The sequence below is a fragment of the Lemur catta genome, chromosome 12 (assembly GCF_020740605.2).
Source record: "Lemur catta isolate mLemCat1 chromosome 12, mLemCat1.pri, whole genome shotgun sequence".
NCBI lineage: Eukaryota > Metazoa > Chordata > Mammalia > Primates > Lemuridae > Lemur > Lemur catta.
Window position 1 is genome coordinate 86,391,400 of NC_059139.1, and position 288,358 is coordinate 86,679,757.

At 39.7% G+C, this 288,358-nt stretch overlaps 3 protein-coding genes, 1 non-coding gene and 2 pseudogenes across 5 annotated transcripts; 3 read left to right on the forward strand and 3 right to left on the reverse strand.

The window, feature by feature from the left end:
• Positions 1-782: 782 nt before the first annotated feature.
• Positions 783-901, reverse strand: LOC123648762 (annotated as a pseudogene).
• Positions 902-13,428: 12,527 nt separating this feature from the next.
• SNX2 (sorting nexin 2) lies at positions 13,429-71,773 on the forward strand. 2 transcript variants are annotated; one of them, XM_045566369.1, is made up of 15 exons: positions 13,429-13,640; positions 34,755-34,872; positions 40,334-40,497; positions 42,533-42,599; positions 42,787-42,830; positions 44,452-44,593; positions 48,879-48,957; positions 56,114-56,189; positions 57,115-57,228; positions 57,483-57,576; positions 59,328-59,533; positions 68,008-68,151; positions 69,382-69,462; positions 69,577-69,648; positions 71,247-71,773. In XM_045566369.1, exons 1-15 carry the CDS (start codon positions 13,533-13,535, stop codon positions 71,295-71,297), a joined length of 1,560 nt encoding a protein of 519 aa, XP_045422325.1. In that variant the 5' UTR covers positions 13,429-13,532; the 3' UTR covers positions 71,298-71,773. The 2 variants fall into 2 exon arrangements, with proteins under 2 accessions (XP_045422325.1, XP_045422326.1); XM_045566370.1 differs by lacking the exon at positions 69,577-69,648 and having other exon boundaries at positions 13,478-13,640.
• On the reverse strand, positions 25,468-27,651 carry LOC123648532 (annotated as a pseudogene).
• LOC123648752 lies at positions 35,951-36,054 on the forward strand. Its single transcript, XR_006738766.1, has one exon. It is a non-coding gene; the product is annotated as a small nucleolar RNA U13 (small nucleolar RNA).
• Positions 71,774-83,325: 11,552 nt separating the features above from the next.
• Positions 83,326-235,971, forward strand: SNX24 (sorting nexin 24). The gene is made up of 7 exons (XM_045565705.1): positions 83,326-83,525; positions 163,171-163,254; positions 172,509-172,613; positions 226,822-226,916; positions 228,334-228,366; positions 228,897-228,961; positions 235,148-235,971. The coding sequence occupies exons 1-7, from the start codon at positions 83,466-83,468 to the stop codon at positions 235,213-235,215; spliced, it is 510 nt and encodes a 169-aa protein (XP_045421661.1). The 5' UTR covers positions 83,326-83,465; the 3' UTR covers positions 235,216-235,971.
• A 17,744-nt stretch (positions 235,972-253,715) lies between these two features.
• Positions 253,716-265,161, reverse strand: PPIC (peptidylprolyl isomerase C). The gene is made up of 5 exons (XM_045565706.1): positions 264,948-265,161; positions 259,067-259,180; positions 258,489-258,582; positions 256,032-256,216; positions 253,716-254,371 (listed from the first exon to the last, which is right to left on the reverse strand). Exons 1-5 carry the CDS (start codon positions 265,062-265,064, stop codon positions 254,243-254,245), a joined length of 639 nt encoding a protein of 212 aa, XP_045421662.1. The 5' UTR covers positions 265,065-265,161; the 3' UTR covers positions 253,716-254,242.
• Positions 265,162-288,358: the final 23,197 nt, after the last annotated feature.

Consider the following 288,358-nt stretch of genomic DNA (forward strand, 5'->3'; position numbering starts at 1 on the left):
AATGAACAAAAATGTCACAATCTAACTCTATGTCAATAACATATTTACTCTAAGTAAAACATTCATTTTCCATTTATGCAGATTTTTTCTATTCTCTATTTGCCAAAATAAAATCTTTTTTTTTTTTTTTTTTTTTTTTTTGAGGAGAAGGAAAGAGAAGTTTTATTACTTTGCTGGCAAAGGAGGACGATGGAGACTCCTATCCGAAATGCATCATCCTAATAATAAGCAGAAACACAGAGCTTAATAGAACCATTTTTAACATACTTCCTTAAAGTGACACTGTCTTCTTTATTTCTTCTAAACCCCATATTTACTTCTTTTTTTTTTTTTTGAGAAAGAATCTCACCCTCTTGCCTGGGCTAGAGTGCCCTGGCGTCAGCCTAGCTCACAGCAACCTCCAACTCCTGGGCTCCAGCGATCCTTCTGCCTCAGCCTCCCTAGTAGCTGGGACTATAGGCGTGCGCCACCATGCCCAGCTAATTTTTTCTACATATTTTTAGTTGTCCAGCTAATGTCTTTCTATTTTTAGTAGAGACGGGGTCTCACTCTTGCTCAGACTGGTCTTGAACTCCTGAGCTCAAACAATCTGCCCCAGAGTGCTAGGATTACAGGTGTGAGCCACCATGCAAGGCCAAACCCTCTATTTACTTCCAACTAAAGATATTTTTAAAGTTTTAGGCCAGGAGTGGGGAACCTGCAGCCTTAAGGCCACATGTGGCCTCATGAGTCCTTAAGTGAGGCCTTTTGACTGAATCCAAAATTTTTTTCTTCTTTTTAAAAGCCTACAGCACCCAGCATTCCCAGGCAGTCTCCCATCCGAGTACTAACCAGGCCCTAACCTGCTTAGTTTCCAAGATCAGACAAGACTGGGCACGTTCAGGGTGATATGGCTGTAGATGTTGGCAGGCAGGTGCCCCTGGACTGAATCCAAATTTTACAGAACAAATCATTTTATTTTTATTAATACATGTTTGTTCACCTTTTATATTTTTATTTTATTTTTCAGATGAACGTATTTAAAATACCAAAGAATAGAATAAGTTTCAATGAAATAACCCTCCCAGATTGACTGGCACAATTAGAACATCAGTAAGCCATAGGGCTAAATTGACCACTCATAATTTAGTTCTAAGTACATGCCCCTCCCCCACGTCCCTGCCTGACTGGTGCCACTACTGCATGAGGCTGGTTGGAGAGAGTTTACCGGGGTGGAGTATGCCAGTCTGTTATCAGCTTTTGACAATAGTGTACTGTGTTTCTGCTTGAAGTGGAATTTGTAAATAGTTGCACAGATTGACAGTATTTTTTAATTCTGTCTGCTTAACAGCCCATCATGTCAAAGAAAACCAAGAGAACTGAAGGAAGAAAACATTTTTAAATGAGGATTGGGAATTGCAATATTATCTTTTGTCTGCTAAAGATAAGATGATTTGCTTGCTTTGTGCTATTGCAATATCATCATCAAAGAAATTCAATGCTCATCAGCATTATAACACTCAGAAGGACCACAAATATTTTAAATTAGAGGGAGAGGCACAAAAGTTTGTATTGCAGAAATTAAAAGATGAAATGCAAAGCAAAGACAGTTCTTTCAAGCAGCAATAAGACCTGGAAATAATGCCACTAAAGCAACTTATAAAGTACCTTATATACTCAGGGGGGAAAAGGGAAAGCCATTCAATGATGTAGAAATTGTAAAAGAATGCATTGTCCAAGTTGTAGGACACTTACACCCTGATAACTTTTCTTTTTTTTTTTTTTTTTTGAGACAGGGTCTCACTCTGTTGCCTAGGCTAGAGTGCCATGGCGTCAGCCTAGCTCATAGTAACCTCAAACTCCTGGAGCTCAAACAATCCTCCTGCCTCAGCCTCCCATGTAGCTGGGACTACAGGTGTGTGCCACCATGCCTGACTAATTTTTTCTATTTTTAGTAGACATGGGATCTCACTCTTGCTCAGGCTGGTCTTGAACTCCTGAGCTCAAGCAATCCTTCCATCTCGGCCTCCCAGAGTGCTAGGATTACAGATGTGAGCCATCACACCCAACCCCTGACAATGTTTCAAACTACAAACAGCCTCTTTCCAAGAGAACCGTAACTGATTGGCAGCATGAATTGGCCTTCAACTTAACAGAACAACTTCATGCAATACTTCAAAAGGAAAATACATGTTATTCAATTGCTTTGGACGAATCAACTGATACTACTAACTTGGCGCAGGTTTTATATTTCATTGGGGTCATAATAGGAGATTTTCTTTGCTACAAAGAGTCACTCATTTTGGGCATTCTTGTGAACAGAACATGGGGAGTAGGTATCTTCAACAACTTTCAAGATTAATATTGTGAAGTTGGATTGAATTTGGTAAATTTAGTGAGTATATGCATAGACAGTGCACCTTCCATGACAGGAAAACATGAAGGGTTTTTTTGCCTGGATATAAAAAGTATTAACGGATCCAGATGCTATCATTTCTTTTCGTTGTATCTTGCATCAGCAAAACTTTGGTGCTAAAGCTATTTAAAGTGACACTTTGCAACAAGTTATAAGTATTATTAACTATATTCCTGCAAATGCAACACAGCATTGTCAGTCTTGAAACATGCTACAGTTGAAACAATGAGGTATTCAGTGTGGATTTGCAGTGCCATTCTAAAGTGCGTTGGCTATTGCAGGGACAAGTGTTAACCAAATTTTTGTCTATGAGAACAGATCATTAAATTTTATGAACAACAGAATCAGCAATGTGAATTGTTGAAAGAAGATTTCCATAGGAATGCAGCATTTCTGTGTGATACCATGTCAAATCAAAAATGACTTGAATATTTTTTTGCAAAATATGTGGCAAAAAATCCAAGCATTTTGAAGACAGCTATCTTCTTTCAAAACACTTCTTCAAAAGGATATTTCAGATGAACATTTTTCCCAGTTAGCAAAGGTCACTGATGAGCAGGATCATATATGCAAATCATTTGAAGAACAGGCAGTTGTTATAAACCTATTAATTGGAGAATAGAATGAGAGGTTCACTGACTTTCAGAATCATGATATCACACTCAAATTAGCATTTCAGCCTCACCTAGTTGATATCACTAAGGCACCTAAAGAACTACAGATGGAATTGATTGAGATCTCAGTAGGTGGTATTTTAAAGTCATTGTTTGATGGTTAAAAAAGATCCAATTGAAATATGGAAAACGCAGAGTACTCATGCCTTTGGCAACATGCCTAAAAAAATGCCTTCTTGCTTTTCAACTACTTATTGCTGTGAATCTACATTCGCCTACTTAACCCAAATCAAGACTCCCTTAAAGTCATAAATGACTGATACCCATCTAGAGGATCAACTGAAACTGTGGACTTCCACGCTGCAACCAGATATTCAAATGATTTCCAACAAAAAGCTAACACAACAAAATCATTAAAAGGTTAGTTAACTTTAAAATTAACAAATAGTTTTCATTTTTTGAAATTATTAAGTCCATAGTAGTTAGATTTTTACAAAATAACGTACATTTTTAAGTACTTTTAATTGAAGTTTCTTATGTGGCCTTATCTCATCATGGCTAAATTAATGAGGCCTTCCAACATGAAAAGTTTCCCTAGCCCCGTTTTAGGCTTTGTTGGAGATTATTTTAGGAAAGAGTTAGATATTGGCTGAGGAAAATTTTTTTAATTTTATAAAAACTCTACCCAGTGGATGGAATTTCTCTCTAATTGTAGTTTGCTGGCTCACTGGTTTCAAAAAAGAAAAAGTTATGCAAATGTGTGGAAATTGTTCTATTAATAAAAGGTGAAATGTCTATGTTTATATATACATTATTCTTATTTCATGAGCCCTGTTGTGACCAGGAGCTCACTCCAACACCAGAAATTAAGTTTCTTGGTAAACTCAGGGCTATTTTGAAAATTTATATTTGTCTAATAATGGTGGCTTGAAAGAAAATACATATCCATTCAAATGCCATCAGAGGGGTAATCCCTTTGTCATTCTCTTCATGTACACATGAAATTTCTATGCCTTTTCTCCAACAATTAATTTCTCTAACAAAACAAAAAACAAAAAAACAAGCCGGGTGCAGTGGCTCGCACCTGTAATCCCAGCACTTTGGGAGGCCAAGGCCAGACAATCACTTGAGCTCAGGATTTTGAGACCAGCCTAAGCAAGAGGGAGACCCCATCTCTACAAAAAAAAAAAAAAAAAATTTAGCTGGGCATGGTGGTGCATACCTATAGTCCCAGCTACTCGGGAGGGTGAAGAAGAAGGATCCTTTGAGCCCAGGAATTTGAGGTTGCAGTTAGCTATGATACCACCACTGCAGGCTAACCTGGGCAAAAGAGCAAGACCCTGTCTCCAAAAAAAAAAAAAGAAAGAAAGAAAGAAAGAAAGAAATGTCATCAGATTCACTGATTTTAGAGATAATTTAAGTGTGATGTAAAAGTGATAAGATTTGAGATTCCCTTGTTAGTCTTAACTTTCCAATATGTCCTATATATGCTGGCTTGAAATAACATACTGAGCTCTTTCATGATATAATGAAAATTTTTCCACTTCTCTTTCACCCTATTTAATATTTCTTGATGTAGGAAGAGCAGATTAAGCAGAAAATGAAATGTACGTCTCTTTAGCTCCATATGCCTGACCACCTCCAGGCCACCATTCTGTCTCATCTGCCCAGAATTTAAGGATTGAGACCTTTGTATTTGGTTATGCACATTATCTTGTCTAACCTTCCCAAGAATCTATTAAGGAAGTTACTATTTTTATTATTCTCCTCTTAGATTGAGTCCCAGACATATTCAGAAACTCCAAAGCCTACATGCTTTTCCACCATCCACTATTACCAGAGATAAAGGAGCTCCAACCCATTTGTATTCATCAAATGTACAACTACCAATTCCAAACTATGGGATCTAGTGTATACATGCTTCTTTCTAAAGACTATTATTTTTCATCATATTTACATTTTAAACATTAATAATGGTAGCCATGATAAAGAAGTATTCAGTTTCTCAGAGATGATTTGTAATTGTATTATTTAGCATTAGATTTGGCTACATGTGACAAAAATCTCTAAACAGTGGTGGCTTAATCAAGATGGAAGTTTGTTTAGTGTTATGTAAAAGCCTGAGATAGACATCTCTGGGCTGATAGAGCAGAATCTCAGAGCCAGGGATTCAGGCCCCCCTACTTTATTGCTATATAAGTCCCAAGTTTACTTTATGTCCAAGACGGCTGCTGAAGCTCCAGAAGCCTGCAGAAGGAGAAATTGGGGGAAGGTCAGGCCTCCCCCTTTTAAAGAACATTTTCAAGACATTGCACGTACAACTTTGTTTGCATTAAATAGGCAGGGTAGAACTTATGTACATGGCTATCCCTGGCTGTAAGGGAAGAGAAGTTCTTATTCTGGGTTGCCATGATGCCTGCTGAAACCTGGGTGTTTATTATTAAGAAAGAATGAGGTAGGGCTGGATTTGGGGGACCCAGTCTCTGTCATAGGAAAGAAAAATGCATTTGTGTTGGATGGACAACAGGGTGGATTGGATTGCTCACAGAGGTCTGGGCCATATGTAACCAGGTCTTTGAGTTTTTTAAAAAGAAGCCAGAAATGTAGATTTTTATGTGAGATTTCCTGATTCTTAAATATTGCTAGCTGATTAAAATATAAAAAACTAGTGCAGGCCAAACAAAACCCATCTGTGTCAAGCCCTCATGCTTCCTTTGATCTAAAAGAATTGGCACTGTTTCTTTTTTAGATTTACTATTTTCAATCAAACAACAAATATTGATTGAGGGCTACGATGTATAAGATACCATGTCAAGGGTGATGAAGGACAGAAAGATACAATCTTTCACTAGAACAAGAAAGTCTCTGATGTAGGAGACAGGGTTCATGACTAGAATTGGAAAATAAAAAAAAAGAAGTTGCAGTAAGCTGTTTTGTAGTTTGTTTTATTTTGTTTTTAGTTCCGTTTCTTTACCTGACCCAAAATACTGTCTCTTATTTCCTCAAGTCTTTTCTCAATGTTTATTAGTTTCCATTTCCATTTTAGCTCACTCAAGTAAATAACTCTGTCCCTAGAATTCTGTATTCATAAAATGTTATCTCTCAGAAATATCAAATATTCTTTTCCTTATTTGTTGTTAATATTCTACTCTATAGAAAAAATATTTTAAGCTTTTCTTTATATGAGCTAGTTCTTGTAAAGTTAAGCATATGCACATACATGTAATAATGTATGTGCGACCTTGACTTATTGTCCTCAAAAGGATGTGCGATGAAACATTATTAATATGTAAATGTCTACAACCTTCACTCCTGCTCCTCCCAGAAGTAGAGAGGTGAGAGCTATGGGTGAAGTAGACCAAAGTCACCTTGTCAATTCTCTTAGGAAAAGCTGCGAGAATAGAATACCAGCTGGAGTCTTTCCCTGCCCTTGGGCGATGAGTCACCCAGTCCTTCGGCTGTCCTTTCATGCTGTCATAACTGGCATGACCAGGACCAGCTCCATAAATTGCAGGCCCCAGTAAATGAAAATGTGAGGGCTTGTGTTCAAAATTATTAAGCATTTCAAGACGGCGACAGTGTAGCATTAAACTAAGCATGGAGTGCTTCTGAGTGTGGGTCCTCGTGGCCGCACAGGTCTTGTGCCCATGAAGCCAGCCGTGGCTGTAGTGGTGGAACTCAGGACACTTCTGGCCAGGGGAGTGGGGAGCAGGTGGGCAGTGGGAAAACATGGCTCAGAGATGTAGGGTGAAGTTTTTGTTTCTGGGGCATTTAGGGGTAAGAGAGGCACAGGGGTAGTTTACGTATGAGTCTTTTGTTTTTTGGTTTTAATGCAGGAGAAAATATAAGGGTTTTCTTGTTTGTTTGTTTTTTCAAGTCTTGCTGTGAACTGCACGTCCCCCTTTATGGTGTTCAAGAAATAAAAGTGAAGAAACAATTATGAAAGGATGTTTTAGTTTGTAGGACTCTGCTGACATACAGGGACTGAGACATAGGGGTCACACTATACAGCTGACCTTTGAACAATGCAAGGGGTTAGGGGCACTTACCCCCCACGCAGTCAAAAATTGGCATATTAATTTTGACTTCCCAAAAACTTGACTGGTAGCCTACTGTTGAGTAGAAGCCTTACTATAACATAAATAGTTGATTAATACAAAGTTTGTATGATATATGTATTATATACTGTGTTCTTACAATCAAGCTAGACAAAAGAAAGTGTTTATTAGGAACATCATAAGAAAGAGAAAATATATTTACCATTTATTAAGTGGAAGTGGATCATCATAAAAGTCTTTATCCTCATCATTGTCTTCACACTGAGTAGACTGAGGAGGAGGAAGATGAGGAGGGGTTGGTCTTGGTGTCTCAGGGGTGACAGAGGCCAAAGAAAATCTGCCTATAAGTGGATAAACAGAGTTCAAACTTGTGCTATTCAAGGGTCAATTGTATAAGCACTTCACAGCTATTAGTAATGTCACTGATTAAGGGTTGGCTGACACTTTTATAGTAATCATAGTTTATTTGTTTCCATTTATAGCTTGTGAAAAAAAAACACTATGCTTGACTTTCTCCCTCCCTCCTTTCCTCCCAGCCTCCATACATCCCTTTCTTATTTCCTCCCTTATTTCCCTTATTTCCTCCCTTCATTTCTTCCTTCTCTTTCCTCCCTTCCAGGCTAGAGTGCCATGGTATCAGCCCAGCTCACAGCAATCTTCCTGGGCTCAAGCAATCCTCCTGCCTCAACGTCCCAAGTAGCTGGGACTACAGGCACATGCCACCATGCCCAGCTAATTTTTTCTATTTTTAGTAGAGACGGGGGTCTCCGTATTGCTCAGGCTGGTCTCGAACTCCTGACCTCAAGCAATCCTCCCTCCTTGGCCTCCCAGAGTGCTAGGATTATATATATGCGTGAGCCACTGCGTCCGGCCCCTTCCTTTCTTTTTTAACAAATATGAACCCCTTTAATATCTCCCAATAAGGAGCTTAAACATTTTCACTTAATGATAACCAATCATATTTATTTAAGCAACCAAATGATTATTTTTCTCAATATAATTGCAAAGAAGGTCATAATGAATTCTTATTTGTTCAAAGCTGCTGCCCTATATCTCACCTCACTCACCAGGAGCTAATGTAGCTCCCAGGTGTTCCCTCCACCTCCTACGTATTCTTCAATCCATAGCTGAATTCCCTGTTCACCCTTTTCACTCTGCCTTCCAGAGCCCCAATTCCCATACAAACAAATGTTCTTACATTACCTGGTTCCTCCCAGAAAGTTCCCTCAACCTTCATGCCTTGAGTAATATGTCACTTTCCCCCCCAAATATGGCTCATGTTGGGTTCTAAATATCATTTTATGCCATCACTTTCTAACACCCTTGAAAATATTCCTTCTTTGAGATGATGCCACCTCTGCTATCACTCCTTGTTACTGGAAGCCACATATTTCTGGCCACTCCTCCCTACTGAGAGGCTTCAAAATCTTTGCCCCCTTGTCCCTCCACCAAGATCATCCTAAAAAATCCTGACCTTAAATCAACCAATCATCCACCTCCATTCCTGCACCAACATTGCTAGGCTATTGGAGAAAATCACACAAATGTGGGGATTATTTCTATCAGAAACATACAGTCTCCACCTCATTTAGGCTTTCAGTACTACTTGTTAATCCCTTTTATATCCCTGGTGAATGTTCTAATTCTACACCCAATCACTGAAGATATTCTTCAACTTCCTCAGGCCACCTATGCTCATGCTGACCTCTTTTCTCATAGCAATTACATTTTCTTCCCCCCCAAAAAATATTTATCTTGAGTGTTGACTTTTTCCATTTTCTTGCCCTTATATTTACCATATTTACAAACAAGTCTATAAATATATCCACTTGGGATAAACTGATTGCATTAATGGCCTCCCTTTTCCATTCCCTTTTCCCTGAAATTTTGGAGTCCCTTCCCATTCTGACCCTGGGCTTGGCCATGTAACTTCCTTTTGTGGAGGCTTGAAGAAGTACTTGCACGTCTCTACCTTGTATTTGGAAGTCTGGCAGGGCCTTGCACAGAAGCCCATGCTAGCCTGTTGGAAGATGAGAGCACATGGAGCACAGCTGAATTGTCCTAGCCAAAACCAGCACCAGCCAATCCATCAGCTGACCACATGAACAAGCCTAAAGACAAGATTTGCCAAATCTGGTCCAGAACTGTCTAGCTAACTTGCAGACTCATGAGAAATGATAAATGGTTGTTTTCAACCACTAAGTTTTGGAATGGTTTGTCATGTAATGACAGCTAACTAACACAAACTGTCACTCTTATCTCTCTACTCTCAGAGGAAGATGTATCCCTTTTTTTTTTTTTTTTAAGAAACAAGGTCTTGTTATGTTGCCTGCCCAGGCCGGTCTTGAACTCCTGGCCTCAATCAATCCTTCTACCTCAGCCTCTAGAGTAGCTGCTCCTTCTCTTTTTTAAAGCAAATTCCTCTACTTGCTCTTTATCCCATTCCTGTGTTTTAGATCTCATCCCTTTGATAACTTCTCTCTATATAGTATTTTCACCCTCTTGCTCTCTTTTGACCTCTTTCCCTTATATATAAACATGTTCAAATCTCTCCCATTAAGATAAAACAAACACACAAAAAAATAAACCTGTGTCTTTGGCAAGTTACTTACCTATTTGTCATTTTTTTTCATTCTATTCCTTGAATTCTATTCCTTTCTCTCCAGAGAAAGCAGAACCAACAGGATATCTATTTTTTGTAGAGACGGAGTCTAGCTCTTGCACCAGCTGGCCTCAAACTCCTAGGCTCAAGCAATCCTCCTGCTTCCCAAAGTGTTAGGATTACAAGTGTGATACACCATACCCAGCTTGCTGATAGATTTTTTCCTGCTCAAGGGAGGTCAATCTTTGTTCTATTATGGCCTTTAATTAATTAGATGACACCCATCCATATTATGGAGGTTAATCTGGTTTACTCAAAGTTTACCAATTTCAATGTTAATCTTATCCAAAAAAATCTTCACAGAAACATCCAGAATAACGTTTGACCAAGTATCTGGGCACCATGGCCTAGCCAAGTAGATACATAAAATTAACCAATACAACTTGCCATATCCATTTTTTTTTATGACAAGAGTCCTATATCCATTTTTTGTAGCTATGAGCAATTTACCCTTTTCAGATGTTATCTTATTAATCTACTCAAGGCATTTGATACTGAAAATGCTTTTTTCTTTGTCCTTTTGCTTTCTTTATAGCTTTCTCTCCTAGATTGCTTCCTTATCTCTCTGACTGCTGTGTTTCAGGATTCTTTATGGCACCTCTTCCTTCCCTGCTTCTTGAATGATCCTTAGGGTTGTACTTCCCAGACTACCTGGGCCCCCTCATCTGGCTTCAACTCCCAGATCTTTATCTTCCACTTAGCCTCTCTTCTGAGCTTCATTCATTCATTCATTCATTGAGGGTATTAATAGGGTATCTATTTTACTGAGTGCTAAACACTGTGGAGTCTTGTGGCAACTTCTAAAATGTCCCCCAAGAACCCTGCCTCCTATTACTCACACCTTTGTTTTACCTCTCCCTTTGAGTGTGGGCTTCCAATGAATAGAATACAGCATAAGCGATGAGACATTACTTCTGAGATTAGGTTACAAAAAGACTCTGGCTTCTTTCTTAACCTCTCTTGCCTTCTCCTGGGGTTGTCTCTGTCTTTGCTCTGGGACATGTTGTGTGAGAAGTTGTATGGTGAGGCTTGTGTGGCAAAGAACTCAGGTCTCCAGCCTATAGTCAGCAAGAACTTGAGTCCTGCCACCGGCCACCTGGGTGAGCTTGGAAGCAGGTCCTCTGCAGCTGAGTCTCGAGATGATTGCAGCCCTAATTGATACCTTGATTGCAGCCTTGTGAGAGACTCTGGATCAGAGGCACCCAGCGAAGTTGCAACTGGATTCTTGATTCACAGAAACCATGAGAAAATAAATATTTATGGTTTTATACTGCTAAGTTTTTGTGTAATTTATTTTACAATAATAGATAACTAATACAGGGCTACTCCAGATCCAAAGTCAAATAAGAAATGGTCCCTGAGATCAGTGATCCTCTAGTTCATTAGGGATGATAGAAAAGTGACCATGATCACAGTATGATATGATAGGTGTTACAAAAATGTATATAGCAACTGATTGGAGACAAAGCAAAGAGCATTTCAATCATACCTGAAAGTTGAAGGATTTATTCAGTGGATTTTATTTTGTCATTGGACAAGGAGGCTAAATCATTTGATGAAAATGAGAAGAAAAAGGTGGTAGGAAACATAAGGAAAGAATGAATTTTTAGAACCTCTGCTGGGAAGAAGAGTTCAAGAAGTTGGAAAGGAAACAAATGATGGTATCTAGGCAGTGTGGAGTTGAGATTTGAGATCACAGATGTATAGGATCTTCAATCTGGGGTTGGGCTTTATTTTTCAAATGCTTTTAGCAATCTGGATATAAGATTAGAGAAGCTGTGGCTGAATTTGGGATTTTAGAGAAGATAAAACAGAAAAGCAAGAAACCCAGGAAGACAGAGAGCTGACAAAAATAATAAGACAATTCTTGCAGTCCTAGTTCAGAGAATTTAGGCTGAATAGGGAAAGAAAGACAGCCAGAGCCCCTGAGAATTTAGGGAAAATGCAGCTGATTCTGACCTCCTACCAATCACTGCAATTAGGGGAGTCAATGTTACTCGGTTTAAGCCTAGGCTATGCCCTCTACTGCTGAGTTGGAGAAAACTCACAGCTGAGGGTGGGAGAGGGATGGTTACCCAGAAGCAAATCCAACTAAGAATGCCCACATTCTTCTAGGGTAAATGAATCCTGAATTTTTAGGGGGGAAATAATAACTGCATTTCACAGTCTCTCTTGTAGCTAGAGATGGCCAAGTAACTAATAAGCTGGTCAAGAGGATATGGACAGAAGGGATGTGTGTAACTTCTGGAATGTACCCTTAAAAAAAAAAAAGCGATATCATCGTTTCCTTTTTACTTCTTTTCTGCCAGCTGGAATGTGGTGTAATTAGGGGTGTGAGCCAACTTGAACCATGGGGAAGAGATTACATCTCTGGGAGGGCAGAACAACAGAAGGAGCCTGTATCCCTGGATGTCTCATGGAGCCTTCCTTCATACCAGCCCTGGTCCTACATTAGGCACAATTAAACTTGCCCATTTTCCAAGCCACTTTTAACATGAGTCTCTGTTATAAGCAACAGCACTTATATTTCAACTAAATCAGATATGGACTAAAAGATAAGCTGGGAATATAAATGACCATAGCACAAAACAGCTGTAGTAAGCAATAAATAGAGGCACAGGTAAAAATTAAGGATACAGAGAAGAATCACCTCAACCCAGGCTGTGAGGATTAAGAGGTTGAAGATTCTGATCCATGACAGATCCCAGACTGTCCATAGGTGGTGGAGTGCAGGCCAGGGAATGTCAGTATGGTGCTGTTACCAACCATTGATTTTCCTGCCATCTTTCCATCCTTTTTGACCCTTACATTACTGAGGAAAAATTGTGTGGCTCATGATGAAGCTGTAGTAAACCACAGACAACAATTAGGGCCCTTTTGTTATCTAGAGTTGTAATGTCTAATAGGTAGCTAACTGGCCACATATGGCTATTTAGATTTAAATTAATTAACATTAAATAAGATTAAAAAGTCTGTTCCTCACACTAGTCACATTTCAAGTGCTCAGTAGTCACAAGTGGCCAGTGGCTACTGTGTTGGACAGCACAGTACATTTCCATCCTGTCAGAAAGTTCTACTGGGCGGGAGGATCGTTTGAGCTCAGGAATTCGAGACCAGCCTGAGCAAGAACAAGACCCCGTCTCTACTAAAAACAGAAAGAAAATTAGCTGGACAACTAAAAAATATATAGAAAAAATTAGCCGGGCATGGTGGCGCATGCCTGTAGTCCCAGCTACTCGGGAGGCTGAGGCAGGAGGATCGCTTGAGCCCAGGAGTTTGAGGTTGCTGTGAGCTAGGCTGACGCCAGGGCACTCACTCTAGCCCGGGCAACAGAGCGACACTCTGTCACACAAAAAAAAAGAAAGAAAGAAAGAAAGAAAAGAAAGTTCTATTGGACTGTTCTAGAAGAAAGGGTATGTGTCTCTTTCACCAGTATTCAATCTTGCCCTCAGTGTGTGTGTAATCAAGGCCAAAGACTGGTTCCCAAGCTACTTCCACTTCCTAAAGAAGATTTTAAAACTGGCAGGGCCAACATAAACATTTGACCTAGTTCTGCTAAGAAGTTGACGTGGTCATGAAAGTCCAAGATTCTTCCACACGTCAGGAAAGAGGCGGGGCCCCAGACGCGGAGGGGAGAGGAGGGGCGATCACGGGGCCGGGGGCGGGGCCGCGCGCGGTGGGCGGGGCCGCGGGAGGCTGGCCGGGGAGGCGGGGCGTCTGCGGGGCCGCGCGCCAGCCCAGCCGTGCGTGCTCACGTGACAGTCCGCGAGGCCCCGCTCGCGCAGTCGTCAGGGCGAGCGAAGATGGCGGCCGAGAGGGAACCTCCTCCGCTGGGGGACGGGAAGCCTACCGACTTTGAGGAGCTGGAGGACGGAGAGGACCTGTTCACCAGCACTGTCTCCACCCTAGAGGTGAGACCGCGTCGCTGGGGGTGCTGCGCTGCGCCGCTGCCGCGCGTCGCATCTTTAGGTGCCTTTCCCCTGCCGCGACTCGTCCCTCCCCACCCCCCGGGTTTGCAAGGACCTGCTCTGGGTGACACCTGTCACGCGGGCCCCACCTCCGGGGCCTGTCAGTAGGTTAAGGGTTGGCCTGGGCGGCAAGGCCTCCTGAGGAGAGCAGCCTGCGGGCCTGGGGGGCGGCCTAATTCTCTGAGGGGCCGGGACCAGACGGAGCATCGCAGCGCCTTTCCCTGTTTAGCTGGCCGTCCTCAGTTTCTCTTGCACCTCTTCCAGCCTAGGAAGGATCTTGCCCTGGGTCCCGGCAAACCTCCACCGCCCTCCCCTGGGGCTTCGTGGCTCCTCTGGAGAGGTACTCGCTTTCCCCTTCCCATGGGAGGGTGTGCCCTGCACGGGGGAGCAGCGAAGGGAGCGCTGAGTGGCCGAGGTGGGAGTCTGCAAGGAGCCTGTGAATGCACTTTTCCCAGTCATGGCCCCTCGTGGACGGCTAGTTCCTCTTAAGGGAGGTGCTTCTGTTTTGAACTCTTAAGTAGATAAATACATTTACCTGTACTTGACTGTCTTTAGTTCCTAGACTTTTTAGGGGTCATAGTGTTTTGAAATACAAAGTTGAAGCAGGGAGTAGTCCAGGAAACTGCGTGTGTGTAAGTGGCCAGAGTAGAAATAGAAGCAGATCTCGCCTTTTTCCTCTTTTCTCGCATGGTCAGCGATCTCTGAAGCTGAGTGTTCCTGTTTTTGTCAAAGGAAACACCCTCTATGAACATAACTTTATTGGGTCCTCCTATATCCAGTTCATGTTTGAATTGCTTTGCATTTGATGAGAGCACACACACCTCATACTCTAATTTTAAGTGTGTTCAAGTATATTGAAAATGTAGCAGATTTCCCAGAGGTTTGTTTATCTCAGGCTGTACTTCCTTATAAAGTACTTTTTAATAAGCTTTCTTAGCTTGTTCAATTCTACACCAAATCAATTAGAAATTACTGTAAAATATCCATTGTCTGAAATTCAGTTACCTGAAACTGGGAACTTTGGGAACCATTTTCAGCACACTGACCACATTCTATTAATTGCACGTGCAGTGTCCCAGCCAAAACTCACCACCCCTCAGGTTATAGGCTTCCTGGGGCTAGTGTTTTGATCACCTTTGTGTTTCTCACAAAATCTTTAACATCTGCGTTTAGTAAATGTTGGATTGTCAAAACAGCACATCCTCCAAAATAGTAAAAATTATTTTTCAGAATATATTTTGGGAGGTTACTATGCTTTTATTCCTTTATACGTACTGTACCGTAACATGTGTTGAAAGTTAGTGTCTGCAGGATCCTAACACCTGTATTCCCTTTGGGGGTAAAAGGTTTTCTGGTAGCAAGAATCAGAACAAACTTGATTGACCCTAATGTGAACTAGAATACTGTGAACACTAAGCGTTCTGTTTAATTGAGTTCATCTAGAGTTGAGTAAAAGGAACTATAATCTGTATTTTCAATGTGGATGGAACTTTTAAAAAAATATGGTGTTTGACCTTTTTATAGTAAAAGTCTGCAAAGTTTGATTATGAATACTTTAAAGTTATCTTAGTTAATGACTGTGAAAGTTGTAAATACAGTTTTTTTTTGGTTGTTCTTCTAAACCTCTTATTTCATGTAGTTATTCTGGTTATTTTAAGAAGGTGGTATGGCTGTGAGATTTGTAAATTCAAAATGTTTTTTTTTTTCCCCAAACTGGGGAAGGATATATAGCAGTATTTTCTAGTATACTAAAACTTCTCTAAAAAAATGCTCTTTCAGTACTCTACTTTTCCTTTAAACAGTGCTTCTCAAACTTCAGTGTGCAGGAGAATCTGCAGTATTCATCTTTAAAATGTAAATGCCTGTGTGTCGCTGGAATCTATGAGCTCATTTTTTATGTATTAATTTTTCTTGAGATAGGGTCTCCCTTTGTCACCTGGGCTAGAGTGCAGTGGCATCATCACAGTTCACTGCAGTCTCAAACTCCTGGGCTCAAATGATCCTCTTGCCTCAGCCTCCTGAGTAGCTGGGACTACAGGCATGCACCACCATACCCAGCTACTTTTTTTTTTATTTTTTGTAGAGACAGGGTCTCCTTTTGCCCACGCTGGTCTTGAACTCCTGGGCTCAAGCAGTCCTTCTCCTCAGCCTCCCAGAGTGCTAGGATTACAGGTGTGAGCTACTGTGCCCAGCCAATAGTCTGCATTTTTAACAAGCTTTCCTGAGGACAGTGCTTGTGGTCCGTGAACAACACTGAGCTGCAAGCCCTAGGTGATTCTGTTGTAGGTCACCTGTCTTAAATATTTATTACCTAGAAAAATATTTATTACCTAAACCGTAAATTGAAAGAAGACATACTAATGAATGTTTTTTATCAAAAGTAAGCCAGAGTTTGTTTTATTATATTATTCACGTAGAAACTTTTTCATTTGAGGGAATTTTATTTGGGGGGATCAATTAAAATATATCTAAGTGAAAATCAAATTATAAATAGTTTCAATGGCATAACTGTTAAGCTTATAATGCCTAGGCATTAGTATATCTGCATGCTTATGTCTAATTTTTTTGCTTCCATTATTTTTAATTGTCACATGATGTACATATGAGGTACAGTGTGAAATTTTCATACATGTTTACAATGTGTAATGATCAAATCAGAGTAATTAGCTTATCCATCACCTCAAACATTTATCATTTCTTTGTGTTGGTAACATTCAAAGTCTGCTCATCTAACTATTTGAAAATATACAATAAATTGTTGTTAATTATAGTCCCCCTAAGGTGTTCTAGAACACTAGAACTTATTCTTCCTATCTAGCTTTAATTTTGTGTCCACTCACCTCTGGCCATCCTCCTACCCTTCCCAGCCTCTGGTAATCACTATTCTACTCTCTACCTCTATTAGATCAACTTTTTTAGCTTCTGTATTTGAATGAGAACATACAAGATTTGTCTTTATGTGCCTGGCTTATTTCACTTTTTTTTTTTTTTTGAAACAGAGTCTTGCTCTATTGCCTGGGCTAGAGTGGCGTAGCCTCAGGCTAGCTCACAGCAACCTAAACTCCTGGGCTCAAGCAATCCTTCTGCCTCAGCCTCCCGAGTAGCTGGGACTACAGGCATGCACCACCATGCCCGGCTAATTTTTTTTCCATATATTTTTAGTTGTCCCTCTAATTTCTTTCTATTTCAAGTAGAGACGGGGTCTCACTCTTACTCAGGCTGGTCTTGAACTCCTGACCTTGAGCAATCCTCCGGCTTTGGCCTCTCAGAGTGCTAGGATTACAGGCGTGAGCCACCACGCCCGGCCTGGCTTATTTCACTTAACATAATGTCCTCCAAGCTCATCCATATTGCCACTGATGACAGGATTTCGTTCTTTTTTATGGCTGAATAGTATTCCATTGTGTATGTATACCACATTTTCTTTAGCCATTCAACTGTTGAGAGACACTTAGTTAATTCCATATCTTGGCTATTGTGAATATTGCTGCAATAAACATGGAAGTGCAGATATCTCCAGTATCCTGATTTCCTTTGGATATATACCCACTAGTGGAATTGCTGGATCATATGGTAGTTCTAGTTTTAGTTTTTTGAGGAACCTCCATACTGTTTTCTATAATTGCTGTACTAGTTCTATTCCCACCAACAGCATGTAAGAGTTCCACTTTTTCCACATCCTTGCCAGCATTTGTTATTTTTTTTCTTCTTGATAATAGCCATTCTAACTTGGGTGAGATGGTATCCCATTGTGGTTTTGATTTGCATTTCCCTGATGATTAGGATATTGAGCATTTTTCTTCTTGTGTGTATACATTTTTATCCCAACATTAAACTCTTCCTTTCAAAATTAGTAACAGTCATATAAATCTATATTCAGTAAATAAAACATATTTCAAACCCACAACTGTATGTTTCTGTTGTGACTATGAAACAAGAAAGTGGTCTGGGCTGGGGGCAGGGAAGGGAATGAGATGAGAAAGAATCTGGCCAAAGCTTGTTCTTTTATGGTACCTGAGAGGTAAGGCTTTAAATTATTTGTGAATACTGTTTTTTTTCCTTAAATGATATGACCCTATACTTAAAGGTGCTTGACTTTTAAGCACCTTTTTCAATGAACTAGTACACAGAACCTTTAAAAAAAAAAGTCAGGAATTTTTATTATATACCTGGTTATTTTTTAAAAACAGCTTTATTGAGATATAATTCACATGCCACAGGTTGCCTATTTAATGTGTACAATTTAATGGTTTTTAGTATATTCTCAGATACACAACCATCACCACAGTTTTAGAACATTTTCATTGCCTCAAAAAGAAATGCTCTATTCTTTAGCAATCACTCCCTGCCCATTTCCCCATCCCATCTGCCCCCAAATCTGAGCAACTGTTAATCTAATTTCTGTCTCTATAGATTTTCATATTCTGGACTTTATATGAATGGAATCATGTCATGTGGTTTTTTTTGACTGGTTTGTTTCACTTAGCACAGTGGTTTCATGATTGATGAGTTGGTTGCTCTTTTAACAGTCTGAGGTTAAAGACCTGAAGAAGGAAAGTGCAAATAATAAAGGAGAGAAGAGAATTAATGTAATACTAGATTAAAAGATAGCATTTGTAGACTTAACTGCCTCTCTTCAGGTGATTCTTAGAGGAAGGAATTACAGTTTTATTTCATTTGGGGATATATTACTGAAGATAAGATCAGGCAGTTAGGAATGCTGGATGGGTTAGAGCTAGATGTAGATTTGGGAGTCCGTCATAAACTTATTTAATGATAATGCTTCACCAGGCTCTGTGTGGAAATCTATCTAGTCCCTACTTTCGTGGAGTGTATGAACCAACAAGTCAATATAATAAAACTGTGTGAACAAATCATACCTGCAATACCAGTTGATACATGTGTGATTGAAATATGCACAAGGTGCAGAAATAGTATAGAAGACTGGAGTGATTTAATTGCATAGAGATGATGTTTGAGACACCAAAAGTGGTTGACATTGTCAAGTGAGAGTAAGTAGAAAAAGACAAGACTGCTTTTGATAAAGAGGAACTGAAAACAAGTTCCAGCAGAAGTGAGTGTATATAACTTGTTTTTTTAATTCTGTTTTTTTCTTCCTTCCTTCCTTCCTTCCTTCCTTCCTTCCTTCTTCCTTCCTTCCTTCCTTCCTTCCTTCCTTCCTTTTTCTTTCCTTCTTTCTTTTCTTTTCTTTTCTTTTCTTTTCTTTTCTTTTCTTTTCTTTTCTTTTCTTTTCTTTTCTTTTCTTTTCTTTTCTTTTCTTTTCTTTCTTTTTTTTTTGAGGCAGGGTCTCGCTCTGTCACCCAGATTGGAGTGCAGTGGTGCTGTCATAGTTCACTACAGCCTCCAGCACAGGCGATCCTCCTGGCTCAGCCTCTGATGTAGCTGGGACTACAGGAGCACACCACCACTCCTGGCTAGTTTTTTTTTTATTGTTATTATTTTATTTTTTAATTTTTAATACAGTCAAGGTCTTGCTATATTGCCCAGGCTGGTCTTGAATTCCTGGGCTCAAGTGATCCTCCTGCCTTGGCCTCCCAAAGTGCTGTGATTACAGGTGTGAGCCAGCCACCATGCCCAGCCTTAATTCTATTTTCTAATCTTTAGGTAGGCCTTGAACTTTAAATGTGCTAACTTTTTAAAAATTTCATTATGAATTACTCATATTTCAGAGGGAAAAAAACATTTTGTGAACAGGTATTTAAAGGCAGTAAACATGGGAAATTACTAGAAAGAGATTCATGAAAAAGCATAACTCTAGTTGACGACTTTCCCTTGAAACCATTAAGTTTAAGAATTTTAGAATGAATGATCTTTAGATCCTATAAAAATATGTTATTTTTTGAAGTTACTTGAGACAGAGATTCTCAACTTTTTTTGAAGTGTTTTTCTTGAACAAAATTTGTCTTTTTTTTTTTTTTTGGAGATAGAATCTCGCTCTGTTGCCTGGGCTAGAGTGCTGTGGCATCAGCCTAGCTCACAGCAACCTCAAACTCCTGGGCTCAAGGGATCCTCCTGCCTCAGCCTCCTGAGTAGCTAGAACTATAGGCGTGTGCCACCATGCCTGGCTAATTTTTTCTATTTTTAGCAGAGATGGGGTCTTGCTCTTGCTCAGGCTGGTCTTGAACTCCTGAGCTCAAGGGATCCTTTCACCTCAGCCTTCCAGAGTGCTAGGATTACAGGCGTGAGCCACCACACCCATCCTGTTTTTTATTATTTTGAGAAAGGTCTTGCTTTATCGCCCAGGCTGGAGTGTGATGGTGCAATCATAGCTCACTGTAACCTTGAACTCCTGGGCTCAAGCAATCAATCCTCCTGCTTCTGCTTCCTGAGTAGCTAGGACTACAGGTGCAAGCCTCCATGGCCAGCTTAGTTTTTTATTTTTTTGTAGAGGTGGAGTCTCACTGTGTTGGCCGGGCTGCTCTTGGACTCCTAACCTGAAGTGATTCTCCCACCCAGCACTATAATCCCTAGTGCTGGGATTACAGGCATGAGCCACTGCACCCTGCCATCTTTAATGTTAATTTTACAAATATCCACTTTTCTGTGAAATTGGACACCTGTGTTTCTTTCCTCTCATAGTTTTTGGTTGATGTAAAATTTAATTTAGTAAAGTTCGCTACCGTCTCAGTCAAGATACAGAACTTGCTTCCATTACCTCAGCCAATTCTCTCACGTTGCCCTTTGTAGTTAACTTCTCCCATTCCCAGCCTCTGACACCACTGACCTATTTGTCTATAGTTTTGTCTTTTCCAGAATGTCATATAAATGAAATTATACATTATGAAACTTTGAGTTTGACTTCTTTAACTTAGCATAAAGCATTTGAGATTCTTGAAGGTTGTTTAATGTATCATGAATACATTCCTTTTTATTGCTTAATTTAGTATTACATTGTGTATGTATAACACAATTGTTTATCTCTTCATCAGTTGAGGGACATTTCAGTTATTTCCAGTTTTTGGTATTTGTGAACGTAGTAATATAAACGTTTACTTGTAGGCTTTTGCATGAGCACAAGTTTTCAATTTGGAGGATAAATACTTTTAGAAGTACAGTGGCTAGGTTGTATGGCAAATATAAGCTTCACTTTGTAAGAAACTGCCAAACTATTTTCCAAAGTGGCTGTACCAGCCAGGCGTGGTGGCTCACACCTGTCATCCTAGCACTCTGGGAGGCCGAGGCAGGTGGATCGCTCGAGGTCAGGAGTTCGAGACCAGCCTGAGCAAGAGCGAGACCCTGTCTCTACTAAAAATAGAAAGAAATTATCTGGCCAACTAAAAATATATATACAAAAAATTAGCCGGGCATGGTGGCACATGCCTGTAGTCCCAACTACTCGGGAGGCTGAGGCAGTAGGATCGCTTAAGCCCAGGAGTTTGAGGTTGCTGTGAGCTAGGCTGATGCCACAGCACTCTAGTCCAGGCAATAGAGTGAGACTCTGTCTCAAAAAAAAAAAAGGTAATATTTAAAATTCATTACATCCTAATTCCTTTATTAAATGTTACTATTATCTCTGCTCTTGAGGTTATTTGTGTCTCTTGTGTCTATATGGTGGAAAGTACATGTCTTCCCAACTCCACAGTTCTCCATCTTCCAAATGGAGGATGTGATTATATGAAAGAAATCAGCAAAAGCTAAAAATCTGGGTCTCTTTTCCACAGATCTGGTTGTTGAACATTTACCAGCACACCACTGATTTTTAGCCATTCTAACAGATGTATATTGTTATCTCATTGTAGTTCTAATATATATATTCCCTGATGATTAATGATGCTGAATATGTTTTCATGTACATATTCACCATCTGAATGTTATCTTTTTTGGTGACATGTCATTTCACATCTTTTGCCCATTTAAAAAATCGAATTTCTTTATTGAATTTTGAGAATTCTTCATGAATTCTGAATATTTTTTCTCAGTCTGTGACTTGTCCTTTTGTTCTGTCTTTCACAGAGCAGAAGTTTATAATTTTGGTAAAGTTATCCTTTTTTTTTTTTTTAAAGGGATAGTGTCTCTCTATGTCACTCAGGCCAGAGTGCAGTAGTATAATCATAGCTCACTGCAGCCTCAAACTCCTAGGCTCAAGTAATCCTTCTGCCTCAGCCTCTGGAATAGCTGAAACTACAGGCGCCTGTCACCACACCTGGCTGTTTTTTTCCATTTTTTGCAGAGATGGGGTCTCATTCCTCCTCAGGTTAGTCTCTAACTCCTGGCCTTAAGTGATGCTCCTGCGTTGGCCTCCCAAAATGCAAGGATTACAGGTCTGAGCCACTACACCCCTGACCTCTTCCTTTCTTTCCTTTTTTCCTTTCTTCCTTTTTCTTTCTTCTTCTTCTTCTTTTGTTTTTTGAGACAGAGTCTCGCTTTTTTGCCCAGGCTAGAGTGCAGTGGCCCAATCATTGCTCACTGCAGCCTTACACTTCTGGGCTCAAGCCATCCTCTTGCTTCTCTTTCCAATTTTTATGCATTTCTTCATTTGCTTTAATGCACTAGCCAGGACCAGTAATATAATATTGAATAGATATGGTGATAGTGAATTTCCTTTCCTTTTTCATGATCATAGGAGGAAAATATTCTTTCTCTCTTTTTTTATTTTTTCAAAATTAAAAAATTTAATTTTTATCTCTTTTCTAATTTTTTCTTTTTTTTACAACCCAGTTCCACAAATGATCTCTTTTATATATGATGTTACATGTAAGGTTTTTGTTGCTGGATAAACTTCATCAGATTAAAGAAGTTCTCTTCTATACCTAGTTTTCTGAGAGCTTTTGTCCATGAGTTGGTATTAATTTTGACAAGTGGTTTTTCTGCATCTATATGATCATACAGTTTTCTTCTTTATTGATAAGGTAGATTATATTGATTGATTTTTCAAATGTTGAATCAACCATGCATTCCTGAGATAAACCCCACACAGTTATAATGTATTTATCCTTTTTATATATTGCTGGATTTAATTTGCTAGCATTTTGTTTAGGCTGTTGTGTCTGTGTTCATGACAGACGTGTGTGTAGTTTTCTTTTTCTTGTAATGTCTTTATTTGGTTTTGGTATCAGAAATGCTGGCTTCATTAAATGATTTGGGGAGTGTTTCTGCCTCTTCTACATTCTTGAAGAGGTTGTATGGAATTAGTCTTATGTCTTCCTGAAATGTTGATAGGGTTTACTAGTGAAGTCATCTGAACTGTAGTTTTGTTTTTTGAAAGACTTTTAGCTGTAAAGTCAATTATGTATGTATGTATTTATTTATTTAAATTTAGTTGGGGTTTTTTTGTTTGTTTGTTTTGTTTTGTTTTGTTTTTTGAGATAGTCTCACTTTTGCCTGGGTGAGTGCCGGGACATCAGCCTAGCTCACAGCAACCTCAACCTCCTGAGTAGCTATGACTACAGGCAAATGCCACCATGCCCGGCTGATTTTTTCTGTTTGTAGTAGAGATGGGGTCTCACTCTTGCTCAGGCTGGTCTTGAACTCCTGAGCTCAAGCTATCCTCCCACCTCGGCTAGGATTACAGGCGTGACAATTTTTTAAATAGATACAGGACTATTTCTTCTTAATGAACTTTGGTAGCATGTATTTTTTAACGTATTTGTCCATTCAGTCTCAGTTACGAAATTAATGGGCATAAGGTTTTTCATAATACTCATTTATCATGCTATTTTATTTTTGTGGAATCTGTGGTGATACTCCTCCCTTTTCATTCCTGATATTGGTAATTTAGGTCTTTTGTTTGTTTGTTTATATATTAATCTGGCTGGCCGGGCGCGGTGGCTCACGCCTGTAATCCTAGCTCTGGGAGGCCGAGGCGGGTGGATCGCTCGAGGTCAGGAGTTCGAGACCAGCCTGAGCAAGAGTGAGACCCCGTCTCTACTAAAAATAGAAAGAAATTATCTGGCCAACTAAAAAATATATATACAAAAAAAAAAATTAGCCGGGCATGGTGGCTCATGCCTGTAGTCCCAGCTACTAGGGAGGCTGAGGCAGTAGGATCGCTTAAGCCCAGGAGTTTGAGGTTGCTGTGAGCTAGGCTGATGCCACGGCACTCACTCTAGCCCGGGCAACAAAGTGACACTCTGTCTCAAAAAAAAAAAAAAAAAAAAAAAAAAAATCTGGCTGGAGGTGTATTATTTTGTTAGGATCTTTTTAAAGAATCAGTTTTTGCTTTCATTGATTTTTTTTTTCCTGTTGTTTCTGTTTTGAATTTCATTGATTTCTACTCTTTATTTCCTTTCTTTTGCTTGCTTTGTTTAATTTGCTCTTTAGTTTCTTATCGTATAAGCCTGGATCATTGATTTGGGACTTTCTTTCCATAGTATTAGTATTTTTTTTTTTTTTTTTGAGACAGAGTCTCGCTCTGTTGCCTGGACTAGCGTGCTGTGGCGTCAGCCCAGCTCACAGCAACCTCAAACTCCTGGCCTTAAGCAATCCTCCTGCCTCAGCCTCCTGAGTAGCTGGGACTACAGGCATGTGCCACCATGCCCGGCTAGTTTTTTTTTTTATATATATATTTTTAGCTGTACAGATCATTTCTTTCTATTTTTTTTTTTTTCTTTTTAGTAGAGATGGGGTCTCGCTCTTGCTCAGGCTGGTCTCGAACTCCTGACCTTGAGCAATCCTCCCGCCTCGGCCTCCCAGAGTGCTAGGATTACAGGCATGAGCCACCGTGCCCGACCTACCCATCATTTCTTGAAATATTTTTTCATTTTTTCTGCACTGCTCTCTTTCTGCCTCTGTTTCTAGGACTCCAATGAGATGAATGTTAAACTTGTTTATGTTGTTTCATAGGTCCCTGAGGTTCTATTCTTTTTTTTTCAATTTTTTTCTTTGTTATTCAGATTGAATACTTTCTGTTGATCTACAAGTTTACTGACTTATCTCAAGAACTGTAAAGGGTTGAAATTTTACCCTTTTTGTACACTAACAAATTAACTTGTTTTATGGTTGCCAGAAGACATGATAAAGGACTGTATTTCTCAGAGCACAGCGAGCAGCGTGAGTATCATGTTTGTGCCAGTTTCCCTTGCCCTTCATATCCCAGAGGGTTGAGGTGAATGGGCCCACGTGGATGTTGCACCTGTGTTTGATTTGTGTCACAGCTGAGGAACCCAAGCCAAGGGAACCAAAGTCATTTATAGTAGGTATTGTCTCCCTATTCTTTGCACTGGAGGGGAGACATTATCTTTATTATACTGCACAGTAAACAAACCTGGTCTTTGCTTGAAAAAGAGACACTTACCTCTCTCTCCCAAGGTTGTTCACCATAGTAATCGTTCATGAAGATAGTCCAGAAGAGGAGAGTAAATGTCTCTGCTTGCAATATATACTAAAACATGAGAAACCCCTGGAAAAGTTATATACCGTCTGAGTCTCTTCTATGTTAATGTGCAGCCTAGGTAAGCCCATGATTTTTGTAGATTCATTTATAGGATTAAGAAATCCTCTTCTCTGTTTGTCTGTTCTCCAGGATTCCCTACTTCCCACTCTTCACCTCCCAGGGACCTCTCTTTCCAGTTTCTCTGGCTAGAAACATAAGCTTCCCTCAGAGTTGTAGCTGCCTGTACCATCATGTGATTTTGCCAGCTTGAGTCAGCCTTGCAGAAAAGCAGTAAAAGAAAGAAGAGAAAATACTAATGAGGATTTCTACCCCTTTCTCTTCAGACTACTGGTCCCCCTTTCCTGGTTCTCTGAACAGAGAATTAGATTTTCTCTTTTTTTTTTTTCTTTAATATTTAATGACCAAAACAAAAAATATCTAAAACCACAGCTTCTGGAAGAACCACTTGTTACTGCCCACTTGTACCTCTCTTCAAGCTTGACCTTGGCCTCCCATTGGGCCTTATGTTTAAGAGCAGGATCTCTGAAGACATCCTTATTGATGACAGTTTTGTCCAAGGGGATATCCACAGAGTACCTTGTGGGCATGAGGTGATTGTAGTTATAAACTTTCCCAAAAGACTTGAACTTTGACCACTTGGTGATCATCTTCTTGCCCGAGGCAGCTGTCACTTTGTGGAGGTAGTGATCAATCCAGCTATCAGAGCATGGCTGTAGGGACAGTCTGAGGTGCCATCATCAGTGTTCTTCACAATGACAGTTTTGCATCCAGAGTAGCATCCAGCTAGTATCAGCATCATTTTCCTGGGTTTCGTAAATTTGCCTATTTCAACAGCAACCAGCTGGGCCTACAGCAGAAAGGAAGAAAGGACACTTCCCTTTCTTGGGGTTTTTGATGTCAGCATTTTCATCACTGCCATTGTCATGCAGTGAAGCCACTGGATCTGGCTTCGGGGCAGGGCCAGGAAAGAAAATGGGGGAAAGAAAGAAAAAGGGAAGGGTTTTCCACCCATATTTTCTAGGTTACAGGGGCCCCAAAGTTATGGCCAGAAAGACAAGAGATTTTTTTGGAGTTATTGCTGCCCACATCCATAGTTGTACGTAGTCCTGCAGTTGGCACCATCCTTAGGAAAAGCTGAAACAGAAAACAAAACAAAACAAAAATGGCAAAACAGATCCTTGTAAGGATCATTTTTCACATTTTGGCTCCCTGTCCAATCTGCCTGCTGTTATTTATTTTATGTTGTTGCTTTTTGTATTCTATCCAGCCAGAGTTTTTAGTGTCTGTTAGGGAAAAAGAGAGAGAGCGAGAGCAAGAGACAGAGAGAGACTGTAGTGGGCCTTTTTGATTTTGGTTGGAATCCAAAACACAACTTTTTAATTGAAAACCTTAAAATATTTCATTAAGAAAAAAACCTCTTGCACAGTACTAAGTGATGGTATGGGGGAATAAAAGAATATTCCTTTATTAAGACTACCGATGTCTTCTCAGTTGCATACCTTTTTTTTTTAAGACAAGTTTTTTCTGTTTGTTTGTTTTGTTTTTTTAGAGACAGAGTTTTACTCTGTTGCTCTGGGTTGTGTGCGGTGGAGTCATTGTAGCCGAACTTCTGGGCTCAGGTGATCTCCTGCCTCAGCCTCCTGAGTAGCTGGGACTACAGATGGGCGCCATGACACCTGGCTAATTTGTCTATTTTTAGTAGAGATGGGGTCTTTCTCTTGCTCAGCCTGGTCTTAAACTCCTGAGCTCAAGCAGTCCTCCCACCTCGGCATGACAGAGTGCTAGGATTACAGGCATGAGCCATGTGCCTGGCCTTCAGTTGCATATCTTGGACAACTGTGCTTGTGATGACACAGAACCTGTACTCCAGGCACAGAAGCTATCAGTGTTCCTTTCCACCATAACTTTCTCCTTTGCTGGTCACTCTCCACACTTCTTTCCATCCATTGGAAGACAGCTCTTCTTGTACTCACGAGGAACCTGGAAAACATGGAGAGGCAGGGACAGAGATAAGTAGGTCCTTACAGCCTTTAGTGAATGACTGCTGAGCAGTAAGGCATAGCACTCCAAGCTGTTGATAGATGGATGCCCAAAGGAAGTGTATTCCTCATAGCCTCTCTGTAGTGGTATGAGTGCTGTCCCAGCAGCCTCTACTGAAGTTGCCCGCTACCCACGTCATTCCCATTCTACACTCTACTCTTGGGCTCTGGTCTGTGAGGCAAAAGGGTTTTGTTATATAAACATGTTGTTAGTTTTTCTTTCTCTAATTCTGGTGTCAGAACACTATGATATTAGCATTGTATGAACATTCAGTTATAATAATACATTATAGATTGCAGATAGTTTACTTGTATAATAGCTGGGTTCTGTATTGCAATCTTTACTTCAACAGTCATACCTATTTTAAAGAATTTAAGAGGGAAAAATAGTCTCTTTTAGTTATTCAGATATTACTATTTTTGTTGCTTTTCTTTCATTCAAGCTTCCCTCTTATTTGTCTTCAACATAAATAATTTCCTTTAGCATTTCTTTTAGAGTAGATCTGTTGGTGATGAGTGCTCTTATTTGTATTTCCATCTGAAAACTTTATCTCACCTTCATTCCTGAAGGATACTTTTGCTATTTATAGATTTCTGGGTCAATAGATCTTTCTTTCGGCATTTTGAAAGTGTTCTGCCACTGTTTTTTTTATAGCCTTCATGATTTTTGATGAGAAATCCACAGTCATTTGAATTGGTATTCCCCTATAAAAATAGGTTCTTTTTCTCTAACTGCTTACTTTTTTTCCCCTGTATCTTTCATTTTCAACAGTTTGTTGATAATGTGTGTAGGCATAGTATTCTTTGATACTATCTTTGTTGGAGTTTGCTGAGCTTCTTGAATCTATAAATTTACGTCTTTCACCAAATTTGGGGAATTTCAGCCACTGTTTCTTTAAATACTTATGCAGCAGTTTTTCATCCTTCCTTCTGGAACTCCAGTGACATGAATTTGTTAGACTTTTTGATATTGTCGCTTAGGTGCCTAAGGCTTTGTTCATTTTTTTCAACTTCTTTTCTCAGAAGTTATCTTTATTATTCAGATTAGATATTTTCAATGGATTTATTTTCAAGTTCGCAGATTCTTTCATCTTCATTCTGTTATTGAGCTCATCCTGTAAACTTTTTATTGCTGATTATTTTTTTCAGTTCTAAGATTTTCAGGGTTTTTTTTTTTTTGGTAGCTTCTGTTTCTTTTCTGATAGCTGTCTTTTCATTCATTTCAAGCATGTTTACCTTTACCTCATAAAGCATAGTTAGAAATGCTTTTAAAAGTTTTTTAAAAGTTGTTTTTGCTAATACATCCAACATCTAGATTATTTTGGGGGTGGCATCTGTTGATTGTTTTTTCCCTTAATATCTGATCACATTTTCTGGGTTCTTTTTTATGACAAATAATTTTGGACTGTATCTTAGACATTTCAAGTACAATATTATGTAGACTCTGCATCCTATTATAATTCTCTGAAGCATGTTGGGGTTTTTTTTATTTTTTATTTTGTCAGGCAATCAATTTGCTTAGGTTCAGACTACAAATTCTGTTTTGCCTTCTGTAGTCAGTAGTTCTAATCTCAGTTCAGTTTTCAAAGTCTGTCCTGTGCATGCACCGCTCACCACTCAAAGCTTAGTCTGGAACTTTGGCAATGACCTAAATATCAGTTCAGCTCTCAAAAGTCTTTGAGAATTGCTATGCTGTTTGGGCCTATTGCTGCACGTACGGTGCTCAGAGTTGAGCCTGAGACGTGCACACATTCATTCACAGAATTAGGGGATCCCCTTCTCATAGTTTTTTGTCTGGGATTTTCTCCACATTCTTCAGGCTATAAGACCCCCTTTTCTGAGATCCTGTGGCCGGAAAGATTGGGTTTATTTTGGAATTTTATCTACCTGTGCTGTTGCTCCTCTAGTGCAGCTCCATGCCTGGTGCTTGCTCTTGGCAAATCCACAGGAGAAAAGAGGGAAAAAACAGGAATTTATTCATACACACATACTGTTCAGCTCACAGGACACCTTTTATCTGAGTCATCTGGCCGCAAAGATGATGTTTCTAATAGAGTTTTTAGCTGCCTGTGCCAGTACACCATTGGGCAGGTCTGTGACTGTGGCCTACTTTTAGGACAAAACTATTAGAGAAAAGAGGAAAAAAATAGACTCACTGCCTTTTACAGTCTGTTTGAATTTGTTTGCTTTTCAGATTCCTTAGTAATTTTTATATTTTGTCTGTAGGCTTTAGCTGTAATCAGAGGGAAAGAAAGACTCTAGTAGACTTACCACATGTATTAGTTATCGTTGCTGTGTAACAAATTGCTCCAAAACTTAGCAACTTAAAACAACAGACATATCTCACACAGTTTTTAAGGGTTGGAGAATCCAGGAGCAGCTTATCTATGTATTCTGGTTGACGATTCTTCATATAATCATAGTCAAGATTTCAGTCAGGTCTGCAGTCATCTGAAGGCTGGGGAAGATCCACTTCTAAGCTTGCTTACATGGCTATTGAGGGAACCTTCAGATCCTTTCCACCTAGGCCTCTCTATAGACTGCTCAGCGTCTGGCAACCCGTTTTCTCCATGACTGAGTTGTCGGACAGAAAGGGCAAGCACAGGACTACCCAAGATGGAAGACATCATTTACAAATGATGCCAAGTAGTGGCTCATGCCTGTAATCCTAGCACTCTGGGAGACCAAGGTGGGAGATTGCTTGAACTCAGGAGTTCAAGACCAACCTGAACAAGAGCAAGACCCCATTTCCACTAAAAATAGAAAAATTAGCCGGGCGTCATGGTGCAAGTCTGTAATCTTAGCTACAGGAGGCTGAGGCAGGAGGATCGCTTGAGCCTAGGAGTTTAAGGTTGTAGTGAGCTATGATGATGCCATTGCACTCTACCCAGGGCAACAGAGTGAGACTCTGTTTCAAACAACAACAAAAAAGTTTCCAAATGAGCAATTGAATGGTCACATTATCTTTCCAACAGATTTGACATAATAATATGTGACTATTAATGCTGATTAAATATAGTATCTACTTTTTATACCCGTAATTGAAACTAATACCCATAATTTCATGTTCTTTGAATTTGTGCTTTTTAACCCTTTTTTTTTCTTTCAAGCTCGTGATGTAAAACAGCAAATGTGCTTTTTCTTTAACATGAGAATGTAGTAGTCAGAAGGGAATGGCTACTTGGAATCAGGCTGTTGTAGAAGGTAGAGATTAGAATTGAACCTCAGGGATCATTTAATCTACTCATAATAGGAAACTAAACTTGATTTGTTCAGAGTCCAAGTAAATTCACTGGTTTGTTCAGCCTTACTGTAGCTCATCATTGTTGTAACTAAAGTGCAGATTCTTTGATTTCCTTTAATTTTAATGTATTTGTGAAGCTCTTTAATTCATAGCTCTTGAATCCATTTCCACTACTGTTCCTTCACAGTTTATCTAGATTAATAGTTTGCTAATCTGTTTTAATTTCCACACATTTGCTAGCTTCCATTCTAATCTCAGTGCTGCTTCTAGAATGTTCTTTTAGAATCCGGCATAATTTTCTCCCTACAAAGACTTCTGTGTCTCCTCATTGTTTTCACAGTAAAGTCTAAAATCTTTAGCAAGCTTTACAAGACCCTTCATCATCTAGCCCCTCGTAATTCTTTACTTCAACTCTTAGAAAATAAAGATAGGAAGAAAAAAAATTAAAATCACCACATTCAACCACGTAGAGATGATCACTGTTACACAGTTTTCCTCTTTTTTTTTTTTTTGTAGCATACTTTTTTGTGTAAAATAGGGAATGAATTTAGTATACAATTGTCCCTCATCCCTCTATGGGGGTTGGGAGCATTGGTTCCAGGACCACGCATGAATACCAAAATCCATGCAGTGCATACTTAAGTCCTTCGATGGGCCCTGCAAACCCACATATGTAAAAAGTTGAATTTCTATATAATGTGGGTGATCCACCCACATACTGTAGTTTTTATCTGCATTTGGTTGAAAATATCAACCTTAATAACAAGATTGAGGCAATATGATTAAGTATTGAGTTTATTTGAGTGGAAAGTTTGAGCATGGCCACCTGGGAAGATACAAACTCCAAAAAGATGGAGTCAGTGCTCTGAAGTAGAGAGGTTTAAGGGTCATTTATATAGGCAAGATCCGGGAAGGTTGAACATTTTCCATACAAGGTTAGTGCATAGTTACAGAATTTGATAGGTTAAAGGGAATGTTTCTTTTTGGGGAAGGGTATATTTAACATTCCGCATTAAAGATGTAATAGTCAAGAGGTCTTTTATCTCAGGCACCATCTGGTCTGAGCCAGGAACAGGAAAATAAGGAAGGAGATTAATCTATAATACCAGGTCAGTAATTACGAGGTTATGCTCTGTGACTTGATCTCCAAAGGTAACCTTCCTCACGGCCTAACAACTTTTAGAAACCCAAAATAAACAGACTATTTGTTTTCTTTCTCTCACACACGCGTGCAGACACACACACACACACACACACACACACACACACGTATATATAAGTGGACCCACACAGTTCACACCGGTGTTGTTCAAGGGTCCACTGTATACTATATGGTACTTTTTTCCATTTACCTTTAAAGCATATTTTCCCATATTGTTAAGTAGTGTTGGCAATAGTGCTTTTTTAAAATGTCTGTATGATGTTTCTTCATGAGTTTTAATAGAATTTAATTTTAAACCATTCTCCTTTCATTAGATTAGTGGGTATTTTTAGCATACACAATAAATATCCTTATTCCTAACTTTTGGTCTGTATCTCTATTTCCTAAGACTAGAGCCACAGCAGAAATTTTAAAAAGACTTTAGTGCTTTTTGACTTTTCAGAAAAACGGAACTGATTTACACATTTGTTAGTAGTATCTAAGTTGGCAATCTCAATAACTTTGTTAAAATCGCATATTAAATGTTTTTAAATCTTTGCTTATTTTATAGGCAAATTTTTATTTATTTATTTATTTATTTATTTATTTATTTATTTATTTATTTATTTATTTATTTATTTATTTGAGGTAGGGTCTCGCTTGGTTGCCCAGGCTAGAGTGGGTGCCATGGTGTCAGCCTAGCTCACAGCAACCTCAAACTCCCGGGCTCAAGTGAGCCTCCTGCCTCAGCCTCCCGGGTAGCTGGGACTACAGGCATGCGCCACCATGCCCGGCTAATATTTTCTATATATATTTTTAGTTGTCTGGCTAATTTCTTCCTATTTTTAGTAGAGATGAGGTCTCACTCTTGCTCAGGCTAGTCTTGAACTCCTGTCCTCAAGCGATCCTCCTGCCTCGGCCTCCCAGAGTGCTAGGATTACAGGCGTGAGCCACCGCGCCCGGCCTATAGGCAAAATTTTATATTTTGTTTTCATGTGCAGTTGGCCCTTGAACAATGAGAGGGTTAGGGGAACCTACCCCCTTGTGCAGTTGAAAATCCAAGTATAACTTTTGCCTCCCCTTAAAGCTTTACTAACAGCGTGCTGTTGACCAGAAGCCTTACTGATAATGGAAACAGTCTATCACCCCATAGACTAGTATGTATATATATTTTATGCATTCATGACATACATGACTTTTTCTTTTTTTTGATATTTCTAGGCTATATGATTCATCTGAAAGTTTTTTAAATTGTTGCAAGTCTCCAAAAAATTTTCCAGTATATTTATTGGGAAAAAAAAAAAAAACCATGTATAAATGAACTCTTGCAGTTAAAACCAGTGTTGTTAAAGGGTCAACTTTATATTTCTCTGATTGCTAATAAAGTTTAGTATGTTGTGTGTGTGTGTGTAACAGAGAGAGAAGAGACTTGTGTTTTGTGAATTTTTACTTTCTTTGAAAATTAGAATTACACTCATGCAAATATAGTAGACAGTATGGCTGAGAATAGTAATTGGTCAGATAATCAAAAAAGTTGTTAAATCTGATTGTGTGTATTTTTGTATACCTTAAGCATTTTAACTTAAAACAACTGTAAATTCATTTGCAATTTCTAAAATCTTTAATTTTCAAATAATTCTAGATTTATAGAAAAGTTGCAGAAATATTATAGTAGTTCAGCTAACATCCTACACAAAAATGATGCAGTTGTCAAAACCAAGTAATTGGGCTGGGCGCAGTAGCTCACACCTGTAATCCTAGCACTTTGGGAGGCCAAGGAGGGAGGACTGCTTGAGGCTAGGAGTTCGAGACCAGCCTGAGCGAGAGTGAGACCCCATCCCTACAAAAAATATCTGGGCATGGTGGCATGTACCACTTCAGAAGATTGTTTGGTAATATCTCCTAAAGCTGAATATTCATCTACCCTATGATTCAGCTATTCCACTCCAAGATATATACCACATTACCTAAAAGACAAACTAAAAGGTTCATAGTCGCACTATTGGTAGTAGTAAAAAACTTACGACTATGCAAATGCCCTCAACAGTAGAATGAATCACCTATGGTATTCACACAATGGGATGTTATGCATCAATGAGAATAAATGATCTACTACTACACAGAACAATATAGAAGAATCTCATGTATATAACATTAAGAACAAAAACTAACACAAAAGAATATATATATATATTTTTTTTTTTTTTTTTGAGGCAAAGTCTCTCTCTGTTGTCTGAGCTAGAATGCTGTGGCATCAGCCTAGCTCACAGCAACCTCAAACTTCTGGGCTCAAGCAATTCTCCTGCCTCAACCTCCCGAGTAGCTGGGACTACAGGCATGCACCACTGCGCCCAGCCAAGAGAATGTATACTTAATATTCCATTTTTATGAAGAGCAAAACAAGAAAAAACTAATCTATGTTGGTAGAAGCCTGCATGGTAAAGAATGGGAGGGAACGTGAGTGGAGCTTCTGGAGGGTGCTGGTTTAACAGTATGTTGAGTTTTTGAAAATATGTAGCTGTAAACTTTGAGATATATAATTATGTGTGTGTGTTATGCCTCACTAAAATGGTTTTTTAAGTCTTGGTTTTAACTATTACTAAAAAAAAAACTACAATAAAACTAAAAGCTACACTGCCTAGTTTCCATTATATTGATCATTATACTTTCAGATTAAAAAGTACAAAAATAGCCCTTGGCTTAGTTGAAATGTAAATGTTTTGAAAGAAGGCATATTTTTATATGGAAACCATATAAATTTTAGAGTAATTATAGTCTTAATTCAACTAGTAGTAAGCCTTCCTCTTATACTCAATGCTTTCAACTTCTTTCTTCTTGCACATACAGCATGTTTTCAAGATCTGTTGCGTGGAATTTCCATTTTTGGGTACATCTGCTCCCACCCGGGAGAGGGGTGGGCGGCGGGAAACATGGCAATAACATAAACAAAAGCATTGATTCTTAAAAATCAAGGGACTTGATCTGATTTCAGTTCTATTGTATATGACTATGTAAAACATTATTTGGTTTTTGTTAATTATGAGTCAACATGATAAACTAGTATCTCTAAAAGAATGACTAGAAAAGGCTTTCTTTATTAAATCTTAAGTGACTTTTTGTTAAGAAAGGAGAAGATGAGCAAAAGTGTGTTTTTGGTTCATTGTTACTCTAAGAAGAGGAAATATAAATAGCTGTTCTTGTTCTTTCCTCCCTTCTTATCAAGAAAAATTACAACAGATAAACATGCCAATCCATTATCTGTTATTGTTCTTTTTAACAGTCAAGTCCATCATCTCCAGAACCAGCTAGTCTTCCTGCAGAAGATATTAGTGCAAACTCCAATGGCCCCAAACCTGCAGAAGTTGTACTGGATGATGACAGAGAAGATCTTTTTGCAGGTAATTGTTGTATCTTTATTTTTAAATAATGACCAGTAGTAATATATATTCTGTTAGATAGAAAATATTCGCTAAAACAAAACTGAAGTTCTATGTAAAGTGTGTTAGTAGTAGCTCTTCTTGTAAAAACTTAGAAGGATAGGGAATTCCCAGTTAGTTCATTCTATGAAAAATATAGACAGACTGTTGAGAGAAGCAAAAATGTGGTCCTTTCTGGTTTTAAGCATTTGAAAATAAATTCCGTGTTATAATTGGATTGTTTTAGTCAGTACTTAGACTTAAATGCTAATGGTTGTGGCATTCATACTTTAAGAAATAGCAGTGATTATACTTTTTATTACATACAGGTTGTCACAAAGCAAAATTAAGCTATGGATTTAAGAATCTATTTTTATTCCATTTATGTTTGACATTTGTTTTAATAAATTGCTGCACCGCCTTTTCCATTTTGATTCACTTTTAGTTGAGTAAATTGATGCTTGAGAAATGTATTTTTGATACGAGGGCAGGATTTGGTGTAGTCTATCCTTAACTTTATTTTTTTATTTTTATTCTTTTGAGACAGAGTCTCACTCTGTTGCCTGGGCTAGAGTGCCGTGGCGTCAGCCTAGCTCACAGCAACCTCAATTCCTGGGCTCAAGCAATCCTTCTGCCTCAGCCTCCCGGGTAGCTGGGACTACAGGCATGCACCACCATGCCCAGCTAATTTTTTCTATATATTTCTAGTTGTCCAGCTAATTTCTTTCTATTTTTTTAGTAGAGACGGGGTCTTGCTCTTGCTCAGGCTGATCTCGAACTCCTGAGCTCAAATGATTCGACCTCCTTGGCCTCCCAGAATGCTAGGATTACAGGCATGAGCCACCACGCCTGGCACATCGTAACTTTAAAATAATTAGACTCAAGCAAGTATCTACTTTAAGATTAAATTTAATGTACAAATTAGTGTTTTAATATTAAAAAGCAAAATATTCCTTGCTCTTGGAGATTCAAAAAATTAAAATAGTCAATCTTCATTTGTTTAACAGCTTAATGTACCTGAACTGGCTTTCATTGAGTTAAAATTTAATAGTATGGTTGGGTCCTTTTATGATTCATAACTGTGATGACTGGATTTTCACACTAATGTGTGAGATGTGCCGCCCTCAAACCTTGTTCCAATGTTGGCACATTACCCATCTGCCTTGAAAAAGGAAAAAAAATAGAAAAAAAAATTAATATTATGCTCTCAACTTTCATACTGGTTCAGTATTCAGACCATTCTGTATTTTTCATACAAATATGTTTGAAGATAAGTCTTCCAGTCCTCCCTTACCAAAGGTCCATATCATTTCCAACTTGCTTAGTTTCATGAAAAGTTTTCACCACAGATGAATTCATGTCTTTTATCATGTCAGAAAATTTAAGTGTGATACCAAATACTAAAATACCAATCATATAGGAGTTTTTTGATTTTGGTTTTTTTTTTTTTTTTTTGCCATCTAACAACTTAAAGTCAAAATCACAGTTAACCCAAGTTATAATATTCCAGTATTCCTTTTTGTTGCCTTTTTTGAACTTTTTTCCAGGCAGTCCTTGAAACTTCTTTCAGGGCATTTGTGTTTTAAGCGAAAAGATGACATAAGACCTTTCTCTACTAAGCAAGTACTAATCTAAAATTGTGTGTATTCCTCCAGCAGTATAGGATCATTCATAGAGGTTTTGGATTATCCATTTTATTAAAGACTCTTTCACCTTATAGTCTCAGAATTCTATATAAAGGAGTGTGCTAAACCTTACTCTAGCAACAGAACTTTGTGTGTGTGTGTGTGTGTGTGTGTGTGTGCAAGGAAAGGTTTTTTTTACAGTATGCACAGCTGATCAGACAATTAGCCAAGTGAGGACTACACAATGATATTTGCCCACTTAGTTCAAGAGGACTACACAATGATATTTGCCCACTTAGTTCAATTTATAAAACCTTTATGGTGTTTTAGTCTACATAGCAGCCTGTGCTAAATTCTGTGATTCAAATATGATCAATGTCAGTTTTTGTTTTAAAAAAGAGAGAGATGGGGACTAAAGAACAATAAACATAGTCATCTGTTTGCTTTGTTAACCTACAAATATAAACACTTTTTATCTTTTGACAGGGTCTCACTCTGTTGACTGGGCTAGAGTGCAGTGGTATTATCATAGCTCACTGCGGTCTCAAACTCCTGAGCTCAAGTGATCCTCCTGCCTCAGCCTCCAAGTAACTGGGACTACTGGACTGCGCCAACACACCTGGCTAATTGTTTTTTTTATTTTTGGTAGAGATGAGTCTCAGGTCTCGGGTCTTCCTGTGTTGCTCAGGCTGGTCTAGAAATCCCGGCCTCAGGTAGTCATCCCATCTAGGCCTCCCAAAGTGGTGGGATTACAGAAGTGAGCCACAACGCCCAGCAATAAATACTTTCTATGCTTTATCTTTTATCTTAAACTCAGCTGTATGTTATAATGACATCATTTAGGTGATCTGAGACATCTGATTATTTTTATATGAATGAATTAATACTATACTTGTTTCTTATTTATAATACGTTTAAGCAGCTATATCATTTTTCCTTCTATGGAAGTGTATGGTTCTAGGAAACCATAGTGTATGTTACCAACATGGTGAAAACTCTTGTCCAGTAATGAGAACATGTACTTGATTTGTTTCTCCTATACCAGAGGATAGAATATAGATACTATTCTAGTGACCTGTCATTTGGACTTTAAAACCATAAGGAGGTTATATTATATTGGTACATGTGCTAGTATGTTTTTGGTAGCATTTCAAATAGTGTATGTCAGAAGTGGTACCAGAAAAAATTGAACTGTGACATATATTGCAGTTACTAGCTTACGTAGTGTGTTCACCGAATGTTAATATATTAATAGGTAACTGTAGAACTCCTCTCCTCCATTATTTGTTACAACTGACACTAATGCTTCACTGAGCATACCTCAGGAAACTATCCTAGAGGAAGGTAAATATGAGCAAATTACCAATCCTGAAATTGTCCTAGACCTTTAGAACTTGTTTCTGCCAGAGTACCTGGCTTACTTCACTTATGCTGTTCAGCAGGTTATGCCTGTTGTAAGTTTAGTGAGTATTCCTTTGTTTAAAAAAATCTGTGATATCTGTCAAATTTGAAGTATTCCTTAGCTGATAATGACATAATCCATTTATACCTGTCCCAAAGTATGTCTCCAGAGAAAAGTTAATCTTTATAGTTAGTACCTATGGGGCATCTTCCTGAACCTTTTAGGTCTGGTTTAAATTAAAACTTGTGAATCTATAATGTTAGTTTACTTAAGCTAAAAGAAGTCATGCAAAGAATTTAGGGCAGACTGTTTACTGTTAGTAAATAAATAAATTCTACCGTTTATGAAGCAGCCTGTTACTCATTGTAAAGAACACAAAACCTGGTATCAAGTGAAGTAAAATGTGATTGAAAAGTCAAAATGGGCGGGACATGGTGGCTCATACCTGTAATCCTAGCACTTTGGAAGGCCAAAATGGGAGCATAGCTTGAGCCTAGGAGTTCAAAACCAGCTGGGGCAACAAAGCGAAGACCCCTGTCTCTACAAAAAAAAAAATTTAGCTGGGAGTGGTGGCTTATGGCTCTAATCCCAGCTACTTGGGAAGCTGAGGCAGAAGGATCGCTTGAGCCCCTGAGATTGAGGGTGCAGTGAACAAAGATCACACCACTACACTCCAGCCCAGGGGACAGACTGAGACCCCATCTCTAAAAAAATTTTTTTTTAAAAGTTAAAATGACTTTATCTGTACTGATTTCTCAATAATGTTACTATCTCTTTCACAATTTATTTGTCTGTGGATCTGTTGCCAATAACAGTGCCTCTTTCACGGATACTTGGGGATTTTTTTGTTTTGTTTGCTGCGTTTTTGGCATTTGCTTATTGGCAGTTAATTGCTCCTAGCTTTGATAACACTGCTTTTTTATTTTTTTTTATATTGCTCACTGGTTTCATTTCTTTAAAAAAAGGACTATAAATACTAGAAATCTTCACAGCCTGAGTTGCATATAAGCTTTTGTTTTTTTATGTTATGGTCATCTATAATCTATTTCAACATCTGTAGTCCATTTTCCTTCCTCGTTACCATAGTTTGAAAGATTTTAGTTATTAATAGTTTCTACTTTTAATATAAAAATATAAGGAGATCTATGCCAAGTAAAGATCTCATCAACATGAGATAACCAGTAAGAATAGCTTAATAAAATGTTATTTCAGTTAAATATGCTATTACTGCTATACTTTTAAAGTATTAAAATTAAACCATTCATTACTACTATCCCAAACCTCTAGGAGTCTAAACCTCAGGTTAGAAACCACTGGTCTGATCCTGTGTTTCCCTTATAGTCCTGCCTTCCCTTTCCTGTTATCAATCCTACAGACCAGCAAAGCTATGATTTACATTATGGTCATTGATTGTAATTTTCACTTTCCTTGCTTAGCCTTCGCTTATGCTGTTATTCTATTTTCATAGAATTCTTTCCTGGTCTTTTCTCTACCTGTCTAAATCTTATTAGATCAGTTTCATAAACTACTCTTGGTTTTCCATAGCCCTAAGTTGTTGTCTCCTGTCTCAACTCAAATTGTGTTTGTTCTATAGTTCCTATAGCAATTAGGAACATTTTAGCATTCTTTTTACTGTTCTCTTGACTGTTTTGTCTTTTGTTAATATTATTATTTAACATTCCACATGCTTATGTCTTGTTTTCCCCAACTAGATTGTAAACTCCCTGAGGGCAAATATGATGTTTTGCATTTCTTTACATTTCTTCATTGCCCTTAGCACAATATTGTGTACCCTGTAGATGCTCAGTTTTTTTATTTGGTTTGATTTTTTAAAATGTGTTTAGTTATAGATTTTTTAAGTGAATGTGCATTTTAAATTAAAACCTAAAGACCTATTTGCTTTGTGTCATATTTGTGTATCTAATGGTATCCAGTAATCTTTGGCAGTTAATTGCTTTGAATTACTAACTTGTGGCTTTTCCATAACCAGCCTTTAATTCCAGTTAGAATAGTTCTGGGTAGCCTTCCACCATAAGATTTGTTTTCATATGTATAAAATAATCATAGTATTAGCCTGAATAAAATATTTGGAAGGTCAGTTATCACAAGCATAAGATATATTACAGATCCAAACACAAATGTGGAATGTTTTCTCCTAACCTTATCCCTACCAGTAGTATAGGTAATTAAGCTGACTTAATAGGGTTCTTCTAAAACCAACAAATTAACTGTTTTAAAGTTATGATAAACAACTAAGGAAGGATTCATTAAATTCTTTTGTAATGATTATTTTAAAATATTATTTTGATATTTGTGAATATTATAAAAATATTTTTTATAATTCCTTAACTGCTACAGAGAATATTAGGGGTTTGCTGCCAGGTATTCTTAACTAACTTGTTTAATTTGTATCTAGAAGCTACAGAGGAAGTTTCTTTGGATAGCCCAGAAAGGGAACCTATCCTCTCCTCGGAACCTTCTCCTGCAGTCACACCTGTCACCCCTACTGCACTCATTGCTCCTAGAATTGAATCGAAGAGTATGTCTGCTCCTGTGATCTTTGATAGATCCAGGGAAGAGGTATAAGAAAATGTTTGTATTTTAAATTTATATGTAAATACATGTCTTTAGTTCCATATCCAGTATCACTTTTGTGTTAATCGTTCCTAGTCAAGCCTTTCAGGTATTTTGGGAAAAGAACATTGGACTAAAGAAGTTAGGGGATCCGGCTACTTATTTTATCTTTAGCACTCTACCCCGTGACCTGGGTATATCATGTGATCTTGTGATCTTATGATGATAATTTGTGCCTCTCAGTGTTCCTATGTTGATCAGATAAGATGATGTATAAATGTGCTTCAAAAACTGTTAATCACAACAAAGTGGTATTTTGAGTAATTTTATTTAATAAAGTGAAATTTATAATAAAGTAAAATTTGTAATAAATACTGTTGTTACATAGCCATTGCTATCTTGCCTTTATTTTTTAAAGGAAGGAATGTATATCAGTTAAAGATACATTTCCATGACTTGGCAGTAATTTCTGATAAAGTGAATTTGGGAAAAGAGAAAATGATGAGGTTATTTTAATAGCAAAATTGTATATTTTAAATTCATTCATATAGAAATAGATTGTTAAAATGATTATGATTAAATAACAACCACATGTAAAAACATGAATAATCTCACAAACATAATATTAAGGGAAAGAAGCAAGACATAAAAGAGTACTTACCATATGATTCTAACATAGGAACTTAGTTAAAAACAGGAAAAACTAACGTGCAGTGGTAGAAGTCAGAATAGTGATTATGTTGGTGGGTGAAGGATGGGTTGTGACTGGAGAGAAAGGATGAGAGGGCCTTCTAAGCTGTAATGATGGGTCGTGTTGCTGATCTAGGTTCTGGTTACAAAGGTGTGTTCACTTTTTGAAAGTTTGTTGAGCTGTACACTTATAATTTACATGCTTTTCTGTATGTGATGATTCAGAAAAGGTTTACTTTAAAAAATCTGTACAAGAAGGCAACCTTGAAAAAAAGATTATGATTAGAAAAACTTTTGTTTTTTATAATCAAGACTATTAATATTGCCTGGAAAAATTTGCAAAGTTTAATAATCTCTGACCTTTTTTCTTAAGAATAACTAGGCTTTCCTGCAGAGCTGCTATTTGAATTATTTATAATGGCATTAAAAAGGGCTCCTCTGTAGTCTCATAGGATTATCATTTTTCCCACTTAACTGTCTTTTTTCATGAGCTTTATAGTTCTTTTTTTTTTTTTTTTGAGACAGAGTGTCACTTTGTTGCCCGGGCTAGAGTGAGTGCCGTGGCATCAGCCTAGCTCACAGCAACCTCAGACTCCTGGGCTTAAGCGATCCTACTGCCTCAGCCTCCCTAGTAGCTGGGACTACAGGCATGAGCCACCATGCCCGGCTAATTTTTTTGTATATATATTTTTTAGTTGGCCAGATAATTTCTTTCTATTTTTAGTAGAGACGGGGTCTCACTCTTGCTCAGGCTGGTCTCGAACTCCTGACCTCGAGCAATCCACCCGCCTCGGCCTCCCAGAGCTAGGATTACAGGCGTGAGCCACCGCGCCCGGCCGAGCTTTATAGTTCTTTCATTGACTTCAAGAAGATCATGATAGTAAAGTTGCTCTTAAATATCATCATTTCTGCTGGTATTTAAGATTCTGTTGGTGAAAGTAATGACTACCTCCTGGTTATTAAACAGTAGAGATACAACTTTGAAAAGACCTATTAAAATTAATTAAGGAGATAATTATTTTAATCTGAGTCTGAAGATTCAGTGTATAGAACAAAAAGAATTCCACAATATTTATATTTATGCAGAAGACATCTGAGGAGTTATAAGAACACAAGATTTTCTATCTTCTCCAAGGGATCTTTTTCCTATTGTCTTTGTGTATTTTCTTTTTACATAGTGAGGAAATGTGAAAGCTTTTATTTCTCAGAAATGAAATGCTGAGTGGCTTTTACGTTACTCATTGTGACAGTGACTCTAATAGAAGAATGATGATAAAATTATAGTTCTTAGTGTTATGACAATAATATAAATTGGAATCTTTGTTAACACCAAAAATACTATACTTTCTAGATTGAGGAAGAAGCAAATGGAGACATTTTTGATATAGAAATTGGTGTATCTGATCCAGAGAAAGTTGGTAAGTCACTATTTATTGTATTTTGTACTCCTTTTTTATTAGTTTAGCTCTATGGTGTTTTTCTTTACTAAATGCATCAGTATAGTATTAAAATTAGTTTTATTTTAACCCACCCAATCACAATGGACAGTAGGGTTTTATTTTTAAGCATGTGATTTGTAATAGTATTGTCTGACTTTTCTTATAGGTGATGGCATGAATGCTTACATGGCATATAGAGTAACAACGAAGGTGAGCCTTTTGCTTCTTTAAAAAAATATTGAGCACTTACTATGTGTGGCATGAGGATATGACTATGATTAAGGTGGAAGTAATCCCTTTCTTCGTAAAGGTTACCACCTAGTAAAGATTGCCAAGAGGTAGTTAAAATGAGTGGTTTGATACTTAAAAGTAGCATGTTCTGTGAGAGTATTCAGGAAGGGACCTAATCTAAACCTGAGGGGTCAGGAAAGGCTTCCTGGGGAAAGCAGTATCTAAGCCATGACAAAGGAGAACGAAGTGATCAGGGGAGGATGAGAAGGAAGGAAAAGAATGCTTGTTCCAGGCAAAGGGATTTACTTGTGCAAAAGACAAGAGTCAAGAAAGCATTGTGCTTTCTAGGATGTGTAAGAAGTGATACATGATTGAATTGTTTGGCAGTAAGGTTCTGTGAATTATGAACAGCCACATTAAGGAGTTTGAGCTTTATCCTAAGTATGTTGGAGAGCCATTAAAGAGATTCAAACAAGAATGTAGCACAATTAGATTCTTGTTTTAGAAAGATCTCATTGGCTTCAGTATGAATTGAGAGGGTCAAAGAGGTCAGGATTGCCAGTTAAGAGGCTACTGCAGGCCGGGCATGGTGCCTCACACCTGTAATCCCAGCATTTTGGGAGGCCGAGACAGGAGGATCACTTGAGGCCTCGAGTTCAAAACCAGTGTGAGCAACATAGCAAGACCCTGTCTCTACAAAAAATACAAAAATTAGCCAAACGTGGTGGCACGTGCGGGTAATCCCAGCTACTTGGGAGTTTGAGGTTGCAGTGAGCTATGATGACACCACTGTACTGTTTTACACAACAGAGCAAGGAAAAAAAGAAAAAAAAAAAAAGAGGCCATTGCAATTATTAAAGGATTATAGGGCTTTGAATTTTAAAAGGGAGAGAGAGTCTATTGCGGCAGTCCTAGCTGTGAAAAGTAATACTTTACACTAAGGAAGTGGTTCTGGAGATGAGCAAAATAAATGGCTTCTTGTGTTATATAGGAGGTAGAATCAACAGGACTTGGTTGTAAGGGGTGAGGAAGGAATGGGATGCTTAAGTTACTGACTAAAGGAATTTCATAGTTGGGGAAGTGATCCAATGGAGAAAGGCAACATGGGGAGGGAACACAGGATAGGGGTGGGATTTGTTAATTCATTGAACAAATATTTATTAAATACCTACTGTGGTGTCAGGCTCTGTTGCAAGCACTGAGGTATAGTAGTGAACAATATAGACAACTTATGTTCCAGCAGGGGAAAATATGGCGAATTTGAAGAACCCAAGAGATTAAGTGGGGGGTGTCCCTTGGGCATTTGGATATATTGGACTGAAGCTCAGAAGGAGATCTAGGCTGGAAGTAAAGATTTAAAAATTATTAGCATAAGTAGAATGGATGAGATGAGTCAAGCATAGAATAAAGCAATTATTTTCTGTCCTCTTAAGTTCTATAAAATGCGTCTATGATTTAGGTTTTTCTTAGAAATCTATATACCATATTAGTTAGATACTTGGCATTCTTTTGCAAAGTTGATAACATCTTTGTATTCTCAATTATGTATAACATTAACTTCTAATGTTCAAAATTTCAAGTACCTCTTCTTCACTTGTAGACTTCTCTTTCCATGTTCAGTAAGAGTGAATTTTCAGTGAAAAGAAGATTCAGTGACTTTCTTGGTTTGCACAGCAAATTGGCAAGCAAGTATTTACATGTCGGTTATATTGTGCCACCAGCTCCAGAAAAGAGTATAGTAGGTAAGCACAAATTTTTAAAAAATTAGAATTTGTTGCTGTTGCTAGTTCAATTTTAACTGTATGGACTTGTGGATTCCATAATCATTCACTATTACCATTTCATAATGTCTAGAGATACTGAGTTTATCTCATTTATGTTAATTGTGCATTGCTTGAAGAATATGTAGCTAACAGTTTTATTTTCTAACATCTGAGGATTTTGATTTGTATGATACTGTGATGCTAAATATTGGATTGAAATTTACCAAGTTCAAAGCAGTTGGAAACCCTAACTTTTTAGGGTCATTAGAATACTGTTTTACTGAGTCACATTCCGAGAATACTTCATATTATTAATATAGTAACATTTTTCTAAGTTTGACCCTCAGCTATCTGTTGTCTGAAAATTGGATCTAGCCTCATCTCACATAAAACTTATTTAAATTCATCTTAGTTTATTTCGTACCTCAATTTAATGTTTAAAAACTTTTTTACTTGTACAAGCAATAAAGGCTGAGTTAAGAAAATGCAGAAAATTATAAAACAGCAGGAATACCTTCATTGTCTCACCATTAAAAGACATCTCTCATCTCTTAAAATTTTGTAGTATTTTTTTCAATCTTTTTAAGTTACTGGTTTTTATTTACCTTACTTTACTTTTCTTAATACTTAGATTATTATTCTGAGAGATTTTTAAGATAAATTATGTTAATTTTTAAATTATTGGTTTTTCTTTTTTAAACATTTGGTTTGGGAAGCAATTTTATTAGTACCTGTTATGATTTTGAAACCTATTGTATTTAGATCAGTTTATTATTTTCCTTTTTTTAAATTCAAAAATCTATTTGAGTGGTTCTTTAACTTTTCAGTCCAAAACCCCTTTGTATTCTTAAAATTTATTGAAGACCCTAAAGAGCTTTTGCTAATGTGGGCTATATCTATTGACATTTAGTATATTTGAAAACATTTTTTAAATTTTACTTATTAATTCATTTAAAAATAACAGTAAACTCATTATATATGTTAAAATTTTTGTGAAAACTAATTTCTGTAAGACAAAAATATTTAATGGTAAAAGTGGCTTGCTCTTTTTTTCTTTTACATTTTTCTAAATCTCTTTAATCTCTGGCTCAATAGAAGATCGCTGTGTTCTTATATCTGTTTCTGTACTCAATTTGTTGTGATACAACGCATTATACAACCTTTGTAAAACTCCACTGAACACTCATGAAATCATGAGAGTAAAAAAGACAAATAATACCTTGGTGTGATTGTTAAAGTAGACTGTGTCCCCTCCCTGAAACCTTCCAGATATTCTGAACCATATTTAAGAACTGCTGATGTAGTTAATAATCTGAGTTCTCTATAAAGTATTGCAGTAGTATCTTTTGGTATCCTATTGTCTATATAGGGAACTTAAGTTTCATTTATCCTAAACCGTTTATTATTAACATCATTTTTCTTTGACTTTGTCATGCAACTATTTTTATATACCAAAAGGTAAAATAAAACATTACTTTTTCTCATTTTGGTGGCTAGATATGCTAGTCTAATTCTTACACATTGACAAAAAAATACTTAAAACCTAAATTCTCATGCCCAAGATCATTATGTTTCCAACTGTTTTTTTTTGTCTTAATAATCTTCAACTTTCCACAAATTATTGTAATATAGTATAATTAGCACATGTAAATTCAAAGTAGAAGTAGAAACTAAATCCTAAGAGCATCCTTTTCTGTTATTGATTCTGACAGGCTCCAAATGATAATGAAGAATAGTACACAGTTATATTATCCATGTACATTACCAGCCTAGCCCATTAAATTATAAAGCTGTGTATTAAATTTTAGGAATAACTAACAATCACTGAATGCTTATTGTGCTAATGCACCGTGCTAAGTACTTTATGTGCATTCTCTTGTTTAATTCTCACAACAACTTTATGAGATTAACTTATCGTTGTCTTTAATAGGCAAGAAAACTAAGATTAATCAAGGTTATGTAACATGCCCCAAGTCGTACGACTACTAATTAGCAGAGCTGAACTTCGAATACAGGCTCTCTTAGTCCATAGCTTGTACTCTTAACCACTATTTTATTCTGCCTCCTGGTTATTTCAATGCAATTATAGTTTGCTTGTATTTTTTTTAAATCTAAAATAGAAAATATTCCAGTTTTTAAAAATAATGCTGTTATTGTAGAATTGTCTAAAATACATTTAAAGTAAATTATTTAAAAATTATTTATATGCTACCATTCCAAAAAGGATTTGAGGCAACTACATGTAATACAGATATGTGTGTGTGTGTGTGTGTGTGTGTCTACATATAAAGAAATTAGCAGGAAAAATAAAAATAGTCAAATAGTAAGGTGAACCCAAACAAAACAATTTCCTCAAAATATGCGTGTAAAGTCTTGAACAATTATTAAAGGTGGGTGACAAATTGATCTTTGAACTTCTTGGCAGCCAGCCAGGTAGAGAGGCAATCATTTATAAATTTCATATTAATAAATTTTTTAAATTAAATTAAATCCATTTAAGAAAAACTAAAAACATGAGAGGCCATTTTAATTACATATCTGGTAGTTTTCAAGTAGCATGCACTTATAGTGGAGTGGCGGAATGAGAGTAGTAACTTCTCTTTGCTGGGATGCTATAACTGCCTCTAAAGGAAGAGGAGTCTTCATTAGCAAGCATATGGCTATTACTACTTTGGTAGGACCTTAGTTGACTTAAAAATGCTATTGCATGTAAATTATTAGAAAGGAACAAAGTTGAAAAGTTTTAAAAGTGAACTGGCTAGGGTAAATTATTATTATTATTTTTTTTTAATTCTTTTTATTACTGCTGCTCGGCTACACAAGATGGGTTTTTTTTTTTTTTTTAATTGTTAATGTTCTCCCAGTGTCCCATAATGGGTACCTCTAGGAAGCAGCATGAGTGAAAAAAAAAAGAAGTGAATAACTACATAGTGGTGAGACTTTTTTCAGGTAAACAGTATGTGAAGTGATTCACATCCCACATCCAGTGGTTCAGTAGTTTAGTCAGGGTAGGTAATTTTAGGTGTCTGAGTCTTCCTTTTCAAACCATGTATTTCAATGGAATTTTGTTAAACAAAACATGAATAAGTGATTAATAGGTTAATTATTTACCAACTGTACCAACCTGAAGAATTGCAAGGTTTTACATAATGTTTTTTAAAGGCTCTATTGAGATATAATTCATATACTTTATAATTCCTCCATTTAAAGTATATAATTCAGTGGCTTTTAGGGTATTCAGAGTTGTGCATACATTAACACAGTCAATTTTAGGATATTTTTATTATCCCAAAAAGGAATCCAGTACTCCTTAGCCATTATCTCCTAACTTCCCCATCCTCTCCAGCCCTAGGCAATCATGAATTTGCTTTCTTTCTCTATAGACTTGCCTATTTTGGACATTTCATATAAAGGGAATCATGTAGTATGTAGTCCTTTGTGACAGGCTTGTTCCATTTAGCATTATATTTTCAAGTTTTTTTTATGTTGTAGCATGTATCAGTACTTTATTTCCAGAGAATACATTTTTTTTTTTCTGGGTGGAACTTTCAAGTGCTGGAAGCAATACACATTTGAATGGAAAAAGAACAGGGGAATGAAATAGAAAAATCTGCAGTCTAAAATTGCAGTTGCCAATATGGAAATGATTAACATGACTTTTATTTTTTAAATTTGAAATGTTGTAAACAAGTGTGAAAGAGCTTTTTCTTAAAACTGTTATAAAACCAGCTATGATAAATAAACAGGAGCATGCTGTTAGAAAATCCGCAAGAGGGAAAACATTTAGCAAATTCATGGGTTACATGTATTTTTATTTTTGTCCCCCAAAGTAATGAACCTTAATTATTACTCATAAGAAATGAAAATGTTAATTGAACTTAAGTTTACTGATTTGGAATTATGTATATTGAAATACAAACATTTTAATTTACCATGAATGTGAAATATAACAGACAAGGGATCTTTTAATGTAAGCTTTTATTTAAACAAACAGTGTGGGTCAGAAAACTACAAATGCGACTCAACTTTTTTTTTTTTCTCTTGTCTCATGTTGTCAGTATTTACCAAGTAGAGTTGTTAACATATCATGAGATTTAATTCCTCAAAAGGTTTTGCTTTTTAAGTAAGATATCAGTAACAAGTTTAGGAGTTTTTTTTGTCAAGGTCAAATTCAAAGTATATTCTAAATTATGAAGAAACGGTTATAGAAGACTATTGTACAATGATATAAAACCATCATGAATGTCATTCAACTTCTTTAAAGGCATGACCAAGGTCAAAGTCGGTAAAGAAGATTCATCATCCACTGAGTTTGTTGAAAAACGGAGAGCAGCTCTTGAAAGGTAATTCTAGACAACTATACTTTATTACTCTCATGTTTGTACTTCAGTAATGTAAATCTAATTCCATTATATGGTACAACTATGTTTTAATAATTAAATTATTTTGGAAGTACCACTTGATAACCCTTAAGAGTGCTTTAAACTTTCATTAAGAAAATTGCTTCTTTCAGCAACACAATGCAATATCCTTGTTCTGTTTTTATTAATCCTAATTAATAGTCTGTCTAACAAAATAATACCTATTTTCATATCATATGCTACAAGCAGGACTATAAAGGCTTGAGTTATTTGGGGATAGAATTATATCAGAGATGTAGTCACCAAGAACACTAAGAAACTGCTAGGCTTATAAAAGGGAAACAAGTTGTGAATGGAGGGAAAGAGTTGATAAAAATATTTGGATAAAAACAATCCCACTTTGATATTGTTTAAGTTTTTAGGAAGTTATACCATATTCATGTACTGTGATGATAATATAGCTAATTATAGTTCATCTAAATTAATTTTTGAGTTATTACTTGGTAAGAACAATACTAAATACAATGAAAAATGCAGTTTGTATCTCCTTATTTTTATGTAATTGATTTTGACTTGAATGTACAAAGATATTAGTCATTGCTTGAGTTGACCGCATACAGTCAGCCATCCATATCTGTGGATTTCACATCCATGGATGGAAAATATTTGAAAAAAAAAATTGTACTGAACATGCACAGACTTTTTTGCTTATCGTTATTCCCTAAACAATACAGTTTAACAACTATTTATTAATGCATAGGATTTACATTGTACTAGGCTAGGTATTGTAAGTGGTCTAGAGGTGATTTAAAGTATACGGGAGGATGTACATGGTTTATGTGCAAATACTAGACCATTTTATATCAGGGACTTGACCATCCTCAGATTTTGGCATCCCCAGGAGGTTCTGGAACAAATCTTGAATAGATACCTAGGGGCAGTTGTACTTACGGACTAATATATGTGCTCTGTGTTCCATTAGAGTACTTGACTCTATACATTTCGTATAGCTTTGAACACTTGTCTTCATTATAGCAGACTGAAAGGGGAGTGCATGGAAGGAATCCCATTCCCAGAATCTCACCTATTCCTTCCTTGCTAATGCTGAAAATATGAGAAAACAAATTTGAAACTTTCTTAAAAGCCCAGCACTTAGAACGTAAGTTGGTAATTGCCTAGGCTTGAAATATTTTCTAGTTTCATAGTTTTTTTGCTCTTTATTTTCTCTTTGGCTTAAATTCAGTGGTTGGGGTGGATAAGACAGGTTTTGGGGGTGGTATATATTTCTCTAGGTACAAATTATTTTTAAAAACTATTTTAAAGGCAACTTATTCCTTCTTTTTAGTAGTAAATTGTTTAAATTTTAAGAAAATGCCACAGTAAAGTCAGATTTGAATGATACGAAGTAAGAAAAGGTAAGGAATATGCAGTTTAAAATCTTATTTTAGAGAGTACTTAAAAGATGGGATTATGTCTATGAGAATCAGCAAAGGATTTAAATTGCATGAAGAGAAGTTTAGGTTAGGCATTTGAATTGATTCTGTTCTAAGAGTGGTCATAGACTGAATATTTTTAAGAATAAAAGTAGATAATATTCTGCCTTGATTTCGCTTAAGTCCTTCCTGAAAATGTAACCATGACCCTTTGAAAGACCTTTCAGGTCTTATTTTTCTATGAGTAAATTTGAAATATTTCAGATGGCATGCTTGATAAGAAACTTAATGAAGATTTATCGTACCAAGGACATATAATTTGATTCTACGTTCACCTTTCTTCTAACTTGACTGCATTGCATAGTACTTACCATACCTTCATGTAGTATGAAATGCTAAGGAGAATTTTAAGGGAATATTGAAACCTGACCCAGTGTGTATGTAAAAATAGTTTCTTTACTGATAAATGTTAGTGGGAAAAAAAGAACAGTATAGTAATGAGGGAAAATTCATTTTCAGTTAGAAAAAATGACTAAAGCAAATACAGGCATAAAAGTATAGAAGCAAAGCAACTGGAATAATTTCTTTAGTTTTAATCTAATCCTAATACTCCCTTCTCAGACAATTTTAATCAGTTCCTGTGCAGATTTTTTAAAATCTGTACAAGATTTTATTCAAAAAAAAAAATTTATTTTTTTTTAATTTTTTTAGAGAGAGGGTCTTGCTCTATTGCCCAGGTTGGAGTGCAGTGATGCAGTCATAGCTCACCATATCCTTGAATTCCTGGGCTCAAGCAACCTGCCTTATCCTGCCAGATAGCTAGGATTACAGGTGTATGCCACCACACCTGGCTAATTTTTTATTTTTATTTTTCGTAGAGAATGGGTCTCACTGTGTTGCCTAGGCTGTGTACAGGATTTTAAAACTGCAATTTTCTTACCCTTTCATATAGCCCACTTTTCTGAAGCAATTTTTCTGTGGCATTTTTTCAACTTAAAACATTACAACAGCTGTATCTGTGGGATACCTGACCTAGTTGGATCTGGTGGGTCAGGGAAGTATTTCTCTTTGTGTAGCTTTATTTAATAGTCTAATATTTGTTTACATATTTATTTGAATCCAGATGACTATCTTGAACAAAAGGATAACATCTGGGATTAAAAGCTAAGAAGAGAAAGGGAATGGTTACACAGGTACTCTCCTGTGCCTCATTCAGTAAAGTAAACAGAGACTACTTCTATTGAGTATCCCTAACATCCCTTACTTGGTTTTCTTGAGAGTGCTTCACATCTTAAAATCATATTGAATTTATTTTATAGGTAAGGATACACTTCTGCAAATATAAAATGAGAAATTTAGAGGAGCATGATAATGGTGTACAAGATTTCAGTTGCAGCCTGCGCTTCAGTACACTACGCTACACACTACCTGTGTGGTCTTGAGCAAGTTACTGAAATACATTCTTTAGAGTATATCGGTTAGGATTGTGTTCATTTCAATCTAAAAACTCAACTGACAGAGCTTAAACACTTCATGTAAGTTAATTAATCCACTCTTTCATATCAATCAGTTTTAAGGTAAAAAGCTGTTCAGGATTATCTAATTCATCAGAAAATTCTATTGCTTCCTTCATTTATCTGAAATACAACCATTTCTCTTACCAGCCTACTGACTACTAGTCCAAAGGCCTTAATTAACTGCAGTAGCATCCTAATTGGTCCTCATGCTTCCATTCTTGGCACTTCTACTCATTTTTAATGTAGCAGCTGGAGTTATCCTTTTAAAACATAAATCAGATCATATTAACCCCCCATTTTACTTAATAAAAGCCAGAATCCATATAATGGACTACAAAACTCTACATGACCAGCACCTCTTACTGTTATCCATTTGATCTCATATCCTTCTTGATCACTCACTCTACCCTGGGCCACACAGATCCTTCTGCTGTTTCTCAAACATCGCAGGCATTTTCCTACCTTAGAGTCTTTTCACCGGCTGCTCTCTCTGCCTAGAAAGAATGCTTTGTTCCCAGGTATCTGCATGGCTCTCATTCCTTTTTAAAGTTCAGATGTTCAAATATCACCTTTCCAGTCAAGTCTATTCTCATCATTGGCTTAATTCTGACCTATTCTGTTTAAATTGCCACCAACCACATCTTAAACACTTGGTCCCATTTACCCTATTGTTCTGTCCTTTCTTTTTTTTCCCATAGCACTTGCTACTTTGTCACATAATTTATATGTTTATTATTTATAGTTTATTGTTTATTCTCTTGTACTAAAATATAAGCTCCACCTGGGACAGGATCTTGGTCTGTTTTGCTCACTGATGTGTTTCAAGTACTCAAAACAGTAACTGGTACAAATAAAAAGCTCAGGAAATATTTGTTAAATGAACAAATGAATGTCATCTAGTACCCGGGCTCACTCTGCCTTTCTGTTCTCTCATTCTGAGCACTTGTGTTTGAGTTTCAAGCAATAGAAATATTTTTTAACTTTGTTACTCTCAAATGTTTTCTATAACCTGCTTTCTTTTGTTTTGGTTTTGGTAAGTAAACAGAAATTTGAAAGCCCTAAATGACTATTCTAAATTTATCAGTAACTTTTACTTGGAGCAAATCTGAGGAAGCTCAACTACTGACCACCTCTTACTGTGTGTGATACTTTCCTCAATTCCATTGTGTCTTTCATTTATGTCTTACTTCAGCGTTTCAGTTTCTCTTTTTATGTCTTCTTCCTACACTCCTTTCACTTTTTTTCCATATCCTTCCTTTATATATCTATAACCGTCTATGGTCTTAATTCGGAATTAGTGTGTATTTATAAATATTCCTTGTTATAAAATCCATTTTATGTTTCTGTTCTTAATTTTAAAATTATGTAAGACATATATATATGTGTGTATGTGTGTGTGTACATATATATATATATATATATATATATATACATTTTTTTAATTAGTTGCTCTTGGCCAGGTGCAGTGGCTCACACCTGTAATCTCAGCATTTTGGGAGGCCAAGACAGGAGGATTGCTTGAGGCCAGAAGTTTGTGACCAGCCTAGGCAATATAGCAAGCTTCCATCTCTACCAAAAATATTATAAAAAAAAACATTAGTCAGGCCTGATGGCTTGAGCCAATAGTCCCAGCTACTCGAGAGGATGAAGTGGGAGGATCGCTTGAGCCCAAGAGTTTGAGGTTACAGAGAGCTGTGATTACACCACTACGTTCCAGCCTGGGCAACAGAGCAAGACTCTGTGTCTAAAAAAAGAAAAATTAGTTGCTCTTCCATGTAAACTTTAAGAAGGAAAGTTTTACTGTCTGTTAATAGAATATCATTTTCCAAAATATGTGGCAGGGTAAAAAAGGGATCTCTAGTCAATTGTTTTTTGTTGTTTTTTTTTTTTTTGAGACAGAGTCTCACTCTGTTGCCCGGGCTAAAGTTCCGTGGCATCAGCCTAGCTCACAGCAACCTCAAACTCCTGTGCTTAAGCAATCCTTCTGCCTCAGCCTCCCGAGTAGCTGGGACTATAGGCATGCGCTGCCATGCCCAGCTAATTTTTTCTATATATATTTTTTTAATTGTCCAGCTAATTTCTTTCTATTTTTAGTAGAGACGGAGTCTCTCTCTTGCTCAGGCTGGTCTCGAACTCCTGACCTCGAGTGATCCTCCCACCTTGGCCTCCCAGAGTGTCAGGATTACAGGTATGAGCCACCGTGCCCGGCCAAGTCAGTGGAGTTTTGTTCACAAAGGGTTTAACAAAGTTAAGCTAGGTATATTTCCTGTAGGACTTCTCACAGCACTTAATATAATGCTGTTCAGTTTGAATCTTACCAAGTGAGTCATTGTTCTCCAGTCTACCCTGTCTCAAAAAAAAAAAAAAAAAGAATCTTAAAGAGAGTAACATCCATATAATATATTTCAAACTTTCTTTATTATAGAATCACTCTTTTCATGGAGTATTACATGAGACTAATACTCTGCAAAAACTAATCCAAAAAACTAATTACCTAATAGTGTTGGGAGATTTCATTGTTAAAAGTCAAATTCCAGTGGGAAAACACCACCGTTTCTCAAACTTACAGGATTAGTGTTCTTGCTGCATTTCATTTTTGGCTTCATAGTAGAGGCAGCAAATATTGTTTTAAACCACAGCATACATTGTATTGCACATATCTATTAAACACTCTTTTTTAGTGTAAGGACTTCTTATAGGGACTACTGACTTAAAATGAAGTTTAATAAGGTATATTTTATTTAAATGTATAAAAACAGAAGTTAACATTTAAACATTAATAGTCATTTGGACCATTGTATAAAATTCGACTTCAGAGAAGTTTATCAGTTTTTTTCAGATACTCTGTTAATTTTAGGCATATCTTATAATCTTGTAAAAAGGTAGAAGAATTTACTGTGTATATTCTAAAGAAACAGAATAAATGTATATTAATTGTAAGGTAAGGCCGGGCGCGGTGGCTCCTGCCTGTAATCCTAGCACTCTGGGAGGCTGAGGCGGGCGGATCGTTTGAGCTCAGGAGTTTGAAACCAGCCTGAGCAAGAGTGAGACCCCATCTCTACTAAAAAATAAAAAGAAATTAGCTGGACAACTAAAAATATATAGAAAAAATTAGCGGGGCATGGTGGCACATGCCTGTAGTCCCAGCTACTTGGGAGGCTGAGGCAGAAGGATCACTTGAGCCCAGGAGTTTGAGGTTGCTGTGAGCTAGGCTGACGCCATGGCACTCTAGCCAGGGTGACAGAGCGGGACTCTGCCTCAAAAGAAAAAAAAAAAAAAATTGTAAGGTAAAACAATTGAAATATTTTGTATAGTCATTAATGTGGGGAAAGATAACATAATTTTTTTTAAATGGGATTAGGCAAATCGAGAATCATCAAATATTAATAGTTGACCTTATTTCCTTTTATGGAATCATGATTGGTGATTTATTATGGATTACAGTCAAATATGAGCTTTTCTAGTAAAGGAAAATGACTGAAGTTGGACAAATAGTGATTTCATGATGATGTTTTTCTTTACATTTTCATTTTTATTTTATGTGGTATTATATTTAGATAAGACATTTCCAAAAGTAGAAAAATCTTAATAATAGAAATATTCAAGAAATAGCTTTGAAGAGGTGTGGGGAAAAAAGAAAAGACGTATTGAAGAAAATTTAGTCCTTGTCAAATGAGGACCAAAGCTGATTATGATCATTTCAATCTGCTGACAAACAAAAAAATTGCTAGGCTCTTCCCCATTTTGGTGATAAAAGCAATTTAAAATTTTTTTTGAGTGGAATATATGTAGTAATATGTGTCTTAGAACTCTAAATTTATAACTGGGAACATACTCCACCTGAAGATAAAATTGTTCAATAGGCTCATATACCCTTTTACAAATTTAATATTTTGCAGAGAGAAGTTTGGTAAGTTATTTAACCCTCCCCATTCCCACCCCCACCCACATGCCATTTCTCTTTTTATGTAATTATGAAAGGGGGTAGCATATCAATTTTTAAAAGATGAACAAAAAGCTTTTTAATTATTAAATTGCTATAGGATTCTAAATAATTACACCGAGGGCAAATAGGAGGCATACTGAGAACACTTTTTTACCTAGTTATTTTGTTTTTTATTATTTTGTTGAAATAGGATTTAAAATAAAATGCTACTGATAAAGGAGCAATTTTACTCTTAAATCTAGGTATCTTCAAAGAACAGTAAAACATCCAATTTTACTGCAGGATCCTGATTTAAGGCAGTTCTTGGAAAGCTCAGAGGTATTATTTCTACTTTGAATTTTTGTATATAAATTTTCTCATTTGTCATTGTAATAATTTATATGACTAGATACACAGTACAAATTGGATTAATAGATGGAATAAAGCAGTTTTTTTCATTTTGCTTAGTGCTTTAATTACTTAACTAAATCACTAGCATTGATATCTTTGCATTGATATCAGTAGGATGTTCTGTCCCTTTCTTGAAAATTTAAAACCATATTTAAGAAAATGATTTGTGAATAATCTAACTCTGAATGCCCTAAGTTCTTGCTTAGGCATCATGTTGAAATAAGTTATTCAACCTCATTTTAGAGAAAGTTGAATGTGTGTATCTACATCTATCTGATATCTTTATTAAGGTTTTAAAATGCAAATTTGTGACTTGAAAGAGCATAAATTGTAACCATGATGCTCTTTATATTTGAGATGTTAGGTACATAATGGGCTCTTTAGAACAGTTTAGAGTTCTAGTTTGAGATTTTGTTTTAAATTTACTTGAGTCCCAGAATTTTTTAAAAACTTAAAACCACACAATCGTAACTGAGCATAAGATTTTTCTCAGGACTTTCTTCTTTCCTTCTAAATAGTTTATTTCTGTTGGCAAACAGGTGGCCAGTGTTAGGGTGCTTGGCAATTTCTTAATATATTTTGACATACAAGGTGTTTGTTCCATCTAAATGTAAACGCGCAGAAGAAAAGCAAATGGAAAGTCTATTTTTTAAGTTTTCCTTTGAGAATGTACAAGTAGTATATTTGAGAAATTAGATCTCACTATTGAAATGTATGAGAGTGAAGAAAATACAACCTCCTTTTCTTTCTTTTTTATTTTTTATTTTGGGAGAAGGGGGGGTTGCATTTGTGCCCAGTTAAACCTCCAAGCTTTTAACTGGTTTGTTTGCCCTTATTTGTCATTCAATTCCAGCTGCCTAGAGCAGTTAATACACAGGCTCTGAGTGGAGCAGGAATATTGAGGATGGTGAACAAGGCTGCCGACGCTGTCAACAAAATGACAATCAAGATGAATGAATCGGATGCAGTAAGAGCTGATTTTTCGACTTGAATAATGAGATGAATTAATGAGCCCAACAATTGCATTTTAAAGCTGTACAAGTAGAAAATAGGATATTAATTTGCTTATTGAGTTTAGTTCTCAGCCACATCAGTTGACCACCATGGTTATACATGGTTAATTTGTTGCTTTAAAACAAGGAATGTGGCTTACTATTGGTAACCTAATTTACAACGGTTTGTTCTTCCTAAATTAGCTCCATTTTTCATTTTTGTTCTTAGTGGTTTGAAGAAAAGCAGCAGCAATTTGAGAATCTGGATCAGCAACTTAGGAAACTTCATGCCAGTGTTGAAGCCTTGGTCTGTCATAGAAAAGGTTTGTTTGCCTTGTTATTTGTATGTTTAGCACCATAAATCTAATTAAAATATTTCATTTAAATTTTATTAAACACTGAAGTTATTGTAGAAAAGAGAAAACAATAGTTTAAGAGAATGTTTTCCATTTCAACTTCATTGTTTAAAATTTTTTGTTCTATTGTGATCTAAAATCTTGTTTAGAAGTAGAAAAATCCTGAGCTTATAAAACTATATTTGAATTTTGGATTAAAACTGTTGGTCACTTGACCAATTCTTTGTTAGGTGTATTTACAAATGAACAGATGAAGATATCTTATCGATTAGTGACTTTTTTTTTTTTTTTTTTGAGACAGAGTCTCACTCTGTCGCCCAGGCTAGAGTGCTGTGGTGTCAGCCTAGCTCACAGCAACCTCAAACTCCTGGGCTCAAGCAATCCTTCTGCCTCAGCCTCCCAAGTAGCTGGGACTACAGGCATGCGCCACCATGCCCCGCTAATTTTTTCTATATATTTTTAGTTGTCCAGCTAATTTCTTTTTATTTTTTAGTAGAGATGGGGTCTCACTCTTGCTCAGGCTGGTTTCAAACTCCTGAGCTCAAAGGATCCGCCCGCCTCAGCCTCCCAGAGTGCTAGGATTACAGGCGTGAGCCACCACGCCTGGCCTCTAGTAACTTTGATTATAATAAAAAACTTGAGATTTAAAAGTCAGTATTTGAAAATTTTCTTGAAAGTATTTGTTTTGTGTCTCTATCTCTTGGAAAACTCTTTAAAATATTTTCTTCATTTTTGAACCATGGTATTTAAAAATCTGGGACATTTTTAGTAAAAATTCCTAGAAAATTTGAATTGTAAAATTTTAGTCCACAATAAGGGATTTGGGGCTTTTTTTTTTTTTTGGGTTTGGTTTGCTTTTTTTTAAAGAGTCCAAGGCTTTTACTATCAATTTTCCAAAATACGTAATACGTAATTAATATGTGACATTACCAGCAATACATTTCATTAAGATAATTACAGAAGCCTATTAATACATTTATTATTGAGAATAGTTTGTGACAGCTTTTGCCATTTGGGTTACATATCTCTTAGGGAATGGGCTTCATGGCTCTTTTGGAGTACTTTACATAATGTAGAGCAACAGAACAATTTCCAGGCAATGTGATTTTTAGTTATTGACAGCATCTAGGGTATCAACACTACTTTTATTTATTTAAAATATCTAATATGGTCATGTTCAAAAATATTTTTAGAAATTCTAATATTTTACTGAGTGCTGTTACACAAGAAAAAAGCAGTAAGATTTATACGAATTGTATGTGCAATTTTATCTTGTTTCTCTCTGTTAGCTAAATAATCTCATTAAAATCATAGATATTATTTTCAATGACAAATGTTTAAAGGCCCAAAATGTAGTATAAATCAATTTTGAGTGTTCCTGATGCTTCTCATATTAAAAATATATTTCTTTAGGAAAGGACAGAGAAAGAATGAGCACTTTGGCAGAGAAACAAGAGGCAGATTATTGTATTACATTATTTAAATATAGTTCATCCCCTGGGAATATAGGCAGTAGTTCTTTTTAATTTTCAGTAGATTTCTGAGCACTTGGCATTTGTGCCCAAGGCATTTTAATGACTAATTGTTTTATGTTAATTACTTTAAAATACTGTTTGTGCAGTTTGTGAATAGGTAAAATTTAGAGAAAAGTAGAAAATTAATACAATAATTTAAAATTTTTCTAGTGAACACTAAAAGTGAATACTTTTTTATTTCAGAACTTTCATCCAACACAGCTGCCTTTGCTAAAAGTGCTGCCATGTTAGGCAATTCTGAGGATCATACTGCTTTATCTAGAGCTTTGTCTCAGCTTGCAGAAGTTGAGGAGAAGATAGACCAGTTACATCAAGAGCAAGCTTTTGCTGACTTTTATATGTTTTCAGAATTACTTAGTGACTACATTCGTCTTATTGCTGCAGTGAAAGTAAGCCCTATTTTACAGTCTTTGTTGCATTCTTCTCACTTCAGTGGTTTGCTTTAAAAAGAATTTTGTATCCTATTAGGCATGTATTTAAGTGTGTAAATTCCTTACTATACTAGTATATATAAAATGGCTTTAAGATGGGTATTCATAACTAAATATTTTCTTCTCCTTTGACTTGGACTGTACATTAGAGAGAATTAATGTTTTTAAGAGGCCTAAGGAATGCTAAATAATATACAAAACATTACACATTTACTTATATATTTAATATACAAGTTTGCAACTAACTGATAGTATTTATTTGCTCATTCTAGTACTAACTGAAACTACGCACTAGACTCTATTATTGTTAGTAAAGCTGACTGGGTAATACAAAGTAGGATAAAACCAAAAATGATTACTGCACTGAATATGTTTTAAGGGGGTCTTTAGCATGAATTTGGACTTTCTGTGTGTATAGCCAAATGTGTAGTCACCAAGTTTTTATAGATGAGGTGGGACTAGAATAGATCATAAGTTGTGCCATCTAATGCTGATGTTTAAATATAAATAGCCTAATTTCTGAATAGTTGAGAAAGTAATCCAGTTAATAAAAATTAGTATTCTACAGATATCTCCAATATTCAGACAGTTAAACTTAACTGAATATTATTTAATCTATCATATGTTTCAGAAGATACTTTAAGATCTTATGGCATCTTTGAAGTATTGTTACAAATATTAGTTATCATTGGCTGGGAGGTAATGGGTATTTACATTTTACCTTGAGTTTAAACATCTAGAAAGTTAATGAGACCTTGCTCCTTGCTTTCTTACTCAAATTTTTATCAGCTAAAATCTGTGACCCAACTATTACAGTATTCATCTACAGTCAGAACATGGATATAGTTTGTATTTGTTCATGGTTCTGTTCTCCAAGCAACTGGTGACAGTTACTACTACAGGGCTGTTTAGTACTTCAGAATGGTGTTTTCCTACATTTGGTAAAATTACCAGTATTACTAGTATTTACTCTTTTAAATCTTACTCTTCTTTTTTCTATACAATGGATATTTATTTTTTATTTCAAAATATTGGGGGATACAAATGCTTTAGGTTCCATGGATCATTTTTGCAATGCTTGAATCCTGGCTATAGGTGTGCCGGTCACCCAAATACTGTTCAAAGTACCCATTAGGTTGGCTTATTACCCTCCCCTCTACACCCCTCCTCCAGGTTGCTGTTCACTGAGTTTTATTTCCCTCTGTGCACTTGCGTGCTCATCAGTTAGTTCCAATTTAATATTGAGTACATGTGTTGTTCGTTTTTCCATTCTTACGATACTTCAGTTAGGAGAATGGTCTCCAGTTCCATCCAGATTGTTGCAAAAGCTATTAATTCATCTTTTTTTATGGCTGAGTACTCCATGGTAAACATATACTGCATTTTATTAATCCACTCATGAACTGATGAGCACTTGGATTGATTCCATATCTTTGCAATTATGAAGGTACTGTAATAAACATTTGAGTGCAGATGTCTTTTTGATAAATTGACTTCTTTTCCTTTGGGTAAATACTCGATAGTGAAATTGCTGGATCAAATGGTAGGTCTACCTTTAGTTCTTTGAGGAGTCTCCATACGTTTTCCATAGAAGTTATACTAATTTGCAGTCCCACCAACTGTGTGTAAGTGCTCCTTTTTCTCTGCATACGCACTACCATCTATTGTTTTTGGACATTTTAATAAAAGCCATTCTAACTGGGATAAGGTGATACCTCATTTTGGTTTTAATTTGCATTTCCCTGATGATTAGTGACGTTGAACATTTTTTTATACATTTATTGGCCATTTGTCTTTTCAGAAACATCTGTTCATGTTTTTTGCCCACTTTTTAATAGAATTTGTTTTTACTTGCTCATTTGCTTGAGTTGTTTGTAAAGTCTGGTTATTAGCCCTTATATGTGTAGCTTGTGAATATTTTCTCTTGTTCCATAGGTTGTCTATTCTGTTGATTGTTTCCTTAGGTGTGAAGAAGCTTTTTAGTTTAATCAAATCCCACTTACTAATTTTTAGGGATTGCCATTGGGGTCTTTTTCATATATTATTTGCCTAGGCTGATACCTATAAGAGTTTTTCCCGTATTTTCCTCTAGAATTCTTATGGTTTCATGCTTTAGATCTAAGTCATTTATCTATCTTAAATTAATTTTTGTGAGTGGTGAGAGGTAGAGTCCCATTTCATTCTTCTGCATGTTAAGGGTATCCACATCAGGAAAGAGGAGGTCAAACTAGTACTCTTTGCTGACAGTATGATCTTGTACCTAGAAAAACCCAAAGATTCCACCAGTAGTCTCCTGGAATTGATAAATAAATTCAGCAAAGTCTCAGGATACAAAATCATCGTACATAAATCAGTAGTGTTTTTATGTACTAATACCAGTCTAGCTGAGAGTCAGATCAAAGACTCAATAACATTCAGGATAGCTACAAAGAAAATAAAATACCTAGCAATGTACTTAACCAAGGAGGTGAAAGATCTCTACAAGGAGAACTACGAAGCTTTGAGGAAAGCGATCACAGAGGATTGAAACAAATGGAAAAGCATATCATGTTCATGGATAGGTAGAATCAACATTGTTAAAATGTCCATACTACCCAAAGTGATTTACAGATTCAGTGCAATCCCCATCAAGTTACCAAAGTCATACTTCACAGATCTAGAAAAACTATAATTCTATACTTTGTTTAGAACCAGAAAAGAGCCCAAATAACCAAAGCAATCTTAAGCAAAGAACAAATTTGGAGGCATCACATTACCAGATTTCAAACTATACTACAAGGCTGTAGTAACCAAAACAGCATGGTATTGATACAAAAATAGAGACATAGACCAATGGAACAGAACAGAGAACCCAGATGTAAAACCATCTACCTACAACCAACTGATCTTTGAGAAAGCAGACAACAATGTACACTGGGGAAATGAAGCCCTATTCAATAAATGGTGCTGGGAAAATTAAATGTTAACTCTTTATGTTCTTGGTGATTAGTTTTTATTTTCAGCTATTTAGAGATGTTAATATAGGCAGCAGTTATCAGAATATACTTAATTATATATAGGTAACTTGTGATATACAGAAATCCAGCTTACCGATGACGATTCCTATTTGTGTCGCACCTACTCTCACCTCATTCCAGAGCTCCCACTAGCTGTTGTAAAAAGTATGACATTTCAGAAAAACCTGGAGTTCAAAAAAGGGGAATTGGACAGTGTCTATAAGAAGGCATACCTGCAGAGAAGAGCTAACCTGGGAAAAGACCCCCTAGCAGGGATGGCCTGCCCACATAAAGGATATTGATCCCTCAAAAATAGCTTTCCTCATACTGCCTAAGTCTTTTTTGTTGTATTTTTACATTGCATGAAATTACAGTTACATTCATGTTTTCTAAAATATTTTCTTCAGAACACTGGTACCAAAAATAGACCATAGTCAACTGAGTTTGGGGAATAATGTATATAGTATCCCTGTTTTGGTGATTCATAATGCCTTTTAAAAGGCCAGAACTGTCTAGGAGTCAAAAAGAAAGTAAGTTGTTTAACTTTGTTTAATTCAGAGGCTTCCAAATTCATATGAGCAGGAATTCTTTTCCATTTAGTATCTGTCCTAATATATGGAACACACTTTGGGAAATACTGAATTAATGGTCCATTAACTTAAAAGAGAACTAAAGAGCTATGGTCAAGTTATACCTTGAGGCAAATTAAGCTCTTTCAGTTTGGTTTTTTATTGAAACCTAGCCCAGGTCAGCTGCATAAAGGAGTTGAGAAATTATAGAAGAGGGTGATAGGTAATATTTATGGTTTTTGCTTTTTTTTTGTTTTTTGTTTAAACTAATTCAAGCTGGGCATGGTGGCTCTTGCCTATATTCCCAGCTACTCTGAAGGCTGAGGCGGGATGATTGCTTGAGGCCAGGAGTTGAAGACCTGTCTGGGAGATGTAGCAAGACCCCAGCTCAAAAATAAATAAATAAATAAACTGATTCACTTGTCTATGTAAAAGTAATACATTCACATGACAACTTTGTCAGCCCCTCAAAAGGTAAATTTCCCTTCTACAGAACTAAAACCTCTAGTCTTTCTGACCTCAGTCATAAACTGTTAGATTTTTACGTGTCTGCACAGAATTAGCTATGCATGTATATGAAGCTATTATTCTCTCTCTCTACCCCCCTCAGTTCTGCTCCTTCTCTTCCTTCCATCTCCCTCTGTGTTTCTTCCATCTCCCTCTCATCCTTGCTTTCTCATAAAGGAACATACTATATATATTGTGCTATTCTTTTTTTTTTCTTTTTTTTAAGAGATAGGGTCTTGCTCTGTTGCCCAGACTGGAATGCAATGACACAATCACAGCTCACTACAATCTCAAACTCCTGGGCTCAAACCGTCCTCCTCCTTCAGTCTCTGAGACTACAGGTATATGCCACCATGCCCGGCTAATTTTTCCTCATTTATTTGTAGAGACAGGATCTCACCATGTTGCCCAGGCTGATCTTGAACTCCTGGCCTCAAGAGATCCTCCCCCCTCAGCCTTGTAAAGTGCTGGGATTACAGGCATGAGCCACCAAGCCCAGCCTATATGCACTATTCTTTGCTTTTTTCATGTGCTCCATTTGAGAAAGGTCTCCATATCAATATAGGTAAATATGTCACATTCTTTTTAATGGTAGCATAGCATTGCATCATATAACGTAAATTTACCTTGAGTTATTTAACCAGTCCAGTCTTAAAGAATATCAAATATTTTGTTAACAACTCTTTGGGCTTAAAATTCCTAGAAGTAGAATTGTTGACCAAAGGGTATATGCATTTTAAATTTTGATAAATATTACCAAATTACTGTTCAAAGAGATTGTACTTCATACTCTCACCAATACATATGTTCCTTTTTTCTTCCACCCAGTGATGAAGGCATTTTTTTTTTTTGTATGAGTTGTAATTTTTTTACTTAGGATGAATTTCAGCATCTTTACAAATGATAAGCCATTTATATTTCTTTTGCTATGAATGAACTGTTCATGTCCTTTGCCCAGTTTGCTTTTTATCTTGTCTATTTCTAATAGCTTAATATTAATTGGCCTTTTGTTTTATCCATATTGAGAGTGCTTTTCTGATAATTTTGAAACTAGGAATACTTTGGGGATTAGAATGTAGAGCCATAGTGGGGAGCTAAGATTCAGGAATTGGGGCCCTAAAGAAAGACATGAACTTTTCCCTTTTCAAAACATTGCCTAAGCCTGGCCTTGCATCCAAGAAACTCCCTTTTTTTTTTTTTTGTACAGTACATGGCCTCTGACATTTAGGACTACAAATTTTGGCTAGGATCATTGTAAGTGTTGTCATGTATTGGGCTAATGTGAACCACTATAGTAGGGTCAGGGATTGAGGGCAATGGTTTTTAATGTTTTTAGCACTGAAACTCTTCATAAAGAATTCTTACAGGGAGCCCCCACTTTAAAAAATACATAAAATATATATTTTTAAAAACTAATAGATAAGTTCCCCAAGGAGTTTAAAACCTTTATTATTTGGCTATAAATACTCAGCACCCCTTCAAAACCCCAGGAAGCTGGGCAGCATACTTTCAGATTCACCAAGTTAGAATATTATAATCATTAAAATTGCAGTGTCAAATTTCCTGGTGGGCTAGGATCACTATTCTACATCTGCAACCTTGTCTAACCTAGACTAGCTTGCATATGCCACAAATTGGCAGGGGAATAGAGGTCCTAAGCAGATGATCAGTGTAAACTTATCCCTCTTATAGAAAAGGTTGGTTCTACTAGAGTGGATTAGTATCTTGACATATAAAGGGAAACATTAAGTTATGATGTAATTAATTTAACATAGTGTTATTAGGAGTTTGAGTACAGTTCTGATTCTTTTTTTCTTTTGCTTTCTCTTATATTACAAGAGTAGGAAAACAAATGAAAAAGTTAATTTGCATATTTAAGATTAATTTATTTTTCTGAAATAACCTGACTTTACCATAGCTTCTGCATCTGTACCACAATAAACACGTAATTATTCTGAAATATTATGAGATAATAAATTGGACAAGAACCAAATTAGTTTAGATTTAGCATATCAATGAAAAAGCCAGTTGATGTATATTAAGAACTTAAGCAAATATTGAACTTAAAGGGGATTTTGGCTAGCTTTTGCCCTGTGTTGATACATATTTTAAGTGCTAAAATTGTTATTAAACAGAGAAATTTATAAGTGAAGAGCTGAGATGGCCATGTTCCCCTGAAGAAAGGCTAGGCCTAAAATCTTAGATTACTTTTTGGTGGGGTTAGGGGGCACATGCTTGTATAGGAGGTGAGGGACAAGGATTGTTTGTTTTACATGATAGTGACTTTTTCTGAAATCTGTTTGTGTTCAATGTGTTACTTTTTGTGAATTTGGCCCAAATTAATTTGACTGAAGCAAAGTTAATTTCTAAGGAATGTTTTAGGGGGGAAATGTGGTTTTGTAAATATAAGGAAATCAAAAGGGGACAGTAAGATGCACTTACTAATATATGTGTAAGAAGAGAAATGAGATGACAAATATAGTAAAGTGGGTTTAAATACCTGTGGATAAGGTGCTTTGACTTACTAGTTTGCTCAGGATATCTGTTGTTCTGGTTAATTTAAAATGTCCACAGTCTTTAAGAACTCTTTGGAAAAAAAATACTATCCTTTCTGGTTGATTGGATTTTTTAATGCTAATAATGCCCACACTTTTAAATATGCAATATGATATAAATATTGCCCAATTGTGCTTTTTTTTTGTTTTTTGAGACAGAGTCTCACTCTGTTGCCCGGGCTAGAGTGCCATGGCGTCAGCCCAGCCTCAAATTCCTGGGCTCAAGCAATCCTTCTGCCTTAGCCTCACAAGTAGCTGGGACTACAGGCATGTGCCACCATGCCCGGCTAATTTTTCTATATATATTTTATATATATTTATATATATATAAATATTATATATATCTATCTATATATATATTTTTAGCTGTCCATATAATTTCTTTCTATTTTAGTAGAGACGGGGTCTCACTCTTGCTCAGGCTGATCTTGAGCTCCTGAGCTCAAACAATCCGTCCACCTTGGCCTCCCAGAGTGCTAGGATTACAGGTGTGAGCCACCTGTAAATATTGTTATTTGTACTTTTAGTAGAAAGCTAGAATTAATCAATCAACTATATTTAAATATGTATGTTATTTAGAAGTAATCCATAATAGTAACACCTACTAATTATTAAGCATCCTGTAGGTTATGTCACTGTGCAATAATATACTTGTCATGTTATTTATAATTCACAAATGTAGACATTTCCCCCCTTTTATATTTGGCAGAATTATGGAGAAAGTAAGTGAATTTACCCATAGTCATACAGTGACAAAACTAATATTAGAACCCAAATTTGTTTTGTTCCAAAGCCTACTGTTTAAAAATACACTATCTATGTATTTTTCTCTTCAGCAGGTCCCTGTAGGAACATATATTTATTTACTGCTTCTTTATTCAAAGTTTTTTATTTGGAATAAATTAAAGTAACTCTGGTTTAGTGCTTTCTTGTTATTAATGTTTGCTTCATGAATGTTCACTTAGTAAATACTAGAATAATACTAATATCCCCAACATCAAGCTAGAATAGGGATTGTTAGTGGATTCTCCCATCGTACCCATCAGTTTTTTCATGAAACTTCTAGGTATTCTACGTCCATGTTTCATTTCTTATCTCTATTCACTTGCTCTTGCTCTGTCAGACCCATTGAGAGAAGTCCTAGATTTGGTTGAGTTTGATTGACTTGTTGTGTAGGGTCTTTTGCTTATTTCATTTAGTTTTACATTGTGTGTGTGTATTCATCTTTTTATCTTTTGCCTTTTTTATCTTGTGTAGGACTTTTTTTTCGTTTAGTTATACCTTTTTAATTGCTCTGCCTTTTTAAATTTGCTATTGTAATCTCTTCCACCCCATTTTTATTTAACTTCTGTTATCTTATGAGTTTTTCCCATTTTATTTATTCAATTTCTGATATGTTTCCAACTCAAATCTGCTTTTAATATTACTTAGTAGGAAAATTTCCAATGTAGATATGACACCAGCATTTTCCTGTTAAAGACATCTTTCTTCAAAGCCTAAAACTCTGTTAGAAATCTTATTATAAACCACATTTAAAACCCTAACAGCTGGTGAAATGGATTTTGCATGTCATTTTTTGATTCTGAGTGCTCATTTTTCATCCAGTGCCAGGGTTTTTTGTTTTAAGTAAGAATATGGAAATTATTTTTCTTTGACATTGGTCTGCATATTTTCAGTATCTTAGTATATTAGAATGGCACATAAATACTTGGTTTTATTGCTTTCAGTATTATAGCACTTATAGTGTTATGAAAGTATTTTACAGTGTTACTCTTACTTGATAACATTATGTCATTCACTCACAGGGTGTGTTTGACCATCGAATGAAGTGCTGGCAGAAGTGGGAAGATGCTCAAATTACTTTGCTCAAAAAACGTGAAACTGAGGCAAAAATGACGGTTGCTAACAAACCAGATAAAATACAGCAAGCTAAAAATGAAATAAGAGAGGTGATTACTAAATGCTTTATCTCTTTACTCAAAATTTTCATGAGTCATTCATATATACATAATTTTTCATAAATTTTTTTCTGAACCATTCAGCACTTAGCTATTTCTCCATATTTTTATGAACTGTGTTAGAATTATGTTAACATTTTGATCATCATTAAAATCTCTAGAACCCTTTGTTACTTCCACATGATTATGGCCTAAATAAAGAAGGATACAAGGAAAAGACCTAAAATTAATCTTTACATTAATAATTACACATTTCTTTTTAGGTGTTTAATTTTATTTCAGATAATTACTTATTTTGTGTCTAAAAATGGTTTTAGAGAGAGACCTAAGCCACATTTAGCTGTAAAGGCAACATTATCCCCCATATATATGTATTATATATGGTATTTTAGTAAATCTGTATAAGTTTATTATAATTTATACACTTTTTTTGCCATGCTTCAATAAGGAAATTGAAGAGGTAGGACAACCTTTATATTACTAAAAATAAATGTACCTGCTCTTTGAAGAGTATGTACCAGTGTTTTGGTTACATAGTGGGAAAAATATCATTTCATTGCTTAAAAATCTTCAGTTATTTTATTTTAGCTGTTCCATTGGTCACTAATCACAACATTTTGTTGTTTCTGTACTGAATTTAATGTTTACTGATGATGGGTCTTCTGTATACCATAATTCCACTTTTTAAAAGAATCTGGTCATTTTACCATTGCAAAAATGTTTTTTTAATGTTGGTCATACAATTTCTAGTTTAAAATATTTCCGTGGGCATATAAATTGCGTTGAACACATATTCTTGAAATGAACGATATTGTTGATATATTCTGAAATAATGATAAAAAAAAGAAATGAGAAAATTACACTGTAATACTGCTCATTTATTTGATAGTGAATTTTATACTCAAAAATCTTTCCTTAGTTATATTTAATTAAGCTTTGGATATTGTAGTTCATTAAATACAGTATTGGAATATTCTAATCTTGAGCAAATCTGGCAGTGAAATATTAATGGAAATTAAACTGACATACATTTCTGTCACTAGGAAGTTAGGTACAAGTTTGAATAATGCTAAATTGGGCTTTGCCAATATTGAGCTTTCTCAGGGTTTCCAGGCATTATATTTAAATTAAAAAAGTGGTCATAACAGCTAGTACTACAGTTTTTTTTTTTTTCCAGACAGGAATAAAATATTTGTTTCTTTTTTTGTTTGTTTTTATTAGTGGGAGGCAAAAGTGCAACAAGGAGAAAGAGATTTTGAACAGATCTCTAAAACAATTCGAAAAGAAGTGGGAAGATTTGAGGCATGTATAATAATTTTGCACTTTTCGTAATAGCATGGTCACATTTTGCTGCAATTTTGTGGTAAAATTTAGTTTTCTACTAATGGACTTTTTTTATATATTGTACTTTAATAGAAAGAAAGAGTGAAGGATTTTAAAACTGTTATCATCAAGTACTTAGAATCATTAGTACAAACACAACAACAGGTAAGCTGATTTTTTTTTTTTAATAACTCAAACTTTTAGGATTTGTTTTTGGTATACTTTTTTATTTTAAAGAAGATGATTAATGAAATAGGCTTTTAAACTCAAGGAAGAATAAAAAATGGAAAGAGAAAGCCAGTGACAGCAAAGGAATAAATGGTAGTTAAAGTAATCGGACACTATCTCAAGTCCTTTTTGCCTCTACCAAACAGTAGCAGAGATACACTTTTCCCAATTTTAGGCCATAAGGAACCTCATGGACAACTTTCCCTTCCTCTGTCTTTCTCGTTGTTTCCTTGTTGCTCAGACCTGTTTGAGTAAATTCTCATAGTACATTCTTCCCTAACAGATAGAACTTAAACTAAGTTCTGTTTTTTTTAAGTTTTAAAAAAAATTACACTGTTTTGGTTTTTGTTTTATTTTGGAGGGTTGGTGGTGGTTGCCTGCTGCAAATGGCATTTGTCTCTAGTGAAGACCATGAGTTTTAATGGTACATTAAGTAAAAGTCAGTAACAAGATAGATAATAGCAGAGTGTTTTGTGTATATTTTAATGTAAATTTGAGTAATAGATCAAATAATTTAATGTCTTGAATAGAAGGATTTCTTCTTCTAGTTTTAAAATATGTGATCTAGAAACTTGTTTGTATAAAATATAATAGGTTATGTTTTTGAATTAAGTAATTATGGTATCTTCAAATTCACTGAGGCTGAAATTCAGTGGCGTGATCATAGCTCATTGTAACCTTGAACTCCTAGGCTCAAGTGAGCGAGCCTCCTGCCTCAGCCTCCCAAGTAGCTAGGACTACAGGCATGTGCCACCTCACCCAGCTAGTGTTTTAACTTTTTGTTAGAGATGAGGTCTTGCTATGTTTGCCGGGCTGTTCTCAAACTGGCCTCAAGCAATCATACTGTCTCGGCCTTCCAAAGCACTGGGATTACAAGTGTGAGCCATCACACCCAGCATATATTTAGTTTCTAATAAGATAATTCATAAAGTTCAATTTTTAAAAATATGAATACAAATAAGTCATATAAGCTTATTTTTAAGGAATTGTTTTAAAGGTAACTTTAGTTTATACTTCAGTCTATTCTCTGGACTGTCCGGGGGCGACTCATACATAGCTAATTCTTTCCTGTCCCTTTTTTTCCTTTCTTGCTCAGTATTTTCTTTTCTTCCTACTTTTATCTCATTCTTCTTGGCTAGCAGTAACATAAAATGTGAATAGCCTATGAATTAGGAGATGTTATCACTTTGTGTTGGAAAAAGTAATTGTAGTTGTATTAAAGTAATCTTTAATGTGTGGTAACAATCTCTATACAATTTTGCATAAATCAAAAAATTATAAGTTTTCAAAAATTATATTGTTTACATTAAAAACTGTAATTAGGAGTAACTGGTGTTTTAAATAGTTTATGTGTGAATTATTTTGACAGACTTCAGTTAAGGAAGTTAAAATGATCCCTTTGCAAGCCAGACATTAGTAAATGTTAATCATTGTTAGCTATTTCTATAGATTTTTGTTTAATGCAATATAGGATATATGCATATAAATGACAAAAAGGTAATAAGAGTATTTTTTATTTTTATTATCATCCACAGCTGATAAAATACTGGGAAGCATTCCTACCTGAAGCCAAAGCCATTGCCTAGCAATAAGATTATTCCTCTTAAGAAGACCTTGGATGTTTGTTCCAGTTATGCTGAATTCCACAGTGAAATCATTTAAAACCATCTAAATAAACCACTATATATTTTATGAATTACATGTGGTTTTATATATACACATACACACACACACACACACACACACACACACACACTTTCACACACTCTGACATTTTATTACAAGCTGCATGTCCTGACCCTCTTTGAATTAAGTGGACTGTGGCATGACATTCTGCAATACTTTGCTGAATTGAACACTATTGTGTCTTAAATACTTGCACTAAAAAGTGCACTGCAAGGCCAGAAAATTTGACAATATTTTTTCTTTACAATATGTTCTGTAGTATGTTTACCCTCTTTATGAAGTGAATTATCAATGCATTGATTAATGTTCACTTATACATTCCTGTACAGAAATTATGATTTTGTGATTACAGTAATAAAATGATATTCCTTGTGAAGTATTAGTAACAAATTATTTGGGTATGTAAACATATCAGGCATATTTTTAATAGGAAGGAACTTTTTCTTCTAGATGTTTATGGGTGATGCTATGATTCCTTAATTACTTTAATTAACAGAAAAAAATGAACTCTTACATTATTAAATGACTAATTGAAGCTTAGGTTTTCTTATGAAACCATCATAAATCAAAGAACATTGATTTCTTGGTTGTCTTGGGTTACAGAAGAGAATAAATTGTCTTGACTTGTTTGTATCCATCCCTATAATAAGTGCCCAATCTAAGAATTAAGGAAAAAATGTATTTGCTTCTGTTAGAAGTCCCATGGATTTTACTCATCTTCTGTTATCTTCAAAATCTAAGTCTTTGCATATATTTAATTTATTCCTTATCTTTTTTTAAAAAAACGTAAAAGTAGGTCATCTATGATCATAATTGACAAGGAATGGTACCATTCCTTGTGGTACCAAATATACCATTATTTGATGAATAAACAAGGACAGCATGAAGCAATTTCAAGTAAAATGAAATTGTCTTTGGCAGCCTTCTTACCTATTCTGTGTGCTGCTTAGCTGTTATCCTTAATGCTGATGAAAATTTAAGTTATAACTGGAATCAGAGTTATTTTTGTTTTTTAAAAAGTATTCTTAAAAAACACGCCTCTTCTTGAGCTTAACAACCACATCTCCCTTCCAGAGGAACAAGATACGGTATGTGTAACTAAGCCCTCATGTTGTGGCTTACTGGATAGAAGTATTTAATAATATATCAGAGTATCCTCAGCATGTGTTTGCTTCCACTTATTTCAGTTGAAATGTTAAGCCTACTATAGGTGTTATATTTATACTATATATATCCCATATTTATATTTCATATAAATATGAAACATATACATATGTTATATTTATATTCATATTATACTCATATTTATACCCCAGAAGGCTGCATGGCACATAACTTTATTATAAAGACTTGGGCCACACATAATGGCATGTACCTGTAGTCCTAGCTAGGGAGGTTGAGGCAGGAGGATTGCTTGAGCACAGGAGTTCAAGGCTGTAGTGCTTAATGATTGTGCCTGTGAATAGCCACTACACTCTAGCCTCTGCAACATAGCCCTGTCTCTAAGAAAAAATAACGAATCAGTGAATTGAACAGGATGTTTGCCCTTTTAAGAAGAAACTGAAGCAGAAATAGTGCAATCTTTGTTGCTTCTATTATGGAGAAATACTTTTGAGAAATGATATTCTTTGGTAATATATAGCAGATGCTACCTTAGTGTCTCATTAATATTGGGCAAAAAATAGGTTTACCAGGAATAGAGTTCCACTAGAATGATGTCCTAGTATTATATCCGTGGTTATATTCCTTACAAAGGTATCGTTTGTACATGGGATAATAACTTATTCAAGTTATTTATTATTAAAATCTTCCATTCAGATGTGGTACATTCATTAGAATATTCGGTACCTCCAATTAAAATATTACACAAATATTTTTAGCCTTAAGCTGAAGAAAGTAACAGACCCATACTTCATTCCCCTTGTGCATGTTTACTAAAAGATAAGCAGTGTATTGGATATTTCAAGTAAATTATGTGAACCTCTGATACCTACCAACATTTTAACAAGATTTAGTTATTTCAACACTCAATCCATCAATCTTCATTTCTATTGTTCATATTTCTAAAATGCTTTCCTTCCAAATAAAACAAGAGCATTAACAGTGCTAATAACACAATCTTTGAGTTGTGTAGGTCTGAACTTAAGTATTTTTTATGAGGTGGAAAGTTAAAGGGACTAAGGCAGCGTAATATAGTGGAACAAGCTAAACTAACATACATGTCTTCAGTCTTCTCAGTAGCTGTAGGACTTTGCACGTCACTTAAATCTCTTATCTATAAAATAACATAAAACTATTCTTGAAGTGCCTTTCTAAATATCTTGTTTAAAATATCAAACTTCAATATAAATATTCTATTAGAAAACCAAATTCTAATCAGACTACCTCCTATTATGTAAAACAATGCTAGAGCAAAATGAATGTAAAAATGTGATTTTTAACACAGAAGAGTAAGTTTTTTTGATTGTGTTTTTTACTGAACTATATTCAACTATTCTACTTGTTTTTCCCCACCCCCAGTCTACTTGTTTTATACATATATATTTATATTAATCTCAAAATGCCCTTGTTTCATTGTTGCTACTGAATTTTTTTCTTTTTCTCCAGATCTAGTAAAGTTTCTCAAGTTCACTGTACAAATTGTTTCATAAGTGGTTTGAATATATACAATAAATAAGCCTCTTAACATGATCAGCTTTCTTTAAAGGAAGGAAGTCAAATAAGTAGAGAAGGAAAGTATATTCATTTAAAAATACTTAATCTTAATGTCTAAGGGAATTATAAAGACTTCCATTTTTCTGTCTTAAAGGATGTGACTAAGCTAAATGGCTACTTCACTTTTCCTGCCATGGTCCTGCATGGGCAGTCATGTGATTAGGGAAACAGATGATATTCAATAACAGTAATGACAGGCTGATCAAAGTCATCCTATTTAGCTGACAGTGGTGACCAGTGCCTGTAGTCTCAGCTGCTTAGGAGGCCGAGGTGGGAATATCGCTTGAGCCCAGGAGTTTGAGACCAGTCTCCAAAAAATAAAATGAAAATTTTTAAAAGTTCTATTTTAAAGGAAGGATGGGTTTCTGGTAGTGAGGCGGGAAATAACACTTGTGAAAAGGAAGTCCAGTCAGTGGCTTAGGAACCTTGGAGGCATTTCTGTATCATTCACTAGTCAAGAAATGTATATGTTATGATACCTGTGTGTGTATGACATATTCTTTGTTTCAAAGTATTGAAGAAAGACTGAATAGAACCACCATCGCCTACTCATCTAAAATTCAGAGTAAAAGAAGTATCATTCCTAACCCTCACAGTAAAGGCTATGGTTGCAAGTAATGATGAAAGTAGATCATGGGCCAGACATGGAAATAACAAGAAAAGGAAATCATTTGATACAAGAGAAATGTGAGTTAATTGTTCATTACCCTGCCTTTGTGATCAGGGCAACGGAGAGAGGTCATGTTAATCTGGATGAGGTCCTTAAGAGTTCAGATGAAGAAAGGCCAGGCGCAGTGGCTCCCACCTATATACCAGCACTTTGGGAGGCCACGGCGGGAAGATCATTTGAGGCCAGGAGTTCAAAACCCAGTCTCTACAAAAAATAAAACTAGCTGGGCATAGTGGCACACACGTGTAGTCCTAGCTACTCTGGAGGCTGAGACGGGAGGATGGCTTATGCCCAGGAGTTCAAGGCTGCAGTTAGCTGTAATGACACCAGTGCACTCCAGCCTGGGCAACAGAGTGAGGCCCTGTCTCTAAACAAACCAAACGTTTACACCAAATAGAAATATAATGTGAGCCACATACATAATTTTTAAAGTTTCTATAGCCAAATTTTTAGAAGTAGAAAGAAACAAGGCCAGGCGTGGTGGCTCACGCCTGTAATCCTAGCACTCTGGGAGGGCGAGGTGGGAGGATCCCTTGAGCATAAGAGTTCAAGACCAGCCTGAGCAGGAGTGAGACCCTGTCTCTACTAAAAATAGAAAAAATTAGCCAGGTGTGGTGGTGCTTGCCTGTAGTCCTAGCTACTGCGGAGGCTGAGGTACGAGGATCGCTTGAACCCAGGAGTTTGAGGTTATAGTGGGCTATGATGACATCACTGCACTCTGCCTGGAGCGACACAGCGAGACTGTCTCCAAAAAAAAGATTTAATATTAAATCCAGTGGTTCCAATGTACTAAAACTTATGAGATATTTTACATTGTTTTTTTGTATTAAGTCTTTGATATCCGTGTGTATTTTACAGTTTCATTACATCTCCATTCATACTAGCTACATTTTAAGTGATTAGTTGTAACACGTGGCTAGTGGCTATGATATTGGACAGCAATGGTTTAGGCAATGCCTGTGGAAGTGAAAATGGAAAGTAAGTCCAACAGCTAGTTCATTTACCATCCTGAACCCAGTGAAGCAATCAAAGCTTAATAAATGACTCCTACTTGGTGCTTTTAAGGGGCAAATACAATTTAGGTATAAAACTTTGTAGCATAATGTTTTGCAAGTAGTGGATACTCAATATCTGCTATGAATAAATTGTAGCATTGTATTGCCAGAAGGAAACTTACAGACTGTCTCTTGACCTCTTCATCTTACAGATAAAATAGCAGATTCAGGGCTTAAATCATGATTGAACTGATTTTTTCCTCTTAAATTTATGTGTTAATCATGTGTGAACATTCTTTGAAAATGTATAAGTTTTTCAAGATTCCTGTTCTAATCATTTATATATAGAATTCTAGGAAGTCCTTTGGGATACAGAGAACTTATTTCTTCAAACTGTTGCTTCAGAAGCTGCTAAGAATAGAAGATTGTAGAAGATAGGGAAGTTGTGGCTTTCTGTCTAATTTTTTAATGCACATGAAGTAATTAAAAATGCTCATCTTCCTTTCTCTTGTTGTCACATACTTTTAAAAAAGTCTCTGAAGATTGAATAATTTTAAGTATTTCTTAACTGGGTGAAATGGAAATTTTGTAATTATAGCCAATCAAGGTGAAGCTGCCCATTTGTTAATACACAAATTATTTTCTTAAGGTCAGTTAATGGGATAAACCATTTTAAGAGAGTATTTTGAGAAAAAAGTTCTATTTTAAATTTATATATGTAACTGTTTGATAAAAATTAAAGTTAGACAAAACTTAACAAAACTATTTAAAGAATAAATTGCCTTCTTACTGCTTCATAGTCGTCGTATCTTGATTTTAACCTGTATTTTATTCTCTAGATCTTTATTTCAAGTGTTCTCACTATATATGTGTATACGGTGTGTATTTGTGTGTGTGGAAACGTGTGTGTGCACGTGTGACAGTAGGCTTTTAAACCAAACTTAGTGTCTACATTTAAGTTAAAAATGTTTCCCAGCCTTCTGTAACTGAGACGTAAAACCAAATGCTTATGTTTTCAAAGTTACATTTCTTAGGCATCATAATTTTACCAAGACCAACTTGAGTTGATTGTATTTCTGAAATCTCTGCTCTTCTCATTTCTCCTGTTTCTCTCTCTTGGTCAGGATCTTAAACCGCCTGCCCACCCTCCAGTCCCCAGCCAGAACCAGGGTCAAGATCTTGTTACCATTTACCAGAACTATCTTAAATCTCCTATGAAAGCCTATTCTTGCAGTCTCTCCCTACTCTGCTACTCCTACAACCGGCTGTTAAATTGATCTTCCTAAAGAATTCTTGTCACAGCACTGTGCTCAGAAATCTCCAATAGACTCCCTACCTCCTACAGATAAAGTCCAGATGCTCCATGATCTGGTCTCAAACTACTTTTCCTGTCTTGATTCTTACTCCTTACCTTCACCCATCTTTTGCTTTAATCAAATGAGGCTCCTGGCTTGTGAGCATACCCTATTCCTTCCTGGTTCAGTGTTTTGGTTAATGATACACCTTGTCTGAGTTACCTTTCCCTTTTAACAGCAATTGTTTAAATCCTACCCATCCTTTAAACTTTAAAGCCAAATCTAAAGTCCACATCCTTTTAAGTTCCCTAGCTAGAAGGAAGGAAGGAGGGGATCTCTTGATCTCTCCATATCACTCTAATAAAAAGTTTCTTTCAGATTGTACTTACTGAGATCTGTCTTGTATTATAGTTACCTGGCCTTACTTCCTTGACTGGTCTGTATGTTTCTTGGGAAATGACCATGCCCTTATTATTTCTTGTAGAACTTAGTGTGCTACAGCCAAGACAGTGTAATGGAGTGATTAAGAACACAGTTATGCATTCAGCCCACTGGTTTGAATCTTGGCTTAAGAACCTACAGTATTGACTATGAGCAAGTTATTTTTCTCTAGAACCTAAGTTTCCTTCTCTGGACAATGGAAAGTACTCCTTCACATGCTCCTTAAGGGCATTAAGATAACTGATAAGGATTTCTTAGCAAGTGCTTAATAAGTATTAGCTCTTATACATCCAAGAAATATTTGCAGAACACGGAACATCTCAGTATGAACAAAGCACCTGCATTTTGATTATTTCACCAGTCTTCTTTAAGGCTTCTTCAAAGTAACAGGTTGATGCTTGCCTAAGGCCTAAATAGGCTTACCAAAAAGGTTCCCTCCCAGAACAGTCTACCTCAAGGAGATCTACTCTGAGAGTCCAGGGGCTGAAGATCAGATGGGGAGGGGAGGAAAGCTTGCAGTCAAAATCCATTAATATTCAGCAAACAAAAGCTTAAAACTCCCCCCACCACGGAGATATTCTACTATAGTTAAATGAGTGTTGTTGGTAAATGTCAGAGACCTTTAAAGAAGACTGGAGGCTAAAAAGGAAGGGCAAAATAGAAATGTGGTAATCGCTTTGGGAACAAGAAGTTTATTTTCACACACATTTGTGTAAGAGCCTTCAATATGTAGTAGACTAAGGGAAATAGTAATCTGGGAAGAAAGATGGAGAGTGAGAATTTCATGAGAACAATTGATGGAGTGGCAGCCGTCCAGCCAAATGATGCAGGCGCCTGAACCACTGCTGTGGAAGTGAGATAATTTAGGGGAATGGAAATAAAGATGGCAAGTTTCACTTAGTCACTCATTTATCCATTTATTTAGAGATTGGCAAGCAGATTTCAAAATCCTGGGTAAAACTAATATCTAAGGGAAGAATGGAGGAAAAAAATCAGGTGGATAGAGTCTCAGAAAGAAGTGGGGATATTTCTTACTTTCAACAAAAGGAAAGGGTAGAATGAGTATATTTGGAGGTGAAAAAGAAAAGCTGTATGAGTTCAAGCCTGAAAGTTTTTATTTTCTTGATGAAGTAAGAAATTAAGCCATCATCAGGGGGCGACAGGAAGGCCAAAGAGATTGGAGGCCAAAAAGGAATAGTAAATGTTTAGAAAAAAGTGTCTTAGAAAAAAGAAATAGAGATGAGTGTTAATTTTCAAATCAGTTTGGAAATCACGAATTTACAAATAAAGCCAATAGAAGACAGTATCCATTTCTTCAGCCATCAGACAGCAGGACCTAAGCAAATTGATGGACTTAATATTGGGGATTGGTGGTGGGTTTGAGGGAACATGGGGGTGGGGGAGGAAGGGATTTTGAGATATGAATTTAAAAGACAGGTTACATTGAGCAAAATGAAGGCAAGAGAGAGAAGACAGGTAGGAATTGGAGGGTTGGGATGTGATGAAGTGAAAGTAGCTTTTCTGGTAATGAGGGAATAGAAAAGGAGGAGAGGCCGGGCGCCGTGGCTCACACCTGTAATCCTAGCACTCTGGGAGGCTGAGGCGGGTGGATTGCTTGAGGTCAGGAGTTCGAGACCAGCCTGAACGTGAGTGAGACCTCGTCTCTACTAGAAATAGAAAGAAATTATCTGGCCAACTAAAAATATATATAGAAAAAATTAGCCGGGCATGGTGGCGCATGCCTGTAGTCCCAGCTACTCGGGAGGCTGAGGCAGGAGGATCGCTTGAGCCCAGGAGTTTGAGGTTGCTGTGAGCTAGGCTGACGCCACGGCACTCACTCTAGCCCGGGCAACAGAGCGAGACTCTGTCTCAAAAAAAAAAAAGAAAAGAAAAGGAGGAGAAAGTCAAAGGTGAACTTAAGTTTCAGAAACAACATTAAGTTTTAATGTATTTGGCACTTTTTTAAAAAGAATGACTTTAATATGGCAAACAACTGCCTAGGCCATTAGGTTTATTTCTGTGGCGTTCCTAGAATTTGCTTTTTGATTTGCCAGTGTCTTAGAAGTTTTTGCTTGTCAATATGTAAAAATCTACTGCAATCTTCTGATTTTTTAGTTAATGTTTATTTTATTAAATTAATACATGCACAAAATCTGAAAACTTCAGCATCGGCAAGGCTAATGAAATACAGTGGTTCTTTGCCCCATAGGGCCCCGGTTTCCCCAATCCTCTTCCTCAGAGGCTCCTCTTTCTACTCTTAGCTGTTTCTTCTGCCACCTTCCCATTTCTAAATAACAGGCCTACACTGCTATCAAACATCAATTTTGGACATCATCTACTTATCTTTTTTATGGTAAGTAAGAGTCTAGTTCACTTGCTCTGCCACCACTCTGCTTTACGCACTTGTCCCCCACCCTTCCGATGCAGTTATGTTACAATTTTTGGTTAAATCAGTATCTGCATTATTGTGCCCATAGAAATACTGCTCACAGCTGAAAGTTGCAGTATAGTTAATGGTGATCTTTATTTAAAAAAAATACACTTTATTTTTTAGAAGTTTTAGATTTACAGAAAAATTGTGAAGTTAGGACATATAGGGTTCTCATATACCCTGCACTCAGTTTCTCCCACTGACATCTTGCATTAGTGTAGTACATTTGTTACAACTAAAAAATACTGATGCATTTTTATTAACTGAAGTCTACTTCTTGCATTAGTTTAGTACATTTGTTACAACTAATAAATATTGATATGTTAACTGAAGTGTGCATCTTGCATTCGTATACTACATTTGCTACAACTAATAAATATCGATACATTATTACTAACTAAAGTCTGTAGTTTATTCAGATTTCCCTAGTTTTTGCTTAATATGTTTTTTATGTTCTAGGATCCCTTGCAGGACACCACATCTAGGATACATATATTATAGTTGTCATGTCTCCTTCTGCTTCTCTTGGTTGTGACAGTTTCTCAGGCTTTCCTTGTTTTCAATGAAGTTGCTATGTTTTTCTGAGGTAAAACATGCTTTAACTTTTTTTTTAATTTGGTTGGTGCTTTTTATTCTTAATCTATTGGTAATTTTCTCCGTGTCTTCCCATAGTGTCACAGTGCATTTTCCTGTAAGACCATTCATATCAGGTAATCTCGCCATTCCAGTTGTTTCCCTTAGAGCCCTCCTGGAAACTAATATTCTCTCTGGGGCTAGTGCTCTCTGGGCTTGCTGTAGAGTTACCCTTGGACTTCTCTTGCTCTCAACTTTGGAATTGCCTTTGCCATTCCCCTGGGATGTATTCCATATATACTGGGACTCAGGCCACTTTCTTCTTCTTCTTTTTTTTTTTTTTTTTTTGGTTTATTTTCTTGTGTTGGTGATGTATATTTTCCAGTAGTTTCTTTAGATTAAAAAGAAGATATGGCAGAAAGCATTGTGAAAACAGCCCTCAAAATACCCACCTCTCAAGTCTTGTTGCTCTAGTCTGGACTGGTTACCTTGTTAAGCCCGTTGCACAGTGGTGATCCTGAAGATTCCCCTCACTGCTTCCCTGGGTTGTATCTTCTATTTTCTATAATCATATTTTCCTCTTTCTTGACTTAGTCCCTCATTTTGGTGGATATACAGGATAGGTTCCTGAGAATGAATGCATAAAAAGTATATTTTTTGTGACCTTATTTTACCCTAATCTTTTGTAGGGTAAAGGAGTTCAAGACCAGCCTGAGCAAGAGTGAGACACCATCTCTACTAAAAATAGAAAATATTAGCTGGGCCTGGTGGCACATGCCTGTAGTCCCAACTACTCGGGAGGCTGAGGCAGGAGGATCGCTTGAGCCCAGGAGTTTGAGGTTGCTGTGAGCTATGATGGTGCCACCGCATTGTGGCCCAGAGTGAGTCTGTATCAAAAAAATAAAGATAAATAAATAAAAGCTTGATCAGTAATCTGTGGCTCAAAGATTTCATGACCACATGATCCTGGGTTATATTACCTGTTTCAACCAATCTTGAAGTTGTTTTGGGGGGGGGTCTTCTGCCATCATCAGCTGTTACTATTTTAAAAATAAAAAACAGAAATACTGCTTCCTAGCCCTTGAAAGTCATATTGCATCTTATTGTACATAACACTTCCTCATGGGATTGTTATGAAGTTTATTATTATTACTATTATTATTTTGGGGGGACAGGGTCTCACTCTGTCACCCAGACTGGAGTGCAGTGGGTGGTCATAATTCATTGCAGCCTCAAACTCCTGGGCTCAGGCAATCCTCCTGCGTCAGCCTCCCAAGTAGCTGGGACTACAGCTACTATCCAGGTGCCACCAAACCTGGATAATTAATTTTTTTTTTTTTTTTTTGGTAGAGATGTAGGGGCCCTCTCTCTGTTGCCCAGGCTGGTTTCAAACACCCGGCCTCAAGCAATCCTCCTGCCTCAGCCTCCTAAAGTGCTGGGATTGCAAGTATGAGCCACCGCACAGGGTCCCAGCTGAGGAAACTTGATTATCAAGTTACTCAAGTAAGCCTTGAGTTTCCTTCCTTAGGTTAGAGCACAGTGCAGAATTGAAACTGCTCTGTTGGAGGTGGCTTGTGGGTCACTGAGAAGTGACCTCAGTTAGCCAGGAAAGAAGGCAACCTGACAGTGAGCTTCTTGGACTGCAGCTGCATTTAATTCAGTTTGTCCTTGAGAGTAGGGGGCATTTCAGCTTAACAAACTCTAGAGTTTATGATGGAACCCTGAGTCATGGGACAGAGAAATAAGTGGGCTTCTTGCTTTCAGAACTCGCCTGCAAAGCCCTCTACATCAACCTCATCTGAGGATCCATCCTCCTAACCCAGCACTCACACACTTGCAGCTCCAAGATGTGCCCTCCGCTCAAAACTCCCTACTTTTAGCTGTGGCCTGAGACTAGACCACCATTCCTTGTTTCTTCCGGCCAGCACCTCCTGATGAACTAAACAGCTCTGTGGACTCTCTGCTGTGAGTTTAGAGCTCAGCTTATAGGTTACCTTAGGCCTCTAGTGACTATCACACTGTCTTCTGTGACTTACCGACTAGGTTTTAGGGCAAGTGCCTTTTTAAAAAGTCTTGTCATGGCCAGGTGTGGTGGCTTTCGCCTGTAAACCTAGGGAAGGATGGGGCGGGAAGATCAATGAGGACAGGAGTTCTAGGCTGCAGTGAGCTATGATCACGCCACCGCACTCCAGCCTGAGCAACAGAAAACAAAAAAAGGAAACAATGTCCTCAGCTGGGACACTTAATCTTTGAGGTACTTTCAAGCTACTAGTCCCTAGTCCCTACCTTTTATTGCGTCTTCCACTTTCTCTCATTGTTAAAAAGCTCCTTACAGTTAGAGGCAGCATTTTCCAAGTGGAGCCTGAAGCAGGAGGCTTGTCGCAGGGGCCCGCCAACTTTCGCGCGGGCTTTCGGGCTCTGCAGCCCCGCACCGATGCCAGGGCCGGCGGCCAGCTCAGGGGACCCTGACCTTCGAATCGAAGGCAAACACGAGAGTCTTGGTAAAAGTTGGAGGGTTCACAGCCGTCCGTGCCCTTCAAGGGCAAAAACAAAAGCTCAGCCAACCGAAACACAATTAAAAAGCTTCACCCTACTCCATGCTTTCCTGCCTTGCAAGCCGCACCCCGGGCGCCGGCCGGAGCCCCGGGGCAGGGAGCGCGGGGGCGGCGCGGGCCGCGCGCCCCTTCTCCGCAGACTCCGGTTCGCAGGCCCCGCCTCTCCGGGCCCAGCCGGTCGCCGCCGCCCACTAGGCCCGAGACGGGGGCGCCCGCAGCCCCGCGCCCTCCGCCCCTCCGCCCGGCCCGGCCCGGCCCCGGGCACGCCCAGAGCGCGGCGTGCGGCCCCGGCCCCGGCGGCGCAGCCTCGGCGGGCGCGGGGCGCGGGAGGCGGGGCGGCCGCGGCCGTGAGCCCGCCCCCCGCTCGCCCTCCGCCGGCCGGCCGGCGCGGCCATGGAGGTCTACATCCCGTCCTTTCGCTACGAGGAGAGCGACCTGGAGCGGGGATACACGGTAGGCGCGGGCCGCGGCGGGACAGGGCCCCGCGAGCCCCGGGAGGGGCCCCAGGCCGCCGCCGCCGCCGCCCCTGCGCGGGGGTCGCCTCGCTCCTCTCCCCTCCCCCGGCCCGGAGGAAGGGCTGTGCCCGGCCGCGGTCGCCAAGGAGACGGGCGCCCCTCCCTGGCGCGACGGCCGCGGGCGCCCCCGGGCCCCCCGGTTCCGTCCCTCCCTGCCCCCGGCCTGGGAGGAGCGCGGGCGCCCGGGGCTGGGACGCGGCGCTCGCCGTTGTCCCCGCCGCCCGCCCTGGGCCCGGGATGGGCTTCGTTCGCCCCCAGCGCAGCTGCCCCCTTAGCCCAGACTGCAGCGGCTTCGCGGCAGGTTCCTGCTGGCTTCCAAGGGCAGCTGGAAAACATGGTACTTAAAAAAAAAATCATCATTTGTAGCTGTTTATTAGCCAAAGTAAACACATGTGTTGATTTTCGATGGTTTCCAAAGTTTGTTTTTTTCTTTTTTTCCAGTTATGCGGTGCCATGAAATGGCAAAATCAGTACTTACTGAGCACCTGTTTCATGCGTAGGACTGTGGGCACCCAGATACGTGAAACCGGACCCCTGCTCTCCAGAGCGAAGGGGAGGGCAGAGACCAGGGCGTGGGCTCTTTTGGGTAACAAGTTTACTAGGTGAACTGTTGGTGGTGATTTCTCCGTGAATTTAAGCATTCTTGCTAGTGGGGGAGATGTCAGAGGGTGTGGGTAAACCCTGGGAGAATTTTCCAGTTGTTAAAGAACGGGTAGGGTTGGAGAGAGACTGTAAAGAGCCGTCTGAAAGGATTGTTTTATTTACGGCCAATTCTCTAACTTGTTAAACACCAGTTACATGAATTTGGCAGAAAAGTATTTTAACCCATCTCCCCTCCTCTAAATATTATTGGTATTTGGTGACAGTCTTTTGGGCCCTTGTGTTTTCATAGCAAGGACTAAATCACCCTGTCAAAGGAAGATTTAGAATCAAAAGCAGTGATTGAAAAATAAAAGTCCAGCAAGTATGTAGGTTTTTAGAATTCAGTAGACTGCTGGGTCCAAGTGTCCTGAGACAAGTGCTTACTTAAAGTGCTTTCCGTGGGGAGGAAACTGCAGGGAGAGGGGAGTTGTGCTATATAGTGGTCGTTATTTATGTAAATAATCCTTTCCAGTGCATTAACATTTGGTTAAATATTCTGTATCTTCTTTTTCAAAAAATTGAACTTAAACTTGAATCCATTCAAGACTTTTTTTCTTGGAGGTTTTATCCAAGTCTCCTAAGCCTAAAACCTTGATTCATTTTTCCAGGTATCTCACTTCTCTCATCAGCATCCTCAACAGTCATGGAGGGTCTACCATTTGGGGGGCTTTCTTTTAGCATCTGAAGGTAAAAAGGCTGATTGTTAGGGGCCTTGGTTTTCAGAGAGAAGATGAAGTTGGTCTCAATAGTCCAAGCTAAAAGTTAATTACTTGCAGAAATAAGCACTTTGAAATAGATCATAATTAAGGCTCATTGCCCATTATTGATTTTCTTCTACTGGAGGATCTGTGCTCTTTAAAAGTTTACTTTAAAAAAAAATCCTAACTCATTTAGATTGGGAGCCAAACTGTTAAAATGCATTCTGAAGTGATTTTTTTCCTCTATGAGTTTGTGAAGCAGTTAATACCTTTTCCCCCTGAGCAACTGATTTTATACTTGTACAGCAGCTGATTCATTCAACAAATATTAAGTGCGCACCTGCGGTAAATCTCTGTTGTAGGTGCTGGGAATACTGCAGTGAATAATATTTCAGCTTTACAAAAGCCCTAGAATTTAAAAGATAACAATCTCAGTTTCCTAAATAAGAAACTGGTAAAATACTGTATACCTTAGTAAAAAACAAAAAACAAACAAAGCCACCTTTTTACTTTAGTGATTATGTCTGCGTTTTAAATTTAAAAAGCATTACATCTCATTCTAACAAATTCAATGATGGGATGTTTAAACTAGAAACAGATGGTTTCTCCTTTCTGTGTCTAGTTGCATGCCCCCAGAGATAAAGTGTAGGGCTATGTCTTAGAGATTTTTTCCCTACACTGTGAAGACATATATTTTTTTCTTTTTTAAAAAATAAGTGGCAAGATTTTACTACAGCTGTCATCCTACAATTGTGGACATCATTCATTGTTGACATGGAGAGGTCTGCCGCCTCTTTCTAACTACTAGTGAAGGGCTCTTCCACAGTATGGTGTACCATTATTTGTTTACCCAGGTCTCTGTTGATGGTCATTGACATTTGTTTCTAATTGTTAGCAACTGTATCTATGTTAAAACAAGACATTGTTGTCCATACTTTTTTATGGCAACTACTGAGATTTTCTGTAGAACCTTAACTAGAAGTGGTACTTCCAGGACTTTTAAAGCTTTTATAGATAATGTGCAATTGTTATTCAAAAAGTTTATACAAATTTATGCCCAAGGTACAAATTTATTTACTTTTAAAGGAGTAAATTTTTGCCCTTTAAGCATTTAAACATTTGCTGTGGGCTTGCACTGTATTGGTGGGGATTTAAAGGAAGGAAAGGTTTTGTTCCTGTCCTTAGGGATTCTCGGCCCATCTAGGAGCTGCTCAGAGCAAGGCAGGGCAGGGTTAGGGTACTCAGGGGCCTGAGGGAGTGAAAGGTCAGTTCTGCTCTGCAGGGTGGGGGTTGCGCTGCTTGGGAATGCTGACTTTGAAATCTGGTTAGATTTTTGCTAGGATTGTAAATTTTAGAAAGAGGAAATGCAGGGCAAAATGTCATCTCAGAAGAAAGGCATTTTAAAACTCAGATACACCAAAAAGGAGGGGGAGGCACTTCTCCATCAGTTTCCTTTACAAAGAAGTAGGAAAGGATATTGTAACAAAACATGGTGAAGTCAAATGTTACTGCTTCCTGGGAAAGTTATTCTCTTCTTTCTCCTCTTCCTGCCCCCCTCCATATGCCGGTAGTTTACTTGTTTAATATCTGTTTCCCTGCTAAGCTATATGCTCCTTGAGGCTAAGAATAGTGTTCATCTCCCCTGTTGCACCTAGTACAGAGCCTATCACATAGTAAGAATTCAGTACATGTCTGTTGAATAAATAGTGATTAAATCTTCATAAGAGGAGCAAATCAGAAGAGCAATGATCTTGAGGCATGAAGCAGCTCAGCGGGTTATGTGGGGGTCAGGCTGCAAACTGAAATTCTGGGTAAGTAGCAGGGATTGTGCAAAGCGATTCCAGAGAGAGCTGGGGGAGAGACTGGCTCACTAGCCTTGAGAGCTATTTTAAAGGGAATATGGGCTTTAACCTCAGATAGGGTGAAGTTGTTGGAGAGTTTCAAGGAAGGAAATAACATGATTAGCTTTGCATTTAGAAAGATGACTATCTTAGTTCAGTCTTCTGGGTAGTTTATAAACAACAGAAATTTGTATCTCACAGTTCTGGAGGCTGGGAAATCCAAGATCAAGGTGCTAGCAGATTGTGTCTGGTGAGGGCCCATTTCCTGGTTTATACATGGTGCCTGCTTCTGTTTTCTCACATGGGAGAAGGGCTAAGATCCCCCTTGGACCTGTTTTATAAGGGCATTAATCCCATTTATGACGGCTCTGCCCTCGTGACCTCATCACCTCCCACAACTCCACCTTCTAATATCATCACCTTGGGGTTAGAATTTCAACATGTGAATTGGAAGGAGACACAGATACTCAGACCATAGCAGTGGCCCTGGAGCACTCATCCTTTAAGAGACACTTCCTTATGATCGGGAAGGAGAGGATGAGGGCCTGAACTGAGGCTTTACATTCAACACGGAAAGGAAGGGACGACTACAAGAATCTCCAGTGCCTGGGGACCAGATGTAGGGCAGCAGGGTGACTCCTGTGGATGCAGGTAAGATAAGAACTGAAGCAGGGGAGATGTTCATTTGGGCACCTGCTGAGTTTTGGTGATGGATGCAGGCATTTGATTTTCGAGTTCTGGGTTAGAAATATGGCTCTAAGGGGACATTCAACATAAAAGATGGAAAAAAACAAGCAAACAAACAAATAAGTAAACACATGCAGAGTGAGCAAAGAGGGAGGAGCAAGGGTAAAATCCTAGAATTTGCATGAGCAAAGATGTCTGAGCACAGAATCCAGAAGGAGAAAGAAACCCAGGGGTATGAGGCTGGAAAAAGGAAGGATGGGAGATGCTTTACAAGAAAGTACCAAGTATTGCTGAGTGGTTTTACAAGGTGAGGACGGACAACAGCCCAGTCTAAGACCTCAGAATACCAGGTCTCGGATGCCAGCTTAGACTAGTATTTTCAATTTTAAGATATTGTTGGCCGGGTGCGGTGGCTCATGCCTGTAATCCTAGCACTCTGGGAGGCCGAGGCGGGAGGATCACTCGAGGTCAGGAGTTCGAGACCAGCCTGAGCAAGAGCGAGACCCTATCTCTACTAAAAATGGAAAGAAATGATTTGGACAGCTAAAAAAAATATATATGGAAAAAATTAGCTGGGCATGGTGGCGCATGCCTGTAGTCCCAGCTGCTCAGGAGGCTGAGGCAGGAGGATGGCTTGAGCCCAGGAGTTTGAGGTTGCTGTGAGCTAGGCTGACGCCACGGCACTCATTCTAGCCTGGGCAACAGAGTGAGACTCTGTCTCAAAAAAAAAAAGATATTGTTGGTAAAATCAACAAAACTGGAATTACTACTTAGGTAACAACACAAAAGTTTGAATGTGTTAGATTTCAGTTTTCATAGCTATAAAAATCAAAGCATGAATTAGATTCAAGTCCATTTTAACTGAATGTCTGACTGACTACATGTGTTATGCTTATACAGATACATCCTCTTGGGATCTGGAACCTATGACTGATTTACTTGTTATACATTGAAAATGTATTATGTTCTTCAGTACATAAGGCAGCTTCAGATGTACATATATACAGGATCATAATATTGTGATATATGTTGTTTTAAAGTTTTTATGGATTAAAATACAAAAATTAAACAATATAACAAACCACTATTTACCCATTACTCACTTTTGGTATTTTACAATTATTATTAATATTTCATTTGCCATCCCTTATTCTCTTTTTTTTTTAAATTCTGGAGTATTTTACCTGTAAATATTTCACTGAATATCTGACAGTTAAAGACTTTTTAAAACCATAACCAGAATGTAAATATTACTATAAAATTAGCAACACTTTAATGTCCAATTCCCAGTTGTTTTTGTTGTTTTTTAACATAACTACAATGAAAATACTACCTTGGAATTAACAATTATTTACATTTTATCGTTACTATATTGCTATTTTATAGCAATATAGGTTGAGGGTGTCTGGCTGGCTACTCGAAAGTGGCCCTCTTATCTCTGTTTGCTTTCATCCTCAGAGTAGCTTCCACCTGAAGACAAAATGGACAAAATTACAGCCTGTTTAAAAATTTTATAGACTATAGCATCCAGAGGAAGAGAGGATATTTCTTCATAGGAGGGGCACTTTTTTACCCAGGAGTCTCTCATCAATCCCTAGTTGGTTTCTCAAACAACCCTGCTGCCAGGGGAATTCAGAGGAATTCTGTATGCCAGTTTGCTGAGGCCAGGGTTATCTGAACCCATCACCATGGGAAGAAGGGTAGGCTAACCAGATGGAGTTAAAATAGTTAGTCAGCACCTCTGGAGCTGGGAGTGGATCAGTGCATTCCTGCCACCTAACGCCCCAGCCACCAACCACAGCGGGAGAAGGGCCGCAGCATGTCAGCGAGACCACGATGTCCACAACATCCTTCAGTCATCCATTACCGGCACGTACGATGAAGGCGGCTTTTGTGTAACAAGGATGTAGCTGGCACGGTGCCTCATTTGTGGTACGCTCATAGCAGAAGCCCACATTAAATATTTGTTGAATGATTAAATCAAGCATGTGTAAGATATGTTCCTTACCCCGAAGGACAAGAAATACAGCTTGAAAACATTCTTCTTGACCATTAACAAACTTAGAACAGTACATTCATTTAAAAGTCAAAATAGGTACAAGAAGATTGAGTTTTGGAAATGTAGTATTTAGGAATTTGGGGGCAGAATTAAGTTTGTTTTCATTGAGCTAGAAATATGTCTTAATCTTTTTGTAGTTATTTCCAAATTTATGTATTCTTTTTAAAAAACTTTTAATTTTGAAATAATTTTAGGTTTGCAGAAAGGATGGGAAGTTAGTACACAGAGTTCCTGTGTACCCCTCACCCAGTTCCCCCCATTGTTAATGTACTACATTACCATGGTACATTTGTTGGAACAAGGAAGCTAACATTGGTTCATCGATACTAACTCCAGACTTTATTTGAAGTTCACCGGCTTTTCTACTAATGTCCTTTTCCGTTCCAGGATCCAGTCTGGGATACCACATTGCATTTACTTTAGTTTGCTTTGATCCGATTCTAAGTTTGTAGTCCAAATTATGGCACACTATGACTCAAAAATGAGACAGATATATTATTAATAGATGAACATGCACAGATCAAATTGAATTTTGGTTATTTCAGATGCTTCCTGGGTGATTTTTGTGCTGTGAGCTTATTGATAATATTCCACCAGTGTGTGATGCAAGCTCACGTTGCCTGGTGGTGAAGGGCAGAGGCTGTGGTCTTGTGCCGTCTGCGTTCAAAGCTGCCTCCAGCACTGTTGAAGAGATTCAGCTACTTAATCCCCTTGTGCCTTATTTTCCTTGTCTATAAAAGAGGATAATCTGTAAAAGAGTACCTACCTTATAGGTCTGGCTTGAGAATTCAATGAGATAATGTTTACAAAGGGCCAGGAATGTTCTCCCTATGCTTGTGATTTATTGTTATTTTAAGTAGGGTCTGCTTTGAAGTTTACTTATTTTTTTAAAGCTCTTTAATGTAAATTAATAATGTAAACAAAAGTCCAGGTGAAATATTTATGTTATAAAAAAACTCTATGCAAATAATTTGATATACAGTACTTTAGAAACAACAATTACTTATAAGCAACTGGTATTCTTACTACAACTTGCAAAGTGTGTGCTCAATTAAGATTCCATTTTGTAGCCTTATTTACTGTCCATGCTTTTTCCCTCATGATCATTCAGGCTAATATATTTACATAAATGATTAGGATATAGTACAGAGGTCATGGAGATGTTTTCAGTCTTCATTCTTTTCTGGGCCCTACTGTGTCCCTTCAAAACAAAGGAACTGTCAGGTTCATGCTTTGCATTCTTAATCTGGTTTAGAATCATTTAGATTTTTTTTTTTTTTTTTTTTGAGACAGAGTCTCACTTTGTTGCCTGGGCTAGAGTGCTGTGGCATCAGCCTAGCTCACAGCAACCTCAAACTACTGGGCTCAAGAGATCCTCTTGCCTCAGCCTCCCAGGTAGCTGGGACCACAGGCATTCGCCACCATGCCCAGCTAATTTTTTCTATTTTTCTTTGTCCGTCTAATTTCTTTCTATTTCTACTAGAGACAGGGTCTCACTCTTGCTCAGGCTGGTCTTGAACTCCTGAGCTCAACCAGTCCTCCTGCCTCGGCCTCCCGGAGTGCTAGGATTATAGGCATGAGCCACCATGCCCGGCGCATTTAGAGTTTTAATGAAATTTTCTGTTATTTTGTCTTTGTATATGCGTTTACTGTGTTATTTTTTACTGTTGTCTTATTCCCTCTTGCTCTTTTAAAACTGTTTATTATGGAAAATTTCAACTTATGCAGCAGTAGGGAGAATAGTGACCCCTTTACTCAGATTTGAAAATTAAACTCAGGACCCATATCCTATTCTTTCCCACTACTCCTTGCACATCCTTCCCCATTCCATTTGGAAGCAAAACTCAGACCTATATGTAAATATTTTCAGATATTTATATTGTATATCTAAAAAACAGATTCTCCCTTTAAAATGTTGCTATAATATCATTCACTTAAAAATGAGCAATATCACAAATACCAGTCTATTTTTACATAAATTCATTATGAATTTGAGGATATAGTATATTTGATATAGTTCAGTCCATTGTGTTTACCATTTTATGGCTTTTCATGCCAGTTTTGTTCATTTTCACGTTTGGCCTTTTCAACTTGGGTGCTATGCCCTTGACACAACCTTGGTAGTCTTTGATAACTTCCTTGCTTTTCGTATAACAAGATATTCCTGGTACGTCTTTTACATTCCCACTCCAGATCTGGGATTAGCCATTTCTATAAAGATCCCTGATGGCTTTTAGTGGGAAATGAGATTTAGAAACCACAATCTGGGCGCAAGGTGTGGACTAGTTTGTGAAGATTTCTAGATCTTTTCAGTGATCAAATGTAGGATTTTTTTTTTAAGAGAAAATACATGATAAATTGAGGATATCAGGATTTTTTTCTTACTCTTTTCAACCTTAAATAATGAGATTCAGAAAATAGTATTAAGTATAGCGTTTATTCAAGTGCAAAGCTTGAGGACAGCCACTTGGGAAACACACAGTGTTCCAAATGAATGGGGTTAGCTGCAAATGAGTGGGGAGCTAAGGTTTCAGTTATACAGGCAGAGCCTGAGAAGTTTTAGCAGAATTACGTTTTCATACAGGACTAGTGCATACATTACAGGGATTTGATTGCTTACAGATTACTACATTCCAAGGAAGATCACTTTATTACTCCTGAGGAGGGATAAAGATCTGAGGGGGTCTTATCTCTGGAGCTGCTTGGTCTTCCCGATTATTTACGGAAAAAAAGGCAGAAGTTGCAGCTGCATGCCAGGTGACTCAGGCTGCATAGCCACATTTTTCTCAAGGTTCAGAATAATTTAAAGTTCCTGACAGCTTTAAGTTTGAATTGCTTAATTTCACACTCTCTTCAGTCTTCAACGGTGACTTTTTTCTGCCACACTGAAAATCTTGGTTCTTGAGTTGCTGAAACTGATAGAATTTGCATATCACATGATTAGCAATTTGCATTCTGTTATAAGCATACGTATGTCTTAATTATAATACCAGTACTACCATCAACAACATGATTACTGAATACAGCTTACAATAAAAAAAAACAAGTTCTTTGATTCTTAGACCTATTCTTCTAGGAGTGTACAATCAAATGACTGTGTTTTAAATCTATTGGATTAGTTCTTCTCTGCTTATAACACCAACTGGCTACCCAATCTCATTTTGTATGTTTAGGAATTTTTTTAAGAATTAATTTTGTTTTAGATTTGTGTAAGATACATACATAATTCTAAATCAATTACACCACATCAGGTTTGTCTGCTGAAATTCGGCTTCCGTTTATATCCTCCTGGCCTTGTTCCCTTGCCCCCATTGGTTACCATTATTAAAAAAAAAAAACGTTGTGGCCAGACATGGTGGCTCATGCCTGTAATCCCAGCACTTTGGGAGGCCAAGGTAGAAGAATCACTTGAGGCCAGGAGTTCAAGGGTACAGTGAGCTATGATCACACCAGTGCTTCCAGCCTGTTGGCCAGCAGAGTGAGACCCTGTCTTAAAAAAAAAAGATATGTGACTGTCACCACACTCCACTGATAATGAGGAATTATTTTTTCTTCTGTTTATAGAAGAACTCACTGCTAGCAGATTATGGGATCAAAAGATGGAATGTAAAAAAAAAAGTAAAGTGTTTCCTATGTAAAGAAAAAAGTTATGGGTTATCCTTCAGTTTAAAAAATATATTAAAAAATACTAATATATTTGTAGCCGCCACTTGTTTTCTTAGATGAACAATAGTATACTAAAACATTTTCTTCTTCCTTGTTTTTTTGTAACTTAACAATGTATCCTGGAGATCACTACACAGAAGCATGTGTTGCAGAAGCATCATTCCTTTCTATACAGGCATACCTCATAGATACATACCAAAGAACCTGTTGCTTTGGTTCCAGACCCTGCACTAAAGTAAATATAGCAATAAAACAAGTCACATGAATTTTTTGGTTTCCCAGTGCATATAAAAGTTATATTTAGGCTAGACTGTAGTCTGTTAAGTGTGTGATAGCATTAGGTCTAAAAAATCCCAATGTATTTACCTTAATTTAAAAAATACTCTATTGCTTAAAAAATGCTAATGATTAGCTGAGGCTTCAGTGAGTCAGAATCTTTTTACCTGCCTCAGTGTTGATGGCTACTGACTGATCAGGGTGGTGGTTGCTAAAGGTTCGGGTGGCTGTGACAATTTTTTACTTTTTATTTTTTATTTATTTATTTATTTTTGAGACAGAGTCTCACTGTTGCCCGGGCTAGAGTGCTGTGGCATCAGCCCAGCTCACAGCAACCTCAAACTCCTGGGCTCAAGCAATCCTTCTGTCTCAGCCTCCCGAGTAGCTGGCACTACAGGCATGCGCCACCATGCCTGGCTAATTTTTTTTTCTATATATTCTCAGTTGTCCAGCTAATTTCTTTCTATTTCTAGTAGAGATGGGGTCTCACTCTTGCTCAGGCTGGTCTTGAACTCCTGAGCTCAAAAGATGCAACCACCTCAGCCTCCCAGAGTGCTAGGATTACAGGCGTGAGCCACCATGCCCAGCTGGCTGTGGCAATTTTTAAAAATAAGACAACAATGAAGTTTTCTACATAGATTGACTCTTCCTTCCACAAAAGATTTCTGTGTAGCATGTGATGCTGTTGGATAGCATTTTACCCATAGTATAACTTCTTTCAAAATTGGAGTCAGTTCTCTCAAACCCTGCTGCTGCTTTATCAATTAATTTTATGTACTATTCTAAATCATTTGTTGGCATTTCAACAATGTTCACAGCATATTCACCAGAAGTAGATTCCATCTCAAGAAATCACTTTCTTTGCTCATCCATAGGAAGCAACTCCTCGCCTATTAAAAGTTTTATCCTGAGATTTCAGCAATTCAGTCACATCTTAAGACTCCACTTCTAATTCTAGTTCTCTTGCTGTTTCCACCACATCTGCAGTTACTTCTTCCACTTAAGTTTTGAACCCCTCGAAGTCATCCATGAGGGCTGAAATCAACTTCTTCCAAACTCCTATCAGTGTTGATATTTTGATAACCTCCTATGATTCACAAATGTTCTTAATGGCATCTAGGATGATGAATCTCATCACTTCTCAGCCATTGGCTAAGATCATGTGTAGAATTGTGAATCCTTTCCAGGTTTTCAATTTACTTTGCCTAGATTCATCACAGGAATCACTGTCTATGGCAGCTATAGCCTTACAAAATGTATTTCTTAAATAATGAGACTTGAAAGTTGAAATGACTCCTTGATTCACAGGCTGCAGCATGGATGTTGTGTTAACAGGCATGAAAAAATATTACTCTCCATCACAGTTCTTGGGTGACCAGGTACATTGTCAATGAATAGTAATATTTTGAAAGAAATCTTTTTTTCTGAGCAGTAGGTCTCAACAGAAGGCTTAAAATATTCAGTAAACTATGTTGTCAACAGATGTGTTGTTATGTAGGCCTTGTTGTTCCATTTGTACAGCACAGGCAGAGTGTTCTATATTTAGCGTATGTAATTCTTATGGACCCTATAGATTTAGCATAATTCATAAGGGACATAGGATCTTCAGAATGGTAAATGAGCATTGGCTTCAACTTAAGAGTCACCAGCTGCATTAGCCCCTAACAAGAGCATCTGCCTGTCCTTTGAAGCTTTGAAGCCAGACATTGACTTCTCTCTAGTTATAAAGGTTCTAGATGGCATTTTCTTCCAATGGAAGGATGTTTCATCTACATTGAAAACCTGTTGTTTAGTGTAGCCACCTTCATCAGTGATCTTAGCTAGATCTTCTGGATAACGTGCTGCAGCTTCTCCGTCAGCACTTGCTGCTGCACCTTGCACTTTTCTGTTATGGAGACGGCTTCTTTCCTTAAACCTCATGAACCACCCTCTGCTAGCTTCCAACTTATGTTTCTGCAGCTTCCTCACCTCCCTCAGCCTTCATACAGCTGAAGAGTTAGGGGCCTTTCTCTGAATTAGGTTTTGTCTTAAGAAAATGTTGTGGCTGGTTTGATTTCTATCCAGACCACTAAGACCTCCATGTCAGAAATAAGGCTATTTTGCTTTCTCATCATTCACGTTCACTGGAGTAGCACTTTACATTTCCTTCAAGAACTTATTCTTTGCATTCCCAGCTTGGCTAATTGTTTGGTGTAAGAGGTCTAACTTTTGGCCTATCAGGGTTTCACCATGCCTTTCTCACTAAAGCTTAATCGTGTCTAGGTTTTGATTTAAAGAGAGAGATGGTGTGACTCTTCCTTTTATTTGAACACTTAGAGGCCATGGTAGGGTTATTAAGTGCTTAATTTCTGTATTGTTGTATCTCAGAGAGTAGGGAGGCTGGAGGAGAGGGAGAGAGATGGGGGAACAGCCAGTCAGTGGAGCAGTCAGAACGCACACGTTTGTGAAGTTCTCCTCTCACGTGGGTGCAGTTCATGACTCCCTCAGACAGTTACAGTGGTAACATCAGAGATCACAGATCAACATGACAGATATAATAATAATGAAAACATTTGAAATGTTGAGAAAATTGCCAAAACGTGACACAGAGACACAAAGTGAGCACATGCTGTTGGAAAAATGGCGCCAGTAGACTTGATTGACTGGAATTGCCACAAAACTTCAATTGTGAAAAATGCAATATCTGTGAAGCACACTTGTTCTCCATGGTTTGGCTTCAATCAATAGCCTTGTGTGTCTGTCTTTTTGTATTTTTGTGAGTGTTTCTGTAGAATAAATTCTTAGCAGTGGTTATCGGACCAAAGGTAAATGCACGTTTAAGTTTGCCAGATATTGTTAAATTCCTGTCCATAGGGATTGTGCTACTTTTGCATTACCATAGCAGTTTATGAGTGTGCATGCTTACTCACAAGCTTGCCAGCTGAATGTGTTTTCAGGCTCTTGGATTTTTTTTTTTGCCAGCCTGATAGGTGAGCAGTGGTATTTCAATGTAGTTTTTTGTTGTTGCTATTTATTTATTTATTTATTTTTTGAGACACTGTCTTACTCTGTGGCACCAGGTAGAGTGCAGTGGTGTCATCAGAGCTCATGTGACCTCAAGCTTCTGGGCCCAAGTGATCCTTCTGCCTCAGCCTTCCGAGTAGCTGGGACTACAGGTGTGCACCACCACGCCCGGCTAATTTTTCTATTTTTTGTAGAGATGGGATCTCACTCTTGCTCAGGCTGGTCTCCAACTTCTGGCTTCAAGTGATCCTCCCACCTGGGCCTTCCAAAGTGCTAGGATTACAGGTGTGAGCCACCTTGCCCAGCCTCAGTGTAGTTCTTAATGTCATTCATCACATCTTGAATTATCAATGAAGTTGAGCATCTTTTTATATGGTTAAGAACCATTTGCATTTATCTTTCTGTGACTAAGATGGTTTATATATTATAAATAATTATTATTTTATTGACATTAATTATGATTAAGGATATTAATGTTATAAATAAATAGAATTATTTTAAACTTTTCACTATTTCAGATTACTTTCTATCTAATTACAATTACTCAGATTTTATTAAACAGTATATAGTGATTCATAGTGAATCAAGACATCCCATTAAAAGAGAAGCATTTGTTTCTTTCATTAACCACTCAAATATAATTTTATCAAGACCAGCCTGGGCAATATAGCAAGACCCTGTCTCTACAAAAACTATGAAAAATTACCTGGGCATGGTGGCATGTGCCTGTAGGCCCAGCTACTCGGGAGGCTGAGGCAAGAGGATCGCTTGAGCCCAGGAGTTGGAGGCTGCAGTGAGCTATGATTGTGCAACTACACTCAAACCTGGGTGACAGAGTAAGAATCTATCTCTTAATAATAATAATAATGATTTCATCATCACACATTTATGTGCACAAGGTAGATCCATAAACAAGGAAAGTGAAAATAAAATATCCTCAAAAATATTTTATATAAGGCTAGGCTAGTTAGTAAAGGTGGCTGTTTTATCCTGTTGCTAGAATATTTATTCATAAATTGAACTAGTGAAAGCATGCATTTCACAGTTCTTGAACTCCTGGCCTCAAGCGATCCTCCCCACCTTGGCCTTCCAAGTGCTAGGATTATGGGTGTAAATGGCCAAAAGCATGCATTTCTAGAGCAAGATTCCCACCATGAAGAGTTCTGTATTTGAATCTAACTTTCACTGAAGTTCCTGAGAGAAAAGATCAAACATAGGTCAGACCATGGGTTTGTGGTAACCTAGTGATTTATTGATGATGCACTAAGCTTCATACTAAAAATTACATTTAATACTGAGGTATTCCATTCAGTTGTGAAGCCTAAGGGTTTTTGGTGGAAACATCTGTTTCTTCAGGAGTAACTTGCATGCTCACACACTCCAGCTTTGTGAATTGACTGTAGCACACAAAACCTCAGGTAGCTGAAGGGAAACTTTCCCAAAATGTAAAGTTCTAATTTGTGTACTAATCAGATAAAAGGATCATTCTAACCTTAAAGTCTGCCTGGTAAGTTTGGAGTTGTCTGCTTGGAGATCATAATGCTTGCAGATGAAATACAAATATTATCACCTGTGAGCTATAAGGTACTAAAAACTGTAAGATACAGAAGCTTTCAGATAGTCACTACATTTTTCAAAACATTTCTTTTTTGATTGTTCCATATTCTAGGGAAACATAGAGCAATAGAGTAATAATGGTTCATTTGGCAAAATGAAGGCCAATAGTTGGTTCAGGAAAATAGGCAAGAAAATAGGGACAAAGGGATGTCTAACTTGTGTATATTTGTGAATTTGTGCTTTGAAAGTAGGCAGTGAGGTAATGCAGAAACAGTTGGTAGTCACTGTAGCTCCCTGAAGGCAAGGACCAGATCTGTTTTGAGGCCATTGATTTCTAAGAAGCACGCATGGATATTGTCATCATTTGCACTTGAACAAATGAATGGGTGAGATGTCGGCTCACCTTGGAGGCGCAGACTCACCACTGATATGCTTCACATGTGAAAGTTCCCTAAGCACTTCCCCGCTCACTGTCCTCGCTCAGAGGCTGAGCTTGTTAGCTTCAGCCCCCTGTGAACATTGAAAGAAAGCTGACTCTATTTTTTCCATTCATGGAACCAGATTAGCCCTGTAGGAGATGGAAGGGCATTTACAGGAGTATATATTTCTAACAGTTTGAAAAGACTGAAAGAAAAATTTTTAAAAGCTGAATTATCTGTCATGCTAGGAAAATGTCACCTCATAGTAACAGAGTTAATTTTAGTTTCAGTCGGATGGGGTCTTTTTGCCACTTCCCCTTATGTTCCCAATCTAATAAGTAAACGCAATTAATGATTTGGGAAAACTCTGACAGGATTTTTTTAATCGTCCGGAAAACTTTAGAAGGAGCAGATAACCTTTCATATAGCTAAAAGCCCTCTCAGATCCCATGTAATTGGCTGGCTAAATCTGATTACTAGATTGGGCATATTTGAAACATGCTAGTGTCCCTTTCTAGAGCCTTTTCTTTTTTAATGAGAGTAGGTAGGTATTTAAAATATGCTGTTGTCCTTTTCTTATTGATTGTATTTTATTATTTTTAGAGACTGGGTCTCACTCTGCTGCTGGAATTCAGTGGCATGATCATAGCTCACTATAACCTCAAACTCCTGGGCTCAGATGATCCTCCTGCCTCAGCCTCCTGAGTAGCTGGGATTATAGGCATGTACCACCATGCTCAGCTAATTTTTAAATTTTTTTTTTAGAGACAGGGATTTCACTATGTTGTCCAGGCTGGTCTGGAACTCCTGGCCTCAAGTGATCCTCCTGCCTCATCCTCCCAAATTGCTGGGATTACAAGCATGAGCCACTGCACCTGGCTCTTACTGATTTTATCATTCTCATTCTAAGGAAGAACAATGTGTGGATTAAGTCTCACCAACTGCCTTTTTTTAGTTCTTTGAATTTAGATGAATTTAGGAATCTAGGGATCACTTTAGAAACTATAAGCTCTCTCTTCTACACCCTCACCCTTCTCTCTTTATTGCTAATGGAAATCTGTTGTATTATTGAGATTACATAAGCAGGTAGAGCAAAAATTCATTGCTATGGTTATTTATGTTTTGCATCCCCACTCCTAGGCACTGTGTTAGGATCGTGGGTGCAGGAGTAGCTGACACGGAAACTTGTTCTGGAAGAGTGAGTGGAAATTTGACAGTTTGAGAAGGGGAAGGAGATCATTTCAGGTTCAAGGAAGGGCTTGGGGAAGGCTAAGAAATATGGATGGTTGGTAAGGAAGGGTAGATGGTGGGAGTGGGACTGGAGTTTGAAGATTTAGGTTGAGTGGTTGCAGTGGGACTATATAGCTCCCCAGCTAAAAGGATGGCCTGGAGGCATCTACAAGTAGAGAGGAGTTTTCTGTTTGTTTTTGTGTTTTAAGGGAGAGACATCAGAGTTACAGATGACCAAAAAAAGAAAAAAGAAAAGATAGTCAATTTCACTGGTAATTAAAGTCAAAGTAAAAACAGAGTTTGTTTTTTTTAATTTAATAGGCAAAATGAAACAGATTGATAAAAACCAATACTGATGAGGATGGAGATGAAGGGAGACAGTTCTCTAACACACTGTTGATGAGATTGAAAGTCGGAAGGTCTGTTTTAGAGGTTGATTTGACAATATTAATAAATAAGATATTTACCCTTTGACCCAGCCATCCCACTATTTAGTCTGTATCTGCAAATGCACAAGGATATCCGTACAAAATTGTTCATTGTAGCATTGTTTATAATATCTAGAGAAAATGGAAACAATCCATTTACTTATTTAACAAATATTTATTGACTGCCTGTTAAGTGACTGGCAGTAATCTGCCTGCTGGGGATACAGCCATGAACAAAACAATCAAAAGTCTCTATCCTCAGGGAGCTCAAATTCTGGTTGAAGGTGGGAGGGCAGAAATCAACACGATAATTACATTCTATATAGTATCCCAGGTAGTAGTGAGCACTATGGTGAAAAATAAACAAAGGGAGGGAGACAGAGGGTGCTGGGAGATCATGAGAGGAGCCCTCCCTGGAAGGTGAACTTGGAACTGAGACCTGAAGGAGCCAGAGGTGATTCATGAGGTTATCAAGGGAAGAGTGTTCTAGGCAGAGGGAACAGCTTGTGCAAGGGACATGAGGTGCGGGTGTGCTCAGTGTGTTTTAGGAATAGAAAGGAGTCCAGTGAGGTTGTAATGGAGTAAGAGAACAGAGAGCAGTAGGAGGTGAGGTTGTATGTGGTGTGGAGGGGGCCGAGGGGAAGTGGAGTGGTGGGGTAGGGAGGGCAGCCAGTGGGTCTGGTAGGCGATTATAAGGCATTGACTTTCACTCTGAGAGATGGGAAGCAGAGAAGTGATGTGATTCAGTAAGTATTTATTCACTGCCAGCTGTGTGCCAGGCACTGCTCTAGATGCCAAGGACACAGCAGTGAAGAAGCCAGATGAAAATCCCTGCCCTTTTGGAGCTTACCTGTTGGTTACATGAGTTATGTCTTAAAAGGATCACATTCTTATTTTGGTGTAGAGAATACGCTATAGGAAGGGTGGTGTAGGCAGAAAGCTCAGTTAGGAAGCTGTTATTGTATCCCAAGTAATAAAAGATGATGATGGTTTAGAATGGTTCTGTAGGAGGAAGTGGTGGAAGATGATTGGATTTTGGTTGATGAGGGCACCAATAGGATCCACTGATGGATTTGATTTATGGTGTGAGAAAAAGTGAGGAACGAGGGTGACCCCTAGGTTTTTAGCCTGAGCAAAGGAAAGAATGATGGTGCGGTTTACTGAGAAGTGGCAGAATGTGGGTAGAGCAGGTTTTGGGAACAAGATCAGAAGTACCATGTTTGGACATGCTTTATTTGAAATGTTTGACCAAATATCTGGGTACTCTGTGGCTCATCAAGTTGATACATAAAATTAACCATCACAAGTCTACCCCTTGTCAATTTGACACCCATACATGTCTCCCTAAACCACACTTAATAGCAAGGTCACAATTCTACTTGACACAACACAACTAACACGAATACAACCAAAAAACTACTAATTCCTTCCCCAGGAGGAAAGGTCCTTGAGTGATGCTTACTCTTCTCCTTGATAGCCCTCGTAACACATGATAAGGGGAAAAAAGAGGGAAGAAAACGATGTTTGGTTAATACACACACACACAAACATATTCCTAATAAAATAAGGAGGAAATACGATAATGACAGTCTTCATTTCTGTGACTGGTTGTGTGGTCACAGCTGGTATTTATGACTGCCACCATCATTCCATATTCCCTCTGCTGTCAGGAAGCACCTTAGCTCATCATGTTTCTTTACCTGGTGTGTGACCCAGATTTTCATTCCTGAAGGACCTGGGCCATTGGTAGTCCTGCCTGAATTGGGTTGCTTTAGTTTTCATTGACTTTAGTCACAAGGGATCTCCTGTGTTCCAGAAGTATTCTTCCGTACCTCCATGGTGGAGGAGTAGTCCAGTTTGCCCTTGGTAGTCAGGGTCCGCCACCCCAGTGAGTACATAGCCTGGCAATACACAGCACAATAACTCCCTTCTTTTCTTGTCAGTTGAGACATGAGGAGTGTAAAATGGCCTTAGTTTCCATTTCAATGGAACTATTGTTGTGTCTCCTAGTGGAAGCATTCCTCTCCTTAGAACTAGGACCTCTAGGCCACCAGAGCATACAGTCTTGGGGACAGGAAACAGGAATTCTGCTGGTGAATCACTAGGGGTGAGAGTGAATGGTGCCACCCCCGTCTTCACCCGTTGATTCCTGGCCCTGTCAATCCTGGCCATGGGAAAAACAGCACCATGTATCAGAGGCTGATTCAGAGCATATACAGCCTTCTGGAGAACCTTGCCCGGCCCTGCAGGGGTAGCCACCCAGCTGGCACTGTCACTAGTCTTCAAAAGGCCACCCATCATTCATCAGTCCACCTGCCTCAGGATGCTGGGAAATACGATAAGACCAGTGAATTCACATGGGATATAAATACCTTCACACTGTTTGTCTATTCAGATACCACATACCTCTTCCTCAAATTTCTTATCACCAGTTTTCCAGTCATATTCCTTCCAAGTCCCTGACCATCCAGCCAAACCATTGCATGAATAAGTGTATACTCACAAATCTAGCCATTTCTCCCTCCAAGGAAAGCGCACAGCCAGGTGCACTGCCTGAGGCGCTGCCCACAGGGAGGATCTCCTCTCACTGCTGTCCCTCAGGGATGTCCCAGAGAGGGGCTGGAGTGCTACTGCTGTCTGCTTTGGGGTAGTGCTTGCAAATAAAGCAGAACCATCTGTAAGCCAGGTCCTAGTCTTCTCTACCTCTGTCAAAATGATCCTAGGGCACCCCCCACGAGGCTGGGAGGGAGAAGGCAGTGAGCAGGAGTGGGCACCAAGGGCATTTGGGCCACTTCTTCGTGGAACTCACTTGTGCCTTCAGGACCTGCTTGGACTGATCTCAGATATACCACTTCCGTTTGATGATGGAGCTGCTGTTCATGCCCAACTTTATAGCTTGCTGGGTCAGATAACACCCTGTTTGTGATGGCCAGCTCAGGTGACATGGTAACTTGGTGGCCCATGATTAAGCATGCATTCTCTCAGGACCAGTAGCAGGCTAAGAGCTGTTTCTCAAAAGGAGTGTAGTTATCCACAGAGGATGGCAGAGCTTTGCTCCAAAACTCTAAGGACCTGCGTTGCAATTCGCCTATAGCAACTTGCCAGAGGCTCCAAACAGCAACCCTGTCTGCCACCTACACTTCCGGTGCTATCGTACGTGCTGGATCGTGTGGCCCAAGTGGCAGAGCAGCTTGCACAGCAGCCTGGACCTGTTGCAGAACCTTCCCTTATTCTGGGCCCCACTCAAACCTAGCAGCTTTTCAAATCACTTGGTAAACGGGCTGAAGTAACACATCCAAATGAGGAACATGTTGCCTCCAAAATTCGGAGGTCTGCCCCATTATGGAAGGTAATCTGCCTTAGTCTACAGCTTTAAATATAAATCTCATCTAAAAATACTCTCACAGAGACACCAAAGTGACATTTGTCTGCATATCTGGGCACCCAATGGCTCGTTCACTCTGACACATAAAATTAACCATCGCATTCCCTTTCTAATGTGAAATACACTCTTCATTCGTGTAAACATTGTAGTGTTTTCCTCCATTTTGTTTCAGTTCAGATGAACATAGTATGAGAAAACAAGTTTTTATATTTTATTATCTGCTATTTATTTTAAACTTGTTTAGTCCTTCCTGCAGTTGGGAGGTTTTTCTTCAGCACATACCTATGGACAGTTTGCATCCCAGTTTTCATTTTATTTTTTCTTTTTTTTTTTCTCACTTTAAATCAAAAGCTAGCATCCTAGTTTTTAAAACGTAAATACAGTTCAGGATAAAAGTTTATAGAAAAGGTCTGTTTTCCTTGTTTATTATCAGTGAACAATTAGATCTCATTGTCAGTAAAAAATTGATGACTGCAGCTTCCCAACTATTGAGCCCATGCTAATGAATGCAACAGTTGTTCATAATTTGGTGGTAAATGACCTTTAAATGTAGCTGTTTATGGAGGCTGTCCTTAGGGAACAATTTAACTTCCAAATGACACCCATGAGTACTTGTTATCATTTAAATATGCTTCCTTTTGTCAATAACAGAATAACAAATACTGGTTAGATTTCTGATGTTGATTCAGATACTAGGAAACCTGCTGAATAAATTAGTGTGCATTTGATTTATATTGACCAAAATTTTTTACATTGCTCTGTTACAGGTCAAGGTGACATGCATTTAAATGCGTTGTAGAGCAGAGGTCATGTTTGACTGACATGAATGCTTACACTGTTTATAATTAACTTTTAAATATTATCCTAAAATTCTTTCTTAAGTACCAATTATTAGGAACAAAATTGAAATTAACTTAGGATATTAGTGGAGACCTTATTTTAAATGTCAATAAACTTGAGCTTTCCTATAAAAATTATTGGAATATATTATTGCTACATTTTATCTCATAATTTGTATGGAAATCAGATCTGCTTTTTCCATCACCAACTCTGAATTCATTGTCTGTGGTTTTTCCATTGATAGTTTTGCAGAAATAATCTGAGATAGCATTGAAAAAAAACACAGTAACGGACAAAGTCTTACCTAGTACAGGAAGTACTCTTATCAAGCAAATGCACTTTCTTAGTGCTATGAGCTTTTTCACTGATGTTGTGCATATGTGGAAGGAGGATTGTGTGCAGGGTGAGGATGTGGATTAATTTTGTCAGCCATTCACTAGTAGTCCAAAGTGGTATATGCCTTAGGGAAGCTTTAATCAACACCTGATTTCCTTTTTGAGAGAATATCTTCACCCTGAATGCTGCTGCTTTTGCATTTAAATATTGTTGGATAAAAAGCATTTTGTGGCCAGTGCCTTGGCTCATATACTGTAATCCCAGTGCTTTAGGAGGGCAAGGTGGGGGATCACTTGAGCCCAGGAGTTTGAGACTAGCCTGGGTAACATAGTGAGACCCTGTCTCTACAAGAAATAGACAAATTAGCTGAGTGTGGTGGCACGCACCTGCAGTCCTAGCTACTCGGGAGGCTGATGCAGGAGGATCACTTAAGCCCAGGAGTACGAGTTTGCAGTGAGCTATGAGTGTACCATTGCACTCCAGCCTGGGCAGCAGAGTGAGACCCAGGCTCTTCCTTCCTCTAGAAGGAAAAAAAAAAAAGCATTTTGCTTTCAGTTTAAAATATTTTTCATTTATGCCCCATGTAAGAATGTTTATGTAATTCAAAAGTTTAGAATGGAAATGTATAAAGGTTTTCATTCTTTTCAACCGTGAAGATCTTTGTTGTTAATCAAATGTGTCTTTCGGGAATTCAGGATAACCTTTTGAGCTTTGCATCTTTAGGAGCTGCATGTAATCAAAAGGCAGCACTAAGCTCCTCTACTTCAAAACTTTCCAGTATGAACTTTTATAGATGTAAACAGAGCTACCCTCCAGAGTAAAATGGACCTCAACTTCGCCCGCATTTAGAGAACAGCGGCAGTCCTGGGATGGATGTCAGCTTAGTTTCAGCCACATTGTGGTTCCTTAGCCTGTAGCTTCGTGCCTAAGTTTAATGTGTCCAGAACAGCATTAACTCCGTATTGTTCATGAGGGCAAAAGAAGTGACAGTGTTGAAAATACTACTAAGAGAGAAAAGGAAGTGGAGATGATAAAACTGAAAGTGGTGGTAGAATGACAAATGTTGCATGTGGAATGAATCATCTAATAGTGGGAATGATTCTGAGGGACAGAAGGGAGAGTCATGCAGCGTTTCTCTGAAGTGGGCATGCATATGTGCAAGGAGTTGGGCCACGTGATTGACAAATGGAAAGGCTTTTTTGGGTGGCAGTACCAAGTTTGGGTGCCTGATGCTAGGGGATTTGAGAGGAGGCTAATCATTGGTGTGACAGTGCTGCCGGTGGGCAGCGCATTGGAACACCATCCAGAGAAGGTTGGGGCTTCTAGTGCACACCTCTAGGTGCTGAGGCCACGGTGCTCATCCCTTGCTGCACACTGGCATCACCTGGAGAGCTTTACAAACTACTAATGCCTGGGTCCCACCCTCAGAGAATATGATGGTTCTGGGATATGGATTGAGCATGAGAATTTTTTTCTGAGAAAAAGGAAAGAGAAGTTTATTGCTTTGCCAGCAAAGGAGGAGGATGGAGACTACTGTCTGAAAAATGCTATTGTCATCAGAATAAGCAGAAATACAGAGCTTTTGAAGGGTGGGTTCTCAGCTTCAGGCAACGGCTGTTCAACTACAGTTGATGACTCTAATCATCCCATCTCCACTGAAGACAATCTCGTGACCTCTGCCCAGGACCTCCCTCCGCCAGGTCTGGGCTGAGCCATCTGAGCATCAGAATTTTTAAATGATTCTAATGAGCCATCAAAGGTGAGAACTCCTGCACTAAATATGTCCCCCAAGATACGTGTGGAGATGATTAAGGCAGGTTACTTGCCCCAACACATCTTAATGAGGTAGATCAGTGTTTCTTGGAGAACATTTGAAAATAGATTTTAAGGCTTTTGTCCCCAGAGATTATCATGTAATTGGAGCTCCAGCTGTGGTACTATTTAACAGCTCTCCAGTGATTTTAATTTGTAGCTAAGCCTGCAAACTATGGGATAGGTGGCTTCCCTGTTTTGGAAAAGATGCCGTATAGAGTGTATATTTAGCATGAAGGAGAAACATCAGCTTTCTTTTAAAGCTTTATCAAACTTGTTCATATTCTGATTCAGGAAACGTGCATCTAGGACTGGCTTATAAACCTAAGAAAAACTTTTCTGACCTCAGCCTGTTTGAGGAACTACTAAGGAGGGTCATTATTGAGCTTTGGAGCCAGACAGACCTGGTTCCACATTCTAGCATTATGACCAGTTAGGGAACTTGTGCAAGTCATTTAACCTCCCCGAGCCTCATTTCCCTGAAATGCCTGTCTTGGTTTTCTCATACAGGTCAAATGCAAGCACCAAGAACAAAGTAGGAACTCACTATGTGGGGCAGCTGTTGTTATTTCCAATACTTCTAGTGAACTTTTTGCCAGTTGGAGTTAATGTATCATCATATATTTTACCTCCCTTTCATCTAGTGTGAGAATTTATCTTGTTTCTCACCTTTGAATGATTCCATATTTAACTCACTGCTTTAAATGAAGTTTTTAAAAAAGCAGTATCGAAAGATCCTTGGAGTGCTTTTAAATTAGAGAACGACATCTGAAGTGTCCCAGTCACTTCATGTGTAAGAGTAAATGAAGAACCGTGATTCTGTGGTTAAACAAGCAATTATTAACAGCTATTTATGATCACAGAATACTTAGGTGAAATTCCAACTACCTTTCTGTACTTTAGGCTCCTAACAGTATTCTCAGGAAAAACCCTTGTATTGGTTCCTTACTTTCTCCATGTACGAGAAGGTCTTTTTAGAAGCGAGAGAGATACCTCCTACAGATACCAACATCCACAGATGCTTGAGTCCCTGCTATAAAATGGCATAGTATTTGCATATAACCTACGTACATCCTCCTGTATACTTTAAATCATCTCTGGAATACTTATAATACCTAATACAATGCAAATGCTATGTAAATAGTTGTTATACTGTATTGTTTAGGGAATAATGACCAAGAAAGTCTGTACATGTTCGGAATTTTTGTTTCCTAATATTTTCTATCCACGGTGGCTTGAATCTGTGAATGTGGAACCCACAGGTACTGAGGGCCAACGGTCCCTTAGTATATGGCTCTAGCCTGGCAGTGAAGTGGGGCCAGCTCCCGCCCAGGCCTGTTCCTGTGAGCTTTGCTCTGAGCAGAAGTAGAAATTTTGACTCCTGACTTCTCAGTGTTCAGGTTCAGCCAGTTCAGATGAGGTCGGTTTCAACAAACGTGATTTTAACCTAGAGTTTTGTTTTTGAAGCTGTTTTTGCAGTCAGGGTTTGCTCCCTCAGTGAGTTCTGGTCTGGAAAGCGTCTGTGGAGCTCACCTTTCTGTGGCCCAGAGAATTCTAAAAGCCTGGCGGGGATGCTGGCGGCCTGTGTATTGGAAGTTTAGCGCAGAGTTTATGGGATATGCTGGTGCTTGGCGGGCCCTAAGAGAGGGCTGGCAGGGGCAGGCAGCGGTGCCACGCCAGAGCTGTGAGAGTGGCGGGGGTGAGCGCTGGGTGAGAGCACAGAGATGTCGGGTGTGAGGCACAATTTTATCAGCCCCAGTGTTTACTTAGACTCGTTTATACAACCGATGATCCTTGAAGGTCTGCAGTGTACCAGGCGCTGTGCTGGGCTCTGGTGCTGCCATCACTTTCAGTAGTTTTCTTTCTAAGACCCTCACGAAATTCCAGAGCTCGCTCTCAAAGGGATTCTTCCTGTTCGTGAACACAGTCTACACCGGAGCTGCAGTTAACTCACCTTGTGTTGCTCCATGGAGAGCTCACATGTAAATGCAGTTCGTCAGCGAGCTCAATGTGAACACTTAACCTCGCTTTCCTTACCGGCAGTACCTAACCGCATAGGGTCATTGCCGAACTCGAATAGTGCGTGTGCAGTGTCCGGCAAGGTGGCTGCCTCGGGCTGCAGGCAGCTCGGCAGGGCCAGCTGCCGTGGTTGGGCCTGTCCCAGCCTTCACCGCCTTGGCGGGGTCCCCTGCGGGCAGGCCCTAGGCTGTCTGGAAAGCACTGTGAAAGACAGGAAGGCAGCCGGGCCAGATGGCCTGAGGGAGGGGTGGCTAAGTGGGTTCCCTCGTTTTCTAACCCATTCAGACCGGGGTGGGGCATTGAACAGGTGGGATTACTGGGGAGAGGGACTCGGATGTGCATGCCTTGGGTGCTGACCAGCGAGCAGCGGGTTTTCCACGGCGCGAGAGCCAGCTCTTGGGAATCACAGAGAAGCTAGGCTTGTATTTATTCTGTAAACCTGACCTTTGCGGGAGGGGTTCTGTGAGGAGCGAAGTCACAAAGCAGCTGAAGAGTGAACTTGGGAACTGATGGAGCCTGGACAGGCCCGGCCCCGCCGCTCCCAACAGTGTGGTGACCGGTCACCGGCGCGTACCCGCTCTGAGCCCGGCTTCCTTCAGCGGGGGTGACGGTCACTGCTTCGTAACCAACAGGAACTGTTTTAATCACATGAAATGATAGGTGTCAAGGACCTAACGCATAATCCGTCCTATAATAGCTAGTGTTGGCATTTGTTTCTAAAAATTAAAATCTTTATGCTGGGTTTCTACAGAGGGGTCCCTGAGTTAGACTTGGGTGGGATTTCTGATCTGAGGACGGTTAATCCTGTAAACCCCTCTCCTGTTCCTTCACTTTACTTCTAGACCTAAATAAAAACAGCACAAATAATTCTTTCAAGTAAACATTTGATAGACATTCCAGTATGGCAAAGGGATTTCGGGTTCGTGAAGTTGGATTAGAATTTCACCTGAGTTCATTTTATCCATGAACTGTTTAGAATTGTTTCTTGCGCCCAGTAGAGACACTCTATTAAAACCAGTTAATGATATAGTTTCAACAAACGGAAAATACGATGCCATGAAAAAGGATTATCCAGATCTCCTCAGAGCTCAAATATTAAGACTTCACTTTTATGGGGAAAACGTATGTAAGTCTTATGGGTAGACCATGCAAATCGGCACTTCTGAAGAAATCCTCTTTCAGTGTTTCGCCATCATTTGCCTGGGGCTCATGCGTGTGGAAGGAGTGCGGGGGAGCAGAGGGCAGGCCAGACCTGGGTTCTCACCTATCACGCCTGCACACGCCTCAGGCCCCTCATTTCTAGCGGGCAGTGCTATCACCAAACCTTGTCAGGATAAACGCGTGATGGAGATAATGAACAAATAGCACCTAGTACAGTGCCAGGCATGTACTAACAAATAGTTATCATCATCCTGGGTCTAAAAAGCAGGAGGAGAATTGTAGGTTCTCTTCATTGCAAGCAGGACATGAAGAGCACTGATTTTACATTTTCTTGTGCCATCTCTACTGCTGGCCTGGGGCATCCCTTTCTCTGAGTGCTACCTGCTCAGGGGCAGAGTCTCTTGGGATTTGCACTGCAGGGGGGGAAAGTGCAAGCAGCTCAGCCTGCCGGGTAGATTGCACGTAGTGTCCTTGCTGCTCTGGAGAGTATAAAGGAGACTGCTGTGTTTCTGGTGCTCTGAGAGGCAGAGTTACTCTTGACTGGACCAAAGTACCAACAGCCCCAGCAATGAGGATCCTGCCTGAACCGAGGTCCCAAGGGCTCTGGCTTTGCTGTTGCCAGTCTGGTCCTGGTGCGAGGGTCATGCTAGTGCCTGATGGGGAAGTTCCTGGGCATGCAAGGGATTTGGACGTCAGATGTGAAATGCGGGAATTAATTCAGGCAACAAAAGAGAGTTTTCCAGAATTGTCATTAAGCACTGGCAAGGAACTTAAAAGAGAAACTCAGTGCTTAGCATGGTCCATGGTACAGTGAGTTTTGGTAATTTGAGGAAGTGTTTTATAAGGCTAAATGTCCAGTAATGTGTAGAGTTAGAATATAGGAAACATTTTCACATAAAAAATGGATGCAGAACCAGAAGTGCCAGGACTGGCTTATTAAATAATAATGATGAAAAATGATTTGAAATCTTGTGTTGTGTGTGTTGTGTGTGTGTGTGTGTGTGTGTGTGTGTGTGTTTAAAGTTAGATTATCTGAAAGGTGGCCTTAAACACTTCTGTTGTATGATTTGTCCAGTTTTTGCTCCCTTTTGGATACTCTGGGTCCATGCAAAAAGCACCTCCTTGTACAAGGGAGTATTGTGAGACCAGGAACTTTCCTCCTGAATTTCTTGTGGACCATTTTGTTTTTAAACATTTATGCTCGGTTTCATTGGTTTTTTTCAAGTGATATACAGAATTTCTTAATTGAGTATGGGTAGGCACTGGGTTTTTGAGTTGTCCATACTGTCATTTTGAAAGTATATATTTATTTTACAATTTTTTAGATTTGGAGGGTTTTTAAAAAGAACATTTGCTTTATGTTAGAGATATATTCATTTTCATTGGCCATTAATGTCAGTTTATGAAAAGGAGGAATATTAGTCTTTGAAAGCACCTGAACATATTTTGAACTGATTGTTTAATATATTTATAACATTGTAAGACAATTAATTTTAAGAAAAAGTTTCATAAAAAATAGACAGGGATTATTAAAATCAATGCTGTTTAACCTCTTGGGCTCTTGTTACAACATACCATGAAAGCAGAACACTTAGCTATTATAAAGTAGCATAATTAATTAAAATAACTCAGTAAATCAAGTATTTGAGCACCTGTTGTTGTGCCAGCTACAGGCAGTTGAGTACTACAAGGTATGAGTCTAGCTCTCAAGGAGTTTGTAGTTTGGCTCTGCACAAAATGACACAATTCCCATGAATTGATAATGAATGCTTTATGGTAATAAATTATTTTGAATGGAGATTTTGAGAATGAAATCAGTGAAGAATGGAGTACAATACCTGGAAGACTTCCTGAAAGAGGGGTAAGCTTCGTTTTGAAGGCTAGGTAGGATTTAGATGAGCACGGGAAAGGATAGGGCTTTGTGAAGGAACCCATCCCCCGTAAAGTCAGGAAGATGTAAATGAACATTATGTCACGGGGAATGGGAAGCGAGCAGTGTCCTGTGTGCAGGAGTGCATGGTGGGTAGAGAATGGAAATATTGTGGATCCCTGAGCAGAGCACCTTGCAGAGGTCCCTGAGGAGCACTGCCTTTGTTCTGTGTGCTCTTGGAGGGTGGGCAGTGACCAGTGTTGAAGGTATTAGAGTCCATTCCGCTTTTGATGGGGCGTGGGGAGAGGGGCACACATTCCAATAGGGAGAATACATTGGTTGCTTTGGGGGGAGGGGTGGAGAAGAGAGAATGCCCCCTTGGTGGCACTGTTCAAGCCGTATCAGCAGGACCACCGAGGGTGTTTCTGGCAGCTGTGCACCAGGTAAGGGTAAGAGCAGAACCTCTGAAATCCAGTACCTTTGCACAAATAAACAGGGCTGTGTAGAATGTTTCTGAACAGCACGGTGATATGAAAATGTTGAAATCATGCTGATTAAACTTACCTTGGTGTACAGAATGTTTCCAAAGAGGGTTGATTGAAATCAGCTATGGAGTCCCAGGATGATGGTCTGGGCTGGGCCAGTGGCATAGGATGGACATGAAATTCTTAAGAGAGTGTCAGTAGGCTTTAGAAACTATCTAGAGTTGGTAGCTTAAAGAAAAAGGTAAATGAAAAAAATAAAATTTAGTATCCTCTATCTCACGTCTACTCACTGTCTACTCAACACTTCCTGCCCTGCACTCCTGAACTGCCCCTGCCCACCCTCAGTTGCTGGAGGGCCTGGGGTGCTCATGTTCTGGGTCCCATGATCTTCTGCCTGTCTCTTCCCGCTACCGAAGTTGGCTAACTTGCATTCTGCCTTTCCACTCTCGTTCCAGTTTCACTTCCTCCTCGTAGCCGATGGTGGGATTTCCACTTTTGCCCCAGAGTTTGTTCCTTACTCCATTGACCCTGTCTTCAAACCTATAAGCCAATGAGTGATAATTCCCCACGAAACCCCTTCTTGGTGGCCCTGCTTCAAAGGACGGGAGCCCTCAGGCCATGCTCTGAAAGGTGGCTGCTACATGGGGCCAGGTGTCCACTCTGTTCAGATGATGCCTGAGACTCAGTCTGACTCCAGCTTTTCCTGGACAGGAACGGCATGGGGTGGCAGACACGCCCACACAACAAAATAGTGGCTGACCCAGGAGGTTCCATGAATAGCACAGCTGCAGTGAGCCACATCTGCCTTGAGCCAAAGAATTCCCAGATAATGAGAGGGCATCCTCTTTGGCACCAGGGGTGGGAGAATGGGCTGGGAAGTTCAGTGCCACTCCTTTTTTTTGTTCACAGAATTTGGTAAATAAGTTTCTGTCCTTCCTTCTAAGTGCCTGGTTGGTGTTCCGGTCCGTTGGAGCCTGCTGTGTGGTTCTGGGGACCCAGCCGCTGTTTAGAGAGGTCAGGAGAACCAGGTGGAGAAGGGGCCTGTGGGGGATGGAGTCAGATTGCACTGCATTGAGGGAGTTTGGGGCAGAGTGAGGGCCCTACTGGATGCTTTGCCTATGAGAAGAGGGAGAGAAATCATAGCAGCAAGGAGGGAAAGTGGGGTAGGTCAGGTGAAGACCTTTTGTAACTTAGACCAAAGATAGTGAGTACTTCAAGGTCACAGAAAGGAGGCAGTGGTGTAAGAGCCTGAGAGCTGGGAAGGGAGAGAGCGTGTAAGTGGGAATGAAGCTTCCCAGGAGGCGAACTGCCGTTCTTGGAGTTGTTTTTCTTATCAGGGTTACAGATTTGAGGTGATGATTCAGCCCCGCGAAGTTTGGGATTAAGGGGTGAGTTTAGCACAGGATTGTCTCATAGAAATGTAATGTGAACCACAAATGTGAGCTACATAGGGATTTTAGATGTTTTTTAATAGCTCCATTAAAAAAGAAACAGGTGAAATGAATCATTAGGCTATATTTGATTTAACCCAATCAATCCAGAATATTATTTTATATTATTTTATCATATAATCAATATAACATTATTAGTGAGATAGTTCATGTTATTTTTGTAGTAATTTTTTGAAATTTGGTGGGTTTTACACTTACAGGACTTGTCTGTTTGGACTGGGCCACACTTCAAATACTAGAGAGCAACATGTGGCGAGTGCCACTGTGTTGGATGAGGAAGATTTAGAGAATAGGAGGGGTCCAGTTTATAGCAAAGCATGCACTGAGGCGGGAATAATAGTATTCGGTTTCAGGAGCTAAAATCTCAAGCTTTAGCATCTTTAGCTCCTGTTGAGAATATAATCTCACTATTACTTGTCTAACACTGTCAGTGTGAGTTCTCTGCAGCTGTTGGCTGCAGCACAGGTGAGGCATATTGTTCTTGTCACCTTGTCCTTAAGTGAATGGAGCTGTGGAACTAAGAAGCAGTGTTGAATGGGGGCTCACGGGAAACTCTTTGGGCTCAATCCCCGTCTTTGCCACTCATGAGCTGTGAGACTTTGAGCAGGTTACTTTACTTCTCTGTGCCCAGTTTCCTTATTTCTAAAATGGGGGTAGTGATAAGAAAGTTTAATTAAATGAAATTGTATACCTATATTATAGAGTTGTTGCAAAAATTAAATATAGTTGGTTTAGAACAGTGCCTGACCCACAGTTAAGACTTAACAAATAAATTAAATTTTAAAAGAAAACATTTAGACAACTTTATTTGAATCAATGTTAATCATCATTAGATTTTTTTTCAAAAATAAATTTTTAGGGACTAGGATTTTATGAAATGTTGAAGTTGGAGCTTAAACAAAAAACTGCCTCCTTCAATCTTTTGTTTTGTTTTGTTGTTTTTGAGACAGTCTTGCTCTGTTGTCCAGGCTAGGTTGCCATGGCATCAGCCTAGCTCACAGCAACCTCAAACTCAGGGGCTCAAGCGATCCTCCAGCCTCAGCCTCCCAAGTATCTGGGACTACAGGCACACAACACTGCCTGGCTAATTTTTCTATTTTTAGTAGAGGTCTTGCTCCTGCTCAGGCTGCTCTTGAACTCATGAGCTCAAGCAATTCTCCCACCTCAGCCTTCCAGCGTGCTAGGATAACAGTCGTGAGCCACCATGCCCAGCCTAATCTTGTGTTTTCTTTGGGGAAATATCAGAACATAGACAAGGTTTCTTGTTTACTAAATTAAAATATACGGAGCAATAATCAATATATTCTTCTTAGGAACTGCCTTAGAGTGGGGAGTACACTCTTTAAAACCTTTCACAAATGGAATGGCAAACGTGAATCTGAGATGCTGGTGTTTCTGCGAAGTGTGCCGCTGACATAAGGCAGCTTCGTTCTAATTGCATCCTAAATTGGAAAATTTTTTCATTAAGAATATCTGAATGAAGAGACTATTAGGATGGAGGTGGGAGTGGGGGAGAGGGGGACAAGGGGAGTAGAAACCTTGTAAAAGCTACTGTCCATATGCCCTTTATCTGTTAGTCAATGCGCCATTTTTCAAATGAGCTTTTACAATAACCAGATAGCTGGATCACATCACTAAGTGAGGATGCATGGACCGACCCTGCCTGCTTATATCCTGCTCAACCCTTCCAACTGAGTCCAAAGTTGATTTTTGCCTATAAAAATGGAAAATGGACCTGATAAAAATGTTTAGTCTGCAAGGCCTCATTTTATTTATCATATCAGAAAAGAACAATGTTTTGTTGTGTTGTGGTCAGAATAGAAGCCGACCTTGCTTGTTCACAAAAGCTCAAATTCTAGAGATAAGGGGGGCAAAATAATAGAGTACAATGGAAAGAGTAGAGTGTAATTATTTGTAGCTTGTCAAGTGAAGCCCTTTCAAGCCCCAAGTGATTCAAATCTGGGAACTCTGCACAATTCTGTAAACTAACCACAACCAGCATCAGAGAAATCTCCCCTGGCCTGCAGACAGCACTGAAATTGCATCAGTTTGTCATGCACTGAGCATGCCGGCCTCACACAATATCATTTGGTTGCAAATGGGCCTGCCCCCAAAGCCCTGAAACACATTCTGTGGTATCTGACTCTTGGCCTGCGATTTGTCATGTCCCTGCTGCTATCAGTGTACAGTAATTTTAATAGATTCTGATGGTTTCCTTGTAGAAACACAGAATGCATCTGGTTTGGACATAGGACACGAGAGACTCTTCTGGCTGAAGACAACAGGAATGTGTGCAGAAAAATTGGAGATTCATTTTATTTCATTAAAAATTGGTTTTAGGCTATAGAGTTGTGTTTTCCGATTTAAAAAAAATTGCACAGTTTAATATCTATAAAACATATTGTTTGTTTTTATCTTTAAAGTAGTTGCTTTTTTAGAGATGTATTGCTAGCAGCACACTCAACTTTCAGAAGTCATTGCTTTAAGTATAGAGTCAGTCTAATATAATAGTTTATTTAGCCCTTTGCTGTTTAAACTTTGGTCTGTGAATCCGCAGCAGGAGTGTGTTAGAAATGCAGACTCTTAGGCCCTACCCTAGACCCACAAATCGGAGTTTGCAGGCTCACCAGAGCCCCAGGGGATTCACATGTGTTAATACTTGAAAGCTTGAGAAGCTGAGGACCTCAGGGTTAGAGCACAGGCTTTGGAGTCAGAGATTTGTGTGGAAATTCCATCTCTCTGACTTAGTATGTTTAACTTTGGGCAGTTTGGTTGGTGGTGCTAAGCTTCAGATTCCTCATCTACAGAATGGGGATTATGGTAACTATATCATGTGGTTATTTTGAGGATTAAATAAAATTATGTATATATAGATAGAGTTATAAAGATACCTCTATATATACAGTATCTGACATAGAGAAAGCATACAATAAATTAAAAAATAGTATATAGTGGTGGTTCTCCATGGATTTTGCCTTAAGAACTTTAAAATTTGTCTAATTGTGAAATAATTCCCAGGCTACAGGGGTTGTGAATTTTATAGGTGAACTTTAGCCGACTGTGTTTTGTGTTCAGATGCCTCTGTCCCCTCCCACGTAATCACGTGACTTGTTGACCTTTGTCCTACAGCATTGTTCTGTCATGATTCAGAGTATGTAGTGGACCATGCTGGCTGCCTGGAGAGGTGTGGCAAATGCGCCTGCGGACTCCTGGAGATTGGACTGGTGCCGTCTCAGCCTCGGCCAGGGTCCAGAGTCAGAGCCCTCCAGGCCTCCTGGCCTTGGCCTAGCGTGGATGAAGCCCCGCCCTTGTCTCTGTGCCCTGTGTTCTGGACCCGCTGTGTATACTTGGGGCTGTCTGAGTCCCTGAGACCTCCTCACTGCCACAGGCAGGAGTGCAGTCTCTCTTTTCTTGGAAATCTTGTTTTCTCTCAATCTCTGTCTGCAAATGTAAATTTTCAGCACACTGGCTTTTAAAATTATGAAGAATAACATAAAAGTTTAGTTAATTAGGTCACCCAATGATAAGACTTATTTTCATATCGGGACCAGTTAAGGAAGTGGGAGTGGGAGGGTATATCCCTAGGGAGACTTGGGAGTAGGTGAGGAACTGGGGAAAGCTGGGCAGAGAGGCAGAAGGGATCAGGTGTAGGGACAGATGGAGCAGATCTGAGGGAATGAGGAACAAAGAACCCAGAAGTGGAATAGAGGGCAAGGGGGTGTCCAGACCCAGCGGACGATCACCTCAGCTGCAGGGGTATGTTCAGTATTGGTCAACTGCTCCTTAGTGTTTCAAAAGGTGGGTGGCAGCTGCTCTTTGCCACAAGTTCCTATTCCTGAAGTTACATGCAGAGTCTTGCATGTATTTATGTGTACGTTTCCACAGAGGTCTTTCAGTTTTCGGATCTATGACCCCAGGAAAGGTTCAGAATCACTGCACATCACTACTCCAAATGGCATTTCTGCAAAAGCCAAAACCGTTCTCTGTAGTTGTATTTCTCTATATTTAAGGACTCTCCTCTTTGTTAATCACTGTTACTAATAGAATAGCATTTTCTGTATTTGTTCATATATGATATTTAGTGAAATCTCTTAGTGTGTCTTGAAATGAACAAATGGCATACCTACCTAAATATTACCATTACATTCTTTTGAGATTTTAAACCTACTTGATGAATTGGTTGTTTTAGTGATGGTTAGCTTCTGCCATAACTCTGTGAACCTCTGTAATGTTTGTGTATTACACGGAGCTGTTAATGCAACCAGTAAGCTTCCAAAACTGTCAGAAGTTTATTACTCAGGATTTGTCACATCATTGATTCTTATATATAATAGAACTTTGCATGGGTAGATTGATAAATTTTCTGTGATAATCTCATTGGTTCCATAGAGGAAACAGATTTAGGGGCAGCATTGACTAACACTATTTGATTTATTTAATTAAATATATAAATGTGCATTTTAACTTATGAATTTAGAATGTGGAAGTCTCAGATGTGAAGCACACTTTCTAACTTTTTCTTGGGTTCCTATAGGAGTGAGTTGGTCTGATTTGAATTCTAGATCTTTTCTCCACTTCTTGCTATATTGAATTACCCCCAGTTGTTTCTTTACCTGACAAAACATATGTCAGACAATCAATTTCTCTCAATGAAATCTGTCCTCAATAATTACAGCCCCGACTGCAGTGGACTTACCTTAAACTTTAATAACAGAGAATAAGCAGTAGAGACTGTAAGTGTGTCGGGTGGGGATTAAGAGGGAGGTTCTGACAAAGAGTAGGGGTGTGGGGTGGAGGAGCGGGTGTCAAGGGCTGGAGGTGCTGTTTGGTTGCCTAGAGCGTCGGACATCTCCGTGAGGGGGTCTCTGTTCTAGCAGAAGGTATGTAGTCTCTGAATGGAGACTTCAACTTAGCTTCTCAGAAGAATGCATCCACTGCAGAAAACATTTATATCAACACTTCTACATCTGACTGTTGTACCAGGTTGGCACATATATTCTTAGAGACCCACTGGCCATTTCCGAAGAATGGTTTTGTGGAAAAGGAGACATTGAAATGAAAGTGGTATAAACAGTTTAGAAGTAAACAAGTCAAACAGTTTTTAAAAAGCACAGGTGCAGGGCTGGACTTGAATGGGGGAAGGCCCCTGTCTTATGTGAGAATGGAAGGAAGAGAGGAGGCTGGCGTGCAGGTGGGCCGGGGTGTGTCCGTAGCCAGGCCCTGTGTTGGGGGCTCCGCATTGTTCTTGGGTGTTGCTTTCCTGCTTGCCTCCCTGGCTTGCCTCCTCCCCACGCTCATTCTCTGTTCCAGCTAGAGCAGCCGCCTGTTGCTCCCGGCCTGGCCCACGGTGGGACGCACCGGCCGGTGCCCCCGGGCCCTCTGTTGCCGGGTCTTCCGCTCTGGGTTTGGGACCCCTGCAGCCCTCCCAGCTTCTGTATCCTGCTTTCTTGTGCATGCTCCGAGAACTGTGGCCTCCTGCTTCACCCCTTCCAATGCCTTATCTATCGTCTGTGACAGTTTATGACCTACTGAGAACACACTCTCTTTTTTGTAATGTGGACGTGAATTTGTTATTTTGAGATATACTCCAAAGTCATTTCTAAGGATTTTGGCGCAGACGGGCAGCCTACAGCCTACCCCAGTCCACCGCGCCGCCTTGCCGGCCTCGCCCCCCGCGCGCCCGCACTTCCCGGGTGGGCAGGCAGGGAAGGTTCAGGGATCCGTGGATTTTGGATAAGGACGGAGGTTTGGAGGAGTCTGGGTTTGGGAAAAATAAGAGCAAAGGTGCTGGAGCAGAACCAGGTACAGTGTGTGCTAAAGGGCAGGGTTGGCCTCCCAAGTGCCGGGGCAGGACGGTGGGTGGCGAGAGTGCAGGAGACGCCAGCGCTGCGCGGGGATGGCTTGGGCCTGCTGGGGGTGGAAGCCTACAGATACTGAATTGATGCTTGATAGTGGGAGAGAATTCATTTTTATTGATCACTTTATAAATGCCTATGGAATACTTTGTAGAAGAAAATATAAATTTTAATAAAGCTGTCCATTTGGTTAGATTACTAATGTGTTTCTATCATCTTATAATAATTTGTGTTTTTTTATTTATCAATCTTAATTCCTCCCTCTTTCTCTCTTCCCTTGTCTTCTATTAGGCAGATAGTTTTCTTTGTTTCTCCTTTCCACATACCTTGCCAGCCATTTTGGAAACTATAAATTTTAGAATATTTAATACTGAAATTTTTTTTTTTTTTTTTTGAGACAGAGTCTCGCTTTGTTGCCCGGGCTAGAGTGAGTGCCGTGGTGTCAGCCTCGCTCACAGCAACCTCAAACTTCTGGGCTCAAGTGATCCTCCTGCCTCAGCCTCCCGAGTAGCTGGGACTATAGGCATGCACCACCATGCCCGGCTAATTTTTTCTATATAGATTTTTAGCTGTCCAGATAATTTCTTTCTATTTTTAGTAGAGACGGGGTCTCGCTCTTGCTCAGGCTGGTCTCAAACTCCTGAGCTCAAAGGATCCACCTGCCTCAGCCTCCCAGAGTGCTAGGATTACAGGCGTGAGCCACCGTGCCCTGCCTTTTGCCCACTTTTTAATAGAATTCATTTTTATTTGCTCATTTGCTTGAGTTCTTTGTAAATTCTGATTATTAGCCTTTATATGTGTAGCTTGTGAATGTTTTGTCTTGTTCTATAGGTTGTCTATTCTGTTGATTGTTTCCTTAGCTATCTCTCTCACTGTGTTCTGGGTAATTTTACAGGACTTCTCTTCTACTTCACCAATTTTCTCTTCAGCCTTGTCTAATTTATTGTTTAACTGAACCAATAAGTCTTGATTTCAGTGACTATATTTTTCATATATATAAGATTTATATTTGATTTATTTTCACCCCTACCTATATATGTTTCATTTGACTTGCTTTTGTTTTTTTTATCCTTTCTAATGAATGTCATTTCTTCCTTCATTTCTTTATCCTTTTGGAATAATTAAGTGTTCTTTAAATTTTTCAGTTCTGTTATTTGCAGTTTTTTCCAATTACTGTTTGTTGACTATTCTCCTGTGGTTTGGAATTTTAGTCTTCAGGCTTATTTTGAATGTGAGTCCTCCCTCCCTCCACCCCTTGTATTATCCTTGTCTGGTGGTTTGGTGGACTTCCATCCCCTCTGTCCTGTCCCAGCCTCCTGGTCTCTAGTTTAGGCCTGGCTCCTATCACTTAGAGAGAGAGATAGTATAGCACAGTTGCTAAGAGTACAACCTCTGAAAACTGATAGCTTGAGCTCACATCTTGGTACTACAGATTACTTGTGTGTTATCCTGAGCATATTGTTCAACATTTCCATGCCTCAGTTCCTCATCTGTCAAATGAGGATAATGGTGGTATCTAAGTTAAACTATTGTTTTGATGATTCAATGAGTTATTGTGCAGAAGTGTGTGTGGCTCATAGTACTCAATAAATTCTAATATATTGGGAATATTGCAGATCCAGAATGAGCCAACAGGATTTTTGCACAATACCTCATTTCTTGGCTGTGTCAGCTACCTCCTGCTGCCTCCAATATGCAGCTTTATTTAAGGCACAGCTCTAGGTCGCTGTAACATTCCCCAATTTCAAGCAGTGGGTGATCCTGGCTCTCCCAACTCTATTCCCTCAAAATGGACTTTTATTCCCCATTACACTATGGAAAATGAATTCCCAGTCCCCTCTGCCTGCATCTGGTTCATTGTAGATATAATGGGACAACTTTATTTTATAACTTTATTTTGAAATAATTTCAAATGTACAAAAAAGTTGCAAGAATAATAAAAAGAATTCTCATTTCTGTATACCCAGATTCATCAATTTTTAACATCTTACTGCATTTCTCCCCTGCTTTATCATTTCTCTCCTGTCTCCTTCTGTTTTTTATATATATACACACATACACACACCCCCGTACCTAATCTGTCTGTATAGATATATACAGTTGAGTATCCCTAATCCAAAATCTGAAATGCTTTAAAATCCAAAACTTTTTGAGTGCTGACAGGAAGTTCAAACAAAAGAAATGCTCCAATGAGCATTTTCGATTTCAGATTAAGGATGCTCAATCAGTGTGTATAATATATATATATATATATATATATATATATATATATATATATATTTCAAAGTCCAAAAATTCAAACATTTCTGGTCCCAAGAATTTCAGATAAGGGATACTCAGCCCATATATATGCATGTATATGTGTGTGTGTGTGTGTGTGTGTGTGTGTGTGTACGTAATTTATTTTTCTGAACCATTTGAGAGTAGATTGTATATATTATGCCTTTTTATCCCTCATTATTTCATAATACCTAAGGACAAGGTTATTCCCTTAACATAACCACAATAAAACTGTCAAATCAGGAAATTTAACATTGACACAATACTTTGTAGTCTATATTACAAACTTGTCAGTTGTCCCAAAATGTCCTTTATAACATTTTTTTCCTGGTACAGGATCCAAATAATGCATTACATTTAGTTGTCATGTCTTTTTAGTTCCCTTTAATCTAGAACTCTCAGCCTTTCTTTGTCTTCCATGCATTGTCATTTTGTAAGAGACAGGTCAGTTATTTTAGACTGTGCTTCGATTTGGCTTCATCTGATGGTTCCTGATAGATAGCTTTAGATGGTGCATTTGGGGCTGGACGACTCTATGAGTGATACTGTGTCCTTTTTAGATTATCACATCCAGAGGCACATGATATCTGTTCGCCCCTATTAATGATGCTATTTTTGACCACTTGGATAAGTTTTGTTGGTTTTCTCTGTTGTATAATTACTATTTTTCCTTTTGTAATTAGTAACATTTGGGGAGACACTTTGACATTATATAAATATAAAACATTTGTTCCTCATCAGATGTTTTCCTTTCTGAATCAGTAAATGTGATCATTCTTGCCTGAATAAGTTTTTTCTCTGTTGTTGGCAAAATGGTAACTTTCTAATTCCATCATCTCTTCTCTGTAAGGAAGAGGTTTCCATTCAGAGGGGATTTTTAAAGCATGAATTTATAGCCCCTATTTTGACAATTAAATCCTTAATATTTCAATATTCCTTTTGGCTTCCTTTCTATAACTGATAATTTCTTTTTTATAATTTTCCATAACTGATTATTTTGAGGAAATGAGTTGTAATTGAATATTGAATTTAACTCTAATCCTATTGTAGCTTTTCAGAAATAATAATTATTAGTTAAAACTTTTATACCTTCAAGATTTCCCTGCAAGGATTATAAAGTAAAATTTAAAGAACACATAAGTGTATGAAGTAAAAACTAAAAGCCTCTTTTCTTCCGTGTCTCATCTCTCAAGGGGTAATAGTTTGGTATATAGCCTTTTAGACAAAAATGAAATCATACGTAATTTTTCTGCAGATTGCTTTTTCAAATTGAGAATTTACGTATCAAATATTTTTGACTTTATGAAACTTTACCTAACATTTTTTACCAAAGGATTTTATTTTCTTTGTTGAAATTAAGAGTGTTGACTTTAAAATGCTTATCTTGGCTGGGTGTGGTGGCTCACTCCTGTAATCCTAGCACTCTGGGAGGCCAAGGTGGGCGGATCCCTTGAGTTCAGGAGTTCAAGACCAGCCTGAGCTAGAGCAAGACCCCATCTCTACTAAAAATAGAAAAAAATTAGCTGGGTAACTAAAAATAGAAACAAAAAATTAGTCCCAGCTACTCGGGAGGCTGAGGCAGGAGGATCGCTTGAACCCAGGAGTTTGAGGTTGCTGTGAGCTAGGCTGATGCCACGGCCCTCACTCTAGCCCAGGCCACAAAGTGAGACTCTTGTCTCAAAAATAAATAAATAAATAAATAAAAATAAAATGTTTACCTTATTTATTTTAATATTAACATATTCTATTTTAAAAAGTACTGATTGGTAGGTAACTTTAAGAACTCTGTAAGGCTAAGCATTAAATAAGAAAAGCTACTTACAAAATGGTATGTACAATATGAGACTGTTTGTGGGAAAAAATACCAATGAATTCTGTTTCTATTGGTACACACACTCCAAGTTGATAATCATGGTTACCTAAGGAAAATGCTGTTTTACGGGAGGTAAAATGGGGGAATTTTCACTTGGTTTTATTTGCTTTTTTTTATGGTGATAATGTATTCATTTTTAAAAATAAAATAAAATCTATTTTTTAAAAGTATAAATTCTGCATTATTACCTCGCACAATTTTCAGTTGTCTTTTCCCACACTGACCGCCCTTCCAGCAATCGTGCATACTCACAAAGAAGGCCTCTTTATTATTCTGGAGAAGTATCCCTGGATCTTCAAGTTTTATTAAAAATTAAATTGACTCTGGTCTGATTTATTTTTGTATAGACTGATCTTTTCTCAAAACCTTGTTAGTATGTTCAGCTGTATTGTTCTTCATTGAATAGGCTTTTTGGACTGGCCAGGAAAATGAATGTTTCTGTGAAGAAATGTGTTGTTAGATGTTGACTTATGAACAAACATATAAGGATAAAGTATGTGTGTTACACTGGAGACTGTCTAGTGACCGAAAGGCTACTTCTTTCAGTGAAATAGGAGTTGAGAGTGTCAGAGTATGGGAGAGTTGTAAGCTCAAAGGCATAAGTGTGTAACACAGTGAGGACCTTCAAATTGGGAGAGTTCTCACTGCGGACTTCTTTTTGGTTTTCCCACCAATGATTAACTTTGAAAAATTTAAAGCTCAAGGAATATTGAAAGCATAATACAAGGATCATTTTTATTCACTCAGATTCACCAGTTAATCTTTTGTCGTGTTCACTTTATATTCTTTTTCTCTCTTAGTCTCTCTTTATACACACACACACATTTTATGTATTTATATTTTTTGGATGAACCTTTTGGAAAGTAAGTTGTGCTTTTACTTTCATCCCTAAATTACAACATTTCATCCCTTTGACCAAGTGATTAACTAAATAATGGTCTTTGCTTAAATAAGCTATTACATGGTAGTTGCAAAATAGTAATTTTCTAATTCTATCATTTCTTTAGCTGGCATTCTTCCGTAAAAGAGGAACTTCTCCCCTTCCTCCCTCCTTCTTGTGTCTCTATAGACTCCTGTCTTTCCTTTTCAAATTAAAATTGTTTTCTACTATTGTCATGATTCATTTCAGTGCCCAAATTGTTTCAGATTTGTCGCATGGGATCTCCTTTAAGTTGGTTCTTGTGTTCTTTTGACACGATCCCATTTGTCTTTGATTACCACTTCTTACTTTCTGTCCAAAAAGATATGTAGGTTCACCTTGTACTCTCGCAGTTCTAGATTTTTCCAAGGACCTCTGCTTCCTTTTAGTGGGGAATGATTCACAGAAACCAAGATTTGGGTGGTAGATGTGCTGTGGTTTATCATTGCTTCTAGACCCTTTCATATGCTTATTATATATGTGTGTATATGTAATATATACATACATTTATAATATATAGTTATACATAACAATCTATAGTTATGTATATTTTAAAGTATGAGAATACACACATATTTTAAGCTATGACTACATTTGATTTTATATCTTTTTTCCTCATACATAATAATTCCAGTATTTTAAGACAAAGCTATTTTAACAGTAAACCTACTAAACAGAATTTAAGATTTTTATGCAGTTCTTTTTGTCTTAGAATATATCCCATTAGGTTTATGTGGCCAGAGTACTATGTTCAAAAGTTACTTAAATTATTTGCCATATATTGTTAGGTAATCAATTTTATATACAGTAAGGCTCTTTTTTTCCTGCTCATATTCCATTTGTGGGTTTTTCCCCCTTTCTTTTCATTTAAATTTATGAATATATAAAACATTTATTTCGTTCAAAACCCAAAACTGTATGAAAGTATTTTTGAAAAACTCTTGTTCCCCTTCCATCCTATGCCCATGTCTATAAATAATCATTTTTATTAGGTTCTAGTTTATACTTCCTGTGTTTCTTTTTTGTATACACACATACTCTTTATCCCTAATATAATCTATCTCCATCTCTTATTATATCTCAATCCCTTAATTTTACTTTCTTAAACAAATATCATACTATATATAATCTTTTCTTTCTTGATTATTTTTTTCAGTCAATATATCCTAGAAAAGACTCCATATGAGTTTATAAGAATCCTCCTCATTTTTAGTAGCTACATGGTACTTCATTGTATGATTGTATCATAGTTTAACCATAGTTTATCCAACTAGTTTCCTTTGGATGAGCATTTGGGTTGTTCCTAGTATTTTTCTCTTACAAATAATGCCTTCAGCCATTTTTTTTTTTTTTTTAAAGACAAAGTCTCCCTCTGTCGCCCAGGCTAGAGTCCAGTGGCATCCTCAAAGCTCACTGCAACCTCAAACTCCTGGGCTCAAGTGATCCTCCTACTTCAGCCTCTTGAGTAGCTGGGATCACAGGCATGCACCACCATGCTCATTTGTTTTATTTTTTGTAGAGATGGGATCTCTATGTTGGTCAGAATGGTCTTGAACTCCTAGGCTCAAGCAATCCTCCCGCCTTGGCCTCCCAAAGTGCTAGGGTTACAGGCATGAGCCACTGCACCCAGCCTCAGCCAATTTTTTAAATGAACATTTGCTATAGAAAAGGTATTGTCTTAGTACTACTACTTGGTGATATAGTGAAGAATAAGGTATACTTTCTGCCCCTGAAGTGTTTATAGCCTAGTGGAGGGATGGTTTTAGAAGGAAGAGGGCTAGGAAGAGAAGCAGCCTAGTACCTAGTGGTTAAGTATAATCTGAAGTCTAAGTGATTCTGAGTATCAAATGCACATTCTCATAAAAACAAGATGAGATAAATATATCGGAAGTAACTATTATGCTGTAGACTAGCTTCCAAAATAGAACAAAACCTTTTAAATTAAATAGTCTTTAGTAAATCTGTACTTAATACGTTTATTTAACTACAAATATTAAGTCTCAGTGTATCACTTCATTTTAGTTTAACAGCACTTTCTAAAGGTAAAATACAGTTAGGGAAATCTTTCTCATATCAGTATTATTCAGCCAAAATAGTCTGTTTTTTATTTTGTCCTTTTTAAAACTTCATATCTAACTTTCATTCCTACACAGTAAACACAAACATGGGTTGCATAGCCCACTCACGATTTTAAAAAATTAGTATGTATTTTTAAAAGAAAAGTTATAAGACAGAAAAGAAGAGAGAATAAACTTAGGGGAAGGTTTAAATCATTAACTTAACCACATTAGCTTACCCAATTTCATTAATTTTAGGGAAAACATGTCTTAATTTTAACATGTTGTCATTTCTAATAGAATACATTAGAACCAGGTTTACAAGGCCAGTGATTTACTAGTGGAGAGTTCACTACTGTTCAGATTTAGAAGTCAGCCCACCTGTGATAATTCCCACCATCTCATATCCACATCTTGGGCCAAGGGTATAGGCAACCTTGGGTCCTGGTGACTTGACCCAGAGCCTCCCTTAGGCTCTTTTCCGGTGGAAGGGTGAGATTGTGTTAGAGGCTCAGCTAGGGGGATGCACCGTCACCCCTGGCAGGGGGGACTTCTGCAAAGTGTGTTCCCTGAGCACCACCAGCCACTCCTTTCCAGGCCAGTGCGTCCTGCGTCAGCATTAGTCTCTGCCACCTTCACCATGCCTCTCCAGCTATCCAAATAAAACCCCCCTTCTGCTTATTTGAGCCATGATAGGGCTGTTTTCAAACTAGATTTCACTTGGAAACAAAGGGAAAGACCAAATACACAAAGAAAAAATGCAGCAGTTTAGAAATGGGTGAGTTTATGAAGCAGAGTTTTGTTTGTTTGTTTTTAATCTTAGGGTAACGAGGTTGCGAGTCATTGGCACATGTGTTGTAATTTCCCTTCTGCATGCCCATGGCAGACATTGCTAATTGATCCCAGCACTCTCTTCTATTGATTCCACCTTGGAAATCAGAGCAGTACAGTGTAGTCATGATAGTCAAGCAGCTTTGGCATGCAAGTTGCATACCTATTCTTAAGGTAATTAAATTTTGCCAACAGATTGGCTTCATAGACAGAACTTATCATGCATATGTTCATGTCATTCTGTCTGGTCTGGCCTGAAGCCAACTTAGTTGCAGCTGGCTAAGGATCTCCTACAGTGGCGGCCCCTGTGGCAGCCACCATTCCTGCCATCTCTGGAACCTTCTGTCGTGTTCAGCTCCAGACTCTTCTTTTTCTAGTTTAAAGTGAGACTACCTATACTTGACCAGATTTCTGATGGATGCTCTGCTCACTTGCCCATATTTTTTCCAGCTGCTTCATCTTGAATTTATTTCTTTCCCTCCAGCCAAATTCAACAATAGCATATGTATAGTCAGAAAAAAAGATCTTACGAGTCTTGTCTTGTTTTGGTGATAGACCACAGCTTATTTATAATAGGCCACAGCTTGTTTATAAAGCAGCTAACTCCCCCAACTACTATTTTCTTGGTTTATATGATTTTTAAAAATTATCATGTTATGTGACTGCCCTCAACCAAGCATATTGATCTCAGTGAGGTCTGAGGTTTAACTCTAACCGCCAAACATAAATGCTTACGGCTTTTGGAAAATGTGAACTGAACACTAAAGTCAAGTCTCCAAACCCTGTGTGTGTCAGTCCGGTGGTATCAGTAACTTAAAACTGAAAACAGACATGTGGGCTTTTCCCTTGCTTCTTTCTAGTATTAGGTCAATACAGTGTTTTAGAATATTGTACTTAACTAAAGTTCATGTTACAGGGGGCATATAAACATATCTATTTCAGAGTCCTCTGCCTGTGTATGCATTTTCACATCTTGTCTGCATTGCCTCATCAGTATGCCAGTAGGTGTCACTGTGTACATTAAATGGAAATCAAAGTTGTCATTAAAGGAATTTCTAAAATTAAGTATATCATTACAGTTTTTTCAAAAACAGAGTTCCCAATAGTAAGCAAGAATATTTAGACCTTTTTTGTTTTTAAAACTTTCTTAGGCTATTTTAAGAAAACATAACTTCATTCTTTCTCTCCCCAGTCCTCCTACCTTACATGAGCTCTTAGGTACATATGAAAATGTTTGAGTGTGTTCATAAGAATCAAAAGACAACATAGAGACTAATATGTTAACTTGAAGGAATGGATCATTTTGTGCTTGTGTATGTCGCTCTTCCTTTATAGAAGTGTGTTGCTAGAAATCTTTTTTTGAGGGGTTGTAGAGATTTCATCAATTTTTCCAAATATTTTTCCACGTTTTCCAAATATTTATTTATGACAATACAAGAGTACTTTTAAAAACCTAACATGCAGTGAATAAATACACGTGTGTGCAAGCACATACATGTTTGCTGCCTGAAGATTTTTTTAACAAGTATTTTTAAGTACTCTATTTTCTTCAGATTCTTTAGTTTTTGTGTAAAAGAAGAAAATTTTATTTCAGAAACTTCTGAAACAAAAGAAACTGTTTCCTATCTTATCATATTTCATAGTCCTAACTGATCAAGTTTTGTATATAGTAATATTAGTGGGACTTCATCGTCTAAATATCTGAGTCTTTTTTCTATGGGTTCACTGTCCTGTTTACCGCTTCAAAAATGTAAAAGCATTTGACTTTATGTCTTGTGTTGCTTTTTTTTGGGGGGGAGGAAATAGTAAGATGCTCACTTATTCTGTTACAAGGCTTTAACTGTTAAGATTAGGGGCATTGTAGAATGCTTTCTTCAGTTTAGCAATACAAATTGAGGTTGTACCAATGTTCTGGAAGGCTGTGTTTGTGTGTATGTGGGGGCTGTGGTGGTGTTGAAATTGTGATCTGTTGTCTGAAATACTTACGTGTGATTTTTCCATTCAGAAGAAAGTTGATGTTATTTTCATGAAGAATGACTTGGGGAAGATTCATGGTGACTGAGTGTACCTGTGCGAAACTTTAGGGCATAGATGCATTCCTACAGAGTCAGTGTCAAATCACCTTCAACCCTATTTTCCCTGATATGCACAATAAACTTACAGATATGTTCTAACTGGTGGCAAGAGGAAAATTGGCTACAAGACATACTACAGATAGCAATTGAAATGCAATGGGACTTGCTCAAAATTTCCTTCCATTCGTAACTTTTTAAATTAATAATATTTAGAGTAAAAACTCTTGCCCCAATCCGAGTTCCTGCAGGCAGTGTGGTACTGTGCAGTGAGCCAGGTGCCTTGGGGTCAGATGGCCAGAGCTTCAGCTGCTACAGCAGCACTCCAAGTTGTGAGTTTATGGGCAGAGCTCAGATTTTCTCCAGCTTTGAGTTTACTAATCTGGGAAAGGAGGACAAGTGTTGTTGTGTAGGTAAAATATGGGGCTTTAGCTGAATCAGTCACATTTCGTTTCTTCAAAGAAAAAGAAAAAGTGAAATCAAAATAAATATGGTAAAACATAAATATCTGTTAAATCTTGATGATGGGTAGATGTGTCTCTTCATACTGTTTTCTGCCAGTGACTGATCTAATTGGTCTGGGTGAATGCCTGGGCACTGGTATCTTCAAATCATCCTGCAGGTAGCTAATGTGCAGCCAGATTGAGAATCATTGGTGTACATGGAGTCTTATTCCTAAGCAAGCCAGCCAACTGTGGTTGGTGGGAGAGAGATGAGATCTCTGCCCCACCTGAAGAGCCCAGCCTCTTCTGCTCTTCAGCATATACCTGGCTAGGAGTGATGGTGGCTCTGGAGGTAGAGTAGTAAGTCTCTTGCTGTTGGTAGGGTTCTGGCAACAGATGTTCTAAGGGGAGGTTGGCGTCCACAGGAGCAGCAGTAGCGTGAGTGAACATATGTCTTCAGCCATTGCCGAGGCAATAGGAATTTACCATTTGCTCCAGAAAAAAAAACAGTTTAACATCCAGTCTATTGGTAATGCTTCTGTTGAATAATATAAAGTTCCTTCAGCACTTACTTGAGCACTTACTTGACTCTTGGCTAGGTACTTATCTTACAGTGATGAAGGAATTCTGTGAGCTCTTAATCTTCAAGGGCAGCACATGTTCTTGTGGGGATAATTCTCATAGCAGAGTGAGGCAAAGTTTTTCTTGGTAGGACTGATTAACTCACAGGTGAGTAAACCAATAGCGTGAGTACAAGCAATTTTTAAAATCTCGATTCCTCCCTTTTTTCCAGCTTTATTGAGGTATAATTGACAAATAATTATTGTATATATTTAAAGTGCATAAGGTGATGTTTTTGATACAGGTATATACTGTGAAATGATTTCCACAATCAAACGAATTAACATATACATCACCTTACATGGTTTTGATTTTGGGTGTGTGTAGAAGAAATTTTTAAAATAAAACCTTTTTTAAAAAATTAAGAACAGAACATGCAGGTCTATGCATTAGAAAGTAAGTTCAAGTTTCAGTTCCGTGTGGCGTATGGAAATGGTATTATGTGCTATAGAAAACATAAGTGCAATAAAATCTTTTTAAAGATTTAAGAGCCAAGTTTTTATTCCTTTACCAATATAAGTAATGCTTTTTGAGAGGGAAAATGATTTATATATTTTAAAAAGATAAAATAGTATTTATGATAAAGAACTATTGCAGCCTACCTAAAAGTTTTGGATTTCTGAAAATAGAGCTTGTTTTCTTTTCATTTAGCAAGCATTTATTGTGTTCCTACTTTATGCCTTGTATTGTGGGGACAATAAGTAAGAGGTAGAAGATTTATAACATGTAATACCTTTCTCATAGGAATTTACAGGCTATTTAAAGAGATTGCAGTTAAACAACAATGAAAACTAGTGTATGGTTAGGGGCAAAATACAGAGATAAGAAGTATTCTTGGAATTTAGGGACTATCAACTTGATTCAGAGGGGCTGACACGCAGAAAGCATTTGGGCGTCCCAGCCCCTTTTACTGCCAAGTCCAGGACCTCACGCTCTGCTGCTGCCTGTGTTCTGTACTCCAATGTGGTGTTTACCTGGCCTTGGACAGTTTTGAATTTATCTTCTGTCGTTGCCCCTTGGACTTCACAAATTCATCACACAGGATCTGGACCCTCCATCCTCTCCCCTGGATATGTCTTGAACACATGTTCTTGTTCTGTTTGGCCTTGGCCTTGGGGGGTAAATACGATGCCTGGCAGATATCTGGCCCTAGGATCCTCCTCTGCAGTGGCCCTGACTTACTTCTCACAGGTTGTCTGCCTCTGGACATCCTCTAGGTACCTAATTTCAGGATGTCTAAAAACTAATGGTTGTGTTAACTCCATTCTGCCTTTCTCCTACAAGATTATATTTAATGGTTGTCATGAGCCTTGTTAATTGTGGGTATAGCATAATGGGTCTGATTTGAGTCAATTTTTTATTTCCAGGTAGGCCTAGAACACAAAGAGTATGAAGTAAAAGTATTTGGAAAATAACATGTGGCCCATAGTTCAGAAGCCCTGCACTTATGAGTGCTCTGAGGCTGTGGTCCCCAACCCCTGGGCCACAGACAGGAACTGGCCCACGGACTGTTAGGAACCGGGCTGCACAGCAGGAGGTGAGCAGCCGGCGAGTGAGCAAAGCTTCATCTGCATTTACAGCCGTTCCCCATCACTCGCATCACCACATAAGCCCCACCTCCTGTCAGGTCAGTGGGGGCATTAGATTCTCATAGGAGCAGGAACCCTGCTGTAAACGGCGCTTGCAAGGGATCTACGTTGTGTACTCCTTACTTAGGAGAATCTAATGCCTGATGGTCCGAGGTGGAGCTAAGGCAGTGATGCTAGTGCTGGGGAGCAGCTGCAAATACAGGCTTCCATTAGCAGAGAGGTTTGACTGCACAATAAAAACATGATGTGCTTGAATCATCTCAAAGCCATCCAGCATGCCCCCCCGCCCTGCCCCCAGTCCGTGGAAAAACTGTCTTCCATGAAACTGGTTGCTGGTGCCAATTGGTCAGTCCAGCTTTGGCACCAGGGACCAGTTTCATGGAAGACAGTTTTTCCACGGATGGGGGAGAAGGGAGTGTGGTGAGGGGGAGGCAGAGCTCAGGCGGTGCTGGGGTGCTGAGAGTGAAGGGGAGCAGCTGCAAATACAGATGAAGCTTCCCTCGCTCACCCACTGCTCGCTGCCTGCTGTGTAGCGCCCCTTCCGAACTTTCATGCAAGACAGTTTTTCCAAGGACGGAGCAGTAGGGGTAGGGGTAGGGGTTGGGGTCGGGGTGACAGCAGAGCTTTGCAGCCCAGTCCCTGGCCTGGGGGTTGGGGACTGCAGCTCTAAGGCATACGTTTTGGTCTAGGTGATTAAAAAGGAAGATTTTTAATTCTGGTAACTTCAAAATACAAAAAATGAAGCTGAAGCATTTTCTGTGGTATGATTTGTGAAATGGCAAAACTCATAGTATTTCTTGAAAAATCTCACATTTTGAAATAAAGACATTTAGCACCTTTCTGTTTTTGTTACTGTTTTTTTTTTTTCATTATTCAAGCTGGTGCTGTAAGAAAAGAGTCATACTAATTGATCACAACCAGCTACAGATTCTTTTGTTCCTTCTCCACTCCCACTGCTTCACTTGACCAGCCTTTAAACAATAAAAAAAGAAAAAAAGTCAGAAGCCATGTCAGGGCCGGGCGCAGTGGCTCACGCCTGTCATCCTAGCACTCTGGGAGGCTGAGGCAAGAGGATCGCTCAAGGTCAGGAGTTCGAGACCAGCCTGAGCAAGAGCAAGACCCCATCTCTACTGAAAAATAGAAAGAAATTAGCTGGACAACTAAAAATATATATAGAAAAACTTAGCCGGGCATGGTGGTGCATGCCTGTAGTCCCAGCTACTCGGGAGGCTGAGGCAGGAGGATCGCTTGAGCCCAGGAGTTTGAGGTTGCTGTGAGCTAGGCTGACGCCACGGCACTCACTCTAGCCTGGGCAACAAAGTGAGACTCTGTCTCCAAAAAAAAAAAAAGTCAAAAACCATGTCAGACCATCCCTTATTCAGATCCACATAAACCTCCCCATTGGCCTGGCCAGTGCTGGCGTGGCCCTCAGAAGGGAGATGATCAGGTGTTCGTGGATTCAGCCAACTCCACTCAATGCGTGCTGGACCCGGGCGCTGTGTTGGGCCCTGAGGACGCGCGGGGAGACGTGGCTTCTGTCTTGGAGGAGCGGCAGGGCTGAGGGAGAGGCCCCCACATAAAACAGGAAACCACCCGAGCGGTGTTCCAGGAGCTGGGAGGAAAGCGAGGGACAGGGCTTGGGTGGGGTTGGACGGGAAAGCTTCGGGAGGCTGCTGACGGGGTCTGAGTGTCTTCTGTCCTCTGTCTGTCCTTTTTTTCTTTGTTTGATAAATGAAAGTCTACATAAGGAGACTGGGAAGAAATGAATAATAATGGCTAACACTTATTGAACATTTTCTTACTTTCAGATACTATGCTAAGCACTTTATATTCATAATCTCATTTTCTTCTCAGAGCAAATCTTTAGGGTTCATATTGCTGTTAGTATCTCCTATAGATGAGAGGCAAGTGAGGCACACAGAGGTTCAATAACTTGTGGGGGAGGCCACATGGTAAAGGGGAGGGACAGGATTTGACCCTGGCAGCATGAATCCAGCTCGTGACTTCGGCATACTACGCTCATGTTCTCTGGGTTTGGACACTGGCCACCAGTGCTGCAGGAGGTGAGTTAAGTGGTGCCTGGACATTGAATAACATGGATTTCACAAGGGAGAAAGATACTCCCTTTTTATTTATTTATTTTTTATTCCTATGTCATTTCCCCCAACTCCCTAAAAAATTCTCCAAAAGCTTTAACTTGGCTTTAGTTTGCAAATCTCTCTTTCTAAGCAAAGGAGAGCAGCTTCAGGCTTAGAACCTTCTGTAAGAACTGTAATTTAAAAGTGAATATTTATTTTTATAGTCACCTTCTATTTCTGGCACATTCTATTGGCTTCCCTTATCTATTTGTGACATAAAGTTTTCTTTAAATCTTATTGAAGTAAAAAGTCTGTGGAAAGAAAAATATTAAGTCTAGATAGGATGCAGATGTGGCCAAGTTGGGAAGGTAGTGTGGGAATTCGTGATCTGGGAGAATACTCCCTCCTCAAGGGAGGGATTAAGGAGTAGAGATAAAAGCCAGACAACCAGCGGGGTAAAGTTTTAGCATTCTTTCACCTAGGAGTCAGAGGGCTGGTAATTCTGTCTCATTTGCTGCCTTTTCCTTTTCTTATAGTTGAGAAGTCACATGGCAGAATATTAAGAGTCTGTCTGACTTAATGATCCCTGTTCTAGACATGTACTGATTTATAACTTTATAGTCATCTATCTGCATTGGCAGTGGAAATGGGAAGTGGTTGAAATTGTTATCTTTAAAACTGAAATGAATAATGAATAATTGTATGCAGAGGGCCTTAACATGGTGTATTAGTTCTTAGAAACAGCCAAATTCTCCCATTTATAAGTAAATTTTGACTATATCTCAAGTTATCAATTTTTTGTTTGTTTTCCTGACAATGGCACAATAATCAAAGATATACCCATTTAAACTTCTTAACACAGTGGTATAGATGTTTAACTTAAAAGTATAACTGAGCAGTTATAGTTCACTAAATGGTGATTCTATTTTTTTTTTTAAAGGACAGCACAATTAGATTTTGGTTAATTGAGACTTCAGTGTCTCTTGGTATATTTGTCAGGACAGATTCACAAGCAGTTTGCAAGTGTTCATGAACAAATCAGGTTAGTAATACATTGAAACCAGCACAAATAGATTGTCCTCATCACCACATAGACAAAACAGTCAGGAGATGGGTTTGGTGCTGTAAGCACAAGTGGCATGATATAATGAAGTTGTATTCCATTAAGCTCTTGCGTACGGGGAGCAAAATGTCATCACCTGAATGTGGCTGCATTTCTGTGATACAACCTCATCTGTTCCGTCAACTAGTTTTGCTCTGATCAATAAGCAGTTTTCTGTGGCCTTTCACCGCTGTCAGATGTCATTGAGTGATGTAAATGCACGTCAGAAACTAGAAACTTGACAGCTCACCCAGAGTGGGAAGGGAGAGAGGAGAGGGAAATCGCTGCAACAGACTTGGTTGACAGCTGACATCTCCTCCGGGTAACCGATTGGATACTGTAGCAGCCGGCACTTTTCCCATATAAACACTGAGGAAAATGATCCTGTTATGTGTAAAATACAGAGCAGATGTTTTAAAATAATAGAAGGGAAAAACTATTCTTGTAAACTGTAGCATATTGATTGTATAGATTGTGTAAAATATACCAAAAATAATTAGTTGCTATTAGTTTTTGACTAAGAACAATTAAGGCAAATTAAAATATTATGTTTCTACGCATTTTTTTCCAACACCCACTGCCAAAACTATAATTAGGAAAGTTTATCAGTCCAGAAAGAGATGTAGCCATTTATACATGTAATATATATAAGACATTTATTATAACAGTATTCATGCAACAGAATATTATGTAGCAATAAAAGGAAGAAAAGGAAGTTCTTGATGTTATGGGAGGATTGTCAAGGTCCACTGCTATGTGAAAAAGCAAGAGGTAGAACAGCATGTGTAATGTGCTGCCTTTTGTATACAAGGGAAGGACATGAGACTCATGTTCGAATGTGCACACACAGCAAGGTGAAAGGATCTGCTGCCAGTGAGCACTGGGAGGGGGAGTGAAGTGTGGGACCTGGTCGGGGAGTGGTCAGGTCGCAAGGGAGACTTTTCACTGTATATCTTTTTTTTTTCCATTTTTAAAACATATGACTGTATTACCTATTCAAAATGCCAAATTACAAAAAGTTATTTATTTATTCCACATATGAAATTGTCTTAAATACTTGAAAAGAAATCCAGTATTACCATATTACCAAAGGACACATATCCCAAGAGCACTCTGGTTAGGTTCTTCATTACCAAAGATAGAAAAAGCCATTCCGATATATTAGAATGAGGGGTTATGATATCTCATTAAATCCTAGTTTAAATGATTTTAATGTCATTTTGTCATTGACAAAAATTCAGGGACACTTAGATCATGAAAGTTATAATACTTATTATTGATTGAGTGCTTACCATATGCTAGACACCATACTCCATGCTTCATAAATGTGAACTTATTTAAATCCTTGCGGAGAAAGTAGTGTTATTGTCTCTATTTAAAAGATAAAAAAAAATGATGCTCAGAGTTTAATTTTAATTTTTTTTTTTTTTTTTTGAGACAGAGTCTAGCTTTGTTGCCTGGGCTAGAGTGAGTGCCGTGGCATCAGCCTAGCTCACAGCAACCTCAAACTCCTGGGCTCAAGCGATCCTTCTGCCTCAGCCTCCCGAGTAGCTGGGACTACAGGCATGCGCCACCATGCCTGACTAATTTTTTCTATATATATTTTTAGTTGTCCATATAATTTCTTTCTATTTTTAGTAGAGATGGGGGTCTCACTCTTGCTCAGGCTGGTCTCGAACTCCTGACCTCGAGCCATCCACACGCCTCGGCCTCCCAGAGTGCTAGCATTACAGGCGTGAGCCACCGCACCCGGCCTCAGAGTTTAAATAATTTACTGTAGGTCATACAGGCTGGTAAGTAGGAAAGCTGAAATTTGAACCCAGGTTTTCAATCTCCAGAGGTAACTCCAGGATCTGAGCTGCAAGTGACAGGCACAGACAGCTGAGCATGTGTCTACCTGTGAGGACAATTGCCTTAGCCTGGCCATGCCATCAAGAGTAGAGCACAGTGCTAAACCTCTGGGGTGGTCCTTCATTGCCGGGCTTCTCTGTTAAAATGATTTTTGGCCACCATCTATGTTTCCTTTTAGCACCTATTTTGGTCATAATTATGTGCTTATAATTGGTTAATTTATCTCCTCCCTGAGTTTCATGGGGGACAAACTGCCCACTATATTCCAGCTCCAAGTCTGTCCCAGGGAAGGTACTTAATACTTGCTGAAGGAATGACTCCATTACTACAGACTGATCCTGTGGTGATGACAACGTTACATTACGTTGCGATGATTATCTTCCAAAACTACCTAATGGAATAATTCTTTCTAGTGCATGCTTTTCACTAATGAGGAATGCAATTTTGAAGCCAAAGCAGATTGAGAGCTTGTAGGTTCAAGGCAGAAAGATATCAGTTTATTCTATAAATAGTGAACCATCACTTTAGTATTGGGAGTACAGCTGTAAAGAGAGAAGATTAGGAAGTTAAGAAAATCACCAAAGATAAAGTTTACTTTGAGAATGGGAAACTTAATTGAAAAAAATCCAGTGGAACAAAGTTGTGGTAGAACTTTAATCCCGCCGCTGTGATGTTCAGTGTTTAAGGTTCTCTTTGCTTTGTGTGGGGGTATCCTGAGACCTCCCCTCTCCCAGGCTAATTCCCTGGTCTGCAGCCCAGGCGACTTCTCTGTTCACAACCATCCCCATTTCTCTTGCCTTTTGTTCTCATTTTTACCTTTGAAGTTCTTTACCTGTTCATTTCAAGACTAAGGTTATAAAAATATGGGGAGGAGTTCAAAATTATGGTCATCACTACTGCTCCTCCAGGCCCAGCCTGCTGGAAGACAGGCTTTGATGAGCGAGGGAGGGAGGACAGAGGGAGGAGGGAGAGGGAAGAAGGAATTTAGGTAGGGGTGGCTCTGTTGAGAATGGAAACTCCAGAGTGGAGGATTCCTGACCATTTTTCCTTTGATCCAGTTGAGGTGGAGGTGGGAGGCGATGCTACTAATAGGTACAGGTTGAGTGTCCCTTATCAGAAATGCTTGGGACCAGAAGTGTTTTGGATTTCAGATTTTTTTTTTTTTTTTGGATTTTGGAATATTTGCATTATACTTACCAGTTGAGTATCCCAGATCTGAAAAGCTGAATCTGAAATGCTCCAATGAGCATTTCCTTTGAGCATCATGTCAGCACTCAAAAAGTTTCAGATTTTGGAACATTTCAGTTTGAATTTTTGGATTAGGGATACTCAATCTGTACACAAAAAACTGTGCCCTGGATATTATCCTTTTGTTCCCCACCCACACCTTTCCCTAAGACTGGCTTAAAGTGCCTTCTCTGTCCTCACACACACCTTCACGGTGCTTCCTGCAATGCATGAATAGGCTACAGGTGCATGTGCTCCTGTGTGTCCTTGACCCCCTCTCCCATTCATGTGCTGGATGGAGAACGAGACCCCTCATTGGTACTTATCTCTGATACTTCAGAATTATGTCACCAGCCTGGTCATTGCATGGTTGACTGGAACCCAGAGTTGTTGTCACACATAATCCCAGTCATAAATAGGATACATTGTTTCCTCCTGGTGGACACTAACCCAGACACTGTAGATCTGGTCCATCGTTATCTGAATCGTATCATCAGGACACTTGACACGTACAGTTAATCTGGAGACCTCAGAGGTCTCTCTTGCAGTATTCTTTCTTCATGGGACAACTCAAGTCGTTCTACTTCTCTTTCAAAATCCAGTTCCCTCCATGGATTAATTACCCCAATGGTTACTGTGGTATTCCACCCCCAGCCCCCCACTCCGCTCTTCCCTGGCTTGTTTCCTTTCCTCTGGGCACACCTGCAGACCGCGGGCGTTGCACTGCCCTCTTTGCCCTCGAGGGGGCTCCACATGCTGCAGCGGAGGCAGAGGACCACTGGCCAGCTCTTCCCTCCTGGGACCGTGCCTTGCAGACTGGCAGGGGTTTTCTCGCACTTCTCAACCGGCAGAGCAGCCTTCTCTTGTCTTGCATGGAGGGAGAAGCGAGAACAGCCTTTTTGGAGAAAGTTCTTAAAAGGTCCTGGTGAATTGTTACATGACTAACTTCACTTTTTAGTTGATAACGGTGTAATTATAAAATGCTTCTGTGAAACATTAGTAACAATATTTTTGAGATGGAAGAGAACTTTGGAGAAGACTTTAGAGGGTTTAACCTCCTTATTGTAGTCTTTCTTCACAGTTCCTTCTCTACAGCCACCACTACACACACCCAGCTTTCAAGCCCCGAACCGGGGAGTCACCCTGGTCTCCTCCCTTTCTGCCAACCTCCATGTCTAAGCCCCAACACCAAGTCCTGGGGACTCTCCCACCTAATCACCTTTTAAAACCCGCTACTTTCACCCACGCTGTCTCCCTCATCTCTCCCTGGACTACTGTGCTAACCTCCTCCCCGACCTGCCCCTCCTGCTCTGACTCTGCAGCACGCGTGCCCACGGCACTGGGTCAGTTCCCACTCGCAGTCGTCGGGAAGCTTCTCATTGCTCGCCAGTCCTTACTGTGGCCTGTAATCCCCAGTGTCGTCTGGCCTCCCCCTACCTTAGCTGTTCTTGATCCCTCGGTCCCCTCGAGCTCTAGGCTCACAGTCTCAGTTCTTCACGTGAATCTGTCTCTTTGTTAAACTGACCTTCCCTCTTTGCCCTGTCCTCGCCTCCACGCTCAACTCCCCCTCAATTCCTCCTCAGGCCTCAGACCTCAGTTGCATCATCACCTGCTCAGAGGCTCAGCCCTGAGGAGGCTCTCTTGTTTCGTGCTCTCTATACTCTGTCTTTCCCCACAGAGCACGGTGCGATGATTCATTGTGCTCTTAGTTCACTGTATTCCCAGCATCTAGCACATGTTCACACGTAAAAGTCATCAATAAATTTTTCCCAAATAAATAAATAAAGTAACTATAGCCAGAAGTGAGAGTAAATGATGTATCCAGGATAGCATGGCCACTTAATATCAGAATTAGGACAAAACCCACAGCACTTTCTGCTGTATCTGGTTTTTGTTTCTTCATTAGCAGTCTGGGTCCACATATGTGACTTGGTCATTTGATTGCATGTGGGAAATGTGCCTCTGACTTTGTTTCCAGGGAAACCTGGATCTCTGCTTTTTGTTCCCAGCCGTTCTGTGGAGTTGGTGTCTTCTGGTACATTTCCTGTGTCCCCTCTTAAGGTCCATCACTGGGGGCCTGCTTTATTCCATTGGCATCAGAAAGCTAGAACTTGAATATTTCTCTTTTCTTAATTCTTTAAAGTGACTGTTTCAGGTTTTATGTTTATAATATTTTGTGCTTTTGTATTTTAGAAGCCTTTACTCTGAGCCTTGATCATGATGCTTCCTTATTTTTAAATAGTCAATCTGGGGCCTTTATTTTTAACTTTCTGCATCCCAAATTGTGTGTTATTTCTATAGTTAATGTCACCCTGGCCCTTATTGATTCACTTTAAAGAAAGAGGCTGTTTACTTAACAGTGGCATGTAGTCTGTTTTCCCAAAACACATACTCTGACCAGAGACTGGGTTGAATAGTAATCCTTCCCCACATAACCTTCCTGCAAATTGTCAGTTCAGCCTTATCTGGTGGGCGATTTGGGACATGGGCTCATTATGCTTGCAAGGCATACTCCGTTGTGATCTTTTTTCTCATCTCTAGACCGTACATAGAATTTACTAGCTGGCCTTAATTCTGTTATTGGGATCTATAAAACCTCACTACAATCCCTCAACTCATTTGCTCTGAATGTGCTTGAAGACTGCTCCCTCGGGGTAGACATCTCTCCCCGCTCCTCAGGTGCCATAGGGAAGACCTCGGGTCCTGCTGTAGCTTCTCCATGAAAAGACTCTATCTCATTTGACAATGACCTTCTTAAAATGTGTCATCCAGACCTGAGCACAATACACCTTTAGAAGGTGGTTCTGTGTGGACCCAGTGTATAGGTTTTTAGCCTTGCGATAGAATTAAAGGAATAAGCATGTTGTTTACTTGCTTATTTCTGTCCCCCCATTCTTTCCTTCTTCTTCAAATTCGATTGGCAGACATTCAGGAAGGAAGATTTAAAGACAACCATGGCAGTTTGGCTTTCAGTTTGCAGATGTATCTTCAAATCATGGTGGTGATGATGCTCACCGTAAACTTTTAGGCCTTGGTGTAAGGACTCTGCCCCAAATCTAACAGCACAGAGAATACAAAGCTGTGTTCTTCACATGTCAACTAAATAAATGTAAGATAGAATTAGAAATGGTTTCAGTAGTTTTATGGTGTTCAAGGTAAATACTGGGGCTGGGCGCAGTGGCTCACACCTGTAATCCTAGCACTCTGGGAGGCCGAGGCAGGAGGATCACTCAAGGTCAGGAGTTCGAGACCAGCCTGAGCAAGAGCAAGACCCTGTCTCTACTAAAAATAGAAAGAAATTATCTGGACAACTAAAAATATATATAGAAAAAATTAGCCGGGCATGGTGGCGCATGCCTGTAGTCCCAGCTACTCGGAAGGCTGAGGCAGTAGGATTTCTTGAGCCCAAGAGTCTGAGGTTGCTGTGAGCTAGGCTGACGGCATGGCACTCTAGCCTGGGCAACAGAGCTAGACTCTGTCTCAAAAAAAAAAAAAAAGGTAAATACTAGGTACTATTTTGAATGAGGCTGACAAACCAAGGGACATCGCCCAGGGCAGTGACGGTTTTAATGGGACAAGAAAGGTCGCAAGGATGAAGCTTCCTTTGTTCTTATGCAATAGTTAATTTTGCAGAAAGGCCTGCCCATAGTATCCTGGAAGACAGACTACCAGGTCCATTGTGAGGCTTTTGAGAAGTCATTTACTTTTCTAATCCCCATCTGATCTTCTCTTCTGTAAGATGATGATAATAACCTGCTCCTTCTGCCTCTCATGAGCTAGTAAATAATATCACAAACTGAGATAAGCATGATTAAATGATTGCTATGTGGCTATTACATGTTCCAGAGGCATCTTGGTTTAGGGACTGTAGTAGTTAGCTTGGGCTGCCCTAAGAAGGTGGAAAAGACTTAAACAACAGGAATTTCTCACAGTTCTAGAAGCTGGAAGTCCAAGATCAAGGTGCCCTCAGGGTTGGTTTCTGGCGAGGTCTCTCTTCCCGGCTTGTAAATGTCTGCCTTCTCTCCGTCCTCACAGGGCGTTCGCTGTGTTTGCACTTAGAAAGAGAGAGATCTCTGGTGTCTCTTCTTCTTATAGGAGAACACCAGTCCTATAGGATTAGGGCCCCACCCATATGACTTTATTTAACCATAATTGCCTGTAAGATAGGGCCCCCTCCTTAAAGGCCCTATCTAAATACAGTCACATGGGGGTTAGAGCTTCTCCATATAAAGGTGGGGGGAGGGTGGGGGAGGAGGGCATGCACAGTCCGGAACAGGCAGAGGTCTGTGCATAGGGTTGGTTGTTTGCCCAAGACCAGTGTTAAGTGACCATATAATGAATAATCTCCTATTTGCCTATAGTTAGAAAGCCAAATTACATAATTTGGATGACTACCAATAAATTTGTACCCCCATTTGCATGTACAGCTACTGCTTAAGACTTTTTGGAGAGATAATTCGGTTTATATCATTGGGATGGCACTTTTATGTATTGCTTTATAATTAATTATGTTTACATGTCTTCTTTATTAAATTTTAAGCCTCTTAAAGTTTAAGAGGATTAGAATTTGTATAATGTCTTACTCTGTCTTGTGTCTAGTACAGAGCCTAGCATAGCTTAGGAATTTAATAAATATTTTATAGATTTTTAGAGCTGAAAGAGTATGTGGTGACCATCTAGTTTAACATTCTCACATATTTACAGATGAAAGAAAAAGGAGATCCAGAGAAGTTAAGTGGTTTACCAAAGTCACAGACTCCTAGAGAAAGAACAGAATGTGGCCTTTCTGAAAACATATTGCACTGCCTTTGAGTAGTTTAAATGAGGGTTAAAAAGTGTGATTTAAGGGGGGGATGCCTTTATATATACATACCGTTTTAAATATGTCTCCCCATATACAAATTTAAGGGTGTATATCTCTAATCTATACAAAAATTTATTTTATACTCTTAGTGCAATTACAACTTTTTGCCGCTTATTAAGACTTCAGAGATACAAACCAGTAGCTCAGTAATTGCTTTCTTGAATCTGCCTTTAATAATTACATTTAGTAAAGCTGTATCGAAAATTAGAAAGGCAGAGACTAATGGAAAACTAGATTTTTCACTGAATTAGAAAGCAAGACAATCCATATATTGACAACACTTCAAGTTGAAACAGATCAGGAAAACTGTTTTGGACTGTTTGTGCGGAGAGGCAGACCTGGGCCTGATGGGCCCTGGCGTCCGCGTTCCGTGGAAGCAGAGAAACTCTAAGAGATTTCATGTAAATCGGCATGTGGGGAGGCGAGAGTCCAGGTCTGATTTAGGTACAAGTCATTTGAATCTTTTAAAGCCTGGAATTTCTCCTTGGTAATAACAAAGAAGTAGAAAATAAAGAATTGTGTTAATGAAGTGGGAATATCTTTGAGTTAAAAGAAAGTGCGGAGCTCGTTTGGGGGTCATATCATGCGATCAAAAAGAAACCTGTGCAGGAAAATGGTGAGAGGGCTTCATTTGACTTGCTCCTGTGGTTTGGTGTAGTACTTTGGCTTTTAGTCATTTTAGTTTTACTGTATTTCAGAAACTGTATTAAAGAGATCCCAACAGTAGGTTAACTCGGGATTGTTTAGATATTAGGAAAATAATTAATATAAGGTATTATGATTTAATTGAAACAAAAAAAAACCTCTTTTTCACCTGTCAGAGGGACAGTGGTTTTTTTTTTGTTTTTGTTTTTTTTTTTTTTTGAGACAGAGTCTTACTCTGTTGCCTGGGCTTGAGTGCCGTGGCGTCTGCCTAGCTCACAGCAACCTCAAACTCCTGGGCTCAGGCAATCCTTCTGCCTCAGCCTCCCTAGTAGCTGGGACTACAGGCATGAGCCACCATGCCAGGCTAATTTTTTTTTCTATATATTTTTAGTTGTCCAGATAATTTCTTTCTATTTTTTTAGTAGAGACAGGGTCTTGCTCTTGCTCAGGCTGGTCTTGAACTCCTGAGCTCAAATGATCCTCCCGCCTTGGCCTCCCGGAGTGCTAGGATTACAGGTGTGAGCCACCATGCCCGCCGGGACAGTGTGTTTTTGCACAGTAAGCCAAGAGAAAGGCCGAGTAGCCTGCTGATGGAGCTCCCCTCCCAACCTAGACTCTACCTACACAGGTCACTGGCACCAGGGCCTGACGAACCCTTCCCATACTGTAGCAAGGCCCATGGTTACAACAACTTCAGAAAAATGCCTTTAAAAGGGTCTGATTTATGTGTCGCATTATCATGGACATCCTAGCTGAATTTTTTTAATAGCGACTTATTGGCCAAGTCCATCCCTTCCTGGTAATTAAAGCAAGTGTTTGCTTATAGCCTGTAGCAGTAGAATGTTTTATGTGTCCCTCCAAGGCAAGAGAAAACATCTAGAAACAAGAGAGTCCAGGTGGATAGCAACATGCAGGCTTTATTGCATTCCTTTTCAGGCCAAGGGAGAGAGAGGGGTAAGGATTTTGGAAAAGCTGGTAGGATGAGAAGGCATGAAAAATGAGCAGAGGGTGTGTGGCCAAGCCTTTTTGAGAGCTAACTTCTGGCCCAGATTAACCTGGGGCTGACATTTGGTAGAGCTCTCTGATGCCATAACCAGAAATTGCACAATGGATGCAGAAGTAGAGTGGGGTAGGTAGGGTATGGGATAGAGTTGTCCTGCCTTGAGAACTGAATTTGCTGTTTGAGAGATACAGACTAAGACAACTAACTGAACAGAATCTGGTCCTGAAGACAGCGATTTGAATGGTAAGGTGAACATGCATGGTTAGTTATAAGTGTGCTAGCATTGATTTGTCCTGTGCAGTGTGTAAACTGTGGCACAGTCTCTACCTTAGAGTGGACTTGAGCCATATACAGGAGAAAGCAATACACAGTTGTTATAAACAAGTAAACTATGAAGATGCTAGAAAGCACTGGGTCACCCCCTCATGTTATAGATGAGCAGGCACAGAGCCGAGAAGTGACTTTTCTGTCTGTGTGGCTAAGAAGGGTCAAAGAGGGACCTGGAACTCAGGATTTCTGATTCACAGCTATTTTTTCTCATCATAGAATGTTTTCACTCCAAATTTTAAAAAATGATATGAGATATACATGTCCAATGTAGAAAAAGTACAGGGAAAAACTGAAAAGTACAAAGAAGAAAAAAAGTGTCTATAATCCCTCCAAAACATTGATATTGATATTTTTCCCCCTGCTTCTTTTATAAACAGTATACACATACATATACATATACTATTATGAACATACATTTACTGAATGAAACTAAAGTGTACTCTCTGTCGACAGCTTTTATTTTTTAAAAAATTTTATAAGAGTAACCCTATCATTTCATGTTAATAATTTTTTTTTTTTTTTTTTGAGAGAGAGTCTCGCTCTGTTGCCTGGGCTAGAGTGCCATGGCATCAAGCTCACAGCAACCTCAAACTCCTGGCCTCAAACAATCCTTCTGCCTCAGCCTCCCAAGTAGCTGGGACTACAGGCATGTGCCACCATGCCTGGCTAATTTTTTTCTATACATATTTTTAGCTGTCCAGATCATTTCTTTCTATTTTTAGTAGAGATGGGGTCTCGCTCTTGCTCAGGCTGGTCTCGAATTCCTGACCTCAAGGAGTCCTCCCGCCTCGGCCTCCCAGAGGGCTAGGATTACAGGCGTGAGCCACCGCACCTGGCCCATGTTAATAAATCTTGTGAGAAATGATATGAATGTACAACCATTTATCAATCGATTCTTTAGTAAAATATTAGGTTTATAATTTTTTATAATTATAAATATGCTTTTTTACTTTTAAAAGTCATATTTTCATTTCAGGTTAGTGCCACTGTGTTAAACAATTCGTATCTGCACATTACATGTTCATCTGTTAGTTGAGAAATCACCCTTACACATTTTCTATTCTTCATATGTATCTTTCCAGATAATTTATTCTTATGATACCTCCCTTGAAAAGCTGCATACTAAAACTGATACAACTTGCCTTTCCTACTCTCAACTATATGTAAATTGGATGCACAATAAATCCCTGAGGGCCAGGAAGCTCACCTCTCTGCAAATGTTTTTATGTGTCCATGTTAAAGTGACATTGAGAATTTTGGTTTACACAAGGATAGCTTTGGCAAAGCCATGGTGAGGGATAGAGTGGTTGGTCACTTAGAGAGCAAATATTTGGAAAATATAGACGTTAATCATGGTTGGAGGTATCGGTTGCCTGTCCTGTGAACCGTTTTTGCCTAGGAAAGGACTTCATCAAAACCTGTGGGGAAATGCCCGGCAGGAGACTCACAGTTGTACTGTCTGTCTGTACAGAAACACTGCAGAGAGAAAGAAAAATATGTTCATATTCAGGTGATATAGGTGATTTAATTGTGAATGGCTAATATATTAAACCTAGTGATAAGGCTTGAAAAACAACTTTATCCTTCCTACCCTCAGGAGCAATGTAAGAGTTTTCAAATGTTGGCTGCTTTAGATTTAGCTCAGACTCTTGGGAATGGCATGAATTAGAGCCTTGCATTTTCAGTTTTTCTGTAGAGACCACACATGTCATATTACTAAGGGAAAGGAACCCATACAAGCAGCAAAAAAACTTGCAAAATGATTATAGTTTTGCAAGTCAACACCTTTTCTTGAATCCATTGTTCTTTCTTTACAGTAGTCAGACAAATCAAGTGATTATGATATATCATGTAACTAAGAGGATCTCTTTGTTTGGGGTAAAAGAAATCAATACAAGAAGCTCTTGGAACGGCCTTTTCCTCTCTCTCACTTTAGTGGTTCCTTACATATGGGTTTAGAAATGCTGATTCTACATGAGGACTGACAGTGATTCATGCTGAGGCCCAGCCTCGTTAGACTCCCAACTGCTCTCTGAAAGTCTTTGACGTGGATGTTGGTTATATATAGTTGTAGAAGAGGTAGTCATTGCTTTAATACAGAAATTTAGTTGTAAATTTTTTATCCGATAAGCTTAGTATTTAACATTTAAAGCTGTATATGAGGGCATTTTTAAGGAGATTAACTTAAAAATAATAAATAAAGGCTATTCCTAAGTTAAGTTCTGTGATACAACTTCAGATTCTGCATCTGCCATCTCCTCAACACTGCTTATTCTGATCATTTTGTTGAAAATTGCAACCTTGTCCCCAGCACTCCCAATTTCTTCTGCCTGGCTTTCTTCTCCCCCCTCCACAGTCAGGTAATCCCTTTCTAAAACTTACTGCATAGTGTGCGTATTTTTTATAGTCATCATTTGTTTTCTGTGTCCCCTGCTAGAATGTAAATTTCATGAGGACAGAGCTCTTTGTCACCTAACTTCAGTGATAGACTTCAGACATCTTGAACGGGGTCTAGCACATTGTAGGTGCTCAAAAAATATTTGGATTGGCCGGGTGCGGTGGCTCACACCTGTAATCCTAGCACTCTGGGAGGATTGTTTCAGCTCAGGAGTTCGAGACCAGCCTGAGCAAGAGCAAGACCCTGTCTCTATTAAAAAAAAAATAGAAAGAAATTATATGGACAGCTAAAAATATATATAGAAAAATTAGCTGGGCATGGTAGTGCATGCCTGTAGTCCCAGCTACTTGGGAGGCTGAGGCAGGAGGATCCCTTGAACCCAGGAGTCTGAGGTTGCTGTGAGCTAGGCTAACAACACGGTACTCTAGTCCGGGCAACAGAGTGAGATGCTGTCTCAAAAAAAAAAAAAAAAAGGCCAAAGCAAAAATAAAATAAAAACCACGAATGTATGCTCTCTAACACCTACCCATAGGACAGAAAAAGTTTTTCCCTCAACAGGAACAGGGTCCCTCTTCATGAGGAGGGGCCACAATTGTAGGCCTTACGAAATGGCCCACGGGCAGGGAGCTTGTCCCTCTCAACCTGCTCTCAACCCGCCTTTCACAGCGCAGCGGCAGAGCTTTGAAGCTGGCAGCCATATTGCACACTGCTGTTCTCAAGCAACCTTCCCCTTCTGGGATCCAGTAAAGAACATAAGCTTAGCCTTGGGAGAACACAAGAGTACCTTGGATCTCCTCTTCCAGGTGCCCAGAGAAAGGAGCGTGATGCATCATGAATGAAACAAGTAATTCTCAGCCACCCAAGCGTATGCTTTGTACCTCTTCTGGTTAAAGAGAGAACTATCTATCTATCCATCCACACACATATGTATGTATATTTAAGTGTGTGAGAGAAAGAGAGGACACTTTACGGTTTTAGATCTTTTGAATTACGTAGGATTTTAATGAGAATGTCCCTTTTCAGAAATAAGCATAGCACATCATAGTACTTCATGGTGTTTTGGAGAAATAAAGGCTATCAATAGCTTTAGATTCCATTTAGATTTATGAGAAACCCAACAATACAGTAGTTCCCCTCTTATCTTCGGGTGATCCATTCCAAGTCCCCCAGTTGATGCCTGAAATCCTGGCTAATACCGAACTCTTATATATAGTATGTTTTTTCTTATACATATATACCTATGATAAAGTTTAAGTTATAAATTTGGCACAGTAAGAGATTAACAGCAATAACATAATAAAATAGAACAATTATAACAATATGCCATCATCACTATTCTTGCACTTTGGGGCCATTATTAAGTAAAATAAGGGTTACTTGAACACAAACACAGTGATACCATGACAGTCAGTCTGATAACTGAGATGGCTCCTATGTGACTAATAGGCAGTTAGTATCGGCAGTGTGGATACAGTGGACAAAAGGGTGGGACAGGGTAGGGTGGTGTGGGCCAGAGCAAGATTTCATCACTACTCAAAACAGCATGCAATTTAAAACTTAGAAATTGTTTATTTCTAGAATTTTTCATTTGATGTTTTCAGATGTGGTCGGCCATGGATAACTGAAACCACAGATAAGTGGGGGAGGAGGCACCTACTGTATTCAGGGAGATACGACAATGTATTAAGCACCAAACATGTGCCAGGCCATGTGCTAAGGGCTTTATATACCTTGTCTTATTTATTTACTTCATCACCAGCCCTAGGAAAGTAGGCATTATCATCTCCATTTTACAGATGTGAACACTGAGGCTCAGAGTGGATCAGCAACATCGATAAGGAAGTACAGCCAGGAGATGGCAGATCTGGGTGTCAGGTGTCTTTCTACCATATCACTAGCTTATAGTACAAATTATTAAGATTGATAGTTTCTTTTTATAATAATAGAAGATCTTTGTTTTCATAGCTTTCAGGCCCTCATTAACAGTATTCTTTTGACCAACTACAACCACCTTCCTGTAAGAAACCATCTTATACTGCACAATCTGCCTCTATCATATCTAACTTATTGGTTGTTCTTTCTAACAAAACTAAATCATTTTACTGTTTTCGCTATAAGATAGCTGGGCTGGACAGAGGCGTAGTCACGTTCTTCTCAATTTGTCGTCCAGCTCTCAATTCCCTGAGCACCGTTTCTTCCCCTCCACCCTTATCTCATGGATTCAACCTGCTTTGCTGCCAGGTGCTGTTTAAGGCTGTGGGGATATAACAGTGAACAAAACAGATGAAATTCCTGTCCTAATGGGGCTTATAATGTAATGAACAAACAGATAGTAAACTAACCAGCCAGCCAGCAAACATTGTGTGTGTGTGTGTGTGTGTTTGTGTGTGTTTATGCCAGACCGTGGTAAATGGTAAATGCACAGAAGAAAAATAAAGCCAGGTCTAGGGATAGAGAGGAGCTAGTTGCTGTTTTAGGGTGGGGGGTTAGATAACACCTCTTTGAGGTGATGACTTGGAACAGCAATTGAACAAAATGATGGAGAATCTTTCTAGGTAGATCAGCAGTCCCCAATCTTTTTGGCACTGGGGACCAGTTTCATAGAAGACAATTTTTCCATGGGGCGAGGGGGCGTGGTTTCAGGATGATTCAAGTCATCACATTTATTGTGCAGTCAAACCTCTCTGCTAATGATAATCTGTATTTGCAGCCGCTCCCCAGCGCTGGCATCACGGCCTCAGCTCCACCTGAGACCATCAGGCATTAGACTTGCATAAGGAGCCACAACCTAGATCCCTGCATGCTGCAGTTTACAGTAGGGTTCCTGCTCCTGTGAGAATCTAATGCCACAGCTGATCTGACTGTGGAGCTTATGTGGTGATACCAGTGATACAGATGAAGTTTCCCTCACTTGCCCGTTGCTCACCTCCTGCTGTCTGGCCCGATGCCTAACAGGCCCGGACCAGTACTAGTCCACCGGCCAGGGGTTGGGGACAGCAGAGGTAGAGGAAAAAGTACCACAAAAGCCTATAGTTGGGAATGTGCTTGTTACAGCTGACAATGAGCAAGGAGGCTGGTGTGGCTGTGCCAGGTGAGTGAGGGGTGTGTCAGGGAGTGAGGGAGGATCTGATGTAAGACTGAAAAGGGCCCCTGTGGCTGCTGTTAAGTGTGGGTTGATTGCCACGGGGCAAGAGTGGTGCAGGGAGACCGGCTGGGAGGCTGCAGCGTGCGCACTCGGGCCTGGGTGAGGGCACGGAAGGCGGGCACTTCAGATTCACAGATGACACACAGCTCGGCAAGGATACTGACTCATGTTTTGGATGACAGAATCAATTTTCAGAAAAGTTTCAGCAGTCTTACATAATGGATCAAAATTAACATGATAGTATTTAACAGGTCATTTATAGAGCCTGACCTCAGATCTGAAAATTAGCTATTCAGGAACCCTTGGGGAAGACCTGGGGGTTTTATTTGACCTCGGAGGCATCATGAGCTGACATTGAGATATGGTTTCCAAAACATTTAGGTGAACGCAGGGTGCAGATGCAGAAGCATAAGCTAAACTGAGGGCAGCCACGGCTCCACTCAGGAGTCCAGGGCTATGCGTGGGCGTTGGCAGAGGTACGTGCAGAGACCCCACCACGTGTGCACTGCGGGTCAGCCCCCTCGGGTGAATGTGGTCAGTCAGTTACTCTCATGATGGTTTTTCCCTCTCTCCATCTATCAACGGCTCCCCCACCCCCCTTGCTAAAGAAATAGTTGTAGCTGTGGTTAGATGTCAATGATGATATGAACAGGTAATGTTGTTTGGACTCTTGCTAAATGCCACACAGTGTTGTAAGGATTTACGTGCATAATTACATTTAATCCTTGCAACAAACCTGTATGATAAGCACCACTGTAAGCTCCATGTTACATACAGGTGAGGAAATTGAGGCTTGTAAACTTGCCCCAAATCATAGAGTACTAGCAGAGCCCAGAAGAGAGTAGTAGAAGACACAAAATTCAAACCCAGGCAGTTTGATTCAAGAGCTAAAACTCTAAACCACTGCGATTAATACTGCAAATCTGATGGGTGAAATAATCAGTATTGTAATTTATGTATATTTATTTGTATATTGTATATATTGTATACAATATGAAATATATTATATACAAACATATATTTGTATATTATAGTTTTTTTAAAGGTTGACATTAAACCTAACTATCTTTTATACTGATTCTATCAGAAAATGTGTACTGAATTTTAAACTACCTGAAAAACAGATTTTGGGGACATGATCCATTCATTATTGGGAAATACCGGTATTTCATTGAATCCTGGATTCAACATTTTAGGGACAACATTGAAAAATTGTATTTTATTCCAGGAGTTGTAGTGCAAGACCTGAAAACCATGTGATCAGAAGGACAGCTGTAGGAGCAAGAAATGTTTAGTTTGGAAAAGGAAGGCATTTAAAATGAAGCAAAGGCTTCTCGTTGCTGAAATGATAAAACCACAAACCCTAATATGATCTAAAAACCTCTAAATAAACTTCTCCTTCCAGGTGATCAGATCCAGTTTTCATTCACACTCTGATGACTCCTAAATTTTTGTCTCTAGCTAAGACTTCACCTCTTATCCCCAGGCTTGTCCTACCCAGCATCTCCACTTGATGTCTAATACGCATCTCAAACTTAGCATGGCCAATGCTGAGCTCTTACTTGCCCATACCTGGTCGATGCCGTCTTCCCCAATTCAGCGGTGATGGAAGCACCACCATCCTGCCGCTTGCTCAGGCCAAAACTGTCACCATTGCATTTGATTCCTCTCTCTCTTTTATTCATTTTTCCCAACCCTATATCCAGTCATCAGCCTGTCCTGTTGGTTCTACTTTCACTCACCTCTCCCCGTCACCACTCAGACCTTCTCACCCTTCTCTCTCTTGATCACTCGAGGAGCATAGACATGCCAAGCAATCACTCTTCCTTCTGCCGGACCACCTGCCTCCTGCCCCAGTCTCAGGACTCCCACCCTCATGTCCTTCAGCTCGGTGGTGGTGGCATGATGGATCTTCACCACTCCCTATACCCTGATCCCCAGAACCTCTGAATATGTTACCTTGAATATAAGATATTATATTGTATATATATTACATTATATATATAATAAAAGAAGGGACTTTGTAAATGTGATTAAGGTTAAGGACCTCAAGATAAGGGAGATTATCCTGGATTATCTGGGTAGACCCAGTGTAATCACATGGATCCTTAAAAATAGAAGAGGAAAGTAGGAGAGTAGGTTAGAGAAGGACTCGAGCTGTCGTTGCTGGCTTGGAAGATGGAGAAAGGGGCCGTGAGTCAAGGAATGCAGGTGGCCTCCAAGGACCTGGAAACAGCCAGCAAGAAAATGGGGACCTCAGTCTTACAACTGCAAGGACTCTGCTGCAGGAACCTCAGAAGGGGACACAGCCCTGCCAACAGCTTGATTTTAGCCTGGTGAGACTTGAACAGGAAAATCAGTTAAACCCACTGGACTTCTGACCTATAAAACTGAGAGATAATAAATGGGTGTTGTGTTTATTACAGAAGGAATAGGAAACTATGTACGGTCTCTGTTCAAATATCATTTTACCATCAAGACCTTCCCTGACTACTCCATATAATAGTCATACACCCTCTCATCCAGGCCCTCTCTGTCCCCATTGTCCTGGTTTATTTTTCTCGATAGCACTTATCGTCAGCTAATATGCATTCATTTGTGTGATTGTCTTTAACACCCTCCCCCACCGCGGCCCATTAAAATGTAAGTAAGCTCTGTTAGGGATTTTTTTCTATGTTTGCTGTTGTTTCTTCTCCTGTGGCTAGATCTGAGCATGGCATGTGATAGGCAATTAATACTTGTTGAGCCGTTTTGTGCAATTAGCTTTTTCCTCCCTCTCCAGCCTCCTGCAGAGGTGCTGTCCTCGCTGGCTGGCTGTACTACTCAGCTTCTTCCACCCCTCACCTGCTGCTTCAGGGTCTTGGTACCTGTTCTGTCTGCAACGCTTGCCCCTCCTCTTTGTCCCCTTTTACTGTAGGTCTATTTGGCAGCATCAGCTCTTGAGGGAAAACATCCTGGACTCCGGAGAGCACATCTGTCTTCTCTTACACATTCAAATAGTGTTTTAAAAACAAGCAATTTATACTAAGTATATGTCAGGTAGCTTCTTATACTTCTACTTTATAACATACTCACAGTTCCTTATAGCAAATCCATGGTCTTAGCCTTCATGGTGTTTATAGACTAGAAACTAAGAGATATTAAGATAGTTATCAAAACAGTTTATAATTATAAGGTGTGATGTTAGCTGCTGCTTCTGTCGTTGTTAATACAGAGCATAGCAAAGTGCCTGGAACGCAGCTCAGTAAATATCTGTGGAAAAGCATATTTGAATTTCCGTTTAGGTGCTTCTGTTTAAAGGGGAGGAAGACATTGATGCCTGAAGTTCCAGAAGGCTCTGGAATGGAGGTGGAATTTCACTTGATCATGGAAAGGAGGGCAGGACAGGAGTCCTGGGCCTGAGGAAGGTGGGCCAGCTCTGTGCAGGTGGTGCCCAGAGCGGGGAGGATTCAGGAAGGAGTTGGCTGTGGCCGGCTCCTCCAGGAGAGCTGTGGAACACAAGAATGCGTCTTTGGGTTGCAGCAGATTCTGCAGGATTTTGGAAGCAAGTGGAAGAGTTGGTCTTTTTTGCTGAAGCCATGGGCTTGTGATAAGGAAGCACAGTCTATAGCTAAATAGTTTTGAGAGCAAAAAGATGGATTATTTTGTTCCTGTATATGACAGGCTATTTCAACCACAAATCCCTTCTTTAAGCAGCCTCTGAGGAAGTCTGTCCTGAAATGCCCATGAAAGCCGTTCTCTGTTTCCTGCTGGAGACTGTGTTGACCTCTGCATAATTTGCAATGATTATTCCTGCCATTTCAAAGTATCTTACAAAGCACCAAGACATTTATTATCCAGCAGTCTGGTACAGTAGACCTTGTTTTGTCATTCTTTCTTTTTTTTTATTAATGAAGATACTATGACTCAAAAGATATTTAGAGATTTGCCCAAATTAGTACATAGTGGAGATAAAATTTATTTATCTGTTTACATTCTTTTAAAGCAGGATGTAAAGGAGAAAAATAAAGCTATATGATAGCAGCTATCTTTGAGAATGTTTCATTGTTTAACATGATTTATTGTCACAACTCAGGTAAGCAACAACCATCAGTATTCACACTTTACAGAAAATCTAAGTCAACGTTATATGACATTGAAACAAATGAAAAACTAGGTAGCCAATCAGCATGTATGACCTGATGTATTTGAGTGCATTTTTTCCCTCACACTGAATTGATTGATTGGTTTTGTGTCATATTGATACAGCTTAAGAGGAGAAAAATGAAGACTTTTCACACTCAAATAATTAGTCAAGGAGCTATAGCTAAAATTAGTCAGTCCTAGGGTTTAGACTTGAAACTTGGAATCCTATAAATATCTGCAATCCTGTAACCCAATAAATATCAGTAAACTCAAGAAAATCTTTCATTTATAACCAGAAAGATTTAAAACATTTTGCAGAGATTACATTATTATTAGGATGTCTGAAAGTAATATATGTGTGTGGAAAAAATTCCAACACTGCATAAACATGTAAAAGGAAAAAAATAAAGTATGTCTAGACCTTCCAGAACCGGAAGTTAGTTGAAAAGTTGCTGGTTTGTTTAAAGCACAATGACTATAAATAACGTATCTGTATTTCCATTTCTTCATGTCTGAATCTTCGAATATCTCCATTGTCCCTCCACTTTGAAAGGTGAATTTAGCTCACCTACCTGTGTATTCACTTTCCCTCCACACTCAATTTTCACTTTGTATATGATTTTAATTTCATCAGTTTTTTAAAAAATTGACATTATAATTTTTTCTGTTGGTTGCTTTGCAGCTTGAATCTTTCTTCACCCACCAACTTTTAGCAGTATCTTTTGACTACCAATTATTAAGATGAGAAAATGCACCCCATTCAATTCCTTTCACCCATTCCCTCCCCAGTTCATCTCATATCTTCTCAGTGTGCCATGTTTTTTTATATTGACAGGTTTTTAAAATATTTACAATCTGTTCTGTAAAAATAATTGTCTTCTGTGCAATATAGGTTGAATCTAAAAACTGAGCACCATAATTAATGTTTCCAATAGTATAATTATATGTATGGTGTGTATATATATTTATTTATATTTTCACTATATAATCAAGAAGTGTGTTTAGAACTGTAGAGAAGGAAATATTCCCTTACAAATTATTATATCTGTAAAGCTCAATGGAAAATATTTCAAAACTTATGACAATGGACACTCTTCTTATTATTCTAGAAACTGTACCAAATCATGTTATATTTAGTTTGCTTTATATTTGAACCTTTATATTATTTCCAGTTTTGTTTGTTTTTCTTGAAAATTTTAAGCACCTTTTTCTCTTGATAGAGAAAGATAAATGCTTTCACACTATCACTGAAATCTTACAAATTATAATTGGTATTAAGCATATTTATTTTCTTCATGAAGGCATTCTTCTTGGAGCCCCTGGCTTCTTATTCTAATTCAAATGCTTTTAAGGCTGCAAAGCTGCCATTTTAGGTTCCCCACTCACCATTTTGTTCCTAAGTTGTTTCTTAGAATAGAGGAAATGTGATTTAAGGCTCAGAGTAGAAACAATCAAATTTTTACACTAATTTTTTTAACTGTAAATATACTTAGTAATCAAACATCATACTAATTCTTTACAATTAAAGGGTTTCTTACTCACATCCCCTCATAAAAACTGTATGTATTGTGAATACCTTGTTGAGAATCTGGCTCATAACGGGGAAACCATAAATGGCTCTTTTAGAGATTTAACTTTTTATCGCAGAATAACAACCTTCTTTATTTTATTTTATCTTTATTGCTTATCTCTACTCAGGAAGGAGAGTATGTTGATTTCAAGCCTGGAGTTAATATTTGGTGCATCTTGTTCTAATATATATATGAAAAGTCATATTCTTAGCAGATAGTAGTCCTTTGTGTATTAATATATCTCAGATTCCTAGTTTAACAATATACTGACCTAAGCTAGTGTGGAACACTGGAGCTTAACACTTTATTTGTATATAGAATCCCCATCTGTATTTGGCAGGCACTTGAGTTACTTATTAGACACTTTTAATCTGTTATAAGGAAAGCTTTTTTTTTTCCTGCTTTGATTAGAAGTGAATAATATTGTAAGATATAAGCATCTGGAAGAGAGAGACCGTTTAACCTGGAGTATATGGGTTAAGCCCTTCCTTAGGTGAAGTTTATTTTATTTCTTAAGTATATTCCTGAAAAATCAGGTGTAAACCCACATTTTGAAATATTTTATCATTGACTTCCAGTATAATTTCAGAGATATTATCACAAAGGAAAAAAATTGGCTCTGACATTTAATAAAAACCACACTGAGGAATCAGAATCTTCCCTTTAAAGTAATGGCATTTGTTTTTCTTTTTAAATTCTGTTGACTTAATGTTTCCAGAACTGTGGCAAAAATTTAGTCAGAATAACAAAATAATTTGTTTTGTTAAGCAAACTTAAATGGAATCCTTAATACATTTATTTAATTAAATGCAGCTTCCCTTGGTTTATACAGAGGGATTTCTAGAAATCTCTGAGGGAAAGATATCTCTAGGAGTAGAAAGCATAACAGGTAGGTTGGGCTTCTGTGTAATTTTATGGGAGATAGTTGGAATGGAAACATATGCCAACATAAGTTTGCATACTTATTAAAATATACCCAATTAAATCTCATTTCACTCACCAGAATGGCCAAAGTGACTAATAGCCAGTGTTGATCAGGATAGGCTGGACATTCCATATTCTACTGGTGACAGTGTAACTTAGTACATTAAGGAGGGAGAAATCTGGCTAAATTTTTGGTAGTTTATCCTATGTATGTATGTACGTACATGCACAGGTACAAGGATATTCTCTTTTTATATTGTAGCATAAGACTATAAATATGTGTTATCCACTTTTTAATGGGGTTGTTTGATTTTTTTCTTGTTGATTTGCTTGAGTTCTTTGTAGATTCTGGTTATCAGCCCTTTATCGGATGTATAGCATGCAAATATTTTCTCCCATTCTGTAGGTTGTCTATTCGCTCTATTGATTGTGTTCTTGGCTGAGCAGAAGCTTTTTAATTTGATCAGGTCCCATTTATTTATTTTTGTTGCTGCTGTGATTGCTTTTGAGGTCTTCTTTATAAATTCTTTGCCTACGCTGATATCTATAAGAGTTTTTCCAACATTTTCTTTTGTGATTCTTATGGTTTCATGCCTTAGGTTTAAGTCTGTTATCCATCGTGAATTAATTTTTGTGAGTGGTGAGAGGTGCAGGTCCTGTTTCAGCCTTCCTCATGTGGCTATCCAATTTTCCCAGCACCATTAATTGAATCAGGATTCTTTACCCCAGTGTATGTTTTTGTCTGCTTTGTCAAAGATCAGATGGCAATATGAGGATGGATTCATATCTGGATTCTCTGTTCTGATCCAACAAACACATGAAAAAATGCTCCTGTCTCTAATCATCAAGGAAATGCAAATCAAAACCACAGTGAGATGCTGGCAAGGATGCAGAGAGAATGGAACACTTATACACTGTTGATGAGACTGTAAACTACAACCTATATGGAAAGTAGTATGAAGATACCCCAACGATCTAAAAGTAGACCTACAATTTGATCCAGAAATTTCGTTACTAGGTATTTACCCAAAGGGAAAAAAAGACATTTTATAAAAAAGACACTTGCACTCAAATGTTTATAGCAGCACACTTCACAATTGCAAAGATGTGGAAACAACCCAAGTGCCCATTAATACGTGAGTGTATTAATAAAATGTGGTATATGTATACCATGGAGCACTACTCAGCCATAAAAAAATGGTGATCTAGTATCTTTTGTAACAACCTGGATGAAACTGAAAACCATTCTTCTTACTGAAGTATCAGATGAATACTCAATGTACCATAAATACTACATGTACTCAGTACTAAATTGGAAATAATCAATCAACACTTATGTGCACATATGGAAGTAAAACCAAGGGAAATCAAGTAGGTGGGAGGGAGGAGGAGGGGATGGGCAAATTCACACCTAACGTGTACAGTGCACACTAACTGGGTGAAGGGTACCCTTACAACTTTGACTCAAACTGTACAAAAGCAAATCATGTAACTAAAATGTGTGTACCCCCATAATATTCTGAAATATAAATAAATAATACTGTAAGTGATTTAATGTTCACCTTAAAATCCTAATTAGATAAATTATGATACAATAATACTATACATAAGAATATTATATACAATTATACCATACTTAGGAGTACTATGTAGCCGTTAAATAATGAGATACAGTATGTCACAATATACCAATAAATAAAGATGTCCAAGATGTATTAAATGAAAAAATAAAGTGGTGGAACTGTATGGTATGTCTCCAGTTGTGTAAGAAAATTAAGTAACTTCAATATACATTTGTACATACAGAGTTATATGTGTATAGACAATTTCTGAGAGGATATTTAAGTTACCTCTTGAGCTGGCAAGGACTTACACAAGTCTCTGATATAAGAGACAAACTTTTCAGTTTATATTCTTTTGTGCTTTTTGAATTTTTTTTTCATAACTACATATTATTTTTATAGTAAAAACCATACAAGCTAAGATTTGGAACCACAATGCAAGGAGATTCAGAAGGTGGGGAGGATACAGACCCTGCCAGGAAGAGGTAATATGCAGAAGCAGCCTTCTGCTCTACAGAGTTGTGTGCTTTTTATATAGACCTGTGTCTGGTTCTTCGGTGTCCCTGTTACCTTTCTCAGGGGAGTGAGGGGAGCACAGGCTTGAAGTAGCTGGGGACAAAGACCTCATGCCTCCTCTGCTTCCAAGTTCTGGGTTCCTGCAAAGTCCCTTTCAGAGGGCAGAAGCTTGAGAGAATGGATAGAAGATACCGTCATCACTCCAGGATTTTTCTGAGTTTCTCTCACTTCCAAGTGTTTAGTTTCCCAATGACTAGGACTATATATAAGGGGGGATCTGTTCACTGGGGGTCAGTATTGTGCAGTGGTCAAGAAGACAGATTCTGAGCCAAATTGATGGATTCAAAATGCAGCGCTGCCATGGTCAAATTACATAATCTCTCCATTTCCTTACTTAATCTCAGGTTCCTTACCTGCAAAGTGAGAGTAATAGTACCCATCTTATAGGTTTGCTGTGAGAATGAAGTGAGTCATAACTATGAGTGAGAGGTTGAAACAGTGCCTGCATATAATAATTGCTATGAAAGTCTTTTTGTTATCTTGCTATTATTGTTATCATTTGACTGGGAAGAATAAATACTTTTAAAATAATGATTAAAATTTTAACTGGCCTTAAAATTGTACATTTTTATTTTATACATAGTACTTTACATAGAACATATTTCTGTTAATTTAAAAACATAACTTTAAGTATATGTGCATTGAATCACTCTCATAAGCTTGGTTACTTATAGTATTTTTTTTGTTTTGTTTTTTGAGACAGAGTCTCATTCTGTTGCCCGGGCTAGAGTGAGTGCCGTGGCGTCAGCCTAGCTCACAGCAACCTCAAACTCCTGGGCTCAAAGCGATCCTTCTGCCTCAGCCTCCTGAGTAGCTGGGACTACAGTTGCACGCCACCACATGTGGCTAATTTTTTTCTATTTTTAGTTGTCTGGCTAATTTTTTTTCTATTTTTAGTAGAGACGGGGTCTTTCTCTTGCTCAGGCTGGTCTCAAACTCCTGAGCTCAAACGATCTTCCCTCCTCAGCCTCCCAGAGTGCTAGGATTACAGGTGTCAGGCCCAATGTCTTGAGAACCATTTTTCCCACATTATTTTTTGCAGTTATTTATCTAGTCAGTTGCTTCAAGTGAGAAGGTAATGGTAACTCCCTGTTAATCCATCTGGGCCACAAGTGCCTTAGGCTTTAACTTCAAAAAAATTTTTTTTAAAAAATAGGAGTAAAAACAGTCCTTGTTCACCCCTTGCCAGTATGAAATTCCAGAGGCGGCCGCACTGAACTCTTGCATTCCCTTGTCCCGGTGTCTCCCCCAGGTCCAGCTCCCCTCACCCTGCCCCACTCAGCGAGGCCTTCTCTGACCAGCTCTCTGCACCCTCTTCAGCTGCTGTATTGTTCGCCAAAGGACTGATGATTTCTGAAATCATGATATTTGCTCATGTTTTATAGTCAGCCTCCCTCACCGGATAGGATGCAAGCTCCACAAAGTCTGGGCTCTCATCTGTTGTGTGTTCACTGCCGAATCCCAGAGCCTGGAACAACTCCTGGGCATATCATAGGCCCTCAGTGAATATCTGTAGAATAAATAAACAAATGCATGCCAGATAGATACCGTGCTGAGTGCTTTACACTGTCCTGTGATGCCAGGTAGATAATAACTAGTTTGCAAAGAGAGCAAAGCAAGAAAGGGGACAACATATGTAAGAAACTCAGAAAGACTTAAAAAAAAAAAAAGAGGTCTGGTATGGTAGTCAGGAAAATAGGATTTATTAAACTGACTCCATTCCTTGCTTCACTTTGTCATGAAAATCCTTATTAACCAACTTCCTGTTCAAGATGTTTTCCTAAAATTTAGAAGAAAAAAGTCATAACGGTATTAGGTATACTGTGTACTTTTTCAGTAGTGACATAAATATTAGAATTAAAGTTTATTACAAACTTTCCCGTGTGTGTGTATGTGTGTATCCACCTTGCCCCTGCCCGCACTAGCCCTCACTGTGAATTCAGTGCTTGTGAAAATAGCTGTGCAACTTGGTAACGGAACCGTCGGGTCAGTAGACGGGATGATGTTCCGTGAAGCAGACTCTGTGTAACTTGGCTTATGCCTGGCCCTCAAGAGGGGACAATCTGAGGGGTGACCCAGTAGGTTGAGCCTTACTGAGTCTTCAGCCTTCTCCTGTTCTGTAGATTCTGTGGCAAATATGCCAATTTACGTGGTGGTTTTTGTGATGAAGCCTTAAGTAACTAGAGCCAGAACATAATTTCATTCATTTCATACAGCTCGGCAGGTGGAAACTACTTTCATTTCTGCCACATTGTCCTGATTTCAGTCTGGGACCAGACACTAAAAAGGGGGCTCTGTAGCCTATTAACCAAGCCCCTAAGTTAAAGCTGTGTTTGTGTTCTTGGAATATTTTCCTGATTTTATTTCTGGCAGGGTCTTTGAAGAATAATTTTCTTTGTTGAATTAGTAAACAGAATTAAAAAAAAATAGTGTACATATATTGGAGAGTTTGAAACATATGCATGTGTTTTTAGAAGAAAGTATTTTTACTAATTTAACAAAGAAAACTATTTATTTATGGGAATTTCTTGAACAAACAAAATGTTAGTAAAAATTTACCACTTAATAAAAGTGAATTTCTTAAACTGAGCCATACAACAGAAGATTTTGTTTCTGATTCAAAGAAGCACAAAAACGCAAACAGATTTTATGTTTGGTGACGTAATTCCTGGCTTTCTAAAACAGTCATATTTGCATATAAGGCAGAAATATAAACATAGGGATCTATTTTCATAATGAAAGTATGTGACTTTGTATCTCATATGCTAAATTTAAGTAGTTTTTTTTTTTAGGCTTAAAGTAAGCATACTTTAAGCACTCTTTAGTGTTATGTGACCTCACTGTAGTTTAGTTTAGGTTTTTTTTTTTTCCAGAAGGGCAATTGAAATAGAAAATTAGGCTTATCGAGTAATTGAACAATATTCCTTCATCTTGGTGTTTACAGACTCTCACTTAGCAAAACAAGGGTCAAATACAAACTCTTGGAATGACAGAGCACCTTCTCTTTAGTTCCTGCCAACCAACCCTCCCTACCCGACCTTAACATTGTATTTTCATGAGCATTTCACAATATTTCTCATCCCTCGTTCCCAGTCTTGACCCACTGACCCAAGAATCAAGAAAATGTCATGTTAGTGCCTACTAATTAGTGCACCCAGAGAGCCTTTTCATCTGGCCTTTCAACCTTCTGGAGGTAGGAGCACAAGCTGTCATTCATATCATGCAGGGAAAATGAGCCTTTACTACATTTTTCCCTGTTTTGCAAACAGCAGAATAAGCCCAGCTGAGACTGGAGATGAATATGCAGGTTAGGAAGAAATTAACCTAAAATGCACTACTGTTTGCATGATTGTCTTTTAGATGACATAGTACTGCCTTCGTTGAAATGCCCATAATGGAGCGCTGGGTGCCTGAGATTTTTACCCGAGTGGTGCTGTTGCATCTCACTTTTATTTCAATACCATCATATTTATTTGGTGAAATCATTTTAAGCAAAAAATATTTTCTGGTTAACATATTAAGTAGCATTTTAATGGATTCCAGTTTCCCTTGTTTTTAGACACGTTTTTAGAGAATACTGTAGTTTGTTAGTGAGTGTTTGGTTGGAGTGCTCATTAATCAGTGCTGTTGGGCCAGGGTCTCCTGAGCCTTCTGGGTTTTGGGGGAATCAGCTACTGTAATTAAAGGGATGAAATATATCATGGTCACAAACTTACCAGATCAGACAATTGAAGGTTTTGGACTAGTAAAATTAATCTTTTTAATTTTTTCCTCTAGGTGTTTAAGATAGAAGTGCTAATGAATGGAAGAAAACACTTTGTTGAAAAAAGGTACAGCGAATTTCATGCTTTGCACAAAAAGGTAACCTTTTTCTTTTCTTTCCTTTTCTCTATATAGCAGATGGCATAACATTAAGGCTCTTCTGTGGTTCTAAGTGTTAATATTTCTTATGTATATACAGTTTCTTTTATCATGAAACAAATTTCCTTTTAAAATAAATTACTCAGTCCCTTAAAGGTATGCTTTTTGAGTAGGTGAGTTTTCTTTTAAGATTGTCTATTCCTCATTTGTAAAGTGAGTATCAAAAAAAATAAAGATTTGCATATAAAAATCTGAGGCTGCAAGCTGTTTGCAGTATGCTGCATTGGATGTTATAGGTTCAGATAGAGTAAGACCCAGGCCCTATTTTGTCTGTGAAATATACTTAATGTTTTTTTACAAAAAGGAAAAAAAAGCAAATGATCATTTTATAGGAAAAAATTTATTAAATTCAACTTATACTTACATGGACCTAGAAAAGATCGTATATATGTACATGTGTATTCAACGACTGGGAACACATGGAAAGAGGCTCATAGCCTTCTTTTGAATTGTAAAGGGCCACTTTACAAAACTGATGTTTCAATTCCTGATCCACTTCATTTAAAGCCTTAGATAAAAGAAACAGAAATGCAAAAGGAAAAGCTGAGTTTGGGGAGGAGAAAAGATCAGTAACGAATAAGTGAATGAATACTTTTTTATTTTCTACCCAAATTTAATTTTTTGCAGGTGATAAATTATTATTGAGATCCTGAAATTATCTTAATAACTAGAAATGCCTCATGAGATTGCCCAGAAAATCATTATGTATCAGCCAGTATAATTTTACCATTTTTCTTTCATATATATAATGAATTCTGTATGTACATGTGCATATGTATACATACACATACATGAAATATATGTACACACACAGTGTATGACAATTCAATTTCTTCACTTCGTTAGGTAAGAAGTTAGATGGTTAGATATTAAGTATGTTAAGTATGTTAAGAAAGTGTCTATTTCAATTTCATTAAAAACTTCTTAAATTTTCTGGGAAATGTCAGTGCATAAATGATGTGATAGTGTGCTAACTCTGTATTAAAATTTTTTTAACATTTTTAAAAATTAAGCTGTCTCACTTTTTTTTAGTCAAGAGAATAGAGAATTGAGTATAAATTTTAACAGGGTATTATTGAGAGATTATCAAGACTATTTCCCTCTATTTTCTTCTAAAGAGGGCTGGCCCTAAGTTATCTGCACACTGTTCGTTAGGATGGCACGGGATAATTCACATTAGTTCTCCAATTAGCATTTTGTTAAGTCCAGGTTACTTGCAAAAGAAACAATACAGGTGAGTACAGTTTAGACCAGGTATTGCCAGTAGACTTTACAAAAGCACCACTTCTGGGGGCCTCAAAGAGAAACAAACCCAGAATCTGGGTCTCACTCACTTCCTTCTTGTGGAATTCTGTTTTTGTTTGTGTGTTTTTTGAGGAAACAGATTCTAGAGAGGTCTCTGTCATGCACATGATGAAATAAGTCCCTACGCCTGAGATTAAAGCCAGAGCTCCCCTCCTGGCCCAGCCGCTGCTGGCCAGGCTGGACTAGGCAGCCTGTCACGTGCAGGCCCCTTCCTAACTGCCCGGGTCAGCACCCAGCACTCCATGACCCCGACACAGCTCAGCTGTCCTCTCCAGGTACTCGGGGACCAACTCCACTCGAGGCACAGCTGGGTGACTGCCAATTAGGCCCGCCCTGAGCCGCCCAAGCTTCTTGAGTGGAGGCTCCTTCGCCCCGTCCTCTCTAACACGATTTGTTTCCTCCTGCAGAAGAGGACCCTCTCCCCAGTGATCATAGGCAGTTCCTAGATATTCGTGGTCAGGAAAAATTCCTAGATCTTCTGGGACTCGCTCTTCTCTCAATTTTGGCAGTTCTATTAATAATATTAGCTAGTCTTGTAGTTATATAATGAGGCCTACCAGAGTTAATAAAGTAGAAATTCTCAAATCTCTCAATTTTGCATATTTTTAGCAGCCTTGTTAAAATGTTAGAGACATCTTTACAGGGTCATGGAGATAAAAATAGCTTTGTGGGGCGGAGTTTTAGTGGGGATACACTATCTGATCTTACGTATTACAGAGGGGAAGCTTGAAGTCTTTTTCACTTGCCCATTGTGATTGTATTAGAGTTGACAAAAAGGTAAGTCTAAAAGGCAGTTAAATGCAATTACATACAAGTAATGGTAAGAATAAACAAAAATTGGTAATCATGACTGTAAAATCGTGTGCTAAGAAGGATTAAAACAGGTAAAAATGTAATCAGAATACACAAGCTTCACTGATTGCTGCTGCCGCATTGTGCAACTTTATTCTTTCATTGCAATTTTGGTATCTTCAATTTCCATATTTGAATTTTGTGACATGCTTTGAATGTTATATTTTAGCATAAAATATTTTCCCTTTAAGTGTAGTTTAATCTATTATCATTTAATTTTCTTGAAATACTCAACTGTCTTACCCCTCCAAAAATTATATTTGTTTATTTAGCAAGCATATATGTTGCCTTATTGTTGTTTTAAGACAGGATCTTGCTCTGTCACCTGGGCTAGGGTGCAGTGGCACGATCATAGCTCACTGCAACCTTGAACTCTGGGCTCAAGCCATCCTCCAGCCTCAGCCTCCCGAGTAGCTGAGATCATAGATTACATCACTGTTCCTGGCTAATTTTTTTATTTTTTATTGTCGTAGAGACATGGTCTCACTATGTTGCCCAGGTTGGTCAAGAACTCCTGGCCTCAAGCTATCCTCCTGCCTGAGCCTCCCAAAGTGTCGGGATTATAGGCGTGAGCCACCACGCCTCCCCTACCTTGTTTTAATTGGTATTTCTTAAGTTTCTTTAGGAGTTGTAATCCCTTTTTTTTGAATTATCTATTTATGTGCTTTCTCATTTATCTGCTGGGGTCTTGGTTATTTTTACTTATTAGTTTGTGTGGCCTGTTAATGAAATATTAGCCAATTGCTGAAAGTGTTTTTTACCAAAGACCTTTTTATTTTGGTTATGGTATTTATTTTAATTTATAAAAGTTTTAAATTTTTATGTTGCCTAATATGTCAATTTTTACCCTTTCAGATTTTTTCTAAAATTAGTCATTTCTTCGAGAGTTGTGATGAGTATTTGATTCCATTTTCTTTTAGTTTTTCTAGATTGGTCTTTTTTAAAGTGTGAACGTTGAGGGCAGATTCCTGGGCACCCCCTCAGACATACTGAATCAGAATCTTTGTGATAGAGCCCGGATGCTGTTAATGTCGGTTGAAATTTGGGAATTCCTCTTGTGTGGTTATATTTTTAAAGGCATCACTTAGACATGCCCCTTGCCACCCATCCCCCTCACACACTCTGAAGCCACAAGGCTTAGAACCATGCATGTGCATCTCAAGGTTTTAAACCTTGAAGGTCCCTTTACCTTTCTGTGACCCTGCTTTATCCAGAATGTCACTAAGTCCTGTTGATTTATTTTTCCAAATTTCTATAGTATGCACCACTTTTCATTTTCTGCTCCTACCGTCCCAGTCCAGATCTTACCACTTTGTGTTGGTGGTGCTTTAACCATTTCGGATTCCTATCTTCTTATCTGTTCTCTGCTGCAGACAGGTTTTCCTAAAGCACCATTTTCATCTTCACTCAAATACACTGAACTAGGTTTTTGTTGTCTCCCACGTCATAGACATTGACTCCCAAGGCCAATAATCTTAAACCCTGTATTAGTTTCCTATTGCTGCTGTAACGAATCACCAAAAACCTAGTGGCTTCAAACAACACAGATTTATTATCTTGCTTGAACTGGGTCAGTGGGGCAGTGTTGCTTCTGGGGGACTCTAGGAGAGGATCTGTGTCCTTGCCTTCTCCGGGGTCTAGGGGCTGCCCGCGTTCTGCGACTCACGGCCCTCCTCCATCTTCAAAGGCAGCAGTCACCTCACTGCACCCTCTGCCTCCATCCTAACATCTGTCATCACATGTCCTTCTTCCCCCTGGGATGACACTGGGCCCATCTAGATAATCCAGGATAATCCCCCATCTCAAGATCCTTAATTTAATCACATCTGCAAAGCCCCTTTCCCAGGTAAGCTGATAGAGATTCAGGGGATGGGGATTTGAACATCTTTGAAGGAACCATTATTCTATGTACTACTAACCCCTTTACTGGCCGACCTTATATCTCACTGCTTTTGCTAAGAAATCTTCAGTGACAGCCGAGCCAGTCTCCCCCCGGACCCCATTACATGCTGTGAAAATCACTGCCCGTCTGCCTCTGCCGTGCTCAGTGCCCTTCCCTGTGTGCACTGGTCTGTTCCAGCCAAACCAAGACATTTATTTCAAGTTCTCTTTCTTCTGTGTTAGCTCCCTCTACTCCCTAATCTTTTTGTTCCTGGACCTCCTATTCCATTTAGAATAGAGATCTCTACTTGGACGTTAGAGGTAATTTAAGAGGTAATTTAAGGTCTCTACTTGGACATTTAAGAGGTAATTGCACTTTAGTTATCCCTAAATTTTGTCTAATTAGAAGAGACTTTTTTTTAAGTAGGGACCATGTCTTATCTCTTGTAACATCTTCCACACTGTTAGCGTGTGAAGCGCCTGTTAAACTTTATTAAATAAATATTTGGCAAATGGGATATTTGGAGAACATGATGCATATTTATGAATTACTGCAGGAACATTTTGTTTGGGAAGAAGAGTTTCTATTGTGGGGGGTTTACATTCACTGTGAAGCGTGACCCCGGCTTACACTTGCCCTCATTTCTTTGTAGCTTCTGCCCTGCTGGTACAAGGTGGGAAAGACACCACCACCACACCGAAACAAAACAACCCCCGTCCTGCCCCTTGTGACAGCTCAGGCAGGGCTCTGGGGACAGGGTGAGCCTCCAGGCTCGGAAGTGCCTCCCCTGTGCTCCAGCCGCCCCGTCCACGCCCCACTACGGCTAAATAATCTACCATTTGAAATGGTGGTGCTTGAAAAGAGCTTTACTTTCCTGGGCCCAAACTCACATGTCTGGGCAGAAAAACCTTCCGTGCGTTGCAGACTGCTGAGCATATTTTATTTTACATGCCGTCCCAGCTGTTTTGTGTCAACCGCAGCCCACCCGTTTATTCACAAAGGTTTCAGGCAGTGATGGTGCTGGTTCAGGTTTAAATTAACTGTCCTCACTTTTGTTATTGCCTACTTTGGGCTTGAGGAAAATATTTCATTGTCTTATGTTTAGTTCAATGAAGTACACATTTCAGAAGAACCAAAAAACTGCCATATGGTGTCAAAGCAATAGTGCAGCACCCTGTGCAGGGTCTCTGAAGGGGACCCTGAGGAAACAGGGGTGACAGAACGGAGGAAAAGATTAGATTTTACCCCAAATGTCCCCTACTTCTTTAACCTTTTTTTTTCTTTTTCATTCTTTTTATTCATGTGCTTGAGAAAAGTATTTCTGATCCTTTCTGTGGAAGACGGCTGCCATGACCACTGTATGTGATGACAGGTCTATGTGGAGTTATGTTCTGTGTAAATTCTCTTAGCAGTATAAAAAGGAAAGGGAGTGGTCACACCAGGAAAAGGGGATTGTGTCTGTGGTATCGTGGGATCTGCTACTTATCTGCATGGATCAGAAAGGCCGTTTGCCTGGACACAGCGTGGCCAGGACAGTTAATCACCGGAGGAAGCAGCAGAGGAGTATTTATCTTGCCAGCAGCTGAGTCTTACTGGAAACAGATTGTCTTGGGTTTGTCTCTCATCTAAAGCAATTCATTACTCACCTACAAATGCTGTCACGGACTCTACCAGCTATGACGATCCGCTTCCTTGGTACTCCTGACATAAATAAAAAGGAAAAACGTTTTCGGTGCTGTATCTTCAAGGTTTTTTTTTTTTTAAAAAAAGAAAGATAATGGAGTTGATTTTCTATTCTGAAATATATGTTATGATTCAATAATTTTAAAGCAAGTTAGGTTATGTTTAAATGGAAACTTAATAAGCTTATTACCAAAGAATAACTTAGCATTTTGGCCTTGTTCCTGTTGAGAAATACCTCCAGCAGTGTAGAGATGAGATATATATTTACTCCTTTTCAGGCAATCATGAATTCCCCTCCTCCTCTCTCTTGCATTGCCAATTTCCCCCTCAATACTGACTCAGTCTCATCCATCAACGAGCCTGTTACAGTAGTTCCTGTTTAACAAAGTAAAGCCCACGTTGGCCCCGTGCTTCCCTTCCATGTTCGTCCCATTGCACTCCTCTTTTAGTAGAATTCCTTCATAGAAGGGCCTCTGCTTCCCCGCTCCCCTTCTCTTTGTACCCCCGTTACTGACTTCCCGTCCTCACCTGATCACGCCGCCTTCTTGAAACACTTTCCTCACAGAAGTTCCTTTCCATGCCTTCCTCACTGACTGCCCCGTTTCTCCTCCCTGCCTGTCAGAGTTGGATGTCTCGGACCCTGGCCCACGTATTAGTTGTCTACTGCAGCCTAACGAATTACCACAAACGTATCAGCTAAAAACAACATATTTATAACCTCCGAGTTTCTGTGGGTCAGGAGTCTGGGCACAGGTTTACTGGTTTTCTGCCCAGGGTCTCACCTGGCTGAAATCAAGGTGTCTGCCAAGGCTGGGATGTCATCTGAGGCTCGGGGTCCTCCTCCACACTCATTCAGGCAGAATCCAGTAGCTTGCAGTTGCAGGACTGAGGTCCCTTTTTCTTGCCAACTGGAGGCCCGGGGCAGCTCTCAGGTCCTGGCCGTGTGGCCCTCTGGTTGCATGACAGCTTACTTCTTCAAAGCCGGCAGTCTGCTAGGACTAAGTCGTATATAACACAACATAACCGTGGGAGTGGCCATCCCACCATGTTCTCAGGTCCTGCCCATGCTCTAGAGGGGGAGATTACATAGGGCACATACCCCAGGAGACCATTTTGGGATTCTGCCTACCACAGCCCTTCTCCATCCATACCTAAATCCCAGTGTCACCTCCTCTAGTTCTATGGCTCTAAATACCACTTATTATATTCTGACTCCCAGATTTGCAGACTCATATCCAACTGCCTACCCACCATCTCCACTTGGATGCCTGTTGGGCATCTCTGACTTAAAATCCTCAGAACAGAACAATTGATTTCCTTATGTTAGGGCTCTCTTTGGTTGCATATAATAGACACTTAACTAGGTTTCTTAAGTAAGAGATTTATTACTCACATTACAGGAAAACTAAAGGCAGGCAGTCCAAGGTGTTGCTGCAATCTCACAACATCCATGTTCCAGACTCCTCCTGTCTTCCTGCTTCACCATCCTCACCTTAGCAGGTGATATTCACCCTTCTGGTTACAACATAGTTGCCATCCCTGGAGGCATTGTTTCCGCATTTCTGGCAGGAAAAAGAGTTGTTTTGTTTTTTTTTTTTTTTTTTTTTTTTTTTGGAAAACAGGAGCCCTACCCAGTATACTTGTATTACATTTCATTAACTCTGTCACGTGGTCACCCTAATTACAAGGGAACTTGGAAAACCAAGCTTTTTAGCTCAGCATGTTGGCCCTCTGAATAACATTGGAATTTTGCAGGGGGTTCTCCAAGAAAAAGGAGGGAATGAATATTGGGTAGGCAGCTACCAGTGCCAGCCACATCCATTATTCATGTGGGATTAGATTTGGCTGCAAGTGACTCTAAAACCAAAATAATGGTGACATTAACAGGTACAACTTTGGTCCTCTCTCACATAAATGTCTAGGGCTGGTGTGGCACTTTCATGATCATCAGGGACCCAGGCTCTTGTTGCTTTGCCATCTTTACCGTGAGGTTTCTACCTCAGGGACAAGGGTGGCTGCTGCAGCTCCAGCCATTTCACAGGCTCCTTTTTCTTCATGATGTATGACAAATTTCAGCCTAGCATGGTTAATGGTGAATGTATTCTTATGTATGGGAAGAATCTCTTATTACAGATTTGGCTGCCCAGGTTTCATTGTGTGCATTTTCTTATTGTTATGCTGTTTCTTTGCATCTGTAGTAAAGGAGCAACCTTGGTAGGTTTTTCCAAGTTTTAATTAGAACATTAAGATTCATTCCATTTTTAGGGTCCCTGTATTACTTTGCTGTTGCTGCTGTAATAAATTACCTTAAACTTAGCGGCTTTAAAAAACACAAATTTATTATCTTATACTTCTTGAGGTCCCAAGTCCAAAATGAGTTTGGGCTAAAATCGAGGTGTCACCAGGGCTGTGTTCTTCCTGGAGGCCCTAGGGCAGAATCCATTCCCTTCCCTTTCCAGCTTCGAGGAACTTGCCTTCCTCCTTTGTCAAAGTCAGAGTCTTCTGATCTCTAACTCTGACCCTGCTGCCTCCCTCTTCTAAGGATCCTTGTGATTACATGCAGCCCATCTGGATAATCCAGTATAATCTCCCCATTTTAAGATCACTAATTTAATCAAATCTGCAAAGTCCCTTTTGGCATGTAAGGAAACATTCACAGGTTTAGGATTTGGACATCTTTGGGTGAGGGAGATTATTCTGCCTACCACAGGCAGCTCTAGTTTAACTTCCAATAGAATTTTTCTTTTGTCCCCTAAAACTACTGCCAGGAAAGGCCTAGCTAAGAGCCATCATTCTGTTTTCATGAACAGAATTTGAACCTAAACCGGGTGTATGGTGCATGACTGAAGTCCCAGCCACTGGGGAGGCTGAGGCATGAGTGATCACTTGAGCCCAGGAGTTCGAGGTTGCAGTGACCCATGATGACGCCACTGCACTCTAGCCAGGACAATAGAGCAAGCCTAATTGTTAGGAACGTTGGAAAGACTGGCCTCTATGATTTTTAGCTCCCTTTCCAAATGATGTGGTCTTGTTCATATGGCATTTCTAGGGACAATGGTTATGAACAATAACATTTTGTTTTGCTTTCTGGGAAAAATATGTAGAAAGACTTTTTATCATAAAAGTACTTACTCCAAGCAAAATTTTGTTGTGTTAATTGATTTTTGAAACTGAATTTACTTTCTTTTTAATTCATTTACTGGACTTTTTATTTTTTGGGGAAAAATAATTACAATCTAAAATATCCACAATAACATCTACCAAAACATAAAACCCTTATCTTGAAACCTGAACGATTAGGACACTTAAATAAATAATTTTTTGACAAAATTTTGGTATAATTATATTTTCCTCTATTTTTTATTGGAGACAAGAGTGGTTCACTTTCTTTTATTGGCCTTTTTTTCCCAAATAATGTCATAATAATTAACAGATATCTCTGGTTTTTTTTTTCCTGTTATTGTCTTTATAGCTTAAGAAATGTATAAAAACTCCAGAAATCCCTTCTAAACATGTTAGGAACTGGGTCCCAAAAGTGTTGGAACAACGACGACAAGGTTTGGAAACATATTTACAGGTAAGATATGTTTAGATCCCCAATTAATATAATGTAGCTTAAATAATTATGTGTCTGGTTTTTCTCAGGCTGTATGGGTATGATGCAAAATATATCATTTAGGCAAAGATTCTAAATTAAAGGAAGTTCAAAATTATAAATATGTCGCTATCTGGTTCTTTTAGCTTTAATTAGTTTCTATTTAAAATTGGTTGTATGCATTGGGTGAGTGAAATTTTATTACAAAGGTGAAAACTGGCGTAGAGAGAATCTGTCCATTTTTTAATCCAGCTCTACAGATTACTTTGTTTTTATTTTTTGTTTTCCCTCCAGGACTTTGCTTCCTCATAGCAATCCCAGCCTTTAGGTTTTGGGTTTGGGGGTGCTGGTTGGAGTGCGGCGAGAAACTGAATTTTCAGTGGGCCTGGCTAGTGTATCTATGGAATCAAATTGAAAATGAGTGTATACAAATTGCCTGTGATGAAGCGCCAACTTCTTTGAAAATGTGTTTAGAAAGAATGCATTAGGATGCTCTTTTCTGCAGCGGAGAGGAGCAGGCAGCGCTGTCTGAGATGAGACAAAGGCAGTCTCTCCACCAAGTGACAGAAAAAGCGAAAGGAAAAGGTTGAGCAGTATCAGCTTCTCTGAGTTTTAAAACAAAAAGGCCTAGGAGCCTCCGGTGAATATTCATGGTCGTCATTAAGGACAAAGAGCACTGTGCAGGGCAGGTGCTGGGACAGGGTGGCCTTGCGGCGGGTGGGGGGTGCACTCGAGCATCTGAGTCCCTTGAGAGGTGATGCATGAGCGGGGGAACCTTGGGTCTCAAAGAAGAGCTGGACCGCACCTGAGAGTTCTGACTTCGTGCCTGACCCCTCTAAGACACGTTACAGCCAAGAACTCGGCCGCCGTGGCTGTGTTCTCCCCTTGGTATCTCCGCAGCCCCTCTAAGCGTTAACCCGGGTGGATTCTGTGTAGGAGGGAAGCTAGGGACCCTGTGGAGCCACTGTGCCCTTTCCTACAGAGCTCTCAGTGCCCGAATCTCTGGGGATTAAAGCTGAGGAGAGGCTGACTGCTAGGCTGTGCTTGGTGACAGATTCTGAGGACTCGCAGTAGAAAGATGCCAGAGGCTGCTGCCGGCCTCCTGCAGTTGTCCAGTCTTTCCGCTGCTCAAACGGGACCGCTGACGGCCGGAGGCCCCTGAGACGTCTGAGGAGGGCTCTCTCTGCTCTTTGTGCTCTTCTGCTTTTGGGCTTGGTGGAAGAATCCTTCCCTGCCTGTCCCCGGGGCTCAGAGCTTGAAGGAAACGGAGATCACAAACCACAGGAGCGTGTGTGGCCTCGGTTTTTGAGACTCTGTAAGAAGAGCTATGACACTTCCATAGCCTCAGGCAACACTGCAGAGCAAAACACAAACTGGAAAACCAAAAAATGAGGCTTTAGAAATTGTACCCAAAGGACAAAAATGTATGTTCTCTATAATTACATGGAATAGGTAAACAATGCATTTTTATTTGTAAGCCAGATTTTCCACAGATATTGTATATCTTCAGGCTTTAGTTCTGAATAAAGCTTCACTCTCTTCCCCTCATTGTATTTGACACATGACTTCCATTACTACTCAGTGTAAACATTTTAAATTGTTTGTACTTTGGATATAAATATGTGCATAAAATCATCTGGCACAGAGAGGAGTTTAGAGTGACACTCCAATTGAGCTTAGAATTTTCTATTCTCAGAACTGGAGCTTGAACGAGGTGGGTGAAGGGCCGAGAGGGCTTCCTTCCTGTTGTGCATTTAGTAGTCAATTTGTTGTCACTTAATTCCCCGAGGAGCTCAAGGGAGCTTTCCCTTCTCCCTTTTCCACCTGATTCTATTTGCAGACAATAGGAGCTAGGTGGAACTAGTGTGGAAATGCCACGGTACAAATAATAGCCTTGCAGCATTGTGGCTAGGTTCTAATCAGTGAATTTATAATACCTTCAAAAACTTTTTCCAGCTTAGAAATTTCCAAATGGTCATTTTCACACATTGTAACAATATGTTAATAGCAACTACAGCTAATGCTATTTAGTATTACTTGCCTGGAGATTTTTTTTTTTTAAAAAAAGGTAGTATGGAGGCTCCATGAGTGAGTTTTTATTTTTTAAGTATATTTCTGAAGCATTATTGCTTTCCTACTTAAATTTCCAAATGATTTTGGTTTGAAGCAAATTCTAAAACAAAATTTACTATATGTCTAAGTAACTACAGCATCTTAGAATCCAAATCTAGAAATAACCAAGAAGAGAATAAAAGTTACACTTTGCATTTGAGTAATTTGAACTATGGCAGTCCACCTGATGAACAGTGAACTTTAATTTCATTTCTAGGATCATTTTCTACTTGTTGAATAGGAAATCAAGTAGCTGTTACTTGTCATGTTTTCTTATCTTCTCCTCCTTAGATAATACACCCCAGGAAAACTCCCTGAGGTTTAATGAATGAGGGAATTGATCATCTATAAAGGTGGCATTAAGCAAAACATCTTTTTGCATGAATGGAAGGAAATTAATTGGTTTTCATCCCAACAAAATGTCTATGCCAAATAAAGATTTTTTTCTAGTAACAAACTTTTTATTTTCCAAGTTATATAAACTAGAAATTCATCTACTTCAGGGGATGTTTTATACTAACTTGAAGGTAAAAACAAGTTAATATTTGATATTAACTTGCCAATAAGTGTATGTTTGTGTATAGTTTTGCTTAGTGATAAGCATTCTTCAAGCACCTATGGTGTTTGAGGCAGAAGGTTAGATCTAGCTTCAGAGAAACCTTGAACCATAGCCCAAATTAAATTACTGTAGTTATTTTATCCATCTTGCTTTTTCACTGTCCGTGGTGTGAGCTTCATCTGGCCCCCTGATGGTCAAAAGGGCTGCAGCACTTCCAGACCTCACCTACTCACACCATATACCAGAGTACAGAGGAAGAGTAGGATCTCTTTCAGTAGATGTCACAGAAGAAAGAAGAAAGGTCTTTTCCTAGGGGTCCCAGCAGCTGTCTGCCCTCATCTCATTGGCTTATATTTGTGTACACGCTCCCCCCTGAACCTCACTGTGGCCAGAGGTCACTCACTGAGTTAGTGAATCAAGGCCTACCCCTAAAGCTGGGGGTGAGGAAGGGGTGATTTCCCTAAGGAATGACTAGGGTATTCTTGGTAAAAGAAAATGAATATCCTGAGTGTGGGTGAGGAAGTGGAAGGCAACGATCAAATTCCCACTACAAAAAACGATGATGCCCAAAAAATCTGAGTGAATTGTTGAAGGTTATGAAAAGGTGGGGACTTTCCTCAGACTAGAATTCAAGGCTCTTTCCTAGATAGATAAAATTTCTTTAAAAATTTAGTATCCTTGACTTTTGATTTAAAGACCAGAGATGTTTCTTCCCTTCATTTTTGTTTTTAAAAATATAAAATAATAATTCTCATTAACTAATATAATTACTTTTAGATGTAAAAGTTTTATTACCAATGAAGTTATAAGCTAGAACATTAATGAATTTAGCATCTCATAGTGTTTACCGGTTTCTGAGAAGAAACAAAAATCTTAAGAATACATTATTAATAATTGCAGTTTCCCAAACCTATCTGACCATCAAATATGGTTTATATGGTAGCTTTGCTTCCTGATTTGAGATGAGTTGCTGTCTTTCCTGAGATCTCCCCACTGAAATAAAAGTTGAGAAACTTAAGAAGGAATAAACACAACAGTTCAGTAGTACATGGGCAAAGAAAAGAGGGGATTGTCAAAGGAAGAAAAATCTGAACAACTTTCTGGGAGATGGGATGTGCTGGAGCGTGTGAATGGAAATGACAGGGGGAGAAGCCGAGGTCCAGGCTCAGCCAGAGGGCCTGCAGTGAGCCCTGCAGTGAGGGCCTGCAGTGGAGGCGAGAGGCCGCCTGTGCACGGTGGTGCAGGAGAGGGACTGGGCCAGAGTCGGCAGGAGACGCTGGCAGTGCAGGGCTGAGAAGTGAGGCTGAGCACAAGTGGGTCTGTTGAGGGTACAGGTCAAGTATCTTAATGAGAAAATCTGAAAGCTGAAGTACTCCAAAATCTAAAACATTCCGAGTGCTGACACGATGCCACCAGTAGAAAATTCCATGCATAAGTACTTAACATATGCTTTGTTTCATGCACAAAATTATTAAAAGTATTGTATTAAATTACTTTCAAGCTATGTGTATAAGGTATATAAGAAACGTAAATGAATTTCATGTTTACACTTGGCTCCCATCCCCAAGATATCTCATTATGTATAAGTAGATATTCCAAAATCTGAAAAAATATGATATACAAAGCACTTCTGCTCCCGTGAATTTCAGATGAGATGCTCAACCTGTATTTGCATGGAGCAGCTGCCCGGGCCACTCATTCTGTACAGAATACATGCAGCCTGATGTTTATGACCAAATTTTTTAAAAAAGACTTTCTCTTAAAAACAAAACAATAGGCCGGGCGCGGTGGCTCACGCCTGTAATCCTACCACTCTGGGAGGCCAAGGCGGGAGGATTGCTTGAGCTCAGGAGTTCGAGACCAGCCTGAGCAAGAGTGAGACCCTGTCGCTACTAAAAATAGGAAGAAATTAGCCAAACAACTAAAAATAGAAAAAATTAGCCGGGCATGGTGGCGCATGCCTGTAGTCCCAGCTACTCGGGAGGCTGAGGCAGGAGGATTGCTTGAGCCCTGGAGTTTGAGGTTGCTGTGAGCTAGGCTGACACCACGGCCCTCACTCTAGCCCGGGCAACAGTGAGACTCTGTCTCAAAGAAAAAAACAAAACAAAACAATAAAACAACAACAAATTAAACAGAATGGCTGGGTAGAGTAAAGGCTTCTAAGGTGGCTCTTAGGGCCTCCAAGTTGGTGACCCCCTCCCCAGTTACCCAGAGGAAGAGCCTGCGTGACTGCGTGCTCATCGCACTGTCTTTCCACTCGGGCAGGGGCCTGGCCAGGCCCTCCTGCTGACATGCTAGCAGAGAAAACCCACCCAGGCAGCTTTCTTCAGTGTGATCTGATAACCAGGCATTTGAAGAAAACAAGTAGCGTGAACAAAAAGACCAAGATGAACTAAAATACTGACTCTTCAGGAAAGAGAAAATTCAGGACACAAAATATATCTTAAAAATTGATGTAATAAATCCAGAGAGCTTCACAAAGGTATTATATCCAAAAGATTACAATAGGATGCTGTGTAAAAGGAAAAATCTGAGAACATACAAGAATTCTTAGAATTAAACGTGTTGTCCAATTGAAAACATTCAGTAGATGCTCAGCTGGGAAACTGTTCCACAAAATACAGATAGAAAAACTCTCAAGCAAAAGGCAAAAGACATAGAGGACCAATCTAGGTCTAATGTCCTACTTTTTTCTGGAGTCCCAGAAGGAAAGAAGAGGGCAAAATACACAAATAGGGAAGGGCATGATCAAAGAATAAATAAAATTAGCCTGGCGCAGTGGTGCATACCTGTAGTCCCAGCTACTCGGGAGGCTGAGGGAGGAGGATCACTTGAGGCCAAGAATTTGGGGTTGCTGTGAACTAGGCTGATACCACGACACTCTAGCCCTGGCACCAGAGTGAGACTCTGTCTCAAAAAAAAATTAAATTAAATTAAAAAGAATAAATAGTTGAAAACTTCCCCAAGTTGGAGAATATGAGCATTTACATAGAAAAGGTGCTCGAAGGCCAGAGAACAAAGAATGACAGAAGCTCTAATGCCTAGACACACTCAGTAAAATTTCAGTACATTGGAAATAAAGTCCACAGTCTTCCAGGAAGTAAAAAAAATGGTGGGCAAGGTTGAGTTTCCATCATGGCTTCATCTCTTCTTTTGAGGCTGCTTTAGTGGGCTCATCTCTCCTTCCCTCAGGGGCAACATTAAATTGTAAACTGGCATAATTTCCAGACAAAAGTTTTTCACGAGAATTATGCATACTTACTTGTTCCATTAGTTGCAATAACATGAAATTTTTCATTCTGAGAATATTATTATTCTATATTATTATTCTTTAGTATTTGAGAATAACAGTTCTTGTTTATATTTTCATCTTTATAAAGAATGAACAATAATTAAATGTACAGTGGGTGTTGGGAACTAAACAGAAATGGCTCAAAGAATTCAGGACTAAGGATAATCTAAGCTAATAATATACATCTTTTTTTAAAAGTTCATTTGAAGAGACTAGTTCTGAAGCAGGAGTGGGACTGGTTTGCTAAACAGTAGTAGATGGAGGTTACTGTCTTCACAAGACCCTGTTACTTGACTAGCCTGCCCTTTGTTCATTCTTTAAATTTTAAAATAAATTATGTTCCATTGGGTCAGTAGTCCACAATGGGTCAAAGAGTATTGTATTTTTAACTTTTCTGGTTGTACATGAGACATTTAGTAAATTGGCCATATGTGCTTAAAAATGTACATTCTCTAATTCTTGAGTATAGTGAACTATATATAATCAGATCAAAGTTGTTAAGCATGCTGCTTAAATCTCTTCTAAGCTTAGCCACTTGATCTATAAGAAGAAAGATGTGTTAATATTTTTCACTTAAATTTACTATCATTATTGATATAATAGTGCTTAATTCAACCATCTGTGCTATCACTCCATATTTTTCTATGAGTTTTTTTTTACTTTTGGATTAGTGACAGATTTTTTTTCCTTTTTCTACTTTTCCCCCTTGGTTAGTTTATTCTTTTATTAATTATCTGTTATCTTTACTTTCCTCCTGAAATTTACAAGGACCTTAAAATGTTTTAACTCTGATCACTCTGGATGTACGATTCTGGGCGGACAGTTCTTTTTTTCCAGCACTTGGAAAATAATCATGCCACGTCCTTCTGGCCTCCATGGTTTCTGATTTAAAAAAAAAAAAAAGATCAGGCCGGGCGCGGTGGCTCACGCCTGTAATCCTAGCACTCTGGGAGGCCGAGGTGGGAGGGTCGCTCAAGGTCAGGAGTTCGAGACCAGCCTGAGCAAGAGTGAGACCCTGTCTCTACTAAAAATAGAAAGAAATGACCTGGACAGCTAAAAATATATATAGAAAAAAATTAGCCAGGCATGGTGGCACATGCCTGTAGTCCCAGCTACTCGAGAGGGTGAGGCACTAGGATTGCTTGAGCCCAGGAGTTTGAGGTTGCTGTGAGCTAGGCTGATGCCACGGCACTCCAGCCCGGGCAACAGAGTGAGACTCTGTCTCAGAAAAAAAAAAAACAATTGGCTGTCATATAGTTTTTCCCTTGTATGCTTATTTTCCCCCTGTATACATGTTGTTTTAAAATGCTCCTTTCAAGATTTTATCCTTGGCATTTTTTTTCAGAAATTTAATTGTTATGTGTCTTGGTATATATTTCTTTGAGTTTTTCCCATTTAAAGTCCTTTCAGTTTCTTGAATGTGTAGGTTAATGTCTCTTGCCTGATTCGGGAGTTTTTAGCTATTATCTCATGAGTGCACTTTCAGCTCTTTCTTTCTCCTCTCCTGCCAGGACTCTGATGACAGGAATGTTAGATTGTTTATTATAGTCCTGAGGCCCTATTTTGTTCACACTGCTTTTCCTCCATTGGTCAGGTTGGATAATTTCTGTTGTCCTGTCTCCCAGTTCACTGATTCGTTCCTTCATTCCTTCCATTCTGCTGCTGAGCCCATACGCTAAGCTTTTTATATTAGTTATTATATTTTTCAGTTCTAAAATTTCCATTTGGTTTTTTATAGCTTTTATTTCTTTGCTGGGACTTGATATTGCTTCACTGAGTTTTTCTTCCCTGGGGTTTTGTTTCAAATGTGTTCATAATTACTCATTGAAACATTTTTATTGTAGGTGCCTTAAAATCATCGTCCAGTAATTCCAGCATCTCTCTCATCTTAGTGTTGGCATCTATTGATTATCTTTTCCATTCAGTTGAGATCTTCCTGGTTCTTGGTAGGATGAATGATTCTCATTGAACCTTATACATTTTTTATTATGAGACTCTGGATCTTATTTAAACCTTCTATTTTAGCTGGCTTTCTCTAATAGCTCCATCAGGGGTAGATGGGGTATGGAGTACTGCCTTGGTTCTGCCAGGTAGGTGAAGGCAGAAGATCAGGTTCCACACTTGGCCTTCATTGACAGCTGGGTGTGGAGGGTGCTCCTCATTACTGCTAGCACGCAAAAGGTCCTTACTGTCCACTCGGACTCATCTGATGCCGTCCTTGCCGAGTGGGGGAAGAGCACCATGTTACTGCCAGGTAGCTGTGGAAATCCAGGCTCTCCACGTAGTGGCCAGTGACAGCATAAGAGGGGGCACATTACCAGGTGGTGGAGAAAGTCTTGGGTCCTTACTTGGCTATCTCTGATCCCACCCTAACATTGGGCACCTCATTATAGCCTCATAAAGGTGGAAGTCGAGGCCACTATGACTTTGCTGCCATGAGTGGAGGTGGGAGCCACGGTTTCTTCTGTGGTGTTTGGCTGGAATAGAGTGGTTAGTGTCTAAAAGTTTTCCATCTTGCTAGGCTGCCATTTTGTTGGTCCTTTGGCTAGAGAAAGCAGGCTTTTGGTGGGGCTTTATTTATCAGCATCTCTGGGTATTTCCTGATTGCCATCTTTTTTGGCTCCAAGTTTGCAATATATGGGGCAAAACAAAAATCCAGGGAAAATAAAATTCATCATTATGTGTGTATCTTAGTCCATTTTCTGCTGCTATTACAGAATACCACAGACTGGGTAATTTATAAAGAAAAGAGGATTATGTGACTTATGGTTCTAGAGGCTGGGAAGTCCAAGATTGAGGGGCTGCATCTGGTGAGGGCCTTCTTGCTGTGTCATAGCATGACAGAAGGTATCACATGGCAAGAGAGACAGAGAGAAAATGGGGGCAGCAAAGTTATCCTTTTATCAGTAGCCTACTCCCATGATAACTAATCCACTCCCGTGATAACGACATTGGTTCATCTGTGAGGGCAGAGCCCTCAGGACCTAATCACCTCTTAAAGGTCCCATCTGTTAATGCTGTCATATTGCAATTAAATTTCAAACTGAGTTTTGGAGGTGACATTCAAACCATGGCGGTCTTCAGGTCATTCCTCAAGTCCTGTATCCCTGGCAGGTCTGTCTTCCTTCCTTGGCCTTTCGTAATCTTCTTATGTTTGATATATAATGTTCCGGGTTTTTAGTTGAACTTATCAGCAGGATGAATAGGGAAAAGTACATCTGAAGCTGAAACACTATACCCATTGAACAATAGCTCTTCATTTCCCCTCCCTCCAGCCCCTGGCAACCAACATTCTACCTTCTGTCTCTGTGATTTCTCACTACTCTGAATACCTCATAGAAGGGAAATCACATGGTATTTGTCTTTGTGACTGGCTTAATTCACTTAGTATAATGTCCTCAAGGTTCATCCATGTTGTGTAGTATATGTTAGAATTTCCTTTTTAAAAACCAAAATAATATTCCACTGTATGTATGTACTACATTTTGCTTATCCATTCATTCATTGATGGACACTTGGGTTGCTTCCACATTTTAGCTTTTGTGAATAATGCTGCTATGAACATAAATGTACAAATAGCTCTTTGAGGTCTTGCTTTCAATTCTGTTGGGTGTATACCCAGAAGTGGAATTGCTGGATTATGTAATTATATTTTTAATTTTTTGAGGAACTCCCATACTATTAATATTATCCACATTCCCACCAACAATGCACAAGGGTTCCAGTTTCTCTACATCCTTACCAATACTTGTTATATTTTCTGGGTGTTTTTGTTTTTTTATAATGGCCATCCTGATTGGTGTGAGGTGGTATCTCATTGTAGTTTCAATTTGTATTTTTTTAATGTTTGTGATGTTGAGTATCTTTTTATGTGCTTATTGGCCATTTGTATATCTTTTTGGAGAAATGTCTATTCAAGTCCTTTGCCATTTTTTAATTTGATATTTGGTTTTTTTCATTGTTGAGTTTTAAGAGTTCTTTATATATTCTTGATATCAATCCTTTATCATATAATATGGTTCGCAAATATATTCTCCCATTCTGTGTATTACCTTTTTATGTTGATAATGTCTTTTTGATGCAGAAAATTTTTAAATTTTCATGAAGTCCTATTTCTCTATTTTTTCTTTTGTTTCCTGTGCCTTTGGTGTCATATCCAAGAAATTATTGCCAAATACAGTGTCATGCAGCTTTTGCCCTTTATTTTCTTCTAAAAGTTAAATAGTTTTAGGTCTTACATTTAGGCCATGGATCCATTTTGAGTTAATTTTTGTATATGATGTTAGGTAAGGCTCCAGTTCCATTCTTTCAGATGTAAATATCCAGTTTTCCATCACTATTTGTTGAAAAGACCATCTTTCCCCCATTGGATGGTCTTGGCACCCTTATCCAAAATCACTGTACCATATATGGGAAGATTTGTTTCTGAACTCTTTATACTATAACATTGGTCTATGTATCTACCTTATGCCAGTACCATATCATTTTGATTACTGTAGCTTTGTAATAAGTTTTGAAATCAGGAAGTGTGATTTTCCAGCTTTGTTTTTCTTTTTCAGGACTGTTTTGGCTATTTGGTGGTCCCCTTGAGATTTCATATGAATTTTAGAATGGATTTTTATATTTCTGCAGGAAACCTCGTTGGGATTTTGATAGGCATTGCCTTAAATCTGTAGATTACTTTGGGTAATATTAACATCTTAACAATATCAAGTCTCCTAATCCATGAACATGAGATATCTTTCCATTTATTTGTGTCTTCCTTTATTACTTTCAGAAATGTTTTGTGGTTTTCATTCTACAGATCTTTCACCTCCTTGGTTAGGTTAATTCCTAAGTACTTCGTTCATTTTGATGTTATTGTAAATGGAAATGATTTCTTAATTTCCTTTTTGGATTGTTCATTGTTAATATATCAAAATTCAACTGATTTTTGTATTTTGACTTTGTATCATGCTACTTTTCTCAATTTGTTTATTAGTTATAACAGATTTTTTGTGGAATCTTTAAGGTTTTCTACATGTAAGATATATCATATGCAAACAGATAATTTTACTTCTTCTACTCCAATTAGGATGGCTTTTATTTCTTTTTCTTGCCTAATTGCTCTTGCTAAGACTTCCACTCCTATATTCAATAGAAGTGAGGAAACCAGACATTCTTGCTTTGTTGCTCATCTTAGAAGGAAAACTTTCAGTCTTTCACCATTGAGTATAATGTTTACCGTGAATTTTTCATATATAACTTATATTATATTGAAGTAGCATTTTTCTATTCTATTTTGTTGAATATTTTTTTCATGAAATGATATTGAATTTTACCAAAGGCTTTTTCTGCATCAATTAAATGATCATGTGGTTTGCTTCCCTTCATTCTGTTAGTGTGGTATATTACATTGATTGATATTTATATGTTGAACAATCCTTGCATTTCAGGAATAAATCTCACTTGGCCATAGTGTATGATCTTTTTAATATGCTGTTGAATTTGGTTTCTAGTATTTTGTTGAGGATTTTTGCATCAACATTCGTAAGGGATTTTGGTCTGTAGTTTTTTCATGGAGTGTCTTTGTCTGACTTTGGTATCAGGGTAGTGCTAGACTCACAGAATTAGTTAGAAAGTATTCCCTTCTTTTCAAGTTTTGGAAAAGTTTCAGAAGGATTAGTGTTAATTCTTTAAATATTTGATGGAATTCACCAGTGAAACCATCAGGGCCAGGGCTTTTCTTTGTCAGGAGATTTTTGATTACTGATTTAATCTGTTACTAGTTATAGGCCTGTTCAGATTTTCTATTTCTTCATGGCTTAGTCCTCTTAGGTTTTGTGTTTCTTCTTAGAATGGACAGTTTTCCACTTGCCCATTTCATCTATGTTATACAATTTGTTGGCAAAGAATTGCTCATACTGCTCTCTTATAATTATTTTTATTTCTGTAAAATTGGTAGCAATGTCCCCACTTTGATTCTGATTTTAGTGATTTGACTCTTCTCATTTTTTTTCTTAGCTCATCTAAAGGTTTGTCAATTTTGTTGATCTTTTCAAAGAACCAACTTTTAGTTTCATTGATTTTCTCTATTTTTGTCACTATTTCATTTACATCTCTGCTGTAATCTTTATGTCCTTCCTTCTGCTAGCTTTGGGTTTAGTTTGTTATTCCCTTTCTATTAATAGTTCCTTACGTTGTTAAGTTAGGTTGTTGATTTGAGATCATTCTGGGGTTTTTTAATTTAATTTTTTTTATTTTTTTAGAGACAAGGTCTCGCTATGTTGCCCAGGCTGGCCTTGAACTCCTGGGCTCAAGTGATCCTCTCACCTCAGCCTCCCAAGTAGCTGAGATTATAGGTGTGCACCACTGTGCCGGCAGGATCTTTTTGTTTTTTAATGTAAGCATTTATTATATTTCCCTCCAGAGCACTTTGTTTACTGTGTCCCATAAGTTTTGGTATGTTGTATTTTCCTTTTCATTCATTTCTAAACATTTTCTAAGTTCCCTTGTGACTTCTTTGATCCATTAGTTTATTAATAGTGTATTATTTAATTTCCACAAATTTTTGAATTTTTCAGTTTTCTTCTATTACTGATTTCTAACTTCATCCTGTTGTGATTAAAGAAGATACTTTATATCTACCTTTTAAAATCTACTGAGACTTAATTGTGGCCTAACGTGATGTGTCTTGAAAAATACATTGCTGATAGGTTCTAGCTTATCATTATGTCTGGTTCTTTTTCTTGGACATGCATTGTTAGAATCTAATACTCTTGAAAAATTTGATGGTTAGAAATTTGGTGAAGAAATGGTGGCTAATTACTGCATAATTGCAAAATATTTTTGTTTTTAGATTTACAAATACCAACTAGAATAACTAACTCAATTTTTAAATTTTTACATTATCTATTTCCTTCTGGTCACTTTGTATACACTTCAGTAAAGTAAAGCATTTGTCAAATAAATCTTAATGTACAAGCATTGTAAAAAGTAAAAGAATACTGTTCCTCATACTTTAGCAAAATGAGGTGGTCCAAGTTATTCATGCAAAATAATCTGAAATAAAGTTATTCCTGCTGAATGAGCAGCTCAAAGAGAATACACATTTCCTTTTTCCTTATTGATTCTTTATATTGAGAAAATTCATCTATAATGTCCTTATTGAAGTCTCTGAGATTTTGCCATTTTGCTGTACATTGTACCTTGTGGTAGCCACTAGTCACATGTGGCTATTGAGCATTTAAAGTGTGGCTAGTCCTGAATCAAGATGTTCTGTAAATATAAAGTCCACATAGGTTTTAAAACCTTAGTACAAAAAAGAATGTAAAGTATCTCAATTTTTATATTGATTACATGTTGAAATATTTTATATATATTGTATATATTAGGTTAAAATACATTACTAAAAGTGCTTTTACATGCTTTTTACTTTTTTAAATTTACATTTTACATTACTAGAAAATTTATATGTTAAATTTGCATTACAATTATTGAAAAATATATAAGTAGCTTGCATTATATTTCTGTTAGACAGTGGTGGTCTAGAGCAGCAGTCCCCAACCTTTTTGGCACCAGAGACCAGTTTCATGGAGGACAGTTTTTCCACAGACAGGGAGGGGCTTGTTGGGGGGTGGGAAGCAGAGCTCAGGCAGTGATGCGAGTGATGAGGAGCAGCTGTAAATACAGGTGAAGCTTCCCTGGCTGGCCTGCCGCTCACCTCCTGCTGTGCAGCCTGGTTCCTAAGTTTCATGGAAGACAATTTTTCCACGGACTGGGAGAGGGATGGGGTAGGCAGAGCTCAGGCCACAGAGTGGTAGCAGCCGTGAGTGGGGATTAGGGACTGCAGCTCTAGAGCATTTGCTGTCTGTCTCTGCAGTCACCATCTGAGTCCTCTAATAATTGTGAAACACTTTCCTCTATTGATTTTTTTCTTTACAATTTTAAGTGGAAAATAAAAATTTGTGAAATTATAACTGTGTTCAAAGAAAGCTTAAGGAAAACTTCAGCGATGATGTCTGCAGAACTCTTTGAAAGATGATGAGTACTTTGAGCCACATAGCAAGAAAACTGAAGGGTGAGGTAATAATTATGATTTATTTCATTATCCTTCTAGATGATTCTATGATTCTTCAATATTCCTATTATTTTAGTCTTAGCATTGGGAATAATTGGTGAGTAATGATGAAGTGATACTTAGGATGATGAGGAAGTTACGTGTTTCAAGGTTTTAGGAAAAAATAAGATCGTTAAGATTCCAAAATGTATTTTTAGAAAAATTTCAATGGATCCATATGGTAATCATAGGATAGAATGAATTTTATTCTATTTTTAGAAGCTATATAAATATTCTCTTTGTTCTTTGAAGACATCTAAGAAAGCATAAAATCCTAAAATATTAATTTTTACAAATAGAACTGCTTAATTTTCTGCCTTTTGAAAATAATCTGCCATTTTTCTAAGATCTTCCTTTTATCTTTGGTGTTCTTCAATTTTACTCTAGAACTTCATTCTTATAGTTATTTCATATCTAGGTATAGATTTTTAAAAATTTGTAGTTTTGAGGATCATTTTATATGCCCTGAACATTTCTAGAAAATGCTCAGGTATCATATCTTTGAATGTTTTCTGTTCTTCATTTTCTGCTCTACTTTCTCTTTTGAGTCTGATAACTGTAATAACTTAGGCTGTGGCAGGTCTAAGTTGACTATCTCTTGATTTGCTGGTTCTTGCTCATGATACTTTTGTTTCCTCATAGTATATATGTATGATTTCTTTGTTTGTTTTTATATATTTGGCTGGTAATCAAGTTCTGGGATTTTTATCTTTAGAATTCTTTTATGGCCAGGACTGAACTGAATTTACACAGAATTTTTATTTGCTTTTGCCAAAAATCTGGGAGCATTATCAACAGGGACTTCTTAGGTAAAGGGAGTTTTTAGGGGGGGTTGTTTGGTTTGTTTTATTTTTGATGCTTTTGGGTTTTTTGTTTGTTTGACCACACTAATGGCATTAATGTAGGTTACAGTCCTGTCAGGGAGTCAGCTTGTAGTTTTGAGTTCTCAAAGGGTATTTATCCTCTCCCCCTTCACGTCACAGTGCCACGCTCAGGCCATTCTTCATGGTGTATTTATTTCCCATGTATTTCCCCTTCTTCCCCTGGGATGCATCCCTTTAAGGTACCAGCTTTATTTGGAGGTTGCCTTTTAGATCTCCACCCCCACACAACTCCGGCAAATGTCCGTCTTTGTCTACATTCCCTGCGCCCACGCAGCACCCAGAGTGGACGTTCAGTGTTACGGGTTTATTTTACAACAGGCCTGAAAGACAGAGCCGGCTGTAGCACTTGCTTGTCCATCAAGATTTCTGTTTATATGCAGTGCAGTGGTGCTGCAGATTCCTTACTTTCTTACTAGGTCAGTAATATGTTTTCTTTTCTTTCTTAAAAAAAAAAATCCAGCATTTTAGGATCCTAAGAATTCCTTTCCAAGAAAATCTGAACACTAGTTGAGTGTTGAAGTACAAAGTCATTCTTCGTCATGAGTCAAACACTACCCAGATCTACACTGCAGACGTCTACACTGCGCTTCTCTGAGCAGTGACGTACACGTTCTCCGATGATACACTCCTCAAACATGGAGAGGTTTTGAAAGAAATTAATTATTTTACTGGCCTTAAAATTTTGTTTGGCAATGTTTGCTTTCCAACTCAAAATTCCAGGAGATGCTATATCCCACCACATAAAAAGGAGTTCAAATCCTGTTCTTTCAAGAATGGGAATATAGGAGGTGGGATCGAGGTTACACAGGAACCTGGGGGTGAGGGGTCCAACAGTGGCAGCAAGTGGCTGGTCAGATAGTGCATTTGAAGGCAGGCCCTAGTGGGGCATGCTCCTGTATAAAATGCAGCCTGTCAGACTTGCACACATGTGGTGGGAAATAAACCTTCCCACCAGATAGTCCCAGCAGGGGCTGCATCAGGACCTAAACGGTTTTTTGAATTGCACAGCTTATCTATAGGCTTAATATCATGGGGTATGAAATAATAGAGGAGTCTCTGTGTCTGCCTTTGACCCTTTTCAGCCAGCCCCGGTGCCTTAGACATTTTCTTCCAAAGTGGGCTGCCTTCCCCCACACTGGATGTGTTTTCCGTCTGTCTTTCTTCTCCACAACCTCCCGCGTTTTCCTAAAGAAAATATTCTGTGGCAACTTGATCCCCTTCCCCATGATGCAGCGAAAACTCCTAAAATGATGGAATCATTTTTTTATTTTGAAAATTTGTTGAGTCAGTAGCTTCTCTGCTACCATTATCACCTGTTGCTTCATGAAAATGCTTAAACAACGTCCCATCTGCCCCAGAGTGATGTGGTCATTAATGACGTGTGTCAGGCAGAGCATGTCTTGTGCCGCCGTGCCGTGTTCTCTGTTGTTCTCTTTCACTTGATAAGCAGCTTTCGTACGAGTTGGGACATGCCCTTACAGTATTTTGTGAACCACTGGAGTGTATTCATGGACTTACTTGTCATGACCGTAAACCACTTACATATTTGGCATTTTATTCTTAAATAGCCTAAAATATCTATTTTATGGCTAAGAGCCATTTTTAGTACATATTTCCACATTTTCCTCATTTCTTTAAATAGTACTAGCAATTAATATTCTTTGGGGGGGCCTTTTCTTCAAGTCCTGTGGAGACCCCCCAATGTTTTTGTTTGTTCGATAAATCGCTTCATGAGAATTGTAAAGTACACATAACTGAGGTGAGAACAAGGGACTAAATTAAACAGAACTGAGATTCAGGTCTTTAAAGTTTTCAAGGTCCACTTACCACCACTTCCCTCTTGCTTATCTTAGCAAAATTGGAAATCACTGCATATCATAAACTGCTAGGATTTTGAGTAGTCAGAACTTCAAAGGTTAAGTTTAGAACAGATTTCTAATTAATATCTGAGGATTATTATTATTTCTAAGTTTTAATTCTTAAATAAATTTTCTCATTATTATCATGCATATAGGTGTCTGTATAGATAAAAAAATTTCCTATGTAAAATATTTTTACCCTTTCTTTTTCTTCACCTTCCATTTTTGTAGTCTTAAGCCAACATGTGCATATCTGTTCCCAGCCATCCAACTCTCCCTAAGGATTCATTGAAAGTTTCTCATTCAATCCACCCTTGACAAGGTAAAGGCATTGCTGAAGCTGAGTAGAGTCTGAAGCAGGGAAACCCTGTGCTGTCTGTCTCTGTTGCCACCCTAACTATGACAGCTGGGTTCTTAGAATTTTGAGTTTAATTCATAGATTAAGAAGTGATTTGTAATGGCACCTTTGGTTCTTGCCAAGGATTTCCTTTAAACTGCAACTGAAGAAGAGAATAAGACCTTATGTATTTAGGAGCGGGTGGGGGTTGGTAAAAGAGGGATGTATAGTTTGAACATTATAAAATCACCATAGAAGCCTGTGGAAATATCTGTGAAGATCCTGCTTATAACACGAGACAAACTGTTCTTTGTTCTTGTTAAAGATTGTGAAGTGTGTTAAATAATATTAATGGCTGGAATTGTCAGTACTTAACAGTACCTTCCTTGTACAAGTGATTTTATTGATTGATACAGACTCAGTGTAACGGGGGCAGATTATTTTTACTGATTTTATCGAAACCTTAACCAAGTTTGTTAGTGTACCACATATCTTTAAATAGATCTAGATGATGATGTAGATTAAAAAAAGCAAACCACCATCCATCTCTTTTTGATCTGTTAATAACTTAAATCTATCATTGCTAGCAAGTGTTTTCAGATTCTGTTGTGCATACTTGTTTCTGTTGTGCCTGGCTAGAAATCCTATAACTTTGTTTCAGTGGTTGGTTTTTCATACAGAAAAACCCTAACCACTTATCTAGGATTTGGCAGACAAGTTTGTCATCATAATTGGGTGAAATGACTGACAAAATATGAGAAAGAAAAAAACCTTTAGAAGTCTTTATTTTGTAAATTTAGTTTTAATAAGCAGTGACCTATAGATTCGTAGGTTTTATGGTAGTTCTATAAGACTTTTTTGTACTAAGCTGAAAATACTTTCTGAAGGCTACAAATAATTTCTTAGGACAATATGTGATACTTCTCTCTATATATTTTAAAGGCTTGCATTTTAACTGTGGAGAACTGTGCTACTTAATTTCAAATACATTTTATTTTTCCCGGTGATTTGCATACTTTCTTTCCACTGACCTCAAAACGGAGATCATTTATACTTCATTATTTTGAAGTATACTTTATACTTCCTTTAAAATAATTTTTAGTGCAGACCAGTTTTTTAAATTTCTATAACCAGCCATATATATTTTTTCTTTAAGGGAAGACAATACACTCCCTTTTCAAGGAAATAAATTAAACTAGTATTTTTAAAATTCCAATAATGCATTCTCGCTCACCTTGGGTGGACAAGCGTGGTGGAAGCCAAGCCTACCTAAGCTGTAGATACTGAGCCTGCAGAGATAATATAGGTCAGTGGAGGTAGCATCAGTAATGGCAGTTTGAAAAGCTCTGGATTCTCAAAAATGTTTATTATTTCATGGAGAGGAATTTTTGTGAGAGAAGAGAATGGAACAGAAATATGAACCTCCAGTGCTTTGTGGCCCCAAAACTTTGGGCTTAAAACTTAAAACTCTGAGAGTTTTAAACCGATGAGTTATCAAATGTTGACCACCTGTTTGGCTGTGTGTACTGATTGAAACAAACCCTCAGCAGTCATTAATTAAGGTTCAGTGCCCTAAGCTGGAGCCCCATATTACTGAGTGGGTTAAATTCTCCCCTGGAGCTGGCTGTGCTGCTTGGTGGGCTCAGGCTGCGTGCCGTTTCCAGGAAGAGGACTGGAGGGGTGTGTGGTGACATCGCACAGACCTGTACTCATTACTGGAAAGGCAGCTCGAAGCCCCTTCTAGAAATAGATCGTGGGTGGTGTCGTTTCATGTATATGGAGACAAAGACCACACACTGTAATACCTTTGCTTCACTTGCAAACTTACCTTAAAAAGTAGGTGGTTTTGTCTGATAAAAACTTAATGTCCCAAGTTAGCATTTTATTTCTGTGAATATCAGTCCCTTGAAGGTGGCTGTGAGCTTTCATCTCTTCAATATTGCAATTTTCCATTCAGAGAAGATTGTAGAAAGTCAGACATTATTCTTTTGATTAGTATTTTATCAGATTTGTGTGTGATGGAATTGTAAGTTTTAAAACAACTAGCTTTTGTAATGAGGTTCACTTTTAGCTTGATGACTCCAATTTAATCAAAGGAGGATCACTACGTATCTATTCCATAGTCATTTATTTTCTAATATAAATAGTCTCTTCACAGACTTTGAGTCTTATTTCTTCACAGATATTAAGAGTTCTCTCCTTGCAGGTTAATATATTTTAATAAAAGTATTTTTTGTTACTGTTCTGATTATACATATGTGTGCATATTCAAGGACTTTGGAAAACAAAGAACAAAAATAATTTTCTGTAATTCATCTACTTCTAGACCAATAGTTATGAACAAAAGGCAGCTTTTGCCTCACAAGGGACATTTGGCAGAGTCTACAGATATTTTTGGTTCTCACAGCCGAGGCTGGGGTGCTACTAGCATCCAATAGGTAGAGGTGTGCTGCTAAACCCCCCGAAATGCACAGGACAGCCCCCAGAAATAAACAATTTGGGGCCCAAAATATCAATAGTGGCAAAGTCGAGAACCCTGACTTAAGACATGTCAAAATTGTGATGTGCTTTCTTTGTCTTTTTCTTGTGTATATTTATAATAATACATTTAAAAATATTTATAATGTCCTCTATAATGCTTTCTAAACTCTTCTTTTAATTTAAAAATTAGCTGGGCATGGTGGCACATGCCTGTAGTCCCAGCTACTCGGGAGGCTGAGGCAGGAGGATCGCTTAAGCCCAGGAGTTTGAGGTTGCTGTGAGCTAGGCTGACGCCAGGGCACTCACTCTAGCCCGGGCAACAAAGTGAGACTCTGTCTCAAAAAAAAAAAAAAAAAGAAAAAAATACATCATAAACATTTACCATGTATTAAATACTCTTCTTAGACAAAGTTTTAAAAAATTTCTTAACTTTGCTATTATGCAAATTTTCAACATATAAGAAGTATAAAAATAATAGAATTAAGTCCCAGGTTATCAATCTGGCTTCAACAATTATCAGCTCAGGGGAAATCTTACCTGTATTCCCCACACTTACCTACTCCCCCCCCCTTATTATTTTGAAGGAACCCCCAGATACCATATTTTTATCCATAAATATTCAAGTATGTATCCCTAATAGATTTTCTATAATAAGATTATTTTATAAAACAATTTTAATAAAGGCCCCCATAATATTCTACCCTGTGAATACTTTAAAGTAAGAGCCTGCTGTTGAATTGTGTCTAGTTTTACCTCTAGAATTTTTGTTGTTGTTTTTTTGTTTGTTCACTTTTTTTTTAATCTTCATATAGCATATTCTCCTTGTTCTACAGGTGAAGTAGAAAGTGTGCAAACTAAGCGAGGCAAGAATAAGCACAGGACCCTTAATTTCATTAAACACTGTGTAACTGGTAAAGATTAATGTACATATCTCTTGCTAATTCTTTCCAATTACTTAGTTCATATAAATTCCCAAGCCTGGTTAATTATGCTGAAGTCAGGTAGTAATTTTGAACAGTGTTCCGACAACAAGGGAATTTTCCTGGTGTAACCTTGCCCTCTGCACAGACTCTCAGCAGGTCGGGGCGCAGCCTGGAGTGCATTCATTTTCCGCTCAGGCCTAATTGCTGCCGACTGGCTGCCACAGGTACCTGGATAGCCTGCGTTTAAAGAGGCAGGGACTTCTGAGAACAAATAAGGAAAGATTAATTGTTTGTTTTGTTCCCTCCCAAGAGAAATGTGGGTGCTTAATCAAGAAAAATAATTTCTTCTGTTGATTTGGCTTATTTGGAGAAAAGATAATTGTGTAAAGGTAGGTGCAAAATGATGCCTTTTATAAGAGGTATTGCCACTTACCTACACAAGAGACAAGGATACGGGGAAATAAATGTAAGACACTGACGAAATGGATGGGGATGGCTCGCATTTCTCATAGTAAGTAATTTGGCTGTTGGGCTTTTATTTGTACCAGTAGTGCTAGCTAGTATTGTCATTTGTTTTGTCTGGATCTTCGGAAATCTAATCAAGGAGACAATAGTGTAAAAAAAATCAACAACACTTTTCCAAATTGTTCTTAATTGCTCGAGTACAAAGTGAGCTAAATGCTGTGATGTTTCCAATTAAAGAACCTGTTTCAAGCAAGCACTATTAAATCTATCTTTCCCAATCTGATAAATAAGCTATCAAAGAGTGGAGCAGATTAATTGAGAGCAATTAGTTCTAGATTTCTTATAATAGAGAATGTGAACCAACATTATTAATGAATCTGGCAATTTTTGGCATGGTAACTGTGTCACTTTTCCCTCTGGCTAATTGAAAAAGAAAGTTGATTACATGTTATCCTATTGCTTATGATTTTTAGTACCAAAAGCCATTTGCTTCCCAAAATCTCCAGTTATATAAGAAGGATGTTTGATATATTCTAAATCAAAGTTGACCCTTGAATTGGGGAAAGCGGAAGTGATTTAATTAAAAGAGAAGTGTGTATTGTTCCTCTGATAGGCAGAGATAGACTTGCAAACACAAGAACTTCTAGACAAGGCAGAAGTCAGCAAACTTCTTTGTAAAAGCTTAGGTAGTAAATATTTTAGGCTATGCAAGCCCTATGGCTCTGTCACAGTTCCTGAATTCTGCCATTGCAGTGAAAGCTACCACAGATGAGAAGTAAAGAAAGGAAAAGGGCTTTGTTGCAGTAAAACTTTATTTACAAAGGCAGCAGCAGGCCAAATTTGGCTCTTGGGCTATAGTTGACCCAAGATTGGGCAGAGAGGCTACAGCGAGGGCTGGCATGGAAGAGCGTGGCCTGGCGTGAGGTGGATGTGGGTGCAGAGCCCTGAGCCTCCACTCTGTGCCGTACAAAGGAGGGTAGTTACTGAATCTCTCTGAGCACTAGTTACCTTTTCTATAATAGAGGAAGAAAAAGACACACCTCATAGGTTGTTGATGATGCCTAAATGAGTGAAAATACATGAAACACCAGCCAGTTCCTGAAATATAGTAGGCATACATTTTTTTCCCCGAATCTGGGCTGTATTTGGCATGTATGTTTTGTCCTCAATTTCCTCAAATCCCAGGATATCCCTAGGACTCCTTAGCCTAATCTTAATTATTTAGCCATGAAAATTAAATTGGAAAATGTTCTTTCAGGAACCATTTTACCAATTCAAGTGAAACGATAACTAATTTAAAATGCTATTTGGGATTATAGAAGGCAGAAAATTTTAAAGATAGTGCAGAATGTTGTGACTAGAAAGTTATATTGTGTTTTCTTTGGAGACAGAGTCTCTCTCTGTCACCCCGGGCAGAGTGCAGTGGTGTCATCATAGCTCACTACAGCCTCGAAGTCCTGGGCTGAGTCCTCCTGCCTCAGCCTCCAGAGTAGCGGGGACTACAGGTTCCCATCACACACCCAGCTAATTTTTTCTATTTTTGGTAGTGATGGAGTCTTGTTTTTGCTCAGGCTGGTCTCGAACTCCTGAGCTCAAGTGATCCTCCTGCCTTGGCTTCCCAGAGTGCTAGGATTACAGGCGTGAGCCACCATGTGCAGCCGTGACTAAAACGTTCTGATGGAATCTTATATCCATTCTCTCATTTATTCGTTAAGTCACAAAATGGACATCTTTTAAGGACCTGTTCTGGGCCAGACCCTCTGCAGGGTGCTTTACGTTTGCTCCCTCGCAGTCGTCACCACTGCCCTGGCTCAGCGACCTCATCTGGGACTTGAGTCAGCCCTCCTAAGCGTGTACTGTTTTGCTTAGGACAGCAGGCATAAGTAAGCCTGTCTGAAGTCCCTCCATTTTCCTCAGTAGACAACGTGGTGGCAACCTGCGTGCACATGGTCTTGACCTCTCAGACCCTCGTGGTCAGGGGAGCTGATCTGGGGAGGGCGCCTGCAGCCCTCTCACGGGGGGGTCCCCGAGGTAGCGCATGTACAATGACCCATGAGGCTGCAGGAAGCAGTCAGAAAACTTGCCTTTCTGTTTATTTTTATCTTCTAATGAAGTGAATTAAGCTTTATTAATATTACTGTTCAAACTGATATCGCCGCTTTCACGAGTCCAAGTGTTAGACCCCCTGAGGTCACGTGTGATGTGGTTGTCCCCTCAACGGGGGCCTGCCTCGTGCTCATCACAGCTGCTGCAGGTCGGGGGCCTGCTTAGGTGGGCTCATGGGCTCTGTTTTCTGCGTTCAGCTCAAGGGCACAGAAGGCCCACGTGGCTCAGCGGGAGTCCTGCCCTGAAACCCCAGACGGAAGGTAAAGGTAGGACATGGGGGCGCCGAGTGGCGACAGCCCCCTGCCAGCGCCGCCCTGGCTCCTGCTGCAAGTTCTTTGCACCTTCACTCAGTCCGACCCTTCAGAATAAAGGCCCTTTGAACACCAAGTAGGAAAGTAGGTGGCTTTTAAAAGAACACAAGTCTCGGAGAGAACATTTTGAACATGAATGTTTGAAAAAGTTTGTCATTATGGGATTTTGTTGCCATAATGAATGTGTATAACCTATAAAACTCTCTACTTCCTTTGAAACTTGGAGGCAGAACTTTTGAGCCTGTTCAAAAATCTTTCATGGGAAGGGTTTCAGTGGATCTCTGCCCTCCCCCCCCAAATTTAAAAATGCAGCATTTTCTAGTTGTTCTATAAGGAACAACTGTGTGACATCAAGAAAAGGGAATTTCCTGGCCAAATCTCATCAAAAAGTCTTTGCATTGTAGGTGGATGGAATTGAAAAAATGAGTGTGATTCAGTAAGTGCAGCTGTTGGATCTACTTGTCTTTGTGGGCTGTCGTTTTCAATAATGGCAGTCACTAAAACCAAGCATTTATGAAATCAGCCAAATTTTCAGTCACTTGTGACACAATGAACTGCAGTCACTGTGTTCCAACCTAACAGAGCATATTCAGTCACAGTACTCACATGTTAAAATATCATTTTTCATTTCTAAATAAGAACAGCAAGCTTCTTTGTACCATTGATAAATATGCTAAAATAAAATTTGTTTTAAATATTATTTCATTTTATTTAATTTTAACATTTCTTTTTGTTTATGCTTTGTGTGGTACATAATTTACACAGTAGTACCTTTATATCAGGTATAATTAAATAAATGTATATCTGTTAGGGTGAGGACTCAACCCTTTTCCATTTGGGAGGTGTACAGTGAAAAATGTTTGGGAAACACTGACCTAAGACTGCTCTGTCTCGAATGGAAACCCCTGCTCCAATCATGCCGATGGGTTTTAAGTAAGTAAAATAGTATAGTGGCAGTGTGTTTAGGGCTTTTTTATTTAAAGATATTCTTCCTGGGATGCTTGTTTATAATTTATTCATTAAGGTGCTCTATTTCCAAAAAAAATCTTTATTTTAAAAGTCCTTTCCCATTCAAAAAGTGGCAAACTTGCTTGTGGAGTGTCAGTGGTGGGTTATTTTCAAGACAGACGAAGGGCCTCACTTGCACACCCCTGAATCCAGAGTAAATTCTAGTTGTGGCAATGGTGTTAAGGATCTAATACTTGCCAAAGCATTCCCTGGCTTTGCCTTCTCTACTTTTTTTTGTCCCCATTTGCAGAAATTTACAGAATGGGTATTGGTTTTCAAAAAATTTTTACTTTTTCCACAGAGGATGCTTGCGTCCTCAGTGGCAATTGTGGCTTGCATTCCACTTCCTCTGTTCCCCAGCCCTCCCAGGGATTCGGGATGACTTGTTATTGTCTCTCGCCCCAGAGTGCCTTTCGTGTGGCGGATACACAAATAAGTCAACTTTTCTCTTTTTATCCCTCATACACCGGGGCAGGAGGGGTAGGACAAGGACATCATGTGATGTTGAAACTCTAATAATCTGTCTCTGTTATTATGTTAAACCATTCACAGTAGGAAACCCACTCTGGACCCCTCACACCCCGTTGAGATTTTCTTTATATTTGACATATGTTACTGAATTCAGCATCATCTACCCAGGCTGCTGCTGCTGCCTGGGCTTGCTTATTTCAGGTGTTACTGTCCTTTGTCTCGTCACCTCCCTCTGTTGGAGACTTTCTTCACAGGCCTCTTGTGGGGAGCGCGGACGCCATTGCAAGATGGCGCCGATTTCCGGTGGCTTGGCTGAGGTAAACAAGTGTGGCGCATGCGTAGTACATCTGTAGGTCTGTTACATAAGTATGCATATGAGGTTTTCTGACTCGGCCTATTGGTGACCGCTTGTGATTGACTTTGACCTATCTCTGTTACTTCCTGTTTCCCTGAGGGTATATTACTGTGTGAAAGCTTGTGCTCAGGGTCTTCCGCATCTTGAAGCTTAGAGGGATCCCCAATAAAGCACTGTAGAAGAACTCCTGTTGCCGCGTCTTCCTTGCTGGCGAGGCAGGCGCGACAGCCTCTCTCATAGTATTTTGGGAAAATCTGGGCCCTTGTTAGGTTCTTTTATAAAAATCACTCTCTTCACTAAATAGACCCATTGCTGTGCCCTAGATGTTATTCATGAGTAGTCAAAGGAGTACTTTCCTTGTTTGTCATTCCCACTGCCATTGTCATTGCTAGGTGCTTTGTTCCTTTAAGATTGTCATGGTAGTTTTCTCATTAGCTCTGGCTACTTTAATTCACCCTCTGTTTCTGGGTAGATATTCCTTTTCAACTTTATCTCTAATCATGAAAACTACCTACCAAAAAACTCTTTCATGGCTCTTTGTCAACTATAAAATTGTGATATTCTTTGACCAGGTGTTCCAAATTCCAGCCTGATTCCTCATGGATCTCATGTGGCAGCCACCCCATCTTACTAACTGTCCCCTGGCCTTGGCTCATCTATTTATCATACCCCGGTACCTGGTACCTCCTCTTTTCTCATCTCTGTTTACCAAAGCACATCACAAGGTTCATTTCCAGTACCCCCTCTTTCATGGGACCTTTTTTGATTCTCCACACCCAGAAGTGCTGTTCTTAACCCTAATGCACTTTACTTGACCGTAATCCCATCACATTTTACCTTTGGTTATAGGTCTCAGGGTGTTGGTCTGACTTCTCCACACCAGGTTACCAGCCCTGCCTCATGTCACCTGTCTGGGCTTCCACCAGTGTCTTCGGTTTTCCAACTTGAGAGCTCAACCCCTCTTTTTTTTTTCTTTTGAAACAGGGTCTCAGTCTGTCACCTAGGCTAGAGTGTAGTGGTATCATTGTAGCTCACAGCAACCTCAAACCCCTGGGCTCAAGGGATCATCCTGCCTCAGCCTCCTGAGTAGCTGGGACTATAGGTATACACCATTGCACCCAGCTAATTTTTTCTATTTTTTGTAGAGACAGAGTCTTACTCTTGCTCAGGCTGATCTCAAACTCCTGGCCTCAAGCACTCCTCCCACCTTGGCCTCCCATAGTGCTAGGATTACAGGCATCAGCCACTGTGCCTGGCCTCAGCCCCTCTTGATTGCTGTCCCAAGGCTGCCGGAGAGTTTGTTTTAAATGATATTTTATATCATTGTAACCCTTCCTTTTGTTTGCTGAGAGTGAATTTGCATATTTTTGTTCCTGTCGGATAGCTTGGAATACAGTCTTTGATTTAAATGAGTCATGTCTACATGATTTTATTATGTTGTATTTCAGTGTATTATATTGAGTTGATAGGGATATTTCTGTATTACTTGATAGGTGCAACTTTTAAAATTTGGCCACATAAAAATGTTAAAATTCTATACAGCAAACAAGCCACTACAAATTCAAATCATAAAACAAATAGACTGAAAAAAATATGTACAATACATATGACAAAGGTCTAATTCCCATGATATGGGAGCTTTTACAGCCTACCAGGAAGAAGACGATCCAATAAGCAAAATTGGCAGAATTCATTCATTAAAAAATAATTACAAATGCTAAGTAAACAAGGGAAAAGATACTTCATTATTAATCAGAAATGATAAATTAGAATGAGGTAATATATTTACTTTTAGATCTGAAAAGATTAAAATAAAACATTTGTAACCCATCATTGGTAAGGGTACAAAGAAATAAGCATTCCCGTAAGGTAAACTGCAAATTATGGCAACCTTTTGGGGAAGCAATTTGGCAATTCTCTCTCTATAAATTTATCTGAAAATTATTCTTACATAATTAGACTCTGCTGTATTAAAGCATTTTCATTGCAATATAATTATAAAAATTATCCAATAAGAAGGGATTTGGTTGAAAATATATTGGAATATCCACACAGTGGAAAGATGTATAAAATACTCCATAGCCGCTCAAAATAATGCTGTAAGTTTATGTATTCTGATAGGGAAAGATGTACAAAACCTGTGGCCCAATATAGAAAGAATGATGGAAAAGCTTTCCAGAGACTTTAAAAAATAATAATAATGTTTTCTGATCAGTAACATTCACAATTTGAAGGTCTGTGAAGACCAAAATACAGGAAAATCTTATAATCAGTCAGATTCATAAAAAACAAGCAAATCAATCTTATGTTTTTATCTTGTTATGGTTGGGGTTTTTTAAAAAGCCTTGCTTAAGTCTAAGAAATCTGTAGTATTTATTCTCATAACCACAACTTTGTATTGTTGTTTTTCCTATTAGCAAGACAAATCATGTTTAGTAACCCTGCTGTATCATCACAGGCCAAACAAGAGAATTTGCTGTAGAAGTTCGAGGATGAAAGTCACTCTTCCAGATTGCCGCTATTTATTTTTCACTGGCACACAAAAGGTTGCTGAGCATCCCCTGGTCAGGTCCTGCCAGCCCTTTATTCCAGTAATTGCATTGTTCCATGTCTTTATCAAGGAATCCCTCGCCAGTGAGTTTTTGGGAGGGACAAGTGTCAAGGAAGAGAAGCCACAATGAAGTACCCGTGATTGAGCAAAGATTACACTGCTCAGGTCATTCTACAAAAACTTGTCAGTCTGCTGCCCAAATAAATGCCTAGAATGCGTAAAACACAGAGCACAGTGACCCCAGGAAGAAAAATCAATTGCAATTCATATTTCATATGTCTATAATTGCTTGTGAAAGCATGGCAGCAGTTTGTCTGCAGGGCAGCTTTTCCTCTCCTGTTGTTTCCTTCCTTTTCTCATTTCTGATGGTCATGTTTTTCACATGCTCTGAGGTTATAGTGGAGCAAAACTTGGATTTTTTTTTTCTTGTCCACATTACCATTCTTATTACTGGTGCCCTGTACTGGCTTTGATCAGTGCATTGAACTGTAGACAGGCATAGACCATACACTGAAAATGGCTATTTTGCTTTGAGATTCTTGAAGGTTTGGTCTGATATACTTTATTTTGCTTTGAAGTAAGCAGTGGGGGAGTTGTGGAAGGAATCATCTTTTATTAGGAAAGTTACTCATTTATTAGGGTTTTAAACATCAAAAGTGATTTTTGCTTGTGGTTGTGATCGTAAATGCTTTTTCGTCAGGATAGGGGACCCATAATACCTGCTAATTTTGAAAATCACCCAATCTGTCTATTCTATCAACCCTCTCTTGCTCTAATGTTCCCCCCCCCCCCAGTCCCCTGCCACCCAGACTCTTTCTTCTGCGAAGCTACTTTTGGATTCGTAGCCCTTCTGTGGACTGAGATGTCATAGGGATAGAGAAAATGCTGCTCACTTTATGGATTACTGTTAGGTCAACAAAACTTTGGCAGCATTGATTAACTTGACAGTGAGTACAGCAGTACATTTATCACTTATGGCTGTGCTGTAGAAAATCTAATAAGAGGCAAACAATTCCCTTTAGAGCAGTAACAGGTTCACTGTGGCTAACGGTGCATGCACTGGAAATTTCTGCCTTTAAATTATACCCTTGCTGCTGGTTGGGTCATTGACTCAAAGCTACTGCACTTCTATAGTCATGCTGTTGTTAATTTCATCACAGTTATTTGACTTAAGTAAATATTTAAGTTGTTATGTATATGTGGTGTTTTAAAAGTCAGAGTAGATGAGTTAGCTACAGTTCTAGAATGATGATTTTAAAATAATAGCAAGAAATAGAGAGTTCTATTGTTTGAGTTCTTATGATGCTAGGAATATCACAAGGAAATTACTTCCCATAGTCAATGCTGTAAAATTTAGCTTGTTTCATAATGGAGGACTTTGGGGGAAATTTTAACCTCAGCTAAGTACTTTATAAAGAAAAGTATTTGTAACAGTCTTTGATGTGAAATGACATACAAATATGTATTGATAAGAATTTGGTGGGATTTTTCATTGTTTTTTCCTTTATATCAAAGATATCCTATTAAGACTTTTCCTATTTATTTTCCTTCCTTCTACCTAATAAATAACATTACTTTTCTCCATGTGTCATTAAGATCCTTAACAATGCACTTTGTTTATACAGGTGACAAAATAGGACAAAATATGTCTATTGAGTAACAAATTATATCTAATGATTAGAGAAATATTTACAGGTATGATAAATTCAGTAGATCAGGGTAATAATGAATAAAAAGATTAGGTTTTTAAAGGGTGTTGTGATAGTTATCTGGAAAACTAAAGAGAATTTGATTAATAGGTCACTCTGGTGACTTTTATAGCATACAGAAAATCTGAAAACATACTAAGAGAAAAGCCATCTTCTCAGGGGCAGTTCTTATTTCACATGGCAATGTTTTTCTATCAAACTGCTTGTTAGACTTTCTAGAAAGATATCTAATTTATTTTATCTTATTTTTTATTCCTGTGCTATGCTAAAATTCACAGCTCAGCTAGAGAGATCCAGTTAAAATGGAAAAATTTCCAGCTTTTTTAGTGCTTTGCATTTTGCCAGGAAACAGTCTTCAGTTGAGGGCTTTTATATGGTAGCATCTGTGCGATGATACAGTTTTCTTTGTTGGGAGAAAAGTGTCCTGCCTGAATCAATTGTCAAGAGGTTTAATATAATAAGGCAGCGTGTGGTATGACTGAAAGAAGCGCCATGCACAAGAAATTCCCACAGCAGTTTGTTTTTAGAAGAAAAACTGAGTTCACCTGAAACATGAATACATTGAAAACCAAGACTTAATAAGGCAGAGCAGAGAAAGAGCCTTTGGTTGCTGTCCAAAGGCCTGTGTCAGTGATCTCATCCAATATTTGTCTTTGAGATTCTAAAAGGCATACAAACCAAAATTACTTTTTCTTGAGCTTTGGGAAGTACTGGCTTGAATCAGTAACATTCAAGCCTGTTGATGTTAGTTTTTGATTTAATTCAGTGAGAATGTGTTCTATGTAATCTACAGGGTAAATGTAATATATCTCCTTTCTAAAACAGTCTTTTCTGAAAGAGCTACATTCACCACTCCGGATTTCACAGGTTACAATGGGAGTACCCCCACCACTGGCCCTCCTGAACAGAGGCCGGGTATTGATTAACTATCACGCTGGCATCAGAACTACTCTTAGGATTCAATTTTTTTGTTGTTTTGCATATTTTATTGATCAAAGTGGTAAATGAGCATCAAGCGTGCAAGAGGACGATGAATTGTTTACTTGCATAAAATAACCTTTCAATAAGGGAAGATGCATGGCTTACACTTTGGTTCTGTTCTGCGGCCGAAGCAGATGGCATTCAGCTGCTATTGATTTGCTTCCATAGTTAAGGAGCAGCCTGCAGCCCGGCATGCCCACTGCATTGTGAAAAGGGGTGTGGGTTTGGGGACCAGGGCAGAAGACAAGAAGGACTGATGGGCCCACCCCAAAATCCTAAGGAAAAAGAAAATCTTATTTGGAAACCATGCATATCTACTTACATGAAAACTTGAATTAATTAGATGTGATAGGGCCACTGTATGCGCTGGTGCTTTTAAAGAAAGAACATTTGTGGTCCTCACTTATGCAGATGTCTCCAGTGAATAACAAATAGAGTAATAATCACAGAATACTAATTTTAAGCATGTGATATTTGAAGAAAACCAAATAAAACCTTTCCTCCTGCCTTTGGGGTAAAATTAGGCAATCTTCAGATATACCATGTAATGCCCACCACTGAGCCTTCTGGCCTTAAACAAAAGTGAACACCCAAGTTCTGCTGACAGCCACCTCTTATTTACCAGTTGTGCCATCTCCATTTATTCAACAGTCCACCCACATCCTTTGTCAGCAGTCAAATTTGGTTTTGAAATGTCTTTCCATAATAGGTAGTTGCAGATGTTGAATTTATAAACATTTTCCTTGAAGCTGTGTCCAACAATGACTTTATACCTCAAAAACTAAGGACAGGCTAACCTACCAATTGTGGGGTTTTTTCTTCCCCTTCCAGACTCTTTGAATACAGAAAACCTCTTGTCAAAAACAATATGAACAAATAGTAAATACATTTACATAATAAAACACATATTTTTTAATTCAGTTATACACACATTAGTCATGTTTAGCTAACTTCAACTTTTTTGCAATTTATAATTTTAAATGTAAGCGAAATATTAAGAGAAAACTTATAATGAAGCTGTTTGCCTGTAAGAGTAGAACTTTGCAGGTCTACCTCTCTGGGTTCTTTTTCACAAACTGTTGTAACAAATAATTGTTCTAAAAGCATTTCTGTAACTGTTGTTATTCCTTATAATGGCAGCATTTTATCATTTGATATTTCCCTGTTTGTGGAGGAAAAAGGCAAGTTCACTTTGCAGAGTCTAAGTAAAATGTTATCTGTCTCTTCCCAACCTCCACCCCTAACCCTGGCAATAAAGGGTCTGGGGGTGAGATTTCATTTCTTTGCTTCTGTAACAAAAGAGAGTTGGACTTCATATTTCTTTCTCTTCTCTTCTAATAGTAGAAAACCCAAGTAATTTCTCAAACCTTTCACACAAGAGACAAACTTGGAGAGCAGAAGGGATTTAAGGAGAAGGAGGCACACTGGGAGTGCTGTGTGTTGAGCTGAGGGTGAGTGCTCTGACTGGTTTATATTCCATGCCTGTTCCAGTCTCCGGTGTGACGCAGAGAATACCTACTCAATGTTTTGCCCATGAAATATAAGCTATCATTTCCAAGATAGGAAGGTAAGACATCAGGCTTATCAGAATCAAAAGGAAGTTCAGAAGAGGGAAGTCTTCCCCTCCACTGGTCGCTGTGGGTAGGGGAGCAGGACCAGTGTGGGGACACGCAGTCAGGGCAGGGCCCCTGGGATTGACAGTGCTCATGCCATGCCCCAAACCAACAAGAGCAGTGTCCGTGAGGTCAAAAGGTAATCAGCAAGCTGAAGGTCAGATGATGTCAGAGAGCAGATATTTAAGTGCTTTAGAACCAAGCTACCGGCATTCCATTTGCATGCCCGTGTGTCGATTGTGAAAAAATTAAAGTAGAATTATTAAGGTTAGGACTTACCCTAATTCAGGCAAAGTATATGTCATTGTGCCAATTCAGTATGTTTGTAGTAGATAAGCAGTATTTCTACTTTGACATGCATTAGGTACATAAAAAGTGGTGAGCTGAATTAGTTTTTATTAGGCAAACAAAATTCCTCCTTATTCTCTCGGTAACACCAGACACTGAGTATCAGCCATATTTAACAATCTTTCTGCTGACCCAGGAAAAACTTGATCAGCATCTTCTAGGATTTACTTAGCCCGATCATCTGACAGTTAGACTCTGAATATCAGCTACAGGGGAGTGAAAAGGAGAAAAAGATGTACTTTTTTTTAACAGCTTTACTGAGGTACAATTTACATACCATAAAATGCACATTATAAGTATACAATTAAATCATTTTTAGTAAATTTACAGAATTGTGTGACCATCAGCACAATATAGTTTTAGAGTATTTATGACACTCTCAACATTTGCATCACGTCCATAGGATCTACTTTTTTGCCTGTGTAATTTGAGTGATTTTTATTACAAACTTGAGATTTAAAAAAGTAAATGCATGTTAATTGGTGGTGCCTCCCTTTTCTCATCCATTAGTCTTTGAGTCTCCACTCACTAGTGCATTTCCGGTTTGGAAGACTGGCCCTTGAAATGTAGGCTACCTTGAAAGGTTCTGTCTTTATCTTAAAATGTGGCTTTTGGAACCTGCATTCCCAGATAGTCAAGAGAAAGAGACAGAAGGCAGGAAGTGGAGAAAAGGAGAGGCAGGAGGAAAGTAATTTAACCTTCATTCCATTTCTGCTTTAGTCACTTCCTGTGGCACACATGTTTGTTGTCCAGGGAAGAATGCCTGGTAGATAATGGAAACCTTTTCTGAGTTAATTTCATCCCTGACTGCCCTATAGTAGCGGATGCCAGAGGGAAAAGGAATGGGAATTTAAATTTGTTGAGCACCTGCTATATTTTAAGGGCTTGTCGGTGCTTCCTATGTGGGGTTGAATTAAGGTGCAGGGGCTGTTGTATGACCTTCCATTGTTACTTATTCACCCTTTGTTTTGGGCAATTCTTGTGACACATGTTTAATCATATTCCATTCAGCATGTAAAATGTAGTGTTTTGTGGCAAATTAAACTTTCAGGTACTACAAAAATTTAGACTTATAGACAATTATTTATGCTAGTGGACAAAAAGGGGACCTATGGGTAATCTAAAGTGATAACTTCTACTAAAAGCATTTCTCATGGAGTAAAATTTTGTAGTTATCAAAATACAGAACATGCTGTCAACAAACTAAGAAAAAGAGGCCAGTGTTCAGTAGATACTGAGAAATCTGTGGAAGGTGGCTGGCATAAATTGTTAACACATAATCCTTGCCTTTGAGGAATTTAGGTCGACCATTCAGATATCTAAACAAACTCTACAGTGTCATTTGTATGTTTGAAAGAAATGTGTATAGTGATACACAAATACTAAAGGGGGATCAGTCTGGTTCATTGCATGAGTGGTTCAGAGAAGTTACTTAGCTTTTAGCCTAGTGCTTTGGTAGAATAAAAACTGATATTAAATTTAAAAGTAAGAATAATAAAGGTTCAGTCCATGCATAGGAGATTTTCTTATACTGTCTATCATGGATAATATGTTAAGTATTACCTAAACATCAGATATTTCATTTGGAAAAACAGTAATTTTTTTAAAAAGCTGTTCAACAGTAGTGGTAGTGGTGATAATAATACAAGGTATCAGTACTTATTGATCTGCTTCTCCAAATAGAATTTTAAATATTTACTTCCAAAATTTGCCTGTCTGCTTCACTATCGAATTAAGGAAATCAGACTAATCATTCTATTTTCAATCCGAAATATTTTCTTCTCAATACTTATGAGAATAAAGTAATAATAAAATTAGTCCCAAAGATAGAAATAAATGAGACCCTTATCCATTCTCAAGTGAACTTTTCTGACATTATTGTATGCAAGTACAAAAATTTAGGTTGTATTTTGATTATTCTTTCACTTCCATCCTTTCTTTTTCTCTTAAATATTATTTAAATTTTGCATATCCTTGTTTACTTTGCGTAACTACAAGGTATCTTAAAATTCCTCTTCTCTTTTGTTCTTTGTCTGCCTTAAAACAATTAGAACCTGTGGTTTTTAAGCATTTTTGGATATTCAGCTATACCACATAATAGAAACCACTTACCCTAGACTCCTTTCAAGTCAAAATCAACTCCTTTGGAGCCACTCATCAGGGCAGACAGACTTTCAGGCCAAGACCAGGAGTCAGTTTATATTATAATATTATATTATATTGTTAGAATTACTGGCTATCCAGACTTTCTCAAGATTCTTCAAATATAAGAAGGAAAGTAATGAGCAGTTCTTTGTAAACTATGAATGTATCACTTCTGTTTATATTTAGAGTGAAATTGGTATATTTGAAAAGGCATACTTTTGGATTTGCTAAATATTCATCTTATTGTGGTAGTCATTCATCAAATTAATAACAGAAGGCCACTGAGAAATCATGGAGCTCTATTGGTTGGGCAGAACATCAGCATCAATGTTTTTTCAGAGTAATACCTGTTTGTATTAATTAGTGGAGAAATGCCTATTCTATGAAAACTGGGCTTACTGATGGAGAGTTCGAACACGGACGCAGATCCGTCACCCTTCTCCCTGCAGCTTGTTCCTTTGTGCCGTATGGTCATCACAGCAATCTGCTGAAAGTTATTACTTGAATAGCAGTTTTTTCCCTGAAAATGTGATTAGCCAGTTTGTTTTTTAAGTACTTAAGCATTTCAGAGTGTTTCCTTAGAGCAGCTACAATACACCCCAAAAGTTGTATTTTATAATTTTCCATTTTGATTTATCAGATTGAGTGAGCGGGAGATATCTAAGCTTAGAGAAGATCCTAAAAAATGAGAGCATTAACCCCAAGTGCGCTGAATTCCCTGAACGGCTTGCATTCTTCTGCTCCAACTAGAAGTAGGCACCTGCTGTTTAACGTAATTAGTTTCAAAGGGAATGTCAGACCAGTCCTGGGGAGTTTACTCTGACCCAAAAACCCTCATAAGGAAATATCAGTGAGACAAAACAAGAAAAGATATCACAGTTGGGAAGCTTCCTCTCACTGCATTATTCGGACCTGTGTTTTAAAAGAGTCCAAGCTGCTGTCTGACTCAGTTATTTTCTGTACTGAAGACAGATTGCTCTAGCAAGTAGCTGTTTTCCTCTTCCAGAAATGAAGACATGGTAGGCTGTGTAAAACAAATTAGAAAATATTTGAAAATTTAACACTAAATTTTAGCATTTATGATAAGATTTAAAAATTAAAAACCAATTAAGCTACTCAATTTTCAACCTGGATTTTTCCACATGCGTTAAAAATTATACTGAACAAAGCTGTTTCCAATTTCCCCTTTTATCCTTATTAAAGTTCAGATCGTAATGAGCTGTAATAAAGGGGTCAAAAAGCGACTTCTTTGGGTAGCGGGGTACATTTAACACCAAATGAAAGCATCACTGTTCTGTTTGGTTTATTTTTCCCAAGATTTAGATGAGCAATGGCTTATCTTGTTGGTGATTTGTAAGCCACATCCTAGTGTCATGCCCCTCTTTGTTTATTTCCCTCTGGCAGCCTCCTTGGTTGAGTCAGCCACAGCCTGGCCTTGCTCCAGAGCTTAAGAAAGCAGCGTGGGTGCCCCTGTGGCCTGAGGGTGAAGGGGGAGGAGCTGACCCCTGAAGGACCAGAGCTGGGGCGAGAAGGACCCTGAAGTGTGAGACTCCTTAACACTCCTGACGCAAGGGGCAGACGTTGTCCATCGTGGAGGATCTGGGCTTGGTTTTATTAAGGACAGCAAATCTTTTAACATCTCAGAGGCAGTTTTTCATCCATAAAATACTTTTGAGCTTATCTACCTCAAAGGTGGTTGTGAGGATTAAGTGACCTAGTATATGTGAGGCCACTTAGCAAGACAAAAAACATTTTGCAGGTAGTAGATATTATTATTTTTTCTTAGCAAGCTCCTTGCATCATTTCCTACCTGTCTATAAATCCTTGCCACAGCATTCTTATGAACTGAACTTCCAGCTGCTTTTGGTCAAATACTTGCTGCAGTGGTACTTGTTACCTTCCAAGCAGAACATTCCATCAGAAGGCTTCAGTTATAAGGTTTCTCTCTCTAGTAAGCCAGAATTTGCCTTCTCAGTATTTGCCTTTGTTGGCCCTGATTCTGCTTCTAGAATAATCCTCATGCATTCAAAGCCCTGTCTTGGATGTGAGGTACAGTGGTGAGTGAGGCAGACTCAGTCCTGCCTTCTTAGAGCTGGAACTGAGTACACAGAAACCACGTAAACATATCAATAAAATATTTACTAGTGCTGTTAAGGAAATAAGTAAATAAATGAAAAAAGGTTATCAGAGTAAGAACCGTTGCTTGGGTTCAGGTAGTCAGGGAAGGCACCTCTGCGGTGACATTTAGGCTGAGACCTAAGAACAAGGAGTGTGACCCTGTGAGGTGTGGGAAGGCGGCCAACGGAGCACGTGCAGAGGCTGTGGCCAGATGGGGGCACAGTGGGGGGTCGAAGACCACTGTGGCTGCAACTCTGTGCGCACATGGGGAGAAGCTGCATGCGGGGCTGTTGGTGGCCTGCTGGGGAAGGTAGGGGAGGAAGCTGGGTGGACGGTGCTTTCACTTGCTCAGGTGAAGAAAGAGGTGGGGCTAGAGGGGAAGGGGGTTTGTTGTTGTTTAAGGAAATGCTGAGTTCTGCTTTAGACCTTTTGAATTAGAGATGTCTACAAGAGATTCAGGTGATGTTAAATAGATGTTTAGTTCCACCAGTCTGGAGCCCAAATGAGACTGCAGCTTGGAGAGGTGAATTTACACCTCATCAGTGTTAGGGTTGGAAAACCCACAGCAGTCCCTGCCCTCAGGGAGAGGGGGAGCGTGGGGAGAGGTGAGGCCACCAGCCAGGCCTTGAAAATCCCCCCGTTTGGGTAGAAAAGGAAGAGGCAACAAAGGAGGGTGCGACTGAGATAGGAGGAAGCTTAGAAGAGTCATAGAAAAAAACAAATGAGTATTTTAGGCAGTGGGAGAGTGGTTGTCTGGTTGGGTAAGGGCTGCGCAGAAGTTGAGTAAGGTGAGGCTAGAAGTGGCCGTGGAATTCAGCAAGATGAGAGAGATCTGTGACCTTGGCACGTGGAGCATGGTGGAAACTGAAGCCAGTTCGCAAGGGCAGAAGAATGAAGGGACTGGACCTGAGGAAGGGCAAGAGCCTCTCTTGAGAACTTTTGCCAGGAAGAGCAGGAAAATGGACTGTAGCCTCTGAGGGATTTTTTTGGTTTGTTTGTTTTGTCTGTTGTTTTATAATGAGACATTCTAGTGAGTGTTTACCTGCTGATTTTAGGCCCGTTTGTTAGGTCCTCTGTGCTTCAATTTCCTCATTTATAAATAAGGGTCAATAATAGTATCTATTCAGAGGTTACAGGCAGAGATGACAGGAAGATGGGAGGTAGGTAGGTGAATGCATGGATGGATATACTCAGTGAACAGGCAAGAGAGTGAAGAGCAATAACTACAGGAATGAATATTTGAGAAAGGCAAGGGGGTTGTGGAGAGCCAGAGCGGAGCTGCTGGAATCGGCCTCTGCCAGGAGGAGGGCACCTCCCCCTGCAGCAGGGGAAGGAGGAGAAGGCTGGTGGAGGTGAAGGGTAGGTAGAGTCGGTGCAGTGAGGGGGCAGAAGATCCGGTGGGGTGGTTTCTGTGTGGAGAGTGGTTATCAGCTGAGAGGGAGAGTGGAGGAAGGGATGAGGGAGATAAAAGGAGAAGAGAAGATATGAAATGAGGAAAGATGGAGTCCTCTCCAGCAGTAGTTTTCAAAGTGTAGTTCCCGGACCATTAGCTTCAGCATTAACTGGAAATTTGGTAACTTCTTTGAAATGCAAACTTTTAAGCCCCACCAAAGACCAGCTGGCTCAGAAACCCAGCGAACTGTGTCTTGACAAGCCCTTTAGGTGCTTCTGATACTGACTAAAGTTTGAGAACCAGCATTCTAGAGAAAACTAACAAGATTACTGGACAATATTTTGAGGATAAGAGCTTGAATCTTAAGTGAAACCAGCTTGTTTGTATTGTGTGGTTTTCTCACGGTGCTCAGCAGCTTGAGTTGAGGCGTGGTTAAGAGATGGCTGGGACGCAGCCAGACCTGGGCTGCCCTGCGTGCAGCAGAGGGAGCGGCGCAGGTGGGACTGAGCTGTTTCAGGGGGTGGATTGCAATGGTAGCTCAGGGAATGTTAAACTGGGCAGGGAGGGCAGAAAAGGGAGGGCTAATGGGAGTGAGAAAGTACTGGGTCAGGGTATCAGAGGTCTGGCTGATAATCGAGGGGCAACACCATTGCACAGAAGGGCTTTGTATGGCAGAGCTAGGTCATGTCTGAACCTACTGGCCCACAGAGGTAGTGCTCTGAAGATCTGGCTAAATGGACTCTGTGTACAAAATGTATGGAACGAATACTTTCTTTTGCCTGTGTGCATGCATCAAGGGGCCAGGAAGTTACAACATAATTGGAGTACATACAAATCACAAGCGTTTTAAAGAAAAGCTAATAATGATATAAGTAAAACCGTGTAAGAAAGTGTTCTCTTTCTTTAAATCAGCTATTTAAATAGCTTCTGTACTAGATTATTTTTTATCTAATAGTACTAATAATAGCTTATATTTATTAGATATACCAGGCATTCATTTATTATTTTTAAATGTATTTATTTATAAGTAATCTATATTTACTAGATTACTACTACATACCAGGCACTGTAGCAAGTTCATAAATGTGAGTCTCATTTTATCATGCCTGTAACCTCTGAATAGATACTATTATTGACCCTTATTTATAAATGAGGAAATTGAAGCACAGAGAACCTAACAAATGGGCCTAAAATTTAATTCCAAACAATTGAAGTAAGTAAATGTTCAAAAATGCATACAATTTTTATAAACCAAAACTACCTATCACTTCTCAGTTAACTATGAAATCACTGGCTGTCCCGGAGTGATCTCACCCAGCTGAGCCTCAGAGAGAGTTACACAGCAAAGCATGTTGGCAGGAAGGAGGAGCACACCTGTCGGGGCCTCCCCAGCCTCCTCTCTGGGTTGGGACAGGCTGGGTGTGCAGGTGGTTGAGTAGACTGCTGCCTGGTATGGCTCGTCTGCTGACTGGAGTGGGTGGTGTGCAGACCCGACAAGCTGTCTACGTTGTCAGGGATGGGTCTCTCCATCGTATTAGGTGGTGTCTTTGTGCATCTCCTGAGCCTCTGCCCAGGCCCAGTGATGTGTCACCCCCTCAGTTGGCTGTGCACCCAGGGACAGCCATGGGCAGGGAGGAGAAATGAATCCAAATATGTTATCCAGAGACGCCAGAGGCACGTCTTCCAGCTTCTTTTTTATTTTCCTTTTAAAAAATAAATTAGTGTTTCTCCTTCAAACTTAGCTAAGATCTTCAAAACAGAAAACTTCTGCTTAAAGATGTATGCAGTCATTTTAACTTGCTAGAATATTAATGTAAATCCTTGCTATCTCCCATTAATTGCTCTTCATAGAAAGCTTTTAAAAGATCATAAAATTTGTGATTAAAAAGATCTATTAAAGTAGCATTGTATTTTCTTCCACCATCCAGTGCTAAATTACTCCCCATAGCTCATTCCACAGTGATTCAGACAATCCTTTGGAAAGTAAGTTTAATGAAACACGCCATTTCCTTGGGGATACTGTCTATGATTTATTTAAAAGACTCAATTGAGGAGGAAATTTTCCACATAATCAGCTTACATTTTTCTGTGTTTAGTCTCATCTTGTTACCTATATGCTTGATTTCTTTACTGCCCGGTGATCAGTGTTGTTACCTACTGTGTTAGGTATATAAGTTTTTCATGTATTGTTCCTTGCTTTTTATAGACTGTGCAATGTCTGTGTGAACCTAATTGATTTTTCATTTTTCATATGCTATTCTTTACGTTATGGACTTTTTAAAAGTAGTAAATTAAAAGTATCATGTCAGGATTATTTTTTTCTTTTTTTCACCCCCAAGTATTCTACCCAGTACTAAGGTCACAAGTTAAAGACAGACTATCAGAGCCAAGCGGGCTGGTGCACACCTGTAGTTCCAGCTACTCGGGAGGCTGAAGTGGGAAGATCACTTGAGCCCAGGAGTTCAAGGCTGTAGTGCACAACGACCATGCCTATGAATAGCCAAGGCACTCCAACCTGGACAGCATAGCAAGACACCATGTCCGTCCATCCTTCCTTCCTTCCTTCCTTCCTTCCTTCCTTCCTTCCTCCCTTCCTTCCTCCCTTCCTTCCTCCCTCCCTCCCTCCCTTCCTCCCTTCCTTCTTTCCCTCCTTCCCTTCCCTCCCTCCCTTCTTTCTTTCTTTCTTTCTTTCTTTCTTTCTTTCTTTCTTTCTTTCTTTCTTTCTTTCTTTCTTTCTTTCTTTCTTTCTTTCTTTCCTTTCTTTCTTTCTTTCTTTCTTTCTTTCTTTCTTTCTTTCTTTCTTTCTTTCTTTCTTTCTTTCATCTATCTCTAATTTAAAAAAAAAAAGAATATTAAAATTGGTTTTTTTTCCTTTTCTTCTTTCTTTCTCTCTTTTTAAAACGTATTCTATTCAGTACTCTGTTCTATGGGCCAAAAATAGGACTTTGCAACCTGCAGAGGCAAGAGGTCTGCATCAGTAGGGCTTTGTGTTCTACCACAGATAACAACCCAAATACAAAGACTTAACTAAAATTATGGTTTATCTTTCTCAAGCATTGAGAAGTACAGTGGTGAGTAATTGTGGGTTTGGTTCATTGGCTCAAGGTTATCAGGAATTACATCTCTTTGATTCTTTTGGCCTTTCCCTCATAGTCACAAAATGACAGCGAAGCTCAAAGATCATACCCATGGTCCAGGCAAGAGGACGGAGGAAAGGGGTAGAGAGATGAGCAAAAGGATGAGGGCCAGTGTAGCCCGACCATCCATTTTGAGAAAGTCCCATCCAGTGACTTCCATTGACATCTTATTGGCGAGATCTGTGTCACATGCCAAGGGACAATGCTGGGGAGGGGCTTTGTGGGGAAGTGTTGTGAGGGGCAAGTATTGTTATTTTCATTGGTTTTTGTTACAGTTGTTTGCTTTTTTTTTTTAGCTTAGAAACTTGCCATACACCCGAACAATACTGGTGTTCCGTTAGTAAGGAAGAAGGGGAGAATGGCTCTGTGGTGGACAGCTGGCAGTCTGTGCCACAGCCTCCAGTGGCAGGCGGCAGGCAGAGATCTGGGTGTTGGCGCTCACGCGTGGAGCAGCTTTCCATGAATTCGTTCTGTTCCTCCCTCCTGAGGATACCTGGGAGCCAATCAGAAAAAGGCTCATATAATCCAGAAAACTCACAGGAAAAGATCCATGTCTATTGTTCGGTATAGGGCCCGCAAAAATGTCTATAATTTAACTCTAAGTTATGGGATGATTTATTTCAGTGTTAGATGTGGGCTAGAGTAGATATGTCCTTCTTTCTGTGAACCTAGAGAACAGTTCCCAGCTTGGACTTACTGTGCAGTCATGACCAGTCATGGATATATAGGCCTAATTTCTCATCTTTCTTGCCATTGTGTTCTGTCTCCCTCAGTGTTGTCCCTTTTGGCTACCGCTGCTTACCTGCGTGTTTTGTGTGAACAATTTCATTGGTTGTGTTTTCTGTTGCAGTCAAGAGGCCAGGCGCCTCCTCCTGGCTATCTTGATAGATTTGTTTTTAACTGTAGACCTATAAGCCATCTCCACAAGTGCCACTGTTCTTTCTTTGTGTTGTTTCTCTGAGGACTAGTTACGCATCCTGAAATAAGTCTGTTGTTACACTCTGTAGCTATTTCCCGTTGTGTTCCCACTAAGTACTGTGCACTTTAAACTTTGCTCATTGAGCCTTCCTAAATTCATGTAAAACATTAATTGCACTACTGTAGCATTTAAACAGGTGACTCGCTGCAGTGCTTATAACTGAACAAACATAAAATGGTGTTGGAGGTCTCCATTTTAAAAGAAATGATGTTAGTTCAGTACGCTACGTCTTAACTGTAGTTCAGTAAGAATGTGAATGCCTAGGAAGGCCTCATTGCTCTCAACTACACCCGCTGAAACCCAGCTATGCTTGACTAGGTCAAAGTGTGCAGTGTATTAAGAAAGAATGCTAAGTGAACTAGAGGAATAAACTAGGTAGTTGGGGGAATGTGTAAGGGACTTGAGAGAGCAAATTGTTTTTAAGTGCTTTAAACACTTTAAAAACATCAATTCATCAACACGCATAGGCTATGCTAATTGTAAATCTTTCATTAAAAACCGGTCTCCTGAGGCCATCTCTAGGCAACATCTTACAAGCCTAGTTGTGATTAATATTTCTTCTTTAAAGTAATAAGAATATGCTTCCGTAAGCATATTCTATAATTTGTATTTAACTTAGTGCCTTACCACTTTATTTGAATTATTAAATCAGTTTTGGTTTGCTTTGCTGTGATGCACTAATATTCAAATGGGTTAGTCCCCTGATCTTAGGTTTGACTTACAGGGGAGTATTAATATCTAATTTATCATTGCTTTTAGAATTTGTTTGTTTGGAGTTTTTTCTATTGGATCATCAAGAAAATACCTCATAAATTCTGGTGTTACGTATAAGGCACATTTTTAGTCAACACACAGGTAATTTAAATGGATCAGATGTGTATAATATGTGACTTTAAAGTAATTTTACCCAATCATTTGCTAAAAAGAATTGAGTTGGTCAAAAGTTGTCAAACAGGTTTTGAAATGTTACAAGACCAGATCCTTTTGTTTATGGATTTGTTTTATTTTCAGGTTTTTAAAAATATAATAGAGAAATTAATAGAATTTATTCTTCTGGAAATCCTTGTATACATGTAAGAATTAGTTCAGATGTTAATAATTTTAAATTTTAAATGTTAAATCCAAGGAAAATGAGGAATGTATTTTAAGATAACCAATTTCAATGGCTTCTTTAAATTCATCTCTGGAATAAATTAAGCTTATAAATAAAATTGAAAAATACATATTGGGAAATATAGAAGATTCCAATAAAGTTCAATAAGAAGAAAACTAAACTATGCAGCATAGTGCTATTGGGCATGTAGTAAATGTCAGTAACTATTTAGGAAATGAAGGAATGAATCAGTGAATCAATACATCATCCAAATAGCAGGGGGGGGGGTTGTTTTTTTTAAATTTATTTTTAATTTTTTAATTGTCCAGCTAATTTCTTTCTACTTTTTTAGTAGAGACAGGGTCTCGCTCTTGCTCAGGCTGGTCTCGAACTCCTGAGCTCAAAGGATCCGCCCGGCTCGGCCTCCCAGAGTGATAGGATTACAGCCGTGAGCCACCATGCCCGGCCCGAATAGCAGTTTTGAAACTAGAGATACCTAGGTTCCAATCCCACATGTTCCCTTATCTTCTTAGAAACTTTGCACAGGTGATTTAGCCTTTCTGAGCCCCAAATTCCTAACATAAAATTTTGATAATGATATCTCATGGTATTATGAGAATTAAATAAGATAGCCTGGCACACTGTAGACATTAAGTAAATATTATTGTTATTGCTATAAACCACATGAAAATTGCCATATTTGGTAGACTAAAATTGTTGAACGTTAATATGACTTAACCTAGTATTTTTTACATTTTATTTATTATTATTTTTTTTATTTCAATAGATTTAGGGGGTACAAGTGGAGTTTTGTTACATGGATATATGGTATAGTAGTGAAGTCTGGCTGTTAGTGTACCTATCACGCAAATAGTGCACCCTGTACCCAATAGGTAACTTTTCATCCCTCACCTCTCTTCGACTCTCCCCACTTTTGAGTCACCACTGTCCATTATACCACTCTGTGTGACCATGGCTAGCCATAGCCTAGCTCCCACTTATAAGTGAGGACATGCAGTATTTGGTTTTCCATTCCTGACTTATTTCACTTAGGATAATGGCCTCCAGTTCCATCCAAGTTGCTGCAAAAGATATTATTTCATTCTTTTTTATGGCTGAGTAGTATTCCATGGTGTATGTATCCCACATTTTCTTTATCCACTCATTGGTTGCTGGGCACTTAGGTTGATTCCATATCTTTGTGATTGTGAATTGTGGTGTGATAAACATAGGACTGTAGGTGTCTTTTTGATATAATGATTTCTTTTTCTTTGGGTAGATACCAATAGTGGGATTGCAGGATTGAATGGTAGATCTACTTTTAGTTCTTTGAGAAATCTCCATACTGATTTCCATGGAGGTTGTACTAATTTACATTCCCACCAACAGTGTACAAGTGTTCCCTTTTCACTGTATCCATGTCAACATCTACTGTTTTTTGAGTTTTTAATAATGGCCATTCTGATTAGAGTAAGACAGTATCTCATTGTGGTTTCAATTTGCATTTCTCTGCTAGTGATTCAACCCAGCATTAATCATTACATCACATAAAATGATTCTGTTATTCACAAAAAAGATAACTTAGCACTTGAGGGTTTAGGGAAAGTAAACTCAGTGGAAATCAAGCAAGGAGGAGCAGGTAGAAGGGGAAGGGCAAAAACCTACCTAGTGGGTACGATGAACACTATCTGGTTGATGGGCAGCCTATAGCTGTGACTCAAGCATTACAAAAGCAATCCATGTAATCAAAAACATTTGTACTCCCGTAATATTTTGAAATGAAAAGAGGTAGGAAAGGCATTCCCAGTAATAGAGCTGCACCCTCCCATAGTTTACCTTAGGGTAAATGAAGATAAAATAGACTATTTCAGGCAGGTATGGTGGCTCACACCTGTAATCTCAGTGCTTTGAAAGGCTGATGCAGGAGGATCACTTGAGACCAGCCTAGGCAGCACAGTGAGACCCCAACTCTACAAAAAATTTAAAAATTCTCCAGGCATGGTGGCATGTTCCTGTAATCCTAGCTACTGGGGAGACTGAGGTGGGAAGACCACTTGAGTCTAGAAGTTTCAAGGGCACAGTGAGCTATAATCACACCACTGCACTCCAGCCTGAGCAACAGAGCAAGACCCTGTCTCAAAAAAAAAAAAAAAAATAGAAAATAAAATAGACTATTTCAAGGCATATTGTTTGGATAGATTGGACCTTGGTGGCTATTATAAACTCTTTACTACACTATAGTCAGAACCATAGTCTGCTGGTCTAGGACTATACATCCTTATCAATAAAAAATGTTTGAGCATAACATTCTATTATATGCATATTTAATAAATTTCACCTATGTCCTACTATAAATTGATACATTAAAATTATAAAAAATAGGTTTCTTTTTTTAATTAAAAATAGAAATTCTGATATTTTTTTCCTGAGTCACAATTAATGATCTTGCTTAACTCTCCACATATCTGTAATCCCCTTTAGAGACAACTGGCTTGTGAAAAAAAATCACTGAGCATGAACAGGTTTTCCTAATGCTTCCTAACCATGTTTCCTGTGAGTCTAGAATTTATGTTTTCAGTACCTACATGGTCTCAGAAGCCCCAGTCTAGAAAATTAATGTAATCATTGCTCAAGGATTATTATATCAATAGGATCCCAATCAGAGATCCGCTTCTAAGAATAGAAGCAAAACTTCTCAGGGAGGACATACCTTGAACCTGGCCTGCAGTGGATTCCCACGGATAAAGTCCTGCCGAAGACAAGCTTATGAACCAAGAACTACAAAACACAGAAGAAAGTGAACAGCTATGAGTGAGAGTCAGTAGACTCAAAAAACAGCAGGATTAGATCCTAAGAACTTCAAGTATTAATAAAAGAACAATTTAATGGGAAACAAAATATAAAAATGTTTAAAATAATTGAAGACATAGATCAAGAATTTAAGAAAAATAGAACAGGCAGATTTGAAAAGGAACCAAATATGAAATAAAAAGTATAGTCATTAAAATTAACTTGATGGGTTAGTTAAGAAGCAGTTTAGAGACACCCAAAGAGAGGATTTGATGCACAGTCACTCCATCTGAGGAACACTACTGCTGTTCCAGTTACAGTCAACATACTAATTGGATCCTGTCACGTACACCTAGATACCCACCTACCATCCACTCACAGATCACGTCATGGCCCCTGAAATCCTCAGAAGAGGAAAAACAAACGCCTTCACGTGGCCCTGGAGCCCTGCCCGACCTCTCCAGCTCAGGTTCTCCCATCTTACTGCTTAGCTGCATTATTTTCTCTGGCCTTCTATCAGTTCTTCTAAGGTCATGCTTCTACCTTTCTTAGGCCTTTGAACAAGCTGTGCTTTGTGTTTGGAATATCCCACTCCCTTTACGTTAACTCACTCGTTCAACTTCAGCTCGAGGGTCACTTCCCCAGGGGAACTTCCCTTCATTCCCACAGGTCAATAGGATGCTTTGTTACTAATGATCAGGGAAGCTAGCTACTTATCTTCAACGTACTAATTCAGTTTATAATTTTATATCATTACTGTAATTATTTGAATAGCATCTATCTTTCCCACTAGACCATAAGGCCCAGTGGGCAGGACCATGTTTCTTTGGCTAAATAACCATTGTGTCCCTAGTACCATGCTTGTACTTAGTAGGTGCTGAATAAATATTTTTATATGAATAGACAGTCCAGAAAAACACAGAGCTTAAGTTTTGATATTAAAATAGCTCCAAGGATGATTTATTTTCTAGTTTCTTTTGTTCTATGGTTAGTTTTGCCCTTTTACCTACATTATCAGAAATGATACTCCTTTTTTTCAAATCTTCTTAAGTCAAATTACATTGTTACTTTGCACAGATTCTTTGCTGTTCGAAATAGACCCATTTCAGCATTCAGCTTTTAGTGCAGGTCCTTGGATTTCTTTCAAGATAGTCTATAAAGCCCTGTGGAACCATAACAGATGTCTGTTTAAATTCCATGAGCATTGCAGTTTTTACCAAGGCACAGGGTGGACAGGTCTTAGGAATGGTGTCACATGCGGAGAGAAGGTTGCATGGTGCAGTGGGTTCTTCAGACGCACATCTGATTTTTATTTTTCTGGTGATCATGATCCTTCTTGGATCTGTTTACTAGCTGGCTTTTTTTTTTTATGTGTTCCTTTGCTAACCTGACCGTGGCTCATTTTATAAAATTGTGACCAAGTGCAGGGGAGTGGGTAAGTAGAAGACAGGACTGCAAAGCATCTGTGAGCCAGTGGGTTTGGGTCCCAGAGGATAGTGACACTGCGGCCCACTTACTGCAGTGAGGAGGTATTGATTTTTCTCCTTCCCCGTGCTTAGCCGCACCTCTGAAGTGGATATGGTTGGAAGCATCTTTCCTGGTAAAGAGAGGAAAAACTGTCGTGGTGAACTCTGTCACCCTAACAATTGGATATTTCAAACCAAACCAGATGGAATGGAAAAAGGGCTTAAAGGACTCTTGTAAACCTCCTGACTTAGTTCAGTACCCTGGCGTTTGGGACAGAGAAGTTCCCTACAGTTTAAGGCAACCCTGATAGACAATGGAAAGAAATATGTGCATGTGTGTCTAATGTCTTGAAAAGCGAATAAAAGGATCAAATCAGCGAAAACAACACAGCTCTGTGCAGGGATCTTGGAAGGTTAGCAAAGTGGTCTTGTCCAAGTTTTCAACAAGATGTTCCATTCCTGTTATAATTGGCTGCCGGGTAGGTTTGGACCTAACTAGAATGCCAGCGTTCGATTTCACCGTGTCCTCGGTGGAGATGTGTCACCGTTTATGCTCGCCTTAGTGACAATTTTCTAAAATGGAAACTCGTGGGAAATCATTACAGTGTTTATATGTCTCCCTTGTCGGACAGCGTTATCCTGTGATATTTTACCAGTGTTTTCTACTGCATGATGGCATCTTGCGAAGGTTAAGGCAGAACAAGTCCCTCTGTAATTTTGTGACTACATTTTACTTCCTGAAGAAGAAAAGATAACTGACAATTAAGTATTTGGGATGTCACAGAAAGAACATGTGCAGCTAATCAATGGTATCCTTTGGGAACATGATTTTATAAAGCTGATAAGGTAGAAAAATCGGGATTTTGTGATTTGTGTTACATGATGATAATTGCACCTTTTCAATAAAAAAGACATTTCTCCTGGAGTAAACATTGAACTTGCAGGGGCTGCTGGTAGCAATGCTATTGTTTTTCTGCCCCATTCAGGCAGTTTTTTGTAAATGCTTTCATAGAGTGTAAGATTTTCCCATTCGTCTTTTAGAATGATATTTCTGAAGGACTACTGGGTCTATTTTAAAGGAAATCATTTATTCTTATGAGTAACATTGTATAAAGAAAAATAATTTTTTTTGTTTTTTATAAAATACATCAGTCACTCAGTTTTAATATTTATCACAGTTGGATGTAGTAATATCAAAGTAGGTCACACAATATATCACACACTTGTTATAGTTCTTTGATTTAACCCCATTTCCTTTGTGCATCTTAATAATAATCTGATTTTTAGTCTACATGCATTCTTTTTCTTTTTGATCTCTCTCTCTTTGTTTTTTAATAAGTAGAGGGGAGTGAGGTTCAATTTCCCTGTTGTTTTTTTTTTTGTTTTGAGACAGAATCTCACTCTGTTTGCCCTGGGTAGAGTACAGTGGTGTCATCATAGCTCACAGCAACCTCAGACTCCTGGGCTCAAGGGATCCTGCTGTCTCAGCCTCCTGAGTAGCTGGGACTGTAGGTGCATGCCACAAGGCCAGGCTAATTTTTCTATTTTTAGTAGCGACAGGGTCTCACTCTTGCTCACACTGGTCTCGAACTCCTGGCTTCAAGCGATCTTCCTGCCTTGGCCTCCCAGAGTGCTAGGATTACAGGTGTGAGCCACCGCGCTGGCCTACTCTACATACATTGTTAAGTGACCAGTTGGGTGGAAATTTCTTTAGTGCGTTTTTTTGTTAATTCTATAGCATCTCCAGTCTGCGTGTGTATTAAAGAGCCCAGGATATGTAGACACTCTTTGATGCCTACTCTTCCCAGACCTGTGCCACTTTTGCTAGTTTTATTGCACAAGCTTTAATTTAGAGATAGACTCCTTCCCTGCTGGTTATGACAATACTTTGTTCTTATTCCAACAGCTTTGAAAATGCTGGCTAACCAGCCACCACCTTCCTTAACAGAACCGTTAGTTAACTTAGAGATCACTGTCCCCTTGGCCCTCCACTGCCGTACTCCGTGCTTGGTACCTGCTGTTGGATGACCTCTTTTTATGGAAACTATTTTGAAATCTTTTAATTATTTTGCCTCTAGCTCTTCCTAGGTTTATTCTTATTTCTCTTTGGGGAGGGGCTGGGGGCAGGGCTTGATAACATGCAGTGAGTGGGGTGAGAGGATTGTTCAGCTTATTTGATACCTCGTGGAAGCAGCACTTCTTGCTGACCTACCGCTCGAGACCCCCGACCCTTGTAGTAAACAGCAACTCTCCATCTTGCATCTGGATAATTCTGCCTCTTACAGTGTTTCACTCAGGACATATACCTGTAAAATGTAATGAGATCTATTTCTAGCTCTTTCTCCAACTCACCACGTTCCTTTTGAATTCAGATGTTTCACTGCATAAACCAGTTGCTGGGCCATGTGTGCCACTTGCCTCCAGGAATGGGACGAGCAGTGCCAGAGCTGTACCACCAGTCTGCAGGCGTCAGTCAGAAGCGCGGGGGCTGGGGCCCGTGGCCGCCCTGCGGTTCAAAGTGGCCCTCATGCCAGGTGCAGCACACGAGAGCTCCGCCAGCCCGACTCTGACCCAGCAGCCACAGAGCTTTCCCCAATATTTTGTTGGCTTTGGGAACCCTCCACCCCACTGATTGTTGCTTTTTCAAGTGATATATAGAGGACACAGAAGCCATGAATATGAATTACGTTTTAGAATTGGCGCAGCAGTAGATTTTGGTCTAATCAGATAGAATCCTTTACCGTGGTAGTGTCACTGCCAGACAAGTATTTTCAACCTCAGCCCAGAGCTGAAAGCATTAATGGATTCTAATAGTGAGGCAGCGCACCCTCCAGCGGGCGCTAATTGACAAAGAGGGAGAGAGAAACAAGAAGGCCAGCGTGTCCTTTGGGGAGCTGGCCCACAGCACAGCCCCGACAGTGCACGAGGCGCCAGGCCAGAGGACAGTGGGCCCAGCAGCGTTGCTGCCTCGTCCGAGATAAAAGCGGGTGTCCTGGGCTGGGCTCTCAGGGGCCAATGATCCTCCTGCCACTGAAAGCACAATTATATGGAGGTGTATTTTCTGGCAAGTAGGATACTCAGCTTTTATCTGATTTTCAAAAGAATCCCTGAATTATAGAGGGCTAAGAAGCTCTGTTCAAGAGATGGACAAAAATCTAAACTTCCAAAATGAATGAAATAGATTGTTGGGAATTGATACAACAAAAATACTCACAGGAAAGAGAATTAACACCTACTGAATGCTAATTGTATGCCAGAGAGTCCTGGAGACTCATTTAATCCTCACAACAACCCCTTAAGGTAGACAGAGAAGGGATTCAAACCCAGGTCTTTCTCTAAAGCCCACATGCCTCCTACACCACAAAGCCTCTCTAGAGAATGAAAATGATTAACTATTGAAGATTGATCAAAAATAAACAATCTAAAACCATGGGGAAGTAGGATTTCATATTCAAAACTGTGGTTTGTTTTTAAAAATTAAGAGCTTATCTGTTGAACAGAGTTAGGTGATTTAAACCGGAGTAGGGTCCAAAGTACATGAGGTGAGCCAGGGTGCAGCCGCGAGAAGGGGCAGCTCCTCCTGAGCAAAAGCTTTTCCAGAAGCTGAAGAAGATGCCAGTGGAACGTCGTGAGGCCCCACTTCCCTGCTCCGTGTCTCGCAAGTGAGATCATGTGTTTATGAACAGAAAGATTTGGTTGAGCTGATTTAATTCCTCTTTTGTATGTCTGCCCTAATTAATGACAGTCATCTCACTGTACATAATATATTAACATAGGTAAATTCTGCTATATTGCACTTCATCTCTGCTTGGACTACAGTATTAATTCTTTTCTTAAAAGCTTTTAAAGAGAGTTTGGGAAATAGTCCTGTCCATATAACTGCAGGCTTAACTAACCCCCAGTGCCGCCTTCTTTATAATTCGGTCTTAAAAGTATAAATGGTCATTGTTTTATGAAAAATATTATTTGAGAATATTCGGTGAAAATTTAACAAAAAAATCAATACAAATTTCTGGAGTGTTTTATATTCCTTTTTTGCCACTGTAGCTTACGTAAAGCAATGTGATCATCTATTTGGAGAACTCTGTTTGGGGCGGCTGAGCAGGATTAATTCCTGTCCCTGTGTTGCAGTGTAAACAGCTTTTTGCCTGTCTTTTGTCATTAATGATCATGCCGTAGATGTAGCCCAGTGCATTGTAAGCCAATCTGTCAAGGCAAATAAACAATTCACCTTGTTAAAATTCCCTAAATCTTGCATTAATAAAACCAAAGTAACCCCCTGAACACTCAAGAGATGTCTTCCTCCATACTGCCATGATGGATGACATGTCTAAAGATCCTGGAAATTAAGTAGTTCAGGTCATTAAAAGTGTCCCTCACTTGTTATTGATTTAATTTATTTTAAAAAGGTGGGGGTGGAGATAAGAATGTTACACCCTCCCCCAATTTTTTTTTAATCTGAAAGCTACCACTTGTACAGATAATTAAAACTATTGCCTGGGGGAACAGGTCTATATTTGTTACAACATTAAGCTTTATTATTCAAATAAGTATTATATCATCCCCTTAAACAGATATCTAGAAAAACTAGGTAATCACTGAAACTTGTATCATAGTACAAATACCTTGGAGTTTTATATGTCTGATGATTCTTAGAACTTTCTGAGTTCTGGGCACTGAAATTCTGACGTCTGGTCACCCAGAAATTTCCTTGGGTAGGTAAAAATTTAGATGAAGGTGAAATGATTTAAGGAAATTTAACTGAAATAGTAATAGTAATAGAAATAGTAATTTAACTGAAATGCCTGGGAAGAGGCATTTGTTTTCTCTTTATTTTCTAAACTTTCCATTTTTCTATTTTTACAATCAGGAAAAAAATAAACATACACACACAGGGAGGGAGAGATGGTTGGATGGATGGAAAAACACTTAGAGAATGTATATATCCATATCACTATATTGTAAGGCAAGTTCAGTTGTTGTTTTGTGTGTATATTTAACTTATTTATCACTAGTTTTCTCCACCAGCCCATGTTCCAGTGGACTAGTTGTATTCACAGCCATATCCCAGTGCCTAACATAAAAGATGCTCAGTAAATATTTGTTTAATGAATAAATATTCCTGACCTAGCCCACTCTTATTGCTTAAGCTTCAGTGGGTACAGTGGGCTACGTCAGGAACAGTAGCAGCCCCCTGTAGAGCTGGCTGTCGGGGTGACCCTGCCTAGGACAGAGGGGCAATGGGGCTGTGCGCTGGTGTGGAACAGAGGGCAGCCTGGGAGGACTGGCAGCCTGGGCAGTCACTCACCCCGTTTATATGTCCTGAACCAGGTGACAGTATTCCAAAACCTGGCGAGAAACGGGGCAACTCAGTACGTAAACTATGGCTAAAAACAAGATGTTATACAGAGCTAAGTATACACAAGATACACGTCATTCAACCTTGCTTTTGTTACTAGTTATGTATCTTGTGCATGGGCTTGCAACGTACCTGGACAACTGTGTGAATGGTATTTCACATTCACTTCTCATTGTTCTTCAAACAACAGGTGCTCATTGGACAAAACTTACACCATGTTAAGTTATAAAAAAATGACCCTTAAGAGTAGTTATATTGATTTCAGGGGTTATTATATAATCTTTGATGCTTTTCTCATGTTGTCTTTGGAAAAAGGGGAGAGGGGGTGGCAAATGTGCAGTCAGTTTGCACACTCGGTCAGATTTGTGAAAATACGTAGATATGAAAATGGACTCTGTAGCTCTCCATCAGATTTCTCCTTGAAACTGCATAATTTGGATCTCTGAGTACTGACATGGTTATGCCATTATGCCAGCTATTTAGCAGAGCTCCCTAAATGGAAGAACTCTATAGATTTTTTTCAGTATATACACTGATTTACACTTTAGCAGTGAAGTTGTTAGTGACCCTTTAAGTGGAGCTGTCCAAATGGCAATAAATGTCAGTTGATCCTAATGCCGAAACAGGTGATAGCTGAGGGGTCTTGACTAAATCTTCCAGTTAGAAAAACCATTTATAGTATTTCCTAATCAGCAGTGGTCTTCTGTGGAGATACACACACACACACACACACACACACACACACACACACACACACACACACACACACACACCAGACCACTTCACACACACACACACACACACACACACACACACACACACACACACACACACCCCAGACCACTTCATCACTCAGTAAGGAAAATTTGATTTACATGTCTTAGCAGCGTTGCTGCTGTTCCCAGGTTTTGAAACATTCACTCTGGCTTAGAATCTCCATGAAGGCAGGGGCCATACCTAACTGGTTCCCCACTGTCTTGTCCCCTAGTCAGCATCGGGCATACAGTAGGTGCTCTGTGAGTGCTGGTTGGACGGAAGAGAGAAAATGCAGCATTTGCTGGCACTGCACAGCTTGCTGTCAGCCCGAATCCTTGGTGGGTGACATGGGGACCACTCCTCATACTGATCGTGTGGAATGTGGCTGGCAAGAACTTTGATGGACGGTTATGACTTTTTGAAATAGTTTGTTTGATTGATCGCCTAGCAAACTTCACTCCAGTTTCTAATTCTGTTTTCTGCTTTCACAGGCTGTCATTTTAGAAAATGAAGAACTTCCCAAACTGTTCCTTGATTTTCTAAACGTGCGACACTTGCCCTCTCTACCAAAGGCAGAAAGTTGTGGGTAAGAACGGTCGTTTACATATTGGATGCATATTTTAAGTCACTCTTCAATGACTGATTACCAATTGGCCTGACAAGTAGCCCAGAGTGGTGCCAGAAGGGCCGGCCTGGCCATGCCCATTCTTTTGGCTTGGGACAGCCCTTGCTTGCCCCCTGCTTGTGCTCGAAGGAAGTCCTCATCCCTGTCTTGGCCAAGTGGCCAAGGCTCAGTAACTCATGTTTACACTTAAGGAATTGACCGTTTAAATTATGCTGTTCCGTAGAGTGATGTTACATGATGGGAATTATGAATCTAGAGAGCCTGTTTATGGTCTAATTTGTTTATCTGTGGATGTTCAAACAAAGTCCATATCCTCTTGGCATACATACTCATATAATTTTAAATCTATAAATGACCTTAGAAATTATTTGATCCAACCCCCTTCATTTTGTAGTTGAGCGAAGAAAGACACAAGAATTAAGAACCTTTCCTAAGATCTCTGGCCTTGTAGCTGGCAGAACCTGGGCCTTCCAACGAGAGCCCTCTCCCTCCACTGCCTCCCCTCCCTCAGGAATGTCTAATGCCAGGGTGGCAGATCCTAACCTCTGTCTACCAAGGAACCAGAGGTTTGATATCACCAGCAACTGGGAAAAGACCACCCAAAGAATTAACTCTGAAACAAGCCACTTGCCCAGCGATGGGCACGTGACTTGGGCTGAGCTAGCCTCAGAGGTCGTTGTCAGCAGCATCCTTGGCATAGTAAACCCATTTACAGAAAAACAAGTCATCAGAAACTCTCTGAAAACCCAAACAGGGAAGAGGGTTTTACCTATTTTCTCGCTGCCTCCACACCTGCCTGAAGGACCCACACTGACTACCAGAGCATCCTGCAGACCACACCCAAAGTCACATTAAACCCCGCTGTCTGCTGGATGAGAGGCTGTGAACACCTGTCAGCTCCGCACAGGCGCTGCTGACTCAGGGCCACGACGTCCCGCTCACCCCAGAGCGTGAATTATGCACCACACTTCCTAAATGATCTGTGTGCTCAGTGTGTTCTGTTCCTACCTGTCTGCGTTTGCTGGGAGGTTAGGCTTCATATATGTTTGTGTGTTTTTTAGAAGAAATATAAGCAATGGCAGTGAGTAAAATCTTTTCTCCACTCTACAAGCCCAAAAGTAGTAATAAAACATTGGGATTTTTAAGTGATCTTCAGGAAAATGGAAATCCAAGAATATCCCAGTCTGAAGATTCCTTAGGGTGAGACATCAGCCATTCTGTGGCTCTGTGAAAACTCACAACTCTATTATTTTTTTTTTTAATGTTTCCCAATTCAGTGCTCTAAGAATACTGGCTATTTTTTCCTTTGTTGGCGTAAACATTGACCCAGCTTATGTGGTCTTTTTCTTTTTTTTTCCCCCCTTTACGAAAATTCTAGATCTTTTGATGAGACAGAGTCTGAAGAGTCAAGGTAAGAACTAACACTAGTCATTCGGGGGTTGTACGAACCAGGGAGAGGACTGTGGTCTTGTTAGATGTTCAGACACCCACCGTGGCAGTGTTTCAGGTCGTGTTTTTCTTGAAAACCTTTGTTACGAAATTAGTTTTAAAATTATAAATATCTGAAAGGCTGTTACAGGAGTAACCAGTTATAATTAGGAGGGAAGGAGTTAGAGCCCTACCTTGTTTCATACGAGTAATAAGAATGTTTTATCCATAATCGTATTACAAGATTTTTAAGAAAGCACTTTTCAGCCATGATTTATTGTCTAGATAGTATATCTGCTTCAAACTCCACAAAGAGAGGTTTGGGAGAGGGGTGCGGGCTAGTTTGCGCTCTCTGACTCTGTTTGCTGTTATTCTGTTATTCGCCCTCCCTGTTAGATGCATAAACCTTGAGACGTCCCCGCACAGCAGTTTGATCCCCTCAAAGCTAGTTTGTAGTGTTTTCTGTTTACCGTCGTCCCCTGATGCTGACATGCCTGTTCTTGACCTTTCCAGCAAACTGTCCCACCAGCCCGTGCTGCTGTTCCTCAGGGATCCATACATCTTGCCTGCAGCCAGCGGTAATCAAACCTGTCATCTGCTAACAGCTCTTTACTGATCTGACCCTGCACCACATAAACCACGTTTTTAATACAGGTCTAACAGAGTGACATTGGTCCAGGGCTTAATAATCTGCCAATAAACCAGTGCTCTTGGTGTAAGAGACATTTAGAATTTTAATTGGGGCCGGCCTTTCAGGAAGAAATGTAATTTTTCTTTCTCTCTTACCGGGCTATTTTGAATTAGAGTAATAACGGGGAAAGGTATTTACGGTCTTTAATTTTTTGGGTAGTGTTATTTTGGCCTCTGCTTATTTTTGTCCAGATGCCAGAATTCTAATTCAAGCCTCTAATCTTTTTTTAAAAAGCCCCTTTCCAAAAGCGGTGTATGCACATTGCCGGTGCATCTCTGTTTCCATTTAGATTACAATGTTTTTGATGTTCAGCTATGTATTTTTAAAAGTTATATATTTTAAATACAATTAATTGATTTGACTATAACTGTAATGAATATTTTAGCCTGAGGCCTTTCTCTGTGCCAAGAAATTCAAACTCCTCCAAGTCCCTCTCAGTGTGTCCTCTTGTACAGCTCCGAGTATGTTCTCAGACATTTTCTCAATTAATTTTCCTAACAACCTTATGAACTAGGCAGGGCAGGTATTACCCCTGGCCGAATGAGAAAATTAAGGCTCAGGGAGATCCCTGACTTGTCCAGTCCTTGTAGCCTGAGTTCTCCTTCTGTGCTCTTTGCGTATAGTGAATTTTCAGCCTTTGATTTTCAGAGTCACTAACTGTCAATGGATAGATGATCCACTGAAACCATTCCTACTTTCTGACAATAAAACTTTTATCACCAGCAAGAGAAAGGGGCCTGTTCTCTGTGGCAAGGATGTAAGTACTCAGATCACCCACTTAACTGCCAGTTTAAAGAAGGGTGGCCGGGACACAGCCCTCCTCTGTTGAGGAACCTTTCAGCACCCTGATCAGAGAAGGCTACCTTTACTATACAACATTTTCTCAGCGTTTTTCCTATAAGATCCTTGCAGTGGTAACATTTGCTCCCCATGTTTAACAAATATGCATGTTATATTAGTTGATGTTGTGTTAAAATGTTATATTTAACAAATATTCGTGATGCAACCTAGTCTAGATTAAATAGGCAGTGTTTTGCAAAGTATTATCTTCTAAAAATGGAGATATTTCATGCATCTGATTGAAATTCCTGCCAACATACTGAGAGGGCAGTGATCACCATAGACGAGAACGGCCAGGATACTTGATGGAAAAGGGAAGATGTTTCGTGACCCTTAAATCCAATTCCCAGGGCTTAGTGAGCAGCACCTACTGTGTGCACCGCACCTGGCTTGCAACAAAGAACAGGAGGAACTTCGTGGGAAGGAATATCAGAAGTAAATGTCTTGAGCTAGAAAGAGTGAGAGCAGGTATCATTCATTGGTAGCATGGAGTGTGGATGAAGACTTGCAGAATAAGGGGATTCCTGTGTGACAGTAAATGGCAATCAGGGGTTTGATGAATGGGATGGAACAGGTATGGGAGGGCCAGTCGCCGTATCTATTTTCTTGGAATTTTGACCAACCCACTTTCATGAATCAGATTTCTGTTGTCTTAGAAGTGTTACATAATGATATATTCTTGCAAATCTTTAACATTCAATTTGAAGAGAAACTTTACTTGCATCACATTTTTGTATTATAAGGCCTCCTAGGAAGATGTTGAAGTTATTATTGCAGAGAATACTGGATATGGAAATATCTTCACGAATATACTGACCACCACAAAGTCAGAGCAGTGGTTGTCTTTAAAGATCTGAGAATTAAACATCTTCCTCTTGTAAAATGCTAATAATCGAACGTTATCCTCTTAGCTTTTTTTTTTTTTTTTTTTTTTTTGAGACAGAGTCTCACTTTGTTGCCCGGGCTAGAGTGAGTGCCGTGGCATCAGCCTAGCTCACAGCAACCTCAGACTCCTGGGCTTAAGCGATCCTACTGCCTCAGCCTCCCGAGTAGCTGGGACTACAGGCATGAGCCACCATGCCCGGCTAATTTTTTTTTTTGTATATATATTTTTAGTTGGCCAGATAATTTCTTTCTATTTTTTTAGTAGAGACGGGGTCTCACTCTTGCTCAGGCTGGTCTCGAACTCCTGACCTCGAGCGATCCACCCGCCTCGGCCTCCCAGAGCTAGGATTACAGGCGTGAGCCACCGCGCCCGGCCTCCTCTTAGCTTTTGATATCAGAAGTCAGGAGAATACTCTCTTAACAGATTGAAAAGCGTATGCTTTTTGGTCTTTGTTCTGATCTTTCTGGGAAATTCAAAACAACTCCTGCCGACGTCCTTAGTGACTTCATTGTGGCCAGACCCATGGGCATTTTCCAGTCCTCATCTCCCTTGGCCTCTCATCAGCTTTAGACATGTTGACCACTTGCCCTCCTTCAAGCACCGTCTCCCCTGGGCTTTCTCACTTCTCTTCCAATCTCTGGCCGCTCCCCTGGGGCTCTCAAAGACCCTCTCCTCTTCTCACTATGTTTCTTTGGAACAATCTCCTCCTTGCTCGTGGCTGTGACTACCCAGGGATACAGCTGAGTCACAATGTTGTATTTCCATCCCAACCCTCCCCTGCCAGCACCAGACTTACTGTCATTTCCAAATCCCTCTGTGGCCTGCCCCGGGTTCCTGTTTCAACCGGGACTTCACACACTCTGCCCCGGCCTCGCTGGAATTCCTTCTGGGCCTCGGATGTGCTGGCCTCTCCCCTCAACCCTGGGGCTCTGTTGTTCCCCCGCCTGGAACCGCCCTGTTGCCACTGACGTGGCTCTCTGCCCTGCCGGGTCTCGTGTTGCAGGCCGCAGCTTTTGAGAGCCTTGGCTAGTGCCCACCTCAGGTGGCCTCTGTGAGCCCCTCCACCCGTTCACAGTAGATGTTTATTAAATAAATGGAAACCAACAAAAATAACAACAGAGCCTACCCTGCGCCACGTTCCTTCTCATCACCTCTTAAGGGGAATCAGAGGCAAGGACAGTTTCCTGAGTAATTCAGACAACAGTGGACATTGAATTAAATCATGCATATAATGAGGCCAAAATGCAAAGTTTAAAGTGAGATGGAAAAGATGAGGAGAAAAGCCCAAAGCCTTGCTCGTCTTATTGTTGATCCCTAGCTGGTTATCAAATACCTCCATCCCATTCACTTTTTATCGGAACACCGTGTGTGCTTCCTTCATAGGAATGGTCACAAACTGTTTGTCTTTATTCTTCGCTCTCTCTCTCTCTCTCTCTTTCTCATATTTACCCTCTGAATCCCCAGCGTCTAGCATATGCTGAGCCTTTGGCAGACAATAAATTCAGGGCTAGCACTTGCTGTTCCCTCCGCTGGGAACACCCTTCTCCCAGCCACCCGCCCGCTCATCTGCGATGTCACTGTGTTCAAGTCTCTGCCCAGACGCCCTTCACACAGGCCATCCCCTTACTGTCCCACCCTGTCCCTCCCTAGCACTATGCCCCGCCTTTATTTTCCTTGCCTTTCCCTTGTCACCGCTTGACATATTACCACTGCTGTAGAATTACCCATAATATTTAATGTTATTCTCCTTTTTGTCCTTTTTTGCTGAACTTATTTCGTCAAATCCATTTAAGCTAACTATGCTTATGATGTAATTTCACTGACCTTCAAATAGACTTTTGTGTTTTGGATGGCAAAGGATAAAGGCATGTGCATTCCTTGCATGTAATGTGTCCTATTGGGAATTTTATTGAAAATTAATTAACAGCTCTATTCATGGCTATTGATTTTAATATGCGTCTATGTGGGAGAAATACATTTAAAATTAAAATTAACTTAGCCAAATCATTGTTTTTGATTGGATTTGAAATATGCAGGTACATGTAAGACCTATTGCACGCTTTTAAAGATATGTTTTATGAAAAACTATGTTGCTTCATGTTGAAGAAAGGCATACACTAGGAAATCAAGTGTCAGCAACTAAAAGTAACTGGATACTCATGTATTAGAGATGTTTTGTTTTGTTTTGTTTTGAGACAGAGTGTCACTTTGTTGCCTGGGCTAGAGTGAGTGCCGTGGCATCAGCCTAGCTCACAGCAACCTCAAACTCCTGGGCTTAAGCGACTCTACTGCCTCAGCCTCCCGAGTAGCTGGGACTACAGGCATGCGCCACCATGCCCAGCTAATTTTTTCTATATATATTTTAGTTGGCCAGCTACTTTGTTTCTATTTTTAGTAGAGACGGGGTCTCGCTCTTGCTTAGGCTGGTCTTGAACTCCTGACCTCAAGCGATCCACCCACCTCGGCCTCCCAGAGTGCTAGGATTACAGGCGTGAGCCACCGCACCCGGCCTAGAGCTGTTTTTAAAACATATTTTGTTCATCTGCTTGTCTCCCTGGCTGGCATATGATGTGTCCCCTGGCAGGGGCAAGGACAGTTATTTGCTTGTATTGCCAGTATTTGCTATGGAGCAATTGCTAGTACTTACTGTGGGCCAAGCCCGGATCTGAGCACTTTGTTTCACTCAGCAATCTTTACAGTAGCCTCTAAGGTAGGTCGATCATGGGATCCATTTCCCGGTTGAGCAGAGGGAGGCACAGAGAAGTTAACTCACCTAAGGTCACACAGTTACTAAGTGGCTGATCTAGGACACAGAGGCCTCTCAGTAACTGTTTGCTGAGGGAGACTTGTCACTGTATCCAACCACTCACTTGCTTCCCCTCCGGCGAGTCTCGAGGGTGCCTCAAACTCAGCAAGTCCCAGACTGCACTGACGGTCTTCGGTTTTACTCCCATTCCGTGTTTTCTCCCCGCTTTTCCTGGTGGTGAAGCTGGAACCCAGCAGGCGCCCTTGACTTCTCTTTTTCCCTCACTAGCCGCGTCTGATCTGTCACTAGGTCACGTCCTTTGTTTCTGGAAAAGCCCTCCAACTCCCTCCCTCCCACCATCACGATCTTGGACAGGCCGCCGGGTCTCCCTCTTGAACTACTGCCGGGGACTCTGAGCTGATCTCCTTGTGTCCACGTTGAGCTTGGTCCAGTCCGTTCTCCAGCTGACAGCCAGAATCATCTTTTCAGAACATAGTTCCATCCTGTCTCACTCTGCTTTAAAATCCCTCAATACCTTCTCATTGCGTTTTAGAGAAAGCCAGAATTCCTGTCCATTCTTCTCGGGCATGACTTGGCACCCGTGCCCTCAGCCTGCTCTTGCTGCACTGGCCTCCATTTAGGTCTCTGGACCCTCCAGGCCCCCTCTTGCCGCAGGCTCCCACCTGGTCAGCTCGCTCTGCCTGCGCCTCTGAGAGCCTCCCTGCCTCCCTGCCTTCCCTCATGAGGCCCGCTCCTCTTTAGCGGTTTTACATAGTAGGTGCTCTGCAGGGGCTGGATGGACACATAACTTTGTTCTTAAAATGTTGGACCACTTAGTTTTCTTACATAATAACTGTATTTATTTAAAATGCTCAGCTTTAGTATAATTCCTGAGTGTCATTATGTACAGATTGAAGTTTAGAAACTAAACTTCTGAACCACGAGACAGATTGCTTCTCACATTCAAGTCGCCCATTCATATTTACCTGCCCTCATAGCTGGAATGCGGTGTCGTGTACGCTGCACCTCCGGGTTTCCTTTGTATCTCCTGCAGTAATGCAGCTGATTGTTCCAGTTTGGCAGGATGGCTTTTGTCAGAAATGTGCCCTTGTAAGTTCGGAAGACAGGCCCCCATCTCGCTGCTCTCTAGAAGCTAGTATAATAGAACAAGTATACTCAGGACCACGTGGACTAAACGCCACTGTAAACCACGATGGAAAACTGCAGCGAAGTATTCCCAGTAGAAATCTTGGAATTCCTTCAAGTATATTGAGATTTTGTTAGAAATTGAATTGCCAGTGTAATCCATCTTCCTTGTGAGAAAACATTCAGTTAAAGAGCTGGGGCCCAGCAGCATTAACCATTAGAACATCCCTTAAATCAATAAGCTACAAATCTGGCCGTGCATTCCTGCAGCGCCCGGCGTGTGCTGAGCGGAGGCCGGGCGGCGTGACTGATGGCTCCTGCGCAGGCAGCCCACACGGAGCTGCGGGTCCCTGCCGTGGGCCGTGGGCCGTGGGCCTCACCTTGCTAAATTCTACAAAATGCATTATATTTGATTGTGGCGCATAAGAAAAGCAGTTTTTCCTCTTGTTTTTCAGATTTTCCAAATGTGGTTATTGAAGGAGTTCTCCATGGGATATTTTACCCTCATCTGCAGCCCAGGTAGAAATCCTGCATGGCTACAAGAAGCTGAAGCAAGTTTCGAAGGCCAAGGAAATCAATACCTACCAAATTAACCTAAACTCTATGACATGACGACTCTAGCTAGTGGTAAAATTCACAGTCCCGGCTTAATTCAGGGCAGGGACCTTTCCATTAGAATGGTGCTTTTAAAAATAGAAACTAAACCAGGGCAGTGGTCAGGTTAAGGCCAAGTGTTTAAGAAGTAAACTGTAGCTGCCGACTTAGAAACCACGGAAAGGAGGCCACAGTACTGGGCCAGCAAAACAGTCACCCTCTGCTTCAGTCACACCATTTGGTAATTGAAAGTCACATCCTGAATCATGCTGAGACTGATCAACTTCGGTAGCTTTCTCGTTCAGATCTTACGACACACTAATCTCACCAGGACGTTTTCTCAGCCAGTGGCAGCACATTCTGAAGTGCCGGCACCAGGAGACTGTCACAGAAACACACCACGCTCAATGAGAGGGAGGAACTAAACTGGAAATTAAATTATAATGATAATCTTATGGCATTTTAATTTGCATGACAGTGGAGTTGCATCATACCCAGGGGTAGCTTCCAACAGCAACGCAGAAGGTAAAACGGGCCATTAGGGTGATTCTTGGAAGCCTTTAGAAAGGCGCCGTGTTGGAAATCTGTGCGTCCATCTCCGCCAGCTCTTACTCCGGTGTTGGAAGAAAAGAGCGTTTCTTCGCTTGAAGACCAGACGACGTCGTCGGTGTGTAGGGGCCATTTTATACAGAAAACACATACCTTTGAACACTGGATCACGCTCGGCCCTGCGAGATGCCTGCCCTGTGAGAGGAAGACGCGAACTGACGGCGAGTGAGGGGCCAGCAGGTGGACAGCAGCGTCTGGGCTGCGCCCAAGGCCTGCGTTCGTCAGACCGGCAGTGTCGCCGCAGGAGCGCGTGTGATTTTCCTCTTGGCCTGCTTTTTCCTGACCTCATGTATTTAATGCAAGTTAAATGCGTGTATGATACAACTCCACTGTACATCAGACATTCACATTTTGAATAGCAAAGGGTAAACGCATATATACTGCCTGTATGTGCTGTATGTGGACATTTCATTGCAAACCAATTAATATCTAGCCTATTTATGGTTATTAGTTTTAATAAGTTTCTGTGTGGGAGAAAAATATTTAAAATCAAAACTAATAACTACATCATGGTTTTTGATTCAGATCTCAACATAAAGGTTTAAACCCTACTGCAAACTGTTAAAGATATGTTTTACTATACATTCTGCTACTATTAATACATGTTGGAAACAAGGAAGAACTAAATAATCAAGTGTCATCAACCAAAATTAACTGACTAGTCAAACTTCAGAGATATTTTTAAAATGTTTTTATGTTATTAGCTATTTTGAGTTAAATAAAAATAAAGAACAAGAAATATTTGTCTTCCGCTCCTAGGATTTTATTGGAAACACAAATTGTGTTTGTCTCTTTACACACACAAATGCACACACACACACACACACACACGCGCACGTATAATACCTTTCACATATGCACATAGACATTTATTTCTAATCTGACAGGATAATTTATTAAATTACCTCGTCTATTATTAAACCCATAGATTCTTATTAAATATTTAATGATTTACCAAGATAAGTTTTTTAAAAGATAAGTTTTTTATTTTTTTTTATTTACCCACTGTGTGATATCTGGAACAATAATGAATATCCCATGCCTTCATTTTCTCATTTAGAAATTAATTTAAATTAAATTAAACTTTTCTCAGTGAAATTAAATATAAAATAAAAAATAAAAATTTCAAAAGCATTTTACCAATTATATGTGTTCATTTCTTTTTTTTTTATTTCAGCATATTATGGGGGTACAAAAGTTTAGGTTACATATATTGCCCTTGCCCCCCCCCAAGTCAGAGCTTCAAGCGTGTCCATCCCCCAGACAGTGCGCATCGCACTTATTATGCATGTATACACCCGTCCCCTCCCCCCCACATCTGCCCGACACCCAATTAATGTTATTCCTAAATGTGCTCTTAGGTAATGATCAGTGAAACCAATTTGATGGTGAGTACATGTGGTGCTTATTTTTCCATTCTTGGGATACTTCACTTAGAAGAATGGATTCCAACTGTATCCAGGAAAATACAGGAGGTGCTAGATCACCATTGTTTCTTATAGCTGAGTAGTACTCCATGGTATAAAAGATAAGGTTTTTAAAAGACCGAGCATCTGTTATGGTACACTGCTCAAGAAATCTTTTTTGAGAATTATTTTTTTTAATAATGATTTTCTTTTTTTATATTTAACTTTTTAATATGTAATTTTATCAGTCAGGCTTATTGCAGGAACTAGAAGCCATTGTTAAGTCTTTTAAGTAGAAAGGGCTATAACATCAGAAACTGAATGCCTACAGAATCTTTTGGAAGGGTGAGAGAAGTGAACCACTGGTGGGTGTCCAGAAATGGATTCCAGGATGCCACAGCAACCTCCAGCACCGAACTGCCAGGGCAGCTGCAACCTGTGCCCCAAGCAGGAGTTCAGGGAGTCAGGAGGCTGCAAGTGGAGCTCTTGAGATAAAAAACAGCACCATAGAATGACTTGTTCTTCTGGGTAGATGCCCAATAATGGGATTGCTGGATCGAATGGTAGGTCTACCTGAATCTGTTTAAGGTATCTCCATATTGCTTTCCACAGGGGTTGCACTAGTTTGCATTCCCACCAGCAGTGGATGAGTGTTCCTGTCTCTCCGCATCCACGCCAACATGTGTTGTTTTGGGACTTTTTGATAAAGGCCATTCTCACTGGGGTTAAGTGATATCTCATTGTGGTTTTGATTTGCATTTCCCTGATGATTAGAGACGTTGAGCATTTTTTCATATGTTTGTTAGCCATTCTTATATCTTCTTTTGAAAAATTTCTATAACAAAGACACCTGTACCCAAATGTTTATAGCAGCACAATTCACAATTGCAAAGATGTGGAAACAACTCAAATGCCCATCAATCCACGAATGGATTAGTAAACTGTGGTATATGTATACCATGGAGTATTACTCAGCTATAAGAAATAACGGTGATACGACATCTCTTTGGTTCTCCTGGAGAGAGTTGGAACCCATTATATTAAGTGAAGTATCCAAAGAATGGAAAAACAAGCATTACATGTACTCACCAGAAAATTGGTTTCCCTGATCATCACCTAAATGCACATCGGGGAATGATACCAACTGGAGATCAGACTGAGATGGAGGGTGGGGGGAGGGGATGGGTGTATGCCTGCATGATGAGTGCGTTGCGCACCGTCTGGGGAATGGTCATGCTTGAAGGTGCTGACTCGGGGAGGTGGGGGGTGGGGGGAGGGGATGGAGGTATGACTACATGGTGAGTGCCAGACGCACTGTCTGGTGAATGGACACGCTTGAGGCTCTGACTCAGGGGGATGGGCAGGACATGGATAATGTATATAACCTGAACTTATGTACCCCCATGATGAGATGAAATAAAAAAAAAAAAAAAGCCAGCACCATAGCTGCGATCCAGGATCAGCAAGTAGGATCAGAAAGTACCTGTTTTCTGCGGGAGACATGGAGATACAGGAGATATCATGGAGACATTCCACAAGGTGCTGCCTCATAGCAGCACACAGGAAGCTGGCGACTGAGCACTGGAACAAAGAAAGTGTCCAGCTGCCACCCCCTACGTCACAATTGCCTCTCAACACCCACAGACCTGCTCGCGAGCAACCACAGCCCAAAGCAGCAGGAAGATAGTATTCGCCCACTCCCATCTCCCGCTCCATATCTCCCTTCAAAGTACATCCAGTTTGTAGAAACTTATTTCTCAATCCCAAGCTGCAGTGGAGACTGGGAAGGAGCTGGTGGCCTTCTAGTCTCTGCAGCTCAGGAATGCACACTGGAAAGATGATGGAATATATTTCCATGGTTGAAAATGTAATTTAAAAAATATTCATGTAAACATATATACAAAGGAAATTCTTCTATCTCATCTATATACCCAATTCCCCTCCCATAAGCAACTACTGTACTTTGTGTATTAATATTTTGAGAGATATTTCATCTACATGCAAGCAAATATTGTACATTTAGTGTACATATATTCCATTTCTCTCTTACAAAAATGGTAGCATACAGTACTCATTGTTTTCTATTTTTATTTAACAGTGTGTCTTGGCAACCTTTCCCTAGTAGTACATAACGTATGTTCCTCTTTGTTTTACAGCTGCATGCATTTGCTATAATTGATGTAACCAGTACCATATTAATGGGCATTTGTTTTCATTTTTCTATAAGAATGCCATGGACAATAACTTTTTTGTGTGTACATACGTATCATCACATATTTTATTAGTAATTTGCATAAAAGTATAAAGCCAAAACAGCAAAAATTTTTATTAAAAAACTGTCAGATATGTAAATGCACATCTATACTATTTCACTGGGTCTGGCTGCCCCATTTTGCTGTGCAGGTTGTGCACTGCATGAGTCTAAGCGGTGTCATTCACATGTGAATGGTATTCCCTGATTCATGCTCGGAGCCCTGCATTTGGGGAAATATAAAGAAAACTAGATTATTCAAAACATGGATTCATAGGCAATAGAGAAGTAAAGGGTAGAAGGAAGAAACCAGAAGAAAAGGAAAAGAAATCCCGTTACCACTTAAGCCAGGATGTGGGCACAGCCCCCGCTCTCCTATGCTGAACTTGGTGTTTTGCCTGGACTGTTCTCAGTGCGGCTTTGTGCAGCGCCTGTCTCAGGCTCCACCCCCCTCGCCCGGCCACTCTGCATACTGGCTGCCCTGGTGTCCTCTCTCCTCCTTCCATTTCCAGCAGTCGGACATGTGTACAAGCCCAGTAACACAATGACAATCGCCAACTGGTAAATCCTACAGTTACATAAGCTCCCTTTGAAAGATGTCAAAATCTCATAGTTTAGAGAAATATGATCACACTTTAGAAATAACAAATGGCTTTCATTTCACCTGCCAGCTTTGAGCAATTGATAACGGCTGCCTGAAGTGCTACACACCCATGAAGATGACTACTACCAAAACAGAAAATAACCAGTGTTGGAGAGGATTGGAGAAATTAGAATGCTTGTAACTATACGTTGCTGGTGGAAATGTAAAATGGTTGCAGTCTCTGGAAAATAGTATGACGATTCTTCAAACAATTAAAATATAGAATTACTATATGATCGAGCAATTCCATTTGTGGATATATACCTAAAAGAAGTGAAAGCAGGGACTCAGACAGATATTTATATACCCATGTTCATAGAAGCATTATTCATAATAGCCAAAAGGTAGAAACAATCCAGGTCAACAATGATTTCATTAATGGATGGACAGATAAAAAAGAAGGTACAACGCAGATGAACCTTGAAGACAATATGTTAAGTGACATACATAGGCCAGTCACCAAAAGGCAAAAACTAGGCTGGGCATGGTGGCTCACACCTGTAAGCCTAGCACTCTGGGAGGCCAAGGCGGAAGGCTCTCTTGAGATCAAGAGTTCAAGACCAGCCTGAGCAAGAGTGAGATGCCATCTCTACTAAAAATAGAAAAATTAGCCAAACGTGGTGGCATGCACCTGCAGTCCCAGCTACTTGGGAGGCTGAGGCAGGAGGATCCCTTGAGCCCAGGAGTTTGAGGTTGCTGTGAGCTAGGCTGATGCCACAGCACTCTAGCCCAGGAGGCAGAGCAAGACTCCATCTCAAAAAAAAAAAAAAAAAAACAGAGAAAAACAAAAAAAACCCAAAAACTAAAAGGCAAAAACTTTATGATGCCATTTACATGAGATATATAGAGATAGTCAAATTTATAGAGACAGAGGTAGAATCATGGCTGCCAGGGGCTTGGGGAAAAGAGGGAATGAGGAATTAGGGTTTAATAGGTTTCAGTTGGGGAAGATAAAAAAGTTCTGGAGATGAATGGTGGTGGTCTTTGCTCAACAATCTAAATGTACTTAATGCCACAGTATTGTACACTAAAAATTATTAAAATGATAAATTTTGTTATGTATACTTTACCACCATAAAAAAGACAACAACAACAAAAAAGAATTTTGAGTGAGTATGAGCTCGGTAGTAATCAGTTAGCACTGTCTGCCTTGGGTGCGGGAGCAGTTTGGGCACACACACCAGGGGCTAGTTTCACATTCCCAGCAAACTCTAAGATGCCAAAACAGTGGTTCTGAACCAGAGATAGGCATCAGAATCAGTAAGTCTGGGCTGGGGCCTGTCGTTGGGTAGTTAGAAACACAGCCCAGTTGATTCTGATACCAACAGTGTTCGGGCTCACTGTTCGAGAGAGAGTCTATGAACTACCCTTTAGCGTCTCCTTGAATGATTTATTGATGTTTATGCCTCCTTTGCAATCCACTGAAGAATGTGAACCTAGCAACTGCTGTGGTGCCCAAACTTCTCATAGCGCTAGTTGATTCCTACACCTGCTCACTGAGCATATAGTCACTAAAATCCTTCTTTGTTTTGGTTTGGTTTTTTATGGTGATAAAATATACATAACAAAATTAATCATTTTAATCATTTTTTAGTGTACAATACTGTGACGTTAAGTACATTTAGATTGTTGAGCAACCACCACCACCATCCATCTCCAGAACTTTTTTTTCTAGCATGCTGAAGAGATTTATTCACAATGTAAAGGTGATCGGTCAACTGAGCCACAGGTAAAATTATTGGTGGCAGATTCTTCCCTGTTTTGACAGTGGAAAGGGATGCTGAAGAGGAGGAGGAACTGCTATTAAAGAAAGACCCAGAGAACAAAGTTACTGACTAGCTGACTATACCAAGAGTTGGCCTTGTTTATCTTCACTTGTGGTGGAGGAGAGAGAACAGTCCATTTTCAGGCTGGGTGTGACGGTATCTTTGTCTTGTAGGGCTTTTGGCAATAGATAATCTTGTGCCTGCTTTTGTGGACATTTCATGCTTGCTTTTTCAAAATGTATTATTTGAGCATCCTCTAGCATCATTATTTGAGATATGCATGCACACAAGGCAGTTGGCAGCACAGGTGTGTGAAGTACAAAGGGACTGTGTGCAAAGACCCCAAGATTTGGATTCTACCCCAGGCTTGGCCACCAGCTGGCTGAATGACCTGCGGCCAGTTGCTTCATCACTGAGACTTAATGCCTCAAAGCTGTGGCTCTAGCTCACGGTTTTCCTCTATCTAAACCGGGACACTTGTGAAAGCAGAGCTGTCCTGGTGGAAGTGGAAAAGGGACCCCAGGACTCTGCCCACTCAGCTCCCTGTACCCTCCCCGCCCTGCGTGGTGCCTCACCTGAACCCTGGGAGGATTTGAACTGCACTGCCTCAGAGGACGGCCAGAGTCCCCTCCGGTTCATCAAGGAGGAGCGTCAGTTGCAGGAGCACCACTGGCAGGCTGCGGGAGGCCGGCAGTCCCCTTTCAGAGTGAGGCTCAGACCCCGGAGCCTTGCTCTGCTCCTGCTTGGCGTGGGAGCCAGAGCAGGCTGATGCTGGTGGGCTTTAGTTTCCCCCAAAGGGGGGTTTCTTTCTTAGCTACATGAGCTGCCAGGAGATACGGAGGTTCTAGGAATTTTTATTAAGAATTCTTTAATTACAAATAGCTTCTATTCATTACATCCTGTACTGAGAATCATGTAATTTCCCGACTTCCAGTCCAGCCCCTCCTTGCTAGCCAGGCTGCCTCTTACCCTTCCATCTCCCCATCTCCAGAACTTTTATCTTCCCCAGCTGAGAGGGGAGGGAGGTGATGAAGGAAAAATAAATGTATTTTATTATTGAAAATAAATTTTTTTAATTTAAAATATAAATACATTTACTTTTTTTCCTTCATCACCTCCCCACCCCCACTCCCCTTCCCAGCCTCTGGTAACCAGCGATTGAAGAGAACATCTGTTCAATTCCCAGCATACTGCGTGAGACCACAGGAAGGGACTCTCTGAAGCAGCAGGAAGGATGACAAGTTTGAGTAGTGGTCTCGGTTGACACCCTATGTGTAATTGGGAAGTTATTGATACATATTCATTCATTCACCCATTTGTTCAATGAATGGATTTGAGTTTGAGTCCCCTGCCCCAGATTAAGGCACTTTATTAATCACCGAAAGAATAGAGACGTAATCCTTGTTTTCTGGAATTTTTGGCCATTTGCTAGGGAGCATCTCTCCATTTTACTGGATTAGACAGAGAGTTCAGTGATTAAGGCTGTCTTCTGCAGTCTCCACTCTGCTTGCAAGTAATCATTTTCATCTTGGCCTTGTTTTGGTTTTATCCTTGATGGTAACTGTAGATTTTGAATTCAGCAGTGGAAACCCAGGGAAGTAGCAGGTGCTGACTCAAACCTGAGATTCTGAAACATTTGTGTTTTCTGTCCATGCAAACACACAGTGACAGACTGGCTTCTGATGAAGGTAAAGGGGCATTTATTTTTGTATGAAGGGAGGGAGGGTATGTTAACTATGGTAAGCCAGTGGAGTGCATGTAATTTACTGGAAAGGAATTTTGTTTTGTGTCCTAAGAGTGTAGTTGTAGATCTGACATATAAAATGTGCACCATTTTCTCTCTTCATTACTCGTAACAGCAGTTATAGTGACATCATTGGTGTTCCTAGCTATGGTATTCTTTTATGTGTATATTTGTGGTCTTTTGTTTCTGGTTTCTATTAACTTATTTACTAATTTATTTTTAATTTATTTTTATTCAGGTAAAATACACATACATAATTTACTATCTTTACCATTTTTAAGTGTACAGTTCGGGGGTAATAAATACATTTATATATTTTTTCCTTCATCCCCTCTCCTCTGCTCACCTTCCTAGCCTCTGCTAACCACCAGTCTACTTTTTGTCTTCATGAGAAGAAGCTCTTTTTAGCTCCCACATATGAGTGAGAACATGTGATATTTGTCTTTCTGTGCCTGGCTTATTTCACTTAATATAATGCCTTCCAGTTCCATCCATGTTGCTGCAGATGACAGGATTTCATTCTTTTTTATGGCTGAATAATATTCCATTGTGTTTATACACCACATTGTCTTTATCCATTCATCTGTTGAGGGGCACTTAGGTTGATTCCATACTTTGGCTATTGTGAATAGTGCTGCAATAAACATGGGGTGCTGGTATCTCTTTGATATATGGATTTCCTTTCTTTTGGGTACATTACTCAGCAGTGGGATTGCTGGGTCATATGCTAGTTTTATTTTTAGTTTTTTTGAGGAACCTCCATACTGTTCTCCATGGTGGCTGTGCTAATTTACATTCCCACCCACAGTGTACAAGAGTCCCCCTCTCCCCACATCCTTACCAGCATTCATTATTGCCTGTATTTTTGATTCAAGCCATTTTAACTGGGGTGAGCGGATATTCCACTGTGATTTTGGTTTGCATTTCTCTGATGATTAGTGATGTTGAGCATTTTTTTCATATACCAGTTGGCCATTTGTATGTCTTTTTTTGAGAAATGTATGTTTGGATCTTTAGCCCATTTTTAATAGGTTTTTTTCCCACTATTGAGTTGTTTGAACTCCTTATATATTCTGTTTATTAATCTTTTGTCAGATGTATAATTGCAAATATTTTCTCCCATTTGTTAGGTTGTCTCTTCACTTTGTGGATTGTTTCCTTTGCTGTGCATGTTTTTAGCTTAATATAATCCCAGTTGTCTAGTTTTGCCATAATTGCCTGTGCCCTAGCTATGATATTCTATGTCATTCAGACACTCCTATGTACTGAGTTTCTACTGGATGTTATGTGTTGTTGGACTAGGGTTTTGCATATATTATCCCATTAAGTTCCTTATAAAGTAGTTTTTAGTGCCCGTATTTTATTGAAGAGGAAAATGAAGATCAGAGAGACTAGTGATAATAAAAAGTAGCTAATATGATTGAGCACTAATTTGGGGGCCTAGAGGCACTGGGCTAAATCCTGTTCACAGATTATTCCATTGAAGCCTCATGACATCTTTAATCAGATATGGATTCTTATTCCACTTTACAGTGAGAAAAATGAGGTGAAACAGCTTGACTGTGGCCACCAGTTAATAAAAGGGATCAGGATTTAAACATTTCCTCTACAAAACCCTACCCCAATCAGCTTCACAGTAGAACTGTATTTATATGCATTTTTGAAGCAGACATGAACACGCAAATCGGAAAGAACTAGTATTATATTAGCTGTTAACGTTTCTGTACCACGTTATAAATTGCAAGGTGCTTTCCCATCTTACTTGACTAAACCAAGCTCCCTGCAGGCAGCAGCCTCCTCCCAAGTCTGTCTGCTTCCACTGCTAGTACAGTCCATTCTCAGCACAAGAGCCAGAGTGACCTTTTTAAATTGTTCATCAGATCATGTCACTCTCTTGCTCAAAATCCTCCAGTAGTGTCCATTCCCACTGAGAATAAAATCTGAGTTCCTGCCACCCCCTCCAGGTTCTTCATGCACTCCTCTGGCCAGCACTCACTGCAGACAGCCTTTCACTTCCCAGGATGTGCCAACCTTGGTCTCTCCTCCCGCCCTTTAGACCTGCTAGTCTCTGTCTGAAACACCCTGTCCACCACCTTGAATAGCCTGGCTCATTCTCACTTTTTTAGGTATCAGCTTAAATGTCACCCCCTCGAGAGTCCCTTCTTGGTCACTCCATCTAATGTAGCACCCCAGCTCCCACTCCGCACCATTAGTCTATTGTGGCAGATTGTTGCTTGCTTCATAGCAGTTAGCACTACCTGAAGTTGTCCTGTTTATTTGTCACCTGTTTGCTGTCTTGCTAACTTGGTGCTTTCTCCAGTGTGGGGCCCAGAGTCGACGTTAAGGACTACTGTTTTGTTTTGTTTTGTTTTGTTTTGTTTTGTTTTGTTGAGACAGAGTCTCGCTGTGTTGCCCGGGCTAGAGTGAGTGCCATGGCGTCAGCCTAGCTCACAGCAACCTCAAACTCCTGGGCTTAAGCGATCCTCCTGCCTCAGCCTCCCGAGTAGCTGGGACTACAGGCATGCGCCACCATGCCCGGCTAATTTTTTCTATGTATATATTTTAGTTGTCCAGATAATTTATTTCTATTTTTAGTAGAGACGGGGGGTCTCGCTCAGGCTGGTCTCGAACTCCCGACCTCGAGCGATCCACCCGCCTCGGCCTCCCAGAGGGCCAGGATTATAGGCGTGAGCCACTGCGCCCGGCCAAGGACCACTGTTGAATGTGTGTGGCAGCCCATGTTCCTGGCCCCCAGGTCAACGCTGGCTGTGTACTTCAGAGCAGGGGCTTCAGAACTGTCCATTGATTAAATGGCCTTGAAATAAGATTCGTTAACATCTTCCCAGATTCCCACAGTGGTTTGTTATGTCCTGATTGTTCTGAAAACAGTGACTTTCTATAGTTCACTCACCAACTTGATTCACAGAGTGGTTAATTGGTTATGTAACTACATATTTGGATGATCTCTTCCATGTCTATTCTCCTTTACAAATAACTAAGCTAATTCCGATTACAAACCCTGGTTTTGAGACACCCTCCGCAGTGGTTTGCAAAGTGTGGCCCTAGACCAGCGGCATCGGTATCGCCCATGCCCTGCCCCAGACCTGCTGAATCAGACACTCTGAATCAAGGCCCAGAAATCTGACAAGCCCTCCAGGTGATTCTAACGCACAATCAAGTTTGAGAACCACAATCCTAGGGCATTTCAAAATATTTTCATGTTACACATTTTTAGACATTTTAAACTGTCTAATTAAAAAAGAACACAAAAACAGCCCAAACCCACCTCAATATTTCTGCGGGGAGCCGACACAAATTCAAAGAGAATGCCAGGACGGCTACTATGAGAGGCTGGTGGTATGTTTCAGACGGCAGTCCAACGCTTCGGCAACTCAAGCAAGTATCAGGATGATTGAACAAGACTAATAAGGTATTTTAAAAGCAGTAAAAGAGAAAAGATATCACACACTTAGAAATTGTCATCTTTGCGTTAACTTTTATATCTACTTACAGTAATTTTTTCTCATCACAGCAGGCAACACAGAGTCTTTCTAAATCCTTGGTATCTTCCTAAATTTGAATTTGAGTAAACTAGAATCCTTGCCCTCATGAAACTTACAAAATGATGTGATATTGACTGAATAAATACTGAAACAACTTGTAATTATAAGGTGTATGTTAAAGCCAGGCATGGTGGCTCACACCTGTAATGCCAGCACTTTGGGAGGTCGAGGCAGGAGGATCACTTGAGGCCAGGAGTTCAAGACCAGCCTGGGCAACATAGCAAAACCCCGCCTTTACAAAAAAGTTTTTTAAATTAACTGGATATGGTGGCATACACCTGTAGTCCCAGCTACTTGGGAGGATTGCTTAAGTCCAGGACTTCAAGGCTGCAGTGACCCATGATTGTGTCACTGCCCTCTAGCCTGGGTGACAGAGTGAGACCTTGTCTCTAAAAAAAAAAATTTTAATAAAAAATTTAAAAAGTGTACGTTACGTGTTATGAGGAAAGATAAGGTTTGCTTATATGCAGGGAAGATACCCAGTTTAGATTTGGACAGGCCAACAACCTTCTCTGAGGTAGTGACTTTGAAATTGAGACCTGAAGCATGCTGGAGGCACTAGCCAGGCAAAGCCCAGGGGAGGGGAAATCAAGAGGCTAGTCAGGGTCCTGAAGGGAAGCCTGTGAGTTGGAGGATAGCGAGGGGCTGGGCTGTGAGGTGGGCAGGGACAGGAGGTGGTGGAGTTTGGCTCGTAGCCTGTGGGTGGTGGGAAGCCACTGACAGGTTTCACACAGGAGGGACATGATCTATTTAACTTTTTTTACATTCATGTATTTTTAGTAGGTGTGAAAGTTTTAAAAACATGATTTTTAAAAAAATCCTCCAAATACTTCACGGGCATCAGTAAACACTATGCAGTTTGGGATAAGGTACATAATGGATCGCAGTTGATCTGGTGTATTCTGGAAAGCTCACTCTGCTGCTGGTGGAGAATGGAACGGACAGGTGCAGGATCTGAAGCAGAGAGACCATTAGGAGGCCACCGAGTAATCCGGCTGAGAGGTGCCCTTCTGGTTTAGGGGGCAGCAGTGCAGAGGATGAGATGCGGACATTCAGGGGTTGCCGCAGGGCTCCCAGTGAGCTCGCTGATGGACTTGGATGTGGGAGGTAAACGGTGGGTTTTGGGCTTGAACGATTGGGTAGATGTTGGTGCCATTCATTGATGGAGCCGCAAGGTGGGGACCCCACCTTCAGGGAGCTCCGTGTGGCTGGAGAAGTCCTTTCCCAGGCCTCGTTCCCTCCTCCAGTTTAGACACTCTGAGCCCCACCTGCTAGGATGTCTGCAGCTGCTCGAAAGCAAAGCTAGATGCGACACCGAGCCACCAGCGGCGGGAAATGAGCCGAGATTCTCTCCACCGTGGAGACAGGTCTGTGCTGAACCATCTCCGATGTTGCCCCTGTGGACCAGGGTCAGGAACAGGCGCTGGAGCGCGGAGCACAGCCAAGCACGGAGCTCAGACCTGTGACTCGGACCTAGTGGAAGCGCGTCACGTCGCTGCCTGAATGCGCAGGGGTGCGCGGTGTGGCTGCGCTCAGTTACCTCGCGGGGCTCGGGGGCCACGGAGTCACCTGGCACGTGAGGGTTCACACGCGAAGGTTTCCGGAGTGGACGCCCGTGTCCGCGGTGCCCGCGACTCCAGCGACAGTTTCCTCCCCGCCTCTCGGGCCGAACCCAAACGCTCGGTGCGGGGCTGGCGGGCAGCGCCACGCACACGGCCACGGTGTGACGCTGTGACAGCGGAGCCCCGGGCAGCGCCATGCTCACAGCCACGGTGTGACGCTGTGACAGCGGGGCGCCGGGCAGCGCCACGCTCACAGCCACGGTGTGACGCTGTGACAGCGGAGCGCCACCGTCCCAACGGCTCCGCCGCCTCCCCGGGCCTCTCCTCCCCTCTGTTTCTGTCACGCCCTTCAAACCCCAGCTCTGAAAACAAAGAGGAAAAGTGTATTTTTTTTTAAAGATAACAGTCTTTTGATAAATAGTAGAAACAGGTGAAAGATGAATCCAGTGTTGGGCAATCTTTACGGGCTTGAGAGCTAAGCACCTCATAGTATAAATGTAGGCCTTTGGGGGGCCATTTATTCGGGACACACCCACTGGGCATCTGGCGTGCAACACTGGCCGGGGTGGGTTAGGAGGAAGGCCCACCCCGCCCAGAGGGGCGTCCAGGCCGGGGCAGCGGAGACACCGCCGCAGTTTGCAGTTGTCACTCGGACGGGAAGCACCGGGCAAGCCCCCCAGGGGAGCCGCCTCGAGTCCCGGAGGACGCCCGGGAGCGGGCAGGGAGAGCACCTTGCAGGGGACCCTGGTGCAGGAGCTCCCAGGTCTTCGCCAGACACTTCCCGGCTGGCAGGGGTAAGCCAGGTCGAGTTTCGCTGCGCCAGGCTGGGGGCGCTTCCTCCGCTCCGCGGGGCTGTCACAGCGTGGGCTTAACAGCCGCTGCGGGCAGACTTGTCTTCCAGACCAGTGGAAGAAGAAGGTTCAAATTCTCAAGTAGAAATACCTATCCAAATAATAGGACCTAATATCACCACCCAGGACAGACGGGGACCACAGTTTAAACAGCACTTACGAGGCCCAGTGTGCTCCAGGAAGAAGACCTTCAGGCTCTGAAAAATTACTAGGTGTGGAGACTTAACGTGACTCCTAATAAAACTTCAAAAGTGGGTAACAGAAGGTGTTTCACGATGCTGAGTCCTCCAAATCCTCCAAATTTGTGACTCCTAAGCATTCTAACGACTGCTGGGATTTTTAAAATGTATTTTGTTTTAACTCAGTATTTGTCAGACGGATCTTTGTTTTCTGACACAACTCCTGTGACTAGGTCTAATTCTGCATGAATGCCAGTTGTTTCTCCACCACTCTAGAATGTCAGTAACACCAGCAAATCTTGGAGGAGGTTATGTTATATCACACCTAAAACTCACTCTTGGCCAAAATCTTAAATCCACAAGATGAATTACAGACTTAACAGCCGTTATGTACTTAACAGCACCAAAATTTTCCATTACAAATACTGTTTTTACTCTTCCTTAATTTGAAAAAAAAAAAAAAGTGCCTTGAGGGAGCTTTGAATTTCCAAGCCTTCTAGATCAAAGATTTCTTGTGCTGTCTGAATTATAGGAATGCTGAAAAACAAAAACAAATCCTTTTCCTGCTATAAAATCCTTGCCATGCTTTTGTCTTTATGTAACTCAAAACGGCTGAACTGAGAAATGAGGTTGGTGAGTCCTGTTCAAAACCTAAAAATTCATCAGAAATGAAGAGGTTGATAATTCCAAAAGTGTCATTCCAACTAATCTGACCCCAAAATAAATTTTACTGAATTCTCATTTGATGATCCAGAAAATCGCTAAATAACACATGTAAGAGAACAAAATAGATTATGGCTAAGAATACCAAAATGTTTTAAATTGTTTATTAAAGTGATTTGAGACTAAATTATAATAATTTGGGCTTGGTGGTGTTAGCCAGTGTAAATTTTCCTGATTCCACACCAGCCCACAGCTACAAATGTGTCCTTTTGGTAACATGATCAGCAAAATAGTGAACTATTTCAAAAGCTTTTGCAGAAAACATTAGACTATAAAAAGTAACAGTTTGTATTTTCATAGTCGTCAGTTTGCTGATGTTTTTGGTATGAGGCCTGACTCTCTTGGTGAACAAGAACTAAGCTGTTTTTTAGCAGGGGTGTGTCCTTCACTCATCAGTCATCTGGCATAACAGGTAAAATGGTCACTGATCACCTGGGCCCTAGTGGTCTCAGAATTTCAGCACTTCGACAATGAACCACTTTTTGCTTTAAGACTAGGGAGATGTCATTTATGCTCACACCAGTGAAACACTAGATAGCAAACACGGGGTAAAGTGTACGTCCTCATGCACAGGGGTAGCGGTGGCTATGTGCTGTCTGACATTGGAGACATGAGGCACTTTGCATGTATAAGAGCTCATTTGTTTCCAAATTCCTCCCATGTTACCTTTAATTAAAATGTTTTAATTTTTATTTTTCTAATTGTTAAAAAGAAATGTACCCTAGAGAAAAAAGACTGAAAAAAGAACATAAAATTAATGGAAAAAAAAACCCACCATTTGCATTTACTTTGTGTGAATTTACATTTTGTTGAATTTGCTTTAGGAAAATGTATTGACATAACAGAGATCACGCTGCATATGGAATTTCTACTTTTTTCTAAGGAGATCATTTTCTCATGTTACTCTAAGTTCTGTAACATCAGTCTTAATGCATACTATTCTATTATGGGATGTATGTTTCATAACCATTTATAAAATGTCCCCCCATTTGGGACATTCAAGTTGCTTCCAGTATTTTGTTATCATAAATATTCTGCAATTCACATCTTTATACATAAAAATTTTTCAGTATTGCCTCATTAGAGAAAGACTTTAGGTGGCAAGTCAAAGCAAATCATTCTGGCTTAAGAAAATGTTTTGGTTTATGTAGCAAAAAGCTAGGAGTGGATTAGCTTCAGGGGTGGCTGGACACAGGGGCTAAATGACGGCCTCAGGAATCCATCTTTCTCTCTTCTGGACCAGCTTCCTTCTGCATTGGCTTCATCCTTAGGCCTGCTCTGTTACATCATCTTCTAGAAAGACAGCTACCCTTTCCCAATAATTCCCAGTAATTCCAGCAGAAGTCCAAGGAGGGAGGCTCATTAACATGACTGAGGTCAAACACCTGGGCCTGAGCCAGTCACTGGGGCTGGCAAGGGAATGTTCTGGTTGGCCCACAGGACAGCCCTGCCCCTCCCCCACCTCCCTCGCTCTGCACACCCGGCCTTCTCAGCTGTTCCCTGAGCCCACTGCTCTTGCCCCTCCACACTCTGCCCCAGGATCCCCACGGCCTGCTGCTCCCTCGCTCCCACTCACAGGCCTTCCCGAGCCACTCTTCACACTCTACTCTCTCCCCCTGGTCTATTTTAATTCACAGACTTGTTACCACCTGACGTTCTGTTATATATTCATGCAGTATGATGTGTCACCTTCATGGGAACCATGAGGGACAACACTGCAGCTCCATCCCACACTCAATTAATATGCATCAAGTGAGTTAATGAATGAGGCTGCCAAGCCAAGTGCATACCCACCTGCAGAGTCAGCCCACTCGAAGGACAAGAGATGGTTGAGAGAATGATGTGATTCTCCAGTGAAAAAATAAGAAATAGCACAGGCATCACCAGAAAAAGGGGACTGGATGCTGGGCTGCCCAAAACCCGGATGTCCATTACAACTTCAGATCACTTTCTAAACCAAATCCCAGGAGTAGGAATCCAAAGGATGTGAAGGTTTGGGCTTCCTGATAAGTACTGCTTCCACTTTAGCCACTCTATAAAAATTCTCTTTGTAGCAGATAATATAATATTTCTTAAATGCAGATCACATCACATCTCTCCCTAACTTAACACTGGTAGCTCCCCACTGTACTGTGAATAACAGAACTCCTCTCCCCAGCGCCCAGGCGGGAACTGGTCTGGTCTCAGCCTCACTTCTCTGACCCTCACACTCCGCTCCGCACACCCAGCCCCAGCACACTGGCATTCTCTTCTGCGTGGAATCCACTCACTCTGACCTCAGGGCTCTTATTTTCTCTTCTTCCTGGAAGGTCCTTCCCTCAGGCCTTGGCGCAGATGCCATCCCGCAAGAGGCCTTCCTTGGCCACTGTAAGGATGCTCCTCTTCCAGCCTCTCCAGCAAACACAGCCATATTCTCTGCACCGCCCTCACCACTCTTTTCTATTAGTTTCCTGTTTGTTCTCTTCTTTCCCACATAAAACCCATGAGACCCTTTTCTCTCTGTCCTTTGTTGTGTCCCCAGAACTCAAACTCGAACCTGGCATGTCAAAGGCCCTCAATAAATATTGGTTGGAAAAAAATTAACAAATTGCTAATTTACAAATCAACAGTAGAAACACACATTTCATCTCTTACTGAGGCAATTTTCTTTGAATGCAACTCCAGAGATGAGTCCTCTTGTGTCCTCACTGCGTGAGTCCTGGAGGAGAGGCCTGGCACCCTGTTCCACAGGTCAAGCTTCCCAGCCGGACAGAGATCAGGCACCCTCGGTCACAGCCGGGTATGCTACAGGGCCAGGCAGGATGTTACTTCCCATCTAGTCTAAATATAACCCGAATCTTAATCCCCATTATGTAAGTGACAAAAAGACTCCTTTCTATTGCAACTGGAGTCAAGGAAGCTTTATGAAAATGTAACACTGAGTAAAAATTAGTGAATTTTTACTAATTCACTTACATCTTGAAATACAGACAGGCATAATTTCTCTGCATTCCTATCCCAAATTATCCAATGCATTAGTATTGTGATTTATAGAACTCTCTTTAATCTGTTCATTGTTAACATTAGAGTGCATGTATTTTTGTATATTTTTTTAAAGAAATTTAAATTTAAAAAAAAGTCTTGCAAAAAGAGTTGATCCATATAAAAAGTATTTAATATAGAGAATACCAAAGCACCTTTTTATCAGGTAAAAATCCCTGTAACATATATCAGATTATACTAATCAAATTTAGCTTTACCTGAATTTCTGTTTGAATACAAAATAATAAACTTCATGTCCTCATCTGTTTCAGACAAATCTTCAGCATTGCTTAACTTGGGGATCGTAATGAATTCAGCAATAAAAATTTACCATGTTCTTTAAAAAAAAAAAGCCAATACAAAATTTTCTAGTTTAAAAATAGCACCATTGGAGGAAGGGGATATGTCTAAGTTCAAACCACCCTAAGTGAGTAATTTACCAAAATTCATGCAAACTCAACACTGATTGGTTGATTTTTATAACTCCTGTGATCTGGGGTAAAAAATTAAAAGAAGGTGAAAAAATAAAGCAAAACAGTAACTGAGGAATTGAAAGACAAAGACAGACGCAGATACACACACAAACATACACACACACCCCCCTGCCAAAGCATGTTCCTTGTTTTCTGCTAGTTGTATCACCAGTCAGCGACCTCAACCACAAAGGGTGTTTTCACGTCTATCTTGCCACTGTTGACAATGGAGCAGTTGGTGAGCGGACGGTCGTGCCCATCAGTGGCTTGGAGCTCTATGGAGTGCACCACTGTCTGGTGAGAGAAAAGCAGACATGTGGTTCAATTCTGACCAGCAGCTATGGCAATCCACAGGTAAAATCAATGCTAACAAAAAAACCCAAGTGTAAAATAATTTTTTTTAATGACTACAAAAACCATGCAAGCTAAGTGTGGAAAACTTAGAATATGCAGAAAATACATACATCGCAGAATAAAATTCATTCACTACCTTGTCACGCAGAGAATGTATTGGTCTATTTCCTCCCTTCTTTTTTAATAAGCATTTTATATTAAAAAATTAGGTATTTTTGTACACACCTAGCTCTAATAAAAGGTATTTCTATCCATCTGCTACTACCTAATATAAGAGTTAACACAGAGTTTGAGTCAGTTCTAGCTCCACCCTGACAGTTCTAGGCATAATAAATGGGCCAGAAAGCAAATTTAGAAGTGGACCTACTTCTGGGTTTGCCCTTTTTAAAGGATACCCCAAGCCCTTAATCTACAGGTTGGGTCCAAATACTAATGTCACCCCAAACCCACAGTGGTGGAAAGGCCCTTTGCTCTGCCCTGGAGGGCTTCACTAGGGTCTCACACTGAAGGAGGTGAGGACTGGTCGAGGACCAAGAAAGTAGGCTTTTGGTGAGTTTCTCAAACAGAGTTGAGTCTACTGGCTCAGTTCCCAGACTTCCGCTGGACAAAATCAGAATAGCAGGCAGAGAGCTGTGAAAGAAACACAGAAGCGGGCAAGGGAGCCGAGGATGGTCCCGGGCTGGGTGGGGCAGACTGCACAGTGGCCAGCATAGGACCGGAGAAAGCCACTACAGGCTGTTGCTAAGGAGAAATGTTGAGAGGAAAAGGTAATGAGGATTTAAGGAGTGTTCCTGTGGGTTATGAATTGGACCCCTCTGACATTTGTTGAGACCTCACAGTATAGATTTGAATTCTCTTTAATTTTTGGTTGCTACCTGTGTGTCTTTGGAGGTGACTTGGTGTCTGCACTGAACCACATGGGGTTCTGTTTTTTTAATATTTTGTGCTTCACTGTAGTAAGAAACACATAAATTGTATCATCTTATTCATTTTAAGGGCACAGTTCTGTAATGTTAAGTGTATCCACATTGTTATGCAGCCAATCTCCAGAACTTTTTCATCTTGCAAAACTTAAACTCTGTACCCATTAAACACAACTTCCCACTTACCCCGTCCCCACCCAGAAGCTTCCATTATACTTTCTGTTTCTACGAATGTGACTTCTTTAGATACCTCGTATAAGTGGAACCATACAGTGTTTGTCTTTTTACGACTGGCTTATTCCATTTAGCATAATGTCCTCAAGGTTCCTCCATGTTATGGCATGTGTCAGAATTTCCTTTCTTTTTCAGACTGAATAATAGTCCATTGTGTGTATATATGGGGCCCTGGTTTTATGTGATTCCATTAAAAGGGGCTTTCTATTTATATCAAGTAGTGAAATAAATTAAGTACTTAACTTCTCCTTGTCAAGTCCCTAGCTGCTGCTCCAGTGCCCCCAACAATTAAAATGCCATACCATACATAATTTATTCACCTTTGAAGAAGCCAGGTATAATAATGGGTCTCTAACAAGCACATTTTAAGATTAAAATAAATCACTACCAGTACTCTCATTAAAAACATAAAGCTTTGAAAGAGAAAAAACATACCAACTTACCATCCCATCAATGACTTTTCCAAATACCACGTGTTTGCCATCCAACCAGGTGGGCTTGGTCAAGGTGATGAAGAACTGAGAGCCATTGGTGTCCGGCCCAGCATTGGCCATGCTGACCCACCCGATGCCGTAATGCTTCAGCTTGAAGTTCTCGTCTGGAAACGTCTCACCATAAATGCTCACACCTGGGTGAGACAAAAGGCGGAGGAGTAGAGTCAACAGATGTCACATAAGAGTAAACTCTGCAAAGGGAAATGTAAGGCTTTAGTGGAATCAGTTAGTAGACCCCTCCCTGCAGGGGGTAGGGATGGGGAAAAGGTCTTCAAAGACAAGAAGTGAAGGAGGGGATAAAATTAACTCCTTAAGGAATGAGGGCACCGGGGCCTAAAACAAACAAACAGAAAGCTCCAACTGTGGCGCAGGATGTCAGGGTACCCTCTGGCCACAAAGCAAGGGCCAAACCGTGATCCAGCAGGTCAATGATCTCACTCTGGAAGGAGAAGGAACTAAAGGGCAGGATGGCCTCCTAAAGCCAGAGGGAAAGGTGGGTGAGCCATCCCAGGGGCTCTGTTTCTGTCCTGAGGCTGAGATTACTTGTCCTGGGCCACTCCTACCTCACCACCCAGCCAGGGTGTTCCAAGCCCTCAGTATACGCCCTTTGCCAATTCCCATAACCACCCTGAGAAACAGGTGTTCTCAGTTCCATTTTACAATGGGAAAAAAGAGGAAAAAGAGGTTAGAAAACCTGAAAATGGCAGAGCAGAATTTGAACATCTGACTTTCTGACTCTAAAGCTGGTGCTTTTTCTTGCCTCAGCACCAAGAGCAACAGTAGCTAGTCTGGAAGTCGTTAGGTACAACAACTGCTGGGCTCATCATGACACAGAGGGTGATGGCAAGTGGGGGCACCCAGTGATCAACCGTGAACACAACCCAAGGAGGCGTGTGGTCTGGAGTTCTCGCAAAGCCGCAGGCAGAGCAGACCTTTCCCCACAGACCATGAGAGGGGTCTGCCTGTTTTCCAACGCCTCAAGGGCCCTCCCTGCCCGCCTCCCCTTCTGTGGGGCTCCTCATCCGTCAGTTGCCAACCTCAAAATCTTGGCTCAGTGACAAGACCCAGAAGTGGATCTCAAAGAAAAGCAATTTATAACTGGTTGGTCAGTGGCAACTGAGGTGTCCTGGTAGGAGAGCTCTCCCACAGAGGGGTCCTGGCTAAATTTAAATGGTCCAAAAGTTCTTCTCTCCAAAATTCACAGACTTTTAACTCAAGACATGCCCACAGTGGGCAGGGGAGGTAGTGAGAGGAGAACAACAGCAGAAAGAGTAAAGCCCGGTCAGCACTCCTGCTGGCCCTGGGCGGGAAGGTGGGATGCCAGCACTGAAGGCACAGGCCCAGGGCGGTGGGGTTTGCCAGGAGAGCTGGCCATGCGGCAGCTGGGGTTGCTTCCGTGAGCCTTCCCAGCAAACCTCATTGCCCGGAGCAACCTGAACACGGTTCTCTGCTCCATTCTACATCCCTATGTGCTTCAGCATTTTTGCAAGAACTAAAACTAATCTTCACAAAGTGTGTGACAAACCAAAGCATTTAATGGTAGCCATTTTTGTTATTAACATAAATGAAGAAACCGTGGCAATAAACATAAAATTAGAAATAGTGCCTGAAAATGGCCTAAGTGTTTCTTTAAAAATTGACAACTAATATCCACCAAAACCAGTATTTGCTGAATCGAAAATCTGAAACCTGAAGTCAATTTAAATTCTGTGTAGTTCACATACAGTGCGTGTTCAGGGAAAGAACTCACTGTATTTCTGAGCAAAAACGGTCCCTAGAGCTGGGAGCTGTAATCCTCCCTGAGAAACAGGCTGAGGGAGACTTGGAACTGAAGAAATTTAATTGTTTGTACTTTATTAAACTCAAACTTTGTTTATAAGAATTAGTTCATATTGTAATTTTGACAATTCAGCTATTACTGTAATTTTTTTTTAATTACTAAAAAAGCTGACAATAAAATGAAGGACTTTTGAAAGAAGGCGGGAAAAGCACCGTGATCCTGCCCCAAATCCAGTCTCCCCCTCGGGCCTCCCCCAACACCTGCCTCGGCAGAGCTGCCGTCCCGGAGCACAGGCTTCAAGTTCTCCACCGCTGCTCCCTGTGGCTGCAGACCAGCAGTCTAGCACTTTAATAACTGCAAAGCATCCTGCCAGATGAATATATCTCCACCCGGAAAGGCATTGAACACCAAAACAATCCCGCTTCAAATCAGGACTCCTGGCTCATTCACACCTAGTGAGACTCTGGTAGATAAGGCCCTCAAAACTCTATCCTTAAAGAATTAGAGTTGTCTTCATGACTTTGTTCCTTAAACTTGGGATTTCAACATACTGGGTTAATATATTGGCTTAATCTTAGGTTTCAGTGTGGCAAGTGGGAAAGGAGAAAGGCCAAGACCGACATTACCGCCAGTGCCATCTCCAGCCGTGAAGTCGCCTCCTTGAATCATGAAGTCCTTGATGACGCGATGAAACTGGCTTCCTTTATATCCATAGCCTTTCTAAAGAGATTATTTCCATTAAATACACAGGCAGATACAACCCATACTGAAAGATAAACCCAGTGTTTATCTGGGACTGACACAGTGAGACCCCCATCTCTACAAAAAAATAAGAACAAAATGAGAAAATTAAATATCTATAGGATTTGATTAGGTCTTAGCAATGATTTACTGGGAAAAATTTATCATTAGCTGACCAAAAAATAAACAAACTACAGAAGTATTAACATGAATAAGTAAAAAGAGAGCAAAGTGCATTTTCACTTGATCATTATTTCCCCCCAATTTCTAGAAGGCTCAGGGCACTGAGTGCCTGAATTGTACAGATTTTATAGGAAAATGAAGCAAAATATGATAAGATGTCACAGGTTCATCTGACATACTAATTTAATACTTATTTTCCCAGAAGACTTCTTTATATTCTGCTTAAAAGAAAGAAGATCCAATTTTGTGCACAGTTAAAGGAAATAAAACCAAGACCCACCTCTCCAGTTGCGAGAGCAACAAAATTTCCCACGGTCTTGGGCACAACTTTTCCAAAGAGGCCAATCACAATTCTGCCAACATCCTTGTCGCCAATCCTCACGTCAAAGAAGACCTGTGTGTGATTGAAAGGCAGAGTAGAAGGTTATAATGTGGAAAAGCCACAACTACAAGGCAAGTCAAAATTAAAATCTGAGAATTGATCCAAATACAAAGGCCCTGTCCACCACTATTTTATAAAAGGAGTCATGAAAGAGCATGGTATCAATTAAGGGTACTCTAAAACCATGTGTGGGTGAATTTCACTCACAGATATCCACTTAACAAACATTTATTGAGCACCACCCATGGGCTAGGCACTGTTCTAGGTATTGAATTTAAAGTCTTGTCAAACACTGTTGGAGTCAGCCAACAAAGTGTTCCAGAATTCTTCTCCCCTCATACCCCAGACAAATACTGCTGCTAATTCCTGTTTCCTGGCTTTGTGGATGAAGATCAGAGTGGAAAATGTGTCTCTTAAAAGGTAGTGCTCTCTAATCTGGCAGGAGAAAAAAATCGGTGAGGAGAGAAAAGGGCTAACCATCCAGATTTATTGTTTTGTAATTTCAAACAGTGCCAAATCCCAATGAGTTCTCAATAGACGTCTGCTATCCAAGAAACTGAGAAAGACAATGAAACACACACAGTGGTCCTTCAGATGGCCTGCCACTCGCGTATGGGCACAGTACGGCACCAGGTCCCCAGCCTCATGCAAAGGACAGCAAAGTTACGTTCGGGCCTGACAAAGCCATTCACCCTGCAAACTTAAGACGCTGGCTTCGGTCCTCATGTTCCCAAAGTTACCCAAGAACAATTTATTCTTTCTTTACCACAATGTTTTAGAACAGAGAAAAGAAAACATATAGCTAGAAGTGAGTATGTCACTTTGTGCAGATTAAACCTTAGAAGTTCTCTTTTTTCAGCTGTTTCATCTGAAATGAAATTATACACATTTTGCTTTACAAACCACCGTGTTACGATGATTCTGAGACAGAACGCCTGAAAAGGCCATGGAGTCGAAGGGCGTTCTATTAGTGAGTTTAGATTATATGAACCAATTTACTGTTTGAATGGGTAAAAAAAGACATTCAAGAGATGGCTTTAAAAAATATAAGAAGGGTTGTCAAAGAAAAAAGATGTCTTACAGTTTAGAAAAATCGCTAAGTAAAGACTGTCAAGCTTTAGTTCAAGACAAGAGCTTCTGCCAATACATTGGTACGCCTGTCACTGGGTGATGTGGTATTTAGGGTTCCATGTGGCATTTTAAAATTTTTACATGGCCATAGCAGCAAAGCTTTTATTATTATTTATATAGAAGCGCTTTATAGAGTACATAAAAGGCCCTGCCCCGGAGATGAGGCATGCAGGAGAAAGCAACCCAGCAGGGCTGGGGCTAGGAAGCCGCGTCCATACACGTGTGAGCCCGGTCGGTGCGGAGCTGGTATCGAAAACAGTGTCTCCAAAGCGACTTCCACGCCAAGGTGAAAACTCAATAACCGGCAAAAATAAAGCAGCACCGGAAAGAGAATCAGGAACACAATCTTAAAAGAAGCATCGTGTAAGACACCAGAAAAGCCTCCCAGACTTTGAAAGCAAAGCAGAGAGAATAAATCTGGGAGAGCAGCATGAGAAGATGAAGGAAAACAACCTGTTACCCGGCATAACTCTTCAATAAAAATCGTATTTTTTACACACAGCCTAGCATACATACTAATATGATTTTTTTCTCCAAATTGCAGTATCCTTCAACTTCATGAGTGAATGCAAGAAAATACAGTTTTCCCAACTCTAACGTAAAGGATAAAATAAAATCTTATTTAGTCAACAAGTATTTATTAAAGATCTATGTAAAAGGCAAAGTGAGGGCACAAACTGCACAAGGAAATCCCTGTCCTGAGGTAGCTTCAAATAAAGAGACAGGATAAGTAAACGCGTAACCACAGTACCAGGCAGCACGTGACCAGTGCCCGAGAACGCTGCACACCCAGGCTGAGGGAGGGCGGGCGGCCTGGAGGAGGCATGATGGGTCACAGGTCTGGGAGGAGGGGAGTAGTTTCCAAGGACAAGATGGGCACAGGCCCCGCCCTGCCGAGTTCTTCCAGGACCAAAGCTCCAGGGCAGGGAGTGTGGTGTGTGTGCAGAGAAGCAGTGGAGCCCTGCTGACCACAACAGGGGTTACAGGGCACTGGGAGGGAGCCACCCACCAGTTCCCAAAGGCAGAGGAGAGAATGCGTTTTATTAGGCAACAGAGGGAAGGGAAAGAATAGGGCCATGGGAGGCTTTGGGAATGTTACCCAAGTGGGGAGAAAGAAAATCTGGAGGCTCTTACTCTAAGGTCAGGATGGCCTGCACTCGGGTGGGGGCTGAGGGAATATATGGGGTAGGGGGGAGAGGGGCATTTAAATAAAGGGGGAGAAACTGGAAGAGGAGGGAGAAAGAGGGAAGGAAACAGACATGAATACCTTATATAATTAATCCTCACCACACCCTGGGGCAGGGCAGGAACTATTATCATTAATTTACAGATGAGAAAAGTGGGAATGAGGGCGGTTAAGTGATGTGAGAGCCGGAATCTCGACCCCAGGATGCCTCCAGTAAAGTGCGATCTATCATTAATAGCCTCTCCCAGTCTAGGCAGGGAACCCCTGAGGGGTAGAATGTGTCAGTTCCCCAGTGCCTGGCACAGTGTCAGACAAGCAGTTAGGAAATGTTATGGGGTTCAGTGTGGACTAAGCACTTTATCTTCTATGGTTTGGATGTTTGTCCCCCCTCGAAACCTCATGTTGAAATTTGATCCCCAGTGTTGGAGGTGGGGCCCAGTGGGAGGTGTTTAGGTCATGGGGTGATTCCTCATGAGCACCTTGGTGCCGTTCTCCAGGCAGTGAGTGGAGGGAGGGAATTTTCTATAGGTTCCCAGGAAAGCTGGTTGTTAAAGGAACCTGGCACCTGCCCCTTTGCTTCCTCTCTCACTGGTGTGATCTCTGCACACACCAGCCCCAGCTTCCCTTCGCCTTCCTCCAGGAGTGGAGACAGCCTGACGTTTTCACCAGATGCCCAGTCTTAAACCTTCCAGCAGAAGCATGGGCTAAATAAACCTCTTTTCTTTATAAATTATGCAGCTTCAGGTATTCCTTTACAGCAACACAGACGAAGACATTTGCTTGATCATAATCTAGTGCAAAACCCTCCCAGATAGGTATTATTTCCATCTCCGTTTTACAGAGGAGGAAACTGAGCCTTGGACACTGGATAACTTGCCAAGGTCAGCCGTAGCCTCTTGGCCACTGCATGCTCATGTGCTCACAAGTGGTGATGTGCATGCAGCTGAAAGGATGGCACCACTACTTTGTGCACTCTCAGTGCTGGGCCCTGCACAGATCCCATGGCGTTGGCTGGAAAATGCAGGGCTGCAAAATCGGAGACAAGTGAACAGAGCCCCCACCTGGGCCTCTATGGCTGGGGCAGGAAGCTGCCAGCCTGGCCCTGCAGCAGGATCCATGGAGGAAGTTAGTGCCACTAACAGGCCCCATAGCACCTTATTTACAGATTCCTATTTTTAAATGACATCTGAGGTAATCAAAAAGACTGCTGGGGCAAATGATACACTAGAGCAATGGCAAATTAAACTATTTTTCTGCACTCAGAGAAATCACTTTTAATGTCTTCATTTTCCAATAGATTTAGTTATTTTGAAAAGTTCACTGAAAAAAAATAAAATTAAAAAAATTAAAGTTCACTGAAAAAGTATAATAATTCAACAGAGTTGAATCTGTTTAAGACTCACACAGTTAGCTTTTAGAACTTAATGATAAATTTCTTGGGGGAAAAATATGTTGAGTGACAGTTTTGAGAGGAGAGTACATGAAAACTCTCCCTCAGTGACAGTGCCCTGGGCTAGGGGTTAGGATACCCCAGCTTCCTCCTCCCTTGCCTGTCTCCCCCACTGGTGCCCAGCCCTGGCTCGGGGTCAGAATCACCAGAAAGCTTTTAAAAGGTCTAAGACTAGGCCCCACCCCATGATTGTAATTGACTTGCTCTGGGATGGGTCTCTCCATCAGATTTCAAATGCTTCCCAGGTGAAACCTGTTCACAAAATACTGCAGGGGATATAGTCACTAAAAAATTATTCACTGTTCATCTGAAATTCACATCTGACTGGGCACACTGTATTTTAGCTGCTCCCCATTTCCACGACTGCCACACTAACTCACGCCACTATCTGGACTCCGTCTTGGAGCCCCGAATGACCTCCCAGTTCACTCTCCACTGAGCGGCCATGGTCATTTCTTAAAAGCGTACACGAGATGATGTCATTCCCATGATTAAAACCCTTCAGTGGCTCTAACTGCGCTTAGGATAAGACCTCAAATTATAAGAATAATTGCCTCAACACCCACACGCCTACCTGCAGCCTGAGGCCCTGCATGATCTTGCTGCCCACTCCTTCAACCTCATCTCAAGTCACTCTCTTCTTATCCTGCGCTGAAGCCACCGTCAGCTCTCTGCATCCTCTGAGCACACAGAAGGCTTTTTCCTGTCCGAAGACCTTTGCAGGCGCAGTTCCCTTTGGCCTCCTGAGTCTTCACCAGGTTGGTTTTACTGAACTTTCAGCTGTTTTTAAATGTCACCTAATCTATATTAGGGTTTACATCCATCATCATTTCATAATTTTATGAATTTTATGTTCATGGCTCTATCCCAGGAGACCCCTGTTCAGCTCTGTGGCCCTGCACAAGCCATTTCCCAACGTTAAGATATGCCTAGAAGATCAAGGGCTGAGAATAGAATCTGTGCTTCTCAAAACAATCAGGCTGAGTTCATCAACTGCACCCGCAGTGCCGCTTGGCCACTACGTTCTCTCTTCTGCTGCACCAGATGCTGAACACCCCTCTGGCCACCCCTCTTCCTGCCCGCTCCTCGCTGCAGAGGATTAAAGCATTCTACTAGTCCAACAGTATAATTTCCACTGGCAAACCCCAGCCTGACTGTTAAGACCACTTTCAGCCTCCCGTCTCCAGTTTCCAAGACGCTACTGCCAGAGGGTTTTCTAGAAGTGGTGATCAAGGGCACCAAATTATTCCCTCTGTCTCTCTCCCTGCACCCTCCCATTATCTTCTATCCTTGGGTAAATAAATATGCTGAAAAAAAGAATTGAAGCGGAGTAAGTACGAAGAAGCCTTAAGGAAGCAGTGGCCACAGATTGCCAACCCCCCTCCATGGAAGCTGTCCCCAATTCGACAGGTGCCGTCTTTGCGTGCCCAGCACCATCCCAAGCCCAGGGCCTGCCCACCAGCCCTTCTCCCTCCGAGGGGAGGACGACTCCTAAATAGAGGAGGAAGATAGCCTCTCACTTCAGCGAGGCACTAATCGCCTGCCCCGCAGCTCTAACGGCACCTGGTGACGTCCGCAGCGGGTGGCCCGGCTGCCAGCCCTCTGCCCCGAGCGCTTCCTCTCTGCGCGTGCCAGTCCCTCCCAACTCGTCCAGCTCTGCTCCCGCGTCCAGGCCACGCCGAAGGAAGTACTTGGTCAGTCTCCTTCCTGGAGAACCGGCCCGCCGATTCCGGAAGCCTCTCCAGCCCCCGGGTTGGTGATTTCGGACCACCGAACCAGGACACTGAGTCCGAACAGCGGGGGGCGGGCTGGACGCAGCCCAGAACCCCCCGAGTCTCCGGGACAGCGTCACCCCCGCCCCGCGGGCGGCCCCCTCCCACCTAGCCCCGCGGCGGCCTCCCGTCCCCGCCCCGCCAGGGAAGCCCCCTCCTCGCCGGCCCTGCCACAGGGGTCCCAGCGCCCAAGGCACCCGAGCCCACGTAAGGGGAAGTAGCTGCCCGCCCCTCGGTCACCTTGGCTGTCACCAGGGGGCCTCGCTTGCGAACGCCTGAGGCCTCCGAGGAAGGCACGAGCGCGCCGAGCCCCACGCACAGCACGAGAGGTATCAGCAGCCGGGGCCCCGGGGCCATGGCGAGCGGCGGCGGCGGCGGGACCCACACCGGAGCGACCACCGGTCCCCGCAGCGTCGGCGGGACTCCCGGCCGGCTGCGCCTGCGCGCTCCCGGCGGCGGCGGGGTGGGGATCCGGCCGTCCGGACAGGGCGGGGACTCGGAGCGTGCTGCTCCCAAGTTCAGCCGCGCGACCAGAATTTGGGACTCGGAGCTGCGCGCGCGGACGGCGCCGCCGGGTCCGACCTCTGCGTGCGGCGGGTGCGCCGCGCTCCGGGGCCGGGGGGACCCCGCTGCCCGCGCGCGGCGCCGGAGAGGCGCGGACCCTCGGCGCGGAGCGGGTGCGGCGGGAGCGTCCCGGGAACCGACGGGGCAGGCGCGGCTAAACCCGCACGGAAAGGCCGCCCGGCACCCCGCGCGCCGCGGGGCGGGACTCTGCGGCCCGGGCCGGGTCTGCGACTGCAGCCGCCGCGGGGCCGCTCCGCGCCTGCGGGTCACTGGCCCCCGGAACCTTCGGCGACGCTTCGGACGCTTCTCAGCAATAAGGCGATCCCTGGATGGCCTCTCACTGCGAAGATTCACGTTTGGGGGAAAACTGGAAATTGCTGGATTCACAATATTCCCTTCGCCTTGGAAAAACTTTTAAATTGGTTTTAAGTACTTTGTTTGGAGGATGATCCTGTGATCCTAACCTACGCTGGTGACAGGGCAGCTTTACCTACACAGGCCCACAACCATGGTCGATAGAATTCTTTCCTATGAAAACAGCGTAGACAAACTGACTTTTAGGGGTATCTATAGGATGGACTTTTTACAAACTTAAGAATTATGTTTAGGAAGATTATTTAATGACTGGAGAAATTCCCGTTATATTTTTAAATGGAAAACTCAGGTTGCAAAACCACATAGAAATTCTGTTCTCAAATGTGAGAATTAATACATACAGGCATTTCAAAAATTGAAAGAGATGCACCACAACATTTGCAGTAGCTATGGTGCTAGAATTATGGATTTTTGTTGTCTTTGTAATTTTCCGATTTCCCAGGTGTTCTACCATGAGCATATAAGTATTTCATAACCTGAAACATGTTGTTTTAATACTCATTGCTTTTTGAATTAGGATTTCAAAAACACTTTTGGATTTTAGAGTTAGAGCCCTAAAATTAAATAAAAATTAATGATATTCTCTTGGGTTTTTTAGGGGCTGGTGTCATGACTTTCAGGCCAAGATTTTCCTTGGATAAACGGATGGGATACCTAAGGGTAACTAAGTGTAGATCTAAAATGTTATTGGAACCATTTACTATAGATAAAAGGAGTAAGTACTGCTTTTTAGGGTGGGCAGAACACTTCTGAACTAGTTTTATGATTCAGTCCAGTGAAGGACTTGATGGCTTTCCTCCTCAGCCCCACCCCCAGTAAAGAGTCCAGGTTGTGTAGCAAGCTAAGGGTAACTCTCAGAGCACCTACCCCACTAGGTGATTGTATACGTTTATCTGTGTTCATTACTGCAATTATTTTTGTCTGTCTCTGCTATCAGAGGAAAGCACCGGCAGAGCAGGGATCATGCCTTTTGATGACCCTGATGTAGTACAATGAATGCCTGGTATATAGTGATTTCTCTATAAATACTTGTTGAATGAATGAATGTGCCTAACTACTTTTTATACCACTACTTCCCCACCCCACTCCCAGGCAAAGAAGTGAAATATTCACCAGCTTTCCAGAAATTCCTCTTATAGCTCCTGCCAATTAACACTTTTTCCTCCCCAAATTAACTGCAGTCCTGACTTCTTATAGTTTAGTTTTGTTTTCACTTTGTATGGATGAAATATTACAGTATTTTGTTGCTGTTGCTTAACTTATGTTTGGAAAATTCATCCATATTTTTGCATGTAGCTATTTTGGTGCATAGCATAAGGTAGGGAACAAATTCATTTTTTCCCTACATTAATATCCACTTGTTATAGCACACTTTATTGAAAAGTCTCTTTTCTCACTGCTCTTTAGTGCTGTCTCTGTCATGGAGCAAGTGTCCTTATATGCATGTGCCTGTTTGTGGGCACTCTATCCCACTGGCCCCTTTGTGTGCCAATACCCCACCATTTAAATTAAAATAGCTTTGTAATAAGTCTTCGTATTCAATACTGCATGTCCTCTCAACTTTGTTCAACAAATTCTTGGCTATTCTTGACCTTTCCCATGTCCATATCAACTTAAGAATCAACTTGTCAGTTTCCACATACAGGGATTTTGATTGGGATTGCCTTGTATCTATAGATCATTTAAGACTTGGCAAATTTACAATTTTGAGTCTTCTAACTCATGAACATGGCATATTTAGGTCTTCTTTAATTTCTCTCAATAAGATTTTATAGCTTTCTGCCCAGAGGACTTACACATATTTTATTAGATTGATTTCCAAGTATTTGGTTTTTTATGCTATTATAAATTGTACCATTTTAAGCATTTATTTTCCTGTTTGTTGCTATTATATTGTAGTAAAATTAATTTTATATATTAACTTTTATGTACCAACCTTGTTAAACTTACTTATTCATTCTAATAATTTGTGAATTATTTAGGATTTTCTCCATAGACAATTCATTCTATCATTTATGAATAAGGACTATTTTATTTATCATACCTTTTCTTTCTTTCTTTTTTTTTTTTTTTGCCTTATTGTACTGGCTAGGACCTATGGTACAAAAAGAAGTGGCAACAGTGGGAGTCCTTGTGTTGTAGATTGCATTGTCCCCCAAAAAGATATCAAAGTCCTAAACCCAGTATCTGTGAATGTGACCTTATTTGGAAATGGAGGCTATGCAGACATAATCAAGTAAAGATGAGATCATACTGAAGTAGAGTGTGCCCTACTCTACTAGGACTGGTGTCCTTATAAAAAGAAGAGAAGACACACACACACACACACACACACACACACACACACACAACACCCTGTGAAGATCGAGACAGAGATTGCAGTGCTGAGCGTGCAAGCCAAGGGATGCCAAAGATCGCTGGCAACCATCAGAGGCTAGGAAGAGGCAAGGAAGGATCTTCCCCTTGAGCCTTCAAAGAGAGCCTGGCCCTGCCAACACCTTGATTTAGGCTACTAGCCGCCAGAACTGTGAGCCAATAAATTTCTCTTTTAAAGCAACCTGGCTTGTGGTTATTTGTTACGGCAGCCCTAGGAAGCTCATACACTGGTCTTGTGCCCAGAAGAAAAGCTTTTAATGTTTCACCATGAAGTATGATGTTTGCTGAAGGTTCTTTTGGGGAATATTTATTTTCAGATTAATAAAATTCCTTTCTAGTCCTAGTTTGCTAGGAATTTTTTGTTATCATATGTTTGATTTGAATTTTATTAACATCTGTTGAAATCAATTGAAATAATTATATGATTTTCCTTTATTCTGTTAATGTGATGAATTGCATTGATTTTCAAATCTGAACCCCAGCTTGCATTCTGGAATACAGCCAACATGTATTGGCCTTTTTGTATATTACTAGATGTGATTTGCTAAATTTTATTTATTAAAAAACTCACCAAAAATAAACAAACAAAAAAGGCTTTCTCCTAAAGTTCAGGAGAAAACAGTAGGTAAGTGTGGCCCTGGCTTTCCAGGGCAGACTGAATTGATCACCCACAGGCTATTTTGATGTTAGTAGGTAAATTTGCTAATACTATTTTCAGGATATTTGCATCTAAATTCATGAATGAGACTAGCCTGAAATTTTTTCCTTTCTTGGAATGTCCTGTCTATTTTTACTTCCCTTACCATGAAATGGCAAATGGTAGCTGTTTTTCCTATACTCTTAAAGGGTTTGTGTAAAATTGCTGTTTCTTCTTTAAATGTTTGTTTAAAGCCATCTGGGCCTGGAGTTTTCCATATTGTAAAGTTCTAAATTATATATTTAATTTCTTTAATAGTTGAAGGGTCATTCAAATTTTCTATCCTTCTGTCAATTTTTACATGTATTTTTCAAGGAATATAGCCATTTCATTTATATTTTAAAATTGATTTATATAAAGTTTAAAATATCTTTTTATGATTTTATAGTAATGTCTACAAAACACAGACATATAGTAAGGACTTATAGTGATACCTTCTTTTTTATTCCTGACATTGGTTATTTATTTTCTCATTTTCCTTGGGCACTTTCACCAAGGAAACTGGTGAATATAATATTAATATATTTTTTTATTTTATTAATTTATTTTCTAACTATTACTTCTTTGAGTTTAATTTACTGTTATTTTTCTATCTTCTCGAGATAGACTCTTAGTTCATCAATCTTTATGCCTTTTTTATGCAATGAAAATGATAAAAGTTTCCCTTAATAAGCACAGATTCAGCTGCTTCCCTCGAGTTTTGGTTATTATTCAGCTAAAAATATTTTCTGCTTTACATTTTTATTTCTTTTTTGACCCATATTGTGGAAGTATAGTACTTTATTTCCAAAGGATGACTTATAAAAAATCTTTTTGTTAGTGATTTCAAGCTTAAGTTATATTGTGGTCAGAGAACATATTCTGTATTATTTCATTCTTTTCAAATATGTAGAGACTTCCTTTTCACAGAGGATCTGAATAACTCTTTGGATCCTGCCCTTGTTGGGTTTAGTATTCTATGGATTGATATGTGTCCATTAGATCATCTGTCGGCCCTGCATTCATGTCTGTATTCTCACTGACTTTTTATCTGCTTGTTATGAGAGTTCCTGAGAGAAGTGTGTTAAAAATGTATCTCATTATGACTGTAGATTGTCTATTTCTCCTTGTAGGTCTGTAAATTTTTTCTTTATATATGTTTCTTTATATATTTTAAGGCAATTTTATTGAATGCAAACCAATCTAAACTTTTGATGAATTTTTGTCATTATATCATTCTTTATTTCTAGTGATGCTTTTTGCCTTAAAGTCTGGTATTAATATGACTCTCTTTTGGTTTATCTTTTTCTTTTTTTTTTTTTGAGACAGAGTCTCACTGTGTTGCCCAGGCTAGAGTGAGTGCCGTGGAGTCAGCCTGGCTCACAGCAACCTCAAACTCCTGGGCTTAAGTGATCCTCCTGCCTCAGCCTCCTGAGTAGCTGGGACTACAGGCATGTGCCACCATGCCTGGCTAATTTTTTCTATATATATTTTTAGTTGGCCAGATAATTTCTTTCTATTTTTTAGTAGAGACAGGGTCTCGCTCTTGCTCAGGCTGGTCTCAAACTCCTGACTTCGAACGATTCACCCGCCTTGGCCCCCAGAGTGCTAGGATTACAGGCGTGAGCCACCGCACCCGGCCTGGTTTATCTTTTTCTATGATTCTACTTTCATTCTTCCTGTCCTTATGTTTTAATATATCTCTTTTAAGTGGCATAAATTTGTTTTTAAATGAAGTTTAATAACCTTAAATAGAACATGTAGTCCATTGACATTTAATATGTTCACTTACATATTTGAGTTTAAAACTAACATCTGTTTTCTTTCTATTGGTTTCCTGTTTTATGTCCTCCTTTTTCTCCTTTCTTGCTTTATTCTCATGTGGTGTGACAGATTTTAATATTCTGTATTCCCCCCGACACACGGCATTGATAGTTATATATTGTCGTATTATTCTTAAGTACTTATACTGGAGATTACAGCATGTATTATTGATTCTTCAAAGCCTAACATTACTTTTTACTTTTATTCTCTTTCTGGGTAATGGCAGAACCTCGGGATACTTTACCTCCTTTTGCCCTCTGTGGAATTTTATGCAATGGTGTCATGTATTTTATTTTACCCCCATAACACATAATTATTATTGACTAATAAACATATACACTTAGATTCATCCACATATTTATATTATCATTGCTGTTCATTACTTCCTGTATTTCAGACTTTATACTTGTGATCATTTATCTTCTGCCTGAAGAATTCCATTTGGTATTTACTTAAGTGCTAGTCAGCTAGTGACAAATTATTTTATTTTTGTTTACCTGAAAATGTCTTCATTCCTGAGGATACTTTTGCCCAGTATAAAATTATTTTCTTTCAGCGATATGACTATGTCATTTCTTTTGACTTCTATCTTCTATTATTTCTGTTGAGAAATCTGTTAGTCTAATTATTGCTCCCTTGAAGGTATCTGTTTTTTTATCTAAATTATTTTAACATTTTTCTCTATATATTTTGTTTTTTAAGCAGCTTTAAAGAATTTGTGTAAGTGTAGATTTTTTTAAATGTATTTATCCTACTTGGGATTCATAGAGTTTTTTGATTCTGTGACTTGATGTCTTTTAACAATTTTTGAAAATTCTTAGTCACTAAAATTCTTCAAAAGTCACTTATAATCAATCTTACTACCCTAATACAATTACTTTCACTTGCGGGCATTCCTGTATGGTCTCTTTCACATGCAAAAAATATTTGAAGTGATATAATCATAGTGTAAAATTGTACAATTAAAATTGTAGATAAAATGTAAGACTATGAAATGAAACCCTAGTATCACATGTATGAATTATAAAAAGATTAGCTAATCTTTTGGCAGTTATATTTTATAATATCAAAATAAATAATAACAGTGTAGTGTTTTCAGTTTGCCTCTTTTGTTGCTGTAGTTTTGATTCATCACAGAAACAGACTGCTTATGTTTCATTTATTAATCATTTATGAGTACCAAAGAGTACAGTTTTATCCATATTTAGTGGGTTTTGTTCCTAGCATATCAGAAGCAAGTTTTAGATTTTAGCTACTTGTAAAATGTGGCTCTCAAAACTACATTTCAGTGTCTTCAAAACCCTTTATTTTTTGTTAAGTATATTAACTTTTTCCTTCATTTATGTAAATGACATCTTAGTTCAGTCAAATATTACTTTCGCCTCAAACTACAATGCAACTGACACAACTGCCTTTTTAACATTAAATTCACTTTTTGCAAATAAATGCCTAAGGAGGCCTTTGTTCATTACTAGCTGTTTTCATGATGAGTTTTTGCCTGGGAAATTTCCTTCAAGTGTTAGGATAAGGGAAGCATGAAGTCACCTAAGATCCTCAGGAGGTGCTAGAGCCTCCTGGCTAGAACTTGACATCAGGGGGGAAATTACTGGGCTCTCACGTCTTGTTGTTAACATGCATAGCATGTTCTTCTGGAGCTGGTCGTATTCTCCCCTTCATGAGTGCCCCTGCCAAACTTTCGGTGACAACCTCTTCAAAGGATTAAAAACTAATCTTGCTTTTATTTGCCAACCTGGACAAAACTGACAAACACTCTTCTAGACAGGTGTCATGAAGTCACACTGCTCTCACCCTCCCTGAGTCCTTTCCCACCAGCCAGAACAGAAGCAGCAGTGTTGACCTGACCCAGGCTGGGTGCCGGGATACAAAATGAAGATCCCCTCGAGGCATTTCAAAGGTACGATGTGCACATGGACAGGTTTAAGACTATGTAAAGGAATATTTTTCAGCCCATGGAGAAAGATTGCAGAAGGGAAATCTAACCTTCATCAAGTACCTACTATGTACAAAGGATCTTGCATACAATGTGCTGTTTAACTCTGGGAGGAAGGTATTGTTAGAAACCAAGAAAACTGAGGAACTGAAGTTCATCAGAAACTTTAATATGCCTGCTTCTATGATATTCAAGTGTCGTGGAGATTGTACAAACATCTAACTTAAAGTAAGTGGTCAAAAATGGTTAATTTAGGAAACATGGAAGCACAGTTGTATTCCAGCATGATAATATGGAAGTGACAAGAAGAGCAAGTAAATACGGTTCTTGCAACTTGTGAAGGAGATGGATTAAACATTGATTATATTCCAAAAATTAAGGAAAATTTATTTATGCAAGAGAACTAAAATCTAGTGCCGTGAAACCCTGAATATTCCTACTTCATGCTGCATTGATCCGAGTGCTGGATGTGTCTTCCTTGACAGTTCAGGCAACACTGTTTTTAATTCTTTGGAGACAATCTGTTATTAAATTGATCTGTGTATTTATGTTCTGTCCTATTCACTGTTATTTACTGCTCACCAAGGCTGCCAACTTTTAAACAGTCTTGGTATAAATGTTTGTTCCCAAACCTTTGCTGATAGATGTGTTTTATGTAACAGTTATGGAGTCCATTAACATGAAGCACTAAAACACAAAAAGAAACTAAAAAGATTTATAAGCATATGAAATGCCCTCACCAGAGACAGTTGAAATAATAAATCTGAAGTCAAAGGAACATTTGTGAAGTTGCTATGAACAGATTTACCTACTTCAAAACATGTTTTGTTGGACTGAATCATGCTATATATTATGTTTAGCTTAAAAGGTAAAATACAGATTGACTCTCATTTATTGGTAATGATCCCTCACTGTGTTTGAGAAAATCCTACTGTTTTAGAAGAGAGAAATTCCACTTTAAACACATCTATGTCATTTGCATTCTTGTTAAGAGAAATTGCCTGAAGGAATTTTCTTTAAAAGTTGGAAATTTAGGAAAGCTCAAAATATTTGTATTTTAAGTGACATTAAAATACTTCCAGCATTACTATTTTATGAAAATACTTAATTCTGAGCCCAATTGCTGGTAGCAACAGTAGTCTAGAAGGAAGTTTTTTCTTGACTGCAACTTGAGATATAATTAGTATCCTCAGAAACAGGCAACCCCTCCGCCCCCCACTAAAAAAAAAGGTTGGCAAAGCAAAATGGTGGCATCTGTCTCCTCGTTAAAACATCAGATTGACAAAGTCCATGTACTTCTCTGTTTCAAAAAGTTCCAGCTCTTTTAAACATTGACATTCTTATCATTTTGTGTGTTTGGTGCTGGCCACTGGCTAACAGTGTCTGTGTGGATTTCTCCTTGAATATCTTTCCTCCATCAACTGATAAGTGAGTGGCTCCTAGGACTTCTGGTGGCGAGCTCTGCTCCAGAAAGCGAGCTGATAGTACCCATTTGAGATTGTCACAGAAAGCATTCCTTCCCTTCTTGTGTTGTGCTGTTGTTGCTTGCTTGTTTTTTTCCTATTTAAAGGAGCTTTTGAAGGTCTAACAGCTACTGGGCTTTCAGGTTGAGGTGGCCCGGGAACTAGAGTGGCAGTTTAACGTGCTTTCCTTGGAGAGAAAAGACACTGGTATTGTAAATCTAGCCTGTATTCACTATCACAGGGCTAATCCACAGCCGTAAAATTAGAGTCAAATGTAAGATAAACTGCAAGCCACTGTTTTCACATCGATCTGTACAAACAAGCTAATTATGTTATTTTAGGAGTGAAAAAAAAATTCTTAATTTTCCTTAAGCATGTAGCTCTAGGTCTGGGATCATTATAAAAAGTATTTTTGAGCAAATTAATTTTTCCTGTACAACATTTTTTAAAAAATAAAATAAAAAAGGTTAACATTCAGGGGGAAAAAATCCAATCCCAATCCCCCAAAGTAAATACTGTTAATATTTTGGTGTTTTTCCTTCCAGTCTTTCAGTTATTCCGCTCATCCAAATTTGTATTTTATTTTTTCATTGAATACAATTAATATAATGCTCTGGGATGTCTTTTACGATGATGTGTAAATTATGAGTTTAAGACATGTTTTTGGAAGACATAAAATGGAAAGGAAAAATGCTTAAGTGCTATCTCTCCTGCAACAGCAATAACAAAATTGTTCAAAAGCAAAGATATTCAAATCTTGTGAACAGCATACAGTAGTTTTCAAGTGCAGGAACTAAAAATTGAATTTGAAGAGGTAGCGGGGAGAAGTAAAAACTCCAGCCTTGATGGGCAAAGGTCTGAAGAGTCACTCACTTCCTGGGGTGAGCACCAGGGTCCCCCACCTGCCGTAGGGCCACTGGGCTCCTTATAGACCTCAGTGCTGTCCTCTGTGTTGCCCTGCACAGGGCGGCTGCAGCCAGCCAGGCCCCGAGAGGAACGTGGCAGGGACGCCCTGCCCATCTGCCCTGCTTCTAGAGCCTCATGATATCAGAGCAGGAAGGGCTTTAGTCCAGTCCTCTCACTTAACAGATAAGAATGCCGAGATCCAGGGAAGTAAAACAACACAATGCAGGGCTGGCGCTGTCACCAGGCAGCAGTCCTCCCTCCCCAGGCATCTGAGGGAGAACTGGGGCCACTTCTCCACCTCTCCTCCCAGATGGCTCTGCGGCCTGCGGGGGACTACGGGGGACTGCAGGGGACTGCCGAGCAGTGGGCCAAAGTCAGCCTGTGTTCAAGCATAAGGCCTGAGGGAAGGTTTTAAATAGAGGAGGAAGAGGATTTCTATCACCTTTTCTACCAAGGGCATATCAGAAACCCATTTAAATGATTCTGAAAACCCTGCAAATTTTCCATTCAATGAAGGAACATGCCAGAGAACCTTAAAAACTAAAGTTTTCAACAATAAGATCTAATAAAGTCCTGCTGCCCTTCAAGGCTTGATATAAATTCCAGAATTCTAGACTCTTGGGGCTGGAAGGGGCATTATAAAGGTGATGTTTACTTATGACATTTAAGCTACAGTTAAAAAAAATAACAAAACCAAAGAGGTTATTAATTCCATCACCAAGAGGTTACTAAACATTCCTGCCTTCAACTACAATTACTGCAGAAATAAATAGTTTTTAATTTTTCTGGACTGAATTCCAAAACAACAGTGAGAAATTATTAGTCACTATGATGCTTGTGTTTGCCTTGTTTAGAAGATGGTATTGAACATCGAATTTCCCTATCATCACTTACCCTGTTCTTGCTGCTATAACAAGATACCTTAGACTGGGTAATTTATAAATCATAGAAATTTATTTCTCACTATTCTGGAGGCTGGGAAGTCCAAGAAAGGGTGACAGCCAATTTGGTGTCTGGTGAGGGCTTGGCCTTCTTGCTGCATCTTCACATGGTGAAGTGAGGCAAAAAGGGTGAGGAGCTCCCTTGTACCTTTTTTTTTTTTCCTTTCTTAGATTTAGCTTTTTAAAAAATTGATACATAATATTTGTACATATTTATGTGCTATGCATGATATTTTGTTACATGCACAGAATGTGTAATGATTAAGCCTGGGTATTTGGGGTATCCATCACCTTGACTGTCATTTCTACGTGTTGGGAACAATCCAAGTCCTCTCTTCTAGCTACTTTGATATATATAATATGTTGTTAGCTATAGTCACCCTACTCTGCTATTGAACCTTAGAACTTATTCCTTCTATCTAACTGTATTTTTGTGCCCATTAACCAAACTCTCTTTGCCCCACCTCACCCCACCCTTCCCATCCTCTAGTCACCATCATTCTACCCTTTACCTCAATGAGATCAATTTTTTTAGCTCCCACATGTGAGTGAGAGCATGTGATATTTGGCTTTCTGTGCCTGGCTGATTTCACTTAACATAATGTCCTCCAGTTCCATACATGTCACTGCAAATGACAGGATTTCATTCTTTTTTATGGCTGAATAATATTACATTGTGTATATATACCACATTTTTTAATCCATTCATCCATTGATGGCCACTTAGGTTAATTCTGTACTTTGGCTGTTGTGAATAGTGCTGTAATAAACATGGGGTGCAGATATCTTTTGATATACTGATTTCCTCTCTTTTGAATATATACCCAGCAGGGAGATTGCTAGGATAAATACCCAGTGGTGGAACTACTGGATCATATGGTAGGTAATTCTACTTTTAGATTTTTTAGGAACCTCCGTACTGTTTTCCACAGTGGCTGTACTAATTTACATTTCTGCCAACAGGACAGGAGAGTTCCCCTTTCTCCACATCCTTGCTGGAATTTGTTATTTTTTGTCTTTTTAGTAGTAGCCATTTTAACTGAGGTGAGATGATATCTCATCATGTTTTTGATTTGGATTTCCCTGATGATAAGTGATGTTGAACATTTTTTTCATATACTTGTTGGCCATTCATATGTCTTCTTTTCAGGAATATCTATTCAGATCTTTTGCTTATTTTTTATGTGGATTACTTGTGGTTTTTTGCCATTGAGTTGTTTGAGTTCCTTATATATTCTGATTATTAATTCTTTGGCAGATGGATAGTTTGCAAATATTTACTCCCATTCTGTAGGTTGTCTCTTCACTTTGTTGTTTCCTTTGCTGTGAAGAAGCTTTTTAGCTTGATGTAATCCCGTTTGTCTATTTTTGCTTTTGCTGCCTGTGCTTTTGAGGTCTTGCCCAAAACTTCTTTGACTAGACCAATGTCCTGAAGCATTTCCCCAATGTATTCTTCTAGTAGTTTCATACTTTCAGGTCTTACATTTAAGTCTTTAATCCATTTTGATCTAATTGGTATATATGGTAATAGATAAGGGCCTAGTTTCATTCTTCTACATATGGTGAATCCAGTTTTCCCAGCACCATGTATTGAAGAAACTGTGCTTCCATAAAGTATGTTCTTGGTGCCTTTGTTGAAAATCAGTTGGCTGTAAATGTGTGAATTTATTTCTGGGTTCTCTACTCTGTTCCATTGGTCTATATATCAGCTTTTATGGCACAACCATGCTGTTTTGGTTACTATGACTTTGTAGTATACTTTGAAGTCAGATAATGCGATGCCTTCAGATTGGTTCTTTTTGCTCAGGATTGCATTGGCTATTTGGGGTCTTTTGTGATATGAATCTTAGGATTTCTCTTTCCTATTTCTGTGAAGAATGTCCCTGGTATTTTGATAGGGATTGTATTGAATCTGTAGATCAATCAAAGAAAACAAATTAGTTTTCTTTGTAGAGATCTGTCACTTCTTTGATTAAATTTAAAACTAGGTATTTTGGGGTAGCTATTATAAATGAGATTGCTTTTTTATTTCTTTTTCTTGATTTACATAAGCTATTTGTGTATATAAATGCTACTGATTTTTGTGTGTTGGTTTTGGATCATACAACTTTACTGAATGCATTTATAAGTTCTAAGACATCTTTGGTGGAGTCTTTACATTTTTCTAAATATAAGATCATGTTATCTGCAAACAAGGATAATTTGGCTTCTTCCTTTCCAATTTGGATCCCCTTTATATCTTTTCTTTTTTTGTTGCTTTTCTGTCTGGATGATCTGTCCATTAGTGAAAGTGGAGGTGTTGAAGTCCCCTAGTATTATTATATTGCAGTCTGTCTCTGCCTTTAGATTTATTAATATTTACTTTATGTATTTGGATACTCTAGCATTGGGGTTATATATATGTGTATATGTATGAATTATATTTGTATACATTGCATATATAAATTGTATTTATGTACATTGTATATATATAAATTGTGTGTATGTATATAAATTGTATTATATATATATAAATTGCTAATCCTCTTGCTGAATTGACCCTTTTATCATTATATAGTGACCTTCTTTATCTCTTTTTACCATTTTTGACTTGAAATCTATTTTATCTGCTATAAGTATAGCTACTCTTGCTCTTTTTTTGGTTTCCATTTGCCTGGAACATATTTTTCTACCCCTTTACTTTCAGTCTATGTGTATCTTTATAGGTGAAGTAAGTTTCTTGTAGGCAGCATATAGTTGCATATTGTTTATTAATCCATTCAGCCACTCTATGTCTTTTAATTGGAGACTTTAGTCATTTAAATTCAATGTTATTTTGATAGGTAAGGACTTACTACTGCCATTTTGTTACTTGTTTTCCAGTTGATTTGTAACTTCTCTCTTCCTTTCTTACTGTCTTCCTTTGTGGTTAAGTGATTTTCCTTGGATTACAGTATGTTTTAATTCCTTGCTTTTTATTTTTAGTGTATTATTATAGGTTTTTGCTTTGTGGTTACCATGAGGCTTACAAAAAGATCTTATAGTTATAGCAAGTTATATTAAACAGATGACAACCTAACTTTGATTGTAAGCAAAAGAAAGAAAAAAAGAGAGAGAGAAAAAGAGAGAGGGAAAGAAAGAGAGAGAAAGGGGGAGGGAGGGAGGGAGGGAAGGAAGGAAGGAAGGAAGGAAGGAATGAAGGAAGGAAGGAAGGAAGGAAGGAAGAGAAGGAAGGGAGAGAGGAAGGGAGAAAGTAAGGAAGGAAGGAAAGAAGGAAGGAAGGAAGGAAGGAAGAAAAAAGGAAGAAAGGAAAGGAAGGGAGGGAGGAAGGAAGGAAGGACAGACGGACTAAAAATTCTACACTTTAACTCCATACCCCTCTCCCCATACCTCTTTTATAAGGTCATTGATCCCATTCATGAGGGACTTAATCACTTCCAAAAGGTCCCACCTCTTGATGCTATCATATTGGGGATTAAGTTTCAACATATGAATTTGGGGAGATACAGTCAGACCATAGCAATCACTAAATGCTTAATTGTATCAGCTCTGAATTTACCCATGTGGTAAATTGTTTAATGACCCAAAATCCCCTCCTCCACCTTTCCAACCCCATTATGCACTCCTTTTTGTAATGTGACTTTGCTTCTCAACCCATCCAGAAGTGGTGCCCATTTCACCAGCCCCTTGAATTTTAGCTGACCTTGTTTGCTTTGACCAATAGAATGTGGTAGAAGTGAGGTTGTTTGTGTTCCTGAGTCTAGGCATCAAGTAGCCTTGAAAGTGCTACCTTCACCTACCTCTTGGAGCACTGCTCTGGGACTGCCATGTAAAGAAGCTGGGCTAGCCTACACGAGACTTGGTGCACATGGAGGAGAACCGAGGCACCCCAGCCAACACCAACTGCCAGATATGTGAGTGAGGCTGTCTTAGCCTTCCAGCCGGATAACTGTCTAGCTGCATGCAGCTATGTGAGTTACGCACAGGCAAAACCAGCATGGAAACTGCCCAGCCAACTCACAGAAATCTGAGAAATAATAAGCCATTGTTGTTTTACGACACTAAGTTTTGGGGTGATTTGTTGGGCAGTAATAGATAATTCACGCACCCTGTCATAATCTTTTAATCTGTAATTATGTTATAGAAGCTTATTTGCTTAAGGGAATCCTTTATCATTCCTCTGCATTGTTCCCTTGTTCCTCATAAGTTAGACTTCCTGTTAGGAAAGTTGTTTACTTGTATAATAAAAGAACACCCTGAACTTCCAAGGTTAGTAGGGGAGGGAGAATCTTTTTTTTTTTTTTTTGTGAATACTCTTTATTTATTTATTTTTATTTCAGCTTATTATGGGGGTACAAAAGTTTAGGTTATGTATATTGCCCATGCCCTCCCACCCCCACCCCCAAGTCAGAGCTTCAAGGGTGTCCATTCCCCAGATGGTGCGCATTGCACTCATTATGTAGGTATACACCCATCCCCTCCCCCTCACATCTGCCCGACCCCCAATTGGTGCTATTCCCAAATGTGCACTTAGGTGATGATCAGGGAAACCAATTTGCTTGTGAGAACATGTGGTGCTTATTTTTCCATTCTTGGGATACTTCACTTAGTAGAATGGGTTCCAACTCTCTCCAGGAGAACATAAGAGATCCTATATCACCGTTATTTCTTATAACTGAGAATCTTGTATGGGGAGTGCTGCTCCTCCCTTTCTTCTGTTCACCATCACCACCCTGGCACCAACAAAGACCCACCCCCAGGTGGAGCTGGACCTGCCAAAGACTTGGGAAGAAGCGAAAAGGGGAAAAACCCTCATGTACCCACCATACATGTGCATGAGTGTATTGTATTAGGGTTCTCCAGAGACACAGAACCAGTGGTGTGTGTGTGTGTGTGTGTGTGTGTGGAGAGAGAGAGAGAGATGAAGAAGAATTGGCTCACCTGACTGCGGAGGCTGAGGAGTCCCACGATCTCCCATCTGCAAGCTGGAAACCCAGGAGAGCTGCTGATGTAATTCAGTCCAAGCCTGAAGGACTGTGACTGGGGAGAGGATGACGTAGATTCCAGTCCGAGGGAAGGAGAAGATGATGCAAGAAAAAAGGATTAAAATCCTCCTTTCTTTACCTTTTATTCTCTTCAGGCCCTCACAGATGAAATGATGCCACCCGCATTGGGAAGGATCATCAGATTTACTAAGTTCACCAATTCAAATGCTATTCTCATCTGGAAACACCCAGTAGACCCACCTAGAAAAATTGTTTGATCTGGATACCCCATGCCTATTCAAGTTGACACATAAATTAGCCTTTATATATATATATATATATTATATATATCTAAAAACCATTGTATACTGTACTAACCATTATATATTATATATTATATACAATATTAACATATATAGTAGTTAACATGATGTAATATATAAAGTATGTATCATATATACAGAAAACCTAAGGTCACATAGCTAGTGAGGGGGAACTAGGATTCAAACCCAGTACTCTGGCTCCAGAGTCTGTACTGTCAACAACTACCCTCCACTGCCACAAAGAATCACCTACAGTGACCCCTAGGTGTGGCTATCTTAGGTACCAACCCATTCTAATGGGGTTTTCTGCTGCGAAGGCTCCTTATCTGACTCCCAGCCTGCCCCGCTGGTCCAGACGCTGTTCTTCCTCCACCGCCCGGGAGCACCCTCTTGTCTAAACTCTCAGAGTCCAGATGAGTAATGTGGAGAATTCCCATTCCCTTTAGGGTGTGGCAGATACTCTAAATTACTGCACTCAACATTCTTTCACTTCAATTTTCTTTCTTGTACTTTGCAGGGTGGAATGCTACAACTACATTCTCCCAAGACTCCCTTGTAGCTAGTCCCCACACGTGACCTAGCTGTCACCGAGAAGACATATTGCTTGAGACTAGGAGACAAAGATACCAAATATGAGTGGTGGCTCTGCAGAGACAGATCAAATCTGGCAAGTGCAGTGAGCCAGGCACCTGGATGTCCTGGGACAGCTGTGCTGGGGATTTTGGGGTCTAAAGTGCAGTTCTCTAGCCTTTCCAGAAATTCCACAAGGTACCCAATATCTTTTAATAAACCCTTCTCTGCTTAAACTACCTAACATGCATTGTGTTGTCTGCTCTCAAAAATCCTGACCAATACAGGGGGACACTGCTCCCCCAACCCACAACAGAGCACATTGGAGTAGCCTCCACAAACAGAGCACATTGGAACACAGTAGCCCAGTTTCATTTGAGTAGCTACAAGGTCATTTCCCTTGATTTCAATTTCCACCTGTCAACTCCAACGTGAGAGTGGAAACGCCGAGTTCATACTGGAGAGAATAGGAGGGAATCCATAAAACCTGGTTCAAAGAATAAGTGTCGAGTCAGGGATAGGCTGAGTCAGCAACAAAATCAACCCACAGAGACCTCAGGCCTCAGCAGAAATAAGCAAGAGAATCCACATCTGAAGAGCAAGATCATGTTGGTTGGAGAAGTAAAGCCGGGATACGAGGTCCCAATTGAGTTTCATCAACAGCATTTGGCCAAGTCAGGAACCCTTTATGAAGAACGACAGCCCCTTCACAGGTGTGCATGCTCTAATCTTAGTGGATCAATATATGGGACATGTCTTAGCATTTAATTGGTGACCCTTTTCCTTGTGGGCATGAGGAAATGGTATCTCCTGCTCAGATATCAGAGAGCTTTCTTGGTTTAAAATGTAAAATGAATCACAGGTAATTTGTCTCAGTCAGCCAATGTATCATAAAAATATTTTAATTCCAAGTATTGCCTTTGTTTATCTTATAAGACAGAGTTACTGGGAAGAAGTGAAAGCAAGCCAAAGTTAAGTTGTTGCTTCTGATGAGGCAAACCCTGTCCAGAAGAATTGTTGAGAACCGAGCCTTTCTCTGATTGACAGGTGGAGCTGGGAGTTCTCAGAGGAAGGATGCTATTGCAAAACACAGCTTGCTTGTCTCCGTGGCGGTCTCAATCCCCATGGCATCGACCAGGGGACAAGTCCAGGCAGCTCCCCATTGGAGAAGGGTCTCTTTCTGTCATGCCTGTCATCAGCTGCATCTCCCTAAAGGGAGAGTGGCCAGACTTTGAGCACTTCTTCCTTGGGTTCCGCCCTTTTCCTCTTTTTCCATAACAATGCAGTGAATGGGCTTTTTAAAAAGTTCTGAGTGTTAAGAACAATCTACTATATTTGACTGCAGATTTTTCATAAGCTCTTTCTTCTTGCTCAAATTCTTCTAGCTAATTCTGACATGCTATCCACAATACCCAGTAGCCCCTGTGTTTGACAATGACTCTTTGGCAGATCTCTCTGTGAAGCTTACAGGAGGAAGACCCAAGAGGAAATGACAGGTGTTACCGGAAATATCAGTTCTCTGGCTCTTTCAACATTTTTTTTTTTTTTTGAGACAGAGTCTCACTTTGTTGCCCAGGCTAAGTGAGTGCCGTGGCGTCAGCCTAGCTCACAGCAACCTCAGACTCCTGGGCTCAAGCGATCCTACTGCCTCAGCCTCCCGAGTAGCTGGGACTACACGCATGTGCCACCATTCCCGGCTAATTTTTTTCTATATATATTTTTAGTTGTCCAAATAATTTTTATTTCTATTTTTAGTAGAGACGGAATCTCGCTCAGGCTGGTCTCGAACTCCTGACCTCGAGCGATCCACCCGCCTCGGCCTCCCAGGGGGCTAGGATTACAGGCGTGAGCCACTGCGCCCGGTCTCTTTCAACATTTTAATTGCTGTTTCTTTCATGAATAGGCACCGAAAAAGTCATTGCTCTGAGTGATTGTCTTCTTTCAGTTACCCACGGGAGAGGACATACATGCTAACTGTGTGACTACAGATTATAGCAGCTTCTAGCTATCCTACAGAAATCTACACATTAATGTACACCTAAAATAGTAAAGGCTTTGGTGGTTTTGTGTAAAATACATAAGAGAACTGAACAAAGTTTGTTTATACCGAGTACTCAATCCAATCAAGTATCACTGAGTGATTGTTTTCAACTTTTATTACTAATGTCAGCTTTTTGGGGGGTGGGGAGAGCTTTCTTTCCCTTTAGTTGTTTGGCTTTCATTGAAGGGAGATTTAGTCTGCATTTACCATTTATATTTTCTCTGTGAAAGTTACTCTGGTTTTTTGTAGTATCATTCTTGTAGTGAAATGTTCTTCCTAATTTTTCTAAAAGATTCTTGAACATTGGTAGGGTAGCTCAGATTTTGTGACTCTTAAAAAAACAAACAAACAAACAAACAAACAAAAACCGCTTTGGCAAGGATTCCCTGATTCTTTTTAAATAGACAGAGTCCCCGTGGCCTCCGCGACCTCCTCTCCTCCCTGCACAAGGGCAATGCCTTCTTGGGCGGAGTCAATATAGTCACAGGATGGAGAGGGAGACCAGGGCCTTCTTCCTGCTGTGCTGCTGCCTTACTTTCTGCTGTATATTCCGCTTTGCTTCGGCAGAACAGAGCCTTGCAGAATAGGTCTTCATCCCTGATGCACTAATTGGCCGGTGGCTACGTGGCCAGCCTAAAGCGGAGTGTGGCTCGTGTGCGAGCTGGATCAACACAGCCTTAGCAGCTCTGGGTCACATCCTGTTCAAACAGAACTGCGGAACTTTCAGTGGGTGAGGCCCTGCATGGCAATGCTTTCCGTTTGATTTCTGCCCCGTTAGCGTGGAATCCTTCCTGCAAGGGTTGCTGATTGTCACACGTAGGTTACTGAGAGATGGAAAACTGAAAAGTCTTCACATGGTGTTCCACAGCTTTGCTCCGCTGAGCACTCACTTGGGAGGGCTGTGCACCCTCTCTGGGCACACACAGTCCCTGCCATGACCCTGCCACAGTCCCGGCTTCTCCAGTTCTGTAACCGTGGACCCAGACAAGCCTTCTGAGTGAATCTCAAGTGTAGTCTTCCCGTCTTAGGAAAGAACCCAGGCTAACACAGAGACATAGCTTTTGCTACTAGTAATGTTAAAACTGGATCAAGTACATGTTAAATGAAAGCGTGTGAGAATATAATGACGTAACATGTCCTGTGCGTCTAAATTTAGCAAGAAACAAAAGAAGTAAAACCAGGGATTTCGATTACTAAGTTATGTGTTCCTTCTTCAAAGAACAGGCAGCGTCTCCTGACGGTTAAAACCATCTCCCAGTTCGGCCAGGGAGCCATCAAATGTCTCTCCCGTGGTCTCTTCAGTGGCAGAGGCCGTGTCAGATTCATCTTTGTACCTTTAGCACCTAGTTCACGTGCCAAGAAGTAGGTACTCCATAAATGTTTGTGCAATGAGTAAACGCAAAGACGATCTCAGGAGAGACTGTAGCAGTTGGGCTGCTAAACTCTTTAACTGCCAGGGCTGGGGGACATGTAGTCTGTCAGATGAAACGGATCGGACCCTCCAGAGGATGCCTCGCAATTCATCGCAAGGACTGGGAATTTCTTCTCCATAATGCAACTGCAAAGACTATGCCCCTAACCCTTAGATTCCAACCTGCCACTGTACAGCACAGGCTTCGATGCTTGTGTAGAATTCAAAAATATTTTCCTTTCTTTCTTTTTTTTTTTTTTTAAGAGATGGGGCCTTTTTCTATGTTGCCCAGGCTAGCCTCAAACTCACCTCAGTAGCTGGGATTACAGATGTGTGCTACCACACCCAGCTAGAAGTCAAAAATATTTTAAGAGAATAGAAAGAGACCTCAGGAGGGTAATTTATGGGCACACAAAGTATTTATTACATCCTGCTTGCAGTGAGCTAATCTACTGCTTGAACTGGTGTGTGTTCATATCTATATCCACACATGTATGTTTTAATCTATTTCACTTTCCAGGTCATTCTATTAATTCTTCCCAGTCCAAGCTAAAATCCTGGGGCTTTTTTCCTCTCTCTAATTCTCTTCTTTCCCACTTTCTTTTTTCATCCTATTTTGACCACTGGGTCACCCAGCTGGGGTCTTTGAATTCCAGAAGCCTATGGCATTGGGGATCCTGTAGCCTCCCAGTCACAGGAAACTTCCTAAACTAATTTCTCTTTTTTATTGTCACATTTTTCAGACTCTGACCTGCTCCTTCCTTCCAGCTCTCAATCTTGATCAAAGCATCCCAGCTCCTGCTCCCACGTCCTCTCTTCATCTTCCTTGTGTCTGGGGCCCTTTGCCTGCATGGACAAGCACCAAATAACTGCCCATGTGTGATCACTAAGAAGCTTCTGAAGCCCCTCTTACATTAGGTAATCATTTTTGTTCTGCAAGGAAATTGGAATTTACATCATTCATAGTAAATTAAAATTCTTTTTCTTCCCTCCCTCTTTTTTCAACCTTTTCTTCCTTTTAAAATTCAGAACCTCTGGTTATTACTTCATGGTTTTATCTGAAATAGTTACTTTGGCTGATTAAGGAGGTTATTTATATAAGTACCATAATTATCTTTACCATATATTCCTGAATTACATACTTCATACAATTAGCAGAAATACTTATAAAGGAGCGAAAAAGGCTGGGTGCAGGGACTGACATCTGTAATCTCTGCACTTTGGGAGGTTGAGGAGGGAGGATCACCTGAGCCCAGGAGTTAAGGCCAACCTGGGCAACATATAAGACCCCGTCTCTACAAAAAAATAAATAAGTTTTAAAAATAGCTGGGCATGGTCACACATACCTGTAGTCCCAGCTACTCAAAAGGCTGAGGTGGGAGGATCTCTGAAGCCCAGGAGTTCGAGGTTACAGTGAGCTACGATTGGGCCACTGCACTCGAGCAGAAGAAAACACCACAGTGGAGCTTCCTGGACAACATGGCAGGTTGAACACATTTGTCCAATTTTGCTCCCTCCAGAGCAAGATTGTAGTAAAGGGATCTAAAATAAAAGGTAAACTCATCAGGACAGAGTGGACACAACAGGAGACAAGAACAACAACAGTTTGTAAATTAGAAAACAGACGGACGGGAGGCATCTTCGCAGACACGGGAAACCAAATTCTAAAGCTGCAGCGGGAAAAGCTGAGAACCAACCTGATTTGCATGCAGAGTCCTCAAAAGGCTCGGGCACTGGCAGCACCTGGGACTTCTGGGACAGAAGGAAGACGGTTGTGGGGAGAACAAAGTAAGGAGGCCCAGCTGAGAGCGGTTGTGGAGGTGTGCAGAGCCCTGTGCTGTCTGCCTATCCACCCTGGGAACTGGCCCCTCAGCCTGGGAGGTTTGCTCCGGGCAGAGGGTGAACTGATGAAGTCTGGATTGGAGGAGGCCAGGCAGGGCTCGGGCTGGGCTACCATATTAAAACAATTCACAATCACGAAGATGTGGAATCAACCCAAGTGCCCATCAATGCATGAGGGGGTTAATAAAACGTGGTATGTGCATACCACAGAGCACTACTCAGCCATTTAAAAAAATGATGATCTAGTATCTTTTGTAATAACCTGGATGGAAAATTTTACCCTCCTTGCACCCTTTCTCAGGAAGCTTCTGGAGGCTGTGCCTTGCCAAAGCAAGGGAGCAAATAAACCAAGAAAGAGGAAGACACGCTATGCAGTACCAGGAAGCTCAGACGCAGGAGTACAGTACAGGAATCCTCAGAATATTTGGGAACAGGATGCCAGGGTGCGTACCAGGGGAGGAGGGAAACCAGTCCTGACTGGAGCAAAGTGACTCAAGAGATAGACGCGGTGCCACTGTGCTGCCCTTTCAACCGCGTGAAGCTGTTAGAGGCTGTGCCCTGCCAAAACAAGGGAGTGCACCAAGCCAGGGGAAGACGTGAGTCCCGTGACACACAGAATCTGAACCTGGAGATGGGCAAAGGCAGTTGAGCGCCAAGGGAGGGCTCACCATGGCAGCTGCCAGTCTGCCTGTCGTAATGAGTCTAAGTAGAAGGACAGTGGCGTTCTCTCGGACTGTTTCTTTAAAAAAATTATAGATATGTACATGTTTATATATGTAATAGATCAGCTGGATGAGATTGGTTTGTGAGTGAAATGTTTTAAAAGACTTTTGGAAGGTATAGGATGAATTAATAAGAAACTAAGCAAAGAAAGTAAGCAAATGAAAAATCAAGGCAATTATTAACTTCAGGAAAAACAAAGAGTGCACAGTGTTGAATACATTTAATCTAAAATTGTACTAGATACTGAGAGGATGGGGCACGTGAAGCAGATGGGGGGTGGTGTAAGAAAACTAAATCCTCAACTCCCCTAATACAAAGTGAAATGATAATGTGTAAATCAGAGGAAGCGAAGATAGCATAATTTTATACTTGGTATTACTATCACATACAGTACTTAGGAGTGCAGTGTCATGATGTTTGCAACCTACTTTTTAAAGGATTCAACAAATGTGTGTGTATAATTACCTATGTATATATAAGTTGTAAAATGTTTTTCATAATAAAAAATTATAGATAAAAACTTATGAATTGGGAAAATTAAGATGTGTAAATGCTGGAAACAAAAGCTCAAAAGCGGTACACTCTGAAGATGGAGGCTAGGGGTGTAGCTAATCACTGGTCAGGGATTGGTGTTTTTTGTGAGAAGGCTTTTAGTTTTTACTTTTTGACTTTCTAAGCTATGAACACGTTTCACCTAGATT

What these genes read in the sequence shown, in the direction of transcription:
- PPIC (XM_045565706.1), bottom strand. Translation starts at nt 265,064, where the DNA reads ATGGCCCCGGGGCCCCGGCTGCTGATACCTCTCGTGCTGTGCGTGGGG. An exon ending in GCCCCCTGGTGACAGCCAAG is followed by an intron (nt 259,181 to 264,947) that starts GTGACCGAGGGG and finishes AATCACACACAG; the next exon opens with GTCTTCTTTGACGTGAGGAT. An exon ending in TTGCTCTCGCAACTGGAGAG is followed by an intron (nt 258,583 to 259,066) that starts GTGGGTCTTGGT and finishes TAATCTCTTTAG; the next exon opens with AAAGGCTATGGATATAAAGG.
- SNX24 (XM_045565705.1), top strand. Translation starts at nt 83,466, where the DNA reads ATGGAGGTCTACATCCCGTCCTTTCGCTACGAGGAGAGCGACCTGGAG. An exon ending in ACCTGGAGCGGGGATACACG is followed by an intron (nt 83,526 to 163,170) that starts GTAGGCGCGGGC and finishes TTTTTCCTCTAG; the next exon opens with GTGTTTAAGATAGAAGTGCT. An exon ending in CATCTTGCCTGCAGCCAGCG is followed by an intron (nt 228,962 to 235,147) that starts GTAATCAAACCT and finishes CTTGTTTTTCAG; the next exon opens with ATTTTCCAAATGTGGTTATT.
- SNX2 (XM_045566369.1), top strand. Translation starts at nt 13,533, where the DNA reads ATGGCGGCCGAGAGGGAACCTCCTCCGCTGGGGGACGGGAAGCCTACC. An exon ending in CGGAGAGCAGCTCTTGAAAG is followed by an intron (nt 48,958 to 56,113) that starts GTAATTCTAGAC and finishes TCTTAAATCTAG; the next exon opens with GTATCTTCAAAGAACAGTAA. An exon ending in AGTTCTTGGAAAGCTCAGAG is followed by an intron (nt 56,190 to 57,114) that starts GTATTATTTCTA and finishes ATTCAATTCCAG; the next exon opens with CTGCCTAGAGCAGTTAATAC.